This window comes from Mesoplodon bidens (assembly GCF_964165515.1).
Source record: "Mesoplodon bidens genome assembly, chromosome: 3".
NCBI classification, from domain to species: domain Eukaryota; kingdom Metazoa; phylum Chordata; class Mammalia; order Artiodactyla; family Ziphiidae; genus Mesoplodon; species Mesoplodon bidens.
The window spans coordinates 57,703,764-57,969,398 of NC_138178.1; the positions used below are offsets into that span (position 1 = coordinate 57,703,764).

General features: G+C 47.8%; 4 protein-coding genes and 1 long non-coding RNA gene across 21 annotated transcripts; 1 reads left to right on the forward strand and 4 right to left on the reverse strand.

Moving 5' to 3' along the window:
* Window positions 1-488: 488 nt before the first annotated feature.
* CALML4 (calmodulin like 4) lies at window positions 489-10,732 on the reverse strand. Of its 2 annotated transcripts, none has more exons than XM_081227777.1 (6): window positions 10,151-10,732; window positions 10,017-10,047; window positions 5,255-5,395; window positions 3,468-3,656; window positions 2,032-2,124; window positions 489-790 (listed from the first exon to the last, which is right to left on the reverse strand). In XM_081227777.1, exons 1-6 carry the CDS (start codon window positions 10,151-10,153, stop codon window positions 759-761), a joined length of 489 nt encoding a protein of 162 aa, XP_081083903.1. In that variant the 5' UTR covers window positions 10,154-10,732; the 3' UTR covers window positions 489-758. The 2 variants fall into 2 exon arrangements, with proteins under 2 accessions (XP_081083903.1, XP_081083902.1); XM_081227776.1 differs by having other exon boundaries at window positions 489-806; window positions 10,151-10,725.
* A 629-nt stretch (window positions 10,733-11,361) lies between these two features.
* LOC308614463 lies at window positions 11,362-12,944 on the reverse strand. Its single transcript, XR_014015396.1, has 3 exons — window positions 12,389-12,944; window positions 11,823-11,977; window positions 11,362-11,537 (listed from the first exon to the last, which is right to left on the reverse strand). It is a non-coding gene; the product is annotated as an uncharacterized lncRNA (long non-coding RNA).
* A 2,932-nt stretch (window positions 12,945-15,876) lies between these two features.
* Window positions 15,877-67,620, reverse strand: CLN6 (CLN6 transmembrane ER protein). 14 transcript variants are annotated; one of them, XM_081228539.1, is made up of 9 exons: window positions 33,199-33,367; window positions 30,330-30,389; window positions 26,790-26,904; window positions 23,277-23,375; window positions 21,953-22,141; window positions 21,594-21,690; window positions 19,753-19,875; window positions 17,837-18,117; window positions 15,877-16,331 (listed from the first exon to the last, which is right to left on the reverse strand). In XM_081228539.1, exons 1-9 carry the CDS (start codon window positions 33,342-33,344, stop codon window positions 16,089-16,091), a joined length of 1,353 nt encoding a protein of 450 aa, XP_081084665.1. In that variant the 5' UTR covers window positions 33,345-33,367; the 3' UTR covers window positions 15,877-16,088. The 14 variants fall into 14 exon arrangements, with proteins under 14 accessions (XP_081084665.1, XP_081084667.1, XP_081084666.1 ...); XM_081228541.1 differs by having other exon boundaries at window positions 16,231-16,362; window positions 33,199-33,364; XM_081228540.1 differs by lacking the exons at window positions 30,330-30,389; window positions 33,199-33,367 and adding exons at window positions 58,790-58,866; window positions 67,535-67,620 and having other exon boundaries at window positions 16,250-17,665.
* Window positions 67,621-68,371: 751 nt separating this feature from the next.
* On the forward strand, window positions 68,372-84,638 carry FEM1B (fem-1 homolog B; the record flags this gene model as incomplete). 2 transcript variants are annotated; one of them, XM_081228528.1, is made up of 2 exons in its annotated part: window positions 68,372-68,690; window positions 74,007-74,125. In XM_081228528.1, the coding sequence occupies 2 exons, from the start codon at window positions 68,443-68,445 to the stop codon at window positions 74,044-74,046; spliced, it is 288 nt and encodes a 95-aa protein (XP_081084654.1). In that variant the 3' UTR covers window positions 74,047-74,125. The 2 variants fall into 2 exon arrangements, with proteins under 2 accessions (XP_081084654.1, XP_081084653.1); XM_081228527.1 differs by lacking the exon at window positions 74,007-74,125 and adding an exon at window positions 78,317-84,638 and having other exon boundaries at window positions 68,443-68,690.
* A 6,716-nt stretch (window positions 84,639-91,354) lies between these two features.
* Window positions 91,355-218,457, reverse strand: ITGA11 (integrin subunit alpha 11). 2 transcript variants are annotated; one of them, XM_081229017.1, is made up of 30 exons: window positions 218,163-218,457; window positions 186,304-186,415; window positions 155,197-155,297; window positions 150,892-150,983; window positions 148,268-148,382; window positions 145,551-145,678; window positions 144,270-144,418; window positions 139,376-139,520; window positions 138,838-139,003; window positions 137,429-137,499; window positions 127,429-127,573; window positions 124,734-124,882; window positions 121,231-121,371; window positions 120,799-121,002; window positions 119,795-119,925; window positions 115,286-115,452; window positions 113,763-113,905; window positions 112,207-112,317; window positions 108,657-108,742; window positions 106,876-107,083; window positions 104,452-104,550; window positions 102,810-102,886; window positions 100,997-101,086; window positions 100,109-100,199; window positions 98,708-98,821; window positions 98,419-98,505; window positions 97,012-97,122; window positions 96,819-96,914; window positions 93,415-93,528; window positions 91,355-92,269 (listed from the first exon to the last, which is right to left on the reverse strand). In XM_081229017.1, the coding sequence occupies exons 1-30, from the start codon at window positions 218,212-218,214 to the stop codon at window positions 92,246-92,248; spliced, it is 3,519 nt and encodes a 1,172-aa protein (XP_081085143.1). In that variant the 5' UTR covers window positions 218,215-218,457; the 3' UTR covers window positions 91,355-92,245. The 2 variants fall into 2 exon arrangements, with proteins under 2 accessions (XP_081085143.1, XP_081085142.1); XM_081229016.1 differs by having other exon boundaries at window positions 91,355-92,728.
* Between the last annotated feature and the right edge of the window lie 47,178 nt (window positions 218,458-265,635).

The window sequence follows — 265,635 nt, forward strand, 5'->3', positions numbered from 1 at the left end:
AGCTGATGCTGCCTTGTTTTAAACCTATTTTTTATCCTGTTTGTGAATGAATATCCTGAACTACATTAGTATGCACTGGGAATGAGAATTTGTATGTGACCCTGTGGTGCTGCAAGAACTGTTGCCATAGTTTGAGCTCTCTGCTTGTTGCTGTTTCTCAGCTAGCTTTATCTTGGAAATGCGGAAGATGATTCTAGCACCCAAATTAGTCTTTCGGTAAATTGCCCTTTTTCGGAGAAGCACGGCCATGGCAACCCAGGATTACACAGTGCCCTACAATTTGCAGAGGCCTTTTGAAGCCCATTCTCAACAGGCTCCATGAGGTAAGAAGTAGGAATCCAACCTCAGTGAGGAAGGATCCTAAGCCTTTGAGGGGTGAAATGATTTGCCCAAAATCACCTGACTTGGAAGTGGCAGAGTCAGGACTGGAACCCTGGCCCAACTCTAAACCATAGGCTCTTTCCATGATATAAAGGGCTAGACTGATGGTAGTTAGTTATTAAAATCAGTGACAATCTTTTATTAAAGACATGCTAATACTGTAGCTGAAATCGTTTCGTTTCCTTGCTAAGTTACCCTCTCCTGTGGTCAGGTATGTCATCTTGCTGTGTTTGCCATCTCCCGCAAGTGAAAGGAACGCTTTTCTTTTTAAAGATTCATCAGTCTGAGTTTTCCGGCCCAGGGGAGGCTCTCTTGCCTTCTCCTCATTCAGTAGTCCTGCACAGGAATGGTGATCTTGTGGATAAATTCGTCATACTTCACTTTGCCATTAGGTTCAATATCTGCTTCCCTGAAAAGATCATCCACTGCAATAAATCACATTAATTTTTCAGTTTGGCTTTAGTGTTGTTATAGGACATCCAGCTGGGGGTTGGGACTCCCTGGAGGTCTTCCCTGAGCGTCTAATTGACTGTTCCCGTAGATGAGGAAATAAGCCAGTGGAGGGAACAGGACAATTCACCCCCTACCCCTTGGAGACCATGTATCCAATTTTGAGTTCATCAGGCTTTCTGCAGGGGCCAGGGTAGGAGTGTACTGGTAAGGGTTCAGTCACTGAAACCACCTTGTGGGTTTTTTTTTCCCCTTCAGAAAATGTCTGGCCCCTGTGCCAGTATTTCCAGAAAGCTTTGGCATGAATTTTACCTTCTACAGCCCACTGTCTCAGCCCCCTGCAGAACAGATACCCTCTGCAGCTCCATCCCGGGCCCCCCAGCCCAGTCTTTGGCCTGCCCCTGACCTGCCAGTCTGCCTTCCAGCTTGACACCCCCCCACCCCGAGGGGGCTCAGTGACAAGTGGTACCTGCCACCATCACCTCTTTTAAAAAGTGCGTTTCGGGGGTGGGGTAGTATAAGAGAAAATATATTCAACTGTGTCTAAGCTCAAAGCCTACAAAAAACTGCCATTGTTCTCTAATGTTGCTCAAAAAAAGAAAAAACCAAAACCCCTACAGTTACTGGTTTTGGATCCCTGGGACAAAATACTAGCTTGTCCCAGGAGTTGACAAGAAGAGCCATTTCAGCTTACACTTTTCCACGGTGGTTTCTCAGGACCATCCTCACCCTCTTACAAAACTATCTCACTGCTCTGTGTTAACTTCCCCGGCCCTAGGCGTCCCCAACATAATCCTGGGTAGCTGTTAGAAAATATCCTGTGACTGCCTGCTTAACCATCCTCCTCCAAAAATGTAATTACTGTGCTCTGTGCTTAAGCTGATAGTATTTCTGAGTATTTTCAGAATGTTGAGACTGTAATTTATCTTATTTCATAGAGATGCTTCTACCCATCAACCACTTGGTTAAAACCATCCCAATGGACAGGTCTAACACCAACCACTGCAGCCTCCAACTGTCCAGAAGAGGGGCAGCTGGAGTCTGATGATGCCTTCTGGGTAGAACGGCGGTTCCCTGTGAACCCACAAAGAACCGGGTCGCAAAGGAGGCCTCCCTCCCAGCTATCTCAGCAGCTCCAAGGATGCTTCTGTAGTAAAACTGAAGCTTTTCTTTCAATCACTGAGCGTAAAGGAGTCTTACTTCTAGTATCATCTTTCCTTCTCCCACAGCCAGAGGAAGGGACATCAGTCTCTGTCTGGAAGACATTATCAGTTTCTTTGAAATGTTTCTTTACTGGTTAAACAAATGAGAGATATGTTTGAGTCTGGGGGCTGTGGTATTGCTTTAGACAGATCATCAACCGTAAGAATTAAGGCCCCTGCTGGCCCTCCAAACACTCCACTTGGTACATAAAAGCCCAAGCAGTGTCCTGAGAGCCGGGGAGGGAAGGAGAGCCCGTGTTTCCCTGTTCACATTAAAACAGCCACAATGAAAGATGAGATCGTGATAGCTGCCGGCCTGAAAAAGCGGGGGAAGCTCCATCTGCCTTCTGTAGAGCTATTTTTACATGCTTTGCACTGTGCCTTTGTGACTGCAGATAAAATCTCAGCAGACTGCTTTATAGAATGTTAGCTTTGGGAGGGACCTGAGGGATTGTCTATTGTAACCTCATTTCCCAACGAGGAAACTGAGGAGGGTGAGAGAGGTTAAGAAACTCACCTGAGGTCCCCCAGAATGAGGGGGAGCCAGGATTCAAGTCTGTTTGTTGTGATTTAACCAAAGGCTAAAGGCCCATCACTATTGAAGCCTTTTTCCTCCTGCCTCAATCATAGGCAGTGGCCCAGTGGCCTAACTAGAAATCCCAGCCTCTGGGGTTGGTGGGTGTGGACTCTAGCAGCAACCTGGCATGGCTGCCGTGGCTGGACTGAGGGGCCCACCAGGCAGGCTGGGAGAACACCTGCAAAGGGCCCAACATTGGGGTCGCCCTTACCATGGACATCGGGCTTTCCTAGAAGACCCAAGCCTCTCATCCTCTCTGAGGTAGGAAGGCAGGGAAGGTAGGAGTCAAAGACCACCACGGACACCCCTTCTGGAAAAGCTCTTAGAGGTGGCTGAGTCGTGAGGAAAGGGAGCAAAGTTTCTCAATTTAGAAACTTGGCAGCAGTAGCAGCTTCAGAAGACAGCTGTGGTTAGAGGAAAGAGCCTGAGAGGGGCTGGGGGGCGGGGGTCCAAGTGTCTAATAGACCTGCATGTAGCTCCTAGCTCTGTTACAAGTCACTCACTGCACCTGTTTAATCAGTATGAGGGGGACACTAGTGCTCCCAGAGATGTCAAAATCACTAAATGAAGGCCCACAGTGAAAGTTTAGAACACAGTGTGATGCCCAAGTAGATCATAACTGGGTTTCCCCAAGCCGCCCCTTCACCCTGGCTAATTTCTCCTGCCACCCACAGGGTCCCTAGTTCTTTTCTGGGATCCAATCCAGAGTTCACCAAGCTCAACATCTAGTCACAACCTTCTGGGGCATCCATCAAATGCAGTGCCTACATAACCCGGGTGGCATGGATTGGGCTTTGGTGTCCTTCCCCCAACCACTTTATCACCTGCTGTTGGAAAAGAGGGACCCAGGCCATTACCTTCTTTGTGGGTGAGCTTCTCTCCCAGTTTCATGAGTTTTGACCGCAGTTCAGACGCCATGATGTAGCCTTTCTTCTCCTTGTCCGCCATCAACATGGCCAAAAGAATTTCCTTCTCTGGGTCCTCTTGTTTTATTTGCATGTGCATAATGGTCAGGAAAGTAGAGAAATCCAGCTCTCCATTTCTGTCTAGGAAACCCCCAAACACAGCGGAGTGAGCAGGGAGGAGAAGGCTTCTCTTGAGGAAGGCAGCTGGGTTCCGGCCTTCATGGCCAGCTCGAGGGCCACCTAACTCAGGAAGCACCATCATGGAGGCAGTGGTCATGGGGAAGAGGATGCAGCCTGTCCTGCTGAGTTCCCACCATGGATATGCCTCATTTAATCCTCCCAACAACCCCTTAGTGACTGGTTATCATCACATTTTGCCCACTAAGGAGACAAGCTCAGAGCGTAGAGTCACCTCAGAGCAGTGGCAGGACTAGGATGAAGCACTGCCTCCTCTACCCCCTTCTGGATGCTTCTCTCCTGCCCTGAACTGGAGGGAAGTGCACCAACATGTCTAGCCCCCCTTTTGGCAGCCACTGTAACACATCTACAAAGATGGACAGATGGCCCCCACCTGGGGCCTCAAGCCTCTGTCCCACCCAGGCTGTTCACCTCACTGCAGCCTCCATCCCAGTCCCCCCAGCCCACACCCCTCCTCCAGGCATGCCTGGGGACCTCAGTCCAGGCCCTGGCTGGCCTACAACTGCAGGAAGTCAGAACTGCCCCTGACCACAGCTTCCTGTTTGCAGGAGACAGAAGTCAGAGGAAACCACCACCCCTTCGGAGATGGAAGCAGCGGATCGCAGTTGCTAAGCGCCCCATCACCGGGCTTGAAGCCTTCAGAGGCCCACCCCCAGGCCCAGGCTGGCCTCAGGACGGGCTCCCAGTGCTACTTCAGGCACCCTCGGATGGGACCTCAGGATAACGCTAGCAGATGGTGGGAGCCCATCTGAGAGATGAGGAAACTGAGGTCCAGATGGGCTCTTGATCAAGTGTTCTTTCCAGGCCACCCTTCTCTTTCCTTCCTGAGTGTCCAGCCACCAATGCAAACAGCCATCCTGGCCTCTGACATCCCTCCCTCTTTTTCTTTAAAAAATAAAAACCTACCACCAGCAACAACAAAAAAAACTTGTTTTTGGTTATGAAAAGTCCCATGTTTCCATTGTCAAAAACAGGAAACAAGGGGAATGAAAATCCCATAATCACATCACCAGAGAACCACTTGGAGATCAGAATTGGGTTCCAAGCCTGATTCCACCATTGGCGTAAGCACTTGGGGAAGTTACCTAATGGGCTCTGAATCTTGATCTTTGTCTGTAAAACCCGGATTAGGATAGTGCCTCCTTCATTGGGTTGTTGAGCTAAGCACATGACAAATAGTAGAGGGACATTGTTCTATCAAAACAACTTTGGGATCACTTAGCACTGTCTGGACTGCAGGTGTGTGATAACCTTGTTGGAATGCCTAGATCCCTTGGTCCTCTGGGATGGGGGTGTCACCGGTTGCTGTGAGGATTCAAGGAAGCCTGAGTGATACACAGCACACCTGGCTAGGTGCCTCCACAGCACCCAGCCGGTGAGCTCCAGCTGCAACCTACCCCTCAAACTTCTGAGCTGTTTACACCCCAATCATCTGCACCTGCCTGCCGGGCCCTCCCCAGGACCACAGCTGTGGGGCTCAGAGCCCACCCTCAGCCCAGACTCCTCCTTCCCTGGCAACTGGCCCGGCCCAGCCCACTCACCTATCCCGTGAGTCTGCAGGTGCCGCTGCACCTCCCCTGGCGTCGGGCTGGCCCCCAAGCACCTCATCACCATCAGGAGATCAGTGGCTTTCATCTTCCCCCGCTGCTGCTTGTCGTACAGGGAGAAGCATTCCTTGTACTCTGCCAAAGCCCAGAAGGGAGAATCAGGAGCCCTCTTTCACCCTCCACCCCGCTTCTCCGTCCTCTCCCCCTCTTCCTGCCCCTCCCCTTCCTTTTGCCTGCTCCCCTCTCCTCTTCCCCTCCTAGAGTGGCCAGACAGCAAAGAGAAATCCAGGGCTGCCAGGGTAAACCGAACTTCAGATATTCTAAAAAATGTATTCATTGTTTAAGTCGATCCCAAGTTTTGCATGGGATATACCTATAAAGGTATTTGTTGTTTATCTGAAATTTACATTGAACTAGGTGTCCTGCTTCATCTGCCAACCCTCTGCCCTCCCTCTCCTGACTTCCCTGCTGCCTCCTCCCTCTCGCCCTCCCTGCTCCCTTCCTCAGTCGGCTAAAACCAGAGGAAAGCTCTCTCTCACCCTCCAGGGCCAGCCCAGGGAGACCGGGAGCTCACAGCAGGGCACCAGACTCCCAGGGGACCTTGGCAAAGACAGCTTATGTGGGAAACAGGGACAGTAATGCCTCAGGGCTACTGGTCCTCCTTTCTGGGAAGGACCAGAAATCCCCTCTGGGCAGGCCTGGCAGAGAGGCTCTCATACGTGATGACAATAATCACAACTGTGGGCACTTCTGAGTCTACTGCGCCAGCCGCTGGCCTCCAGGCTGCTGAACCCTCAAGCCGCTCTCTGACACAGGCCCTGGCCCCCTTCAAGACTTCAAGAGGCGCTGCCAGGACGTCGTCCCAGGCTCTGCTGAGATCCTGCTTGCTGCTCCCAAACCCTCTCTCCCCTGCTGGGGGCAGAGTAGCCTCCAGATCCACAGATCCCCCCAGGCCCAGCAGAACCGACCCCCACCTGCATCTCCCCCGACCCCCAGCCCTGGAGGCACAGTGAGGCCAGCCGTGAGCTCGGGAAGATCAGGGGCCCCTCACAGAGGTTCTGACCACGGGCTGTGGGTAGGGCTCTCATCAGAATTGGTCACGACTCCCCTCTCGTCCTGTCCCTGGGGCCCACGGGGTAGAGCTCCTGCCTGAGCCCCTCTCGGGAACGTGCCGGGCCCTGCGCTGTCCTCGGCACCCTGCTCTCTCCCGCTTCCCACACCCAGCTGGTTCCTCAGAGGGCGAGACCAGCGGCTCCTGAGCTGACAGTAACAAAGCCAGCAACCGCAGCTCCCGCTACTATAGCACTTGCCCCCCAGGCCCTTGTGTAATCCCCACTGTGACCCCGTGGGGGTGGGGCCTTCATTGTTCCCAGGGTGCAGATGGGGCAAGGAAGGCTGGGGCAGGTTGCTAATCAAATGCAGGGCAGGCAGTGGGGTTTAGAGACCATTAGCTGCTTTTGTGCCTGTGGAGAGGTTGAATGGGAACTTTCCACCCTTCCAGAACTTTACAGAGCCTGAGCTTCGGAGGGGCAGACCACCAACAGGACCTGGTGGCAGGGGCTGGAGTGGCCCAGGGGAAGCAGGGCCAGAGCCTGGCCTAACCCCACCTTTGGTTCCTGCAAAACCTAATTCCCTCCAAGAAGGCCCAGTGCCAGTGGGGATGGGGGCAGAGAGAGAGGGCCACCATGTGTGCAGGGCTTAAACTCAGCTCTCCCCTTCCCCCTCCTGGGGACTGCTCTTGGCCACCCCACCTTGTCTTCTGTCTGGTTTGCCTCTGCACGAGGGGTGGGCCCGCTGCCTTCCTGAGACCTCATCCTATGACAGTTGACCATCTTCCGACAGTGGCCAGGTGGGGACATCACATTCTTGGGGCCTGGAATCCACCAGGCTCTACCGGGGGGCACGTTGCCCCCTGCCCCTGTGCCCTGCACCACGGGGACCCATGGTCCCTGATATCAGCAGGGCTAGGGTCAAATGGGGGCCCACCCCCTCAGTTACATAAAACGTGTTCTGTCTTCCTGCCTTTAGATACCTGGGAGTCTGGCTCTGAACTTGGAGTCCTGCGCTGGAACAACAGGGCTCTTTTCCTTCCACCCGCTGCCCCGCCCCCTGAGACCTCCACACCTCCTTCCTCTCCCTGCCTGGCTCTCCTTCTGATAGGCCATCCGGCCATCCAACATCCTGTTTATTTTACTACTTTCCTATTGTCCCCCCCACCACCATCCCTGCAAGGTGAACCCTGTGAACACAGGAATTTGGGGCTATTATGTGCACTGCTATATTTTTAATGCCTAGAACTGGGCCGGCACAAAGAAAGGACTCATAACTGTTGAATGAAAGAACAAATTGGGTTAAATAAATTGAATTAAAAATCCCCTTTAGGTTTTCCCTTTGAAAATACAAATATCCCAAGGCAAGAAAGAATCCTCCCCAGGGCCTAGAATAACACCAGTTGTATGCTCGGAATGTAACAACCAGCTGTGATGATATATGTACATAGTTTGTTTTATAGACTTAAGGATGTGCAGCACACAATTTACAAATCATAAAATATACTCGATTATAAATTCCATCTAGCCAATTGATTATCACAGTGAGTTTTGACAGCTCTTGTAGCCATTGCCAACCTACAGTTTTGATTTAACCATAAGTGAGGTAGGCTGCATGCCAATGAATGCCCAATGACTATACTATCATTACATCTGATAAGTGATCTACTATTAAACTACTTCTCAGCCTTTGTGCAAATTATATTCATTAAACTGAAATCTTCAGCACTATTGACTGCAAGAGATTTTTTTATATATATATAAATTTATATTAGGCTGCATTGGGTCTTTGTTGCTGCACACAGGCTTTCTCTAGTTGCAGCAAGCGGGGGCTACTGTTTGTTGTGGTGCACAGGCCTCTCATTAAGGTGGCTTCTCTTGTTGTGGAGCACGGACTCTAGGTACGCGGGCTTCAGTAGTTGTGGCTCACAGGCTCTAGGGCACAGGCTCAGTAGTTGTGGTGCACGGGCTTAGTTGCTCCGCGGCATGTGGGATCAGCCCGGACCAGGGTCCGAACCCATGTCCCCTGCATGGCAGGCAGATTCTTAACCACTGTGCCACCAGGGAAGCCCCATGAGATATCTTTTTTAAATGTTTATATACAGGGCTTCCCTGGTGGCGCAGTGGTTGACAGTCTGCCTGCCAATTCAGGGGACACGGGTTCATGCCCCGGTCCGGGAGGATCCCACATGCCGAGGAGCGGCTGGGCCCGTGAGCCATGGCCGCTGAGCCTGCGTGTCCGGAGCCTGTGCTCCACAACGGGAGAGGCCACAACAGTGAGAGGCCCGCGTACCGCAAAAAAAAAAAAAAAAAAAAGTTTATACAGATGGAGGGATTGGAGCATTCTTTCATCTTCCATTATTTAATAATGGCTGATTTTAACAACCAGCTCACAAATTTCTTAGAACCGTACCGTCTGGCTCACGCTAGCAAGAGCAAGCTGGCCCCCGTGTACGTCTGGGTGACACACAGGCCCAGCGTCAGGCACGTGGCTGACATCTGCTGTGTCTCTCACAGCAGCCTGGTGAGGCAGTATCATTAGCCCCACTTCACAGATGAGACAACTGAGGCTCAGGTGACTGGACCCCAGGTCCACTGCCTCCAAGGTCCCTGCTCTTCCCACTCCAGTCTTTCATTCATTAACATTTGTGGTCACTTTCTTTGTGTCAGACATTAAGATACAAAGGGGAACTTACCTTCTTCCCTTCTGGGAGGTTCAGAGGCCCCAGAGGGAAGGTGAGCCTCAGAGCCAGGTGTTGGTTGGGGAAGGCTGAGGCTGACAGCTGGACTCCAGCCCCGAGACTCCTCAAGTCTTGCCTCGAGACCTGGGCAAGAGGGACCCCTGCCCTGGGCCTTGTGTTTTAAGACTCCCTGCTCTGTTCCCCCTCGTGGGGTAAGGATATCAAGGGGTCTGTGGGGAGGTGCCTACAACCCACCCACCCACTCCCCCTTATAGACCAAACTCCTGGTACCCAGAACTCTGGAATCCCTGCCTAGGTAACCCTCAGTTCATCTCCCTACTTGAGCTCGGATGGGCCTCCCCAGCCAGGTCTGGGCCCCTGAGTTCTGTGTAACCCAACTCTGTTGGCTTGGCCTTGTGGAAACAGAACCATGCACTGCGGGAAACTGAAGCCTGCTTGGGGACCAGCAGGTCATGGGACTCCGGGAACAAAGTGCTCCAAACACCAAAACTAGGCTTGCTGTCAGGACAGAAGGGACCTCAGAGACCACCTAAGCCGACCTTCCCCCCTTTACAGATGGGGAGACTGAGGCCCAGAGCGTAGAAGCATCCTGCCTGAGAGTGCAAACCTAGGCTCTTTTCTCTTTCTCAGCCAGCTACAAAGCCCCCTCCTTTGGTTGGGTCCTCAGCCACAGCGGTGTCTCTCTGTCCATCCCCTTTCCCTCTCCTTCCCCAAATCCAGCTATCAAGTTCTGAGGGAAAACCCAGTGAGCTCCTTCTCCTATCACTCCCTCTTGTAAATCACACCGACAAGTGCGACACCAACATCTCTTACCTCCGAGCTTTGCCCCCGACCTGCACCTCCAACCCAGCCCTTCCCTGCAGCCGCCGGCCCCTTGCCTGTGGGTGGGCCCAGCTCTCCCACCAACCTCCTTCCCTCCCACTAACAAAAAATGAGCATAGCAAATTGCCTAACGAGACCCATATTTTGCTGTGAGTTGCTAATGAAAGAACAAACCAAACCTACCATTAATTTGGTCCTGGGAAAGAAACTTGGCCTGCAGCAGAGAGAGGAGAACAGTCAGGGAGGGACTCCACAAAAGCCCCCCCGGCCACCCCAGCCCAGGACAGCCCGACAGGGCCACACAGACCCTCACTCACCATTGCAGGGCCTCCGGTTGCCACCCGTGCGCTCGCTGCTCCCAGAACGGCCTTCCTGTTCCCCTTCCTCCCGGCTTCAAGTCGAAAGTCCGCCAAGCTGGGTGGAGGCCCCGGTTATAAATCCACGGCTGCCATGGAGACCAGGCCCAACGCCAGGGGTCAGATTCCAGCTTCCCGTGCACTGCTGATGCCCGGCCTGCCTGGGCTAGTGGCAGGTTGGATTTTGAGAGACCGGGGCTGCACGAGGGCTTCCCCAGCACTCGATCCTGCATCAGGAGGCTGATGCTCTGTAGCCAGAGGACAAACACTGCTGTTCCTTCCTGGGAGCCCTCTGTGGACACTAAGAAGGGGTCAGTGACACACAGAAAGGGGGTCCCTGGCCCCGTCTCCGGGGGTCTTTCCTCTCTCTCTCCGGGGACTAAGCTGGGGGCTGACAGGCTCCTCCTAGGTGTCGGGCACTTTGCACACCGCCTTACTTAAGGCTCATCACACACCACCTTGTAGGTGGGAGGAAACCCCACTGTGACGGCACAGCCACCTCCACTGCCAGAGCCTTGGGGTGCCTTGTGCAGAAGGGACTCAGCCGCTGTTGCTCTAAGGCCCCTCTGCTGAGTGACTCTGGCGTGTCACTTCACTGCTCTGTGCCTCAGTATCCTGGACGGGCCTCGTCACAGGAAATGGCCGGTGCTCAGCATGTGTGTCAGTTCTCTCCCCTCCTTCTGGTGGGGGGCGCGCGGTTTGGGGTGGGGATGCAGTAGATGCCTGCGTTGCGGTCTCTGGCCCCACCACAGGCTGCCCAGGGGGCTCAGAGGGAGGCCTCTTAAGTGACTTTCCCGGCCGGGAAGTCTCCCCCTTTTTCTTCCTTTCCTTCCTCTCCCCACCGCAGCCCCCACCCCTTCCGGCAGAAGCTGCTGACTCTCCCCATTTCTCAGTGGTTTGTGCTGCTCCCCACACCCACTGAGGAAGTGAGGGGGGCAGTTCCCTGGAGCTACAGCACTGGGCACAGCTGGGTTCTCCCCGTTCTTCTCCCAGACACCTGTTATATCCCTTGTCCGTGGCTGTCCTGCCTGTGGGCTCCAACTCCAGGGTTCACCCACTTTGTCAGGACCGACACGTACGGCTGCACATGTTGTGCACTGCACCAGAGCTCCCGGACCAGGGACAAGTGGGTCCTAGAAAGGGGCTGCACGTGCGCAGAGGGATGCGTTGGTAATTGGCACATGGACAGCTGGGGCCCTCCTTTGTCCCTTAGACCACCCCCATGTGGAAGGTTCTCTTTTCCTCCACTTCGTGTCTCCTGAGTCACCTGTTCACACCCGTTTCTAGACCCAGAGAATTTCAGCTGGAGGATTCGCACTCTTCCCGGTTGGGCTGAGTAGAGGAGAGACTGGAGGGAGGCAGGAGAGGAGGGGAACTTCTCACTAACAGCCTTACGGAAGAAGAGGAGACGGGACGTCAGGTGGGGGCTTGGGAGGGTGGGGAGCACAGAGCAGAGGCCTGGGGGGAAGGCCGGCAGGGCCGGGCCAAGTGCTTCCTCGGAATCACCCTGTGTTTGGAAAGGGTGTCTTGGAGGAGACATGACTGTTGGGCCTTGTAGTAGCCCAGCCTCGAGACCGAAAAGCCCAGAGGCAGCGACAGAGATAACAACAATTTGTTGGATAGGGGATCTTACATGTCCAAAACAACATCCTGGAGCGACTCCCCACTGTGGATGGAAGGTGGCAGGCAGGACATGGCAGTTTTCGCTACTCCAGGGGAGAAGGAGGCTACCAGTTACAGGGGGAATTGACTTCAGGTGGGCTCCTCAGTTACCAGGCACACCAGCAGCTGGGGCAGGGGCAAAAACACATAGGTAGGTAGTAGTTACTGATTAAGGCCTATGATTAAGAGGATTGGATGGTCATGTGAGTGAAGCAGGGCCTGGTCGAGCTGGGGATGTACAGAGACCAAGAGAACAGCCATCTTGAACGGCCTGACCATACCCTCCACCCCTACACACCCTATGTGACCCTTACAGTCTTGGTCTGACCCTCTTCCGCCATATCCCTGGGGTCAGGTATGCAGAGGGCACTGCAACCAAATACCACAAATGCAACAGAGCCAACAGCTGCTAAGGAGTATCAAGAGTCCAGGAGGTGGGCAGACTTTGGAGCCAGGCGCTTATTGGGTCAACTTTTCATGGAAGTCCAGAGGAGGATGACAATAGCATCTCGCTGTAGACCCAGCAGTCAGACTTACCAATGGCGAGGCCACCATTGCTGCCCAGTTCCCAAACAGATTCCCTCTGCTCAGGCTAGAGACGAAATATAGAGATGTTTTACAGGCACGAGATGGGGGGAAGATCATGGCCCTGAAGCCAATACAAGCAGTAACAGCATTCTGAGATCACACCATCCCTACCTGTGGTCTGCATCCCAGCCTGCAGTCCCACACCGTCTGTCCACCCTCAGTCCCCTCAGCCAAGAGAGGGCGTATAACAGACCATAGGGTTCATATAATGGTGCTTGCTCCAATAGGGGCTTGGATTAATTACCTTAGTGGTGTTAGGTAGGGCCAAGTGGAGGACAGGTGAAGCCTGTAAGTCCCTTTCTAATCCTATTCCCCATGAAGTGGCAAACCCAAACCGCCGGGGGCCTACCTGCGAGCCCCAGGCCATTTTGTACTGGGTTCCCCTAGGAATAGGTCCGGTGGCCAGGGTGAAAACAAGTTACTGTCCTGATCAGTACTGGTCCTTCGGTGGTCAACAGTTGAACTTGGATGGTGTTGCCTAGTTGCTTCTGGGTTAACGTGCTGCAGGCACTGGGTCGACTGCTCCTGGTATGTTCAGTTATAGCTCGGAGGGGCTGAGTTAGCGTCCTGGTCCACATGTCAAGAGAGCAGGTTCCCAGTCTCACTAGCTGGTTAAGTGGTCCATTCATCCCTCTGCTTAGTCCGGCAGCAGGGGCGGTGTAGCGCAGGGGGAAATGCCAGTGTCTGTCATTTTTATCAGCCCATGCCTGAATTTCGTGGCCCATAAAGTGGGTTCCTTGGTCGCTATCAGGGCCCTTTCCCCATAGGGTCGCCCCGCCACCATCCACTCCTGGGCTATCCACTGTATCCATCCAGATGCTGTCCGTTGCAGGCCGGCTGGCCACTGCTGCTCACCTGCACTGATCACCCCAGGCCAACCCATCAGTGTACGAAACCTCCCAAGGGATGGAGCCTGTGCCTTCTTCCACTAAAGGAGGTATCTCAGGAGGATCAGCTGTCTCCGTCAGGCCGGTGGGGTCCTCCATGGTGTAGGTAACCAGGCCTCAGCCTGTAACTCTGCACTCAGTGGGCCAGTAGGTCAAGGGCTACGTTGCCTTCAACAGACATGCCACTTAAGTTATGGCTTGGACTTGTGCATGCCCGGACTTGGGTTTCTGGAAGGTATCCTTTAGCCACTCAGCTGTGGGATCCTGAGTACGTACAGTCACTGGGGTGCCTTCTGGGATGTCTTTCACCTGTTGTGAAGCATTGTAGATTGCACAGAGCTGTTGCTCCATCACATGGCATCGTTATTCCGCCCCCTTCCACGGGTGGGACCAGGAGCCCAAGGGCACTCTTGTGATTACGCTGTTACCACAGGCCCCAACCAAACCGTTTCAGGTTACTCGCCATGTCCAACTCACAAGCTTGTCCCTGAGTTCATATCCCTAAAGCCCTGGATCTGTTTAACAGCCACCTTGGCTAGGGTGAAGGCATCTTCCTCCCCCGGGGTCCTCTCCCACTGAGCTCCCTTCTTTACAGGCTTGAATAAGGGTCAAAAAGTTTGGGCCAGATGCGGGATGAAAGGCCTCCAATAGCCCAACAGCCCTAGCCAGGTCTGTAATTGTTTCGGGGTGATGGGTCACAGGTGTGCTTGCATTTTGCCAGTAACTGCTGAGTACCACTTTGGGCTTACCTGACCAGATAACACCCAAGTATTTGACAGGTCATCCAGGTGTTTGCCTTCTGTCTGCATTCCCCAGCCATCCCTCTGCTGTCAAATGAGCTCCAAGCATGGGGGCTGCTACTTTGAAACGGGAAACAGACCCTGAGGTTAACAGAATATCATCATTATGATGGGAGAGAGAGGTGTCCCTCCTGATGGTCAGCTGCCTCCACTCTGGGGGAGAAAAGAGCGCTTCATCTGTGCCTGGGGGACAGGGAGCTCGATGACCTCGTCCCAATCTTCTTCCTCTTCATCAGTGCTCTCTGTAGGGTCCCACACCTTGGGGTTCCCATTTGGACGGGCCCCAACCATCTGGACTCCCTGTCGGGGAAGCTGCCTTCCCTTCAGCCACGCGGCGTGGTGAGCTAAATGTCTGTTTCCCATCTTGTTCCCTCAATCTGGCCATTAACGTTCCAGCAGTTTTGGTTTGGGCCAGCCTGGCATCCTACCTGTAGGCCCCTAAGCTGAGCCTTGGGCACTTGCTCAGTGTCTGTGGCCTTTCTCAGCCTCCAAAGCAGCAGCCAGCCCACAGTCACAGCCACCCCTTCCACCATCTAGCTTCTTTTTCCCCACAGTAATAGCAGCGACATCTCTGCAACACCCTCGGGGTGGTCTGTGGATTCGCCAGTCTCTTGGCGGCCCTCATTCATCAAGGACAGACGCCACAGGGCCCCGCACCCGAGTGGATGGCCACCCCCGGATTCCTCACAACTTTCCATTCCCTGTCCTTGTTCCCCGACATCTCGGTGCGCCCGGGAGTTTTCTTGGCTTCTCGGCTGGCTCGCCAATTGTTGGGCTGCACTCCCGCAGGCCTGCAAGCTTTGTTGTGGCCCAGCCTAGAGACCAAAGGAACAGCCCAGAGACAGTGACAGAGACATCAGTGATTTGTTGGATAGGGGATCTTACACGTTTGAAGCAACATCCTGGAGCAACACCGCGCCGTGTGCGGCAGACAGGACTCGGCAGCCATCTTTACTGCTCTGTGGGGGAAGGAGGTTACCAGTTATAGGGGGAATTGACTTCAGGTGGGTTCATCAGTTACCAGGGGCTAGTTAAGCCCTACAATTAAGAGGATTAGATAGTCATGGGAGTGAAGCAGGGCCTGGTCGAGCTGGGGATGTAGAGAGAGCAAGAGAACAGCCATCTTGAATGGCCTGAGCATACACGTGACATTTCCTTGAGTTTAGGTCAGTGTGTGCTAGAGTTTGGGGCTGTGTCCCCAAAGGCACACCGAGACACCCTGGCCAACTCCTTTTTTTAGGTGTTTCTAGGTGTCTCTAAGAGGTGTTTCTCATGACTGAAAACACCTGCACAGGGTGGTGGCTACCTGAGGGTTCACTATACAAAAATTCTCAAGGTGTATGCTTTACCTTGTTGTGTGTAGGCTACACTTCAACTCAGAACACAAAACAGAAACCCCCTCCAATGCAACTTGGGGGCTGAGATTTTGTTCACCTGAAGGGCCCCATCACCAGAATTTCTGATTCAGCAGGTGAAAGGGGAAAAGAATCTGCATTTTCTCCTGCCATCCAAATGCTGCCAGTCAGGGCCATACTGTGAAAACCATTGGCCTAGAGTTTTCTAGGTGGAGGGAAGCCAGGTTGCAATTAAGAAGTATTTCTAGGGCAACATTTTCAGTAAACTGCCCAAAGAGATCTTGGTCAAGAGGGACATGACTCTCCAAGGCTCCAATAACTTGCTGTGATTTCTTTACCATTCTAAACATTCATTTTCATACCTAATTTTTTATTCACTTTTTTTTTTTACTGTTTTATCAAGCACCCCCAAAATTGTATAAGCTTCAGACCCCACATAACCAGGCCTATGCCTGCTCAGACGATATCCATCAATATCTCTCTATGGAGAACAGGCCTGGAGCAGGCTTTGGAGTTAACAGTGGCCTTGAGGCAGGGAAGGAGTCAAACGAGGTTGCTGGGCAGGTGGGGGCCCTTGTGTGCTGAAAGGCTGCAGCTGGCTTATGAATTAAGAATGTGCAGACTTGTGACCTGCTGAGTCAGGGGGCACAAGCCACCCACGCGGGGGCGGCAGGCAGCTCCCTCGGTATCCAGCTCCCACTCGGGAAATGAAACCCATGGGGTCCTTTTGACTGAAGGCAGTTTCAATACATCCACACGAAGTAAGTAGAGCCACAAGATTTATTATTTCAGATCCCAGACGCCAGGGGGTGCAATGAGCCAGGCGAAGGACCATCCTCCGTCCCAGGTCCTGAGGGAGAAGAGAGCAGGGTACCAAGCACCTATCATAAAACGGTAGGGGTGGAGGTCACCAGGTTTTTATGGGTTTAAATGCTGAGTGGTTATTTTAAAAGGTGCCTGGGAAAAGCAAAGTGGGAATCCTAAACTACAGTCTTTATGTCCACACTCTGGGTGTGAGGAGGGCTACCGTGCTGTAACATGCCTCAGCAGCAGGCCTGAAAAACAAAGCTGCTTTCCTCAAAAGGTGTTTCTCTCATCACAACATGGCCTACGATGATGCGTCTCCTGTTCAGCGTGGCCCTCCCCTGTGTTTTCTAGTAACAGTAGCCCACAAAGCCCCTGGTGGCTGTGTGGTGAGGCTGAGACCCTCAAAGATCAAGAGCTGAGGCCCCAAGGGATTAAACAACTTGCCCAAGGCTAAGTGCCAACCTCCCACAAACCAGGCTCGCCACCTTCCCCCAAAGGGCACCCTCTCTGCTTCAGCCCCTGGGATGGGCTGGCAGCACAGCTGGGAGGCTCAGTGGGACATCTCTGAGGGGCAGGTCTGGAGATGCCCTATGCTGGTCCCCACCCCCGTGACCTCCCCCAGACTCCTCTGAAGAGAGCTGGGACCTAGAGGAGGCCCTTCTTGCTCCTGAGGTGACCCCCAACCGCAGGATCCTACTAAGTGGCACGGAGGGCCAGTGGACAGTGGCAGCACCTGCTCTCAGCCACACAGGGCTGAGTGGGCCCTTGGGGTTAGCCCAGAGCTCCTGCCTGGGCCCCAGACCAGCCGCTCCCTCCCCTGCTCCAGGGACCACCCTCCTCCTGCCTCCCAAATTCACTCCCAAAGTAAGAAGCAGCAGCAGCCAGCCAGGCTGGGCTCCACACTGCCTTTAGTCACACTTCTCACCCCTGATGCTGCCAGCAGACGGGGACTGACAGGGGCTGGGGGATCACTGCATGCGGGGTGAAAGGAGGCTCTGAGGCACAGGGCTCCCTGAGAGCACAGGAGAGGAGGCGGGGCCGGGGGAGGCGAGGCAGGCCCCCGAGACCCCTGCACACACGCAGGCCAGCACTGCTGGGAAATGAGGCCGAGGGTCCGCAGCCAAGGGAGGAGACCGGGCCCCAGTGCCTCGGGGGAGGCGGGGGGGGGCATCCCATGGGGAACGAGGGCCCCTTTCCTGGGAGCAGGCCTGCTGGTGGCAGGCAGAGACTGAAGCTGAGACAAGGCTGACTGAAGAGCCTCACGACGTCCCCACCCCTAGTGAGCGGCTCAGGGAACAGTGCAAGCGCGTGAGAACTCTGCCTTCGGCGGCCACTCAGAAACCTGCAATCAGCCTCACACGAAGGGGTGCCACGATCCTGGAGCGGGGAGGGAGAGAGAGCTTCTGGCAGAGGGAGATCAGAGACCACTGCCAGACCCTGAGATCAGGCCGGTGGGTGGCGGGGAGGGCTGGGCTCTGGCTGCCCACAGTCAGGTGGCTTGACACCCCGTGCAGCCTGAGGTTGGGTGAGGATCTGGGGTGCACATACCCCTCCGGACTCAGTGTCGGCTGCTGACGTGGAGGGTGTAGAAGGCCCAGGGCTCGGGGACGTAGATGACGCCCGGGTACTTCTTCCTGAGCACGGGGTCATTCCACAGCCAGGCGACCCAGAGCGCCACGAGCAGGAGGGTGAGGGCAAAGGAGGAGAAGAGGAAGAGGCCGTTGCTGTCCAGGAAGAGGCGCTTGCGCTTCTGGTGCAGGACAAGGGCCAGCATGGCGAAGAAGGTGAAGATGAAGAGGATGAAGATCTGGCCCTCGGTGACCAGGTACCTAAGGAGGCCCGTGCGTGAGCGGAGGTGGGTGCCGTGACAGCCCATCCTGCCCGGCATCCCTCCCTCTACCCAAGTACCAGGCTGCCCACCCAGTCGGTCAGGTTAGCACGTCGAGGGAGGGGCTGAGGCAACCACGTCACTCTGAGCCATGGCCCATACGCAGCATATTGATTTGGCTTGTAGAGTTACTATTTTTTAAAACATTGAGTTTGTTGCCAGTATGTAAGTAACATTACCTGCCAATGTGGAGTTCTGGTTTCCCTGCTCACGTTAGGCCTGTATTCCCACATAACAATAACTGATGAGGAGAAAGCAGCTGCTGCCTTTGGAGAGAGCATCGTTCTGCAGCTTGTGCCACAGGCCCCACCACTCCCTACTGCCTCACGTGATGCCTGCTTCCTGCATGTCTGTTACCAGCTTGGTTCCTAAAGGCGTCTGAGTTTGCGAATGCAGTTTCAGCTGATGGGAGTTGTCATTACTGTTTCCTTGAAGGCTGGGACAGTCTCATCTCCCAGGGTTCTCTCCAGCTCTTAAGGCAGTACCTAGCATGTGGCCAGGAACTCAGTAACACTGGCTAGAGGGCTTCTGAGAGGTTATCTCGTCCACTCCCCTGCCTATAGAGAGAACCGCAATGCTGACCCATCCCACTCAAGGAACTACATAGCTCTGCAACTTAGTGGCTGTGTCACCTTGGGGAATTTACAAGACATCTTGGAGCCTCTGTTTTCTTGCCCATAAAGGGGCATAAATGGCCCTATCTCTCAAGAACTACGTACTTGGAAAAGCATATTGTCCAATAAACGGCCTCCTGTAGCTATCACTCTGGTAGTGCTATGGGTAAGAACGGGCCGAAGTTCCTTCCCACGTCTCACCTCTTTCCCTCCAGCTGTAGTTGCCACCCATTCCTGTTAATCCTGCCCTCAGCGGGCATGCGGATTTGCCCTGGTGGACCCCCACTGCTGGCCAAGGGCAGCCCCTGGAGGTGGGCCGGAGCTGGCCCCAGGAGAGGAAGCCCTTTTCATTTGGCTGGAGGCTTCCCACCAGAGAAGGGTTAGTTGTTTCCAGGACACCCACAACCCCCAGGGGAGCCTTTCTCCAGAGCGGAAGTGACAGAGGAGGGGTAGGAGCCTGGCTGAGGCCTGGATCCTCTGGAATGGGAAGAGAGAGCTGGAGGGAAAAGGAGACCAGGCATGTAGCCCCTGAGGCCATGGAATTCCCCACATATCTGTCCTTGTCATCTCTATGATGCTCCATAGTCTACAAAGCCCCTTTCTCTCCCCCTGGATTCTCACCATGTCCTAAAAGGGAGACAGGTGGGTATTATTCCCATTTCACAGAGGAGTAAATTGAGGTCCCGAGGCCTTTACAGGGCCTGGTGTTGGAGATGGATTCTACTGGCCCCGAGGTTGCACTCTGAATGTGAAGAGGTCACACTCAGGCCTGGCTTCCTGGTCACAGAGCGGCCACCATAAGGCAGTCACAGTCCCCACTGAAAGAGGAGGAAGCAGGGACCTCAACAGGGAGAGTCTCATCTGGGGTCACACAGCAGCCCTGTGGTCAAGAGCACATTTTCACTCCCTGGCTCACTAAGGGCTCCCAGCCTCCCCGCACCCCAGGTCCAGCGTCCACTCACCAGTAGTACAGGCCGCTGGGCACCACCAGGGGCAGGGCTGGCCCTGGCATTGAGCTCTCAGCTTTGGTGGGAGTGAAGCAGCCGCTGAAGTACATGAAGAGGATGAGGAAGAAGGGGATGTACCTGCAGCAGGGAAGCCAGTGCTGAGCCGCCCAGCTGCCCCCACCCAGGGCCTCTTCCCCGCCCATCCTTGTACTGGTTCCCAGCACCATCCTATGCAGTCTCACTTCATGGTTTACAAAAATGCCTGGTTCGGGTGGCACTCTTCCCTGGCAGCCTTTACCGAGCAGGGGGTCCAGGAGGGAAGCAGGAAGATGAGGTCTGCTCCCTGAGCACACGCCGGTCAGAGCCCCGCAGGCTGGGGGGTGCGGGGAGGGGCAGCTCCCTCCCACGCGGCGCTGGCCACCCCACTCACTGTGTGTGTGTGTGGGGGGGGTGCGGGGAGGGGCAGCTCCCTCCCACGCGGCGCTGGCCACCCCACTCACTCTGTGTGTGTGTGTGTGTGTGTGTGTGTGTGTGTGTGGTGCGGGGAGGGGCAGCTCCCTCCCACGCGGCGGTGGTGCGGGGAGGGGCAGCTCCCTCCCACGCGGCGCTGGCCACCCCACTCACTCTGTGTGTGTGTGTGTGTGTGTGTGTGTGTGTCTGCCTCGTGTACGCACCCAAATACCAGCAGTCCCGGCCCCTCACTGCCCTGGAAAGGGGTGTACCCAGCAGGGTCGAGGAGGGAGAGGCCCGAGGTCCCAGTTTAAAATAAGGTGGGGGGGGACAGCAACTGCCAGAGGACTCCAAGGAGCTCTGTGAAGCCCCTTCACCCACACTCAGCCCACAGCCTCACCCCCTTTCCACACACACACCATCTCACCCCAAAGGTACCGCCCTCTCTCCTCTCCACACACAGGCTGCTCTCCCCACGCACCTGTGCCATCACACCCCCCCTTTCTCTTCCCACGCACCACCTTGTCTCCTTCCCCACCTTCCCTCTTGCCCCTCATGTGCCCCCGCGCCCTCCCAGTCCTCTCCTGCTCCTTCGTTTCTCCAGCCTCTCTTCCTCTCTCCTCCTCCCGTCCCCAGCCTCCCACGGGAAGGGTCTTCTGGCACAGGTCTGGGAGAACTGGCAAGAGGCCTGCCTGTCCAGGAAGCCCCTGACCTCCCAGGCCCCCAAACAGAACCTAGAAACACAGCGTAGGGCAAGTGCGACAAGAGTAAGGCCACCTCGCTCGGGAGTGGAGCCACCCAGGCCCAGGGATGGCTCTGTCACTAGCTGTCAACCCACGGCCAAACCCCCTCCCACCGGCCCCAGCTTATCCTGTGTAAGGTGTGGGCCTGGAACAGACGACTGCCCCCAGCTTGGGCCCTGCATCTCCTGTGGCTGAGCCCGCATTCGTGAGGGTTCCTCCACTGTGGGTGAAGGGGTGGGAGGGAGGCGCTCCCCTGGGAGTTCGGAGGAGCGGGGGCACAGACAGCACCCTGCCCCCGCCCCACCCCCGACCCAGTCCAGCCGGACCTGCTCATCTTCCTCCCCGCCTCCATGCCCGAGACCGAAGCCCGACACGGCGGGGTCCCCATCCCCATCCCCAGGGTGGGGGAGATGTTTATCAGCGCTGCAGCCTCGGCCCAGGGAGGACAGCCACTCGCTGCCCTCTAGTGGCCGCCGCGGGCACCGCGGGCTGGCGGGAGCGGAAGGAGGCGCGGCAGGAGCCAGAGCTGAGTGACAGCGCTCCCGCCCGGGAAGAGCACGCCATTCCAGCCGCTGCGCTCGACACCTGGAGACCCCAGGCCCTTGTTCAGTGTCACCAAGGCCGGCGGCAGAGCTGGCTGGGGCCACGGGCCCCATTACTCACCACATGGAGTGGCCCAGGTACTCGTCGTAGTAGTAGAGCAGCTCAAAGGAGTCGATCTGGGGGCGGCAGAGGCGAGGCAGGGGCAGAGGGGGAGGGGCTTCGGGGAGGGGCTTCAGGGAGGGTGCGGGACCCACGCAACCCGGCGCCCCCCTCCCCCCAATGCCCAGGCCTCCCCCAGCTGCCCCCAGTCCCTCCCTACCCGGAGGAGGGGGCCCTGGTGGGCGCCTACGTGCCACTACCTAGTAACACAGGAGCATCCTAGCTTGGCGGGGCGGCCTGCCCTCATCTAGGGCAACGTGATATGTCGGGCAGCCTCTTTGGGCCCCAGGACGGACCGCAGTGCCGGGGTGGAGGCTCACCAGCGTCTCCGGCTTGAGATTCTTGATGATGGGGTTCTCGCGGACTGACAGGTGGTTCTGGTAGCCGCTGAAGATCAGGCGGTGGTTTACAGAGTCACCCACCAGGTGGATGCTGGCGCCCATGATGAAGGTGATGATGCTGACGTAGATCATGGAGCGCGGCAGGGTGCGTGGGGACCGCTCGATGAGCTGAGGTCAGAGGGAGCATGACAGCATGACCCCCGCCTCCACCATGATAGGAGACGCCCTCTGCTTCCCTCCCTCACACCCAGAGTGGGACGGATGCCACCAGCTGGAACGTCACTCTCAAATTGGTGGGTCCCTTTAGTGGGGCCAGTCCAGCCTCCAGAGTCTCACAAGGTCCCTGTGAACCCAGCAGGGGCCAGGGATCTGCACCCTCTTGTGCTGGAGAGGAAACACACTCAGCAGGGCCAGCTCTGCCCAAGGTCACACACACCCACGGGCTGTGCTGGAGGTGACACAGGCATCCAGGCCCTGCCCTCCCACCACCCCCAGTTCTGCTCCTGGGTCACTGGGCTGGCCTGTTGAGGAGACCCTCCCATTTCTGAGCAACTGAGCAATCCAAGCAAACAAAAATGAAAACGACGGGGATGCGGCAGGTGCTTCTGAAACTAAATTCTTTTACTAAAGACCCTCTGAATTCTGAGATTACACCTTCCCTATTTTTTGGAGATCTGAAATGTCTCTCTAAAAACAAAATGATGGGGACAATAAACAGCGATAGTTTTAAGAGCCCTTATGTGGCAAAATGCAAAGCCAGCATTGCCGAGAGCTACCATCGCCCAGATATCTATCTCCCGCAGCTATCTAGGAGACAGCTCTGTGTTCCCAGTGGTACCTCAAAGTCAGGGATCTCCAGGCCAGAGGAGAGAGTTCACCCTCCTTTGCTGCCCTTCCTGCCATCTGGCCCTCACCTGCTTTCCCAACTGGTCCCTGACCTCACCCTGGGCGATCCAGCCACTCCTTCCACCTCAGCCTCCCCAGATGTATTATGGCTCCTCCAGCACGGCCTTATCGTCAGGTGCTCCTGCCTGAAGGTCTCTCCCAGTTCAACCCCAAGCACACCAGGCGGAGGCCCAAATCAAACGCCCCTCCTTGGGGAGGCCTTCTCCATCCCTCCCGGCCAGAGGCAGTCCCGCCTCTCCTGGGGCTTGACATGTCCCTCTATCACAGCCTTCCTCCCACAGAGTCAGGCAGGGGACAGTCTGATTCTCAGGGCACTTCCGGGGCTCGGCACCAGCTCCCTGCTGGGTGGAGGAAGAAATGAGGGTGGGAAGGGAGGGCAGGGAGCCTTGGACTGTACCTTGAGCAGGAGAAAGGGCGTGATGATGTTGTAGGCCATGTGGAAGTAGTCCCCCACGCTGGGCTTGTTAAGCGGAAACCACTCGAGAGGAAACACCAGCTGGGGAGCAAGGGGAGGAATGGTTTTTACTAGGCACAGCCCCATGAGACCCTCAGAACCTCTTCTGCACACACTTCATTCTTTCTGTGATCTCTTGGGATCCTCTCAGCAGCACTGAAGTGAAGGTGTTTTCAGACAGACAAACTGAGTCCCAGAGAAGGTAAGCACACAGTAGACACAAATCCAGGGCCTGACCCTGTGTCCCTCTCCCTCTGGGTACTAAATAAAGGTCCCTGGGTACCGGCCTGAGAGTTGGAGGCTCCTTTGGGACTCAGTTGTGCACCAAAGTTCTGGGTGACCCTGGGCAAGTTCTTCCCCTCTTCAGGCCTCAGTTCCCCCATCTGTAACACGAAGTGTGGCCCAGGTGATCTACATGGACCCTTAAGGATCTGGCACTCCAGGTCCTAGGATGATAACAAGATCTCCTGGCCACCCAGCTATGGAAAAACACTCTGTCCACTGAGCAGATGGACCACTTCCAAATCAGGTCAAAACTATACCTTATGAAACAAAGGAGAAAATAAGTGAGTTCTACAAAGATTCAGTTCTTCCTTTTCTACCTTCCCTGAGAGAGGCAGGCAGGCCAGGGCTGTTCCTCTGTCTAGAATGCCCTTGTTTCTCCTACTGCTCTACGCCGTGAGTCCCAGCCTTGTCGGTGTCAGTGGGAAAATTCCTACTCGAGGTCAAAACACTTCACAACCTCCGCCCTGCCACACCCACTATCTGTTGATTGAGAACACGTGTAATGACCATAAATTTCTATCAAAAATTCATCCTGCAGAAATAAAACTCTCAGGATACAAGAATCTCAATTTTTCTCTTTCTTACCTGCTGTGTGCATGTACCTCTGTATCTTTATCTATAGCAAGATATGTATGTTGGCTGAAACACTCTTTGATAGCAAAATACCAGAAATAGGCTGACTACTTGAATACACTACAGTACATCTTTTCTATAGAAGGTTAAGTAGCCATTAACAGAAATAACACCTCATATGTACTGACAGGGAGAGATATCCATGATATATTCTAAAGTAAAACAAGCAAGTTGTAAAATAAAGTATAAAGTAAAATCTCATTTTGGTTAGAGAAGAAAAAAAAAGGATGTATACATATGTTTGCATGAGTAGAGAAAGGAGTGGAAGGATGAGCCTCAAACTGTCAGGGGTGGAACTGGAAAGGGAGAGTCTCACACTTCTTTATACCCCTGGGTATGAACTGACTTGTTGTAACTATGACATATTACTTTTATAACTTGTAAAGTTTTATTTTGTAGTTATTACAAATTTGGGACTATCATGGGTACATTTGAAAAGCTCCAGTGTGTACAAGAGTTTTTCAAATGTATATTCCTGATGAGCCCACTTAGGGTTATAGTGGCCACAGCAACTCTGAGCAGGATGGGGGAAGTGATTTGCCCTGCAGGAGACCCCTATTAGAGCTGATGAGGCTGAGTCCTAGTGAATGAGAAGAGCCATGAGCCTGCCCCTGGCCTCATCTCCCCTCTCCCTGTAACACCAGTCTGATGGGCAGCTCCTTTGTCCCCCAGTATGTGGAACCTTCATGCTACACAGGGGCTCAGAGCAGCTAGTCCAACCAGTCCTCTTACAGATGAGAGAACCAAAGCCCAGATGACACTGACTTGCCCAAAGTCACTTATGAACCTGACTGGGTGCCCTGACTCCTGGCTTAGTCCCTTTACTTTCACCTACATTTAAAAAACATGTAAACCTTATGGCAAGCCTGCAGAAAGAAGAATCAGCAGCCACCACACCTCCTCCCCGACACCATTGCCAGGAAGCTTCTCTTCATCCCCTTCAAGTCTTTGATCCCATGTATACAAGACTGTTAGGGCCGTTACTAGTTGGCAGGCAGTCAATATGCATGACACTTAGGCATGTTTTTTTCTCCTTAAACATTCCAGGTTGCTCTAGAGTATTCATAATTCCTGTTTAGTGCCCAGGTAGCATCCTCTAGACTGCGTACAGCAAAGCTGATTTACCCAGTCCCTACTGCTGGACACTCAAGTCCCTTCCAAGTTTTGGCTATTATAACAACACTGCAATGAACACCTTTGGTACAGAGGCTGTCTTCTTGCTGATTACATCTTCAGGGCAAAAGTACGACCCCTTTTTGGAAGGGGTCGTACTGAGTCAGGAGGGATGAACACATTAGGGTTCTGGATAAAATCATGATGGAAGGGGGTGGGCTCTGGGGCCAGAGTGCCTGGGGGCATGTGATGACTCCTCCACTTGCTGGCTGGGTGACCTTGAGCCAGTTATTTACCCTCTCTATCCTCGACTCTTCTCATGTATAAAATTGAGATTAATAATAGCATTGATGGGAGAACTAAATAAGTTTAAACACATAAAGAGCTTAGAACAGAGTAAGCGCTCAATGTATGTTAACCGCTATTTCTAGCTTACTGTTATTATTTATTCAGTACAAGTATACTGAGCACGTATCTTGCTAGGCACTATTCTAGGTACTAGTTATCGCCTTGACAAACTGCTTTCCCAAAGGGCTTTGCTAATTTGCATTAGCATTAGCATGTATGAGGTATCAGTTTCAGTGTTGGATATTGTTATTTTTACCACCCACATGCAAAAATTAACACCTTAGTTTTTTGTTTTTTAGTGGTGCGCGGGCCTCTCACTGCTGTGGCCTCTCCCGTTGTGGAGCACAGGCTCTGGACGTGCAGGCTCAGTGGCCATGGCTCATGGGCCCAGCCGCTCCGCGGCATGTGGGAACCTCCCGGACCGGGGCACGAACCCGCACCCCCTGCATCGTCAGGCGGACTCCCAACCTCTGTGCCACCAGGGAAGCCCAACACCTTAGTTCTTGGTGGGAACTCACTCAATTTTTTTCACCTTCTGTTACCTGTCTGTCTGTCTATCTATCTATCTATCTTATTCGTGACCAGTGAGGGGATTTGGTGCTCTTTCAGTATTAATCTCCGTAGAGGCTCCGACTGTACACTGATGCATGAAGTAGCCTTGGAGGGAAGGGGACAGTTTCACCAGACGACACTAAAAATTACCGAAGGCTCAAGTCATACATGATAGGCAAATTCAGCCTATACTCTTCACCTCCAGAAAAACAATACTATCCCAAGGCTGTGGGGAAAGCAGGTGGGATCCTTTCTCATACCCCACTGTCTGAATTGGTGCTTTGGTTAAACCTGGGTGTGAGATATGGGGGGATGCAGTATGACTAGTCAGGCCCCCCCGGGTCCCCCACTCGCTGGCAGCTGCCGCACTGGTCACAGTCGTAGAACTAAAGGACATGAAAGCATCCAGACCTATTCTCACAGTGTACTGGTAGAGGCAATGACTTGTCTGAGGTCACTCTGACAATTCATGTCACCCTGTCTCCTCACTGCTGGTCAGGGCTCTGTCCACAGCTTTACACTCACCATGGCAATGGGGCGGCCAAAGTCTAGAACCCAGTTCTGCAGGGTGAAGTAGAACCAGAGATCAAGGTGGAAGGGAGCCGTGCTGGCAGCCTCATCAGCCTTGACGGAGCTGTGCCTGGGAAAGGGGCAGACAAAAGGGGTCAGCTCTTCTCTCCCCCCATGGGAAGCTTCCCCACGAAGATGAGCCACAGAGATTTGAGAGCAGGAGGAAACACATGATTAAGTTCTAGGAAAAGGTTTTGCTGGAAATACTGTGGTCCATGGGAAGGTATCCTGGGAGTGGACTCCATCTGCCCTGACCTTTGCTTCTCTATGATTCAGGCAGGAAAATGCCCAAAGGGTATAATAACTGTTGGGTTTTCTTACCTATAGAATGATGGGGAAATCAGATGGGGCAAAGGATGCGAATGTGGCTGAAAAGCATGAAACATGGTGATGGATGATGATAGCTAATCTTCATTGAACACTTTCTATATTCCAGGCACTACTATAGCTGTTTGCATGCACCATCTCATTTAACTCTCTTAATTCTCACAGAAACCATCTGAGGTTAGACTATTACCCCCATTACACAAGTGAAAAAACTGAGGCCCAAGATGTTAAGCAACTTGCCCAAAGTTACATAGCTAAATATTTGAACCTAAATGATTAGGTTCCAGAGCTTATATTTTTAACCTCTAACCCATCATTGTATCCACAGTGATTGGTCCACGGGATGGGCATGTGACCTGAGCTGGATCAATCAGAGCCCTCTGGTGAGATGTGCCTTACAGACTATAGACTGGGATGAACAGGGGCTCTCCCTTTCCCTTGGTTTCTGAACCATGAGGAGGTAGGAACAGGGCTGCAGGTGTCCTTCTTCTCACCAATCCACAGTGAAACCTAAGAAGGAAGGCAGCAGGGACAAGGTGATGTGAGAGACGTGGCAAGAAGAGAACCATCTGACAACACAACTTTGGATGCCTGTCTCTCCTGCAAAGCAGTCAGCCATCTGCTCTTCACAAATGAGCTGAAGCTAAAGGGCCAGTGCATGGGCCACCGCCTCCAAGAAACCTTCCCTGATGAAGCTTATCCCAAAGCCCACTATAGGGAGTGCATCATCCCTAACTCCCACTCAGGCCATGACATCACAGGGCTGGAGTTTTGCTCGTATCTAGGCCCTCAAGAAGGGTGATTTTAAGGTTCTCTCAACTCACCAACCTCCCCATCAGAGTACAAATCCTCTTTACAGTGTCCCTGCCACTACTTGCACACCTCCAGTGACAAGCAGCCCACTCCTCCTAAGACGACTGAGGTGTAAGTTGTACTGTCCCACTGGTGCCAAGACCAGGAGCTGTGTGGTGTGAGTCCATATTCTCCAGAGTTTTCAGCTCAGTAGCTGATTTATGCTCAGTGATTACTGGCTGATATAAAACAATCTCAGTTACCAGTTACTCATTCGTTTTAGTGGCAAACAACAGCTTAGAGGCACCATGAAGATTTTCCTCTGTCAACACTGCTATTGCTTCCATAACTTTCTGGGATCCTTTTTAGCCAATTCCAAGTATGGTCCACACTGGGCTTCTAGAGCAACCCAGACACAGAGAGGCAAGCTCTTGGAGGATCTTATCATCGTCTAGCGGCAGGCAAGGCAGGTGGAGTGGGCCTTTCCTAGGTCAACTAAGTCTTCCTGTCCCCTCTACTCAGTGCCCACCACTTACTGAGTGTCGACTGTGTGCTGTGCTAGGAGCTTCACTAGCACCATCTCATCTAATCCCCACAGTCATACTGGGAGGCTGTTACCCTCCCATTTTACAGATAAGGATACTGAGGCTTAACCAAGGTTACCCCCACTAGTAAGAAGCTGCATCAACTATTCCTTTTGTCAGCCTTCCTACTCCCTCCTTCTTCTGGTGAGAGATGATGTATCCTGAGCCACAGGGAGGGCCAGTGACCCAGGCCGGCGCAGTGGGACTTTTCTAACTAGAGTTGAAAAGAGCATCTTCCTTTCTGGTGCTGGGACGCTAAAGATGAGAGCGTGGGGCTGCCTGTGGCCAAGGTTCCAGCCTCAAGGGACAGCCAGGTGAGAATGAAGCAGCGCTGCAGAGAGGAGCAGGGAAAAATAGGAGGAGAAGGCCTGAGAGGGTTCACATTCCCAGTTCCAGGCATCCCCAAGGCAATGGTTTGGTCACAAGAGCCAATACATTCCCTTTTGCTAAGGGTGCTGTAGTTCACACTGGCTTTCTGTCACTCGCAATCCAGGAGTCCTGAAAGGCAGAGAATTCAAACCTGGGTCTATAAGGATTAAAGACCTGTGCTCTAAGTAGCTTGCTATTTTGTTGCTGATTATTATAAGCTTTGTGGCATATCAGGAGATCAAGATAGAGAGGGATTGGTGTAGCCTGAAGCAGTATGCAAAACCTGCAGGAAGAAAGGGAGCGTGGAAGCATGGATGGGTGGATTCAAGTAGGATGGGTGGATTCAAGTAGGCAGAAAAGCAGCAGGAGAGCAGGATCAAAGGCCTGGAGGTGGAAGTGAGAAAGGGGCTAAAGGGAGCTCAGATGCCTGGCTTATCGGTGGAAGGAAGAGGAGGGGCTGCTGGGCCTTCGGATGGGGGCAGACATTCAGTCACTGTCTGAGACAAGTGACTGGTATAGAAGCCCCACCATGCCCCTTCCCCTTTGTGACCATCAGGGCAAGGCCTCAAAAAGCAGATGGTGGCAACCTCTGGGCCTGAAGAACTTTGATGGGGAAGGAGAATGACAGTCCTCAGTGTTTTATTCTGGAAACCTTCAAACTGGGCAAAGAGCAGGATGTTTGGTACAGGAAATAAAGGCGTTTTGAAAGCCTGGGAAGCACTTAAGTGTCGGTCTCTGGAAGCTGTGGATACAAAGCACACACTAGGGGCTCAGTGACTATTTCCTCGTCCACCTCAGGAGGCACTCAGTCAGTGGGGATCCCTGTCCTGAGTCCAGCCTGGCTGAGCAGAGCAGGAAGAAAAAGGGCAGGTGCAGGGCAGACACCTAACTTGGGAATCAAGATTGGTGAGCGTCTGACTGGTGTTCTCCTGTTGGGACTCTGAGCACAGGAGGCAGATCATGAAGGGTGAAGGCATCCTCTCCCCCAGCCCCTCTCCTGGGGATGAGCATCCTCAAACCTAACCCAACTTTCTGACTTCACAGACTTCACACACCTAGCCTCCAGCCATGCCAGCTCTAGGCCTCAATCATCAGAAACTCCTGCTGAGAACAACAGTGAAAGCACAATGGCAGGTAACCCAAGACAAGGATGGCCTTTAATCTCCTCCACGGCTTTACAAGTCTACCATCTGGGAAAACTGATATCACGACAGTTGGGGAGCGCATACCATACAGCAGCGGTCCCCAACCTTTCTGGCACCAGGGACCAATTTTGTGGAAGACAATTTTTCCATGGACAGGGGGCGGGGGCGGTGGGGGGGAGGAGGAGAGGGGGGATGGTTCAGGCAGTAATGTGAGCAATGGGGGGGATGGTTCAGGTGGTGATGGGGAGTGGCAGATGAAGGTTTGCTCACTTGCTCACCTCCTGCTGTGCAGCCCGGTTCCTAATAGGCTGTGGACTGGTACTGGGTATTGGGGACCCCTGCCATAAAGCACATAACATATAGATGAAATACTCAAAGCGGTCAGCAGTCTCAGCCATGGTGGAGTCAAGCAGGGACCTATGAATGGGGACTATAGAGGGACTGATTTTGGTTTTATATACACAATGGTGAAATACATGACATGATGACAAGTTTGAACAAAAAATGAGAAAATGAAGGCAAAAAATAAGAGGAAAAAAAGGAAAGGCAATTAGAAACTCCAGTAAAAACAAAAGCAATATAAGAAAGCAAATGTAACTGTTAAACTTACTGGACTCTGTAGGGAACAATATTTACATGGCTTAACTAATAAAAACATTGTATACTGATTTTCAAAGTTCAGAATCAATCCACAGACAAAACATGGAAGGCAGTTATGGTTAAAACACAGCAAGTAAATACTACTGTTAACCTTGACAACTTGAAAGTAAAACTATAGATGACAGGAGTTGCGGAGAGGGTAAAGAATGCTAAAGATTAGGGTAGGAGACTAATATTCTTTTAAAAAGGAATCAAGAGATACTGCCCTTATTGTAAATCAACTATACTTCAATAAATAAATAAATAAGTAAACTTTTGGAAAAAAAAGATATTGCTTTACAGTTGATGGAAAAAGAAATAATGGTATATACATATTCCTTAAGGCTACAAAGGTAACAGAGCAAAACTAAAAATGGTGATACAAAACCATCTTGTGAAGACAGGAGAGGCATAAGTGAACCAAATCATAACAGGAAATTAGTAGGTAAACATTAGCTTAGAGGCTAATAGCAACTGATAAACCAAGAAATAGCAGTTGAGCATAGCTTTTTTTTTTTTATATAATTTATTTTTGGCTGTGTTGGGTCTTTGTTGCTGCTTGTGGGCTTTCCGGGTGAGTGGGGGCTACTCTTCATTGCGGTGTGCAGGCTTCTCATTGCAGTGGCTTCTCTTGTTGCAGAGCACGAGCTCTAGGCATGCAGACTTCAGTAGTTGTGGCTCACAAGCTCTTGAGTGCAGGCTCAGTAGTTGTGGCGCACGGGCTTAGTTGCTCCGCGGCATGTGGGATCTTCCTAGACCAGGGGTTGAACCCGTGTCCCCTGCATTGGCAGGCGGATTCTTAACCACTGCGCCACCAAGGAAGCCCTGAGCATAGCTTTTGAGTGTGGACTTTGGAGACTGCCTGGGTTCATATCCCAGCTCTACCACTAACCAAATCTTGAGCAAGTTACCTCCTGGCCTCAATGTTCTCATCTGTAAAATGGGGGATAATACTAGATCTTACGTCAAGAGTTGTGGCTGAATTAAATTATGCAAAAACTTTTTTTCTTTTAATGCAAAAACTTAAGAGCAGGGCCTGGCCCACAGAAAGTGGTATGTACGTAGTATTTGTTATTATTATTTAGAAACATGAATTTAATTCTGGTAGAAACAGTTAAAAGAAGCTAACATGGTTGTCTCTGGTACTAGGGAGAGGTGGAAAAAGGGCCACTGCTTTTTACTCTAAGCCTGTCTGTGCAATTGTATTTAATCATGGGCAGTTATTACTTTGATTACAATACAAAAAACTGTCAACAGAGCAGGTGGAAGCTGGAATAGGGTACCTTGAAAGGTAGCGAGCACCTTGTCATTAGAGGTATGTAAGCAAAGCATGAATGTAGCAGAGGAAATCCAAGCATCCTAGGAGTTAGGATGATTCTGCCTACTGTCTTGTGCAGCAATGATATTGAGAACCGGCCTAGGCACCCAATGAGGGGGGCAGAGACACCCTGGAAGAGAGCCAGCCTCTCATGCCATCCCCACGAGCAACCTGGATGGTGGGGAGCTCATGTAGGAGTAAAGAGGAATAGCCAGAGTGGAGTAGTAAGAACAGAAAACAGAAATCAGAAGCCCCGGGTTTAGGCCCTGCTTCTTGCCGGCAAATGATGTAAACCTCCTTAGACCTCAGTTTCCACATATACAAAATACAAAAAGACCGAGTAAGATGCTGCATGTGGAAACCCCGCATATGAGATAAAGTGGTGACCATATCTGCTACTCACATGCTGTTCTAATTGGACTACCACAGTTCAAGGCAGTCAAAGACTCCCAACTTATAGGTGATTCGGAACAGAGATGTCCTTAGTAGCATGAAAAAGAGCCACTCTTACCCAAGTCTCTCAGACTTCTTCCCTCATCCCAAATCATACCACAAGCTTCCTAAAACTGAGCACACTAGTGCTCAAGAACCTTCCATGGCTCCCCCGTGCCCTACAGAACAAAAGCTGCATCCTTAACCTGACATTTAGGGCAGGAACTAGGGTGAGGCAAGTGAGGCACACAGGGCCCAACATTTAAGTAGGCATAGGGGAGCCACGGAAGGTTTTTGAACACTAGTGCCCCGAGAGCGTCTCCTTAATTTTTGCACTCAAGGCTCTCACTATGGTCCCAGCTCTGCTGCCATTCAAGGCCCTTCACAATCGGTCTGCATCCTCCTGCCACTGTACACAAAGAAAGCTCCAGCACCACTGCACTCCTTGCCTTTCCCAAGCTTTCCCATGGCTGGGACAACCTTTCTTCCCCTGTCACCTACTGATCTCTCTCAAGCTCCACTTCCTCCAGGCAGCCCTCCAAGATGACCTCTCAGTCCCTGGACTGTTCCTCCCAGGCCCGCCCTACCGGACTGTGGGACCCTCCCAGCTTCACCTTACCCACCGCTTTAGTGCCTGGCACAGCGCTGGACTCAACAGAGATGCTTAATGAATGCCTACTCTGTGCAATGAATGTCTATAATTTGTAAAATGGTATGAAAGTAGAGTGGAGGGAAAGATTAAAAGGTGGCTTCTATACCTTTTCCTCTGCCCCAAGCACCGGGTCTCAGCTACATAAACCAATAACTTCCCCTTACTGAGAGAAGGGAACAGCAACCGTGTGGGAAAAGCCCTTCTTAACTCTTTCTCTGGGGGGAAGTTTCCACATTTCGCTGTCTCTTCCATTTACATTCCCACATTCTTTGGTTCCTCGGGGCAAGAAGTGAGCCTCCTGTTAACATCAGAACCCAAGTCAAGTTCAGAGGCACCCCGAGACCTCGGCTTGGCGCCCGGGGCTTGCAGGCGCGTTGGGGGCCCTAGAGAGCAGAGATGTCCTCTGGGCCCGCCACCGCCGTCCCCACCCTTAGTTTCCTGGACCCCAGCTGAGCGACTGTCCTAGAGCCGGCCGGGCCGCTGGGCCGTTGAACCCCGCCGCTGAGCCTCCCTGGGCACGGGGCTCCCCCAGGAAGAGAAAGGAGCGCGGAGGCGGGGCTCAGGCGAGTAGGCGAGAAGCAGCTGCAGGGATAGCGCGTGGACGACCCACCCGGGCTCCGTGGCCCCGGTCCCCCGCCCTCCCCGTCACGTGGCGGGGCTGCGGTTCAGCTCCGCCCGCCGGCGCGCGCCCACCTGGCCTGCAGGAAGGAGGCTCCCGGCTGCGCGCCCGGGCCACCCGCCGCTCCTGGGTGCTGCCGCCTCCGCGCCGCCGCCTCCATGGCTGCCCCGCCGGTCGGGCCCTCCGCCCCGCTGCCCCGAGCTGGAGACGGGCTCGGCTGGCCTGACTGCCGCGAAAGCAAATACCCACCGCGGGTGCGGACCCGCGGGAGAGCGCTCGGCCCCAGAGGCGCGGGCCAGAGGAGGGGCCGGTGGGGGGCGGGACAAGAGACGCGCCGCGGGAGCGCGGGAGGCGGGGCCGGCTCCGCGCGGAGAAGGAGGGGCCCGATGACTGTGGCGTCCCAGGCAGTGGGTGGGGACCGAGGCAGGAGGGCACAAAGTGTAGCCTAATGGGACTGGGATCTGCTGGGGTCCCCTGCGTGGCCGGGGGCGGGAAGCTTTGCCTAGGCTGCCCGAGACCCGCATATTAGATATTAGTCTAGGGTGGGCTAGGGACGTGGGGAAAGACTAATTCGACCCAAATGCTCCCCTGGGGAGGAGACGAGACTGGATTTCCCTTGTCCTTGGGGACGGGAAGGCTTGGAGGGACGGGTTCAATGTCTTTCCCCACTGTGTTATGCACTTTCCTTCCTCAGATGGAAGATAGCGCTCCTTAAAATGTCAACTCTATGGCCTTTGACGCTGGGAATCAAAAATCGGTGGAATAGGAGGGTAGGACGCAAAGAAGAGCGAATTCTTTCCAGGTTGGGGAGGAGGGTGATGCAGAATCCATTTCCGGCTTTGTCACTTTCTTGGACTCTGTGGCTTTGTAAAAGTTACTTCCCTTCTCTTCCATTCAAACATGTATTAACTCCTGAGCAGCGCCCCATCCCATACGAGAATGGATGAGCCCTACCCTAGTAGGCTTACGTGGGGTGTTCGGGGTTCGGATTGGTAAGTGGTGTGCTGGGGAAGGTACTGAGTATTGGGAGGGTGGAGACTTGGAGGGGGTGGGGTCAGACAAGGCTTCTGGAGGAGGCCTTAGGGAACTGAACTCCGTTTGCAAACGTGGAGCAAAGCCAATTTACTGACAATGAGTTGTGGTTGTTGGCTGACAAAAAATGCACAACCTAAAAGTTGAGAATTATGTTTTATTCGGGGTCATTACTGAGAACTGTAGGCCAGATAGCTCAGATAACTCTGAGGAACTGTTCCAAAGAGGTAAGGGAGGAGCCAGGATACACAGGAGTTTTTGCTGAGAAAAAAAAAAAAAATGTAGTCGAACATCAAAAGATTACCGCTAATCACAAAAAACAGACATCTCAAGTTAAAGATTTTACTGTATGGGAAGATGCAAGAGTCTGGGCTTACTGACCTTTGATCTGCAGCTTAACTCTCTAGGGCCAGAATCCTGTTTTTCTCCATCCTGAATTCCCCTCAGGGTGCGCCGTGGGGGGCAGCTGCAGTGGCTGATGGCTTGATGGTGGACAACTTTTTTTTTTGGTCCACTTGGTGAAGGAAAGTACAACGTTTATTGCAGGGTGCCAAGCAAGGGAGTGGGAGACCAGCCTCAGATCCACGCCAACTTAGTCTTTGGGTTAGGTTTTTTTTTTTAAGGGGAAGAACAAAGAGGCTGGGATTAATCATCGTCTTGTGACATTTGTTAATTGTTGTTTCAGGAGTCGGATATCTCTGATTATGATTCTCTAACCAGATGGTCCATGGCTGGGGGGTCTGTTAGCTCATCTTGCCCTGGAGAAACAACCTGGGTTTGTATGTTAATGATGATATCTATAGTAGCAATTTTAGTACATTAATGATGTTAACAACAACAGTTTTAGTCATCTGACTCTGGCTGATTAGTGTTCAGTTAGCACAGGATTGAGGTCAGAGGGGACGAGAAAGGGAATAAAGTTTTGGATAGAGAGATTAATCATGAACTCAGTTTAGGGGGACTTGGCTTCAGATGGACATACTAGCTGTGAGTTTGGACTTCTGAGCTGACAGTGAAGTCTGAGCAGGAGTCCACCAAACACATGGGGAGTGGGGAAGAGTGTTCCAGTCAGAGGGGACAGCCAGCCAGGGGCCTTGGCATCCAGAGAGACCCTGAGGTTTGGAGGAACAGAAAGAAGTTCAGTGAGAGCAGCAGAGGGCAGGGAGGGAGAGCAACAGGAGTTGACCTGGGGAAGGAACCAGCAAAAAGGAGGAGAGCCTTTATCCAGAGAACAATGGGAAGCAGTTTAAGGCTGTTGGGCAGGGGAGTGGCACCAACATATTTGCATTTTAGACCCTTCCCTTCACAGCATGGGGGTTCGGGGAGGTGGTTGAGAGGAGGCAGGACTAGAGACTGGGGCCCAGTTCTTCTAGTGAGGGTCCTGGACTGGTTACAGTGACAGGGGAAAGGAGAGAATTGATGACATCAAGAGTTTGTGTGGGAGGTACCAAGGCTGTGACTTGGATGTCAGGGGTGAGGAGAGAAGAGTTCAGGCAGTGGCCAGTTTCTGCAGCTGGGTGGATGGTGGAGGTGCCCCTTGGGAAGTGGGTTGGAGCTAAATGAGAATTCATCCTTGGACACATTAAGCTTGAGGTGGGTCAGGAAGACTGATGGACCCATGGATCTGAAACTTAGGCCAGACTTGGGAGTTGGGCAGACAGACTTGTGAGTCAGGAATATAGATGACAATTAGAATCTCAGAGGCTACCTGGGGAGACAGCTTCCCTGTGAGAAAAGAGAACAATGGGCAAAGCCTGAGAACAAAGAGCACAGTCCTACTGTATAGCACAGGGAACTATATTAACCATAGTGGAAAAGAATATAAAATATAAAAGAATAAGCAACCTGTAATAAACCATAATGGAAAAGAATATGTATATATACACATATATATATATATATATATCTGAATCACTCTGCTGTACACCAGAAACTAACACAACATTGTAAATCATCTATACTTCAATTAAAAAAAAAAAAAAGAAGCTGGAGAACAATCTGCAAGGCACACTGCCTTGATTTCAATCCTGATACCGTTGCTAACTAGCTGTGACACTTGGGTAAATTGCTCAACCCCTCTCAGCCTCAGTTTACTCATCTGTAACAGGGAGAAGCTTGTTGCATCTACTGCATTGGGGTTGTGATGATTCAGTGAAATAATGCATGTGAAGCGCTTAGCACAGAACCTGGCACTGGTGGGTTTGTTATTTATAACAGTTTGTCCTTGGACCTGAGGTTTCCCTCCATGATGTGAGGGGTTTGAGCTATGCCTACTTCCATTCTATTTTCTTTCCTGTCTTTTCTCTTGAGAGACTTTTATTGGGTTTATTCCTTCTCCTTTTGATCAGAGCCCGTATGTCCCATCTTGACTGTGGCTGGTGCCTGCATCAGGACCATTTTCCATCAGTCCCATCCTGGGCTCCAGCAGCCCACAGGTCACACCCCCAATGCCCACCCCAGCCCCACTAAAGGGCACGTTTGCTTTATAGCTTGCTTTTTCTCATTTGTTCCTCACCATGTCAAATGCAAGCAGGGGATGTCCCTGTTTTGCATCAGGGAAAGCCAATGTCCTGAGCTGAAGTAGTGTACCCAAGGTCAGCCAATGACAATGCTCAGACTGGATCCCAGATTTAATTTTGGTGAGTCTGATCTTCCATCTACAGATTGATCTATGCATACACCAGAGAAGAAGGATTGAGGCTTCCCACTCTGACCCTAATCTCTCATTCTCTGCTGGCTTTGCAAGCCTGCTGGGCTCCAAAGGTAGGGATATGCAGTACCTGTGACGTAATCATCGATTTAATAATACCCAGGAGTGGGCTTCCAGCCATTAGAGGATGAGGCTGTGCAGTAGGGGCCTCTCTGGCTCACTTAATCTCCAATCCCTTAAATACCATCAAATCTGCCTCCTGTCTGGAGCCGACAGCTGCTCCTGAGTGGAGGGGAGTCCAGGCTGGCAGGGAGGCTGGGACTTTCGGAATGAACAAGATGAAAATTCCCCCAGCCTGGTGGGATTATCAGCCCCACCTCTTTCCTGTCCCATCAGGTCTCTTTAAAAATACGATCTGTGTTAGCTCTCAAACTGCATGGAAATTGAGGGGAGCAGGGCCAGGGCGGGGGGATAGAGCAAAGTTGGCACCAACTCTTGGGCACTGAGGGATACACATTTCCAGGAATCTTGCTTCCAACTCTCTGGGGACATGGTTCCTGCCCACCAGAAAGGCAAATGGTCTCAGCTGCAATTTCAGTGAACAGCATCAAGGAACTTTGCAGCTGGGAAGGTCCTTTGGGATTACACAGACCAGTGGTTTCAACTTTTATTTTAGCAGAAGTTCTCTTTTCCAACTAGAGCTGTATGAGCTCCTTTTTAATGCCCACCTAAGATCCTCTCAGCTACACCTGTCTTCCAGGTCTTGCCACTTGTTTCACCAGCACAAGCCAATGGCACCCCCCGATCCCCCAAATTTCTGGCCTGAGAGTGCAGGAGTGTCAGACACTCCATGGGGTGAACCTTTGACCAGTAAGAGACAGGGATTGGCAGATAAATTCCTTTCTCTTCCTCTTTCTGGGTGGACTGTCCTAAGCTTCATACAGCCTCATTAAAGAAGGTCCCACAAAATTTAGCATCAGGGGAGGTGTATAGCAGCCAGCTCAGCAAAGTCCTCTGTGCCCTCTCCCTCCTTTTCTCTCTCTCACCCTGTTTTTTCCCACGTCAGCTTCCCTAGCATCATACTCCATCATAAAGTGTTAGCACATACACTTCTGCCTCAAGATCTGCTTCTTCAGAAACCTGGGATAAGGTAAGATCTGAGAAGGAGGCTCAGTGTATAAAACAGATACAAGTGGGGCTACTCCGAGTGAAGAGAAACAGGGGCCCAGGTACCATCTCTCTTTCCCCCCTACCGTTTCCAAGGCGATGACCAAAGCCTCCTTATAAGGCTCCCAAAAGCCTTTGATCTCATTCAACTCTGCCATTCTGCTGCTGAGGAAACTGAAGCCTGAAGTCACACTGTGAGTTAGTAGCAAAGCCAGGGCTAGACTCCAATCTCCTCGCTCCTAATCTGGTGAGACGAATCCTCATCTTTCTATCAAGTTTACATAAGAACTTTTGAAAATTTTTCTTTTCCCAAAACATCTTCTCACGCTGGTCTGCCCCAGGAAGGCTTTCCCCCCGCCTGCAGTTTTGTTGAGAAATAACTGACATACATCACTGCACAAGTTTAAGGCATACAGCATCATGGTTTGATTTATGTATATTATGAAATAATTACAATAGTTTCAGCTAATATCCATCATCTCTCTGGAAGGCTTTGAAGTCCCCTGTTAGGCTGTAGCCACCACCTGGGAGGCATGACACACAGCCCTCTGAACTCAAAAGCTGGGACTAAGGAGGGCAGACAAAGAAGAAATGGGACAGGGAAGGGGCAGTTATGCTGGGAGAAAGGCAGTCAGGAAAGGCCTGATTTAGGGACCTCTGCTTGTGGGAAACAGGGGTTACACATGGTCAGACCTCAGGGAAGAGAGGATAGGCCTGGGGGAAGAGGGAGGGACCAAAGAAGGAGATGGAGAATGGCTTCCCCTATCAGCTGGTGTTGCCTGTAGGACACCCTCCTCCAGGCTGAGGTCATCCCTAAGGAAGCTTGGAGGGTGACCACACTGTGGGGGAAAGAAACAGAAGGAGGTGTTTGCCTCAAATTGCTTTCATTAAGAGTCTTGTGGGGGCTCCCCTGGTGGCACAGTGGTTAAGAATCTGCCTGCCAATGCAGGGGACATGGATTCGAGCCCTGGTTCAGGAAGATCCCACATGCTACGGAGCAACTAAGCCCATGCGCCACAACTTCTGAGCCTGCGTGCCACAACTACTGAGTCTGTGCTCTAGAGCCCGTGCTCTGCAACAAGAGAAGCCACTGCAATGAGAAGCCCGTGCACCGCAACGAATAGTAGCCCCCGCTCACTGCCACTAGAGAAAGCCCGTGTGCAGCAACGAAATCGCAATGCAGCCAAAAATAAATAAATAAATTTATTTTTTTTAAAAAAAGAGTCTTGTGGTTGTGACTGCTAGAAACAGCTGGGGCCAGGTTAATGGCAAAAAGCGATTTTAAAGGAATCTAAGTATGAGGATGCAGCTGGCCCTTGGGGAACAGATGAGAACCAGGGCCTGGACTTAGAGAAACCCGAAAGCCACCTCCCTCCAACTCTGTTTCTGTTCCATCCTTCTCTCTCTCTGAAACTGGCTTGCCCTGTGTCCTAGGGAGCATTGGCAGCAAATGGCCTCAGCTGGCAGCTTCCAAGTTTACCTCGCTTTCATCCAGGAGTTAAGCAGAATGAGCCTGGACTCTTCTGGGCCCAATTCTAAGTTCTCGTGGAGGGATTATAATTGGCTCAGCTTGAGGCAGGTGCCCACCCTGGGCCAGTCAGTGAGGCCAGATGCTGCACAGTCACAGCTGCTCCCTCTCTGGCCAGATAGGCCAGGGAAGAAGGAGACGGTTCACTACCTTAGGCTTCAACAAAAGCCCTAAGATAGGAGATTCTGTGCTCTTTCCCCATGCCTTAATGGAAGAGATCACTCTTTTCTACATGTGTTATAAACCTTGTCTGGGAGTCTGCCTCCCCCATTGAATTGTTCTCAGCTAGCCCCCTCTCCTTCCCAGCTGCTGCTAACAGGGTCCCAGGGCCTGCCACTGCCCTGATGCCACATCTTTAGCTCTTACGTGAACATTAGTGAGGTTTACTTAAGTTTAATCTTAGACTCATTTTTTAAGAAAGGTCAGTGGGCCTCAAAATTACTGCTTCAAATGAATTTCTAAGTACCTGCTCCTGAGCCTCTGGTGGAAAAGGCTGATGTGAGCTTGTAAAACCAGAACTTACGTGGTGTTTCCTGCTTTGGGAGTCCATGGGTTCAAAGCCCAGAAAGGAATTCAGGGTCCTTTTCTTTCACTTTTGTTAAAAAATTAATTTATTTATTTGGCTGCATCGGGTCTTAGTTGCAGCATGCAGGCTCTCTAGTTGTGGCATGCGGGCTCCAGAGTGTGTAGGTTCAGTAGTTGCGGCATGTGGGCTCTTAGTTGTGGCACGTGGGCTCTAGAGCACGCAGGCTCAGTAGTTGTGGCTCACGGGCTTAGTTGCCCCATGGCATGTGGCATCTTAGTTCCCCAACCAGGGATTGAACCTGCGTCCCCTGCATTGGAAGGTGGATTCTTAACCACTGGACCACCAGGGAAGTGCCCCCTTTTCTTTCACTCTTAACAGCTAACATTTATTGTACAATTGCTGTGTGCTAGGCCCTGGTATCAGTGCTTTATGTGTCTGCCCTCATTTAATTCTCACAATAGCCATTAGGGGTAGGAATAAATTTTGCCTTGCTTACAGATGAGGAAACTCAGGCACAGAAAGGCTGAGTCACCCGCGCAAGATCCCACAGCCTCTCCTGTCAGTGGTGTGGCCGTCAATGAACTGGGCAGCCTGCCTCTGGGGCCCGTACTCTTCAGAAACCACCACACAAGCTGCCTGACCAGACAGGCCATGCAGACTTGAGGGAGGTTTCTCCATGGCCATGGCGAGCAAGGAGTAATATCTGCCTTTAAAAACTACTTAAGAATTGTTAAGCCTGAACTCTGTGTGACTAGTCTTTGAAATTAATCATCTATTCAAGAGACCCAGAGCTGTTAGTGTCAGAAAATCTAGGCTTTTCCCAGAGGCATCTTCATAGGCTTGATCTTTAAAAAGTAGAAAAGTCATTCATGTGAGTGGACAGCCATGTTTCAGAAAGAGAGGGCTTTGAAAAGATAAGCCTTAGATAGGATCTGGCCCCACTGAGGTTGACTCAGGGCTGTGTGCTCTGGGAAAAGCCACCCAAGCTCTGCTCTTGGTTTCTTTACCTGTAAAATGGGATTGAGGTAGGAGATAGATGGGCCCCAGGTTAGACATTTACAACTAGCCTCCTGTTTACACTTTGAAAATAAAGATGATAACAGGAACATGATAAGCAGCTGGACTTTGTCTCCTGTGGACACTTCAAGATCATGGGAATGACAAAAACAGATAGAGGCTAAGCCCTGCTTAGATAAAAGATAAGGAGGTCACATATTTCTCATTCTTGAGGTCAAGGAGACCCCCTCAAGCTACACATGGACAGAAAAGATCCTCAGGGGAGGGGGCACTGGACTATAATATGTTCTGCTAGCCTCCTAGAGACCCTTGTGCTGGAATCCATCTTGGGTAAAAGATGCGCTCACACAGAGGGGAGGGCCCTGAGCCAGACCAAACATGGACTCAAAGACAGACGAAGCAAGAGGATTGGCCAGAGGAAACCTGGAAGAACTGCCCCCATATAAGTGATTTAAACCACCCCAAAAGCGTGGTTCTCTCTCTCTATCTCAGCCCACCCATGCTTTCTCTGAACATATCTTCTCTCCTAATAAACCCTTTACTTGCCTCGCTACTTTTCACCTCTTTGATGAATTCTTTCTTCAAAGCAGACAAGAGCCAGGGTCCTGCTCCACTAACCCCTGGTGGTCTAATGGTTAGGATTCAGTGCTTTCACCGCTACGGCCTGGGTTCAATCCCTGGCCAGGGAATTGAGATCTCGCTTCAAGCTGCCACACACTGCAGCCACCACACAGCCACCCAAGATCAGGATGATCATAACAGCCCCCTTCCAAGGTCACTGGGAAGCTCTAAGAAGGTGGTAGAAGCCTGAAAACTCATGGTCATTGTCCCAGTGGCAAGAATGTGTTTTCCTGGGTAGGAAGCTCGGGGAAGGCAATGCTCAATCCAGAGGAAGCGCCAGAAATTCTGCACCAACATGGGGGCCATCTGAAGGAGAACTTTCTGGATCCCCTCGAATCCTACCATGTAGTCTGTATCCTGCTCCACATTGTAAGAGTGCCCTTGAATTCCCTTCTGGGCTTTGAACCCATTGGGCTCCCAAAGCAGAAAACATCACATAACTTCTGGCTTTAGAAGCCTGTATCAGCCTTTCCCACCACCAGCTCAGAAGTGAGTCCTTAGGAATTTTTCTGAGGCCCACTGACCTGCCTGGAAAATGAGTCTAAGAGCAAACTTAAGTAAACTTTGCTAGTTTCAGGTTTAATTGAGAGATAAACATGATAGCTTTAAGTCACGGTTTTTAAAAAATTAGCTATATTGTGGTATAACTTGCACACAATAAAATTCTTTAATTTTAAGTATGTCAATGAATTTTGACAAATGTATATTCTCATGTAACCACCACCACAGTCATGATACAGAATAATTCCATCACTTCCAAAAATTCCCTCATGTCCCTTTGCAGTCCCTCCCTTCTACCATCGCCAACCCTTGACAACCACTGATTTTCTTTATGTTATTATAGTTTGTCTTTTCTTAAATTTCATATAAATGGAATCATCTAGCTTTTTCCATCTGGATTTTTCCACTTAGTATGATGCTTTTGAGATTCATTCATATTTTTGTACATTTCAAGAGTTCAGTTCTTTTTATTACCAAGTAGAATTCTATTGTCTGGATGTACCACAGTTTGTTAATCCATTTGAAGGATATCTGAGTTGTTTCCAGTTTGATAAAGTTGCTAGGAACATTCATGTACAAGTCTTTGTGTGGACAAATGTCTTATTTCTCTTAGGTAAACACCTAGGAATGGGACTATTGGCTTCTATGGTAACTATACATTTAACTTTATAAGAAACTGCAAACTATTTTCCAAAGTAGCAATACCATTTCAAGTGATCTTTAATCTTAAAAACTTCAGATGTTCTGCCTTGCAAAAAAGATTACCTTCTGGATGACAGCAGAGGTAACCATGGCAGTATCACCCTGATGACAAATCAAGCTGTACATTTCACTCCCATGGCCTGGAGATTCCTCACCCCTGCGATGTGAGAGGGGAGCTCTAAACTGGGTCATTCACCACCATCCTATGTCTCATCCTCCCCTGCCTTTCCATGATCTTCCTGTGCAGGGCTCTGGCCTGAGTGCCAAGCGCAGAGGCAGGTATTGGCAGTCTATACATAATGTATGTATTATCTGGGAATTAAGTTTCCACCCAAAGCCAAAAGCCCTCGTTGCCTGACTTTAAATTAACTATTCATTTGTTTGGCTACAGGATCCCCCATTGAACAATAGGCAAGTCATAACTCTGAACAGACCCAGCAGGCAAAGCGGGATCCCTTTTCCTAGTTGGACAACAAGCCAGAGCCAGTTCCCAGTTATCTAGTCAGTCAATAAGCATTTGTTGAGCTGCACCAGGACAGCACACATGGAACCAATATTTCTTGTAACCTTACTGTCCTTGCCCACCCACTCCGTGGTATTGTCATTGCTCCTTGACAGATGATTAAACGGATACTTGGAGATGTGAGGCCAAGGTTACCCAGCAGAAGCCAGGATGGACTCCCAGGTCTTCCTGCTCTGCAGTCCCTTCCCTGGGGAAACATGTAAGGTAGCTGGGTTTGGGGTGGGGTGGAGGACAAGGCTAGAATACCCGAAACGAGACAATCTAGTTTTTTCCCCAGGGCATTCCCCCCCCCACCCCCCGGTACGCGGGCCTCTCACTGTTGTGGCCTCTCCCGTTGCGGAGCACAGGCTCCGGACACGCAGGCTCAGTGGCCATGGCTCATGGGCCCAGCCGCTCCGCGGCATGTGGGATCTTCCCAGACCGGGGCACAAACCTGTGTCCCCTGAATCGGCAGGCGGACTCTCAACCACTGCGCCACCAGGGAAGCCCCCCCCCCTCCCAGGGCATTCTTGAATTGACCATTGCATGAAACTTTGTCTTCCCCATAAGAACATTGTTTGAGTTGGGAGTTTGTTCCTGATTTGACATAAATTAAATGATGAAAATGTCTTACAAGTAAAGTTATTATAAACAAACCCTTATAATAACTTGTTAGTAAAGCCATGCTCAGTCCTTATGAAACAGGCATGGAGTCATTGTAGACATTAATTACACAAGGGGCCCTCTTCCACTGCAAATTTTTTTATGAAACATGAAAAACTTTACTATGTCTTTAATATGATTTAAAACTAATATGCTAGAAACAGTAAACAGTGAACATTTAATTAGAAATGCTCTTATTAATGTTTAGAAAAGCATTGTGAGAAAAATACCAACTGCTTTGGGCTCTTTATAAAAGCTGGACTAACATTTTGTACGTGACCTGATTTCTCTTTTGTCAAGCTTTTACTTTCCATGGACAGGGTCCACAGATGGGCATCAGGGGACTTTGGACCACCTGAAGTTGTATGCAACATGTTCTGAGGATATATATATTTTGTGGAACCTCTAGCTCTCATCAGATCCTCACAGGCCTCTGTGATACAGCCACAAATTTGAATCACTTATTTCTTACGTTTTTTTCTGCTGTGAGCAGTGGCATTAAAATTATTCCACTGACTTTAGAGCCTTGCTGAGGTGGAATCATTCTTTGAAAAAGTAGCCTGCATCTTCTGCACTTGGTGGTGTGATGGACTAGATTCCCAGAAGGGCTCCCTCCCTGTAAAACAACTGGATCCCGGAAAAAAATAATTTTAATGCATTGCTGGGTATGCAGATAGTAGGGGAAATCACCAAGGTTCCTCACCACTAAAATTAAACAAACAAACAAAAATCATGGACCTGAGACTGGATGAAGAAGCGCTGACTGGAAAGCAAAGGAAAGGTTGGGCGGCCCTGAGAGCAAATGCCTATTTTAGGTACTCCTGGGAAGCCTGCCCTTGGGCCAGTGGCAACGTAGGGGATCTGCCTCAGGACTCCACCTTAGCTCAGGTCTCTAAGGGATTGTGTATTGTCACTGTCTCCCCTTCTGAGGTCTCCGCTGCATCGCTGAGGAGCAGCAGAAACTACATTTCCCAGAATCCTCTGCCCCGTGGGGTTCCAGTAGAGGCTGCAAACGAGAGGCTGGAGAGATTCGGAAGGCGGGTGAAAGGGGTGAAAGGGAGAGGGCACGGTTCTCCAGAGGGGTTGCAGACTCACAATCAGACAGGAGTTCACAGTAGCTTCTGGATGTGCTTCTTGAGGATCACCTACAACGGGCTGCTGCCTGAGAGGGTGGGTGGGCGCTTCCCAGAGGCTCCTGAGATTAGAGTGGCCTCGGGGCAAACCTGAGAATCACCCGCGTGGGTGCTACAGACTGAAGCTGCGGTTGAAGGTTCCCTTACCTTTGCTCCCCCAACACTTCCAAAGGTTGTATAGACCTCTATTTCCCTGGAGACAAAACTGAGATGCTTGGCATGCCAACTATCAATTTATTGCCTCTTGTTCCAAATTCCCTTTTCAATACCTGTTCTGTGATTATGGGCAAAATTCCTTTAAACATACCTTCTTTTTTTTTTTTGCGGTATGTGGGCCTCTCAGTGTTGTGGCCTCTTCCGTTGCGGAGCACAGGCTCCGGACACGCAGGCTCCACGGCCATGGTTCACGGGCCCAGCCGCTCCGCGGCATGTGGGAGCTTCCCGGACCGGGGCACGAACCCGTGTCCCCTGCATTGGCAGACGGACTCTCAACCACTGCGCCACCAGGGAAGCCCTAAACATACCTTCTTACTATGAGCCTGATGGTAAGCTGTTTCGGTAGACGGAAAGACACTGGGGGAGGAAGCGTTTCTCCTGCTGGTCCTGTACCTTTGGAGGGTGGTACGGGCAGGAGCAATTCCGGTGGTGCTCTGTCCCAGCCACACACCCAGACCACACAGTCTCTCAGTGACCTCACAGCTCCTGCTTGGCCTGGTGATCACCTCCCATGGAGCTCACAGACGGTGGATTCCAGGCATCCCTCTTGCAGTGGTGCCAGATTCCCTCTGTGCACCTGCACGCCTGACCACCTGCCCCCTGGGCACAGTTCACCTGTGCTCCAGTGGGTTGCTTCTTGTCTTTCCAGAAACTGAGGACAGGCTCTGGCCCAGGCCACCTTGTGAACTTCTCTGCCATACAGTGGTCTGCAACCACATTTTCTCCAGTGAGGTGTGAACCCCACCTTTGGGGAGGGAGACCCCCCCTTCAAAGTTTGTCCTTCCTTGGGTACTTTCTCTCAGCACTATAGTTCTTTTTATATCTTATAGTTATTCTTTTATTATAGCTTAATAATTGTTTATATTAAACATCCCCTGTTTAAATCACTGTGTGGTTTGTTTCCTGATTGGACACAGGTGGATACACTTGGAATACACAGAGTATATGGCTTCTGTTTTCCCCAAGGAGACTGTGACTGATAGAGGCTAACATAGCCGTAGGTCTATAGGCATCTTGGCACTAAGCAGAAGCAAATGCACATCTTCTCTGGGGTTTCCTTTCCTGCTTAGGTCCTTAGGACTCATTTGTTCATTCAACAACAATTTGTTGAGCACCTGTTACATATCAGTCACTGTTCTAGATGATGGGGATATAGCAATGAACACAAGAAAAACCCTACCTTATATTTTCACAGAAATATATCATCAAATACAGAAGGAAATGAGCTACCATGAAGAGAAGACAAAATGTTAACACATTTAGATCCCTATGGTTTTTAGTTACTGCAATTATCCGATAGAAGAAGATGTAAAATAACTAGATACAAAATGTTTAAAGAAATAAAAGATGGGATCACAGGAATAAGCAAGGGTTCAAAAAGACAAACAATAACAAGTGTTGGGGAAGATGTGGAGAAGTTGGAACCCTTATACATTGCTAGTGAGATTGTAAAATGGTGCATCCCCTTTGGAAAACCTTCTGGCAATTCCTCAAACTGTTAAATACTGAGTTATCACATAACCTAGATATACAGGTATATGACCAAGAGAAAAGAAAATATATATCCACACACAAAAAAGTACATGACTATTTACAGTAGCCAGGTGTCCATCTACAGTACAAAGTGTCCATCTACAGATGAATGGATAAAGAAGATGTGGCACATATATACAATGGAATATTACTCAGCCATAAAAAGGAATGAAATTGGGTCATTTGTAGAGACGTGGATGGACCTAGAGACTGTCATACAGAGTAAAGTAAGTCAGAAAGAGAAAAACAAATATCGTATATTAATGCATATATGTGGAATCTAGAAAAATGGTACAGATGAACCGGTTTGCAAGGCAGAAATAGAGACACAGGTGTAGAGGACAAACATATGAACACCAAGGGGGGAAAGTGGCGGCGGGGTGGGGTGGTGGTGGGATGAACTGGGAGATTGGGATTGACATGTATACACTAATATGTACAAAATAGATAACCAATAAGAACCTGCTGTATAAAAAACAAATTAATTAAATTAAATTAAAAAAAAACCAACTAGTACATGAATGTTCGTGGCAGCATTATTCATAATAGCCCCAAAGTAAGAAAAACCCAAATGTCCATCAACTGGTAAATAAATAAAATATGGTAGACCCATACAATGGAATTTTATTCAGCCATAAGAAGGAACAAAGTACTGATATTTCCTACAATATGGATGAATCTTGGAAATATTTTGCTAGATGAAAGAAGCCAGTTACAGAAGGCCATATATTGTATGACTCCATTCATATGAATTGTCCTGAATAGGCAAATCCATAGAGACAGAAAATAGATGAGTGGTTTTTGTGAGACAGAGGTAGAAGGGAATTTGTAGTAACTGCTAACGAGTATAGAGTTTCTTTTGAGGGTGACAGAATTGTTCTAGAATTCATGACAATTGTTTCACAACTTCTGTGAATATACTAAAAACCAATGAATTGTACACTTTCAAAGGGTGAATCTTATTATTTGCAAATTATATCTCAATAGAGCTGTTATTTTTAAAAAATAAGCAAGGCAAAGAGACAACTGCAAATGACCAGACACATCTGAAAAGGAAGCAAATATAACTTAACAATTTAACTCTTGAGATTAAAAACTCAATGGGGACTTCCCTGGTGGTGCAGTGGTTAAGAATCCGCCTGCCAATTCAGGGGACATGGGTTTGAGCCCTGGTCTGGGAAGATCCCACACGCTGCGGAGCAACTAAGCCCGTGCACCACAACTACTGAGCCTGCACTCTAGAGCCTGTGTGCCACAACTACTGAGCCCACATGCCACAACTACTGAAGCCCACACGCCTAGAGCCCGTGCTCCGAAACAAAGAGAAGCCTCTGCAATGAGAAGCCCGCGCACCACAACAAAGAGTAGCCTCGGTTTGACGCAACTAGGGAAAGGCCGCATGCAGCAACTAAGACTCAACACAGCCAAAAAAGAAAAAAAAAGAGTAGCCCCCACTTGCTTCAACTAGAGTAAGCCCGCGGGCAGCAATGAAGACCCAACACAGAAAAATAAATAAATAAAATAAATAAATTTATTAAAAAAAAAAACTCAGTGGACAGGCTAAACAACAGATTAAACACAGCTGGATAGGGAATTAGTGAACAGGAGATAGATATGAGAAAACTACCCAGAATGAGGCACAGGGAGTCAAGAAGATGAGAAATATGACTGAGAGGGGGGAAGGGAAGAGTTCCCCTGAGAAGGGAAGATGGAATGAGGTCTAAAAAATATCCAGTCAGAATCCCAGAAGCAGAGAATAGAGAGAATAAAGGAGAAACAATATTTGAAAAGCTAACAGCTAAAAATTTCCAGATCTGATAAAAGACACCAACCCATGGATAGGAGAAACAGAACATGCATCAAGCAGGTTAAAAAAGACATACACTGGGACATATTTTAGGGAAACCACAGAGCACTAAGGGCAAAAATGTTAAAAGCAGCTAGAAAGAAAAGAAAGATTGTCTACAGAGAAACAATTGGACAGTGACAGCAACAGTGAATCTATACATTCTTTTTTTATATATTCTTTTCCATTATGGTTTATCACAGGATATTGAATATAGTCCCCACAACAGTGAATCTAAAAGATAGAAAAATATCTTCAAAGTACTGAGAGAAAATAACTGTTAACCCAGAATTGTGTACCCAGCAAAACTATCTTTCAAGAATAAGTGTAAGATAGAAACATGAAGGTGAAATAGGGACATTTTTAGAAAAAAACCCAAAGATTTTACCACTAACAGACCTTCACTAAAACAACTTCTAGAAGATGCACTTCAGGAAGAAGGAAAATGAGCCCAGAAGGAAGGTCTGGAATGCAAGAAGAAATGGTGAGCAAAGAAATCAGTAAATATGTAGATAATTCCAAACACACTGTCTGCAAAAAAACAGCTAATGAAAGATGGTGATGGCATGTAATTTGTGGGGTTGAGAAACGACAGGCACAAATACTGGACAATAATAATTTATAGGTGGGGGAAGGAGAGTGAGGCTGGTGAGAGGAGGTAGAGTGTTCTGAGCTCTTCTTGAGAAGGTTCAAGTACTGTTGACTTTAGACTTTGTTAAATATGCCTGGTAAAAATTCAAGGGTAATTACTAAAAACACAGAAAGTATAACTTCCACACCAGTAGAGCAGAAAATAGAGTAAGAAAACAAAAACAAAAAGTCAGTTTAGAAAAAAAAAAGTTGAAAGAAGTTTAGAAAAGAGAACAAATAGAAAATAAAAATTAAGATGTAGAAATATTATCAGTAATCACAATAAGTATAAATGGGATAAACAAGACAGATTCTCAGACCTAGATTTAAAAAAAACCCTAAAAACTAGACAACCTAAAATAAAAGGACACAGAAAAGATGAAAGTAAAATGATGAACAAAAGTAAAATGCTAATTAAAAGAAAGCTGGTGTAATATATTGGTATTAGACAAAATAGACTATAAGGCAAAATGTATTATTAGGGCCTTTCATCATTTTCATGATAAAATGTTTGATCTACCAGATATAATAGTCCAAAAGTTGTGGGTACCTACTAAAATAGTATCCAAATACATAAAATGAAGTGTATAGAACTATGGATAGAAATTGACTAATCTGGGACTTCCCTGGTGGTCCAGTGGTTAAGAATCCGCCTTCCAATGCATGGGATGCAGGTTCGTTCCCTGGTTGGGGAACTAAGATCCCACATGCCACGGGGTAACTAAGCCTGCATGCTGCAGCTACTGAGCCCACACACTCTGGAGCCTATGCACCACAACTACTGACCCCACGTGCCACAACTAGAGAGCCTGCATGCCACAACTACAGAGCCCACACACTCTGGAGCCCGCGCGTCACAACTACAGAGCCCACGTGTTCTGGAGCACACGCACCGCAACTACTGAGCCCATGCATCACAACTAGAGAGCCCATGCACTGCAACTACTGAGCCCACACACCCTGGAGCCTGCGCCCACAACTAGAGAGAAGCCTGCAATGAAGAGCCCACGTGCTGCAATGAAAAGAAAAGACCCTGCGTGTTGCAACTAAGACCCAATGCAAGGACTCCCCTGGTGGTGCAGTGGTTAAGTGTGGTTAAGAGTCCGCACTCCCAATGCAGGGGGCCCGGGTTTGATCCCTGCTCAGGGAACTAGATCCCACATGCATGCTGCAACTAAGAGTTTGCATGCCACAACTAAGGAGCCCACGTGCTGCAACTAAGGAGCCTGCCTCCCACAACTAAGGAGCCCACTGGCCACAATTAAGACCTGGTGCAACCAAAAAAAAAAAAGACCCAACACAGCCAAAACTAACTAACTAAATAAATATTTAAAAAAAAGAAATTGATAACCCACTAACATAGTGGGAGAATTCAATACAATGATCTCAATTATTAATGGGTCAAAAAAGATTTGAATAACACAATTAACCAGCTTGATTTAGTGGATATTTATAAGTCACTCTATATCCAACAATCAAGGAATAGACATTCTTTCCAAGTGCACATGGAACACTTCCAAAAATTGACCATATAAAAGGCCTTATAGCCAGTTTCAACAAATTTCAAAGAATCTGATTCACATAAATCACATTTTATGACCTACGATCATAGTTATAACTTATGCAATTAAATTAAGTCTTTAACAGAAAGATAAATGACATCCCCTCCTGAGCTCTGAAAATTAGAAAGTACATTTCTTTTTAAAAAATTAATTAATTAATTAATTTTTGGCTGCATTGGGTCTTTGTTGCTACATGCGGGCTTTCTCTAGTTGCGGCGAGCGGGGACTACTCTTCATTGTGGTGTGCGGGCTTCTCATTGCAGTGGCTTCTCTTGTTGCGGAACATGGGCTCTAGGTGCGCGGGCTTCAGTAGTTGTGGCACGTGGGCCCTAGAGCTCGCGGGCTTCAGGAGTTCTGGCACCCAGGCTTAGTTGCTCCGCAGCATGTGGGATCTTCCCGGACCAGGGATCGAACCCGTGTGCCCTGCATTGGCAGGCGGATTCTTAACCACTGTGCCACCAGAGAAGTCCCAGAAAGTATATTTCTATATAATTTAGAAGTAAGAAATCATAATAGAAATGGAAAGTTGTATAGAAACGACTATATGATATGTGATGAAAATTGTACATATCAAAACTGGTGGATGCAGCAAAAATGGTAATTACAGGGAAATGTATAGCTTTAGATGCTTATATTAAAAAAGAAAAGAGGCTGAAAATTAATGAGCTAGTTTTCGCTCTAAGAGGAAAAATAACCCCAGTAGAATAAACACAAAGAAAGTTCAAGAAAAGATATAAAGATAAGAGCAAAAATCAATGAAATGAAATGAATATACAATAGAGATGATCAATAAGCCAAGGTCAGATAAAACAGACAAACTTTTGGTAAGATTCATTAAATAAGAGGGTAGTAGGTAGCATGTATAAACAAGCAATAATAGGAATGGAGAACAGAAGAAAGCTGAAAATATAGAAGAGATTAAAAAGATAAGATGAGCATGCCATAAAGAATAAAAAATGAATTAATGAATTAATCAATGAATTAAAAAACTTACTAGAAAGGGAAACATTTCTAGAAACATATAACTTATCGAAGCTGTAACAAGAAAGCTTGAGTTCCCAACAGTATTAAAGAAGTTGAATCAATGGCTTTAAAAAAAATCAAGCCTTGCTGGTTTTCAGGCAATTCCTAGCAGATTTTCATGGAACAAATGATTCTAATTTCACACAAACAAAGACTATCCAAAGAAGCAATGCTCCTCAACTCATATGAGGTTTGTATAACCTTGAAATAAAATCAGTCAAGTATGAGAAAGTATGAGAAAGAAAATAACATACCAGAATCCCTCATGAACATATTAGATGGAAATACTATAAACAAAATACTAGCAAATAAAATCCAACAGCATATATTAAAGGCAATTCATCATGACTAAGCTGGATTTATCCCTAAAATATTTGGATCATTTAACATAAAAGCCTATGACTTTAATTCATCACATTAAAGGGTTAAAGGAGAAGTTGTATGATTATCTAAATAGATCTAGTAAAGGCAGTCAGTAAAAGTCAACATTCATTCTTGGTAAAAACTCTTAGTAAAGCAGGAATAAAAAAAAACGTCCTAACATTAAGAGGCAATCTTTTTAAAAAATCCTACAGTAGTCATCATTCTTAATGATGAATCATTGAAAGCATTGTTCCTGCAAGAGCAGAACGAGGCAAAGGAGTCTGCCATCACCTCTTCTGCTCCACAAGGCAAGGATAAGACAGATATAAGGAGAGAGAAGGAAACAATACTGTCATTATTTGTAGCTAATATAATTGTTTATGTAGAAAACCCCCAAAGAATCTACAGACAAATTATTAGAATTAATGAGAGAGTTTACCAAGGTTGCTAAATACAAAACAATTCACCAAGGTTGCTAAATACAGAAACTGATATATATCTCCCTAGATTAAGATCTTAATCTTAAAATTACAAAGAGATAAACCAGTTAAAAATGGGCAAAAGACATGAATAGGCACTTTACAAAAAAGGAAACAAATCTCCAATAAAAATTAAAATACGCTCGACCTCATTGATGGCCAGGGAAATATTATACAAGTCATTGCCACAATAAGATCCGGTTTTCCAACTCCATTGGCAACAACTAAGAAATTTAGTAACACCAAGTGCTGATGGAGATGAAGATCACTGGGACCTTTTATATACCACAAATGGAGTGTAAATTGGTACAACTTTGAAAAACACTTTGGCTATATGTATTTTGTAAAATTGAACTAGATATGTTATAAAGAAGTTCTTGCACATGCATAAGAATATTCATTGTCACATTGTTAAAAATGGCAAAAAATTGGAGGCTACCAAATGTCCATTGATAGGAGAATGGATAAATAGCTATCTATTCCCACAGGGAATCAACTCCAGCTACACACATAACATGGTCAAATATAATGTATGAAAAAGGCAAGTTGCAGAAAACTGCATAAAATCATGACAGCACTTTTCTAAAGCTCAAATGAGTAAATTAAACAATATTTCATTTAGGGATGCATATACAAATGATAAAACAACCTATTTTTAAAAATCAAGAAAATGGTCAACATAAAATTCAAGCCGGTATTATCTCTAATGAGGAGGCAGGATAAAATAGGAAAAAGGTGTACAGGTGGATGCATTAATAGGTAATGTTCTAGTTCTTAAGATGGATGGTACACTTCCAGGTGTTTATTTTATATTGCATTTATTATTTTGATGTTTCAAATACTATGCATAAAATGTTTAAATAGTGGCCTGTAGTTTCCCATTTTCACCACTACATGGCAGGCTAGTCCGCCAGTAAAGTGATTCTTGACTGGGAAAGGCTAGTGAAAATTAAACTGTACCTAATGACAGTGTTGTAGTAAGCACTCAATTTCCCCTGTAGGAACACATGCAAAATGTAAAACAGGGCTTTTTGTTCTGAGTGTTTACATGCACAACCAGGGCAGCTCAGGTGCACATTACTCTGACCTGGATCTTGCAGCTCTGTTGTCAGGTTTTGTTTTTTCCTTTCTTTTTGCCTTATGTAACCATTTTTGAAAACTTAAAAGTGTATCTACTTAAAAAAAAAGTGTATCTGCTTAAATGTTGATTTTTATTTTTCAGAACTTTCCAGTATTTCCCAAGGTTTCATTTCTAAATTAACAACATGGAGCATAACGTTGGTTACTTGGTTTCCCTCTTGGCAATTGACACATCTAACTTCCCCTTCTAATGTTTACTGATTAGGGGCGGTTTTGTAGCATTAGCATTAGAACCACTGCTTTAATGAATGTCTGGATGACACTGTTACATACAGGAATATTTAAAAATCAGTAACAGTGTTAAAATAGCAGCACAATATTCACAATAGTCATCAAAATTACTCACAGGAATTCTGGTGCCAAATTGCACCAGTCACAGGAAGTGACTGACAAACGTTGGTAGGTATTTCTGTTTTAGCAGCCAATGTTATGCCACCAAGTGGCAACAGCACAAACGGTCCTCCAGCCACCCGCTTCCTTTTTCATGCTCTAGACCTGCCCTGTCCACTTGATCAGCCACTAGCCCCATGTGGCAATTGAGGTCTTGGAACGAGATGTGACCTAAGTGTAAAATACACACTGGATTTTGAGGACTTATATGAAAAAAAAAAAAGTAAAATGTCTCAGTAATTTTAATATTGATTACATGTTGAGATAATATTTTTGGATATGTTAGGGTAAATAAAATATATTAAAATTAATCTCACCTTTTTAATTAGACACTAGAACGTTTAAAATTACATACGTGGCTCGCCTGTGGGGCTCACATTTTATTTCTATTGGACAGCACAGCTCTAGATGTTATCACCAAGACTTGCGATCCCTACCTACCAGGGCCGGCTGCATGGGTGTGTGGCCGGTGCAGTCGTACAGGGGGTCCCATGTTCTGGAGTGCTGTTACTGCCTCGAAATCCTTAATTGTATCTTCGAATTTGCGTTTCAGAAGCAAGTCTCCTAGGACAATGGAGCATGCGCCAGGGGCTGGAAGACTTGGCTCATGCGCCATCCCGCCTCCCTCCGCCTCCCTCCGCCTCCTGGTGTCCCTGGCCCTGCCCGGCGACTGCTGCCCCCCTGCCGTCCCCGGCAGGGTTCTGGGCGCTGCCATGGGAAGGGTCAGGGGTGTGATGGTGCCTATCCCTTCCCCGGGCTGGCTGCGCAGGGTCTCTCGCCCACCCCAATCCAGGGGCGAGAGTTTCACCGGCGCCGAGGTCTCAGTACCGTTGGGAGTCGCCTGTCTGCCCCGGTTTGGGCAAGGGGCCCTGGGGCAGGAGAGACACCTGGCCTGACCTCTCCAGACTCCACCAGGCTAGGGCGGTCATCTGCTGGCAGGAGCCGGACCCAGCAGCACGCAGGCCTGCGCTCGCTGCAACCCTGCTGGAGGGATGCACCCTGGGGGACCGCTCTCGCTAGAGAGTGTCCGCGTGTTCCGGAAGCGCGCCCTACTCTGGCTCCGAGCTTGGGGCAGGATTGGGAGGGCTCTTTTCCTCCTAACGACCTTCCTTCGTCTTTCTTGTGTTTGTCTCTTATGGACAGCTCAAGGCACCCCTTGGGACAAACCGTAACTCACAAATTGTGTAATTTCTGTATTGTGTGATTCCGTGTGTGAGTGAAATACTATGATAGTTGCATTTAAAATTGGCATTGCACAATAGAAAGATGAATGGTAAAATTCATGTTAGTAATTACAGTTTTAATTTTAATTTACTTTATATATTTTAATTAAAAAATTAATTGTGGCAAAATACCCAACATAAAATTTACCATCTTAATTAATCATTTTAATTGTACAGCTCAGTACCATCAAGTATTTACATTGTTGTGCAACCAACACCTCCATGTTGCAGTACATGTCAGAATTTCTTTCCTTGTTAAGACTGAATAATATTCCATTGTATGTATATACCACATTTTATCCATTCATCCAGCCATGGGCATTTGGGTTGCTTCCACTTTTTGGCTATTGTGCATAATGCTGCTATAAATGTGTGTGTATAAATATCTCTTTCCATTTTTTTTGCTAAAATAAACAAGACTGCAATTAACACCTTTGTACATACATCACTTTGCGTGCTTGTAAGTCCATTTCTAGGATAAATCCCTAAAATTGTTGGGTCAAAGGAAAGGTGCACTTTATAATTTGTAAAATATTGCCAAATTGCTGTCCATAGATGTTGAACCATTTTACACAGCCACCCCAGCGCTGTATGTTTTCAAACTTTTTGATCTTTGACAAAGATTAATCTTTGTCTAGATTAAAAATGGTATTTCCGTCAATAAGAATGAACAGAAATATGTGAAATACGTTTAAGTCCATGAGTTTGTAGTAATACAGTAAACTTCCCCAGCAATCTGTAATGTTCATTTTTGGAGGATGCTAGGGAAACAATTCATTATTTTGAAACAAACAAACAAAAACAAAAGGAAAGAATCAAGTATGACCTGCCTTTTCAATGTAAACTGTACATCAGGATAGCTAAATAGTTAACAAGAGGAAGTTTCTCTTTATAAAAGTATTCTCATTATTAAATAAAGAAGAAATAATGCAACCACTAAGGAAATGATGAATGTAGGCAATGATCATCAATGGTTGCAAAGAGAGACCGAGATAAAGCGAGAAAGAGATGAGTAGACATCCATCCTATGCTTTGTAATAGGAGACCACTGTGCTACCTCTCAACTATTCTTGCCTAAACATTCAAACCTGAATCTGACTGAGTCACCAGGTCTAACTGCCAACAAGTTACAGAAAATATAGGGATGAGAAGAACATGTTAAACAACAAATCAAGGGGATGCAATCAGCAAAATTCAGACTGTAGGAAACTCTACAGGACAAGTGACCTAGTTTCTTCAATAAATAAATTAAAAAAGAAGAAGGAAAAAAAAAGGGAGGGAGGGATAGGGAATCTCTAAATTAAATTTAAGGTACATAGCATCCAAATGCAATATATGGGTCTTATTTAGATCCTGATTCAAATGAAAAAACCTGTGCTATCATTTATGAGACATTTAGGAATGTGAACCCTGATTGGATATTTAATGATATTAAGGAATTAACTGTTGATTTTAAGATATTATGGTATTATGCTATTTTATAATATTATATTTTAGATAATATGGTACTATTTTTCAGATTTGTGATATTATGGTTAGGTTAAAAAATCTTATCTTTTAAAGATATATACTAAAATAATTATTGATGAAATGATAAAATGTCTGAGATTTGCTTTGAAATAATACAATGGGAATGTGTGTGGGATGGGGTATGGATGAACCATGACTGACTATGAGCTTATGATTACTGAATCCAGGTGATTCGTACTCTACAATTCTCTCTACTTTTGTTTATGTTTGTAATTTTCCAAATAAAGAAGTTCATTAAAAAAAAAGACAATGAAAGGGTAATCAGAAACAATGAGTACAGATGGCTCTTTTTTGGAATTTTGATGCAAAAAGGAAAAAAAAAGCAACAGCTATCAGGGTCAACAGAAGGGTATTACAAAAAAAAAACCGCATCTTAATTATTCAAGTATTACATATGTATGGAAAAGTGTACTGCACAAGGAATCCTCACCAAATAAATACCCCCATATATTAAAAAAGGTATTTTACTGGGTCTTTTGGGTAAACATATATAGAAAACAAATGAACCCCACATCTAGGAGTATAACATTTAGCCCACACACACCGGTGAACTCATAGTATGGAAAGGACAGAGCAAAAACAGGCGAAAATAGGCAGGCTTCCACTTTTGTGAGAAAGGGGATTTCAAGCTAAGAAGTTGGTCTTGTTAAATAAGAACTGAGACCGCCCATGTCAACATGACACAACTGCTCTAGGAAATTCTAGTCCAGGAGGATAAATAGATTAATTGTTTGCTTCAAGAAATTAATTTATCTGGACAAATAGTTTGCTCATCTGGGACAGGACAGATGACTCTCAGGACCACAGACTGCTCACATAGACAAAGAGCTCACATATATGACCAAGTTTATTTAATGAGACTTGCTTCAAGACCCCTGCTTTTCTGTGTCTATGGATCTTAAACTGTCTTAAATGTCACAAACTGTGCCCACTCCCCATCAATTTCTTGCTTTGAAAAACCACCTTAAACCACTAGAGCCCAGGCCTCCAAATCCTATAAACACCCTTTCTTGAAATCCTCCTTCTTAGAAACTACACCAAGTCTCTTTCAAGGTGTTATTCTCCCTTTCTGCAGTAAATACTGAATTAACTTAGACTTACTTTGCTTGATCAACAGGTTTTTCTGGTCTTCTTTTGAGGAGTTGGCAGTAGGCAAGAGTTCTCCTAAAATCTGTGAACTTGAATGAGAAAAAAAACTGCCATTTATTTTCAGAAAACTTTAACTGAAAGTGAGCATTTCCTTCAACTATGAATGTGCACAACAAACTGCAGTGATTTTTGCACAAGTAAAAATTACAGGTATTTTCAGTCTGCATTTTAGCTGTTGCATACATCTCAAAATATCATTTACGCTTAACACTACTTTGAAATGAAAGATAGGGTCAGAATTGTGAAGGCGTTGAGATTTTACCCTCCCTGCAAGCTAACAAGTCAGCTTGCCACAGTTTCCTGGATAAGGACAGAAGACACAAAACTCCTGGATCCCAAATGTAAGACTTTATTACTCACAGCAAAAGGGGTAGCTAGAGTGTCAGCATATTTGCGCTGTTTCCCTGAGCTCTAATTCCCAGCGGGCAATGTGGACGTCCAGGTGACTCAAGCACATGTAGTAGATTATGTTACATAAGAAGAATTTAGAGCCGAGGGCCCAGCACTTGTTTGAGTAAGCAGCAAATAAGCTAGTCTGTTGCCTAAGTGACTACCTACTGAAACCGCTCAATATCACAAGGGTAAACTCAGCAAGGATGTCCAGGACCCCTGGTGGACTGCCTCTCCTACATGTAGTACTAGATCTTGTCATTAATGCATTTATAAAGGAGCAGATGTATTACTCTATCATCATTTTATTTTTATATTTTTATATAATTCATTTCCTTTATAATCCTATGTATTTTATTGTATGCATACAAATACATTACTCTGAGATGGGGCTGGTAAGCTTAACCAGGCTGCCAAAGGAGCCCATGGCACAAATAAGGTCAAGAAACTGAAGATTTTCAAAAATATTTTCACCAATAAGTGTGGATATAAAAATAAAATTTTATACAACTCCATTGCTCAGGAAAACCTTTTCAGAGCTCTTCTTGTCTAGAAGGCAGAGTGGGAAGGGCCCTGGCACCAAATCCAGGGCACTAGAGTTTGACTTTTAGTTGTATGAACCCCAATTTTCCTTATCTGTAACATGAGATGCTTGTTACCTAACTCACTGGCTCAAAATGTAGAGAGGTACATTGTCACACGTTGCTGGTGGGAGTGTAAATTGAATACCTTTTCTGGAGAGTAATTCGACTATATGTACTCAAAAATATTCAAATCCTTCGAGCTAGTAGTTCCATTACTAGAAATTTACTATTAGGACATAATCAGATATATAGACAGAAATGTAAGTAAAAAGATGTTCATGGCAGTATTATTTATAGGTATACACTACACTTCTGTAAATATCTGGAATGTCCAACAATTAGGGCATGGCTACAGAAATTGTGGCACTTCTATACTGATAAATGCAGTCATTATGGATTTTTATAGCTGAATGTTTGGCACCATTAGAAAATGCCTATGATTTTATGTTAAGTGGGAAAAAAATCTAAAACTCTTTATGTAGTATGCCTCCAATTTTGTTTAAGTGACCTATATATGTATATAGGTTCAGAAAAAAAGCCTAGTTAGAAATTTACTGAAAACGTTACTGCTAGTGGTATAATATATACATATTTGACATTTAAAAATTTATATTTAAAAACATTTCCCAGTATTCCTCAATAAGCATGTGTGCTTTGTAATAAGAGAAGCCAATTATTTTCAAAACAGCTCAAAATTGAGCTTCTTTATGTGCAATGCTATGGAAATCATACTGTGCTACACAATTGTGAAGTGTTTAATTAGTGTTTTTCTGGGGCTTCAGAAGCATGGTTGGATTCATGTTTAAATCAATAAATTTGACTGCAAGGAAGATACATTGGTCAGTGGGCGGCCCAGTTTTGTGCAGCTCCTCCAGCAGGCGGGCTCCCTCTGCTCGCTCCTGCCCCCTCCCCCTGCAGCCCAGTAGCTGAGAGACTCCCCTGCTCTAACCTCTGTTTGTTTTTCTTCTCCCCCTCCATCCACCACCAAGCCCTCCTTCCTCCCGTACAAGTCTGTCTGGTCTTGTCTCCTGGGCTGAATCATGCCTCAGAAGTGGAAAAAGCCTCAAGGCCAGGGCCTGTCTGTGTTAAACAGCTGGGGCCCAGCTCTGAGTGTGCCATCAATGTGCATAATGAGAGTTTTGCTGCAGATTCCAGGTTAGAGGCCTGTGTGGGTGGTGCCATGTTTCTGGGCTCCTGGGCCTGAGCCCTGATGGAACGCTAAAACCATATGGCCAGACAAAGGTGAGGAAAAAGCCACTTCTGTGGCATGATTTGAGGGCATCCTTACCCCAGAGGTCTCTGGTGCCAACTCACTCTCCTCCACTCTTGAGATCTCCACCATAGGAGAAGACTCCTGTTAAAATATACATGGATCGCCTGGGGCAGCAAAATATCCTAATACTAAGACAGGCGCTGGGGCTTCCCTGGTGGCAAAGTGGTTATGAATCCGCCTGCCAATGCAGGGGACACAGGTTCAAGCCCTCGTCCGGGAAGATCCCACATGCCGTGGAGCAACTAAGCCCGTGCACCACAACTACTGAGCCTGCACTCTAGAGCCCGTGAGCCACAACTACTGAGCCTGCGTGCCACAACTACTGGTGCCCGGTCGCCTAGAGCCCGTGCTCTGCAAGGAGAGAAGCCACCACAATGAGAAGCCCGTGCACCGCAACGAAGAGTAGCCCCTGCTTGCCACAACTAGAGAAAGCCCACATGCAGCAACAAAGACCCAACGCAGCCAAAACTAAATTAATTAATTAATTAATTAAAAAAAAAAAGACTGAGGCTCTGGAATCAGACAGACTCAGTTAGATTTGGATCCCAGCTCCACTACCGCTTTGGGATGTCACTTGATGTCTCTGAGCCTGGGTCTCCTCATTTGTAAACGATGACAAAAAGCACTTACATACACCAAGCATATGCCAAGCACAAATCTATGTGCCTTTCTTATATTAACTCATCTGATCTATGCAACAACCTTATTTAGGCACATGCTGTTATCATCGTGTTCATCTTACAGATGAGAAAACTGAGGCCCAGGGTAGTTAATTAACTTACTCAGAGTCTCACAGGATCAGCACTAAGATGAACCCCGGCAGTATGGTTCTAGAGTCTATGTTTTTTTTTTTTTTTTTTTTTTTGCGGTACGCGGGCCTCTCACTGTTGTGGCCTCTCCCGTTGCGGAGCACAGGCTCCGGACGCGCAGGTTCCGCGGCCATGGCTCACAGGCCCAGCCGCTCTGCGGCATGTGGGATCTTCCCGGAACGGGACACGAACCCGTGTCCCCTGCATCAGCAGGCGGACTCTCAACCACTGCGCCACCAGGGAAGCCCTAGAGTCTATGTTTTTAAGGACCATGTTTGGGAGGCTCACTGTAAGATGGAACAATAGTAACTATGATTTATTAGGAGCTTACTTAGTACCAGGCACTGTGCTAAAGGCTATATAAGAATTTCTCCTTAGTTCCTCCCACTGCCTGGATGAGGGAGGGACTATTGTTACATGCTAACCCTGACCTGGCAGGACAGTCTGCTATATACAAGGCCCTCTATTAAGGGCTGGGCCTTCAGGGGTTGCTACAGCATAGAAGAACTAAAATGTGTCCATAAATAACCGTGATTCATGGTAGAATCAGAGCTTGATGGAGCTGGCAGAGAGCTTAGAGATTATCTGGTTTAAACTTGTGTTTACTGATGACAAGAACTGACTTGCTTTGGTTTTTCCCACAGGGTTTGGGGATTCAATGATATAATGATAACAATAGCCAACACTTAATGAGTTGCTTGCTGTGTGTGTACATGTGTTGTTATGTGTGTGTTTTTCTGTGTCTCTGTGTGTGTTTATCTCACTTAACCCTCACAATGACCAGATAGAAGCACTGTTATTATCCCATTTCATAGATAAGAAAACTGAGTGAAGAAGCTAAATAAGCAACTTGTCCAGTGTCACACAGTTAGCAAATGGTGGAGTTGGGATGCTGGCAGAGTAGATTCCAGACCTTGGGTGCTGAACCACCATGCTCTCTGTCACCCCAGTTACAGGAGGTGGTTAAGAAGCCTAGGAGGTGGGGGCTGAATTGGGTGGATGGGAAAGTGTTGTAGACCATAAAGGGCTATACAGACATGAGTTATTATTAGAAAGAGGTAAGGGACTCCCCTGGTGGTCCAATGGCTAAGCCTCTGTGCTCCCAATGCAGGGGCCCCGGGTTTGATCCCTGGTCAGGGAACTAGATCCCACATGCTACAACTAAGGGTTTGCATGCCGCAACTAAGATCCAGCATGCTGCAACGAAGATTCCGCATATGGCAACAAAGATCCCGTGTGCTGTAACTAAGACACAGTGCAGCCAAATAAATAAACAAATATTAAAAAAAAGAGAAAGAGGTAAGGGTTCCAAGAGAGGTATAAAGTGGTACAGAGCATAGGGCAAAATAAGGAAGATCTCTAGGATGAGAAAGCATTAGCTTTGGATTGGGACCTGTGTTCCTGGGTAGGAATGAGGAATGTCCAGGGTGTGTGTGGGATTGCCAGGTGGGGAAGAGTTTCCTCTAGCCCTCTCCCATTAACAAAGGATGGATGATCAGATTAGCTAACTAGCGCCTAACCCCAGGAGAAGTGATCAGGACCATAGAAAGCCTTGGGAACCTCCAGCCAAGATCCTAGCTGCAGAGAGCAGGCTGGGTGGGGGCCACTCAGAGGGGGATAAAGAGGGAACAGAAAGCTGGTAGCAGGGTCAGGGCATGGGGGTCAGACAGCCAGCATCCAAATCCTGACATTCTAGCACACTCTAGTTATGAGGCCATGATGAAGTTACACATTTCTTTCTTTTTCTTTTTCTTTTTTTAAAAATCTTTCCCTGCTCTCCAGTGCATTTTCTTTTTTTTTTCTATGTTCTTTGTGCAATTTTTTTAGTAGTCATCAGTTTAATACACATCAGTGAATACATGTCAATCCCAATCTCCCAATTTATCACACCACCACCCCCATCCGCCGCTGCTTTCCCCCCTTGGTGTCCATACGTTTGTTCTCTACATCTGGTTACACAACATTTCTATCTCAGTTTCTTCATCTGAAGAATGGGAATGATAATAATGGCATGTCCCTCAGAGACTTGTGCAAATTTAACATGCTAATCTGTATACAGTGTTTACTATAATGCCTGGCACACGGTAAGCACTCAATATGAGCTCGCTATTGTTATTTCTGTTACTGTAATCCCAGGGTACCTGACTGGTACCATGATTCAGGGAGGAATGGGGTCAGAAGAAAGAAGGCACATGTCGACTTCAGTCTACTTTCCTGGTAAACCTAAACCTGGCAGGGGTGAACTGGCTCGGGAAATAACACAGACCACCTGCCCCCTCTCCTCCACCTTAGGTTTTGTCTCTGACAATTATTACATCTGCTTTTCAGGGGAAGTCTAGGAGAGGGAGGAGGAGGAGACAAAGGCTAGTGGGCTGCCAGTCCTCTGAAACTGGGCTAATAGAGACTGGTTGTCAGTCTGATTTTTGACATCTTCCTTCGGAGGTTCTGTTGGAATTTCCCAGCTCTTGTCAATTAACCTCCCCAGCCTCTTGCATACTATGGATTTACTTTCCATATGTGTCCAGAGGCAGACACATCCTGCAGGGAGAATGCAGATGGGGTGGGAAGTCCTTTCTTGAACAGGTTAATGGCACAATAGAAGTATGACTGGGGTGGGAGCTAGGAAGAAGGGAAACTAATGTGTACTGACAGGCAATCCTTCACAGGACGAGGCTGGGTGAAGGAGCTTGCCTGTCACCATGACACCAGCCCTGCAAGGAAAGTATTTATTACCCCCATTGTACAGATGAAGAAACTTGCCCAAGGCCACAGCTAACCCACAGAGAAGGGAGTCCAACCCAGATCTATTCAACACCAAAAGTCATCCTCTTCCATTAGAGTATGTGGGAGACTTACAGGACTAAAACAAGTTATCTTTACTGGTGCTTGAAAATGACATTTTGAATACATTTTATACAAAATCTGAGAAACTCCATTGATTCAGAGCTGTAGGCTGGGCTGACCTGGCTTGGAAAAAGGAATATTCTATGGAAGGTACAGCTAATTCTGCTCATAGGTCACCTCCAATCCCCAGAAAACAAAGTGCTGGATGTTGGTCCTGTCTTTTGTCCAGGTAGAAGGTTGCAGTTTGCTGTCATCAGCAAATCAATCTCCATCTGGATACAACTATTTTCAGTTATATTTTACTATTGATCATTTGCTCAGTGGCTTTCTGTCAAAGGGGAAGGGAATAGGTCAGAAGCACAGGGAGCTATTTCTGGGCTCTGGCCTTTGGGAAAGCAGCCTTGTCCTGTTTATACATCCTCTCTTTAATTTGCCCAGCCTGACCACAGAAACATCATCTTCCATGCCCAGGTAAATATAGGCTACCAAATACTCTCCAGTCAATGGCTATTGGGCAACCCAAGGAGCCCAGAATCCTATACTAGGCAACTGTGATAAATAAAGAAGGTTCCTGACCTTGGGCTGCTGGAGCAGAAGTATATTCCCATCTGGGGGAGGAGGCCCTGAAGTGCAAGTTCTGAGCCCCTCTCTGGCATGACTCTTGGTTTAGTCACCCTTTCTAGCACTCATCCAGTTACACAACCAAATTGAGCTGTCAGCACCAGGATGAACTCTAATTCATCTCAAAAGGGCAAGAGGAGGCAGAAAGTTTCTTTTTTTTCTTTTTTGATGTGGACCGTTTTTAAAGTCTTTATTGAATTTGTTATAATATTGCTTCTGTTTTATGTTTTGGTTTTTTGGCCCAGAGGCACGTGGGATCTAAGCTCCCCTACCAGGGATCAAACCCGCACCCTCTGCGTTGGAAGGTGAATCTTAACCACTGGACCACCAGGAAAGTCCCAGAAGAAAGTTTCTTACTCAGCAATGAATAGGTGGATGAATCAGGTCTCTTTCAGAAAATGAGACCAAAGGGAAGAAGGGGCCTGTCTCTGGATCACCTTCAAAAGCTGGGTGTGAAAGGGGCCTGTGTCTGGATCACCTTCGAAAAGTTGGGTGTGAAAAGAATGATGCAGGGTAAAGGGCTGCAAGGAGAGGGAGGAAGGGAGGGAGAGGGAGAGAGGGGGAGAGAATAGGAGGAGCCTAGTTGCTCTGTAGAGCCTAGGAATGAAATCAGTTGGAAGGGAGCCCCCAGGTCCCACATCCAAATGTGTCACCACCAAGTGCCCAGAGGCCAAAAAGCCTGGCTCAGTCTGTAAAGAACTGGAAATTTTTCCAACCCTGAAGCCCCAGAATGAGAACAACCAGCTTCCCCTTCTTTTCCACCAGTTATTTCAGAGACTCTACTGGTAGAACCCCACCTTCAGCTCCGATTGCCAATGTTGCTTTTGTTTAACACGGGTGAAAAAGTATAGAGATCTGAAAATAGCTAAAGTTGTACTGTAGAGTGGAAGAGAAAAATCTGAGAAGTGGCCCAAACCCTCACCAATAGCTCTGCAACTAAGACGAGTCCTTCACCAACTAGGATTGGAATGGTGGGGTTCAAATGAAATAATTTATGTGAACTCATTGAGCCCAGCCTGGTCCCTTGGGACCAAATAAATGTATTTGTTCTTTCTCTATGGTAGATATTGTCCTTTGTGTGTGTATGGAGGGAGTGACCTCCATATTGAACTTATACTTTCTGTGACTGCCCCATGAGATTCATCACCTCCACTCCTACCATCCTAGTCCCAACCTTTCCTCCTAAATGGCCTTCCTGCTTTGACTCCTGCCTACTACAGTTTATTCTTTACATAGTAGCAAGAGTGATCTTTTAAAAAATATAAATTGTATCTTGTCACTTTTCTGTTTAAAACTCTTCAAATGCCCCCACTACACTTGAGTAGAATTTAAACACTTTACCATGGGTAACTGGGCCCTAACATGACCTGCACCCTGCTGATTTCATCTCCTATCACTCTTCCTATGGCCCACTTTGCTGAAGCCACCCTGACCTTTGTTTCTGAACGCACCAAGACTGTTCCCTCCTCAGGGCTTTTGTACTAGCTATTCCCTCTGCCTAGAATACCACCTGTTCTCCTTACCTGTCACGGAGGTCTTGTCTGATGGCCCAAACTAAATTAGCTCTGCCTCCCACCCCCCATCACTCTATTTCATTTGCTTCGTAGCAAATGGGAATGATACTAACTCAGTCAGTCTTGTCTATTATTTGTTTACTTATTTATTGTCTGTTTTCCCCTCAACAACACAGTCCCTGAAGTGGCACTGTGTCTATCTGGTCTATCACTGAATCCCTAGGGCCAAGCAGAGCCTGGCACATAGTAGATCTCTAATATTCGTTGGATGAATGATCTTTTCAAATCCTAACAATCTGGTGAGGTCTGTGAGAAAACCGAAGGTCCCGGCAGATTCAGGATTAGAGTCCTGGTCTGTCCGAACGTAGACTTCGTCTTCCTTCCCAGGGTACCTCGCCCCTTTCCATAGTGCCCCATCTCTCCCGACCTTTCTCACACACTTTATCCTCCTCTCCAGGGAGGGCAGGTCGGACTTCCAGTTCCTTCTCAGAGCCTCGTGCAGACCCTCAAAGTCCTCCCACATTTCGGGGGCTCAGAGGCGCCGCCCTGTTCTCAAAACGGACCCCACCGGGTGCACGTACTCCCCTCCCCGGGCCCCCAAACAGGGGCTGAGAAGAGCCCCGCAATGTCTACGGTAAAACGGGGCGGGCCCCAAAACCCACCGGCAGTAACGGTTCAGCGCCTTCACTCTGTCCCACTCCCTGGCTAGGGACCCCCAGGGCCTAGTGGGGGCGAGTTGGAAGCTCCAGGCATCAAGGTCAATGAGGACATCCCGGGCCGAATTGGGGATGGGCCACCTTCGCGCAGCAGAACCTTTCTTCATCGTGCCTCGTTCGCCGGCCGGTCTGCTTTGGAAGAGACACCCCACTTGACCGTCCCCCGCTCGCACCCTCCCCGTCTCAGCCCTGTCTGCAGAGGCCCGCCTTCCTCCCCGTCCAGAGCCCAGGGGTTGCTGTGGCCGCAGCGTTCCGCCTCTCTCTGGGGGCCTCCCCAGGCGTGGACCTCTGAAGCTATCGACAGCGTCTGGCTCTTCTGAGCTCCAGTGGGCGAGGGCCTGCAGGTTTCCTCCAGCTGGGGAGGACGCAGAGCGGAGGCGGAGGCAGAAGCAGTTTCAGGCCCTAGGCCCGGCGGGCTGGGTCGGGTGAAGCGCGGCCATCATTCGCCATCCAGGGCGCGCGCGGCCCTCCTGGGACCTCGCCGGCGACCCGTAGCTCGGGCACGCGCCTGTCGCAGCCCGCAGGAAGGAGGGGTCCAGCCTGAGGCCGGGCCACCATGGAGATCCCCTCGGCCCAGGGCCGGCGTCTGGGGCCTTGGGGGCGGCCCTGAGGCCCTGACCGCCCTCCTCCCTGCCCGGCCTGGATCGCTGACCTGCCCCACGCGGCATTTGGCCACCTCTGCGTCTCCGCCCTCCCCTGGCCGCGCTGCTGCCTGGGCGCGGCGGCGGCGGCGGCGGCGCCCTGTTGAATGGGCTGTGAGGGCCCAGGTTTGAAACGCTGGCGAACGCGGCCTCCAGGGGCGCAAGGCAGCAGCAGCGGTGGCGACCAAACGGGTGTTGGAGTTGGCAGCGGCCATGGAGGGCCTGGCTGGCTATGTATACAAGGCGGCCAGCGAGGGCAAGGTGCTGACTCTGGCCGCCTTGCTTCTCAACCGGTCTGAAAGCGACATCCGCTATCTGCTTGGCTATGTCAGCCAGCAGGGAGGGCAGCGCTCCACGCCCCTCATCATCGCAGCCCGCAATGGGCACGCCAAGGTGGTGCGCTTGCTGTTAGAACATTACCGGGTGCAGACTCAGCAGACTGGCACTGTCCGCTTCGACGGGTAGGTACATCCCAACTCCAGCCTCCTCTCTAACGCGCGCGGACCCACCACTTTATGGTTCTTCCCCTCCCTCTCTCTCGCTTCATGGAGGTATCACTTCTCCCATTTTGTACCTCCTGACCTGCCTCATTAATGCCCACTTCATCTTCTAGGGCGAATACTCCATCCCATGTTTTGCCGCTCATCCTCATTGGCCCCTACCCCTTATTCCCTCCGTAGGTAAATAGCCACACCCTCTGTCTTGATACCTAATAGGTATTCTGTATTCTTTACTAGATAGTTTGTGAAGAAGCAGTATGGAGGAGGTAGCAGCCTTTTCAGGTTTTCACTTTATCAGTACTGGGGTTGTAACCGAGATCAGAAATTAACGAGGTCAGCAATTAACGTTGAAGACCTTTGTTTGATGAGTTATTTGGCCACCCAGTTTTTACCCCTTCACGTGAGTGTCCGATAAAACCCCTTAGTGGGTTGTGGGACCTTAATGTCAAAATAAGCCCCTAGAACCAGCAGCAGTCGCAGCCTCTTGAGGGGTTGTCACGCAGCCAGGCTTCCCAAGACATGATTCCGACTCTTACACATTGCTGGGGGTAGATATGTTGGCTGCGAAAATGGCACTGGACCTGGTGTAGGACGAGGTGATGCCATTGTTAAATTACATGTTATTCTGTGATGTTGTGGGGAAGCTTGATGATATACTGTTATTCCAGGTGGGGAGTTCAAAAATTCATATTGTTAGAGTTAAAACTTGCCCTTTAGGTTTAATTGTACATATTTTGGGGTATGATAGAGTTGAATGCAGAATTGTCAGGTTTGACATTATCTTTTCTGTGCTGGATGGTTATAACCTGTTTTACAGATTACAACTGCATAAAGATGCATTAATTGTTTTTGTTTTTGTTGACTTGCACCAGTACATAAGCTATTCTAGCATTTTCTTCTTTTGAGATAGATGTGGTCCTAGCATAAGTATACGTATCTTTAGTTTCGGTGATTGAAAACTGCTTGGTTAAAACCTGATGGAAAAAACAATTCCTCTTGAAGATGACTAGGGCATTGTTGAATTTTGGTTGATTCTTTTTGTAGGTTGAAATAATAAGAGCTTTTTCTTCTGTTTTAGATGAAAGGAAAATATTTCAGGGTATTACATTTTACTGAAATGATAGCCCACGGGTGGTGGTTAACCTCTGGTACCACCTCTCGAGACGTTAAGGAGATGGTCTTTTTCATATTAATCAAAGATGGCAACCTGATTCTTGTTCATTTTCTTTTACTAGCTTCTATGTCCTTTCTGTAACTCCCTGCATCCCCACAGCCTTTCTTATACGCAGAGGAGGAGTGAAGTAGGATGACCCCTGAACTTCCAGCACCATTCCAGTTGTATAGGCACAAGCATCCATTGAGATATGAATCTCTGCAGTAACAGCTACTGGTTACACTGCTGCTAAGGAGCTTGCTGAGGCCTGTTTTGATTAGGAGAGAATAATGGCAAGAAAATATAGTTTTCTAAAGCATTTGGAAAGGCTTTGCTTATCTTTCTTAACCATCAAAGAGAAGGTTTTTAAAAAAATATTTGTTTATTTGGTTGTGCCGGGTCTTAATTGCGGCATGCATGTGGGATCTAGTTCCCTGACCACGGATTGAACCCAGGCTCCCTGCATTGGGAGCGCAGAGTCTTATCCACTGCACCACCAGGGAAGTCCTGAGAAAGGTGTTTTGAGGTGGCAATTAAGAGAAACTGAAATGGCTAGGAATGTAGCATTGAGCCTGTGTAGTGGCTTACCTTGCCCAGTATTTTGCACTGGCCAGTGAAATTAAAGGGTTCAATAAGCAAACATATTTTGAACACCTGCTGTGTGCCAGGCTCTGTAGTAGGGATTGGGTTTGCAGAGATGAATGACATACTGTTCCCACTGCAGAGGAAGACAGTCTGGTGCCCTGGGAGGGGGCTGGAGGGGGGGCGTGGTGCATGGCAGAGGTGAGAAATTGATGAAAATGAGTAAGTGTAGATGCCATGCCATTTAGGGTTATAGAAATCTTTTGGACTACTGAGGGAACACAGGGAGAGGAAGTGCTTAGCTTTGCCTGGGAGAATCAGGGAAGACTTCACAGCCGAGGTGATATTTGAGCTGAGTCTTAAAGGATAGTAGAAAGTGAAGAAGAGGGACGGCAGCATGGTGCTCTTGCAATGACAAATGTTTCAGTGCAGTTTCAGGAAGGGGTTCAAGCCTGGGAAGTTAAGAAAGAGATTGTGGGAGACTAGAGTGAGGTGGAGGCCAGATTTTGATGATCCTTGTGTAAAATATCAAGAGTCAGACTGGTGAGACTGGAATTGCAAGGATTTCTATCATTTGAGATTTTGTGTGAGCCTTCTTCAATCTGTCTTTTTTTTGTTTATGGATTATTACAGTTATGGATTTATTAGCTGCTCTGTCAAAGTAGTTTTGTTTTGTTTTGTTTTTTAACTTATTAAATGCCTATGATGGGCCTAGCCCTGGGCCACACAGATAATGTGGAAGATGTAGAAGAAAATGTAAAGTTTCTACTTTCGAGGAGCTTACAGATTAACAAAGGAGAAGAATTGAAATTCATGGCCACCTTTCTGCCCACTCACACCACCCTGTGAGATTATTTTGCAGTTTGTTCCAGTCATTTAGGCATTTCAGAAATAGATGAAGAGAGTGTTACTTGCAAATGTCATGATTTCACTTTACATTCATTCCAGACAGTGTGAAAATGTTAGTCTGAGTGAGGTGTTAATAATATGAAGCTCACTCACCCCTCAGGGACTGGCTTTTGAGAGGTACTTAGCCAACCCCCCTTCTTTAGATTCCACTGGTACTTGAGACCCATGGCCCGATAGGGACAAACAGGTTCTTTGTGGGCTGAAGTAGATTAGTGTTTCCTAATTTTCAGTAATTTATGTACCATCTTCACAATTTTTTGCCAAATCGTTCACCACCTATCCTGTTATTTGCCTAATATTAAAAAAAAGTCTCACTTCTTAGCTTCATCCTAAGCAACAGTATCTATGTAATTATGGGGTTTGATATGGTACTCTGCGTGTGTGTGTGTGTGTGTGTGAGAGAGAGAGAGAGAGAGAGAGAGAGAGAGAAAGAGAGAGGGATAGAGAGACACATACACATAGACATTAAAATAACTTATTTTAAAGAGCCTATACTCAGCCTAAAACATCTAGAATACCTTAGAAAACTAAAGTAGATTCATAATAGAGCCTCAAAAGGGGGACGGTGCCACCCACCTAGATGCTGATATTTGAGTCCTTGTACATATTTTTAGGAGTAACATTTGAGATTATTTTATTTATGGCTTACTGTGTAACGACCAAAATTGACATAGATGAGTGGATAAGAAGAAAATTTGGGACTTCCCTGGTGGCGCAGTGGTTAAGGACCCGCCTGCCAATGCAGGGGGACACAGGTTCGATCCCTGGTCTGGGAAGATCCCACATGCCACGCAGCAATTAAGACGGTGCGCCACAGCTACTGAGCCTGCGCTCTAGAGCCCTCGAGCCACAACTACTGAAGCCTGCGCACCTAGAGCCTATGCTCCGCAACAAAAGAAGCCACCGCAATGAGAAGCCCACCGCAACAAGAATAGCCCCTGCTCACCACAACTAGAGAATGCCTGCGTGCAGCAGCGAAGACCCAACGCAGCCAAAAAGAATAATAAATAAATAAATTTAAAAAAAAAGAAAAATTACATGAATGGGAATGAAAGAAGAACCTTTAGTTGGAGTATGGGAAACCGTTAAGAATGTTATAGAAATGGAACATAACAAAGGGGAGGTGTCATGTGACCTTGGAGTTCTGTGCTGGTTTGAGTTCTGAGGGCCTGACTGCTGTGTGCCCAGAGTTTGTGGGGAACTCTTGTCCTAGAAGAAGTTTGCTGACATGGATGGGAAGGAGAACAGGACCTCTGGGAATTCTGAAGCTTTTTGTTGAGTGCTCTTTTAAAGTCACTGCTAGTACTAATACTTCTAATAAATGTCCAGGTAGAGGAAAGGCGTAAGGGGCACAGCGTCGTTTGGCTTCATTTAGAAAGTCATTTCCAGGGGCTTCCCTGGTGGCGCAGTGGTTGAGAGTCCGCCTGCCGATGCAGGGGACACGGGTTCGTGCCCCGGTCCGTGAAGATCCCACATGCCGCGGAGCGGCTGGGCCCGTGAGCCATGGCCGCTGAGCCTGCGCGTCCGGAGCCTGTGCTCTGCAACGGGAGAGGCCACAACAGTGAGAGGCCCGCGTACCACACACACACACACACAAAAAGTCATTTCCAGTGTATATTTCAAGGAACTACATATGATCTAATACATGATTTTAAGGACTTTGGTTAAAATAAAGTGTTGTCATTTACATTTAATGAATTTTTATTTCTATTTCAAATGCTTGAACCAGACATTTTAATTTCAGATTGAACCAGGAAATACATGAGTTTAGTTTTGTGATCAGAAATGTTATCTTTTATTGTGAAATGTTTACATCATCTGATGCATGCATTTTGTTTAAAAGGTGAATATCAGATTAAAGTTTCTTGATTTTTTTTGGCTGTGTTGGGTCTTTGTTGTTGTGCATGGGCTTTCTCTAGTTGCGGTGAGCCCGGGCTACCGTTTGTTGCGGTGCGTGTGCTTCTCATTGTGGTGGGTGGCTTCTTGTTGCAGAGCGTGGGCTCTAGGTGCACAGGCTTCAGTAGTTGCAGTACATGGGCTCCGTAGTTGTGGCTTGCAGGCTCTAGAGTGCAGGCTCAGTAGTTGTGGTGCACGGGCTTAGTTGCTCTGCAGCATGTGGGATCTTCCCCGGACCAGGGATCGAACAGTGCCCCCTGCGTTGGCGGGCGGATTCTTACCCACTGTGCCACCAGGGAAGTCCCAAGTTTCGTGATTTTTAAGATGAAATACATAATAGCTAGTTTGCATTGCAATTTTAGACTCAATCTAGAAAGATCATTGTTTTATAGTGCTTCTCCCATAGGCATTAATATTGCATTAATTTGATTATATTTTAATTTATTTTCTGTTCATTTTGTTATAAATGTGTTTGGCATTTTGTTTTGAGGCAGTATATATGGCTATAATTTTAGCTGTATTTTATGGACAAAAAATGTCATAGATGTTAGAATTATAATTCCCTTTAATCTGTTTAATGTTTTTATTTAGATGTAGAAATTTAAAAATCACTAAAGCTAATGTTTCTGAAGGATTAGTCATTCTGTAACACATTCTACAGTGAATATGTTTTGTCATAAACTATTTAAAAATTTTTAATTGTCTCAATAAAAATAGGTAATTGAAACTTTTTTTAGGCTCCAGTCACATCACCATAGGGAAAATGGAAATTATTAGATTACACCAGGAAAAGTATTAAACGATTATAAAAACCAAGTAAGTATATACTTGTAATTTAATTTTTACTCATGTCATTAGTTCTGGGAAACCTGAGGCCAGAAAAAATTTTTAATTACTTTTGTCTCTTTTTTTTCCATCTTTAAAATGGGGGTCCTATTTATCTTGTATGGTTATTGCAAGAGTTAAAGATAATGTATGTGAATGCCTATTTTAATGTAACATTTCTTGAGTTTTTACTTCGTTTATGTTCATGTTCTCGGCAAATAACAATTTAATATTCTTAAGGCGTGCAAGGAAACTTTGTAACTATGTAAATATAACTATATGTTAACTATGTATTGACTTTTTGGATAGATTATATTAAGAAATTTTTTTAAAAAAGCTTTTTAAATTGAAACATGTTTGAACAATGACATGTATTGTTTCCTTACATTTGATGCATTATATAGTTTCCAAAGTACTTTTGTATTTTTAATCTCATGTAAGCCTTTTAGTTATATGTCTTTAAAATGGGTGTAATAATAGTATCTACCTTATAGGATTATTGGGAGAAGGTTATTATGAAAATTAAATAAGATATACTATATATTAAGCACTTAATACAGTGCTTGGCACATGGAAATTATTTATTAGCTATTTGTGTTTATTTAAACTTTTTCTTTTAATTGATTTAGAAGTTAAATTATAGTAGTAATGTAGTGCCTCTTTTTTTTTTCGGTACGCGGGCCTCTCACTGTTGTGGCCTCTCCCGCTGAGGAGCACAGGCTCCGGACGCGCAGGCTCAGCGGCCATGGCTCACGGGCCTAGCCGCTCCGCGGCATGTGGCATCTTCCCGGACCATGGCACGAACCCGCATCCCCTGCATCGGCAGGCGGACTCTCAACCACTGCGCCACCAGGGAAGCCCCTCTTTTTTGTTTTTTAATTATATCTATTTTTAGTTAAGATATAACATCAAGTAAGGTGCATAAATCTTCAGCGTACGTTATAAAATTTTAATTTTTTTACATCCATGTAATCACCTTCTAGATCAATATGCAGAACATTGATGTCACTCTAAAAGTTTCCCTTGTGCCCTTTCTCAGTCAATTCCCCTCCTTTCCCCTCCCAGAAGTTATGATTATTGTGACTTCTATCACCATAGATTAGTTCTGTCTATACTTGAACTTCCTATAAATGGAATCATACAGAGTACTCTTTTCTCTCTGGCTTCTTTTTGCTTAACACAGTATCTGTGAGATTCATCCATGGAGTTGCATGTGTCAGTAGTTCTTTTATTTTTTAAATGCTTTGTAGTATTCCATTATATGAATATATGGCAGTTTATCCTGTTGATGGATATTTTGGTTGTTTCTAATGTTCTACTACTATGAATAAAGCCACTATGAACATTTTTGTGTATGTCTTCTGGTGGACATTTGCGTTCATTTCTCTTCAGTATACACCAAGGGGTGGAACTGCTGGGTTGTAGGTTGGTGTATGTTTAATAGTTATTGTCAGCCAACCACCAAAGTGGTTGAACCAAATTATTGTACATTCCCACTAGCAATTTCCATCAGCAATGAGAGAGTTTGAGTTGTTTCACATCCTGGCAGATACTTAATATTGTCATGTCAGTATTATTTATTTCAGCTATTTTGGTGAGTGTGTATTGGTAACTCCTGGTTTTAATTTGCATTTCCCTGGTGAGAGTAATTATCTTGAACATCTTTTCATATGTTTATTGGTTATCTGAATATATACTTTTGAAGTATACTTGTTCAATCTTTTCACCCATTTTTTAGATTGACTTGTTTGCCTTTTTAGTGATTTGTCAGATAAATCGAGTGCAAATGTCTTCTGCCAGTGAGTGGATTGCCTGTTCACTTCCTTCACAGTGTCTGTTGATGAAAAGAAGTTTTTAATTTTAATGAAGTCTAATCAATTTTTTTCTTTTATGGTTAGTGCTTTTTTTGAATTATGTTTAAGAAATCATCATCAACTCCAAGGTCATGAAGGTAGTCTATTTTTTTAGAAGCATTTATTGTTTTGCTTTGCATATTATAGGTCTTCACCACTTCTCAAATTTTTGTGCAAACAGTCAAGGTTAATTTTTTCCAAACAGATATCTAGTACCTGCTTCTTCACTATTAAAAAGAACATACTTTCTACCTGAATTTCATTGGAGGTTTTGTCATTAATCTCTGATCCTGTATGTGTGAATCTATTTCTGGAGGGTTTTTTTTTTTTTTTCTTTTTGGGTTGTTGTTTTCTATCGATATATTTATCTATCCTTGTGCCACTGACACACTATCTTAATTACTATATTTTGTCCCACAACTTTATTTTTCTTTCAAGGTTATCTTGGTTGTTCTAGGTCCTTTGCATTTTTTAAATTTATTTATTTTGGGCTGTGTTGGGTCTTCGTTGCTGCGTGTGGGCTTTCTCTAGTTGCGGTGAGCAGGGGCTACTCTTGGTTGCGGCACGCGGGCTTCTTATTGCGGTGGCTTCTCTTGTTGCGGAGCACAGGCTCTAGGTGCACAGGCTTCAGTAGTTGTGCTGCGTGGGCTCAGCAGTTGTGGCTTGTAGGCTCTAGAGCGCAGGCTCAGTAGTTGTGGTGCATGGGCTTAGTTGCTCCGCGGCATGTGGGATCTTCCCGGACCAGGGCTCGAACCCGTGTCCCCTGCATTGGTGGGCGGATTCTTAACCACTGCGCCACCGGCAAAGTCCCCCTTTGCATTTCTATATACATTTTAGAATTGGCTTGTCAATATCTACACATATGTGGATGCATGCACACATTTGTGCATGTGCACACACACACATCCCTGCTGGGATTTTGATTTGGATTGCATTGAATCTGTAGATTATTTGGGGGGAGAATTGACATCTTAACATTATTGAATCTCCTAAACAATAAACATGGAATATTTCTCCATTTCTTAGGGTCTTTATCTCAGGAATGTTTTGTAATTTTCAATGTAGAAGTCTTGTACATTTTTCATTAGATTTACTATCAGATATTGGTATTTTCTGGTGCTGTTGTAAATTGTATATTTTTGACAGTGAAAAAAAACTTTTTTTGAACTTTGTTTATAATCATGACAATAAAAATGTAATAAGTGAATTTTAATTAAACTGAATTGTTTGCAAAAGGTACAGTCGGCAACCACTAAAACATTTCAACTGATGTAATGTCTTATTTTCTTGACTCATTCTTTAGTTTAAAAAATCAATGAACAATTAAATGACATTAAAAAATGAAATTTTAAAAAGAAACTTCAGAAGTCTTCAAATTTATTTTGAGGTATGTCTTTCATACAGTAAAATGTACAAATCTTTCATGTACAGTTTGATGAGTTTTTTCCCCTAAATGTCCACCCATGTAGCCACTACCCAGATCAAAATATAGTACATTTATAGTAGCTTTAAGCCTCATCTGAGTCAATCCTACACTCTCCCCCATAGGTAACCCCATAGGTAACTGTTACTGGGAATGCTTTTGCTTATAAACATTTTGCATCATTATTTGAAATTGAAGAAGTAATTGCTTGCATGTTTATAAAGTGCGTCTTTTATTTTCAGCAGAAGTGATAGATGGTGTTGATAATTGCGGTTAAACTATGATATTTATATTATACCAGGCGGATTGTACTCTTTTTCACTTCAAGGGAGATAGAATTTGACCTGTGTTATAAGGTTGTACCATTCATGTTGGGGCAGTAACTGTTTCTTTCTCACTGCTGTAGTAGAGTATAATACTTATTAGCTTAGATAATCTTAGGGAAAAATTATCTGCTTAAATACTTTGCTTCCTAAAGCAGTTTCTAACACAATGTTAATGCAGAGATTGGGGTGGCTTTCTCACTGATGTACTGAATGAAACAGTGGTACCTAGGGGGTGCTGGGAGGGAGGAACATGCTGTCCTCCTAAGAGCCAGTGAATCAGCTTGGTGGTCAAGAAGTTACAAAACTCCATACATTTCCTCTTTGTTTTCTGAAATTTACTTTTGCTAGTAGCAAGTCAGTGATTCGTTTTTTTTTTCTTTTTTAAGTTTTTTGTACTTTGGTGATAACAACAGTCTCTAACATTTATTGAGCTCATACTAGGTACAAGTACTATGCCAAGTGCTTTACTTAAATTACCTGATTTTATTTTCAGCCAAACTAATGTTTTGCTAACGCTCTGTAGATTGAGGTTTTGGGTCAGTGTAAATGAATACATCCTTTAAATTTACGTTAGGGCGGGTAACCTCCATTTTCTAACTGTTCGTTCTTTTCATGAATAGGTATGTCATTGATGGTGCCACCGCTCTTTGGTGTGCAGCAGGGGCAGGACATTTTGAAGTTGTTAAGCTTCTAGTCAGTCATGGAGCCAACGTGAACCATACCACAGTAACTAACTCAACCCCCCTACGGGCAGCATGCTTTGATGGCAGATTGGACATTGTGAAATACTTGGTTGAAAATAATGCCAACATCAGCATTGCCAACAAGTATGACAACACCTGCCTAATGATTGCAGCATATAAAGGACACACTGATGTGGTCAGATACCTTTTAGAACAACGTGCTGATCCAAATGCTAAAGCACATTGTGGAGCCACAGCATTGCACTTTGCAGCTGAAGCTGGGCACATAGATATTGTGAAGGAGCTGATAAAATGGCGTGCTGCTATAGTAGTGAACGGCCATGGGATGACGCCATTAAAAGTAGCTGCTGAAAGCTGTAAAGCTGATGTTGTCGAACTGTTGCTCTCTCATGCTGATTGTGACCGAAGAAGTCGGATTGAAGCTTTGGAGCTCTTGGGTGCCTCCTTTGCAAATGACCGTGAGAACTATGACATCATGAAGACATACCACTATTTATATTTAGCTATGTTGGAGAGGTTTCAAGATGGTGATAACATTCTTGAGAAAGAGGTTCTCCCACCAATCCATGCCTATGGGAATAGAACTGAATGTAGAAATCCTCAGGAACTGGAATCCATTCGGCAAGACAGAGATGCTCTTCATATGGAAGGCCTTATAGTTCGGGAACGGATTTTAGGTGCCGACAACATTGATGTTTCCCATCCCATCATTTACAGGGGAGCTGTTTATGCAGATAACATGGAATTCGAACAGTGTATCAAATTGTGGCTTCATGCCCTGCACCTCAGACAGAAAGGTAACAGGAATACCCATAAGGATCTTCTTCGATTTGCCCAAGTTTTTTCACAGATGATACATTTGAATGAAACTGTGAAGGCCCCAGACATAGAATGTGTTTTGAGATGCAGTGTTTTGGAAATAGAACAAAGTATGAACAGAGTGAAAAATATTCCAGATGCTGACGTCCACAGTGCTCTGGACAATTATGAATGTAATCTCTATACTTTTCTGTATTTAGTGTGCATTTCCACCAAAACACAGTGCAGTGAAGAAGATCAGTGCAAAATTAACAAGCAGATCTACAACCTGATTCACCTTGATCCCAGAACTCGTGAAGGTTTCACCTTGCTGCATCTAGCTGTCAACTCGAATACCCCAGTTGATGATTTCCACACCAATGATGTCTGCAGCTTTCCAAATGCGCTTGTCACAAAGCTCCTGCTGGACTGTGGTGCTGAGGTGAATGCTGTGGACAATGAAGGGAACAGTGCCCTTCACATTATCGTTCAGTACAACAGGCCCATCAGTGATTTTTTGACCTTGCACTCTATCATCATTAGCCTAGTTGAAGCTGGCGCTCACACCGACATGACAAATAAACAGAATAAGACTCCGCTAGACAAAAGTACAACTGGGGTATCAGAAATACTACTTAAAACTCAAATGAAGATGAGTCTCAAGTGCCTGGCCGCCCGGGCAGTTCGGGCTAATGACATTAACTACCAAGACCAGATCCCCAGAACTCTTGAAGAGTTTGTTGGATTTCATTAAGTGACTGGATATGTAAAATCATTTAATGTGGTGCTAAAAATGTAAAGGACTTTAATCACAGACAATAGAATTATGTGTTCATGAAATCTGCTTTTCTTTCCACTACCCTTCCTCCCTACTCCTCCTTCCTTAGTTTTGTATTTGGTCTTCTTGCCTCATATGATTACTGATTTCAAATACACTTTAAACAAAACCACATTGTTTAGGTGTAACTATAAGGTGTTTGGATATTGGTCACTTAACTTTCTTTTTTTTAAGGAATGAATATAAAATATTTTGTTTATGTAACAAGGGCCCTTATGATTTGAAGTTGATAATTTAAAAAAAAAACTGCCTAGAAAAGTATTTCTGTTAAGCCTGTGTCAGCATGTTATTCTCTGCAGCAGTTTTGAGGATTTCATGAAGAAAAACAACGAAAAGGAACATTAAAAGTAATGGAATATCTAGATGTTCTGCACATGCCAAACTGCTATAGGTAGTTTTCACTCTTCCATTATTTATGTGAAGAGATCAATGCATTATAACATCAGGAGGATTTTTAAAAATATAACTGCAGATTAATCTGAAAAATGTGCTAACTTAATAATAGTTATAAATTTATAAAGTTAAATCCATTGAAATTGTTGAATTATGCTGGGTGGTACATACATAGCAGTAATCTTAAAGCAACTTTTCAGAGAATATTGATGAACTATTTGCCTTTGAGCTTGGATTCTAAAATGTGTGGACGTCTCTGTTTTAATGTAATTAATCTAAATTGCAGCAGTCTGCATTTGACTCAGCTCACAGACATGTAAAAATTATGAATGCTGTGTTCTGTCTTAGGAAACAAATTGTCACAATATAGTTATATGTTCTTCTTTTGTCCCCTTCTCCCTTTCCTCTTGTGCGGTATCTTTTAAAATTGGAAACTACTTTTCCAGAGGGCATTATTTGTGCCTCCCTAAGAAGGTTTTTATGACAGATGAAAAGGAACTGGGATATTTTTAATTTTTTTTACTTTATTCAGTCTGTAACAAGTAGAAAAATCACTAGTGTGGTATAGGAAATTCAATGTTTTTGATAATAAAAATAATTCTCAATGCCATTTGGAAAGATTATTTCTGCCTGAGGGCAGCAAATTTTGGAACCACAAAATGTCGCTTATTCCGACAGGCTGTACAGAGGTCTTTATGGGTTTGTTTTGTTTTGTTTTGTTTTAATGGCAACATTGTAAACTGTCAAAGGAATATTCTGTGATTATCTTTTTTTTTTTTTTTTTTTTTTGCGGTACGCGGGCCTCTCACTGTTGTGGCCTCTCCCGTTGTGGAGCACAGGCTCCGGACGCGCAGGCTCAGCGGCCATGGCTCACGGGCCCAGCCGCTGCGCAGCATGCGGGATCCTCCCGGACCGGGGCACGAACCCGTGTCCCCTGCATCGGCAGGCGGACTCTCAACCACTGCGCCACCAGGGAAGCCCTGTGATTATCTTTTAAGCATCACAGAAATTCAAGTAAAGGGTACACACCTATTTCTTTCAATGTTAAAAATGATAAAATAAAATTAGCTATATCTGTATTTTTCTCTCTAGTGCCAAATGAATGCCTTAGCTACTCATAGTGCATGGTACTGTAAGTGAAGACCTGCAGCTTTTTTTCTTTAATGAAAAGCATTATAATGATGCAGCAACATCAGATATAAACTAAAAAAAAAAACAACAAAAACCACTGGTAAGGTTTCAGTTAACATTTTATGTACGGATATTGCTTTGTGAAGTGTAAGAAAAAGGTTGCAGCCGGATCAGTATAAAACATAATGACTAAGCCAAAATCAGCACCTAGGGCCTTAAATAAAATAGGTACCCCATGAAATGAAACACTCTGAAGGACAGGAGGGAATGGATGGGGGTACTTTAAAAACTTCTTCCCCCAAGAACGCAAGATAATTTTACTGTGCTGTTATACTTCACATGTCTTCTTGCTTCAGTTAGGAATGTTTTGATGGTAAATTCTGTCATAGTAATATATTTCTGTTTTCCTAACCTGAGATTTTTACAAGGAAGGTTTTTTAGGATGGTCTAAAGGGGGGTATTTGAATGAGCCCTAATTTGAAAATTACTGGCCTTGATCTTCCTGGTGTGAATCAGGGAACTACTATACCTTGCTCTTGGCAACTCTCATGAAAGAGAAAATGCTCATCCTCCAGGTGAGTGAATCACGCCTTTTTCACAGCTCAGATCAGACCCTGTATTTTTCAGACTTCAAGGCCTGCTTATTTGACAGTCTGAGGAATAGCTATGATACTTGGTATTTACTTGGTTCCATTATTAATGCATATGATTTTTAAACATCAAAACTTAAAATATCAGATAATGTTGCATGTTTTAAAAACCATTTCATCCCTTTGGCTACCCAGGACGAGAACTATTTTAGATATTACTTACTTATAAAACGAGGATAATGATTATCTGTACATATTCAGACATCAAAATTTAATGACACTCAGTGTTTTTGAGAAGGGAGGACTGAATGCTGGAGAGAGTAAAATTGCTGATTGAAATGCTGACAAAGCTGGAGAAAGAATTTGAAGACAAGCGGAATGGACTATGAACTTTGATAATGGTAACCGAGATTTTTTTTTTTTAAACTATAGTATAGCGGTACATTGTGCACTGTATTGCTAAGGATCTAATTCTGTCTTGTAAAACGAATCCAAATATGTATTGTGAAACACCTGTATAAACCCATTCTTGAAACAAGTGATTACATGCCTTTTTTTTTTTTTTGGTAGAATTATTTTAAAATCTGTTTAGCCAAACCCTTCCCAAACTTAAGTTTTGTTTTGTTTTGTTTTTTTAAGAAAATAAATAAGAAAGGTGATAGTTCTGTATCTCAGCTGAGAACTCTGGGCTGTTGCCATTTTTTAGCCACTTTTGTCGTTTTGTGTTTATTGTTGGTAGAATTATGCTTTAGATTGTACGTCTTCCTTGATAACATTACAAATTCAATCAAAACTTCTTGGTCTTGCTCAGTAATTGTCATATAAATTTAGTTAACTAGAGGCCCAGGTGGATGAATGCCTGGGCAAACCATGTGAAACCTTGGGTGGGTTTTGCACTTAAGAGTTGGTAAAATTGAACTCTTGAGTTTAGGTAACTAAGTCAAGGAATGGGCAGCAAATCCATCCTTCAACTGATCAGAAAGGAAATTTTGACATAAGAACTCGGACACAACATTATTTTCAGTCTACCCTGGATTGCTCTCTAGTAGGCCACAGTCCAGCTACCTTAAGGTTCTTTGCTGTGGGCACTTCAGACAAACAAAGCAAAAAGCAAACTTTGGTCTTGCTTGTTTCTGGGAAGGGTTTTATTGCATTACCCTGATCATTGATTAATAACTGTAATCATGAGAAACTTAGGCATGATATCACTGTTTGAAGTAAAATGTGATGTGGGGGCAGCAGCTCCATGAGTGTCAGCTCTGCATTTGGCAAGTGGTTTTGAAAATCAGAATCCCAAGGGAACAGTACCCTGTCACTAGTCTCCATCGCAGCTGAGGCAGCTACTTGAGGAATAAGGCCACTTTAGGTTATTCAAGCAGAAGCATTTCTTTCTGGGGGAAGGGGCAGGGTGAGGAATGAGTTGCTGGACCTTGGATTAGTTTGCTGGTTTTAGAAGCAGCCAGTGATGGAACTAGAAAGTAGATGGATAAAAGTATAAAGGACTTGCTTTTATGGTAGGTTTTCTGTAAAAACCTTAAATGTTCCTTTTCAGGCTAGCCAGATATATCAGTGTACAGATGACTATTCCGTTTCCCTCACTGACTATACTATCCCATTAAAATGGGTTAGAGAAAACAAACCTCTGCCTTTTGCTCTGTGAAAAGTTACTAGTCCATAAGATTTTAAGCTGTTTGTTGACTCCGACTCTGCAAATGCACAGCCCTGCTCTGGATACCTTCTCTGGAAAGTAGAGAGCTCCTAATGTGTATGGCACATTGCCGAGCTTTCTCATACATTCCTGGCAGACTTGCCCAAATCTTCAGGTAGGCTGGGTTGTACAATACCTTCTACAAATATGGGATCTGAAATAAATACTACATGGATAGTGGTGATATATTAATTTTTAAAACTGTAAAGTAAATGTGGTCTCTAGTCCTAGGTTTGTGGTGTGTTCATTTGTGTTAATATATAGGAAAGGGACACTGACTTGATGGTTATGGGGAGTGTATCTTGATATGTGTGCAGGGGTGAGAAGTGCTAAATTGTTAACAGCTTTTCATTTAGGGGTGAGTCATGTGGTGAGTGGCCTAATCAGAAAAATGAAGGAGCAAAGATGTAAGCTTCATCCAAGCAATGCACAAGGTTTTGTAACTTTTTTTAATCAGGTGTTGTAAAATTTGTGCATGGCCTTTTTTTGTTGTTGTTGCTTAGTAATTGGTAGAGGAGAAAAGATGAGGGAAAATAACCTCAGCTTTGCTAACCAATCAAGTATATAGCTGGGGAGTAAACTCTGACTGGCTTAACGTGTTGAAAGATCCTATCCTTTATAATATTCACCCCATCCTGCAATCTTCCACGTAGAGGAATTACATTGTTGTATTCTAGTAATTCACTGTGATTTATAACAAACCAGTGATGTCATTCTATTGTGCACTTTTGTCAAACCATTTACATGACTTTAATAAACATAGTGAACTTGCTGACTGCACCAGAGGCCTGTTAGTGATTTATATATTGCATGACATTTTCTATTTGAGTTTGACATGTAGAATCATTTTTAATTTCGTGGTAACTGACAGTCCTAATAGCCCAGCTAATTTGAAACTAACAATATTGCTGTGTAATAGGAAAAAATGGTGTTTGTGTTCAGTAAATGTTTGAAAAAAAAAACTGCCTTGAAGTGTGTGTCTTTATTGTTCAGTGTTGAGATGATCTTTTGTTGAATTCATTTTTAAAAAGTTGTGAAAGTTACGTACATGTGCATGGGGAAAAATTCAGATAGTTAAGAAAAATTCAAATAGTAAAAAAAAAAAGAAGTTACTTTTTCATCTCTCTCTGCCTGCCATTTGGACTCTTCAGAGGGTATCACTAGTTTTTTGAGTAGCTTCCCAGAATTTTATGTGTATATATGTGTATTTTCTCCTTTTTGTTTTTTTTCTTTAATGGAAATGGACTTTTAACTTTCCTGTGCTATTCTGCATCTTGTTTTCATTTAATATATCTTGGACGTTTTTTCATTTTGGTACGTATAGATTTAAAAAAACACAATTTTATAGCATTTAATTCTATGGATGGACTTAAAATTTATTTAACCAGGACTTACTGTTGGATTTTTAGGTTTTCAGTTTATTGATATTCCAAATACTGTTTCAGTGAACATCCTTATATACTGTATTCAGAGAACAAATTCATTTCTAGCTCTGGAACTTCTGATTTAGTGACTGAGTTTTTAAAATCTTGACAGAGGTGATCCAGTTGCCTTCCATCTCCCTACGTTCTTATTGACATCAAATATTATCTAATCATTTAGTTTTTGCCAAGATGATGGAAATGGAAAATATTATTTCATGGTTCTGATTTGTGTTCCTTTATTATGAATGAGGTTGACATATATTTACTGACCTTTTTTATTTCTTTTGTTTGCTTTTGGGTTGTGGTCTTTTTCTTGCTACGTGTTAGAAATTCCTTGCAGATTTAAGGAAATTTTCTGTCACGTGTCACAGTTTGTAGTTTGTTTTTTGACTTTTAGTAGTTTTTGTATCTACTGAATTTTGTATCTTGCTTGTCAAGTTGTCTCCATTCCAAGTTCATATATCTTTTTTACCCATGTTCTCTTCTAGTGCTTTTATGGCTTTTCCCTCCCACTTCTCTCTCCCCTTCCCCACTCCCCCCCCTTTTTTTTCCTCTTCCTTCTCCTCCACATCCTTTCCTTCTCGTCTTCTTTGGTTTAACCTTTTATCTACCTGGAATTTATTTTGATTAAGGATCCAGCCAGCCAAGAACTCTCTTATTTTCCACTGATATGAATCATAAAGTAAATTCCCATAAAGTAATTGGATCTGTTTCTGGGTTCTCTCTTCTACTCTCTTGACCTGGCAGTGTGCTGGAACCCTGAGGAATACAGTCTGGGTTCTTTCCATCACTTACTAGCTCTGTGACCTCGATCCAAGTCTCAGTTTCTGTACATCAGGACAATAATATTATCTAAGTTGTGATGAGCAAGTAAGAGAATTAAAACGCTTAATGTAGTGCTTAAAACAGTGAAGTGCCTGCTAAATGTTAAGTATTAATATAAGTGGGGCTGATGTTTCATTTGTCTTTTTTCTCTAACCAGAAAGTTTATTTTTAATGAAGGTCTTGCAAATATCTTCCTTTTTTTTAATCATTAGTTTATATTGTAGAGAGAAGCCTTTCTTCCACTGTATATACTTCTAAATGTTAATGTTTTGATATAGGCATTTTAATGGGTTTCCCTTTTTTAAAAAAAATTTTGGATGTCCCAGATACACTAATCATCATTTACAGGTAATGATGATTTTGCCTTCTCATTTCCAGTATCCATACCTCATATTTCTTTCTCTTACCTAATTACGATAGTTAAGATTACCAGAAGGGTATTAAAGGGTGGTACTGGAGCACATCCTCCACACATGTTTGCATTCAAATTTAGATTTAGGGAGGCCCTCTGTAGAGATCTGAAAAAATCATTTAGGGCAACTCTGTCACTTCATAGTTGAGGATACAGGCTCACAAAGAAGTGACTTGGCCATCCAAGGTCGCACAAGGGCCAAGTGTCAGAGCCTGAGGTAGGCTCCGAGTTTACTGACCCGCTGAACAGTGCTCTTTCACTGTAAGACTCTCACACCAGTACCAGAGAAGCTCATCTTAGCATTTCTGCCAGATCTCTGCCTGGCAAAAATATCTGACTGGACTGCAGAAATCATCCAAATTCTAAATCATCTTTTTTTTTTCTTCTGTATTTCAAGTAATGTCTGCTGTATTAAAGTAACAGATGTCCAGACAAAAGAAAATGCTGGCAGTAATATATTTCATCAGATACCTGATCTAGAAAATTTCAGTATGAGATGCAAATTTCAGGTAGCTCACAAAATCTTAGCTTTTTGGCAAGCTTAGACAAAATTATATATTCTAATTTGCCTGTGATTTGTAAATTTGGTTTGCTCAGTTCATCCGGAGAACAGAACTGGGGTTTGCTCTGGCCTCAACCAGTAGGAAGAAACAGTTGGAAATTCCTGTTTATCGAGCACCTACTGTGTGTCGGGCACTGTATCAGGGATGTGAATACAAAAAATAAGAATCATGGTCCCTGTCCTTGATAAGCTTGTTGTCCAGCTAGATGTCTCTATTTGAAATCTGATTTTCTATTTTTCCTCAAATTTTAGTTTTGAAAGTTTAAGATGTTACTTTTGAACTCTGGCTTGGGCCATCTTCTGAAAACGTTTCAGAAAACTTTACCATCATCATTTTAAATACAGTACCAGGGAGACAGGAACAAAGAACATGCACAACTGATTAGAAAGGATGAGTCCTTAAGGAATGGTGCCCCCATCTGCTTTAAAAAAATATTTTTCTGCTCATACCCTTCTTTGAGCCTTGTGAGTTTGCTAGGTACATTTTAGCCTATATCTTATTGAAAAGTTTCAGAGGCCAGGTGCCAGGCTTGTAACCCTCCCTTCAAGCTACACCAGCAAAGCTCCTATGTTCCGGTTTCAGTTTTTGTTTGGAACATGCTGTCCTACTTTAGTGTGATGTCAAAGCTAATGGAATAGACAGTGACACAAAAGCACTCTGCAGATTTAATGTGGTCGATTAAGCTTGACTGTCCTTTGATAGGGATCTAGTTGACATTAATAGTAACATAAGGATAATTTGGGGGGATTTTTTTTTTAAAGGTAAGAAGTAGTGCAGAATAAAGGGCAACGTGACATTAGCTAAAGGTAAAAACAAAGGCCAGTGTGGTGAAGACAGGACCATTCACTACTAATGGCTGTATTAAGTCAATCACCCAAGGCGTATCTGGTGGAGAAACCTGGCCACTTCATGTTTGGGGTGAGTTGTGGTTGCATTGAGTCATATGCCAGAAAAGAAGCATGATTAAGCCAGCTGCTTCGATTACAGGCTGCCTGGCATCTTGGGACTTAAAGCCAAGAGTCTAGTGTCTTATTTTGGGAGAGTATGGATGCTAAAAGCTCTTGAATACTGATGGAGACAGCAACTTGTCTTTTTTTTTTTTTTTTTTTTTTTTTGTGGTACGCGGGCCTCTTACTGTTGTGGCCTCTCCCGTTGCGGAGCACAGGCTCCGGATGTGCAGGCTCAGCGGCCATGGCTCACGGGCCCAGCCGCTCCGCGGGCCCAGCCGCTCCGCGGCATGTGGGATCTCCCCGGACTGGGGCTCGAACCCTTGTCCCCTGCATCTGCAGGCGGACTCTCAACCACTGCGCCACCAGGGAAGCCCGCAACTTGTCTTTTATAGACCTCTAGGAAAGGTCTCAGAGAAGCTCTCCCACATTTCCTGGTAAAGAATTATTCTCCTCCCTCTCTCTGTTGTGTTTGTATTAGCCCCCTTCACCTGATACCCATCTTGTTAAGAAGCACCACCTTTCTTAACAAAAGGAAGACCCAGAAACTCCACTGTTGGCACTGGAAGGACACCCCTTGGGGGGGTTTTACCGATGACTGCTGCCACCAAAACAGGCTAAAGGGCAGCTGAGAAAGGCCATGCTGTAAGAAACTGACGTTGAAGTCTAGAGAATAACAAAATCTTACGGCTCTAGATTTCTGGTTCTATAATTTTAATGTGCTTAAAATTACCTCACAGGAACTGGATCTGTGAGGTCTGGGGTAGAACGTCATCTGTGGTTCTGATTTAGGTGGCCCCAGGACCCCACTTTGAGAAGCTCAGCTCTGGATAGATACTGTGCTTTAAGAGGCACACCCTGCCCTCCGAGCTTACATGCCCACACCATCTGACACCAGAAAGAAGCCGCACTCTTACCTGAATTTCTCCTTTTCAACTCTTAGCTGGCCGGAACTGAGAGACAGCATAATTGATGTCCACTTCCCTGCAGAACACCGGATGATGGCACAAGGGCCTGAGGCCTCTCTCAAAGCTACCCAAGGTCTGCCCCTCAGCTCCTGTATCTTCTCTGAGGGCCGGTGCCTCTCCCACATGGGGTCTCACCATGTCAGAATCAACATGAGACCCCCCGGAACATCTTGCACATCTCAGTTCACAACTCCTTGTTGGAGGTCCTTTCCCTCTACTAGACAGTGAGCCTAGAATTTAAAAAATCCTGACAGTCCATGGAGCAGATTCTAAAACCGCCTTCCGCTGGTAGTTTGGTTTGCAGTCAGGCCTCGCCCCAGGCATGTTTTCCTCCTGCGCGCTCACCTGCCGTGGAATTGCTTTAGTACCACGAGGCCATCGGAAATCAGCGCAGCTGTTTTGAAGTAGTGTCTAGGATGGGCCGATAAGGCTTCTAAAAGACTAAACCGTTTTTAAGTTGGTTATGCTTCATGTTAACACTCTTGAGTTCACTGCTTAGCTCCATCATAAATAATTACACTTAAGTACCAGACAGAGAGCATTGCTAAGAACTCCCATCTATGAACCATAATATGAATTTTCACGTTGATTTGCGGTTGCGTTTTGGACAGCTTGCCACCAAATGCTAAAAATGCTTCAGAGGCTGCTGTTCATCTCCCCCCCCCCCGGGACATTAGCAAATGTGCCCCCAACTCAAGAACTGGGTGATCTCCTGTAGCAAATTCCACTCCGGAGACTTGCTGCAACGAGAAAGTCTTCTAAACTGCAGGCGGGAGCCAAGTAAACTTGAACAGCATTACAATGACAACACAGTTCCCATTACTCAGCATAGAAGGTCACTTGTGCATGTAAACCCCTTTTTTGTTGTTCGCTTTCTAGACTACATATTCACCTGCCTGTTGACCTCAACGCTCAGCACACTGGAGTCACCAGGGGAACTCTGAAACACAAATGATGCCCTGGCCCCTCTCCCAACCAATTAAGTCTGACTCCCAGTGGTGGGCCCTTGTATAGGTAGCTTTTAAAGCTTCCAGGTGATTCTAATGTGCAGCCAGGCCCGAGAAATGCTGCTCTAGCATGAGCCTTTGCTCCATGTAAAATGTATCTTCTCTGCTTGCCCTACCAGCACACTTAAGGCCAGTCGTGGACATTTATACCCCAGAGCAAATAATTTCAGACAGGGAGAATTGATAAGAGAGAGAGGAGAGCGACACAGTGCAAGGGCTGAAGGCTTTGAAGATACAAACAAGCCTCCCATTTTTTCCACCTTTTGACCATTTAGTTGTTCTTGGCCTAGGGTAGGGGAGGACATGGAGGGACTATGACATCCTGGGGATAAAGGCTGCCTCTGAGTCCAGGGGTTGCAATTCGGTGACCTCTGGGCTGCATCTGACCTGCAGATGCATTTTGTTTGGCCTGCATTGTGGCTGCACATGGCAGATTTTAAAAATGTGAATGCCAATCTCTGAAAGTCTGGTTTCACATGAAAGCATTCTCAGAGGTGACGGTGTTTGACAGAAAGAAGACTTGGTGCCAGATCAAACAATGCACTTTTGGGTGCGGGGTCATTGATTCTCCTTTAGCCAGACTACTCCATTCATGAGGGTAATGATGCAAATGAAATACGATTTTAAAATGTTACCTTCGGATTTTGGTTTCACCATTTGAGAAAACATATTCCCATAAAGAGTGACGCGTGACTTCATCATATCAATTCCTTCTAATCCTTCACGAAGCCCTCCTAAGGCTGGACTAGAATGACAGTCTGGCTTGGGAGACAGCAGTCCTGGGATTAGTCTGGAGTTTGCTGTGGAACCTGGGGCTCGCCCTTAACTTCTCTGGTTCTGAGCGTCCTCGTCTATGGGGGAACAGGACCAAATAAGTTCTAAGATTCTACTGGCTTCTTGGGATTCCAAAGGCATGAGAATAGCATGGAGACAACTAACTTTAAGAGTAGTCTGTGGGTAAAGGTGAAGGAACTAGAAGTCAGGGTCTGAAGGTCAGCACTGAGATGCCAGCCTAGAGAAATCTGGGAGGCCTGAGAGGAAAGAGCAGGAACAAAGGGGTAGAAGCTACAGTGACATGTGGGTTTCAACCATCTAAACTGGCCAAAGATGGAACAGGTGGGCTTGGGAGGGAGGGAAAGAGGGAGGGAGTGCTCCATCACTGGAGATGTCCATCCCAGACCAGGCAGCCGCTGGGAGGGGATGTTGTGGGGAGCAAAGGGTGGACAAGTCCCTTCCAAACATCTAGAGACAATGGGAAAGAAGCAGGGAGCCCCTCATCCACCTCCTGTCCTCAAAAAGTGTGGCTCACTAGGACATGCTCTGCCCACAAAACGGATGGCAGCCTCTTAGTTGTTTTTAAACACTGTATTTTTAAAAATTTCTTTAAAATATTTACGACAGTAAAGGTCGTACTATGTGACAGGGGACAGATGCCTCTGATGTATCCCCCCTTCATTCCTACCTCAAAACAAGGTTAAGGCATAAATTACTCGGCTGGGCACCAGGCGTGCCTCTTGTCCTCGGGGCGCTGTCATTGGTAGTACCACTTGTCCCATGGGCTGGCAGATCAGACATTTGCCACCAAGGTTGCACAGGCTCCGGGGGTTCCTGCACCGGCTTTATCCAGTGCATTCCAGCCCTTCTCCCCCACGGGTGATGGGTGATGGGTGGTCGGAAGGGAGGGATGGGAGGCCGTGAGAGGCTGTGTGTGTGTGTGTGTGTGTGTGTGTGTGTGTAGGGAGGGGGTGATGCAGGGAGGGGAGGCCCCCCACCTCTACCCCTGCCCACGGCCTGCAGCCTTGCCATCGCATCGGGACAGGCTGCGGTGGAAGACAGAGTGGGAACGTGGAGCCTGGGGACTGCGTCATCCACACTTCCGCCAGGCTCCCAGGAACAAAAGCAGCAGGAGGGGTGGCAGCTGCAGGCCTGCAGCTGCTGAGAGCGTGTTGGGAGGGGATGTGGGCGGTGGTCAGTGTGAACGCACGGTGGGGATGCGGGAGAGCCCGCCCACCTCCGCATCTTGGTGGGTGCCCAGTCTCCTAGGTCCCAGCTGCCCGTCCATCACAGTCTCCGCGTCCCAGGGTCTGTCTTCATCCAGGCCAACAGCTGTCACCGCTGGGCCCCTCAGGCAGGGGGCGCTCCGGGGACCTATCTTCGGCCTGGGGAAGGGGTGAGGAGACTCGGGAGCCATGGACAGCGTTGGGGTGGGAGGACAGCGCAGAGGGCAGATCTGCTGTCCCCTTAGGTCCCACTGGAACTAGAGGTCTGGAGAGGGCAGAGTGGGTTTGCATTTGTAGTCTTCCCCTCTGGGTTTCTTCTGAGCATGGGGTGATGACGAATTTCTAGCACCTTAGTGATGGGGGCAGCAAATGCCCCCACAGAGCCTGGGGGCGGCTTTGGGGTGTACCTTGGGGGGGGGTCCCTTTAAATCCCTAGGGATCTGTGTTGGAGGTGCCATGGCTCCCAGTAGGACAGTCCCTCTTAAAACTGACTTGAGTTCCTTTCAGAGGGAGCAGACTTGGTCTCTCAGGAGATGAGGTCAAGTGCAAAGCGAGCCGGTGTCCTCTCCACCCCAGCTCGGTGGGCCATGGGCCTGCACACTGCCTGGGCCCGCGTCCTGGCCCCCATCAACTCACAGCCTCCCCCGGAGCCTCACTCCAGCACTTTGGGGGTGGGGTCCAGGCCGGGCTCCCTCCTGCGCTTGGCACTTTTAAAGAAGCCGAGCTGTGGGAAGGCAAAGGGAGAAATCTCAGGGGTGGGCAGGGTGGACAAGGCCTGTCTCCCCTTCCTGCTCTCCCTTCAGTCACTCTCTTAAGGCTTCTTTCCTCAGAAGCCTTCCCTGAACACCCCAGCTCATGCTGCATATCTCCCCTACCACCGCCAGGCTGCACAACGGGCCACTTAATTGGTGACAGGGAGGCTGGAACCAAGTGGACGGAGCCTGTGTCAAGAGGCAAGCAGTCATGCTGTTTGACGCTGCCCTAGTCAACACCTCTCTGGGCCTCCTTCACCTCATCTATAACAGGAGGACGTTGAGACCAGGGGTTCTTAGCCTGAGGCTCAGAGACAGAGAAGGGCTTTTGGGGGACTTCTTAACAGCCTGACATTGTTGGAGAAATTTTGTGGCTGTGTGTGCTTGCTTTTTTTCTGATCAGAGGAAGCCTAGCTTTCATCAGGTTCTCAGGGGGACCCACAAAAGGATTGGAGCCGTAGGCTGAGTACCCTCTGGTGGCCCTAGCCCATCTGCCTGCTGTGGTGAGGAGTCGGCAAGTTCTGGGGAGGAGGCTGGGTGGGCCCCAGCTCCCACGCGGAGGAGAACATGGGGACTGGCCACAGAGCTCAGAGGCGGAGGCCCCAGGCCTGGACAGCCAGGATGCTGCCCCCCACCCGCACCCTGCAGGGGCCCTCACCTTCCACAGTGCCAGGACCAGCAGGGCCAGCAGCAGAAGGCCCCCCAGGGAGCTGCCCACGATGATCCAGATGGGGATCTGTGAGTCCTCTTGCTTGGAGATCTCAAATGTGATCTGCAAGGTGAGGGGTGAGGCCAGGTCAACAGCGCTACTGTTCTGGGGCCCAGGTGGCAGCCTGGGGAGGGGCAGGAGGGTAGGAGACAGCGGGCACCTGGTGGGAGAGCTGCATCCCCTTCCTCAGGGAGATGCTGAAGGGACGGGTGGCACCAGCCTGCCGAGAGGCCTCAGAGCCCCCAGCCCTGGTGCAGCAGACACCTGACTTAAGTGACCAAGTGATCCCACCTCCTCTTTGAGACGCTTTCTGCCTTGGGCCGGGGGCCACTCCACTCTCCCTGCTTTCCTCCTTCTACCACATGGGCCACTCTTTCTTGCTCTCTTTGCTGCTTCCTAAATGTTGGTGTGTCCCATGGCTCTGGTGAGCTCGGGGCTGACTTATGGACTAGGCACTGTGGGCATGGCGCCCAGGGTCCATGGTGCTTTTAGGGGCCCACAGAAATGTTCTAATCTCTTTTAAAGTTAGAATCAAAAAATATAATCTTGTCTGGATTTGTCTTTATACAGACCAAGTCAGAAAATAATACTTAAAAAAAAAAACCTTGTTTATGGAGTAAGGCCCTGAAAGCAAAAGTGCCCAGGGCCATGAGAGCCCTAACGCAGCCCCGGGGAAGCTCACTCAGTCCTAGGGCCGTAACCACCTTTATGCCTGCTGATGCTTTCACATTGCTACCTTCTACCTGGACTCTCCACTGCATTCCAGACTCATATCCAACTGTCTACTCGGCCTGCCTGGCATCTTTAACAGGTCCCCAGATAAACTCCTGACCTCACTCCTCACCCTCAAACCTGTTCCTTCAACATCTTTCCCCTCAAAGCAAATGGCAGCCTTGTCCTTCCTTGCTCTTGCTTCTTGTATGGGTCACTGACTCTCACTTTCACACCCACGTGGACTCCGGCAAAGTCTATCTGCTCTACCTCGGAAACACCCAGAATGTGGCCACTCCTGCCACCACCAAGGCTACCTCTTTGGACTGAGCACCCTCATCTCCCACCTGGAGACCGTAGCAGCCACCTAGCTGCCCCTTCTGCTTGTGTCTCGCCCCCTACAGTCTGTTCTTGGAAGAGTAGCCAGAGGCAGGGGATTTACTCTCTGCTCTGCTCCGTCCTCCAGTTTTCCCATCTTCCTCAGAGTGGAAAACAGAGTCCTTGTCCTGGCCTGCAAGGCCCTGCACCCTCCGGCCTCATCTCCTGCTCTGCCCCTTGCTCTCTCTACTCCAGCCCTCAGCCACCTGGCTGCCAACACGCCCAGCACACGCCTGCTGCTGGGGCTTTGCATCGCTGTTCCTTCTGCTGGTGGGGCTCCCCCAACCCCCTTCGCTGCATGACACCACTGTATTTCTTCTAGTCTCTGTCTGCTGTCCCCTTACACGCTTTCCTCAGTCTCCCTGTATAAAATGGCACCCCTCGTCTCCACCCTTACGCACCTGCGTTTTTCTGGGCAGACCTTTTCACCACTGACATTGTATGTATTTATGTTCGTTGACTCTTCCCCCCACCCCCGTCTAGAGTGTCAGCTCCAGGGAGAGCAGGGGCTTTATCTGTTTTGCTCACTGCTCTATCCTCAGTGCCGGGAACAGCGCCTGGGACAGAGCAGGAGCTCAGTCAACGCGCTGAAAGCCTGAACGAACGCACCCATGACAGCATGGCGGAGCCCGGCTTGGCCAGTGACTCGCTTTCACCTTGAGGCAAGCCTGCTCCCCTTCCGCCTTACCTCACACAGCCTCTGTTTCCATATCTGAAAAATGGACGTGGGGACGCCCCTCACAGTGCTGTGAGGAGTAAGCAGGGTAACACGGGAAGTGTCTGTTATGGCGCCTGGCACATAGGTAGGGCTCCACCAACAGCAGGTCCCTTCTATGCTCTTTCCATCCCTGAAGGCTGGGACCTGGCTCCGCCTTCCCACACCAGCACCTCGCACAGAGCCAAGGCAACAGGGGCTCAAATTTGGGGTTGCTGGCTTTCTAAGAGAAGTGAGGCATCCAGAGAGTATAAGAGGGGTTTTGGAGGGTGGGAAGCGGGAGTGGAAGGAGAAATCACTTAAACTAGTAAATGACAGATGGACTAGTGCGGAGAAAGGGGTGGTTTGTATGTGCGTGGGGTGTCTGTACCATGCCTCTTCTCGCTTGATTGCCTGGAAAATTCCCACATGTCTCTCAAGATTCAGGTCAAGTGGACCGTCTCCTCCAGAAAGCCTTCCCTGGACATGGCTTGCTCTGACCAACCCCCATGCCAGCACCTGTGCTCACCCCCAGACTGCACCCACACTTCGTTGTCCTCGCCCCCTTGTCTGCCTAATTCATCTGGGCGGTGAGCCTGAGTCACAGGATGAACACCCGACAAATGCTGAAGAATGAACAAATAAAACAGCTCCTGGGGTGGATCTGCTGAATGCTGCTTCGGGCTTCTGTGCCTGCTCCCCCTTTGCCTGGCACACCCACACGCTGTTTGGGATCGACGTTTGTGTTTTATGGAGGTCTGGCTTCCTGACCAGGCCCAGTTTGCTCTCCAGTGTCTCCTGGGGTGGGGCTGGTGGGTGACTGCGCATCTGGTACAGGACGCTCGCCAGAGCCCAGGCCAGGGCTGGGGATGTGGCCAGTGGAGGGCAGCAGCGTCCCACGCCCGAGACACCCGGCTCCTTCCAGAGAACCCGCCTTTTTTTCAAGACCCAATTTCTCATTTTCCCAGAGAGCACCACATGGAGCCTCACCCCTTTCCTGGACCCTGATTCAAGCCAGTTTGATCTGAGACAGTCTGGTTTTACTCAATTCAAAAGGAGTTCCAATTCAGAGACAGCTCGAATCCCTCGGTCTTCACAATTTTAGTTTGCAGCAGACTTCATTCATTAGATTTGAGGCGCGGATGGATGTGGAGGGGAGGGTTGGATGGCCGTTTTAGGCTGCCAGCCTGTCAAGACCCAGCCTTGCCACCCTGAGGCAGGTGGGCAGGCGGGCAGGCGGGCAGGCAGGCAGGCCTGGGCTGCACTTCGGCTTCCTCTAGTGTAAAACACGCAGGTGTCCCTCCTTCCTCGCCTCCGGGGGCTGTTGAGGTGCAGCGCTTGGTGCCCCCGAGGGACAGCGCCAATGCCTATTTCTGGCCCTGTTCTCCCCATTTTTGCCCCTAACAGCCTGTTTGTCTCGGTTTTCCCTCGCCTCTGATGCTGCACTAACTGCTGGCAGGCCTGTCCATCTCTCTCCTGCAGGGGGAGTAGGAAAACTCTCAGGGAAGGGGCGACCCTTCCCCAAGCTGGCCTGGCCCGGGCCCAGGTCTGCAGGGTTCCCAGTGCTCACCTGGCGGCTGGGATCCTCCTCGCGGAAGATGAAAGGGCTGTGGAACTGCCTCTGCAAGGCTGCGTGGACCGTGATTCTCATCAACTTGTACTTGAGCTGTGTAATCAGAGGGCTTGTCAGGTTCTGGCCCCTCCCCCGGGGGAGGCTCCCCAGCACCTGCCTCCTCCAGCCTGACCCCTAGGGCTCTACTTACTGCTTTTAGGGACCTCAACCACAGGTTCCCCACCAGATGGAAACTGATTTCCTGGTTGGGGGCCAGCCTCACGTTGCAGTTGATGGAAACTACATCAGCGTTGCTGTGATTCTGAAAGAGAAGGTGGGTCTCACGGTGAGCAGGGGCTTGGCCACCAGAGAGGTGGCTCAGCTGCCCAGCTTGACCAAGTGGAGCTTTGTTCCTGAGGTAGGAGGGGCAGAGGACAAGGAAGAAGGAAGGGGATGGGGGTGGAGGACAAGGTAAGGACGGTATATCCGATGCTCCACTTGAAGTTGTGCATAACTGGGAGTATTTCAGGAACAGAACTTTGGGTCAACGTTAGGGCACCTATAAATGTCACCACCATACAAACGCATTAAAGGGAAAATGATAGTATTACTGCAACAGATGCAGAAAAAAGCCTTTTATGAAATCCAACTTCTGTTTATGATAAAAACTCCCAGGGAACGTCCTAAATCTGAATAAGGGTGCTTATTTTAAAAAGCCTGTGGCAAGTATCACATTTAATAATGAAAAATTAAAAATAATCCCTTTAAAAGCAGGATCAAGACAAGATGGTCATCGTTTCTGTTTACCATTGCCCTTATAGCCAGAGCAATAAGACAAGAAAAACAATTTAAAAGGATTGAGTGGTAAAACTAAGACTATCATTACTTGCAGATGATACCGTCCTAATAGAAAACCCAAACAAATCATCAAATAATTAGGATTTATTAGGTTAAACTTATTTGTGTTGCTCCCTCGCAGCCACCTCACCCCACCCAAGTTCAAGTCTTCAGTAAAGTGCACTACACTCCAAAGATGCTTTGTGTGAGGCACTTGAAAATGAACAAAATGAAAATAGCTAAGATTTTTATTTGGGTAAGGAACAGTGAAGGCACACTCAGAAATTGGTATGTGGGGACAGAGGCAGCCCTGGGAACAGAAACCTGGACACTAGCAGATGTCTTGGGGAGGGCCTCAGGAGTGGGAGCTGGGCTGCCTTCCATCTCTGGGGGCAGGGAGGCCCCAGGTGATGTGGTCAGTGTCTCCAATACAAGCCCCGTGTGGTCTTGCTCCTTCCTCCTCCCTCTGCTTGTCCGTATCCTACTGGCCCTTTTAGGCACAGAGGCAAGTCCACGACCCCTGCTTCTCTACTCGAGGTTGTCTGCTCCACTGCCCCTCACTTGACACGTATCCCAGCCTCGCTACCTGGCTTCTTTACACTCAATCCCATGTCTCCTGTGAGATGGTAGGCTCACTAAGGGCAAGAAGTATCTTTTCCTTATTCTGTGTCCTTTTGGTCTGAGGTTGGGACATAGAGGTGCTCAACAAGCTCTTCTGGACAAACTACTGGACAAGGAGCTCTCCTCATCCCCCAGGGCTCTTGCCGCGGGGGACACTCACCAGCTGTGGGGCACGACTCAAGTCCTCCTCCGTCGGGGCGTGCCGGTACTCAGTGCTGTTCCCCCAGATGTTACAGGACGTGTTTGCCTGCACGAGGACACACGCAACCAGCCTCACCACCAGCACTGGCAGACTCGGCGTCCCAGACATGGTCCTCTCTCCTCCTCTGCCCAGAGAAGGCCCAGCTGGCCCTGGGCTTGGGAGAAGGAGCTGAGGTCTGGGGACTTGGGGGCACACCTAGGGATATGTTTGTCCCCTCCCCTGTGCTGGGCCCCCAGGGCACAGGTACCTGGTCAGCGAGGAAGCCCTTCAGCAGCAGCAGCCGGTTGCCGCCCCTGGTTGCGATGGGAATGGTGAACTTCATCATCACCCCGTGGATGGGGAACAAGCCCAAGTTTTGGATCTGTGGCCAGAGCGGAGGAGGTGTCAGTACACCCAGCAGCAGTTGGGGGGTGGAGGACGAGGCTCACGGGGCGATCCCCCCAGCCAGGCCCCTTCAAGCCCCCTGGCTTTTTCACTGTAGATGCTCCAAAGCTCTTCCAGATCTCGGCGGGGGGATACAGGATGAAACTGCATGAAAACTGAAAGGGATGGGCTCTTGGAGGCTGAGGATAGGTCACTAGGGGGCCATGAGGCTGACAGCAAGGGTCACTTCCCTTTTCACCCTCTCTTGGCTGTGGTGCTGGTGGCCTCCCTGGACAGAGGTCGGGGTGGAGATGGTGACAGCAATTCCTTTATTGTGAGAAATAATCAGTAACTGATGCAGGATGTAAATAGTGAGTGTGTGTTGGTTCACATTCTAGCCGTGACACATTTGGTGTCAGAGCCACAGTGATCACAAATAGGGCTTTGGAATCAGAAAGCCTGAGCACATAACCTGGGGCTGCCGCCACAGATGAGCTGTGTGGCCTTGGGCAGGTTACTAAATCTCTCTTGGATGAGCCACTGAGGCATCTGCATGTTTCCAGCTGTCTACCTGCTCCCAATTCTCACTCAGCAGTTCAGGGCTGGGGAGATCTTGGGGCACACCATGGCAGAGACTCTAAACTGCTTCCTAATTCTCATTCTCCCTCCTTCCTTAGTGACAGAAAGCAAGACAAAAAGGCATATTTCCTAGCCTCCCGTACAGCTGAATCACACTGTTTTGGACAATGAGAAGTAACTGGAAGTGCAAGGAACTGCCAAAGAGGTTTCTTAGTAGGCAGGGGTGTGGTCTGCTCTTCTCCCCTTCCTTCTTCCTGGAATGATAACGTGATGGCTGGAGCTGCAGCCACCTTGGACTATGAGGTGAACTTGATAGGCTGATGATTGCATGTTGAGGATGGTGGAACAGACACAAGGAGACCCAATCCCGGATGACTCTGTAAAGCTGCCAGCTCTGGACTTCTTTTACGGGAGAGAATAAACCCCAGGGCATTTAGATCACTGTTTTTTTTCATACTTTAAAAATTATAAGCAGCTACACCTAATCTTCACTGACACATCCTCCCAGTTCGGCCCCATAATTTTCCAGATGATGACTGAGAGCCCCAGAGAGGGGAAGGGACTTGCCTAAAGTCACACAGTGAATGGGTGGCAGGGTTGAGGCTGAACCCCAGGCGCTAGCAATGATTCCAGACTCCTCCCCTCCGAGATGGGGGATCCTCAGCTCCTGTCTTTCGCTGTCTGCTTGACTCCCTTCCAGACTAACCTTGAAAACGCAGTTGAAGGGAGGCCCAATGCCATGGTATCGCTCTAGCGAGCTGTTGGGCTTGACCTCGTAGTGGCTCAGGCTGCTGCTCCTGCAGGGACAGAGGACAGGGCCGCCATGAGCTCAGTCAGTGTAGGCTAGATGGATAAGCGAATGAAGGAGGGTGTGGGCATGCGCCCGCCTCCCCCTAGACCACAGCAAATACGTTTCCTCTTGTGTCCATTGGGAGTGCTGTGTTGGGAAGGATTCTGAGGCTCAGAAGGAATAAACTCTGAGATCAATTAGCAATGTCTGCCTAGTGTGTGGATGGCCATGAACCAGAAGAGCAAGTTATTTGCCACCCTTGCCCTTGCCTCCTGCCCAGGGGCATGGCCTCTTTTGATCATGAACTTGCCCACTGTGCACCGTTCCAGCCTCTAGTGGTGGCTGAGGGAGGGCCTGAACTTTCTGTTTGTGGTTACCTTCTGACTTCTCCGCCCTCCTGGGAGCTCTCAGGGGGCACACTGGGGACCACTGGCAGACTGAGGTGGGTGGGCGGTGGGAGCAGTCTGCCCTGCAGGGAGGAGCATTTTCTCACTGATGCTATTTAGAATTGCTAGTGCAAAGTGGTAATGAAATGCAGATGGACTTTTTAGCAGGTTTTACTATTTTAAAATTCTCTGCAGACCATTCCTCCGCTTACAGCCTGCACCTGGGGTGGATACTGCCTGCTGCTCCAGCCCTCCCCCTCCCCCACTGCGGGGAGCTCCCTGGGGACCAGGTCTGTATCTCTTCCTCCCCCATGTTGACGCCACCTCCCCTCCATGGACCCGGGGGGTGCACTCTCAGGGGCATACCCAGCTGCCTCCCATAGTCCCTCAGCATGAGGGCCCTGGGGCCGTGGCCCACCTGGTGAAGAGCACGTCAGCCTCATACTTGAGGTGCAAGCGCAGGAGGGCCGTGTTGTCTTCCTTGGTGCTCTCTTCCTCGTCACTGTCACTGCAAGGAGAGCCGGCAGTGCCTGTGGTCAGGAAGGGGCAGCCCTCCCTCCACCCAGCTCAGGGCAGCAGGAGGGATACAAGTCAGGCTGAGAAGGAGCATCCCCGTGCGTCTATAGCTCTGCTGCACCAGTGCAGCCAGCCAGGGGGGTCATCAGAGGTGTCTCCCGGGAGGGGAAGGGCCGGGGAGGCAGGGGACCTGGAGACCTCAGCTTTCCCTGCCCTCTTTCTGGGTGCAGCACATCTGGGCTGGAGGCTGGGAGGACGGCGCCAGCTTGGTCACAGCGGCCTGTCTGCCCTCCTCATCTGTCAGACGGGCAAATCCTGTGCTACCTACCCCCCCGCCCCCGCCCTGGGAGATGACGCCTCCAGGGCAAGGGTCTGCCCAAGAGAGGGGAAGAGCATGAAGAATTCACAGCAGAGCATTTACTGACCCTTGAGCCGACCCCCCGAGCTGACTAGGGGTGTGCCAGCTCCCATGGGGGCTATGCTGCCTTGAAAAGGCCAGAGAGTGAAATTCAGAGGCATTAGAGGAAGTTTTGTTGAATATGCTTCCCTTCACTTCTGAGCACCATGAACTACCGGAGCAGATCATTTAGACATAAAAAAGGTATGATTTCTGCTCATTACACACACTGTTTGATTTCCTTCGGAAACTTACCCCAGATAGGTGCTTAGTTAGAAAAGGGAGACCTGACACACCCAGATGCCCAGTGTCCCCTGCCTATATATGCCTAACTCACAAACACCCGCCAACGCCCACACTGCTAAGGACACTGCAGGCAAGGGCGTGCATTGCCCTGTGAGAACAGACTGCTTTCTAAGAGGGAGGCCTTAAGATATCAACACATCTTACAAACTTCGCCTCATGTCAAGTGAGAATTCCACCAGAGTGCACAGTTTGGCTAACTATACCTGGATACAGGCACATGCCGCTGTGTTGATCCCCAGCACTCCTGTGACTGCTGACTGGTTTGCGCATGTGTGTGTGTGTTGGAATGTTGGTGCTCGGTTTGCCTGCAGTGTTTATTTCTCAGTGTGGAGAAGTTCTCAGGAGGGTTTATAAGGCTCCAGAGCAGCCAGAATTCCTCCTCACCTCCATGTGTTTATTACTGACATGGGCGATTCACGGTGTCAACCTACAGCAAGCTGCCTCTGGGAGGCCTGGGAGACAGACAGACCCACAAAGGAAAGGTCTTTTAAAATTGGAAGTTTCCAAGGGAGAGAAGTGACCAGGACATAAAGAGCACTGGATAAGGAGTAGGAAAACTAGTTAGCTCCCAGCTGTACTATTTACATGCTGTGTGTTGTTGGGAAATTCACTCAACCTCTCTGAGCTTTCCTTTTCTTACCTGCAACTTGGTGGGGTGGGGTGGGGTGGGGTGGGGAATAAGCCCTGCTTTGCCTGTCTTAAGGCGCTGCTGTGAGGACTGACTGAGATATTACGTGCATAGTACTTTATAACTGTAGGGCTTTTAAATAATTGCTATATAAAATGCTGTAGAAAGCTGAGGGTATTATTATTTATATCCAAGCTGCCCAAGAACGAAGACTGGCAGCAGCACAGTGGGCAGCAGGTTGGCCCTGGGTCAGTCCCCTCCCAGGCAGGGCAGTGATGGACAAGGCTTGGAGGGGGATTTGGTGTGGGGAGGGGCAGTTCCCAGCAGCAGAACAGGGCCCAGGAGTAGCGAGCAGGGTGGGAGAAGGAGCGGGCAAGCCCTGACCTGCCCGCTGTGAGCTGGATCTCCATGTGGTGCAGGAAGACGGATTTGCTGAACTCGAAATCGAGACGGAAAGCCACCTACAAGGAATAAGTCGCTGGAGCCGGGCTGGCTGGGAACTGCCTGTCCGAGCACTGCCCACACCAGCCCTGGCCCGCCCCTCCCAACCCCTGACCTTTTGGTGGGCCCTGCTGGCAGGGAATGGGCTGGGGGAGGGAGGACCAGGTGCTGGAGTAATGTGAGCTGAGCTCAGGGGCCGTGGCCGGGAAGCAGCCGAGGTCAACAGCTCCGCTGCTGGGGCTTCTTGGCTGTGAGGCCAGACCTCCGCCCCCTCCCTTTTTGTTTTTAAGTACAGGCAATCAGAAGGCAGCAAATCCAACTTCAGACTCTTTCTGCAGGAATTTCTGGGGGGCACTTGAAGGGGAGATGGCCATCAACATGCATCGCAGGAAGTGGGGGCCAGAATCTAGTGATAAGACCCCCTCATGCACCCCCTGTTCTTGCATGTGAACAGGTGTGAGGCCTGGAGAAGGGTGAAGGCTGTCCCGGGCTACCCAGAGGCTAGTCACACACCTGTCTCCTTGTCCAGCGGCCCTCCCACCGCTCTGACGGCCCAGGTCCTGGTGCTTCCCTTGGTCTTCACCCAGGAGTAGGGCCTGGGTCTCCTGACTGTGCCCTTTGACATCTGACCCTCTTTGCTACTTTCTGCCCCACCTGGTGGTGCTACTGGGGCTTTGCACAGACCTCTCGTGCTCTTCCCAGGTCTGACCCTCACAGGGTTTCCCAAGGAGACCTGGTGGCAGGGGTGGGGTGCGGGGTGGGGGATGGCTACTCCCTGAGCGGCCACAGGATCGGGTGGGGAAGCTTGGGCTGTGCGCTGCTCCCCCTGGGTCTTCACCCAAGAGCTCCTGGGTGCGTCAGCGCCTCACCTCAAAAACCACAATCTTGACTTTTGTCGCACTGGGGAGGTTCTTTTGTCAGGAGCCCTAATCCCCCTCCCCCTTCTCCTCCCCTTCCCCCAGCCTTGCAGACCTTGCTCCTGGGAACACACTGCTGCTCTCTAGGTGGCCCCTACCTCAAGCTCCCCTCTGTCTGGTTCCCACTCTACAAGCAGCTCGGCCTCAGCCAGGTCTCCCCTTGCTCTAGAACCTTCAGGGGCTGCCTACTGCCCGGGGGTGATGGGCAAACGTCCCCACAGTCTGGAGTCTACCTCTCCCATCCCTACACTCTTTTCACATGTACTTTTAAGCACATGGTAGGTGCTCAAGAAACGTTCATTTTTCTTCCCATCTCTCCCCAGGCACAGCACCATGACAGAGGCTGGACATTTAAAAAACGGGTTAGGATACAGGACAGTGGGGTAAATGGCCAAGAGGAGGTGGGAGAGCGGTGGGTGGAAGTGGTAGATTCCCCCTGAGGTGAGGGTCCTGGTGCTCTCCTGGGGTGCGCTGTCAGACCTGGGGATGGCTGGCTAATTAGGTCACTTGAAGGTCATTTCATGGGAGAAAAAACCAACCTACTTAAAAGGCGCCCTCAGGCCTCTCCATCCCTCCCCAGTCCTCCGCTCTGTTCCCTTCCACTTCTCTTGCCTCCCCGTGCCTCCCCGACCCGCCCCGTTCCCTCCCCACACCACCCTAGCCCCAACCTTGGCCTTGGCCCGGAAGAAGGGGTAGCTGACGTTGCAGACTTTCTTGTGGAGCCTCTTCTCCTCGTTCACACACTCGATACTGCCGTCCGAGTCGTCCTGGGGCGATGGGGGCATCACGGGCACCAGTTAGGTGGGGCCCGAGACCTGGGTAGGGGGGCCACCCTTGCCCCCAGCCCCCCAACTGCCCTGAAGCTGCAGCATAGGCCGCAGATCCTGGGACCACAGGGGCCCTGGAGGCTCGGGTGCGGCTTGGCTCTGGGTGCGGAAAGCGCAAAGCATGGTGGGAGCCCGGTGCGGGGGCGGAGGACAGGCTCAGCTGTGCAGGGTCGTGGAGAGAGTGGGCAGGCGCTCACGTATATGATTTGTCATTCTCTCTGGATCAAGCCCAGAGGCGGGACTTATCATCCAGCTTACAGGTGGGGTCACTGAGCCCCAGAGACGGGAGGTAACTAGCACAGACCACCAGCAAGTGGCTTCCTCCGCTCGAGGTCCCTTTGTTGGACGGTAGGGGTCAGGGAGAGGAAGGAGGGTGTGCTGAGCTCCAGCTGTGAGCATCTCCCAGGCTGGGGATGGATAGCGGGGAGGTGAAGGAGCCAGGCTGCAGGCTAGCCCTACACACACCACCTGCCACGTGTGTGTGCTCACGCGCCTGTGTACGGACACGGCCTTTCACAGAACACGTTTCCAAAGCCCTTCTGCGTCACAGAAACAAAATCCCATGATTCCTTCCCCCTAGGGTTATGAATAGGCACGAGATTGGTCTTGGAAAGTCAGGGCCAGGGAAGCAGGAAGAGATGGATGCAGGTTTGGGGCTCAGTTTCCCCTAAATACCCTAAAGCCAAACAGACACAAAACCTCTGGGAGGAGAGGCCTTTGAAAGACCATCAGGTGGGCTGGTCGTCTTCACTCTGGGCCGTGGAACAGGACCTGGGCCTGACAGAGGGACTGACTTTGCACTGACAGCCCCTCCTTCAGGTCCTTTGCACTGAACTTGAAGTCTGTCTGAGGGCACTGGGGGCCCACCGAGGGGAAAGGGAGGACACGGCAGGCAGCCGCCCTCTTTTCTCGGGGGCCTCACTCCACTCAGCTTCCCCTTCTGGCTATAGGAACACCGTGTGTGTGTGTGTGTGGGGGGGGCCCGTCCTGCCTCTCCCAAGTCCAGTGAGGAAGGGGTGGTGGAGGTGAGGACAGAAGGGCCCTGCTGGCTCTCCTGTGCTGCACTCCAGGCTCCAGGTGGACACAGAGATCTGTGAGGACAGAGACTGTGTTTGAGGGGACCTGGGACCCCCCAGTACACACACAGGACAACGATGTCCTAGGTTTATTCAACAGACATGTCTTGAGGGACTTCTCTGTGCCCAGCCCTGGCCCAGCCCTGAGACAGGGCACTCTCCCTCTGGGAGTTCAGGGTTATAACGGGCAGCGCTCAGACACTGATGATTTCCACAGAGCACGCATAGGGCTGCGCCAGGGGGCTGTGAGGGCCGGGGGGGCCCTGTGTGGCCTTTTGGGGCTTCAGGAAGCCACCCCAGAGAGCGTGGCGTGGGGACCGTGCTTTCTCGTGAAACGTGGGCTCAGGAGCCAGCTGCTGGGTGGGAATCCCGCTCTGCCGCTTGCTGGCTGTGTGGTCCTGTTCAGGCCACTTAACCCCTCTCTGTGCCTCAGTTTCCTCCTCTGTAAAGGGGGATACGATGACTGCCACCACCTCCTGGAGTTGTTGTGAGGGTGAAATGTAAGCAGGCGTTGTAAGGGGTTACCACGAGGAAGCAGGAGCTTCTCAGGAAATGAGGGAGGGGGTCTCAGGCAGAGGTCTGTGGTCGGAAAGGGCAGGTGCGCTGGGCAACAGCGGGGGCCAGTGGGACTACCAGTGTTGGGGTGAGGGCAGAAGTGGCAGGTGTGGCTGGGGAGGCAGGAAGGGGCTTGAGTGCAACCACAGGGAGTTCGGGATCCGTTGTGAAAGCAACTGGGAATGATGGTAGGTTTTAAAGTGGGGAGAAATTGGTTCTGATTCTTATTAGAAGGACTGTTGTGGAAAAGCCTGGAGGATGAACTGTAGGCAGAGGGTGTGTACGCACTAGTGTGCACACGTGCGGGCATGTGTATGTGTGTGTGCGCCCCTAACAAGGGCCAAGGGCGCAGGCTGAAGGATATTCCTCTCCATGGTCTGAAAGGGTCAGACCACCCTCTCCCCATGTTTCTCAGCCCAGGCTGCACACTGACATCACCTGGGCAGCTTTAGAAGCAGACTGACCCAGGCCCCACCCAGACCACATCAATTAGAAAGTCCTGGAGAAGTCTGAACACAGGTATCTTTAAGCTCCCAGGTGATTCTAACGTGCAGCCGGGCCCCCTACCTGGACCCCTCCTTTCCTGCCTCAGCCCTTCCCCTCAGGCAGGCCAGGCAGGCTGCCAAGGTCTTACCTTCTGGATCAAGCTGGCAAACTGCAGGTTTGCTGACTGTGAAATATTTAGGACTGTGCTGTAGGCGTTCTCGCCCTTGTTCTCCAGCAGGGCCTCCACCGCCACCCGCCGCCGTGTGCTCTCTATGATGAAAACTGTGGTGTCAAAGGACAGCGTGTATGCAGAGCAGTCCTGGGCAGGCTTCCTCAGCACCCTCTGGCAGTACTCCCTGTGGGAAAGAGACGAGCAGGAATCAGGCACATGGAATGGGGAATGCAGGGGGAGACCTCACTGTGCATGTATCACCTCTCCGATCAGCATGTTCTCCTTTTGGCTTTGGCTGCCAGGAAGCTCAGAGCTCAATATGGAGACAAGCCTGATTATTAGCCTAGATGGTTAGAATCTTTGCTTCTTCATCCTTCTACAAGGTTTGGATGTACTATTTATATTTTATGTATGTATGTATGTATGTACGCAGGCCTCTCACTGCTGTGGCCTCTCCCATTGCAGAGCACAGGCTCCGGACACGCAGGCTGAGTGGCCATGGCTCACGGGCCCAGCCGCTCCGTGGCATGTGGGATCCTCCCGGACTGGGGCATGAACCTGTGTCCCCTGCATCGGCAGGCGGACTCTCAACCACTGCGCCACCAGGGAAGCCCCTATTTTTTATTTATTTATATTTTTATTGAAGTATACTTGATTTACAATGTTGTGTTAGTTTCAGGTGTACAGCAGTGATTCAGATATATATATGTATGTATACACACACACACACATATTCTCTCAGATTCTTTTCCCTTATAGGTTAGTATATTGAATATAGTTCCCTGTGCTGTACAGTAGATCCTTGTTTTTTTATCTATTTTTATATATAGTAGTGTTGTATTATTTCCATTTACTGTATATGTATCTTCTATCTAACCATTTCATAGTTGAATAAAAGCTGAGCATAAATTATTTTAAAACATATTACATAAATTTGAAATAGGATCAGTATTTTTCCTTGTCTGCCAGTTTCTTTTTTTTTAATAAATTTATTTTATTTTAATTTTTTTTTGGCCGCATTGGGTCTTTGTTGCCTCACGTGGGCTTTCTCTAGTTGCAGTGCGCGGGCTTCTCATTGCGGTGGCTTCTCTTGTTGTGGAGCATGGGCCCTAGGCACGCGGGCTTCAGTAGTTGTGGCACGTGGGCTCTAGAGCGCAGGCTCAGTAGTTGTGGCGCACGGGCTTAGTTGCTTCGCGGCATGTGGGACCTCCCTGGACCAGGGCTCGGACCCGTGTCCCCTGCATTGGCAGGTGGATTCTTAACCACTGAGCCACCAGGGAAGCCCTGCCAGTTTATTTCCTCCAGGGGACTGTGAGCACCCTGCTCATCCTCTGCTAATCTCCTTAGTACTGAGCCCAAGTGGTCAGTCCATGGACCTTAGAAGTCATCTAGTCTGGGGGTTAGACAATGAACACCAAGAACTCTAGGTCCTTAGTCTCCACCTTTTATCTGTTTTATAGTGCAGGCTCCAAAGAAACGATTCCTTTTCTAAACAAAGTTTGAGGAGGTTGGATTAGACTAACAGTATTCATTTCACAGAGGAGGTCATGGAGGCCCAGAGAGGGCAAGGTATTTGCCTGAGGTCACACAGGAGTTAGAGGCAGAGCCTGAGCTAGAACCATGCTCCGAGTTCAGTGTTTGGTCCTCGCTGCCTAGGAGAAGCATGTGCAGGATTGTCATCCAGGGCCCTGGGAGCCTAGATCCAGCAGCAGGGAAGGGAAAGGAGTCAGTGTGGGGGTGGGGAGGAGCCTACTCACATGGCTGTGGGCAGGTCACTGCGGGCATCCAGCAGGAGGTCAGGGACACAGTGCTCATCCTCATTGCAGCCATTCCAGAAGGGTACCTGGGCCAGGGAGAGGCAGGTATAGGTGGCTGGATAGGGCACCCAGAGCTTCCAGCCCCCATCTTTGCTGTGGGCCATCCCTTATCTCCACAGCACACCAGCTCCTCTTTCCGCGGCAATAGACCCAGGCTCTGTTTTTTCTGCCTTTTTCACAGCACCATGCTGCTTTTTCTCATGCTTTGGCATAGACAGTCCCTTCTTTAGAACATGGCTCAAAACTCAACTCCTCCCAGGTCCCTTTCAGTTCCTAGCTGAGCTGCTAGAACAGAACACCCACTTACCCAGTGTCAGTCAACACTGATTGATCATTTACTGCGGGGAGCAAGCTCTCTGGTACTGGGTATATAGGATGAGGAAGACACAGCTTCTGCTCTCAGCTCATGGGGAAGATGAGTGTGTGAACAAATAATTAGAGTGTGAAATGTGCAAAGAAAAAAATCTGTATGAGGAATAGAAGAGGCAGGGGGGAGGAAACAGTTATTTTGGCCCATAGATGAGAAGCCTTCAGAGAAACGACAGTAGGTCAGAGTTCCAAAGGATGACTGAGTTAGCTGGATGGACCAGAGGGAGAGGGAAGTATGGGAGGAAGGACGAGTCTGTGCAAAGGGCCTGAGGCATGAAGCAGCATGGTAAGCTTGGGGAATGACGGCTATTTAGTGTTGCTGTAGTAAGGGGTACAGGAGATGCAGAGATGGGCGGGGTCATGTCTTAACAGGGTCTTGGGGTCGTGTCCTCCCAGACCCACATATCAAAGGCTTCCTCTGGCTGCTGTGGGTGGATGGACTGGAAGGGTCAAGAGTAGAGGCAGAGAGACTGCTAAGGAGGCTGCTGCAATGTTCATGCAAGAGATGACGATGGTGTCGGTGTGGTAGTGGGTGTGTGTGTGTGTGGGGAAACAGAGTAGGAACCCCAGAGGTGAGAGCAGAAGGACCTGGAGTTCATCAGGACTAAAAGGGAGAAAAGGGTCCTGGATGTTGGCCAAGTTTCCTTTTGAGTGTCTGGAAGGGTGGCTGCACCATTCACTTATAAATGGAGGGGTTAAGTGGAGGGGATCTGTTTGGGGCACACTGAGTTTGAAGTGCCTGTGGCCCATCCAGGGAGAAGGGCTCAGCAGGTAGGTGGGTGTTCAAGTCTGGAGCTGAGGAGTGAAACTGTCCCCACCAGGAGCACAGCATGAACCAGGGGAGGGGAAACAGGAGAGGCCAGGCGTACCTTATATTCACTAACTTCTCAGAGGGGAGATCCCTGGCCCTCACTCAGATCCACGTGCTCTTATTTCAGACACGTTTCTATCAAGCCTGCCCCTTGGCTTCCCCATCACGTGGTGGATTTGCAGCTCGAAGCAGCCAGCAAGGAAGACAGCAGAGCCATATAAAGGAGGGCAAAGCGAGGCATTCAATGCCAGGACATAGCTCTAGACACTTTGGAAGCCCTTGGGGGCTTCACTGTATTCTAGCACCCGTGTTCATCTTGGTGATTTCAAGTCTCCAATGAAATACGCCCCAGCCCGCCCAGCATACTGTTCAAGTGTGAAAACTATATAATAACCTTCAGAAAAATTTCTATCCACTTGATTAAAAGGGATAATTTAACATAATAAGCAACTGTTACACTCAACTGTATGGAATGGCTCATTCCCCCAAGAGGCAAGATTTTATGGTACCAGAACAGTGCTGGGCATTGAGGAGAAGCTAAATAAGAATTTGTAGCAGAGAGATGGGAAGAATGTTTCTAATTTGCTGGGGGCTAGAAATCCATTTTAACAAGATTTTTAGACATTTAGCTGTTATCCAAAGCCCTTGGTAATATGCCCAGACTGACTTTTTCAGCTCTATTTCTCATCTTTGCTTTATACTTCCCTTTACCCTGCTTGTTCCCACATCCACACCTTGGCTATGCTGTCAGCTTTCCTGGAATAAGCCCATCGTCCCCATCTCACGTCTATTCTAAAGGTCCAGGGGAAAGCTACCTCCTCCAGAAAGTCCCCCCTGACCTATCATCTGACTGCTTGATGACACTTCCTCTGAGCTTACTCCCATCTGTGACTTGACCTATGACTCTTATCACCACCTTGCATCCGTATTATTAGCATCAGAGCAGAGAGTGCCCTGCATATTCATCTGCATCATGGGCTTCAACATGCTTACAGAATGAGTGACATGTACTCATTCATTTGCTGTAGTGGCCTTGTGATGACTGTGACGGGAAAAATATTAAGATTCAGGGTACCCAGCTTTCCCCCTCTCCTGGCTCACTAACGAGGATTCCAGCTTTGCCAGGTCAGTATCTCTCCCTCTCCTGAACTGCATTTTTGCCAGGTCAGTATCTCCCCCTCTCCTGAACTGCATTTTCAGACAGCCTCTCTTACACATCTGTGATGCAGAATCAGGAGAAGAGGGAAGGTGTGAAGGTTGAGGGGTGGGTAGTAGGATGTGGGAGCTCTGGGAAGAGGGAGGAGCTGAGGGGGCTGATGGGGGAGAATGAGAGCAGAGAGGGGATTTTCAGAAGCCTTGCTGTTGACTACACGGTTCTTTTGTGTAGGAGAAATACAGGCAAGCATGTGAGTAATTCTGAAATTGTTGTTTGCTGGCTGGACTCTATATATTGGGTTGGCCAAACAGTTTGTTTGGTTTTAAGTAAAAATAAAAGACGCATTTTTCACTTTCACGAAGAGCTTCATTGAACAATGTATTCATTAACCGAAGGAACTTTTTGGCCAACCCAATAATTCTCAAGAGACACTTGCTCAGAGGCTGGACCTCGTAGGTCACGGTCTTAAGAGCATTGTGGTATATTTGAAAGTTGTTCCTAAATCCCCGGGGTTTATTTTGCCTGCTCTCCTAGCACAGCTCAGGCAGAATGGATAACTGTCTGACGTTTTCTTTGTGTGGGATTTATATGGAGTTGCAGATACAGGGAGCATCTGAATATTAGATACCAGAAAATTCTGATGCCCTTGGAGCCAGGGATTAGAAAAGGTGGGTTTGGGGGGGTGCAAAGCCAGTGATGAGGCTAAAAGTACTTATTTTGGAAGACTTGGAGCGGGCTAGGAGGACTGTTTGTTAACTAGTCGATCATTCAACCAGCGCAGACTAGGCTCTAGTGGTTGAATCATTCCCTCTGGCCTCCAGTGTCCTCGTCTGTTAATGAGGAAAGTGGGCGATTGAGAACTAAGGTCCCTTCGGGTCCTGTGAATCTCAGGACCCACTCCGGGCTCACTCTCTGCTGGGGATACGGGAGCCTTGCACAGGAGAAGGCCGGGTCCTTACCTTCAAGAAATTGCTCAGCACGAGTCATGAGGAAGGAGGTGAGGAGCCTGTTAGGAATTTGCAGGGCAGGAGGTGGGAAGGCGAGGCAGGGGAAGAACTCCTTTGCGCCTGTCACAAAGCCTGGGCTTCTGGGAGAAGGCGAGGGGTGGGGGTGGGGTGTGTGCCAAAGCTGCTGCCCTGGACGCCAGGATGTACCGAGACTCTGAGGGTCGTGGGCCAGCCGTCATCCAGCATGGGGCCATAGTCGGGGTCCTCCAGGGAGTACTCGACCGAGAAGGTCACTGGCTTCACGTAGTCAGCGGTGTCCTGTGTGGGAGATGAGAACGGGGTGAGGGCAGAGGGAACATCCGTGTCACAGCCAGGACCACTGAGAGAACTTCCACCTCCCGAAGCTGGGAGGGTAGCTGCCTCACCAGCCCTGAGCATGAGTCCATGGAGCTTTAGCATCCGTGAGTGCACGGAGGTTCCCAGATGGGTCCATAGCAGGAGAGTGTTGCTCCTGGAAAGGGTCCTTGGCTCAGCATATGCCAACCCCTCTGCCTGCATGTTTCACCACCTCCTGCTTGTCCTTCAAGGCTGGGAACCTGTGCCCCCAACACCTTGGCCTCTAGGAAGCCAGGCAGCACCTCATGCCCACACTCTGTTCAGACCTATTACTGACACACTTACATGGCATCCAAACTATCTGATTGTATGTCAATCCTCCTCTCTCCAAAGCCTCTTAGCACAGTCCTAGCACTGTGACAAGGCTCAATAAATCAATGAATGAACAAAGTTGAACAAAATAGGGGCAATTCAGGGGATGCTTAGAGCTGCCTAAAAAATCTCCCAATCCTCCCCGCCCCCACCATGGAACGCAGATCTTGACACCAGTGGCTTCCTTGTGTCAAGGCAATGACTTTCAAACTTAAGCTTGCATCAGAATTCTACCCTGGGAGGGGGCGGGGGTTAAGACACTGAGTCCCATCCCGAGAGTTTCTGATTCACTAGGTCTGGAATGGAGCTTGAGAACGTGCAATTCTAAAAAGTTCCTGGGTAATGAAGATGCTGCTGGTCTGGGGACCACACTTTGAGAACCAGCCCATAAACACATCAGAGGGGCAACACTATTAACAGACACCAGGACCTCTTGTTTTTCTGACCTTTGCCCAGTGACTATTGGGGTCAGGCGGGCTCTGAGTGTCCCCTGCCTGTGTCTCTGAGGCTGGAGCTGTGGCTGGGTGTCTGGAGTTTCTGGGTGGATGCACCAGGCCCCCACTGATTCTCCCCCTCTGCCAGTCTGGCATCTCTCTCTTTCTCCCCCCAAGCCTGTCCATGCCACTGGTCCACCTTACTTGGTCTTCATTATTAGCTGATGCCTGCTTATCCCTTCCTTCTGAGCCATGGCCCCGGCTGGCTGACCACCATCCTCTCTGCTAGACATCATTGAGCCCACCTCCCTCCTTGAATTTCACCCCCTGCTTAAGAAATGGTGGGCATCTGAGAGCTGGCAAAGAAGAGATTTCAGAGGAGGGTAAAGTGAGGTGGGAAGTAGTGTGTCCCAGTGGCCTTTGCTCTGGGGCATGAGTATGGGATGGCCAAGGTCCACGACACTGCCCCCTTCCTGGCCTCCTGAGGTCTGCTGGGGGCTCAGAACCAGCCTGGCACCAGCTGAGCTCTCTGCCTCTCCCACGGCAGCACCTCCTCCAGCTCCGTCCCCTTCCTGGAGAAGCTTGGGCTCTGTGGGTGGGGCTGCTGGGCATCTGGCTCACCAGGACATGGAAATTGATCCGCTCACAGTGTTCCTGGCTGGAGGAGAGCAGGGCAGCTCTGTTGGTGTACCGGTCCCCGCCCTCATCCAGGTGGGCCCGCGGCGTGTACCGCCTCTCATCCATGGTGGCGTTATACCTGATGCCTAGAGGAAGGAGAGGGCAAGCCATGGAGGTGGAGCCACATTTCCATCGAAGACTGTTTGCCTTTCTTTAAAAATAGCCTTTGGAAAGTCATCCTCCTCCAGGAAGCCCTCCAGGCTGGCCAGGGGAAGTGCTGCTCCTCTCCCCTCGCAAGGCTCAGCGTAGGCAGGAAACTCCCACACAGAGAGCGAGCGATACAGTGAGAAAGGGTAAAGGAAGGAACTAAAGAGAAGAGGGAGGCAGAAGGAGGAGAAAAGAAGATGGAGTTGACAGTAAGGGATAAAGAAAGAGGAAGAGATGGAGGGGAGAGTGAATGCAGTGGAAGAGGAGGGGAGACAGGATGAGGGGTCAGGGTGATGCTTCTATTTGAGCCACTCCTGGCGTCAACACACCTCTCCACCTCTCCCATCACCTTCCCGGACCTCGCCCTCGGCTCTAGGATCCCGTCAGGTCTGGGTCCGAGCCTCTGCAGGTGGCAGTTCCCATCACACTAGGGAGGGCTGGCCAGGTCCTGCCCACCAGCTCCTCAAACCTAAGGCTGTTCTGGGGTTTAAGGCCTGGAGCCTCCTCCCCTTCAACTAGGCTGATCTTTTGCTAAATGCTGGAAAGGCTCAGCCCCTTCTCCAGTACCCCAGCAGCACTCTGGGTGCACCAGGTTCTTGGCATCATTCTCCTATCACAGAAAGAAGTTGAAAGAAGAACACAACCACCCAGGCCTGCCTTTGTTCTCATCTTCCTTCTGGGACACTCGTTTTTTAATCATCTGGTCAGTCCTGCTCCTTGGCTGAGAAGCTCTCTGTGGTCCCAATTTCCTGCACAGGTCTAACCTGGTGCTGGAACCTGTAGCTGCCACTTGGTGGGGCTGCCTGGGCCCAGGGCTGTCATAAGCAGGTGTCTGATCCCAGCCTTGGCTGGGAGTGATGGACCCTCAGAAGGAAACTGCCCTGCTGTGGACTCACACCTACTCTGAGCAATGACCACTGCTACTCGGGTCTTCATCTGCCTGACCCCCTGGTTACTAGCTCCCCCTCCCACGTCTGACTCTTTCTCTGAATCTGACTTCACAGCTTCCACACCCCAGACTGTTCCACTGCTTCCAGTCCCCTGTTCTGATCCAAACACTGTCTCTATTTCCTTCTTCCCCAACCTCTCCCACGTTGGTCACCACTGCTCACTGCCATCCTCACCATGGCATGAGATCCCCTCTCTGCCCCCTGGAATCAGAGCATTGAATGGGCATCTAGAAGTCATCAAATGTGGCTCTAGGTGTGACCTGGCACTTAAAACCCATTTCAGCAAAAGCCCAGGTTTAGAAACAGAGCGAATGCAAAGTCCATGGGGGAGAGAATGGAGCTGGGGAAGTGGGGAGGGGCTTGATTTACCGACTGTTGAAGTTTGGTAATGAGGTGCCAGGAAGACGGCTGTGAAGCAGAGGAAGGCCGCCAGGCAGGTGGCCTCTCTGCCACTGCGTTTGCAATCCCTGTGAAAGATGTTGATCTTGGATGGCTCAAAGTGGAGGCTGGCATTGATCTGAACCACAGGGCGGGACCTGCAGGAGGAGGGAGAGAAGCAGGGGTTGGGCAGGGTACAAGGCTGCTCTGCTGGGACCCAGGGAAAGGTGGAGAGCTAGATGGAACGGGATCTGTAAAACCCCCACTGGGAGTGAGGCAGCGGTGGGGCATGCAGGGAGGGGGTCCAGGTGTCACAGGATTGGGCAAAAAAAGTGTACACGTGGATGAAGGGCAGGCTAAGCAACCTCACAGCCCCTTGAGGCAGCCCTTCATCATTTTCCTAGGGGCTGTGCTTGCTGCAGACCATACTGACATCCTTTTGCCTTCTCATCACTTCAACCCTGCCTGTACATCAGAGTAATCTGGAGAGCTTTAAAAAATCCTGATGCCTGAACTAGAACAAAACATTTTAAAATTTGTATGGAAAAACAAAAGACCCCCAAAAGCCAAAGCAATCCTGAGAAAGAAAAACAGAACTGGAGGAATCAGGCTCCCTGACGTCACATTATACTACAAAGCTACAGTAATCAAAACAGTATGGGTCTGGCACAAAAACAGAAATATAGATCAGTGGAACAGGATAGAAAGCCCAGAAATAAACTCACACACCTATGGTCAATTAATCTATGACAAAGGAGGCAAGAATATACAATGGAGAAAAGACAGTCTCTTCAATAAGTGGTGCTAGGAAAACTGGACAGCTACATGCAAAAGAATGAAACCAGAACATTCTCTAACGCCATACACAAAAATAAATTCAAAATGGATTAAAGACCTAAATGTAAGACCAGACACTATAAAACTCTTAGAGGAAAACATAGACAGAACACTCTTTGACATAAATTGCAGCAATATCTTTCTGGATCCACCTCCTAAAGTAATGAAAATAAAAACAAAAATAAACAAATGGGACCTAATGAAACTTAAAAGCTTTTGCACAGCAAAGGAAACCATAAACAAAACAAAAAGACAACCCACAGAATGGGAGAAAATATTTGCAAAAGAAGCAACCGACAAGGGATTAATCTCCAAAATATACAAACAGCTCATGTAGCTCAATATCAAAAAAACAAACAACCCAATCAAAAAATGGGCAGAAGACCTAAACAGATATTTCTCCAAAGAAGACATATGGATGGCCAAAAAGATGTTCAACATTGCTAATTATTAGAGAAATGCAAATCAAAACTACAATGAGGTATCACCTCACAACAGTCAGAATGGCCATGATCAAAAAGTCTGCAAACAATAAATGATGGAAAGGGTATGGAGAAAAGGGAACCCTCCTACACTACTGGTGGGAATGTAAATTGGTACAGTCGCTATGGAGAACAGTATGAAGGTTCCTTAAAAAACTAAAAATAGAACTATCATATGATCTAGCAATCCCATTCCTGGGCATATATCCAGAGAAAACAATGATTTGAAAAGATACATGCACCCCAATATTCACTGCAGCACTATTTACAATAGCCAAGCTATGGAAGCAACCTAAATGTCCATTGACTGATGAATGGATAAAGAAGATGTGGTACATATATACAATGGAATATTACTCATCCATAAAAAAGAATGAAATAATGCCATTTGCAGCAACATGGATGGACCTGGAGATGATCATACTAAGTGAAGTCAGTCAGAGAAAGACAAATATCATATGATATCACTTATATGTGGAATCTTAAAAAGTGATACAAAGGAATTTATTTACAAAACAGAAACAGACTCACAGACATTGTAAACAAATTTATGGTTACCAAAGGGGAAAGGTGGGGGGAGGGATAAATTAGAGGGGTTTGGGATTAACATATACACACTACTACATATAAAATAGATAATCAACAAGGACCTACAGTGTAGCACAGGGAACTCTACTCAATATTCTGTAATAACCTATATGGGAAGAGAATCTGAAAAAGAATAGATATATGTATATATATAATGGAATCACTTTGCTGTACACCTGTACAACATTGTAAATCAACTATACTCCAATATAAAATAAAAATTAAATTAAAAACATCCTGATGCCCAAGTTGCTCTCCAGGTCAGATCAAACAAGAATAGGCATCATCATGTCTTAAAGCAGTGCTTCTCAGATTTTAATACATTTGCGCATTTCCTGGGGCTCTGGTTAAAATGCAGATCCAACATTTCTAGCAAGCTCTCAGGTGATGCTAGTGCTGTTGGTCTCTGGACCACACTTTGGAGAGCATGGGTGTTAAAGCACCCCAGGTGATTCCAATGTGCAGCCAAAGTAGAGAATAACTCATTGTTCTAGAGACCTGCCCCCAGCCATCCATCCCAACACTGCCCCATACAGGCAGCCAAGGAAATGCAAATTTACACTTCTATTGTCTAAGTCAATCAGAGTTAGGGAAGGGAAATATTGCCTCTCCAAACTATGCATTTATGTAAAAAGAAATAAGTGTAGTGTGTTTTAGATGCTTCAGATTTTTAGCGTGATTATCTGTGCTAATACTCTGCTCTTCTTAGTGCAAGAGGGATGGCGCCTCCTCTGTGCTGTGGAGTGAGAAGGACGGGTTTGAGTCTTGGCTGCACTGGGCAGGTCCCACGATCTCTCTGATGGGGAATTGTGAGAACCAAAGCAGGTAAGTGAGAACGCCTTCTGTTTGGAAACAAACATCTGAGAGTCTTTAAAAATTACTGCTGCCTGGGCCCCTGCCCTAGAGATTCTGCTTTCAGTGGTCTGGGTAAAACCTGGGCAATGAGAGTTTTAAAAGCTCCCAGGTGATCCTAAGGGTAGTCATGTTTGAGATCCATGGAGTTTGACTATGAAGTCTTCCCAGAGGGCTCCAGCCCACAGTTTCAGCACTACTCAGGTAGCATTTAGGTTTAGACCTCACAAGCTAGGGCTTGATGGAGTCCTTTCTGTGAGACTGATTCTTTTGATGTGTGTGTGCATACACCTTGCTTCCTGTAAAGGGCTTAGTTTATGTGTCGCCCTACAGACCCCAGAGGCCATGTCTACCCCCTACCCTGGGTCTTGTTCACCTGAATTGCAACGCAGTGAATACATTTAGCCCAAGCTGCTGTTGCTACCAAAGACCTAAGAGCCCCACCTGCAGAGCAGACCTTCAAGGAGAGGCCGTGGAGCCGGTGCTGGACCCGCAGAGACCCTGCTTGCCTAGAGGGCCAGGGGACACCACCTGGAGGCGTGGGGCAGCTGATGCTTTGGCCATGGCACAGGGGGACATGAGGAGCCCGCAGATACGCTGCTCCCCATTGCTCCCCTAAGGCACTGTTGCAGGAAGCAGAGGCTGTATTCCTTCCTCCTCTCTGGAGATGCTGGAGCAGGGCACTGCCCCAGGCGTGAGGCTGCAGCTCGTTCAGTAACTAACGACCTCTTGTATCTCTCTCCTCCTTTCCTGCTTCAGTTTCCCTTGACCCTCACTTCCGTCCCTGGGGCTGAAGCCCCTTCCAGGGAGCAGGCGCAGAAGCTTTAACTTCAAGCTCTGTTTTCTTGGGAACTTGGACTAAGACATTTCCCGACTGGATCGTAATATTCTTGAGGAACAAGAACATGAAGATTCTCCCTGTGAAGTCATAGGATACCTATTTAATGTCTTTCTTAAGTTGTATGAAAAATGTGATTGTGTTTATATAAAATTATATGCAGGTGGAAATAGGCTGGTAGGGAAATATACCAAAATGTTAATAGTGGTAATGTTAAGGTGATGAAACTCTGATTTATTTGACAAATTTTCTTTAAGTTATTGTATTTATAATGAAAAGTATCAACATATAAAAAACTAGCTCAAATTAAAATTTTTTTTGGTTCTAAAAGTATCTGACACATCATATGGTAAAATATTTAGATGGACTTTTAGAAAGCGCCCCCCCCTTTTTTAAAGCTGTAGACCATTGCTAAGTAGAGACCCTAAGTGCAAATGTATGACAAATATCTGATGGAATGGTACGGAAATGAGACCTTGAAAAAGGAAACCAGGGGTCAGATGGGGTTTGGAGGAAAGAAATCCTCTCTCACACTGGGGTAGAAGGGAGATTCTCCCAGCTGATGAGAATATCCTCAGTCTGTCCTTTAAACTAGCTTTAGAAGCTAAGTGGAAGAAATGACCAAGTAGCCAGAACTTTTAGGAAAAATCCTAAGAGGGGCTTTTTGCCACTAAATTGCTCTAAAATCTTAGCAGTCCACTGAGAAGAGGGATTTGGACTTCAAAATAACTTACAGTGAGTCCATAAAAAGGAAATTTGTAGTCACAACGGGATAAGTACAGGGTGAATTTGACTCACAGTGATTAAAGACAAGAGACAAAGATCCTAAAGCATATCTTTTAAACCCTGTATCCATCATGACCCTCAGGAGAGCCCAAGAGTCAAGAAAAATGGGGAACCAACCACAAAATCACAGCGTTGCCAAGGGCGCCCACAGCCAGGTCCACAAGCCCATCCTCGTCGAGGTCCAATTGCCCATGGATGCTGCAGCCAAAATACTGGAGGCCTGGAGCCAGCTCTGAGGCAGCGATTCTCTGCAGGGAGTGGAAGAAAGAGCTGGGCATGGGCACCCTAAGGGGTAGATACAATTGGGAGCCCTGGAGACAGCCTGTTTGAAATCATCAGGAAGCTTCCCCTGCCCAAAGCTACCTCCTCTCCTGGTCCATTATGGCACCTGAAATTCCTGCCGTTAAGTCATTCTTTTGGATTAACATAGTGTGTCATAAAAGTGTTCCCCACTGAAGAGGGAAGGGGGAGGGGCAAGATAGGGGTAGGGGATAAAGAGGTACAAACTATTATGCATACAATAAATAAGCTATGAGGATATATTGTACAACACAGGGAATGTAGCCAATATTTTATAATAACTATACATGGGGTATAACCTTTAAAAATTGTGAACCACTGTGTTGTAACTTATATTGTACATCAACTACACTTCAATTGAAAAAAAAAAGAATTCCCCACTGGGTGTAAATACACATTACCTGGCAGGTAACCCACCATTATCTCTAACTGTGGTATATCTTACTAATAAAATAGGTAGGCAAAAGTGATGACCTGAGGGGACTTGGGATGGGTCACTTTAGGAAGAGCACTGTTTCCAGCCTGAGGCACTTCCAGAGAAGAGGAGCCCAAACTGGCATTCTCCACGTGTAGTCAATTGCATGAATACATATGAGGGCCAGTGAGGTTCGAGTCCTTGGGATTTTGTTGCTGTTGCTGGGGAGATAAAGTTACGCAGGGAGAGGGTATCCAAAGGGGTGATGGGAAGGGCTTGAAGACAAATGCACCCATTTCAAAATTTCGATTTGAGACAAGTTCTCTCTTCCTGTGTGAGGACAGGACGTGAGCTACCAGGACTCCAAGTCCTAGCTCCATCCATCTACCGGGGAGGGGGGCGTTACCTGCTTCGGTGTCTTTAGGATGCTGCCCTGGAAGCCGTGGAAGATATAGATGACTCCTCTGTGGTTGTCCTCCAGAGGGGCTCCCACCACCACGTCGTTGTAGGAATCTTGATTGAGGTCCTGAACCGAGGCGATGGAGGAGCCGAATCGGGCATTCTGGTAACTGTGGGAATCCTTCAGTGTTCCATCGTAAACAAACCGGTTCTGCGAAACCAGTGGCAGGAAAAGGCTCAGGGGGACTGGGCAAGGGCTCTCTGGGTCGTGACCCGCTCTGGCCTGCAGCATCCCCTCTGCGTTTCCTCATTTCTCTCCTGCTATATAAGCCCAATGACAGAAGAGGTTCCCATCCTCCCCCGCTCCACAGGTGTGGACACCTGATCGAGGCAGGGATCAGGTGCCCCTGGAAAGCTGGCCAGCCTCCACGCTCCGTACCTGTCTCAGGTTGTAGATGTACACCCTGCCCCGCTCTCCACCCTCGCTGAAGTACATGGGTGCGCCCACCAGCAGGACATCAGTCACACCGTTGCCATCGACGTCCACTGAGGTGATCTCACTCCCGTAGTAAGAGCCTATCTGCGGCACAGGGATGGGGAGAGGGGCGTGGGGCTGGGCTACTGAGAGCCTCTGCTCGCCAGTGGATGGAAACTGAGGACAGCCTTTGATTCAGAATTTTTGCTGCACAAATGAGAACGTCCCTCCCTCTTTTCTCCTTCTGTTATCCATCCCGCCCCCACTCGGCTTTCCATTATTTAATTTTATTGATCGCCATTTATTCTGCAAGTGATACATGATAATGGCAAAAAGTGAGCAAAATAAAAAGCAACATATGAAGAAGAAAATAAAAGTCACCCACGGTCCAAACAACCAACTATACCATGGATGTTTCAGTATATTTTTCCTCTGGACTGTTTTCTCTAGAGTGTGTGTGTATGGTTTTATTTTTACAATCTGGGATCGGACTGGAATGTATAGTTTATATATTCTGATTTTTTTTTTTTTTTTTTTTTTTTTTTTTTTTTCTTTTTGCGGTATGCGGGCCTCTCACTGTTGTGGCCTCTCCCGTTGCGGAGCACAGGCTCCGGATGCGCAGGCCCAGCGGCCATGGCTCACGGGCCCAGCCGCTCCGCGGCATATGGGATCCTCCCAGACCGGGGCACGAACCCGTATCCCCTGCATCGGCAGGCGGACTCTCAACCACTGCGCCACCAGGGAGGCCCATATATTCTGATTTTTTAAATAAAACAATGGATCATGAGTATTTTCTCCGACGTGTTTTTTTTTTCCCAACAACATGATCACTGGTGATTCTATAATATTCCAAATTACACGTGCACCAAATGTGTTTAATTAATCCTCTGTTGCTGGACATTTAGCTCATTTTCAATTTTTTATATTCCAAATAACTCTGGGCTTAGCACCTTGGGTGGTGACTTATGATTTCTTTTCAGTATTTGAGCACTTACCGTGTTCCTCTCCCACCATGGGTGCCGTGTTCCCCCCTTCAGTGAGGGCACCATCTGACCACTCGGTTAGAAACCTAAGGGTCCTCCCTGGCTCCACCCTCCACCTCTCCCACCTGCAGTCTCCCCGCAAGTCCACCTGGTGTTTGCCAAACATGTCCCGAATCCATCTACTTCCCGCCTCCTCCGATGCTTCTCCCCCATGTGAGGCACCTTCCAAAGCCCCACCCCCTCCAGGATGGCCCCTCCAGCCCACCACTGCGGGGAGCTAGAGTGGCCTCCAGCAGCTGACCATGCCGCTTCCTTGCTTTGGGGGAAAATGTCCAAACTCTTCAGTGTGACCTTCCTAGACCAGCCTCTGTCCCCTACCCTCTGGCTCCCACATCCCCTCCCGACATACCAAGTGATTTCTCTTCTCTGAAAGGCCCCCCGGCTCCAGCTTGGTTCCCAGCTTCCCCCTGCACACACTTTTCTCTGACCTGTACCCTCTCCCCTCCCCTCTCTCCCAGTAATGTCTATCGTCCTTCAGGTCACTGCCTGTTAGAAGCACCCCTGCCCTTCCCTACTCCACTCCCTGCAATGGTCCCTCCTCCATGCTCCCCCAGCCCCGTGCTCCTGCCCCCAGTGCAAGCTGTGCCTGTCCTGTTCCCTCCAGGCGTGGGTGCTGTGCCTGGCACGCAGGAGGTACTCAGTAAATGTTTATAGGAGCAAGGGGTCGCTCAGGAAAGAAGAGGAGCCCTTCCCAAGGACAGGCTCTGTGTGAGACGCTTTACAGCCTCAGGTGAGCTTGTGTGAGCCTCACATTGTCTTGCGAGAGATTATCGTCCTTATTTTACAGGGAAGGAACTGAAGCTCAGAGAGTTCAAGTCACTTGCCCAAAGTCAGAAGGCTGGTCACAGCCAAACTGGGTTGGAACTCTGATCCATCTGACACTCAAGCCAATGATTCTCCCTCCCTGGCTTAGGGTGTTTTCAGAAGAAATTTATCCTCAAGCATTAAAAGCTTTTAACCGAGGAGAACGATAAAAATACAGAAGAGGGAAAAAGGAAATCATAAACACGGGGTTGGGGGGAAGAGATGTGCCCACGTGAAGTAATTAAGAGGCAGACAGAGAGCAAAGAGGGAGGCGGAGGGAGACCCTGTCTAAACATGTGGCCTCAGCTATGTGGGTCATGGTGATTTGGAATCCACTTAACTTAGCTGCCTTCAGCGCTGCGGTTTCTCATTCGGCTGTTGGAGGTGGAACCAGGCAGTATAAATGTCATAAATTCATCAGCGAATTCCCTTCAGCTCTCAAGGTCTAGCCTAGGATTCCCGACAGAGCCAGCCCTGGGTAGAGTGTGGGCGGGCAGGGTGGAAGCTGGGGCCAGAGCAGTGCCCGGGTCCGCCAGTGCCCTGGGATGGGAAGAGGAGTGGTGGAAGGATGGCTCCCTGTAGCTACAGGGATTTAGGTTTGAGCCGGTGAAGAGCATGTCCTCATGGTGACAGGCCAAGGGCAGTAGAAAACGCAGGAGACAGGGCTGTTCCCAGGCTCTGGAGGGCCAGGGGTGAGCCAAGAATAACAATAAGGGCCTGGACAGGGCTCAGCTCAGGCCCAGGGTACTATGGATGCTGGATGCTGCCAGGCAGGAGGGGCCGTGGCCTGGTTTGGGGATTGTTGGGGGTCAGGAGGTAGCATAATGTAGAGAGCCCCACCAAGAGTCCTGGATTCTGAACTTGACCCAGCCGTGAATCTAACCTATAACCTTGGAAAAGCTATATTGCTTCTCAGGACCACAGTTTTCCTGGGCTGTTGAAATGACTTGGATCAGAACCCTGTTTTCTGATCTTTTCACCATCATTGACTCTTATCATAGCTTTCCAGCTTGCATTCATGACCATCCAACACGAGACTCTTAGCAGCACAGCCTGGTTGCCCACCACATCCAGGGCGGTGACATTGGCAGCCGTATAGTTCTGCATTGTGCCCATTCCGGAAAAGGAAAGAAGTTGGCATCTTGGTGAACCCATGGGGCTGTGCTATGGGTGGAGGCATGACTCCTCTCACTTCTGGTAGCACCAAGGTGGCTTGAGGAACACGAGTGCCCCTTCAGGATGCCTACGGGCCCTGGCAACCCAAGCTGGGAGGCTATAGCCTGGATGCTGCCCCTGGCCCTGAACTCTAGACATGACCAGAAAGAGGCTGGTAGTTGGGGACAGAGGTTGGGCCAAGGCACCAGAGACAAGAGCTCCATGAAGTGCGGGCAAGCAAATTCTCCTGGGTTCTCTTGCTGCGGCAGGGACCAGGCCTGGCTTCCTGGGGAAGGAGCATCAGCTCTAAGGCGGGTGTGAAGGAGGCATATACCCCCAACCAGGAAGGAAGTTTGTGGGTCTGGGGACAGTCCTGAGAGGGAAGAGCTGAGCTGCAGTCCCCTCCAGCCCCACCTTCCCCTCTGTCCCACCCGTCTGCCCTGCCCCCAGCCTCCCCTGCATTACCTGCTCGCCCTGCAGGGCCTGGTGGATGGTGAGACTCCGGTTGTTGTGCATAGTGAACAGGATGACTTTGCCTGTGTGATTGAACCGGGGGGCTCCGGCCACATACACCCGCCCCTGCCTGGAGGACACGACCGATGTGACTGTGTACCCTGCCACGGGAGAAAACAGGCTGGTCTCTGGCCCTGTGGCCTGGCAGACCTCACCAGGGCCCTGTGTGTGGCTCAGCTGTGCCACAGGACTGGTCGCTGAACGGAGAGCATTCAGACCAGGCCGAGCAGATGTGATACCACAGGGCAGTAGTTCCCAGGCGCAGCTGAGGAGGCCTGGAAGAGGCAGGGCCGCTGAAGGGTGGGGAGAACTCACTGCGCCCACCCCCTGCTTGAAGGCATCAAGGAAGCCAGGTGGGGCCACTAATAGGCACTGCTGACCTGGAACATGCACATCACATGCTTCACCTGCCTCACAGGTTGAGTGCATGATGGAACAGGGAGGAAAGAGAAAGGCAAACCCTAGCCACATTTCTTTTATATTGGGCAGGCTTTGTTTTTGACCCCCACCAATAGTCTCTCTGGGGATCAACCAGTGTCCTCTTCATTGCCGGAACCCCCTGCTAAGTGGTCCACCAAAAACTGAAGAGTTGGCTGTGCAGAGGCGAGGAACTGCTCCGCTAGGGGCATTTAGGTGGAGTCTCAGGGATTCCTGCAGCCCCAAAGCTTTGCAAACTCAAAAGAGGGAGTGACTAGGCTTCTTTCAGTGCACTCAAAAGAGAGAGATGGAAACCCAGAGGCTCTTTGGGAAAGGCCACCAATCCGTGTTCTTAGGATCTGTGCTTGATCACTGTGACTTTCCAGTCGAGCGTCCAGCTCTGGGGAGTGACTGTGCAGCATCTTCAGGCAATTCTCCTGAAAGTGGGGCCCCGGAAGGTGTGCAAAGCCAAAAGTCCCACTTTCTGCCAGGCAACTGGATCATGGATCCCAGTTTTTAGATGGGCGTCAGGCCTTGTTGGCAGTTCCTGGGCGGTTTCTGGGGAATGCATGTCTCCTTCTCCCATGTGTGCATGCCTGCGTGTGTGTGTGTGTGCGCGCAAGCTTGTGCCCATGCACGTGCGTGTGCCTGTATGTTTGTAGGTAACACTGTCTCTCGGGTCACCGGTTGCTTCCAGTCTGGCTGTGGGATGCACAGAGGGGCCGATGAGGTGGCCGGGAAGGTGGGTGCAGTAGGGTGGGCTACTCTGGTTCCAGACACACCGTGTTTGACTCTTAGAAATGTATTATGGGAAGTGGAGCTTGAAAGGTAGGTGAGACCAAGATATCCCATGGCCGGTGGCTAATGTGGCCGTGTATTGAGGGTAGGGCGGGGTTAGGCTTGTGGTGCGGAGCAAAGGTTTCTTCTGAGTTGAGCGCTCAGTGGCACTACTGAAAATGTTCTCATTTGGCCCTGGGCCTTTGGGCTTCCTCAGAAGGAGGGACAGTGGTGGTGGGAAGGTCTTGGGGGCTGAGTGTCCTGGGGGCAGGTGTGGGCTGACTCTCAAAGCTCCAAGCTGCGCTGAGAGAGAGCTTCCTGCTTCCCAGCCGTCTGCTGGCAGTGGTTTCAGTTCCCATGTGGCTCCCTGACCAGCAGGCGGGCCCCCACCCCGAAAGCTGGGCAGCCTCCCTGAAGGCCTGACAGGAGGACCCCTGGCCAGAAGTCCATAAGCTTCCCGAGTGTGGAGGCGGAGAGCCTGGCCGGCCTGGCTCCTTCCCCAAACTCCCCCTCTCTCCTGGGGCACATCGGGAGGAAACTTCCAGAGACCCCAGACACTGCCCTCGCTGGACGAACCCCCAGAGGGAAGAGGCGGAAGAGAAAGGCACTCCCTCAGGACTCACACCCAAGGTGGTGACTATAGTTAAGGCGAGACAGTTGGGCCTCACGAAGGCCCTTCATCCTGGCTCTGCGCCCCCCAGGATCTTCTGGGAGGATGAGTGACCTTCCCACCGCAGAGAGATCCACTGCCAACTCTGGATGGCCCAAGTTCACGGAGAAGTGGAGTCCGAGGCTGCATTAGTGATGAGTAACTTCACAGCTGGTGGACTCCGTTCAGAAACTCAGGACTCACAGACAGTGGGAGCCCTGGGCATTCGCCCCCTGCTCCCTTCGTTCTGGTTCAGCCCTTTCAGAAAGGCCATGGCAGAAGGGCCTCAGCATGGATGGTGGAGGCCCTGCTTCTGCAGAGCTAGAGGCGACTGGGATCTGTCAGGTAAAGGTCTCACAGCTGGGACCTATCACCATCAGATTCATGCTTTTCTTTTTACGACCACTCTAAGGTACTTAATGGGAACTGACTTCTGCCTTGATTGTAAACCTTAACACATCCTCGACTTGCATTTTGCCTTGGGGAGCCAGGCTTCGGGCACTCAAACCTGAAAACACAACAACAGCTGCCCTAGGGTCTAGAAGCATCAACCGAAACACATTTCAGGTTGGGGTGCATTGCTTGTCATTTATTCTGCCTGCTTATCGAGAGCTTGTGACATGCCAGGCATGGCGCTGGACGTGGTGGATGCCAGGCTGGAGAGGCAATGGCCCCTGACTGTGCCTGAATCAGCACAGAATATGCACAGACAGGCCCCTGGCCTCAGGTGTGGGCAGGTTCTGGATCCCTCAGGTCCCCTCCTCGCCCACCGCCCACCAGCCACCCCTCAGCTCTGGCTCTTACCCAGGTATGCGCCGTGGTTCTTGAGCTCCTCGGGGAACTCCTTCAGGTAGGACTCTCGGAGAGGAATGACCTTCCCGCTGCTGGTTTCCTTTAGCACAGCTCCATTCCAGTCATAGGCACCAACGGCTCCCAACAGAATCCCGTCCTGACATTGGGAAGGGGATGCACATCAGCTCATGTCCCCCAGGTGCCCCTCGCCGGGAAGCTGCACCACGTCCGCAACCATGAAGCATCCATCTGCCTGTCCCCTCTGGCACCTTCTCCTGGGTTTGTTATTTAATAGCCCAACTTCCAGCCAGGATTCTTGGCTTTTGAAGGCAGCTAGGAACTTTGAAGGAATGTTCTAGAAACAAACTCCAAATCCAGGACCAAACCTCCATTCCATTTTGGGCTTCAGAACCCCTCTAGGAAATCTCTTGTCGCCATCCCTTCCTTCTGACACTCCTTTAAGTGGTGTCCCTATGCTTTTCCTCCTTCCCGTTCCTTCGCAGTGTCTGAGTTGCTTTCCTGAGTGTGTAAATCCTACTTCTTCATTTCTCTTTTTTTTTTTTTTTTTTTTTTTTTGCGGTACGCGGGCTTCTCACTGTTGTGGCCTCTCCCGTTGCGGAGCACAGGCTCCGGACGTGCAGGCCCAGCGGCCATGGCTCACGGGCCCAGCCGCTCCGCGGAATGTGGGATCTTCCCAGACCGGGGCACGAACCCGTGTCCCCTGCATCGGCAGGCGGATTTTCAACCACTGCGCCACCAGGGAAGCCCTACTTCTTCATTTCTTCAGTAAAAAGCCACTGTGTGTCTATCTTGTTTCAGACGCTTGGTGCTGGGGATACTGTCCCTGCCCTCACAGAGCTCACAGATACTAAATAAATATACCAATAAACATAATACTTGCAAACTGTGGTAAATGCCACACAATGAGGGATATGATAAATGTCATGGTGAGGTTGAATTTAGATTGAGAGGGGGCTCAGGAAAAGCGCTTTGAGCAAGTGATGCTTACCCAGACACCCGGAGGGATGGGATTTATTTATTTAATTTTTGGTGATATTTAAGTTTAATTTAATACAAATGTCACATACTTCTACCTTCTCGGAAATGGTTGCTTCATCTTAACTAAGGAAATGGAAAACTATTATGACTTAAGTCTTCATTCTGTGATTTGTGTGTTTGGACAAGTTTAGGCAGACAGCAAAAGCTCCAGAGGTCCGGCCACCAAACCTACAGCATTGTGCAGATGCCCTGAGGCTGGAGAGAGTTCAGAGCCTTTGGCTTAAGGAACTGAAAGCTGTTTGATGGGGCTGGAGCCTTGAGGAAGAGGGCAAGGTGGCTCAATATGAGGCTAGACATATAAGCCAGGTCCACATTTGTGACAGCCAGCACCCCAAGGACAGGAGCTTGTCTTTAGTTGCAGGGTAAGTGGATGCTGCGATGCCTGGGCAGGAAGATGGAGAGCTCTGGCTCCTTGAGGGGAAGCCTCCAGGGTCATTTCCGAGGACTGGGTCCACTCACTCCCTGGGTTGCCCCTGCACCCTATCCCCACCCCCCCAAACCATCCACATAACTAGTGGGTATAGGAAGACAAACAGCAAGCACTCAGAAGAGGAAGAGAGGTGACTAGGGACAATGAAGGGCTGAGGAGGGGGCGTGGAAGCAGGGAGGGGCTGCCTTCCTGGGTCACCTTGGTGACCATGTGCCAGGGGCATCCAGCTTTGCCTCTCAGCTTTGGGCTGTTAAAGCACAAGCTGGTGAAGTCACCTCTCTCCCACTGAGCCCTCCTTCAACCCAGCTGGTCAGTGGGATTTGCGGTTTCCCCACCACTTGTGGTCCGAGGCACTCAATTTCTCCTTGCCCCCAAAGCAATGGTGCCAATAGAAAAATGTGACTCTGGCCTTGGGACAATCAGAGCCATAGCTAAACACACAGGCGGAATCCCCAGGCACTAATTTCATTACTGGCAGTGGAGAGGGCAAGACTGTGAACCATAATAAGCTAAGCTTCCTTTTCTCATTTCCAAGGTGTCACTTTAAAGAGTAAAGTTGATCATATATAAGGATTTTAAAAAGTCCTAATATTCTAGAGGTAGAACTGACTGTTCAGACAGGATGTTTTTACAGCTATAAATAAGCTGCTCTTGGGTGAGTCCGATGTGCTGGGTTGTGTTTAAAGTCTCACTTTCTCATTAGCTTTCTCCCTCCCACTCTGTGTGCCTCAGCCTGGGAGAGTCTGACAATCTGCTGGGTCCAGGATCCGGGCCAGGGCCTCAGGGACTCGCGCCAACATTCCTTGCACTTGGGGTGTGCTCCATTCTTTGAGGGACCCTTTCTCATCCAGTCACTCATTTGTGAGAGACAAGTGGGACAGATATTCATTATCTGCACTAGACTAATGAGCATCCGAGGTTCAGAGAGGGAAAGGGAGTTGCCCGAGGTCACACAGCAAGTCAGAAGCAGGGCTGGGACGGGGTTGGTCAGAGGAGAAAATGACTATCTGCTTCGCCAGAAGCCCCTAGATTCTGCTTCTGATGCAACAGCAGACCAGTCTCTGCTTCACGGGGAGGCCTTTGAAGATGAATGTCTGGCTTTGTAGATGACTGGAAGCCTTTGCAGTGTACTGAGAAGGGCTGGCTCAACCTGGGTGCCTGGGATTCAGCTGGGGAGACCTCATGCTGACTCACCACATGTGGGGCTGGGGAATTCCATCGGGATTTCTGCATTTGGCAGCACTGGGCAAGGGTGAGGGTCCCAGGCTCTCACCTTGTGCCATTCTAGCCGGCAGTGGCTCTAGGCTTGCGCTCTAGTGGGAGGCCATTTCCTGAGCAGGGTCTCCTGGGGGCCCTGCTGTGCATGGAGAGGGCGCACTGAGGAGTGGGTGGGCTGAGAGGGCAAGCCAAGGCCACCAAGGCAAACCTCAGGTTGTCACAATCTTCTCCCAGCTGGGGGAGCCCAGACATTTTGAGTTGGGAAAAAATCTGGAAGGGTGGAGCTGAGAAAAGGACGAAAGCTTTGACAGAAGAAGCCAGGCATGCGAGCCCAGCTGGAAAACAAACAGCAGGGCATCTGGGGAAGAGCCGTGTCCCACGCCCCTGGCCTGGCACCGGCTCCCTGACTTACGGCCTCCTTTCCTACAAGGCCTCTGGGGCCCCCACCAGATATTACCAGGGTGTACCTGGGTGGCCTTGCACAGATGGACTCTCGGCACCAGCTGACTTTCCTGGTGCTCTGTGAAGAAATGAGGACACAAGCTTGGTGGCCCCCAGGAGGTCTAAGGCCAAGTCTGTGCCCTCCCTGAGGACGACCTGTACCTGTACTTGCCTGAGCCTGGCACTCACCATCAGATCCTGCCAGCTCAGCTCTCAGCTGCCCTCTGACCAGCCCTGCAGCAGGATTACCTTCCCAGCTGAGCTGAGTGCTCCCTGGTGTGTGGCCATATCTCCCCAAACTCCATGTTCCAGCTAGTCCCTGTCCCCAGCCAGGGTCAGGTCACATCCCCAGCACAGGAAGCAGCATATTCTAGAACAGTGCTTCCCAGCTAGGGGTGGTTTAGCTCCCCCAGGCAATATTTAGCGGTGCCTGCAAACAGCTCTGGTTGTCCCAGCTGGGGGTGGTGTTCAGGTTACTATGGCCTCTGGTGGGTAGAGACCAGGGATGCTGCTGAGCACCTACGACACACAGGACAGCCCCGCAGCAAAGAAGTAACCAGCCCAGGGGGTCAAGAGGTTGAGAATCCCTGGCCTGGGGGTTAGAGCATGATCTCTGGTGTCAACCATTCCTGAGTTCCACTTCTAGCTCCAAAACTTCTAGCTGGGTGACCTTGGGAAAGTTCCTCACTCTCTCCTAGCCTAAGGGTCCTCAGCTGTAAATAGTTTTGTGGTGAGAACTAGCATTTTGAATCCTTGGCAGGGCACCTGGCAGCCAATAAGGACTGGGTACATAGTACTTCTTCTCATTCATTAATTCACCCATAAAGCACTTCCAGGGAGGCAGGAGTCAAAGAATCAGATCTCACAGTCCAGTTGGACCTACCTATGAGTCAGTACAGCTGCCTGGGAGGAATGATCCGATAGAGGCAAGGACAACTTATTTTGAGGACCCACTGGAGGGGGTGACCAGCCGAGGGGGTGGTGGGTGCATGGTGGAGTTAGGAAAGGATTTTAAGAAAACCTTACTTATTAGGAAGTCTCGAAATGCACACTTCCAATTCCAAGCCTCAAGATTCAATTCCACACATATTTTTCAGACATCTGCTCAAAGACTGAGGTTCACAGAGGTTCAATGATTTGTCTGAGGCCACATGGCCAGGCAGCGCTTTCCTCCAGCCGGGTAGTAATGGAATGAGAACACCAGATGCTAGTAGTTCTTGGCATTGGAGAGGCAGGACTGTGGAGGCAGGTGGAGGTGGTTCTGTTCACAGGGAGACCACCTAGAGGGCACCGAGGGCTGGCCTCCTCCCCCAGGCTCCCTCGCCTGCATTTCCATCACCAGAGTGGCCGTGGGGCGGGCAGGACTCTGTTCCCAAGAGCCCCTTCTAAGGCAAATGCATCATTAAGAGGGTGGGTTATGCTTTAACTAGCTGCTCAGATTCTCACAGTAGAAGATGTTTTCAACAAGCCTAAAGTGGAGCCTGAGGAAGGGATGAGTGCCTGGAGCTTTAGATGGGGTTGGGCAGGAAAGACTCAGAAACAGGCCTGCAACATTTCTGTGGAGAGGGGTCCCACACCATTCGTGGTGCTGGAAGACAGTGGTCAGGGCACAAGGAGGGGGCGTCGAGAAGCGGGTGTGGGGAGCAAAGGGCACGCTGTTACCTGACTGCTCATTCCAGATCAGAGGGTGGGTTATTTCTACTAAGAGGTCTTGGAACAAGGCCCAGGAGTGAGGCACTGGGCACCAGGGCACAGCCTGAGGACATGGGGCTGGGCTTTGGAGGACCTCAATGAACCAGAAATGATTCCTGCCACCAGGAGTCAACTTGTAAACAATCCAGAACAGCATGGTGGCAGACTTTGGCTACCATATCCTGGCCTCATATGGGGGCAGCCCTGACTGCCTGCCCCAGAGCTGGCAGGGGGAAGAGTCCACCATCCAGGGCTAAGAGGACTCAGAAGGGCTTTACAGCCTTTAGGTGTCAACCCCTCATTTCACCATTATGGATGAGTTTCTTTTATTTTTGATTGAATCAGATATGCAAAGAGAATTCAAATGCAAAACTCTTAGGAAAGATGACAACTTTGGGCTTCCCTGGTGGCACAGTGGTTGAGAGTCCGCCTGCCGATCCAGAGGATGCAGGTTTGTGCCCAGGCTGGGAGGATCCCATATGCCGCGGAGCGGCTGGGCCTGTGAGCCATGGCCGCTGAGCCTGTGTGTCCGGAGCCTGTGCTCTGCAACGGGAGAGGCCACAGCAGTGACAGGCCTGCGTACCGCAAAAAAAAAAAAAAAAGATGACAACTGTAAGGCTTCAACAGTTGAGAACCTTACATAATAGCCAATAACCTTAGCTATCCCGTCCATAGCCCCAGAAGGGCTGCTGAAAAGGGCACAGGCTGAAGAGGCAGCGGGTGGCTGGGGCTGTTGGTCTGGGAATAAGACTCACCCCCAACCCGTCCCCTTGGCTTGTTTCAAATGTAACTGAGGCTGGGCCTGCCGGACCATCAGTGTGTAGTTTAAAGGAAAAATCATCTGTTCCCATCTTGGGTGACTGGTCAAGTCTTTTGTGTAGACAAGACCCACCCTAATAAAACTGCTTCCTTCTGTAAAATTTTGGTGTTGGGGAGATTTATGGAGTGCAGTGTAGGAGAGTCCATCACGGAAGGGGGCTCCCCTGCAGCTCCATCCATCACCACGGGCATCAATTATATATGGTCCTCTTCCTTCCTTCACACCTTGTGGCCCATGGGGATTACAGACTTAGAGGTATGGATCCCTTCTGCAAGCTTTCTGGCAGATTCATGCAGCTTTTTCTTGGTTACCCAGCTTGACAGGGAGTTCATCACCTTAGCAAGCAGCCAGCACTAATAGAAGCCACTCCAGCTCTTAGCGGCTTTTGCATTCATTTCCAAACGCTAATGGAACCACTGGCTTACAAATCTATTCTGAAATGTGACCAGGGATCCATAGCTAATTTTCCTGATGGTAATTTCTGGAATATTCTCTTTCCCCTTTTTGCTAATCAGGACTAGAGTTTCCTGGGGCTCCAGGTCCCTGGGTTTTCCCAGCAGCTCTGAACTTTGGCCATCAGCCTGGAATGTAATGCCTGTGGCCTGGAGCTTTAGTGCATCCGGAGGCCAGGGAATGTCTTGGGGCCTCCTCTCCTAACCTGGGCTCTGGTCCTTCCTTCCTCTGGTTGCTTTCACCCTTCCTAACTTGAAGGCTGATTTCACTGCTAGGTAAGATGGCAGCAGACCAGGTTATCAGACCCTGGGCCTTTCCTCTGCCATTTGCGAACATTCTACTGGGCCCTTCCCCTGGGACTAGGGATCTTTCCTTCTGACAGAGCTCAACAGGCCCAGGGCAGCTGAAGACCCTTTCAGCACATTTGCAGGAAACAGCTGCCTGAGGCTGTCTGTGGAGCATTTCCAGTGGAGATGGAGCCCAGGGGTCCACACAGGAGATGGACTCACTCGGGCTCAGGACCAGTTCCGGGCAAAGCTGAAAGGCCAGACCTTCCTGCCTCCAGTTCCCAGAGAGGTCCGACTGACCCTGAGAGCTGCGGGGTTGGACTCCGTGGGACAGGACAGCTGTGGCCAATTATTTTATTTTTAAAATAAGTTTATTTATTTAGTTATTTTTGGCTGCATTGGGTCTTTGTTGCTGTGCACGGGCTTTCTCCAGTTGAGGCGAGCGGGGGCTACTTTTCGTTGCGGTGCGCGGGTTTCTTCTCATTGCGGTGGCTTCTCTTGTTGCAGAACACAGGCTCTAGGCGTGCGGGCTTCAGTAGTTGTGGCAGGTGGGCTTAGTAGTTGTGGCTCATGGGCTCTAGAGCACAGGCTCAGTAGTTGTGGCACACGGGCTTAGTTGCTCCGTGGCATGTGGGATCTTCCCGGACCAGGGCTCGAACCCATGTGCCCTGCATTGGCAGGCGGATTCTTAACCCCTGAAGCACCAGGGAAGCCCCTGTGGCCAATTATGATGGCATCAGCAGCCTGGAACTGAAAAACCTCTGTGCTCTAAAATAGCAACCCAATGGTCAGTCACAGCGCCAGACAGCCCACCATCATTGCACAATTCCTTTGGATTTGGAAGGATTTTATTTATTTAGAAAAAATTTTAAAAAAGTATAAAAGAGTCTCAGATTCAAATGTAATCACTGTCTCTTTCAAAGTCTTATCAGATAAAAACTTCCAGATGTCCGTCACTTGAAAACAAGACACGGGGTGAGAGAAGAACTGGGGTCTGTATCTACAGGGTGAGGAGAGGCACCCTGGTTTCTCTGATTAGGAGAAGAGAACAAGAGTTGAGCACGTGGAAGAAGCTGCACAGGGCAGCACATGACCTTGACCTCAATAACAAGCTGGGGCTCTGAGCTCCTGGTCTCTCCCCTGCAGCCGGGGAACTCATTGATTTTGCAAGGACTCAACTTGTTGACACACTCTGCTGCTTGGGCCACTGTCAGGGTTCAGCTGAACTCCCCCGAATCGCTGAAGCTTGTCTTAACCTCCCTTCTCTTTAGATTCCCTGATTCCTGGGCACACACAGATCACAGAATTAGAAGCAGGAGACTGAACTTACCATTTAAGAGTCTTTCTCCCTAACTAGATTGTGAGCTGCTCTCAGCTGAAATGTTGCCTTCGTCTCTCTATATATTGGGTTGGCCAAAAAGTTTGTTCGGGTTTTCCCTACGATGTTACGGAAAAACCCGAACGATCTTTTTGGCCAACCCAATACATCCCCAGTGCTTCGCACAGAGCTGGGCACATGGGGAGATGCTCGAAAAATGACCTCGAAATGGAAGATGGAGACATGGGACATTCACTCTCTCTTGCTGTCCCCAACATCAGGGCTGCTCCTAGATCCGCTCCCCAACCTCGTCTGTGCTCAGACTTCCCCCAGGCCTGTGCACACACTTCCTCGCTTCTCCTGCTTGCTGCCACCCGTGGCTGTTGACATCCTTGTCCTCAGGGGACTGCCCAAGTGCCAGCCTCTCCCGATCCTTCCCTGACACCCCTCTCCCCTAACCTGGGCCTTTCCTTCTGTAAGATCCTGATCACATGTTGCCTTAATTAGTGTTAGATGAGTCCAGGTGGTTCCTCATTGAGCAGGGGGTCTCCACAGGGGCCCCATGGATGGTGGGGGTGCTCCTGAAGTTGAACGCCTGTACCCGGGAGAAGTCTGTAGTTTCTGTTATCTTACTCACCAAGCTCAGGACTGCTGTTCTGCATTGTTTGCAAACTGACTCCTGTTTGGCAAGAATAATTTCCGCTTCCTTTTGATACCTTAGTTGCATGTGACAAATGCTTGTTGGATTTAATGAAATTGATTTTCCTTGCTGCATTTTCCAATCAGCCCTGACCCCAGAGTCAGGAGACCAGGGCTAGTCCAGCTGGAGCACAGGACTTGCTGCCTGACCTGTACGAATGGATGCCCTCGTCCCTCCTGATACTCGGCCCCTTACCCTCAGACTGGGAGCTCCTTGAGGGCAGGGCTCTCACCTCTGAACCTCCTGGCATCCAGCACAGGGCCCAGCACAGAAAAGGCACTGAAAAGATTTGCTGATATAACCACCTAAAATGGGACAACTATTACCATCTGCCTACTTTGCAGGGCTGTTTCTGAGCATGAATGAGGCACAGAAATTTTCTGGAAAAATTAAAGTGCTCGGCACATATTCCATGACTGTTATCAATATAGGGCAGTTATATTTATATTTTGCTGTATTCAAGCAGGCACGAGACAGTCCAGATGCAGCTCAGGAAACGCTGAGTGTGAGTTGCGTTTCCATCCATCTGCCTGATGTCTGCTGTGCATCTGTCCCCCTCCCTCCGATGTGGGATCTCTGACTGAGGCCCCCTTAGATTCCAAACGCTCTCACGGAGCAGCTGCTCGTTGTTGGGGAGAGAGCATGAGACTAATATTTCTCTCACTTCTGTCACTTCAGCAGGTCACTCAACCTTCCTGGGACTTGGCTTCTTTATCTGGAACCTGGGAACAAGGAACCCTGCCCTGTCCACCTCATAGAGGAGTTGGGAGAATTCGGTGGGTTACTGAAAGTGATATATAAGTGGGATGGACTGATAGGCCTTTTCTGGCAAATTAGGAGGCGCAAATCTACTCCCATGGGGGCCAGCCAGGGCAGAGCATATGCACGCAAACCCAGGACACCTGTCTGTCCAAAGCAGGCCACGGGGGCATGTGCTGATACTGACAACACAGGCTTTCCCTGCATGGTACTCCCAGGCGGGGCTACACCCCAAACAGCTTATAAAGCATGCAGCTATGGACCGCTCTGCCCCTCTGACAATCCTATGAGGTTTCAACCTCATCTTGAGAATCAGAACCAGGTGAAGCACATGAACCAGGTGAAGCCCCAGACAGAACATGACGCTTGTGACACCATATGTCTGCTTGGGACCTCTGCAACATGATGCTGAGTCCGCAAAGAGAGAAGCCCACGTGGGCTGCCTTCCAGAGCACACCTGACACATCTGGACACCCTCCCAACATCGATGCAGGGCTGTGCCCCTGCACACACAGGCCACATGGGGCATGCAAGGCACTATTACAGCCCAGGCAAGTGGTTTTGCCACGTTGAACTAGTTTTTGCATGAAGTTCTATGGACTGAATGGGACCCTTGGTCCTGGGGGGACACGTCCCCATGCACGGGGCGGCTTGAGACAGCTTATTATAAGTTGATGACCTTGACATCCCTCTTCCACCCACAGAAGACGAGAGGCAGAGAGACCCCAAGAAAGAGAGAAAGGGGGATGAGAGACAGCCCAAGAATGGCGAGATGATGACCCAGAGAGCTGGGAAGAGTGAGAGGGCAGGAGGGCAGCTCGAAACCCATCCTTACCTCCACTACGTGAGAGGAAAAGCCCGTCTGTGACATCTCCAGCCCGAAGGAGGTTTCATTCTTGTTGGTGCCTGAAACAGAGGGACAGAAAGATGTTGGCTCTGCACCTGATTTCTTAGCACCAGACATGCCTGCAGCTCAGTCCCCAGCACCTGTGACCCAGAAGCACTTGCAGGGAGGTGAGAGGGGGCCCCGGTCCTGAACCAGCTCATCTGCCCCAGCAGCAGGCACCTTCCAGGTGGTCGTGTAGGTTTATTATTAGCAGCTCACTCCCTGCTGAAAAGGACTTGAAACGACTTATATTATAGGACACGCATACTATAGGGATGTCAACGTAGGGGAAAGATCCAGAAAAGTGCACAGAAATAATCTGCATTGTTGGCAAGAAATGGAATTTCCCACTTTGTTCATTCCTACTGTTCACCAGATTTGGTTCCAGATGCTTCTGGATGGTTCCCAAATATCAAATTGACCCTTAGGAGGAAGACCTGTCACCACCACAGATTTGCACAGGAATCCCATGCGTGCTGAAAGCTCCTCCCTGCACAGGGCCTCCTGACGTGTCATTGGAGCCAACGTTCTCGTCACGCAAGGCGACCATTTCGAGAACAAACTCACTGATTTGGATGTTTAATTCTAAGGTGAGGGTCAAACAGGTTCATACTTTCTATTCCTTTATCATGGGTTATGATGGCTTTTCTTTTTCCCTGTGTCTGTGGCTCACCATCTCCAGTGCAGAGCAGACTGCTTGGGCTCTGGGATGCTGCCCTCTATCTCTTTTGACAATCCTCCCATATGGTAGAGCCCAGTATGGCAAGGGCCCCTCAGCAATATATGGTGCAAACGAGACCCATGTAAATCAAAATGGAGTTTGAATTATTAAGGAGAGAGACAATCTGAGGAAACCCTGCAAAAAGGTGGAGCGGGAGCAGTGGGACTTGGTGGTTGAGCATTTCAGGCGGTGGAGTCTGGCTCAGCTGGGCTCAACTCAAGTTGCCAGATAAAATACGAGACGCTCAGTTCAATTCGAATTTCAGACAAACTACTAGTGGTTTTTTAGTACAAGTCGGCCACAAATGTTGTATTTTATATTTGCTAAGTCTGGCAATGCTCGTTCAAACCCCAATTCCTTCCTGAGCTGTAGGAGCTCCGGCAAGTCATTTGGTCCCTTTGAGCTGCAGTTTCCTCCATGGTAAAAGGAGGGGATTATCCTTTTTCCAACGAGCCTCCGGGGCTGTCTGGAAAGTGCACAGCCTCACGTCCAGCACAGGAGCGCTCCAGTGTTGGCGGTCATCACAAAGGGAGGACTCCCGCTAAACCCTCCCATCCCGGGGGGCTGGATTTCGCTCTGTGGGCTTCACCTGCTGTGAGCCCAGGAGCGTGGACCCCTCTCAAGAAGCAGCGCTCACCTTCCAAGCTGAAGATCCTGTCCCCCAGGGCGTCGACAATGTCCTTCAGGGCCGCCTCATCAGTGACGTTGAAGAAGTGCTTGTCATCGGGGTCACTGGCGATGTATTTGATTTCGTTTAGAAAAGCTTCTGGATTGATCCCCCTGCGGTTGTAGTAGCCCAGGACCTGCCAGGGAACAGGGGCAGGGGCGACAAACCGGGACATGGCACAGACCTCCCCACACACCCATGGCCCCAGACTCGGACTCTGTTCTAAGACAGGGTTCTGGGGCTTGGGAGTGTTTTCTAGTTTTCGGAGGTTTCAGAACCTCCTTGGCAATGGAGTAAAAACCCCCCACAGCTGTTGCGGATAAACCTGGGTAGGACGGAAAGGAAATTCTCAACTGCTCTTTAGAAGATGTAACAAGGAGAGGCCCATTTGAGGGCCTGGATGGCTGGTTCACTGCCCAGAACCGCCCCCCACCCCAGAGTCCCCAAGGGGTTGATGGCGAAGCCTCTAGAGGGTGGGCAGGGGCAGGACAGGTAGGACAGGACTCACGGCCACAGCGTATCTGGTCACGTTGTCCCTCTCGCTTTGCTGGATCACCTTCTCCAGGTCTGGGCTGTCGTGGGACTCCCCATCCGTGATGACGATCATCACCTTCTTGGCCCCTTTCCTTCCACCCTTCTGGAAAGCCTCTGAGCTGGAACCCAAGCACAGGCGGAGGGTCACAGAGGAAGGTGAGGATGGGGCAGCCCTGGCGCTCCTACTGCTAGGGCTAAGCCCCCGGGCAACCCTACAGGGTGTTGGGACCTCGAACCAAAGAAGTGGCTGGATTGAGATGCCCAGACTACTCGTTCGCCAGCTGCTCAGATGCGTCTTAAATCTGCTTGTCTTTAAAGAGTGACTTTAAAAAGCCCCTCTCAAGTCATGATCTTGCTGTTTGGGGGAAGCAGGGGGATGGGGTGGGTCTGGGAGGGGAGTTCAGGGTCAGGTGAGACCTTTAGAGGCCCTAATTTCACGGTTCAAAAACTCAGCCACACATTAGAATCATCTGGGGAGTTAAAAAAAAAAAGTGATGCCCAGGCCCCACCTGGACTCATGAAATCAGAATTTCTGGAGTGTGGCCTGGGCACCAGCATTTTTCAAAAGTTCTAATGAACATCGGAGTTGAGAACCACTTCCCTCAGTTCTGGAAAGGTGACGTGCCAGAGCAATTCAACAGCCAAACAATGCTGTTCCATAAAATGTGTGATGAAGCCTGACAAAGTTCTGATTTTTCCCAGGAGAACCACTTTGATTCTATTTTGGGAACTATTAAATATCAAATTCTACGACAAATATTTCTCTTTCTTGCTTTTTATTTTGTTTTCAGTGGCCGGAGCAGGTGCTTGGCCTGTCTGCTGGGCAGTCCAACCAGGAGCCGGGGGGCTGGCACTCTATGGACTCTTGGAGCTGGTGACCCATCTACGAAGCAGGAAGAATTGGCTCCTGAACCATCACTGGCTCTTGGTGCCTGTGTGAGGCCAACTCTCCTTCAGACCATGAGGTTCTGAATTTTCCAATAAGGACCTAAAAATAAATGTTACCCTTAGACTCTGCAGTGAGTCCTCAAAGGTCTGACCCATAGGTTCAAGCACCATGATGTCAGGTTAAATCCCATCACCCTAAGGCTTTGGTTACCAGGGGTATCTTTTGTTACACAGCAAGCTGATGAGCTGATGTGCGTGATTTAGATGTTAAGGAATTCACAAAACTTGGAATAAATTAGTTCAGAGCATCTTCAAGCTACCAGTTAAGAGAAACAGACCATCTGTCATTCTCTTAGCAATTCTGTGATATTCTGGATATGCTGGCTTTAAAAACGCCTCTAATTTTAGTATGAGGCGTGGACTGAAGCAGGGCAGAGGCACACTTGACATGACAAAATACAGAGAATATTTTGGGCTTAAGCCTGACTCAGTGGAGGGAGAACGCTGCTAGTCCTTCAAAGGAGACTCGAGATGCTTCTATGACTTCATTGGAGGGCCAGGTCCAGGAACAAAACTCCAGGAGAAAATATATGGCACGGGAAAAACAGGCATTATTACATATGGAGCCAAGGGAATTTCAGGATCATATTTCCATAGAGTGGAATGGTGTGAATATCTGTAAGAATCTGTAATAGCATAAATATTGGCATGAATCATCAGATTTAAAATTGTGAATTTGTATTGTGTAAAAGACTTGGATTTGTTGCTTTGTAAATCAGACTATAACTTCCTGGAGTGCAGTGAAAGCTTTATACTCACGACAGTTTCCATGAACCTGGAAGCCAATGTGACCCTGTGGAGAATGGTCATATCACGTCTCCTTTCTGCTCAAAACCTGTCCTGGCTCCCATTTCTCCCAGGTCCTGATAATGTCTGGCGAAACCCTTGGTAATCCCTCTGAGCCCCTCCTCCTGCTGGAATCTTCACTGATCCTGGAACCACCAGGCACGCTCCTGTTTTAGGGCCTTTATCTGAGCTGCCCCCTTTTCTGGAACCTCCCCTGCCAGGCACCTGCTTGGCCAACTTCCTCACCTCCTTTAAGTCTCCACTCAAATGTCAGCTCTTGGTGAAGCCTTCCCTGACTACTTGGTTAATGCTGATTAAATACCTGCCCTCCCCAACCTGCCTGACTGCCTTTACCAGACTCTATTTTTCCCCCATAGCTTGTATCTCCCTCTAGCATACTAGCTATTTATTTGTTTTTTTGTTTTTTTGCTTATTGTCTGCCTCACCCTCTAGAATATCAGCTTCACAAGGGCAGGATATTTATCTGCTTTGTTCACTGATCTATCCCAAATGTCTAAAACAGTGTGAGGCACATAGTAGATGCTCAATAAGAGTGTTGAGTGAATGAAAGTGGCATTGCAGCGCTGTCCTGCCCCCTCCCCTCAAAGCCACACATGGCTGCCAGACTCACCTTCATGCGCACATTTGATGATGACATTCAAGAAACTTCAGTGGCCAATCACGCTTGTTTTAGCTACAATGTTATAACTCTCACAATCTGATTCCAAACCATCTTTGCAGCTGCAGGGCTTACTACTCCCCAACAGGAACCATGTTCAGAGCAAGGCTCTGAATGTAAACATTCCTCAGCTTTCCCTGTCCTCTGCCCTTACTGGGGCAGAATGTCTTCTCTCCACCTCTCCCTGCTGTAATCCTGGGGTCTGTCAGATATCCCCCATCTTGGCAGTCCTCTCTGGTCGCTCCCTTGGAGCCCTCCTCTCTCATCCTCACTGAGTTAGGGTGATGCTTACCAGAGCTCCCCTATTAAACCAGGGGTCACGGGTTACCCTCTTTATAACCCCTCAAGTCCATGGCCTGGATGTTTGTACTTTAGTAGGTACACAGAAAAAAAATGCATTATGAATAGCTGAGTGAGGAGAGAAAGGCTTTTACCTTAAAAGGCACCAGCTGTAATTTGGGACCCAGACTTGGCCGGGAAGATCAGATTTCAAAGTTCACTTGAGGTGTAGATCGCACACCCCAGCAGTGCTCGTGAGTCATGATGGTTCAAACTACTAGGTGAGTCACACACACTTGACCTGGGGGAGATGGGCTGCGAAATGAGATGGAAGCAGTGTGCTCCATCCCGGTGGGAGTCAGTTAGCTTCTCACTGATAGCTCAGTGGGCGTGGGCTTCCTCCGTTCCCCTGGCCACTTCACAAGAGCCTGCTTGGGGTCTCAGGGACTCACGCCCATGAGGGCCCATTTCTCATGAGGGTGAGTAAGAGCCATCTTTACACAGAGGGATGCTCATTTAGGAAAAAAGCTTGAGCAGGTTTTATCAGTGAACAGAAATACACTGGTGGAGCAGTAACTTAATCATAAAGAGTAGTGAAGTTGGGTGACTTCCCTGGTAGTGCAGTGGTTAAGGCTCTGCGCTCCCAATGCAGGAGGCCCGGGTACGATCCCTGGTCAGGAAACTAGATCCCACATGCGTGCCGCAACTAAGAGTTCTCATGCCAGAACTAAGAAGCCCATGAGCCACAACTAAGGAGCCTGCCTGCCACAACTAAGACCTGGTGCAACCAAATAAATAAATACTAAAAAAAAAAAGAGTTAATCTTTTGACCACATGAAATCATGTTACTACTAAATAGCTTTCACATTGTAGCATTCTGCTAAACACGTCGACTAACCCTATGTGAGGTGGGATTATAAGGTAATGGGACGGTGGTCTCAATGAACATAGCAGAGCTTATATTCGTAGGTGTAAAATTTATACATTTAAAATCTAAATGTCTTGGACATAGTTATCGTAGGAGTTTAGGCCACAGCTGGAAAGATCTGGGGGAATTGACTTTAAAAATCATTCACTGGGGGCTTCCCTGGTGGCGCAGTGGTTGAGAGTCTGCCTGCTGATGCAGGGGACACGGGTTCATGCCCCGGTCTGGGAATGGTCCCACATGCCGCGGAGCGGCTGGGCCCGTGAGCCGTGGCCGCTGAGCCTGCGCGTCCGGAGCCTGTGCTCCGCAACGGGAGAGGCCACAACAGTGAGAGGCCCGCGTACAGCAAAAAAAAAAAAAAAAAAAAAAAAATCATTCATTGATTCCAGTGGGGGTGAGTACAGTGTTCTGAGCCATGGCAGAGTTACTGGAATAAGCATGTAGCTATCTGTCTGGATGACTAGAGTTGCATTCATTATTATTGTGAGTTCTGGTGTGATGTTTAAGGGAACAGCCTCATTGCTCTACAATCTCAGATGTTAGATTTAACTATGTTCTTCACATTCTACTGATGACGAACACCCCACAAGAAGATTCTGCCCTCATACAACCCACACACTTTTCATAGGGTCTCTTGGCAGAACATATGTCCTGAAGTTGACTGGAAATCCCAGCCCCAAAATGCTCTTCTGTAATATGACCTTGCCATTCCTCCATCAAGAGGGGAAATTAAATTCTCTTCCCCTTGAACCTGGGCTGGCTTCAGTGACTTGCTCAATCAAAAGACTATAGCAGAAGTTATATTCTGGGACTTCTGCAGCTAGGTCATAGGCAGTCTTAGAGTTCCTGTGTGGATCTCCTGGAAAACTCACTCTTGGGATGCTTCCTCTCAAAGCCTGGCTGCCATACGGTGAGAGAGCCAAGCCACATGGCTACGTGTGGGTGCTCACATCACCAGCCTTAGCTGAGCTCCCAGCCAACAGCCAACATCCACTGCCAGCCACATGAGGGTGCCATTCTGGATGTCCAGTCCAGTCGAAACTTCAGATGACAACAGCCCCAGCTGACACCAGCCTTCAACCACATGAGAGAACCCAAGGGAGAACTGATCAGTTGAGCCCAGCCAATGCCCAGAACTTTGAGGGATTAATTATTGTCTCTCCAGATACTAGATTTTGTGGGGTAGCAAAAGATAACTGTAACAGTATCTGAGATTTAGAAAATACATTTTTTTTTTTTTTTTTTTTTTACCGAGCAAATTCAATGCCAAATGCCGTCCGGGTCTCTGTTCCTCCTCTCTGTTCAATGTGACTGGCAGCTTCCACCACATCTTTTACAGACCTGTAGTCATTGAGGTGAAATTCATGTACCACGTCTTCTCCATACTGAACGACTCCAACCTGCAAGTTAGAGGAGAGGGAAACAGGACATCTTGACCCCTGAAGGCTGGCCCTTTGGTGATGAGGTTTCCTGGAGTCATCTCTCTGGGACGGTTCAGGAGTGAGGAGGGCTGGGGACCTTCCCAAGGGAGAGGAACTAAGCAGAAGGGAAGCAGGTTCTGTACAGTTCCAGGAATGAATGGCTGGCTTGGTGAGGCAGGTGGGAGGTGCATATTGAGAGAGGAGACTGTGATTTAAAGAAAGGCCCAGCAGATAGAGTTTCTTACTTAAAAAGACAAAAGTTGAGCACAGAATTGAAGTCTAAAATCTTAGGAGCAGTGTGGGGGGAGGGCCATGGCATTGTTCACCAAACTCTGGAACTAAGGTTCTTTCAAATTTGGAAGAGAAGTTTGAAATATTAATAAGACTCAAATATTAATAGTCTCGAAATAAAAACCTTAAAGAATAAGCAAAAACCTACCTATAGTAGGACTAGAATGAAAAAATGTCACTGTCGGATGGGCCCACAGAGATTATTTGGTACAAGTGCATTTCCAATGCTGGACTTTCATCCACCGTATCCTAAAAGATGATCTCCCAGTGGTGGGGAACTCATTACTTCATGAGAAAGCCCACGCCCCTTTTAACGGCTCTAATTGTTACAAAATAATTTTAGATTGACCTGAAATCTGCCACCTTGTCAGTTCTATTCATTGGTCCTCCTTTGGCCTGACAAAACAATACGGAATAAATCTACCCCCTAGTTAGCCAGGCAGCATTTCAAATATGTGCTGGCAGATATGACCTCTTCCCCTGTCTCTTCTCCAAGATCAAAGTGTCTAATTCTCCCCTGTGCCTCACCCAGCAGGGTGCTAGTGTCTTCTCACTCTCTGGCTGATCAAAGTTTTTGTTAATAGGTGGTGTCTATCCCAGAGGACAGTGTTTGACCCACTCAGTGATGCCTCCCCTACACAGTCCCATGATGCGCCCAGCAGAGATGGGTGTCCTGGGCTGCAGGGCCCTGCTGCTGGCCCTTTCACCTACACCTTTCAAGTGCATGTACAGATGCTCCCCCCCCCACCCCAAGGCAGCATCTGCCATGGGTTTTGGGGGGGCCTTATTTGGAGGAGGAAAGAGTCCCAACCACACTCACCTGGATCTGCCCAGGGCCGATGTAAAACTTCTTCAGGATGTTGATGAGGAAGTGCTGAACCTCCACCCAGGGGTAGATGCTGTTTGAACCATCCAGGACAATGATGATGTCCATGTAGGTCTGGCACCCTGGGAAGTGGGAACATGGTCACAGCTACCCAAGGAGCCAGTGTCTGCAAATCTCTGATTCCCTGGATGACTGTCCAGGGAAGCCTGGCCTGGGAGCTGTCCTCAGGCTGAACATTTATTTGGGCAACGTGAGTGAGGAGCCCAGGCATTCCTGGCTCTGCCCCACTGTTCTGCACTGGCTGCCTGAACAAAGCATGAATGGAGCCCTCCTGCCTCTGTGCCTCAACAGGGACTGACCGTCGTCAGCTGGCCAATGTTTGGTAGGCAGCCGACAGTGCCCGAATCAGTACCTCATTGTTGTTTATTTTACTGTAATGGGTAGGTGGGCATTACCACTTTCAGCCCAAATGAATGGGTTTCACTTCTTAGGAGGGAGGCATGGTGTAATAGCGAGGAATGTGGAATCTGGCGTCAGACTGTTTGACCCCCGGCTTTGACCCCGGGCAAGTTACTTAACATCCTGGCATCGGTTTTCTCTTCTGTAAAAGAGGCATGATGATAGTAGAGGATTGCCACGAGGAATTAACAAGGTGATGCTTCTAGGGCTGAGCACAGGTAAATGCTCAAGAATCTTAGCTTATCTTCTTTTTATTTTTTTTTAACCAAACCACTTGGTTAATGTAACAATGACATCATCAGGTCAAGCTCTCGTTGCTTTGAGCCTGAAGGTTTCTCTATATTCTTGTAATATTAATACCAAATTAAAATGAATAATAGAAAGCAACAAAGAAAACATGAAACATTGGTAACCTAACAAATTAAAAAACTTCTCTTTACATCTAAGTAATTTATTTCTGTTTGTGAAACAGCAGGACTTACCTTGAAATGAGATGATACAATCTGATACGATATACACTATACTGTATCACATTGAAATATTGGGCATCTGCTTATTTTTACTGGAGAATTTCACACTGTTTTCAAATCTACTTTACAGCAATATAGCAGGGGCCTTTGTGAGTTAACCATTCCAGTAACTCCTGCATCGGGAAGGTGTAGTATGTTGATGTCAGAGCTCCCTAGGAGGGGAAGGTGGTGGCATGAGCCTAGGCGCCTGGCACAGGTTCTGTGTTTGGGAGAGCACTTTAGAAGTGTTTGGATGCTCAGAATCACCTCCGCTTTAGGAGAAGCTGTGTGTACACTCTGGTCTCGTTTGCACATGCTGCACACAGCATGTGATGGCCCTACACCTCCAGGCTAACGGTGCCTGATAGCTTTGTCCTTCTCCAGTGTGCTTTCGCCCCACACCTGTGGACCGAGCACCCGCCATGTGCTGGAGCGCCGTGTGGTGCTGGCACCACAAGGACACGACACAGTGACTCCTTGATTAGGAGAGGTTTCTAATCTACTGGTAGGGGCCAGGTTTCTTTTATTTTAAAGCCAATTTTATTAGAACGCATTTATTATTACTGATTTCTTTCTTACGATTTCCAATTTTTCATTTTAAGACACATTGGGAAGAACCTCTGTGGTTGCTAAACATGGCAGAACACGCCTTTGAAACACACGCACGTGCGCACATACACACGCCCTGTGGCTGATCCTAGACCTGCTGAATTAGATCCTCCGTAGTGTTGGCAGGGGTGGCGGGGGGTGCCCTGCGATCTGGATCTGCTGAGCTCCCAGGGCACCGCTGCTGGTCAGCGGGGTGAGGAGGTCTCCGCCACAGGAGATTCTGGGAGGCTGAGATGGTCACACCTTGGCCCAGAGGAAAGAACCTCTCTAGGGGGTGGCACACCTCCCGTGACTGGTTGCGAGCCTCCTCCCAGCCCTGGCACTGCCTCTGCCCCTCCCGCTGACGTTTTGTAAGAATGACTCTTCCTCATCGCCCCTAAGGGGATCATTTTCCAGCCCCTGCTGGACTGACCTTCCTCCTCCCTCCCCACAAGCACCACCTTCCCATCTCTGACTGGGCCCTGGTGCTTGGAGGGAGGCTGCCTCTAGCCAGAAGTGCTAATCCCCTCACCCTCAGTAAAACGGGCAGCAGCTGCTTGGGTGTTGGTGGTTAGCCCACAGGAAATAGTGAGGCTCGGAGCCAAGCAGTCTGGGCTTGCAGGAAGCAAGGTCTGAGCGTTCTTTCCCCAGACTTTCCTGGCAGGTGGGGAGAGTGGGAGGTTTTGTGTTCCATGAGGCTCTGGGAAAGCTGGGCAGCGCTTCCTCATGTCCAGGACCACTGATTAGATGGGACTATCACCAGGAGTAGTTCTGTCCTCCTTGGCCCTCCACCTACAGGGCAGCTGCATCCCATAACGTCAGAGGGCGCCATGCACACTGTAGTCTAAGTGAACGATGTCCCCAGACTTCGGCAGTACGCAGCTTGCCTGCTGTACATGGTGGGCCAGCCACCCACTCAGGGTGGGTTTGCAGTGAAACTCTCTGGCTGCCAGGATGCTCTTCATAACCTTAGCTCATTTGCCCCGGGAGGGTGGGCCAAGATTATTACCCCACAGGCTACCCAGAGAGTTGGAGTGGGGCGGGGCTAGAGTCCAAGTTCTGCTTTGTAGCCATGGGATAGTGGTGACCAGAGCTCGGAGCCTCCCATGGACTGTCGCTCGCTCAGCCCAAGTCTGCAGATTTGAAGCCACTTACTTTGGAGAGCTGGGGCCACGGTCTTGGAGAACCTGAAGTTGGAGTTGACTCGTGAACACATCCCTGTGGTGTAGTAGGAACTCCCACACTCATGAGACCAGAGGGGGCTGCAAGCCTGTGAAGCACAGCATGGACCCCCTAATCAGCGGGGGACCTCAGGGAGGGTCCGGGCCCAATAGCCTTCGGCCCAGTCCCGACCTCCAAGACCCAAGACAGACTCCTCCGTCTGAGTGTTGTCCTTAGGATTTAGAGAGTCTTCTTTGAGTCTAACTGAAATCTCTCTTGCTGTAACGTGTACTAGTTCCCTTGGTTTCAGGTGAAATGGAGAAAAACTAACCTTAGAGTCCTCCTTTGTTGTCTTTTCAAGGGTCCCATTCTCCACCCCATCATCAGGTTGTGACTCTCCTTCCCCCTGCCCACCACACAGGATGCGGGAAAGCATTGTCATCCATGGGAGTGGACCCTTCAAGGGTCTTTCTGAAGAGGTCGCCTGAAGGTCATTTCTGGGCAGACTTCCAGGACAGGGTCCCCAGAACATGCCCATGGCTCTTACTAAGGAAAGGAAAAAGAATGTCTCTGCTCTTTCTCTGAAATTTGCTACCAAAAACATTGATGTTAGCCCCTCATTTACAGACTGAGTGATGAGTCCCTCTCAGAGTCAGGGTCATTAGAAATGAAAGTCCAGCTTCTGCCTCCATGTTTGTCCTGCTGCTGGAAAACTCAGGACTACAATTTGTGCTCTAATTTCCCTGGTTTGGAAGAATAATTATTCCACTTCCAATCCCTTTCTTTAATTAGCTTTCTTTTTTTAAACTCAGATTTTAAAGGTTTTGTATTATCTGTGTCCTTTGTTGAAGCTCTGGTAAATTATTTTTGGAAGTGGGGGAGAATGAATAATGGGAGAGTAGGTAATGGATAATGGCTGGAGGGCTAGAAGGATGATGGATGGATGGATGGATGGATGATGGATAGACGAATGGATGATGGATGGATGTGGGAGGGGATGGATGCAAGGATGGATGATTAGATGGGAGGATGAGGGGGTGGACTGACATGTAGACAGATGGGTGGATAAATGAATGGATGGATGGATAGATGAATAGAGGGAAGGACATTTGGTTGGGGGATGGGCTGATGAGTGAATGGATGAATGGATGAGTGAATGAGTTAACAAAAGTTGTTATTTATAGACTAGGGTCTTAACCTACCCACAGAGGCCCCAGGGGTTGTAGCACACCATGCCTCTTGGACCTTCATCCCACCTTATGAAGTAGGTGAAATCAAGTTAGTAGGCATATGACAAGGAGCCTCAGAGGGAGAATAGGGTCAGACCAAAGCCCCTGGCAAGTATGCACGGACAGGGCCAGGGGTCCTGTTGCCCTTAGTTGGGGATGATGAGGGCTGTGGGCCAACCATACATCGAGGCACCTCAGGACTTTCCCTGGTAGAGCCACTATGCTCTTGTCAAGTCTCTGAACATCCCAGTCATCTTGCTGCCCTGATGTCTGATGCTTCACACCCAAGATGTCTCATGTGTCAACAGAAATGAACTGATGGGTGAGAACAGAGAGTGACACAAGCCCTCCCATCTTAAAATGAGCGGTGCATTTTACTGGGCTTTCTGGGGTAATTTTTCTCGGAAATCTTCTTGCGGCTACTCTAGGAACTATCAGTCCCAGCCTCACCCACGTTCGTGGTGGTTCACCCGAACGTGATGGCAAGGGGCAGGCAGTGCCAATCCATCACGCCACCCGTACTCTCCTACTGTGTGCAAAGCTTGCATATGCTCACCTGGGCGGGGTGCAGAGATCTCCCAGCACAGCCCGCTGCTGCCTTTCTGTCCCAACACCATGTTCACATTACTCATTTGCTTATCGTCTCTCCCCCAGCCAGAATGTAAGCTCCAGGAGGGCGAGAGCTCTGCTGACTGATGAATCCCCAGTGCCTGGCATCAGGCTCCGTTCATTGTAAGTGCTCAAAAAATAGTTTAAATGAATGAATGTCTCTACCACCTCAGCCCAAGTACCCCCTCCTCTTTCTTCCTTGCTAAGACTAGTCTCTTCTTTAAAAACAAAACAGAAACCTCCTCTGGGAAGCTTTCCCATCTGATCCTATGCAGTCCAGGTGGCCCATCCCTCTGTATCCTTCCCTCCGTTGTAGTAAATCTGCGTTCACTCATTTACGGCTTCCCCTCAAAGTCTTCTCAGGGTGTGTGGTGTGTCCTGTTTCTTTCATCAATTCTGGAGCAGAGATTCAGCCTCTGCCTTGCAAATTGGGCTCCCCAAAGGAAAGGATAGATGCCCCTACCACTGGACTGTTGAATATCTTTATTTATTCTTATTCCTTTGCAGGCTATCTGCTTTGCACTCCCCCCAGCCCCAAAGGGAAGGTACACAAAAGGGCTCAATCCTTTTTCCTGCCTGAATTGTACCCCCCCGAAGTTTAGGGCGCAGCAGGCAGAATGGCACAGGCAGGAAGCCAGAGGAGGGGCTGCTCCCTGAGCGCACGCGGACAGGCAGCCCGGTGGGTGGGCATGCTCAGCCACCACACACCCCTCGCGGCCCCAAGCAGAGGGCCTGTGGGGCAGGAAGGGCTCAGAGGGAGGGTGGGTGGGTGGCTCTTACCAGGAAGCTGTTGTCCTTGGGGTTGGTGGCCAGGCTCAGGCCGAGACGCATGTTGTCTTTCCTCTCGGACACGTTGGATAGGGTGACCCTTCCTGGGGTGGGAGGGAGAAACTCAGCCTGCAGCCCCTTCTGCCTGTCCTCCGCCCGGACTCTGCTGCTGTCGCTGGCCACCAGAGGGGCCCGAGGTCGAGTCGGTACCAGGCAGGGTCCTCCCCCATTCTCCCTGCCCCTCTGGATGCCTCACTCGCCTGCAGGTCAGGGCAACCTTTCAGTTTACTAAGGCCTTGCCCAGATATGGTCTAATTACCTCCTCTCGACTCTCTGTGAGATGAGGACTACGAGTCTCAGAGAGGTCATGCAAACTGCCCAAAGTCACACAGGAAGCAGATGGCAGAGCCTTCCATCTCCTCGTCCAGAGCTTTCCCTCCCCCAGCCATCCCCTTGTGCCCCACCCCACACAAACCAGGGCTCCCCCCGAGGCTGGTTCCTCTATGAAGTGCCTCCTCCACGTTTTTCTTTAAGACAACCTGCCATCAAACGTAGCAGTCCCCTGCCCAACTCTCTCAGGGTCCGGTTCTCCGCTCAGCTGATAAACTGACACACGATAGCTGATTCTTTCTCACAGGGAGCAAATCGCCAACTTAACAAGAGCCTTCTAGAGGCACAAGGTCTTGCCCAAGAATGCCATTGTGTGGCTGGTCCCCAGAGGAGTATTCAGGGGCAGAATTATCAGCCAACTGGGTGGAGGGAGAGGGTTGTGGAGATTAAATTTACTAAGCAGATTATATTGGGGAAGGTTTTACTAGATCATTCTGTCAGGCCACTGAAGGGAAAGAAGTGAGCTTGACGTCCCCAGAAGAGTGTGTGTGTGTGTGTGGTGTATGCAAGCGCACACATGTGCAGACACTTGCCGGGGAGAGTTTAGGGGGAAGTGAGTTGGGTATTTTGTTAAGCCGGAGCGAGCAGTCCTCATCGGCTGTGCGCAGGACCTAGATGTGTTCTCTGCTTCAGGCGAGGGGAGTGATCTCTAAGGGCTCAGGAGCATTTAGCTTTGTTGGCGATTGGAAGTGTGAAGAGTTGGCCGACCCTCTGCGGCCCAGGCCAGCAAGACCTGGGGCTGGGCATGGGCAGAGGCCAGAACTTCAGACCCCCCACTGTACTGTGGGCTAGGGTGGGGCGGCTGTGTTTGTTGTTTGTTTCCCCTTGGTTTCCTTCAGTTTGTAGTAAGGTTCCTTTTGAAATCCAGCCTCTCTTGGCTGTTCTACAGGTGCCTGGGATTGTTTTCTGGTTTGTCTGTCCAAAGCAACTGGAGAGAAAATAATAGTAACAACCCTGGTGCTTTTATGGTGCCTTATCATTTACAAAGTGCTGCGCCCACCTGCCCTCCCAGGACCCCCTCTTGGTCCTGGGAGGCCCAGGGGTCACCATTTTCATTTTACAGAGGAGAAAGTCAAGGCGCACAGAGGGTTAGTGACTTCTATAAGGTCAATCACTGATAAATGATAGCGTGGGGACTTGAACCCAGCAGAGCCAACGTTACATCCCGACTTTCCCCACCTGACAGCAGGGCTGTGGCTGCAGAGGCTGCAGAGGGATGTGGTGAGAAGTCTGGAGAGGAAGCTCCAAGCCCCAACTGGGCAACTTCCTTGGAGAATTCTGCCCCCCATTTATTTAAAGGGTACATCCCCCACCTCACCCCGCCCCCTCTCTTCCTCCCTTGTCTCAATGACTGAGGTCCTCAATGAAACTGTGGGCGAGGAAGCAGATGGCATGGTGGGGAAGACCCTTGCATTGGAGTAAGAAAGATTCAGGTTCAAGTCCAGCTTCTGCTGCTCGTGGATTTGGAGCAGTCACTAACCTCCCCTCTGTGACCAGGAGAGACTTAAACCTTTCTCAGTGGGTCTGTGTGAGGGCTGGGGCATAAGCCCCTCCTCACACAGGGCTTGCCTTCCAGAATCACATCCCCTCCCCCTGAGCCCCTGCCGCTCAACGAAAACCCTGACTTCATCCAGGTGTTGGGAAAAAAAGCACCAGAGGTAGGTAGACCCTTCAACACTGAGGTGTGAATAACTAACACCCACTTCCCTGGAGAGAAAGGAAAGAACATTCTTGGCTGAGTGGGGCTCAGAGCCTGGAGAGGCCATAGGAAAAACTAGGACTCAGGTTTCCCTGCCTTGCGTTTTCCACTGTGGGGATAAACTGACAGATGGTCTTCCTGCCTCCTCATTGGGAGGGAAAGAAACTCTCCTCAAATGAGGTGCTTCCTGACCAGTACTCTTTCTCGGCCTCCGTGCATTTTGCTGCCCACCGCCTCCCAGCTTAAGCCCCCATTTCAGAGTCTGATGGCATCGTGTCTCCCATTGTCAGCAGGGGCTCCTCCTCCTTTGGAGGGAAATTAGGTCCACATTGGAAACCAGAGCGATAGAGGAACCTAAATGATGGGTTCATGTGTCTTGGTCCCCACCTGGACCGGGGGCTCTTCTCAGTGGCCCAGGCCCCAAGCTCAGTGCGCACGTCTACCACCACCCCCTTGCTCCCTTTGCCCCAGCCTTCTTTCCGTCCTCCAACAGAGCAAGTTCATTCCTACCTCAGGACCTTTGCACTTGCTTCTCCTCTACCTGGAATGCTGTGGTCCCACTTGATTCCATCTCACCATCGGACCTTTGCTCAAAAGTTACCTGCTCAGGGAAACCTTCCCTGATCACCTTGCTAAGATAGTACCCGCCCCCTACCTCCTCCCCACCCAGCCTCTCTTATCATAACACCTGGTTTATCGCACAGCATCTCTCCCCACCTGAGATGATCCTGCTTTCTACTGTAGTTTGTCTCCTCGCTTACTGTGCCCTCCCAGCAGAGCCCTTGGCTCCTTGTTCCCTGCTGTATCCCCAGTAACTGGCATCGTGCTTGGCACATACTAGGTGCTCATGAAAGGCTGGGGGGCATATTAGACCTGGGATGGATCCTAGGGTCACACATAGGTGAACAGAGGCTCAGAGAGAGGATGTGAGCTCCCCCTGGACACACAGTGAGGAAACTGTACAGCTGGAAGGAGAACCCAGCTTGGCTTGTTTGGGAGCCTGTGCTCTCAGGGTGGTGACGACCGGGATCCATAAGCTGCCAGCCGGACTCCAGCCCGCCCTGGACCGTTTCCTCACTGAAGCCTGGGCCCCCGGCTGTGCTGGGGTTTGAACTTCCCATCCACGGCCCTGACACAGATGTGGCCAGCGGGAGCATCCAGCACTATATGCTGGGACAGCTGGCTGCCCTGGGGATCTGGTTTCACATGCTTTCTCTTTGATGTGGCCTTTTCACCCATCTGCTTATCTCTTAAAGCTCTGCCATCTCCCCCCCCCAACCCCCCACCGCCCCAGGCCCTGCTTCCCCACAGCCTCCCCAGGGGACCCCACTCCATTGCTCTAGGATGGAGGCTCCCCTCCTGGAAGAGTGGGAGGCTGAGGGTCCTGCCCTGGGGAAGGCCAGTCCTGGAATCGCAGCTTCTCAGCCCAAATGGGACTTTTGCTCCCTTTTGAAAGCAAAGTGATAGCCTGGCCACTGTCTGACCTTTAGGACAAAGCAGAAGTGCTTTAGAGGAGTGGCACGTGTGCTTTAGTGGACGCAGGCTGTGTGCACACACGCGCACATGTACACGTAGATTTACAAGGACTTGGAAGGCTTTGAGGCTGCTCACAGCGTCTCCCCTGTGCCCCAGAGTGCTTCAGCGAGGAACACAGTCATCATTTCAGAAAGGCAGTGCTGCGCAGTGGTTAAAGGGTGGCTGCAGATGGCCTGGGTTGGAATCCTGGCCTTGCTGCTTATTAGCTGGGTGACCTTGGGCAGGTCCCCTCACCTCCACAGGCTGTCGTTAATGATTAAATCTCATACGGCTGTTGTGGGGATTAAATGAGTCAAAAAATACCTAAAAGTGCTTAAACCAGTACCTGGCATGTGGTGAACAGTATATAAGACATATGAATGTTGGCTATTGTTATTATTTCCAAGTCAGAAAAAAGAGATAGGAAATGCTCCTGGCTCCCCTGTGCTGAGGGGCCGTGGATGAGGCAGGAAGAGCCATGGCCTGGGACACTGGAGACCTGGGTGTGAATCCTGGCCAGCCCCTGACAAGCTGTGTGACTGTGGGAAAGTCACTTCCTCTCTCTGGCCTCAGCTTCCTCATCTGCAAAATAGGGACAGCAACGCCAGCTAGGTCACCTCACAGTGTGACTGTGGGCAGGGACGTGTTTCAGCACCTGCCCCACCCTGGACAATGGTTGGCTTCCTTGTGGAGAGACCAGTGGCCCAAGTTACCCAGGTTGAGCTTGGTGCAGTTCCCTTGGGTCACTGGACACTTGTACACGTCTCCTGTCTTCTGGTGGCCGTTGGTTTCCAGTGGAGCGCCGATGACCAACCTGGGAAGGAAAAGAAGACAAGTGAAGATGCTGGGGGAGGTTCTCCTTCCTGGCAAAGGATGGAACCTGCAGGGCAGTGCTGAGGGGAGAGTAGGGTAGGGAGGGCAGGAGGGAATCCTGGCGGGGCAGCCCACACATACCCTCACACTCAGAGCTTCGTCTCCCTGAAAGAGGGATGTTGTGGCCTATCCAGGCTCTTGCCAGGATCTGGAGACACAGAGATGAAGACCACATGGGTCTGGCAACAAATGGGATGGAGGCCATCCTTGTGAGAAGAGGGCAGGGCAGACATCATGGAGGAGGTGTTCTTGATCTGGGTCTTAACAGATGAATATGAGTTTGCTAGATGGTGGGACTGTGGTAATAGGGGTCATTCAGGCAGAGGAAGGATGATTTTGGAGTCTTGGCCATCTGCCACTACCTGTGGGTGGCCTCATTCCTCATCTTACATGAGTCTTTCAGCTGGTGACCCGGGGGCTGGGGCATGTTGCACAGTGTTCATGGCTGTCCCCTGAGGCACTAAGTCTTTGCTCAGGGTGGGCAAGGCAGCCAGCCGGGCTAAAGAATGGCAAGGGGCAAACACCCAGCTGGGCCTTCTGCCTTGAGCCTATATGCCTTTGTGACCTTGTTTGGAAAAAGGGTTTTTGCAATTGTAGTTAAGGATCTCAAGATGAGGTCATCCTGGATTACCTAGGTGGGCCCTAAATTCAATGATGTGTCCTTAAGGAGACACACAAAGGAGAGACCCAGAGAGAAGAGGAAGCCATGTGAAGATGGAGGCACAGCTAGGAGTGAAGCTGCCGCAAGCCAAAGAATGCCTGGGACCATTGGAAGCTGGAAGAAGCAAGGAAGATTTCTCCTAGATCCTTTAGAAGAAGCAGAGCCCTGCTGATGACCTGATTTTGGAGGTCTGGTCTCCAGACCTGTGAGAGAATAAACTTCTGTTTTGGGAAGTCATCTATCAATACTTTGTGCTAATTTGTTATGCACCCACTGGAAATTAACGCATGTTGCTTACATGCACACAAATTTCTAGAGAAAGAGCGGCCACTCCCTCCTGACCTGGCGAAGCCCCGGCAGTGTCACCTCCCTCGGGGCCAGGGAGAATCCCACCACAACCTGGACAGCCCCCAGGCCCTCTCCTTAGAGTGCCCCAAAGCCCCCTCTATGTCTTATCTCTGGCCCACCAGCGGGCAGCACCATTGGAGGTGACCCAGAGTGGCCCAGCCAGGCAGCTGGAATCCCAGTGCTGACGTGAAGCAAAATCCTGAAATTGGGCACTGTGTCCCTTCAGCGTCACCTGCCTCTGGCATATCTGGACCCCTCTAGGCTTTGGGTGTCAGTTCTGCTCTCAGCCACCATCCGCCTGCTTGGCTCAGGCCCTGGTGCTAACAGCAAGTCAGGAACCACTCTCCCAGGCACAGCTGCACTGTCATGGCAGGAGGTGCCACGGCTCACACAGCCCTGGAGGTCTCCCAGACCCCGAGGGGCACAGGGACATGTGACACATTGGGAGCGTGCAGACCTTTCCGTAGCCCTGCTCTCACGACAACTTGCCACCCACTGGAAACATGACCCAAAGAAGAAGCAATTGCTCATTTTCTGGCTTAAGATGGTTGAGAGGGACGGACCTGGAGGTTCACAGGACTTAAGTAGCTTCTTGTGGTCAAATATCTCCCTGCCCAGCTCCCACCCACCTCTCTGTGCCATCAGGAAAGAACTAAGGTCCGGCGTGGGAGTTAGTAGAGCTCTGTTTGAAATTAGAGTCTATGTAATAAGAGCTGAGGTTTCTCCCCTGGGGACCAGATAACGACAGATTCTAAATATATCCACTTATTAAGCATGCCTATTTTTGACTGGCAGGAATTAACTGGACTCATAAAATCTATTTGTCTAGACAATGTGATTTTTGGCTACTTAATTCTGCGAGTGATTGTGTGGTCAAGGCTGCTCCATTTTTTCCAGCCAAAAAAAAAAAAAAGAGAGAGAGAAGGAGATGGGAGAGAGGTCAGTAAGGAAAGTTTGGGCTCCAAGGTTGCTTTTCTGGCTGCTCCCATTTTCAAGGTCAACCTGGTGTGTGACCAAGTGTCCCAGAGCGATGTTCCTTCTAGGACACCACTGCCTGATGGTGAGTGCTTTCTGGAAAGCATGCCTTCGAGGAACATCTCGCAGGGTGCCTCCGGGACAATCAGGCACAGCAAGTTCTAGATTAGAAAAAACAAAACCTGGCCATCTTCTAGAAAAGTGATCCCCGTGTGTCTTCTAGAAAACACTCCTGCTGCCTGACAAGGCAGGCTCCTCACAACTCTCCCCATTTTACAGAGTGGAACTCTTGAGGCCCCACAGACAACTTGGTGGAGTCCCAATTACAGGGCAAGATCTTTGGGCTGAGATTCCAGGGCTGGGTGTTTCTTCACCCTGATTCTGTCACCAGCTTGCCGTGTGGCCTGGAGAAGTTCATTGACCTTGGTTTTCTTGGTCATGAAATAGGGTTAAAAGTTCCACTATTGCCTACCTCCTAGGGTCACCTAGGGTAGGTCACCTAGGGTCATCTGGGGAGCCACAGATGCCACAAGGCACTGACAAACAGAAAGGGGTATATCTAGGTAAGCTCCTAGATATAGGAGAGTCCACAAAAAGTCCACAAAGACTGGAGCCTTCCTAGAAGTCATCTGTCCTTGAAGTGGCCAACATGTGACAATCTGGCAGTAAATACACCAAGTCGTCGTGACCCCAAATTTGCCTCAAGACCAGGCTGTGTCCTTTTCAAAGAACGAGGGCCACCCCCTACGTCCTGTCCCCATTCTCCCAAACCTGATTCCTCTGGGGGTCCTGGGCACTTCATGAGGTAGCAGGGCAGGGCTTACTGTTCCCATCGTACAGATGCAGAAACTGAGGCCTGGAGAGGTGAGCTGACCCAGGCCCCACAGTTTGTGGCAGAGCTGGCACTAGTTCTCCTGGGGCAGCTTTCTCTGTGTTGTCCCAAATATTTTTTTGCCATGAAGGGAGGGCCTGGGTTAGCCCGCTTTGCTGTTCTTGATTCTTGGCATTACGTCTGCCCGTCGGGCTTGAGGTTTTGAGGATATGATTCAGTCTTGCTGTTGGGGGATAATGGCGAAGCACAGGGAAAATGTTTGTGTCACCACTGAGACCAGCCAAATTGCTCCTGGGGTCTGGCACCCCTGTCACTCCCGCGGCCTCAGCCTTATATAGCCATCTGCAGCCTCAGGGCCCACTGTGCTTCTCAGGGGCTGGACACCCTATACCCTCTGGCATGGGAACCAGATGGTAAACCCCAAAGGTCGTGGTGAGCATTGGGCCCTCTCCATGGGCTGTGTGCCGTGACTCACTGGCTGCGGGCTCCTGGCCTTCCTCCTATAGAGGCGGGGAGCAGGGCTGCTGCGGATGGGAGAATTGGTGGCAGGCTTCAGCCATAGCCCTGGAGGACCCTTCTCTAGTGGTTGCTTTCTAAGCAGGGCCTTGCCAAGGGAGGAGGCTCACTGTGGGGACGGCCACCTGAGGATGGCAGGATGTGGCCCCTCTGCATGCTGGGCTCCTGGGATCCCAGCATGACATAGCGTAAGAGAAGGGGCCCCTGCATCCCTACCTCACACCTTCTCCAACAAGGCCCAGTGGGGACCTTAGCCCTGGTTCCATCCTTCAAGGCAATTTAATCTCCAAACCTTTTAAACTGCACACTCCTATAAGGAAAAAAGGTAATGTGTACTCCCAATATACGTAAATTTGTATATAAGTTATACCAGTGTACAGCTGGCAATCTGTGTATTGAGTATCAGTAATCCTATTTTTTTCAGATAAAAGATAAACCTAAATAGAACTTGAGTCGTTTTATTTCTATGCTCCAGTATACCGTCCTGTGCATCCGCTATGGTGTGCACATCCCATCCTTTAAGACCCAGCACACAAAGTCCCACCTGCTCCAGGAAACCCTCACTGATTAGCCCAGGCTTTCCCACATAAACCAGTATGTGATCCCTGCTGACTGCTGTGGCCAGTGCTTTAGTGTCATAATTCCTTGAGGGCCAAGATGCCCTCATCTGCCCTGCCTCACTAACGTAGGATGGTCTTGAAGCCCAGGGTAAAAGGTCCCCAGGGACTGTTCTGACCTTCTGCCTGACAGTCGACAGTAGCAGCAGCTTCCAGAGCTTTTAGTTTTGCCTCAGGCCTAGGAGGAGCCTCCAGATTCAGTGCCTGGAAAAAAGGTTGCTGAGAAATTGAATAGTTTCTGTGCGCAGAGGTTCAATGCAGTGACCCAGCTCCTGTTTAAAGTCACTGTTGCTTGATTTTCCATTTCCCTCTTCCCAACAGTCCTCATTTCTGTTTGGGGATCTAGAAAATCTGGCTTCATTCCCAGTTGTAGGGACTGAGCATATACTGTAGGCCAGGCCAGTGTTATCCTTGGACTGAAGGGATTGAGTAGGCCAATGACGTAAGTCACCCCAATCTCAGGACCTCCTCTTGGGCTTTGGGGACCAAAGTGGTCCCTTGTCTCTGGAGGCCATAGTGTACAGATGTAGGGCGTGGAACTGGTAGCAGCCACCTTGTAATGATGAGGGGTATGAGAGAAGGAGGACTGAGAGAAGCATCAAGAGAGAAAGCCGAAGTCCCACGGATACTGCGGACCCCTGGATCAAACTATACCTGAAGTGTGACTGCTGCTGGACTTGTCAGATATATAAGCAATAACTACTTTTTACTGTATAAGTCTGAGTTAAGTTTTCAGGTGTTTATAACTGAAAACATCCTAACTAGAATGAGCAAGGCAAAAAAAAAAAAAAGCAGCACATAGTTAAAATTACCCCTAGAAATTCCATATATTACCATGCTATACGAGGAACACAGTATCCATGACCAATGAGAGAGGAACAGATTCATAAATCCCTGCTCACGTCCCATCTGGGGTATATACTTATTGTGTGAGTGGTGGGCAGACTTGCCGACACCACGTATATTATTTCTCTCTGGTTGTTTAACTAAATGCATAAAACTGTCCCCTGGTCCAGCCTTGTGGGAACAGAAATCCTTTTGTTCTGTGTGCACCCCACTTAAAACAGCCCCTTGGACAGGGAGCCCTGCACTCCAGATGTTTCTAGTTACCTGGTAACTGGCCTTGCAGACCATCAGAGCTGGGAGGAAACGTGGAGGCTCCTCTGTCTAGGCTTGTCACATACCAACGAGGCACAGGAAGTATTGTGCATGAGGGCTCAGACGAGAGGGTGGCAGAGCAGGACGGGTGCAGAGTGTCCTGACTCCCAGGGTGGTGCCCTCACCCTCACCCAAGCCGTGGAGGCTGGAAAGCCGGGAGGCAGAGGCTGGCTGTGTCTGGGAAGGCAGGTGTGAACAGTTTAGCTCCCCAGCAGATGGGGCCGGCAGAAGCCACGGGAACAAAAAGGCCATTAGCTGTTGGGGAAGGAAAGAGGATATTTGCAACTGATGGGCCTGCCCCTGGAGAAGGTCCTGAGCCCAGGGACCAGCACGGACTGCCTAGGAAAGGCAAGATGTGGGTTGCATCCCCTCCCTGGTCAGCCTCTTTGCTCCTCTCCTCAAGACCTGGACCTTGCATCCCAGGAAATCCAATTATTACCAACAATTCTTTTCATTTTAGTGAATCCCTTTGGATGTGATTGACCTGCATTTGATTTTGATCACCAGGACAGCTTTGGAGCTGGAAGGGCAGATTGTATCTGAGGCTCAGAAGGTGGATGTAGCAAGCCTGTGGGGAGACACTGGTCAGTTTCGGAGCTGGGACTGCACCCCTCCTCCACTCAAACCCACTCCAGGCCCTTTGTTCCATTTCTCTCCTGGCTTCATTTCCTTCCCTGAAATCAGATCGGGGCATCAGGGAGGGGCTCCCACTTGAGGAGCAAGAGCTCAAGGGAACAAAGAGCGACTATTCCTCTAGCGAGGCCGTTTCTCTCCTCTCTCCATGGAAAATGTAACCTCTTTCAGCCAGCTGAGTATGGTGCCTAATGTGTTCAAGATGGGGCTGGAGAAGTGCTGAGTGCAGCAAACCCTGGTCCTGGCTGGGGGTGGGCTGCGGAGGGAGAGCCCCTGACCCGGGACCTGTCGAGGGGGGTTGGCACCTCCAGGTCTCCCTGGGCTCGTTGGAGGGGCTTGTGGTTCACTGTGGCTCAGATGCCTGGCAGGGCTGGACTCCTGAGGAGGAGGAGTCCAGGAAAATGAGAACCCCTCTGTTTGCCAGCACATTCCTTACTCTCCCTGCCTCCATAAATCCCTCACCAGAGATGAGAATCCACTGGGTGTATTTAAACAACTATGTGTACTGTGATGGTTCATTGCATGTGTCAACCTGACTGGGCCAAGGGGTGCCCAGATATTTGGTCAAATACTATGCTAGGTGTGTCTGTGAGGGTGCTTTTGGATGAGATTACCATTTAAATCTGTAGACTGAGTAAAGTAGATTGTCCTCCCCAATGAGGGTGAGCTTTGTCCAATCAGTTGAAGGCCCGAATAGAACAAAAAGCCTGACCCTCCCCTGAATAAGAGAGAATCCTTTCTAACTGACTGCCTCTGAGTTGAGGCATTGGCTTTTTCTTACCTTGGCTCAAACTGAAGTGTTGGCTCTTCCTAGGTCTCTAGCCTGTTTGCTTTCAGACTGGAACTACAGTATCAGCTCCCCTGGGTCTTCAATTTGCTGACTCAAACTGCAGATTTGGGGACTTGCCAGCCTCCATAATCCTATGAGCCAACTCCTTATAATCTCTCTCTTTCTTTTTCTATCTATTATCTATCTATCTATCTATCTATCTATCATCTATCAGTTCTGTTTCTCTGAGGAACCCTGACTAACACAGTTACATAGTGCTTGTATGTTCTAAGGCCTTTACAGATATTATTTCATGTTGCTGATGACCCACACCCTCATTCATTCACTGAATCTTAAGCATCTACTGAGCTCCTACGAATGCACCAAGCACAGGGGGCACAATGGTGACCATGATGTGGTCTCTGCCTTCAGGAGACCTCCAGCCTAGTAGAGGAGACAGACAGGTCAACAGGCCGTTACAATGCAGCAGTGGTTCTCAGAGTGGTTCCCAGCCCAGCAGTGTCCACCTCCCCTGGGAGCTTATTAGAAATGTAATGTCTTCGGCCCTACCTGAGACCAACAAGGAAGGGAATCAGAAACTGGAGGTGGGGCCCAGCATCTGCGTGTTAACAAGCCTTCCAGGGGATGCAGATACTCACTCATGTTTGAGAAGCACCGTGTAGGGGAAGCAGAGGCATGGCGACCAGAACCCTCGTTGGGCTCAAAGGCCCAAATCCATTCCAGTATAATCCATCCCCTTCATCATGCCTTCTGAGGCTCTATGTTATCTCACTGCTGCTCACCTGTCTGTCCCCACTTTTACCAAGGCTGCTATGAATGCTGGGCACAGCCGGGTCATCATTTAGGGCTCAGCTCCAATGTCACCTCCCCAAAGAGGCCTTTCCGGACCACCTGTCACTCCCCACCTCCCCACCCTTCCTTATCTTCCTCATAGCACTTTGCATTCTCGGATGCTGCCTTTTTCATATGACTTTTTTTTTTTTTTGGCGGTACGTGGGCCTCTCACTGCTGTGGCCTCTCCCGTTGCGGAGCACAGGCTCCGGACGCGCAGGCTCAGCGGCCATGGCTCACGAGCCCAGCCGCTCCGCGGCACGTGGGATCCTCCCAGACTGGGGCACGAACCCGTGTCCCCTGCATCGGCAGGCGGACTCTCAACCACTGCGCCACCAGGGAAGCCCTCATATGACTTTTAATCGTCCTTAGCTCTCAGAATTTGATATGCAAGGGAGCTAGGACCTTGTTGGTCAGGTTTGCAGCTCTAAATACCCAGAACAGTGCCTGGCACAGAGTAGGTCCTCCAAATATAGCTGTTGAACAAATTAGCTAATCACCTGGCATAGTGAGACTGCTGCAATCTGATAGCCTGCAAATTGGGACGGCTGACAGCAGGCCCCCTTTTGTCTTCCAGTACCTGTTAACTCAGCTGGGAGAGAAGAAGAACCAGCTCTAGCAGAAGAACCAACAGACCGCCCATCCTGCCCTGAGACAAGGCTGTTAACTGCCCTGGGCCTCAGTGTTCTCATCTACCAAATGGGACTGAACCGTTGCCTGGGCTACTTGCCACCCAGGGTTTCGAGGGTCATCAGAATCACCTGGGGAATTACAAATGCAGATTTCTGGGCACAACCTCCAGAAGATTCTAATTCAGCCAGTTGGGGGATGGGACCTGGGAATCTATTTGTAGAAGCTCCCAGATGTGCAGGCAGGATTGGGAGCCCTTGTATGAAAGATCTGCTGAAGAAGCAGATAGGACGCCCTTTGGACATGTGGAGAAACGTGTGTGTCTGGGGAATTTTTACTACATCTGGGGGTCATGACCACAGCAACCTCCTTGACTGTCTAGGAATGATCCAGGATTGAATTTTCAAAGAACTTTGTTTTGTTTCTTTTGGTCACAAGAAAACACATAAGAAATACTTTAACTGGTACAAAAAAGTAGTAACATTTAAAAAGTATTCTTTAAGAATTTTCTTAGATTATAAAAATAATACATGCTTGTACAATGTTCATAGCACAGAACTGTGCAAAGTATAACGTGCAAGGCTTTTCACTTCCCTTCTTAACCCAGCCCTCTATAGATCACCTACCATTAGCAGCAGGGATGCAGAAAACCTTCTAAGCGTTTATGTAGGAAATTTTAAAAAATGAATCCATTCTACACACATGGTTCTGCAGTGTGCTTTTTTCACTTAATTATTTTATACTTTCCATGTCAGTATATATCAATTCCACACTTAGACCTGGCCACTGGGGCCCCTGCCCTGGGTCCTGCACTGACCCTTCTCTGGCTGTTCCTCTTTCTATGGGGTGAGGAGTCCTAGGGGTCAAGGCACCTAGAGCCCACATCCCCCCACTCTGGGTCACTGGGATGCCAGAGTCTCCTGCTCCAACAGCTCAGGACAGGCTTCTTCCCTGGATCTTTTTTTTTTTTTTTTTTGCGGTACGCAGGCCTCTCACAGTTGTGGCCTCTCCCGTTGCAGAGCACAGGCTCTCGGACGCGCAGGCTCAGAGGCCATGGCTCACGGGCCCAGCTGCTCCGCGGCATGTGGGATCTTCCCGGACCGGGGCACGAACCCGTGTCCCCTGCATCGGCAGGCGGACTCTCAACCACTGCACCACCAGGGAAGCCCCCCCTGGATCTGTCTTTTTGATGGTGAATCATACCACTGATGGGGCTAGCCAAGGAGCGGCTGCTTGCTGGGGGTGTGGACAGAGCTTGGATATATAGGGTGGGGTGTCCACATGTGTGAGGCCCCTTGATCACCAAGAGGGAACTAGAGGTGGGAAGAACAGATGGTGGGCTGTGGGCTGGAGCCCCGTTTGTTTTCTTGACTCAGGCCCCTTGGATGTGAGGGGCGGCCCTGGTATAGATGGATAGTATAGCTCCGCCTCATCCTGTATACCGCTGGCACAGTGTTATTTTTGTCTTTTTAATCATTCTCCTATGGACGGATATTTAAATAGTTTCATCCCTTTTCCTATTGATAACTGTTCAGGTGCTTAAAAAATTTTTTTCCCATTGCACAAGGCCTTTATCAATACGAATGAAGAAAAAAACCCCTGTGCACCAGTGGCGATGCATAGCAGTGCCAGGAGTGGGTACAAAGCGCGTGCCTGTCACCGTGCAGGTTGGCCCCGGAGCCGCCCTGTCATCTTGGTCACAGAGCCCGCTGACAAGCATCATCACAGCTGTTGATTTCACAAGCTTGGCTCTCTGTCTTGTTCCTGGAAACTTCTAGGTCCACCTCAGCTTACATCCAGACAGCATTTTCCCCCTGATGTACAGAAGTAGTTAGAACAGAAGAGCAAGGAGGGAGGGAAGGTGACTGCAAAGCACATTTTCAACCCATATGAAGGGAAAATGAGATCCTGACCCACTGACCGTCAGAAAGAGTGGCCGGTTTGTGCCATCTAGCTCAATGCCCTCCCCCCCTCACAGCCTGATGCCAAGTCTCACAGGGCCGCTGTCCTTTTTTACCACACCTGGCATTCTCATTCCTGCCTCTGTGCGTGCGGTCCCCTCATCCCAAACCGCTGAACTGGCTCCATTCCAGTCCAGTTCCACTGAACTGGCTTCAGTGCCTCTTCCTCCAGGAAGCACCCCTTGATCTCTCAGCTGAAAGCTCTCCCTCAGTTCCCATGATGCTTTGTACCTCTCGTCTGTTTTTTTCTCTCTTTTAGATAATCTGCCTCTAGATAGCATAGAGAGACTGTGATCCATCTTTTAAATCTTCCCCTCAGTGCTGGTCAAAGTACCTTGAACACAGTCAAGGCTCAATAACTGTTTGTTGAGTGAAAATGAGGAGGCTGCTCCTTTTTCAAAGACAAGCTGAATCTTCACTCTGCTTGGGATGTAGCTGGGAGCAGAGCTGGGCTGAGCTCTCCTGGGTGCCATCTGCAGATGGACCACCAACCTTGGGGTGCCCTTGGCCCAGCTCTCCCCAGGAAAGTGGCTGTGGTCTGATGTCCCTCCAGAGAGGCTGTGTCCACAGTATAAAAATCCCTTCTGTTTTCAAAATGTCTGATAAACTCTTGCTTGTTTTTCCAAGTCATGCTGAGTCTCCCCTCCCCCCGTCCCCCCCAGCTTTATCACAACTCTTTCCTCTGGAAATGAAACGTAAACATAGCCATAGTGTGGGCAGATGTTTCTCAGTGGAATGTATAGTTTTAATTTTTTGGTATGTGCCTCTTCTGCATCCTGGGCGGGCCTGTTTCCTTTGGCTCATAATAAGGATAGTGATAGTTTGTATGTGACCAGTGTACACGCTGAACAGCTTGTTTCATCCTACCCACAGCCAGGGGAGGCAGCCAGACAAGAGGAGGTAGTCCCATCAGACTGCAGAAGAAAGCAAGGCCCAGAGAATGTCCAGATTCTCTGGGTAGAGGCTGAGGCACGACTGGGACACCCGGTATTCTGATTGTGTCCACGGCTCTTTCCACCAGCCACGTAGACTCAGATGAGGTCAAACAAGAGGAGAGGGCCTGGAGGCGAAAGGACAAATACTCTTTTTCGGTCCTGGACCTGTTGATCTGTCTGTGGTGAGCTCTGATCTATTCCCGGATGGGCTAAGTGACCTGGGGTGATCCACCTGCTCTCTCCGGGCATCAGTTTCCTCGTCTGTAAAAAGAGATGCTTGGACAATTTCAATCCAAAGAAATAGTTATTGAGCCCTTGCTGTGTGCCAGGCACTATGGACTGAAGGTGAATGAAGCACAGTTTACACCCTTAGCGGTGTGGTGGGGCTGAGAGTGTGGAGAACATTGTTGCGAGACAGGGCGGGGGCGGGGCACAGAGGAGGAGCCCTCGCTCAGACATCTGGGAAGGCTTCCTGGAGCAGGCAACTCCTGGATGGAGGCTCCCGGGTGGACAGATGTCATTCAGGTGAAGAAGGGGCTGAGCCCTGCAGGGAGGACTGACAGCTGGGTCCTGATGGTGCCAGTGCTTAGGTGCGTTATCTAACGTGTCTTCTGTGGTGAAGGCTAGGCCTGGGAGGGACAGACAAGTCCCCGTCTTCACAGAGCTTGTGGTGGAGTCATTCTCAACCCAGGCTCGCATCACTCATTCCTTGTCTTCCTCGCCACCCACACCTCCCTGACGTTCCAAATCTGCTCCATTCTCCCCTCGCTCGCCCAGAGAACTCTACATAAGTGGCCTGAAGTCTAGACAGACGGTTAGATGCCTACCTGGTTGAGAAGCATCACATTGTCCCCCCTCATCAGGTCATCGCTGCCTGCTTTCTGGTCTCTATATTCCTGCCATTGGTCACTCCTTTGGATTCAGGCAGTGAGGGTCACTCTCCACATAAGCCTGGAAAGGAGCTAACCTCTGAATGCATGGGAACACACAGACTCTTTTTTTTTTTTAAAGAAGATGTTGGGGGTAGGAGTTTATTAATTAATTTATTTATTTTTGCTGTGTTGGGTCTTTGTTTCTGTGTGAGGGCTTTCTCTAGTTGTGGTGAGTGGGGCCACTCTTCATCGCGGTGCACGGGCCTCTCACAATCACGGCCTCTTGTTGCAGAGCACAGGCTCCAGACGTGCAGGCTCAGTAGTTGATGCTCACGGGCCCAATTGCTCCGCGGCATGTGGGATCCTCCCAGACCAGGGCTCAAACCCGTGTCCTCTGCATTAGCAGGCAGATTCTCAACCACTGAACCACCAGGGAAGCCCTCACAGACTCTTAAAAAAGGATTTAGTGGTTCCAGAACCTGGCTGGGCATTAGACTTGCTTGGAGATGTTTAAAAGTATATTCCTACCTCTAGAGAGTCTGATTTTGTTGTCTTGGATTGGGCTGAGGAATCTGTATTCTTTTTTAAACTTTCACAGGCAATTCTATTCTGCCAGCTTTGGGAGTCCCTAGATTATATTATCAGGTGATCAACAGGCTTTGAAATAATGGAACTGGGGACAGGGTGCCCCAATAAGAAGAGTTGACAAAAGTGGGTCATGCGTTCATCTACTTTCAAAGCACTTTATATAAACAAGTAAATAAATGAAAGCATGCAAGAACAAATGTTTGGGGGGCTGTGGTTAGTATGTGTCAGGGATCATGCTAGGTGCTTCCCCTGACATTAACTTACTTAATCCTCGCAAGAGTCCTGTGAGAGAGAGATAGTAGTCTGTGTTGAAGCTGAGGAAACTGTAGCCTAGAGAAGCTAGGTCACTCACCCAGGTCACACAGCTGGCTAAGGGACAGCTCCTTGGCCTCTCTCTCTCCCTCCTGGTCCTCTCCCCATCTCTGGGGGGTGGATGGGGTGTAGGAGAGCAGAGTACACAGAAGCCAGCCCTGTGTCCCATCAGGGAGCCCTGAGCTGCCTCAGGGAATCATTGACTCTGCCGAATCCTTCAAAGTACTTTCTTCAGTCGGGTTAAAGCTCAGATTGCTTTCACTCCTCCCCACTTCTGAACCATGAGTAACGGCTACTCTGACAGCATTACCCTCATTTTGAGAAGCCATGAAGAAACAAAGGCTGAGAACTCACTTGAACCACTGGAGAGCGAAGCCTATCATGACATTTTTGGAAATGTCCTCCTCCTTGGATTACAAAATCCTTGGCTCACGTGTGGCTCACAGGGTCTTGGTGCTCTGGCCAGGTATCAGGCCTGTGCTTCTGAGGTGGGAGAGCCGAGTTCAGGACATTGGTCCACCAGAGACCTCCCAGCTCCACGTAATATCAAACGGCAAAAGCTCTCCCAGAGATCTCCATCTCAACGCTAAGACCCAGCTCCACTCAATGACCAGCAAGCTACAGTGCTGGACATCCTATGCCAAACAACTAGCAAGACAGGAACACAACCCCATTCATTAGCAGAGAAGCTGCCTAAAGTCATAATAAGGTCACAGACATCCCAATATATACTACCGGACGTGGTCCAGCCCACCAGAAAGACAAGGTCCAGCCTCATCCACCAGAACACAGGCACCAGTCCCCTCCACCAGGAAGCCTACACAACCCACTGAACCAACCTTAGCCACTGGGGGAAGACACCAAAAACAACAGGAACTGCGAACCTGCAACCTGCGAAAAGGAGACCCCAAACACAGTAAGTTAAGCAAAATGAGAAGACAGAGAAACACACAGCAGATGAAGGAGCAAGGTAAAAAACCATCAGCCCAAACAAATGAAGAGGAAATAGGCAGTCTACTTGAAAAATAATTCAGAGTAATGATAGTAAAGATGATCCAAAATCTTGGAAATAGAATGGAGAAAATACAAGAAACGTTTAACAAGGACCTAGAAGAACTAAAGAGCAAACAAATAATGATGAACAACACAATAAATGAAATTAAAAATTCTCTAGAAGGCATCAGTAGCAGAATAACTGAGGCAGAAGAACAGATAAGTGACCTGGAAGATAAAATAGTGGAAATAACTACCGCAGAGCAGAATAAAGAAAAAAGAATGAAAAGAATTGAGGACACTCTCAGAGACCTCTGGGACAACATTAAATGCACCAACATTTGAATTATAGGGGTCCCAGAGGAAGAAGAGAAAAAGAAAGGGACTGAGAAAATATTTGAAGAGTTTATAGTTTAAAACTTCCTTAATATGGGAAAGGAAATCGTCAATCAAGTCCAGGAAGCAGAGAGGCCCATACAGAATAAATCCAAGGAGAAACATGCCAAGACACATATTAATCAAACTATCAAAAACTGAATACCAAGAAAAAATATTAAAGCAGCAAGGGAAAAACAACAAATAACATACAAAGGAATCCCCATAAGGTTAACAGCTGATCTTTCAGCAGAAACTCTGCAAGCCAGAAGGGAGAGTTGAGGACATATAAGGCAGGACATATTTAAAGCGATGAAAGGGAAAAGCCTATAACTGAGATTACTCTACCCAGCAAGGATCTCATACAGATTTGCAGAGAAATTAAAACCTTTATAGACGAGGAAAAGCTAAGAGAATTCAGCATCATCAAACCAGCTTTACAAAGGCTAAAGGAACTTCTCTAGGCAGGAAACACAAGAGAAGGAAAAGACCTACAATAACAAACCCAAAACAGTTAAGAAAAAATTAACAAAAAATTTCACAATTTGTATGGAAACACAAAAGACCCCGAACAGCCAACGCAATCTTGGGAAAGAAAAATGGAGCTGGAGGAATCAGGCTCCCTGACTTCAGACTATACTACAAAGCTACAGTAATCAAGACACTATGGTACTGGCACAAAAACAGAAATATAGATCCGTGGAACAGGATAGAAAGCCCAGAGATAAACCCACACACCTATGGTCACCTTATTATTTTTTTTATTTATTTGAGGTACGTGGGCCTCTCACTGTTGTGGCCTCTCCCGTTGTGGAGCACAGGCTCCAGAAGCACAGGCTCAGTGGCCTTGGCTCATGGGCCCAGCCGCTCCGCGGCATGTGGGATCTTCCCGGACCGGGGCATGAACCCGTGTCCCCTGCATCGGCAGGCGTACTCTCAACCACTGCGCCACCAGGGAAGCCCTGGTCACCTTATTTTTGATAAAGGAGGCAAGGATATACAATGGAGAAAAGACAGCCTCTTCAATAATTGGTGCTGGGAAAACTGGACAGCTACATGTAAAAGAATGAAATTAGAACACTCCCTAACACCATACACAAAAATAAACTCAAAATGTATTAAAGACCTAAATGTAAGGCCAGACACCATGCAACTCTTCGAGGAAAACGTAGGCAGAACACTCTATGACATAAATCACAGCAAGATCCTTTTCGACCCATCTCCTAGAGTAATGGAAATAAAAACAAAAATAAACAAAGGGGACCTAATGAAACTTAAAAGCTTTTGCACAGCAAAGGAAAACATAAGCAAGATGAAAAGACAACCCTCAGAATGGGAGAAAATATTTGCAAATGAAACAACTGACAAAGGATTAATCTCCCGAATTTACAAGCAGCTCATGCAGCTCAATATCAAAAAACAAACAACCCAATCCAAAAATGGGCAGAAGACCTAAATAGACATTTCTCCAAAGAACATATACAGATTGCCAACACACACATGAAAGGATGCTCAACATCACTAATCATTAGAGAAATGCAAATCAAAACTACAATGAGGTATCATCTCACACCGGTCAGAATGGCCATCATCAAAAAATCTACAAACAATAAATGCTGGAGAGGGTGTGGAGAAAAGGGAACCCTCTTGCACTGTTGGTGGCAATGTAAATGGATACAGCCACTATGGAGAACAGTATGGAGGTTCCTTAAAAAACTGAACATAGAACTACCATATGTCCCAGCAATCCCACTACTGGGTATATACCTTGAGAAAGCCATAATTCAGAAAGAGTCATGTACCACAATGTTCGCTGCAGCACTATTTACAATTGCCAGGACATGGAAGTAACCTAAGTGTCCATTGACAGATGAATGGATAAAGATGTCGCACATATATACAATGGAATATTAGTCAGCCATAAAAAGAAACAAAATTGAGTTATTTGTAGTGAGCTGGGTGGACCTAGAGTCTGTCATACAGAGTGAAGTACGTCAGAAGGAGAAAAACAAATACTGTATGCTAACACACATATATGGAATCTAAAAAAAAAAACAAAAGGTTCTGAAAAACCTAGGGGCAGGACAGGAATAAAGATGCAGACATAGAGAATGTACTTGAGGACACGGGGAGGGGGAAGGGTACATTGGGAGGAAGTGAGAGAGTGGCACGGACATATATACACTACCAAATGTAAAACAGATAGCTAGTGGGAAGCAGCCGCATAGCACAGGGAGATCAGCTCGGTGCTTTGTGACCACCTAGAGGGGTGGGATATGGAGGGAGACCCAAGAGGGAGGAGATATGGGGATGTATGTATATGTATAGCTGATTCACTTTGTTATACAGCAGAAACTAACACACCATTGTAAAGCAATTATACTCCAGTAAAGATGTTAAAAAAAAAAAATCCTTGGCTCAGAGGTTGGGGAGAGGCAGAGGGGAGAGCACAGAGGGGAGCTGCTGTCGCAGGTAGAGCCATCCCAGGTGGGCCAAGCCACTGTCCACCACCCTCCTGCCCTCTGCGTGACTTCATTTCAGCTGGGCCCTTCTAAGGTTTGCAGGGGAAAGAAAAAGACAGGAAATCTCCACCTCTCCCACGTGCGGCCATCGTCCCCAGACTCTTTATAACAACAATGTCCAGCTTTGGGCCTCCCTGAGATTTAGAATGCAGACTCCTAGAACCATTCTCTCCTTCTCCTCCTGTGGGCCTGCACCTAGCGTCAAAGATGCAGAGATGAGTAAAAGCAAGCCCTACCCTTGGGGCCCACAGCCCCCTTTCTCTCCTTACTTTCTGAGCTCTTTACCCCCCATTCCATCTTCTCTCCTCTTCCCTCTTCCCCATTTCATTTTCCATTTTTCTTAACTGGCTTTTTCTACTACTCTCTCTCTCTCTGTCTCTCTGCATTATTGGCTCAGGGTGACTCATCACAGCTAAATCAGGAAGAAGTGATTCAAGAGAGAAAGTGGGGAGGATTTAGGAACTCAACAGAAAATGACAGAAACCTTGTCAAGATGGTCTCATATCAATAAGAAGCCTTTGCCATTGGCTGTGTATCTGAGTCTTGCTGCTGTGTGGAAGAGAAGTTGCTGAAAGAGAAGAAAAAAACACCTGCAAGAGTTTGATATCCCGAGGGGCCCTTGATTCTTCACAAAACAGTCAGGGAAAGTTAGAAGAAGGCATTCTATCCAAGCCTGGAGCAAACAAGGGTTAGGTTAGGGATGGATCACAGTTAACATTAGTGAGGAAAAAGCACGTATAGCACGCTGATTTGATTTTCTAATTGTATATAACTTTAAAACATGTTTATTCCTCTTTGTGGTTTGCAATAAGGAATTTAGTTTTTCACACTCTGTAGCCTAACCGAATGGAAGCAGGTGTGGTCCTTAGTGGCATCCATGGGAAGCTTAGATGACTGGAGAGAAGAGCTGTTACCAGGCAGCCTTGCTCCCCCTAGCGTCAGCTATGATGACTGCAGATAAAGTGCCAAGGAGCGATTAAAAACTGAATACCAGTCGTAAAAATTCAAGCCTGTGAAATTATAATGCCATTCTCAAGACGGAGTGAATTTCAGCATTAGTTTATTTTCCACCTCATGTGAGGAGCTCCCCTTCCCTCTCCTGTTCTGGTCTTAGGAAGGACATTGGGGTCACAGAAGGAACAGTGTTGGCGGCAGAGGAGGGAGGGAGGTGGAAGAGCCGCAGGCTGCTGACGCGGGGTGGGGGTGGGGGATGGCGGGGATGGCGGGTGGAGGAGATGCTGAGCTGGCAAATCCCTCTGGCTTCCCCGAACTGCCCAAATTAGATTTATTTTCTTTCTTAGAGGTTAGAAACCAGGAGACTTTCCTTTCAATGTTTCCACTACCGAGATTGTGCCTCTTACCCCCAAAGCACATAGGAGTTGGCTCCCTGCCCCGCCTGGATCAGCACTATGGTCATTCTATGGCCCTGAGGACTGGCCTTGGCTCTGACTCTGGTTGACCAGGTTGGGAGTGTGTCAGAGGTTACCTGGGCCCTCGCTACATACTCCTCAAGTCTAGGACTTTCCCGTGTTGGTTTGGTATTTAAAAAAAGAAAAAAAAAAGAAAAAAAAAAAAAGGAGAGAGCATGAGAGAGAGCTAGCAGAGAGGAGAAAACAAATCTCCTGGAGATGGGGGGTCATTTGCAGGCTGCATCTTAAATACTCACACTGCCCCGAGAATTCTGGCTCGTTCTGGGGCCAACACGCTTTCCTTGGCTGCTCTCAATGCTGCTTTGTGTTTTTGAGGGCTTGAAGGAGCCCCCAGCTCCCGCCTGTGAGTGTGACTGTCTGCATAACTGTCCAGCCCTCTGTGGCTCACTCTTTTCTTGTCCATGTGCTGCCTGCCTGCCAGGGTCTGCTGGGTGGCTTGGCCCCGGGCCCTGGGCCAACATGTCCCCAACAACTACAGTTTGTCTCTCTTCCGCTCTCTCGTGTGTTGGGTGGTTTCATCCTATCCTGGGCTTTGCTTCTGTAGTGATTTATCTGTTAACCAGCATGAGTCATGGTGCCGGATTTTATTTGTTCCAAGAGAAAATAGCAGAGGGCATTTATGCACTGTGGTGTTGGGAGCCCGCTCTGGGGGCCCAAGCCAGGAAGAGCTTAGGATGTTCCTTAGTGAGATTTCCACAGCAACAAAGTCTGAGGCTGCCCCAGACCTGACAACTGTCACTGAAGAGGGGGAACGACTTGGATAAGATCTGTCATTCTGCCCAAAAAAATGGCCCCAGGGGCCCTTTTCCTGGAAACCTCTCCTGGATACCATATCCTTTCTTGAGGAACAGGCCCGCAAAGGGAACTAACTTACCCAGTATCTGCCCATGGTAGACACTTCACACACCATCTCCTATTTCTTCCTCAAAGTACTCTTGGGGGTTTGCATCATTGTGCCCATTTTACAGATAAGGAAACTGTGGTCCAGGACGTGGATGTGATATGCTCAAGTTCCCATGGCTTGGAAAGTGGCTGAGCCCAGGTTTGTGTGGTTCTGAAGCCTAGGCTTTTCCTGCAGTAAGGGCCACCCTAGTGTGCCTTCACTTATCTGCTGAAGATCTGTGCCCATTTTGTGACATTGCTATAACCCTGCAGAAAAGGGCCACAGATGAGAGGCTGGGAAACCTTGGGGTTGGTAAGGAGGAAATGACAGGGCCCAAGGGCATCACCCCCTGGGCCTAGGCTTGTCAGCCAATTTTTGTGGATTTATTCCTCATGGATTTCCTTCCCAGTCAACCCTAAGTTCCATCATCAGTGGGTTTTAGACATGAAAGATCCTAGTGAAAATGCAAACTTGTTATCTGGGAAGGTCAGTAGATGAAGGTATGGTAGAAGAATTAATGCCTTACCCAAATTCTACGAGTATTTAGTTTAAGTAGATATCACCTGGTGATCTTGAGACAAGGGACCCAGGATGGTGGGTGGACTAACGCTTTGGCAGTTTTCGCACATGTAGCAGGTGGAAGTACTACAGGAAGTAGAAGCAATGCTGGACTGGGTTTTAGGAGACCTGGGTTTCAAGGGTGACCTTGGTGTAGGCTCCTTCTAGCTCTGGGCCTTGCCTTCTTTGATTGTAAAATGAAGAATTGGGGCTAAATTAATTTCTAAGACCCCTCTCAGTAGTGGGAGCAGTCCTGAAGGCCAAGCCCACCCATGTTCACTGTGTGTCCACCTGTACCTCGTGGGCCTGCTCCCAGCCACCCTGTCCCTTCTCAACCCATCTCTGCCTCTGAGAATCAGGGTCCCCTGAAGACCCCAGCAATGGTGACCCTGTTTTCAGGCTAAGGAGATAGCCCTGTGTGTGAAGATTCCACGTCTTCAGAAAGGTCTCCGGGGAGAGATGGGATGTGAACCTGTGTCGGGCAGGTGCATTCCAAGCTTATCCACCTTAGGGGCTGAGGGTGCCCATCCTGTGTGGTGCCAGGCCTCTGGGAGGAGGTAGGGGTGGAGGTGGAGGTGGGGCGGGGTGCTGGCAGGAGCTGCCCTGGGGGGAGGGTTTGCTTCCAAGCCCGAGCCCGGCAGGTCTCTGGATCTCCCTCTCTACTGCCTCAAGGTCCGTCCGCAGGGCACCCAATCACATAGGCCCTTCAGCATCTGACCTCACCAACTCTGAGTTCAATTATTGCAGAAGAAACCAAAAGGATCCTTCAAAGCAGCAGGAGGCTGTCTAGGACCCCGTGTGACTTTGGATGAGCCAAACCACCAAGTCTGTCCTTCCATTGCAGAGGGTGATGACAGTTATGTTTAAGAGGTTCCCTTTTGCCCAAGAGAAGCCTCTGTTTCCCATCATGGCACCCCAGAATCGGGGAGACCAAGGCTGTGGTGTCATTCCTCAAGAGCCGGTGCATCTAACTTCCTTCTCAGTCTCCCCGCCACCAGATCGCCTTTCTCCATTTTCTCTTGGCTTCCAGGACCCACCCTCTCACTGCCCTGTCCCTCTCTGTGTGCAAACTCTCTCGGCCCCAGCCAGGGTTGCCGCCAGGTAGTGCCCTGCGGATGGTGCCTCAGGTCAGGTGGACAGGTGCCAGGAAGCCTGGGCTGGGCTCCTTCCCCTTCCCGCAAGGGTGCAGTCAGGCCCATGAAACTAATAACATTGGTGGCTACGTGCAGAAGCAGGGCGGGCAGCGGGGTACAGGGACAGGGTGGCCTCCCTTGGCTTTGGTCACCCTCTAAACCCCTATCTTGCCCATTTCCATCAGAGATTCTGGTGCAGGAGCCAAGAGGGGAGTGGAAGAAGTGAGGAGGGGAGGAGGGGAGAAGGGATGGGGAAGGGGAGGGGGCTGAAGTTGAGCAAGTAAGGAGCGGCGACAGAAATGCAGAGATCAGGACAAGGAAATGGGCCAAGAGAAGAAAAAAGAAAATGGAAAAGTAGGAGAAAGCAGAGGAAGGGCTAAGAGAGACGGGAGCGGCTTCAGGTGGAGGACAAGAATGAGGTGTGAGCAGCTCTTCTCAGAAACAGCCTCCTCTCTGTCCTCCCAACCCCACCTCCAGCCCCTTCCCAGTTGTCTCTGGGTCACCAACTTAAGAAACCGGGGATAGAAATCTCTAGGGCTGTGGTTCTCAGAGTGTGGGCCCCAGCAGCACCACCTGGGAACTTGTTAGAAGCAAATTCGCAGCTCCCACCCTAGATCTATGGAATCAGAACTCTGGAGGTGGGGCCCAGTGATCCGATTTAACAAGCCCCCCAGGGGATTCTGATGCACACCCAGGCTTGAGGACCAGCGCTCTAGAGTGGTACTGCAGGTTTTGCGTACATTGCAGAGTCTTCACAGGAACTCTAGACTTACTCTGTGCGCATGAGTGTACATCATGAGTCTTTCGTACATCTCAAGGGCTGGTCCTGTAAGTATTTGCCCAGAGTTGCAAGCTCCCAAGCTAGGCCCCTTCGGCAGCTTCTGGGAGAGGCACACACAGATAAGCCCTCACAGCACTGCACCCCAACCTCCCTGTCTGGGAACAGGCAACCTGAAGGCCCCTGTCCCCTGCTGCCAGCTGTCCAGCTGCACTCTTTTGACCCTTGGATACTTCAAACCAACGGGACCAAAGATTAGCTCACCCGTTCCCCCAAAGTCTGTCTCCTGTTGCTGGATTTTGCTTTTTCACTATCTTCTCAGCAAAACAAGTCCTCAGTCATGCTTCATCCTGGTTCATCTCTGACCCCGCCCCCCTCCATTCCTGCCCGGCTCACTCTGCTCCAGCCACACACACTGTTCCTGGAACATCCCAAGCATCTTCCCACCTCAGCACCTTTGCCCTTGCCATTCCCTCCGCCTGGAATACTCTTTTCTCAGATATCCATGATTGTCTCAGACTCTCCGTTTTCTTTAGGTCTCTCACTGCTGTCACCCTAGCACTGAGGCCCTGCCTGATGGCCTGTATAAGGGAGCAGCCCTCCCTCCCACCCGCTGCTCCCAAGCCCCCTTAACCTGCCTAATGCTTCTCCACTGCACACATCACCATCTGACAGATGATGGGCAACTTCATAATGTGTCTTGCCCCACCGGAAGAAAAGTCCCATCAGGACAGGGACTTCGAAGTTTTGTTCACCGTTGAATTCCCAGAACCTAGCACAGGTTCTCAAGAATGAATGAATGAACTATTGACACTCATAAGGCAGGCCCCTTCCTCCAAGCCCCACCCCTTAGGTCCTCCACCCACCTAGACTTCTATAGCCTTCCCACCAGACTCTTCACCTCCAGGATCTCCTCCCATATGGCAGCGTAAGTGATCACCCTAAAAATTAGAACTCTAGTGAACCACCCTCCTGCTCTAAAACCTCCACTGGCTCCCCACTGCCTCCCAGATATCATCCCCGCACTCGGGTATTTAAGAAACTCTGTGGTGCTCCCCTCCCTCTCCCAGCCTCTGGTCTGGTCTGCTGCTCTGCTTTCCATACCTTCTTTTCCAGACACATGGGACGGTGTCCTTTCTCTAAACGTGACCTCTTCTTTTCCAGCCCTGTACTCTTACTCATGCTGTTCCTCCTATCTGTTAATACTCTTCTCATCCCTGTCTATTCTACACATAGAAATCCTACCCATGTGGAAGCCCCCTCCTCCACAACCCTCTCCCGACTCCCTCCCCCACCTAGTCCTGCTGAATTAGAAATTCCCTCCCTCACGTGAACTCCTGCGATCCTTTCTGTGTGTCCTCTCTTGGTATTTATCATCCGGGCTTGGGGTTCTGTGAATATACACCCTCTCTTTCTGACTGGACTCAGCATTTTTATGTGAATCTGCTAGTGCTGGGTCTTGCGACCTCACAGCCTCGACTCTTATGGGGCCAGCAGTGTCACTGGTCAGGAGGGGCACCACTGCGGTCTGACTGTAGTTTCCCAGTCAGTCTCTGGGCTGGGGCTGCTTCTGCCCTGTGCTGTCTTGGGCCTAACAAGACCTGGGTTCCAGACGTAGCTCAGACACTTACTATGTTATATCTCTTGGAGTCTCAGTTGCCTCATCTGTAAAATGGGGACAAGCCTATTTCTCTTACAAGCTGCTCACATCCCCGAACCTGTGGCTCAGGGAATTCACATGCCCTTTTGTTCTTAAAGCCCACTGAGTTCCAAAGGGTTCCCCTTGTGGAACCCACTGGGGCTACCAGGTTCCTGCTTCCCAGCACCCTTGAGGGGAGAGGGTGAAATGCGCCGCCTCCCTGAGAGCTGAGGCTTCTTTCTCTGGGATGAAAGCTTCAGTGACAAATTGGAAATTTGTGGGGCCCAGCTCTGTTTTCTCTCAGCACCAGGAGGCTTCCTGCTCCAGTGGACCAAAGCCTTGGTGAGGCCCTCTGCAAATCCTACACCGGAGTTTCTGGGACATCAAACGGTCTTGAAAACCAACTGACTTAATGATTTCAATGTACATACATTAGAGTCATGTGGATTAAATTTCTCTGAAAATACACAAGGGCTCAAAAAGCAGGGGCAGAGAATACTCAGCCCAAGAAGAATTTGTCTTTTCATTTTTGTGTGTCTGTGAGTGCTGTTACTGTTGCTGAAACCAAGGCATGTAGAAAACCGTTCAAGATGTCTGAAGCACAGTCAGTTTTGCCGAGTTTGAGTTCTGAGTTGGGAATGTGGTGGGCAGGAGGTGAAGGGTTAAGAGAATAAAGTGGCAGCACCACTAGGTCAGTCCCCTTGTCCTCCAACCCATTTACATCAGGGTCTGGTGCCCTTGATGTTCAAGGAGGCTCACAGCCTGATAAATGGGGGCCAGACCTCATTGGTGCCTGTGGTTGGGGACAACTGGTGGGTCCTTCTCTGCGGCAATGTTGGGACCTGGATTTTTGGTCAGGGGCTGGGGGGTGATGTTGTTTCCCACTGGCATCTCCCGATCCTCAATGAAAATGGTGATCCTCAGGAGGCCCCAGTCTCCCTGCTAGAGTCCTGGGGAATTCTTTAAAACACAGATTCCCTGGCCCCACTGCAGGCCCAGGAGATGCAGACCAAGGTGTGCCAGCTCTACCTTAAGGGCTGGAAGCTGGGTCCACACCCAGGAGACAGAAGACCCTGGGTCAAAGGGAGCCTCTTGACCAAGTCACCAGGGGCCTGATTTCAGATTTGGCTGCTTGCTGGGTGCAAGCAACCCAATCCTCTACTTCCTGCTTTACTGATTATAACATTCAAGTTTTAGGTATTTGTTGATCTTTCCTAGCACCCTGAGATAGTTAATTTCATATCCATTTTGTGCATGAGCAAATAGAGGTGTGGAGAGGATGAGAGAGCTTCTTCCAAGGTCTTCCTCCAAGTGGCAGTCTTTGGACTTCAAACCCTTGCTCTTGTCCTTCCTTTGAGGTACCTCCTGGCATGGACTTCAAACAACATGTACCACTGGAGTCATCCCTGTGCATAATTGCCAGGTGGTGTCCCCCAAATGACATTGACATTGACCTGTCTCTTCCCCTGATCCACATCCATGGGGTCTTAGGTCTGGATAAAACTCTTGGAATGCTGCCTATGGGATGAGAAAAAATGGGGGCCTGGGGAGAAAGCAGAGAGGGGAAGCAACCAAGTAGGGTATGCAGTGGGGTCTATGTAAGTGAGGACAGGGATTCCTGAAAGGTCCTGTGTGCTCCTGTTTATTCTGCAGGAGGTGCAGCTCCCTGGGTCTCCAAGGCCTCTCTGTTTCTCTCAGCCAGAAAACACACTCTGGTCCAGCGGCTCCCATGATGCTTCCGGCTGCACTCAGATCAGCAAGAGTGACCATGAGTCAATTCTATTGTACCATTCTGCTCATCTAAGCCCAACCTCCAAAACCCCATTCAAATGTGCCTCTTTTATGAAGCTCTCCCAGAGACCTCAGCCACAGAAATTTCTCCCTTCAAACTCCGGCTGAGTTTCTGCTGTGAGTGTGACAACTTGCTGGCTGCTCTCATGCACAGGGATATGAGGCTAGTGTCTGATAAGGGAGGTGAGCCATGGGCATAAGTGACTCCAACACAAGGTAGGAAATGATATAGGCCATCAGAGAGAGGACTTAGGAAGGATAAGGCCATTTTAGGCTAGGAAAAGGATCCAGAAAGCCTTGATGGAGAAAGTGGTCTTACAAAGACGAACATAATTAACACCAGGTTGTATTTTGTCTTGCATTATTTTAAAATTATTTCAAGGATATTAGTGTCAACTCCTCAACTGGTCTGTGAGTTATTTGAGAGTGAAACCATACCAAAATTTTGCAGAGTCTAGTAAAATTTATTAGCAGAAGCTTAATAAGCATTGGTCAAAACAAATTCAGTCTTGGAAAAGTCAGTCCCATTTAATCTTTGACCATTCATACCATGTATAGAATACAGATGCTGTGCATCTGATGTCTGGGCTGGTTGAGAGAGACTCAAACCATTAATTCAGTCTCTCAAAGTATGTTCTTTTGAGCATCTACTAATTTCCTGGGAGCATACCCCTGATTTCAGGAAGAAAGACAATGAAATAGGCAATTACTATCCATTATGATAAACGTTATGAAAAGGAAAATCCAGAATTCTATGGGTACAACTAATCTAGTGATGGGAAGGGATGGTCAGAGGAGGTTTCTCAGAGGAAATGATACTTAAGTTGATTAAAGAACATGAAAGAGGACCTTGGGACTTCCCTGGTGGTCCAGGGGCTAAGACTCTGTGCTCCCAATGCAGAGGGCCCAGGTTCAACCCCTAGTCAGGGACCTAGATCCCGCGTGCCACAACTGAAGATCCCACATACCATAATGAAGGTCCTGCATGCCATAGCTAAGACCCGGTGCAGCCAAATAAATAAATAAATTTTTTTAAAAGAAAGAGGACTTTTAATTCCAGCCATAAACAACTATGAAAGCTAGATAAAATACATGAAACAACTATTTTCAGGCAATAGATAACACTAGAGAGCTCAATACTTGAGCAAAGGTAAGTACAGGCACTAAACCCACATTTACCCAGCTTTCTCTCTGAGGGCACTTTCCTATTGCAGCACAGGGAAATAGAGTCCAGTCAGATAGCAGCAGTCTTGCTGGGTAGAGGAAACAGTGATTGGGGCTGAGGCTGCAAAAATAACTAGGATTTGGTGGAAGCAGGCAGAAAGGAGAGCACCACAGAGAAAGAACCCCCCAAACTCTGCCAGCATTTCCCCTTAGGGTCTTGGCTGACCCCTAAGCTGTGCATGCGTAGTGTGAGATTCTGGAAAATCTAACAGAGAAGAGCCACAGGGATCAGAGATTTTAGAGGCTGCCCAGTGCTTAGGAGATGTTGGGGTTCATGCCCAGTCAGAATAGAGGCATTTTAATGACTGCTGTGGGCTTTCAATTGAGACCTCAGGAAGTCTATGCCCTAGGAGTAAAGGCTGCACCCTAGAAGTAAGGGCAAAACCAGATACCTGCCCTAACCAAGGCCCAAACCAAGCTGTGGTTAAGTTCTAGGTGGTTTCACCAGTATTTTAATTGCCCATCAGAACAAAATGTATTTAAAGGAAGGTAACACAATCTATAGCCTCTACTGTGTACAATTCACAATGTTCAGCATAGAATAAAAATATATACATTAAACAGGCAAAGAATCAGGAAAAAGTGACTCATAACCATAAGGTAAAATAGTCACTAGAAGCAGACCCAGAGATGATCCAGATATTGGAGTTAGCCTTAGCCAAGAAGGACTTCAAAATAACTGTGATTAATATGTTTAAAAAAATAGAGTCAAAGATGGGCAAATGGGAGAAAGATAGATTACTTTAATAGAATTAGAGTCTATAAAAAGAATCAAGTGGAAATTCAGGAATTGCAAAACAAAGTATTTGTAATTAAGAATATATTGGATGCATTTAGCTGCACAATATACCTTATGTACATAGAAATAAAGTTCCTGAGAATACATTAATAAATAGAATCAATTTATATATATATACATATATATACACACATATATATGTATATATATATATATGAATATGTGGTGACCAAGTTTATCCCAGGAATACAAATTGGGCTTAATATTCAAAAAAATCAATGAATATAATTAATAATAACAGAATAAAGGAGAACCATATCATATCTCAATCTTTTGCAGAAAAAGCATCTGATAAAATTCAACACCTATTACATACACACACACAGAGACAAACACACACAAATAAACCTCAGAAAAGTAGGAATAGAAGAAAACTTTCTTAATATGAAGGTATCTACAACAAACAGATCAATAAACTACAGTTAACATCTTATTTAATTCGGAAATATTGAAAGTTTTCCCTCTAATAAGGGAAGTAAGAAAATCATGTTTGGGATCACAACTTCTATTCAATCTTGTACTGAACGTCCTGGCTATTGCAATTAGGCAAGAGAAACAGAAATAAAAGCTATGAAGATTGGAAAAGAAGAAATAAAGTAATTACTTCAGATGATCTGCTTGTATACATAGAAAATTCAAAAGGATCTACAAGCAAACTATTAGAAATAATAAATGAATTTAGTAAAATTGCTGGATATAATGTAAATATACAAAAGTCAATTGTATTTTTCTATACTTGCAAAAGATTGGAAAATGAAATAAGAATATTCTATTTTAGGGACTTCCCTGGTGGTGCAGTGGTTAAGACTCCATGCTCCCAATGCAGGGGGCCTGGGTTCGATCCCTGGTCAGGGAACTAGATCCCACATGCATGCTGCAACCAAGAGTTTGCATGCCACAGCTAAGGAGCCCATGTGCCGCAACTAAGGAGCCAGCAAGCCGCAACTAAAGGAGCCCATGAGCCACAACTAAGGAGCCCACGTGCCGCAACTAAGGAGCCAGCGACCTGCAACTAAGGAGCCCCATGAGCCACAACTAAGGAACCTGCCTGTTTCAACTAAGACCTGGCAGAACCAAATAAATAAAAAATAAAAAGGATATTCTATTTTTAATTAGCATAAAATATTGAATACCTAGGAATTAATATAATAAAAGGTATGCAAGAGTTTTACACTGAAAATTTCAAAGCACTATTGAGAGAAAAATTTTTTAAAAACGAAATAACCGGAGGGATATACATTTTCATGGTTTGGAAGACTCAGTATTATCAAGATTTCATTTCTCCCCAAGTTGATCTATAAATTTAATGCAATCCCAATCAAAATCTCAGCAAGTTTGATTAGGGGAAATTGACAAGCCTATTCTAAAATTCATAAGGAAATATAGAGGACCTAGTATAGCTAAAACAATCTTGTCAAAGAAGAACAAAGATGGAGAACTCACACTAACTTCAAGACTTGCTTTGAAGCTACAGTAACCAAGGCAGCTTTCTATTCTATGGAGTAGAATAGAGGCTAGAAATAGACCCATACATATAGGGTCACCTGATTTTCAACAAAGATGACACTACAATTTAGTGGGGAAATAGTCCTTCAACAAATGGTGCCAGATCAATTGGATATCCATATTAAAAAAAAACTTAGATATTTATCTCACATCTCATACAAAAATTAATTTGAGATGAATCACTGACTTAAATGAGAAAGCAAAATCATCAAACTTCTGGAAGAAAACAGAGGAAAATATCTTCATCATCTTGGGAGAGGCAAAAATTTCTTAAATGGGACACACAAGAAACACTAACCATAAAAAAGACAGATAAATTAGACTTCACTAAAGTTAAGAACTCTGTTCATAAAAAGATACCATTAAAAGAATGAAAAGGCAAGATATAGACTGGGAGAAGTTCTTTGCAATGTTCTTCTCTGACAAAGGTTTGTATATAGAATGTATTTTTTAAAGTCCTATAAATCAATAAGAAAAAGACACACAACACAATTTAAAAAATGGGCAAAAGACTCAACTGGACACTTCACAAAATAGGATACCTAAATGGCCAATAAATTTACCAAGGGTTACTCAACACCTTTAGTCATTAGAAAAATGCCAATTAAACCCACAATTAGATACCACTACACACCATCAGAATGGCTAAAATTAACGACTGATAATACCAAGTGTTAGCGAGGATGGGAAGCAACTAGAACTCTCATGTTACTAGAAGAGGTTAAATTGGTAAACCATTTGGGGAAAAAATGCTTGGCAGGTCCTACAAACATATACCTTCCCTTTAACTCAGTGATTCTATTCCTGAGTATATACCGGATAAAAATGAGTACATATGTTCATCAGAAGACATGTATAAGAATGTTAATAGTATCTCTACTTGAAATAGCCAAAAATGGAAACAATCCAAAGATCCATCAATAGTAGAATAAATAAATAAAACGTGGTGCATTGCTACCGTAGAATATTACACATCAGTGAAGAAACATCAAGTATGAAACATTCAACAGTATGTTAAACCTCAAAGACATAATGTTGAGTAAAACAGGTCAGGTACAAATGACTACTTAATGTGTGATATCATCTATATGAAGTTCAAAAACAGGCAAAATCAATCTATGGCGATAGGAGTCAGAATAGTGGTTACCTGGAGGGGAACTGACTAGGTGGGAGGCACAAGGAGCTTTCCAGGGAGCTGGAAATGTTCTATATCATGTTCTGGGAGGTGATCACAATGGGCATATACATGTGTAAAAGTTCACCGGTTTGGACACTTAAGGTGTCTATGCTTTACTGTATCTAAGTTATACCTCAGTAGAAAGATAATAAGATACTCCTTCCCAAAAAATGTATGAGAGAATTTGTCAGATCTGAGTGGTAGGGTAGGGTGAGTGGGGAAGGTAGGAGAGGACATCATGGGAGGAAGGAACAGCATGTGCAAAGAAGCTCTGGAGAACTGGAAAAGTGGAAATAATGCAATGTGGTAGAGTGTTGAGCGCAGGAAAGGAGGTGGGGGAAGCAGAAGGAGAAGAGGGTGGGAGGGTAGGCAGAGGCCAGATTGGGAAGAGGGCAGGTAGGACATTTATCGTCAGTGTTCACATGGTCCCTTGACTCGGCAAGGGCTTCTAAGAGGGCAAAGCAGAGGCCTAGTCCTTTCCATCTCAGGAAGGAAGGAAAGCCTTGCCTTCTGACAGCTGAAAACCAATCAGCAGGAGGAGAATGGCAATGAACAGTACACGTGCATGAGGGATCTTATTGGGGCGATGAAAATGTTCTACAACTGACGAACTGCACAACTTGGTAAATTTACTTTTAAAAAAAATCACCGAGGGCTTCCCTGGTGGTGCAGTGGTTGAGAGTCCGCCTGCCGATGCAGGGGACACGGGTTTGTGCCCTGGTCTGGGAAGATCCCACATGCCGCAGAGCGGCTGGGCCCGTGAGCCATGGCCGCTGGGCCTGAGCGTCCGGAGCCTGTGCTCCGCAGTGGCAGAGGCCACAACAGTGAGAGGCCCGCGTACCGCAAAAAAAAAAAAAAAAAAAAAAAAAATCACCGAATCGACACTTGAAATGAGTAAATTATATAATATGTAAAATATAATCCAACAAAGTTATATTAAAAATCAGACGCAGACCCTTCCCGCCTCTTGATCACCCCCGTCCCAGAGGGGTCCTTGGGGTCTCTCTGGCCCTCTCCCTGCCACTCAGCCTTGCTCTCACTTCCTTTGCCCCACTGTTCCTGTACTTTAGCTTTGAGCACACTCACATCTATCCCCTCAGAGACATCCCGCTCCCCAACAGCTCTCCCAGCCGCCAGGACCAGAGGCACTGCCCCCACTGATGAGACCCTGAGGCCCTGAGAGGGGATGGGAGGGGGTAATTATTGGTTCTAGGTGCCTGCTACTTGTGCTGTCCCATAACCTGGAGAAGGAGGGGTGTTCATTCCCATTTCTCAGATGAGAAGATCAAGGCCTGTGAAATGGGATGCTCATGATTTCATGGACAGGGGCAGATCCTAGGCAGCCCCTGACCTGCCACGACAAGAAGTCAAGTCCCCGGCAAGGGGGGCGTCTACACGTGAGGGCCAGTGTGGCCAGCCGATGGAGGGGCTGGGTGCGGGGCAGTGCAGGGCTACGGTGGAGGCGGCAGCTCTCACTCACCACTTCTTGCCGCTGATCTCATGCTGCTGCACCGTGTAGCCAAAGAAGGCGGCTCTGGAGCCGGGGATGACTCGGGGCTTCTTGATGTCCATGTTGAAGGTGTCCGTGAACCCTGGGTGGGGAGGAGAGGAGTCAGGCAGGTGGAGGTCCAGGGTCTTGGCTGTGGATGGAGTATGTTCCCCTGTCCCTGGGGAGCCCCAGTTCCTGTTTGGGGAGCCAACAGTCTGATGGGAAAGGCCCAGCCACTGCCCTGGGGGAGCCAATCTGATAGGGGTGGCATAGGCATAAAACCTACTCTTAGAGAGACCAGGCGGGTCTGAAGGGGAAGACCCAGTCCCTTCCCGAGAGAATTCCTGCTCCCACAAGGAAGAGACAGTCCCCGTCCCCCTCCATCACTCCTTCCTCCAGCCCTGCTTCTTCTAGCTTCTGCTGGTCTCTTCCGTTTTTTTTCTTTCTCTTTTCCCTCCTCTCACCTCCTTCACTCCCCACTCCTCCCTCTCTTTCTCCCTTCTCTCACCTCTGCCTGCTAAAGAGTCACGGAGCTGATTTCCCACCTCTCTCGCCTCCCCCCACCGCCCCACCAAGCCTGGGGTCCTAGTGGCCACGGCTCCAGCGCTGCTGGCTGACCACCTCCTTCTGAATCCATATGCAAAGCTCCGCCTGGCATACTGCTCCACTGCAGCAGCTGAGGCAAAGCAGAGAGAAACTCCCATAACCCTTTCACCTTGGCCCCTAATCGGTCAATTAACCGATTCCACCTAGTGGAGAGCCTTGGGGCAAAGAGCTTTACCCCTTTGGCATTCTTGTGCTGAATCACAAGAAATAGCAATTCACACTTGTATGCTGCTTAGGGTTCTGGGTCTCCTCACATTTGCCATCATTTACCCTCACAGGACTTTGGGGGAATGGGCAAGCATCATCCACATTTGGCAGAGGGGGGTTCAGACCCAGAGAGGTTAAGAGGCTGTCTGGGGGTACACAGCAGGTCAGCAGCAGCATCAGAGCCAGGACCTCAGATACCCGCTCTGCGACTCCTTCCCTCCACGAGGCATTTTCAGGCATGTCTGGCCTCATTACGTATCAGTACCTACAGGACCACCAAACTTGGGAGCCATGGGATTTAAGGGGTGGGATCCTACCATGAGCCAAAACCCTCAGATAAGTGAAAACCAATCAGCAGAACAAAACAGTAGACAGAATATCATTGTCGTTCCTTTCATGTGTAGGGCACTTTATAAATTTCACAGAACACTCACATACCTGCTATCATCTGATCTCCACTACAACCCTGTGATGTGGGCAGCAAAGGGAAAGCCGAGGGTCAGAGAGGTGAACTGACCTGCCCAAGGTCCCAAAGCCTGCTGGATAGGGACTCTGAATCTGAGGCTAGTACCCTTGAGTGTCCCTCTGTCCTTCCCTTGGCATGGACCCCCTGAGTCTGAGTGTTCAAGAGTGATGCCCTGGAACATGTACTTGAATAAGGCCTACTGTGCAGGCAGGAACAAGAGGTTTCTTCTACGCTTTCTTTTCTGCTCAGCAAATGGATACAGTGGCCAAAAATTCCATCATTAGAGTCCCAGAATTAGAGTCCCCTGAGGTAACACTAGAATACCTTAGATTAGGGATGTTAGACATGTGTTCTCACTCATCCATGTCAATTGATTATTAGTGTTGCCTGGAGCACTGAGTTAAGAAGGATTCTGAGGTCAAGTCTGGGCTCAGTGGGCAAGACTGGTGTGATCAGTGAGCAGTACCTGCTGGGGATACAGGAGCAGACAGTGACGGCAAGTGGCTACGTAGCTGCCAACCCTGTCTTCATGACTGCTAATCTGCCACATGAACTTAGTGTCATAGCCCTAAGTGGGGGTGAAGGAAGAAGAGTATGTTATTTACATACTCTTATTTACAAAGCCCAGCCCACGAATGGACTTACCAGCCTGGTTAGAAGCAGGCAGCCTTGGGGAAGAGGGGTCTGGTCAGGTGAGCACAGAGGGATGAAGGGGCCCAGGTCCTTGGCCAATGAGGGCATGTCACAGAGCAGAGAGAGATACTAGTGTCACCTGTGTACAGCTGGGAGGTGGACAGAGAGAGGTCAAAGAAGTGGAGTTGCAGACGAGGAACTCTCCAACTCTGTCCTAGGAATGGACACACACACATGCACACGCACGTGTGTACACACAGAGAGGCACACATGCACATGCACACATGCCCACACACAGACACACATCCATGCACACACATGCACAAGCCACGCACATTCCCTGACTGGGGGGCAATACTTTATCTGGCTCCCTGGTGCCCCCTGGAGATGTCCCCTGGTGGTCCTTGGTCCTCCCTTTCCTGCATCTGAGCCCAGCAAAGGGAGGTGACCTTGACAAGAGGAAGGCATGCTGGGCAGTCAAGAAATCCAGACCCACCCACCACTCCCAGGCCGACAAGTGGGTGAGGGCCAGTGAAGCTAAGGCCGTAAATTGTGTCTTCAGGGCCTTCTCTACCATCAGTGCTTCTTGGCCAAACATGGCCAGAAGGATCCTCCCAAGACCTGTCGGATCCAATCACTCCTCAGCTCCATATGCTTCATCATTTTCCCACCAACTCACAGTCAAAGCCAAAATCCTTACCTGCAAGGCCCTGCATGATCCCACCTGGTTCCCTCTGCCCCTCATTTCCTGTCCTCCCCATCCATCCCTCTGCTGCAGCCACTCTGTCCCCCTTGCCGTTCTTAGAATGTGTCAGACCCGTCCCCACTTAGCATCTTTGCCCTCTGCCTGGAAAGCTCCTCCCTGGGTCACCCGCAGGGCTCACTCCCTCAAGTCATTCGGGTCTCTGTTTCAATGCCATCTTGTCCCTTACCAGGACACCCTGTCACTCTTATCCCCCTTATTCTTCTCCATTTGTCCTCATAGCACTTATCACTAACATGTTACATATTTATCTGTTTATTGTCACATGGCTGATATTCTATAATATTCTTATGTCTTCTAAGTGCCGGGAGAGGCTGCTCACTGCTGTATCCTTACTGCCTTGAATAAAGATCTAGCTCAGAGTCAGCAGTCAATAGATACTGCTTGATTGAATGGTTAGAGACCAGGACCCACATTTGGCTGGGTCGCTCTCTCCCCTCAACGAGTAACAGGGGAAAAAATATTCACTGAGCACTGATATGTTCCAGGCACTATTCTAGGTATCTCACCAGTAATTTTATATTACTTAGTTAAATCTCACACCAACCCTGTGAAGTAGATATTATCGTATCTCTGGGAGGTTAAGTAATTTGCCCCAAATCACTCAGCTGGGAGGAGGTTAGAGCAAGCCCATGATCAGGTAGCTTAGGGCACTGGGGTGATGTGCTACCCCTGGGAGAGCAGCTTTTCAGAGAAGGACCCACTGGAGGCAGGGGAAATTCTTTTCAGAGAAACGGGTCTTCCCTCTTGCCCTCAGGTCCCACCTCCTCTGTCTTTGGGTTTGGTTGGGGGCAGCAGATGGGAGAGGAGGTCGGCAGCCCTGTGCGCCTTCCCTCCCCCAGGGGGCTTTGTCTAGGACTAGTCCTGTCTCCCCCAGTGTCCCCACCCCCCAACCCCCAGGACAGGATTAGTGAAATCTGGCCACAGGGAAGAGGACAAATGCTCTCAGGGACGGGGCATTAAGTTACAAAGTGCTGGTTTCTTCCCCGAGTTGGCATTTGCTTCTGACTAAACCGAACCAACCAGAGAATGGATTTCCTAAAAGTGATGTCAAGTCTGACATCCTGACCTTGGCTCCCGACAAGATCTCTGGCCCGCTCCCCTGATGGCACGTGGCTTTCATGCTTGGGGAATGTACTCTTCTCAGAGATTTATGAACCCCAAATACCAATAAAAGAAAACAAAGTAGTTTTTTTTTTTTTTTTTTTTTTTTTTTTTTTTTTTTTTTTTGCGGTACACGGGCCTCTCACTGCTGTGGCCTCTCCCGTTGTGGAGCACAGGGTCCGGATGCGCAGGCTCAGCGGCCATGGCTCATGGGCCCAGCCACTCCACAGCATGTGGGATTTTCCCGGACTGGGGCACGAACCCGTGTCCCCTGCATCGGCAGGCGGACTCTCAACCACTGCGCCACCAGGGAAGCCCCAAAGTAGTTTTTGATGGGAGTCAACAGGCCGATTGCAGAGACAGTGGGAGCCTGGTTGGGCAGCTTGCCACTTTACTGCCCTTGATATTGATGACAGAGGGGGAAAAAAACCACAGTTCCTGGCCTGCTCTCCTGTGGACTATGGCCAAAGTTACATCAGCTGCTGCTCCCTTTCTCAGAATCTTATCTTTTAAAAAAGCATCAGCCAGTCCCAAGAAAGTACTGAAACCACAGCATGATGTTTGAGCATCGCTTGATCTCAAACCCACCACACCAGGAGAAGGTGGAGGCTACTCTCCTATCACCAGGCAGAGTGGTCACAGTCCCAAATGCTGAGACACACTGGCCAACACATGTCTGAAGCTCCTGTGGACTCAACAGCTCCACAGGGAGTGCCCACTAGAGCTCAAGGAGACTCAGCTGAGCATCCATGATGGGCTGCTCCACCCTCTACCAGTCACCCCCCCCCCACTGCTGCCACTAGCTTCCCAAGGGTCTTGGGAGAAAGTCCAAAGTCTCCATGTGGCCCCATGGCCCTCAGAGCATCCCTAGCCTGTCTCATCAAGTTTTCCTCCGGCTCCCTGCTGTCCAGGCCCAGGGCCGCCCTTCTGCTCCTTAGATGCACCTTGCTTCCTCCCATCTTGGGGCCCTTGCACGTGCTATTTCTTCTGCCTGAGCACCTCTGATGAACTTCTCATCACCTTCAGATCTCAGCACAAATGTCCCATTCTTGACCCCTCCCAAGGAGGCTTCCCTGACCCCCCCCCATTACATCAAATTTTGTCTAGTGATCTCAATGTGAGAAGCCTGGCTCCAGCATTCATTGACTAATGGGTGACCCTGGGTCAGGGACTTCTCTGGTCCTCAGTTTACTCTTCTATAAAATGGGAATAATAATACCAACCTCAAAGTGTGGTGGACAAAACTGAATGCAGTGACTAACCTGTGGCATTTCCTGGTCCATGGAAAGCACGCAGATCTCGGTCAATTGGAACTGAATCAAGATTCCCTGCTCTCTGAGCTGCCTCAGTGCCTTTGCCCATGCTGTTCACCCTGACTGAAGGCCTTTCTTCCCTTCTTCTCAAAGATCAAGGCCCAGCTCTGATGACACCTCTGCTACAACGTGTTCCTTCCTCTGGGTTGCTCATAGCTTCTGTTGCTTTCTACCATGGATTACAGTAGTTTCTGCATCTTCCCTGCTTTCTTATCCAGCTACACACTATTCAGGGCAACATTCAGGAGTAGCTTTGTGTGTGTATATATATATATTTTTGGGGGGGGGGGGCGGGGTACGCAGGCCTGTCACTGTTGTGGCCTCTCCCGTTGCGGAGCACAGGCTCTGGACACGCAGGCTCCACGGCCATGGCTCACGGGCCCAGCCGCTCTGCGGCATGTGGGATCTTCCTGGACCGGGGCACCAACCCATGTCCCCTGCATCGGCAGGCGGACTCTCAACCACTGCGCCACCAGGGAAGCCCCGCTTTGTATATTTTTATCTTTGCTTTGTGCCAGGAATATGCAGAGAGACTTGCCTGATGTATTTCTCACCCTCTGAGAACCTGTTCCCAGAATCAGTACCTGTTGGCCTCTTCTTCCCTTAGTTTATTTCCTAGCTCTCTGATTGGTACGGACAGTCCCTTACCATTTAGATAACAGTAATAAAAATTATAGTGTACATGCACATAGAACTCACTAGGCACCGGGTACTGTCCTAAATTTATTTAATCCTCCCAACAACTCCTTGAAGTAAGTATACTATTATTCTCACTTTACAGGTGAGGAAAGTGAAGCACAAAGAAGGCAGGTAACTGGCCATGGTCACGCAGCTAGGAAGTGGCAGGGTCGCACTCTGAGGCCTCATCGGTCCTGCCCTGGGCTGCCTGCCACCATCAAGCCTTCCTCCCCACTTCTGTCACTTGAGCTCCTCACTGCCAGGCTAGTCCTCCTCCCTCCCACCCTTTCTTAAAAACTCACCCATCCTGGGTCCCATGGCCTCAGATCCAGCTTGCTAGAGAACTGACAGGTGCATCCCTGATCACAACAGGCAGAATACAGGGGACCAGGTGTGCCAGAAGGACACAGCCAGAGTCCCAAGGACCTTGAAAATCTGGATGAAGCACCAGATTTGACAGCAGGAGGAAGCTACTCTGGGGAGCCTGAAAGTGACCATCTTTCAGCCGCCTTCCATCCGCCAGGCCTCTGCTCATTCTCCGGGTCCTACTTTGGGTTGCAGACGTACATTGTGTCGGCAAGAGCTTTCATTTTCCTTGGATGGTGGGAGCTGGGATGGGGGCCAGGGAGGCTGAAATAGTATCAGAACTCTCTCGTGTTATCTCCCTCTTCCCAGTTTTACTTGCCCCTCAAGAATCTTCATGTCTAAAAGCAAATTACAGATAGGGAGGGGCAGGGGACAGGAGAAAAGACCCTGACAAAAGAAAAGACCCTAAGCAAAAAGAAATGGTAATGTGGACCTCCTTCTGCTATGGAAAACAAAATCACACATTCCAACCTGAGATGGGATGAGCTGTAGATGCCTGGCTGATTTGCATCCTCTGCATTGCTGCCCCTTCTGCTGTGGCAAATAATGAAAGCTTGGTGGATCTTGATCTGCTGCCAGCCCCAGCTGTCTTTCCCTTCTTACCTGAAGCCATTGTTTCAAAGACAGGCATCTAAGAAGGCAATGTCAGGTTTGGGGGCATTGCTGGTGAGGTGCGAGGCCCCCTCACCCCCGTCTAGGCCCTAGTGAGGCGCTAGTGAAATATGAGGGAAGGGGTGGGGTGTGGGGAGAATGCGGTCCCCTCATCAGAGAAGCTTCTGCCAGTTGAGGCAGGAAGGCCTCCACTGGAGAGGAGGTGGCTCCAGGTCAGGGAGCCCTCCGACTCCAGGGATCCTGCCCTTGGGGGCCTGCAGCCCTCACAGGAGACCTAGTAACTATGCCCTCCCCCAGGAAGCCTCTGGAGGGTGGGGCTCTGGGCCCTGCCCTTGAGAGCTGCTGGGGCATCAGGGGAATCACACTGGATTGTGAGCTTCTTTCTGCCTATACCTCCACTCATGGAGGAATGAATACTTGTGAAGTTTAGTGAATACCTGTTAAGGGTTGGGGTTAAACCTCTACACTGAGCAGAGTGAATTCCATACATCTTCTCCCCATCCCAAGACTCCAAGCAATGTGAGGACAAGGACTGGGTTTCACTTATCTTTTCATTCCCACTGCAGGGTTGGGGACACAGAGATGCTCAGTAAAATGTGTTGAACTAAAGTAGAAGATTCAGCTCTAACAACAATAAACAACGCCTATGAAGCATCCCCACTTAACGCTGGGCTGGGCCATACGAGGCAGAAATTAAAGTGTGTCTGTTTCCAGCCAAGGTCTTAGGATGCCTTGTCTGCTTCTGCTTGCCCACTTGCACTTCGGCCATCAATGTGAGAAGTATTTGCTCAGTCTGGCCCACTGATCCCAGGAAAAGGATGAGAGATATTTGGAGCTGAACTGCCCTAGCCAAGCCCGGCTGGGGTCAGCCATCCCCCACATACATAAGCAAGCCCCATGAGGCCATCAGGGCTCTCAGTTGAGCTTAGCTGAGGTCAGTTGACATCCAGCTGACCCAGCCACATGAACTAAATAATTACTGTCTGTCACTCAGAGTTGGGGGGATTATTTGTTACATGGCATTATTGTAGCAATTGGTAACTGACTCAGTCTGGCTCTTAAATCAGCGGTCCCCAACCTTGTTGGCACCAGGGACCAGTTTCATGGAAGACAATTTTTCCACGGATGGCGGGGAGGGGGTGGATGGCTCAGGTGGTAATGCAAGCGATGGGGAGTGGCTGATGAAGCTTTGCTCACTCGCCCGCCGCTCACCTCCTGCTGTGTGGTCTGCTTCCTAACAGGCTAAGGACCAGTACCGGTCCTCGGCCCGGGGGTTGCGGACCCCTGTCTTAAATGATGGACAATCAGGGAAGGGGAGGAATAATTACACAATGGGGACTCATGGTTTCTGGGGTGGTAACCCAGTCATTCCCTTCTCAAGAGATCACGGGGAGGCCTGGACCTAGCCTGTCAGGGGGCAGAGCGGCCTAGCAGGCAGTTCATGACCTCTCCTGCCTGAGCCATGCACCAAGGGCCTTGGAGCTGGGCTGTCCTGCCTCATCGGGACATAGAAATGGCAGACACAGGAACAACAGACATAGAGATAGACCCCTAGCATCAATGCTGGGCTCAAGGGCCCTCCCGTACCTCATTTTCTCTCTGCCCCATGGCCAGGGGACGTGAACCCTGGACAATTTAACACAGGGTCAAAAATGGTGTGTGGCAAATATGTTATCAGGGAAGGGTAACTTATTAGGATTTTATTCTTAAGAGCAAACAGGGATCTTATAGATCCAATAACCCAGTGGTCTCAAAACTTTGTTTTTCTGCAATGAATCCCACCTTTTGGAAACAAAATCTATACAATGAAAAGCAGACACAGGAAGCTGAGGTTGGGGTTAAGGATGGGGGACAAGGAAACTCCCCACCTGCAGTGACAATCCTAAGACATTTATTTGGAACCCCAGGGTGTCCTGGAACATAGTTTGAGAACCACTTGATTGTGTTTAAGACCCTTGTTAGTGAGAGAACTCAGGCTGGGAGAGGGGTGGGGATTTGTCCAAGGTCACCATGTCCATCTTTATTTACCACCACTGCCTCTCTATACCCCTTCAATTCCACGAATGTCTATTTGGGGCTACGATGCTCCAGGTTCCATGCTGGGTAGTAGGGCCATGACTTGTGGTCTTCAGAGTCTGCAGCCACATGTGTGAGCCAACAGACATGTTTGCATGTCACCAGAACCCAAAGTGAAGCCCAGAGAAGGCTGGACCAGGGCAGGGTGACCTGCGTTCTAATCTCAGCTTTGTCACTAAATTGGCTGAGTGTCCATGGAGAGTCACTATGTCTTTCTGGGCCTCAGTGTCCCCATCTGTCAAATGAGAGGGTTGAGCTCTCTGCTACTAAGGCCCAGCCCTGGCACATGTCAGAGAGGTCCTCTAGAGCAAACACACAGCCAGCTTCCAGTTGTCGGCACACGAGCATCTGTCTTGAGTCTCCACAAACAATTTAGAATTGGAGGCCAGGCGGTATGGAGGAATGCAAGCTCATCTTAATGTCAGCTGAAGCCAAACACACTTAGGAAGGGGAATTCTCCAGGCAAAAATGATCATATTTTGCATTCCCAAGCCAAAAGAGAGTTGAAGAAAACTGTCATCTAATGCTCTGCATTATCCAGGCCCCAGCTCCCTCTCCCCTTGCCTGAACTGTGGAGACCTGGCCTCAGGGCTCTATTTCCCTGGCTGTGGCTTCTGGGCACACCCAGATGTCAAAGGGACGAAGGTCTTGGTGGGGGTCTAGGCAATGTGATCACCTTTCCAAGAAAGCCCAAACTCGTCCTGGAGCTGGACTGTGCTGCTAAAACCTCAGCGAGGAAATTTAGAGCAAGTGGGCAGGGGGCACTACAGTTCCCTTCCAGACTCATCTTATTTCAAAAATTGAGGATGCCAGTGGTACGCACTGAATCCTTGAGTACATGGCTATATGGCCTTGGAGTGACCAAAGCTTCTCTCTCCCTGGGATCTTCTAGGTATGGAAGCCATGATCCCTTAGGAAGGAGACATGGCTGGAGGACCACTGCCAAGGTCAAAGGCCAGACTGACCTTAGGACAGCTGATTTTAGGACTCAGAAAAGGGGACATGGGAGTACAATGCCCACCTCCTGAGAGCTAGGGCTGCTGTGATGAGTAGAACTAGGTTGGGCACCAGGAGACCTGGGTCCTCCCCTGGGCTCTGTCACTGACTGGCTGAACCTTGAACAAGTTACTTCTCCCCAGGCCTTAGTCTCCAATATAGAAAATGAGGAAGGTAGACCAGGTGGTCTAAAAACCTTTACAGTCAGGATGTTCTGAGTCTGTGTCACCCTTCTCCTCTGGATTCATTTCCAAATTCATCTCCCTTCAGAGGGGAGGAGTAGGCAATTGAACACTGGGGCACCCCAAGGGGGCAAGCAGATGGCCATTGCCCCTGCAGGTCTCTATCAGGTTGGCTGCCAGGACTGGGGCCATTCCCTCCCTCCTCTCTAGCACTTGGGTCCAACACAAGTGCCCCTCAGCTTCAAGCCACTTATGAAAGTGAGCTGTAACACCCTCCCGGCTACCCCCCAGTGGCTTAGCCCTGAGCTGCCACTGCCCTGCTGCTAGAACTGGGGGCCATGATCAGGTGGGGGTTGGTCTGGTGATATCAAGCCCTTTCTTACCACCAGGTCCTGCTGCCCACCTGGTGCTTTAGAGCAAACCTGCCCACACTTGGGTCTCCCCAGGAGAGAGACAAATGCGTCCTCCCTACTCTTGGCGAAGACCACCCTGTTTCCTAGCTTCTCTATCAACTTAATCAGCATCTGACTCTTTTACACAATGACTGCCTTCTGGATGTGGCTTCATGTCTCTCTGCTAACTGGTCATTATCACACTGCCTTTTTCCTCAGAAGGAAACGCTATGGAGTCTACCCTGCTTCATACTCCTCCAACCACTAATATCACCAGCCAACCACCGTTCTTCCTTCTCCTTCCCTCTGTTGAAGAAGCAGGAGAGAACCTTATCTCTGGATGGAATCTCCTATCCTTGGCTCCCCTAGCTTCATGCAGGTCAGAACACGGCTCGCTGGCAGCAACTGCTGTGTGCATGTGTGTGCTGTGTGTGCATGCGCGTGCACATGTGGCCAAGGGATTAGCCAGAGAGGACAGGGTGGGGAGGGGTAATGACAGGCGGCAATGATTTCTCCCCATTAGAGTCCAGAGAGAGGGGTGGGTTTAGGGGAGGGAGGTGCCTTCAGTCTGAAGGGCCAGCTCTATCCCCAGACTGGACAGAGAGGGAAGGCAGAGGGAATTGGGAGAGTGACTTCCGTGGAAAGGCGTCGTCCCTTCCCACGGAATGAGCGCAACACTTGTTTCTTAGGGGAATCTCAGGGAAGTGATCTCATCTGGGAGCCAGAGCATCCCTGGTCCACACCCACTGCTGTTTCTGGCCACGAGTGGCTCTGAGCTTGCCAGCGGCTGTGCCATGGGTTTCTGTGGCCACATGTCCACCTTCCAGGGAAGAAGAACCCAAATCAATATGTACTTTGATGTCCCCTGAATGCTTAATGTGTGAAAAAGGACACGTAAGAATCAGAAAGCTTCCTCGTGTGTGAGATGAGGCGGGGGACCACCGTGGCTGGAGAGTTCTGGGTCCCACTAGAGCCGAGTCTGGAGGAAGCCCTCATGTGTGCACAGAGATGTCAGCTGGGAGAGAGCTCGCATATTCACCAGCTCATCAGGTCCCTGCAGGCGGCCTCTTAAAAAGCAGTCCAGGGCTTCCCTGGTGGCGCAGTGGTTGAGAGTCCGCCTGCCGATGCAGGGGACACGGATTCGTGCCCCGGTCCGGGAAGATCCCACATGCCGTGGAGCGGCTGGGCCCGTGAGCCATGGCCACTGAGCCTGTGCGTCCGGAGCCTGTGCTCCGCAACAGGAGAGGCCACAACAGAGAGAGGCCCACGTACCGCAAAAAAAAAAAAAAAAAAAAGCAGTCCACACAGCAGGAGTGCTGGCTGCCCCTCTCCCCTCCAAGGTTTTGCTCTCAGTTCCCTCCCCCCGAATGCCTTCTCATATTGTCAGCCCCATCCTGCACCTGCCTGTCAGGGACCCCAGGGCATGTCCCACTCACCCTTTCCATCTACCCACCCTGTGCCCTTCCCTGACTGTCCTGCCTGCTGAGCCAACCCTCCCCACCTGGGGCAGAGAGTCCAGGGGACGGAACCATGCCATGGACTGCACCTGCATCCCCTTGGGGCCTAGAGTTACAAACACTAGGGGAAGCAATGGACAAATATGAAGTCAACACACACAAAGGGAGGGCTTGGGGCCTCTTTCACCAGTGGGAAACGGAGGCTAAGGAAGGTTACCTGCCGGGACCCAGTCTTCTGGCCGGTGGGGCACATGTAGAGTGGGGATCCAGCCCTCCCCAGTCCCTGGGCAGGGCTCTTGTTCCACTCCTTCCCCGAATCTCCCAGTGGGATTCAGCTGCCACTCTCAGAGCACCTACCAAGTGCCAGGATGGGCCAGGTGCCTTAGAAGAGTATTTCATTTAATTCTAACAAGTGATTTGGGATTTTTTCCCCATTGAACAGGTGAGGAAACTAAAGGTCCAAGACTGACTTGCCTGGGGCCCAGGTGCTGGTGCCGAGGTCTCATCCTGTCTGCTTCCCAGGCTACACATCTTTTAGTGCTTTTGAGCATCCTCATCAAGGCTGGCTGTGTCTGTGAGAGGGCAGGCAGGGCAGCTGAGAGCTCTCCTTGGTGGGGTCAGATAAGACCCTCTACTCACACCTGAAAATGACACCCTTCCAGCTGGACCAGTGATAGCCCTCTCTGAGAAGCTTTCATATGAGTTGAAGCATTGAAGATCCTATGCTAACCTTACCTTTGGTGCCAAAAGGGAGGCTACTTTAACCAAGCTGAGGAGGTTCTCTCCCTCTTCACCTCTGCTCCCTGCACAGTGTCTGGAATACAACAGGCTCTCAACAAAGTGGACAGAACAAACTCATGAATGAACAAGTGAACGAATGACCATGGACAAGCTTATCAAATTAACTCAATATTCATCTGAGTAGAACATGAGCAGATGGGACACAGGGCAGCCCTCCCTTTACCCTTGGCCCTCTATCAGTTCACCCTCTGCACTCCAGCCAGGTTCCACGGTGCCCTCATGATACATGCTGGGTGCTGACAGTCCCCCCGCCCCCGTCTTCCCTGGCCTGCCAACCTCTCTCCCCTACTTCAGTATCCTTGTCTCATCAAAAACTGGTTCTGGTGTCCTATTCTGTGCTAGATAAACACATGCTTGCTAACGTGTGACTTATCACGACATCGCTTCAACTCTCCAAAGCATGTGCAGCCCTACAGAAGGAAGAATTCTCTAAATCAGAAACAATCAGACACAGGCTGGGCAGCCTCCTGCAGTGGAGAGGGCCCCATCTCTAAGATCTGTGGTGGAGACCAAACGCTTGCAGGGGCAGGTAGATGCGGACTGAAATAGAGACACTGCTAAGCATCCAGAGGGGGGAGATAGAGAGACAGCAAGTGCTGGTGAGAGCAAAATTCTGCCCTTTTTATTATTTTTTAAAGAAATCAGGAGTTTGCCAATATGCTGGTTAAGCAGATGTCAGGTTCATGGAAAACAGGCCTAAAAATTTAAAATGGAAACACCAGGCTGAAATTTACTGTAATTAACATTATTTTCACTCCCAGCCTTGGACAGCCATCCCAGGCCTTCGGAGAACACGTGGATCACCTCCGTCAGGAACAAGACAGATGTCTTGGTGATGAAAGCCAGTGTATTTTCTGCCTTACATTATTTTTCTTTCTCTCTAGGTAGAGACATTGATCAAAATGGAGCTCTTTCTTTAAGCTTTCAGGAGCTACCATGACGGATTTTAAAACACACCAACAGTGATATTATGAATCTGTGTTGTAAGTTCATTTAAAGTGCAATGAAGTCTTGATTATCAAACACACACACACACACACACATACACACCCAAGCTGCGTGGAAAAACTGGAGTCAAGAGATGTGACCCCCAATATCCACTTTAGGATCTGGCTGAGTATTTGGGGCCTTGGGCTGCTGCCTTCCTCCACTCACCTCAAAGTGGCCCAGGCTCCCAAGAACCCCCAATCATACCCTAGCCCAGTCCTGCCTTCTGAGTCCCACAGTCAATGTCCAGCTGCCCATAGGACATTTTCACTTGGATGTCTTATAGCATCCCTCACTTCACATGACCGAAGAGGTGCCCTAGATTTTCCCTTCTACACTGGTTTTTCCCCAAAGTCTCCCCATCGATGCACTTGGCAGTACCACCCTGATTGCTCAAGTCAGAAGCTTGGAGGTCCTTCCTCAGGATTTTCTGTCACTTCCCATCAGCAAACCGTGCAGGTTCTACCCTCTCCATCCCTCTCAAGTGCGTCCACTCTTCTCTCTTTCCTCTGACATCACCCAGTCCAAGTCATTCTCATCCTTTTCTGCCAAGCTATGCTCTTCATAGCAGCCATAGTGATCTTTTAAAAATGCCAAACAGATCCTGGAACTTTCCTGCTTCACACCCTCCAGGTTCCTCGCATTGCATGTAGGGTAGATTCCAGACCCTTCCTCAGGGCCCACCAGGCCCTGCAGGATCAGTCTGCTCCTATGCCATGAACTTCACCACTTCCTGCTTCCAGCCACACTGCCTTCCTCTTTGCTCCTCAAACCAAGCTCTTTCCACCTCAAGCTCTTTCCCTTTGTGTGGAACAGTCTCCCCCAAATCTTTGCTCAGGCAGCTCCTTCTCCACCTCCAGTTTTAATGTCACAGCCTGGGAGAAATCTTCCCTGACCATGCTATGGAGAATCCATTCCTCTCCCTCAAAGCATCTTCATTTCTTTTACAGTTAAACATAATAACAGATGGCTACAAGAGCTATTTGCTTATTCTCCCACTAGAGTTTAAGTTCTACAAGGGAAGGAACGAGTGGTGTGCTGGTCCCTGCTCACAAGAGACAATTGTGTGCAATCTTCCCATTCAGTGATGCCTGTTGGTCACTTAAAGCTGACCATGGTGGGAGGATTTACACCACAGTAACTGGCAAATGGCTACAAAGAAGGACTCTCTCCACCCCATTCCAAGAGCCAGAATCAGGTGTTAAACATTTACCAGCACTCCACTGGAAGGGACTCTATCTTTATCCTCAGGATCTAGAACAATGCCTAGCACACGAAAGAGGCTCAATATGCACCTACTGACACATAAGACAACATGAGACCAAAAAGAGAAAGAATAGAAATATTCAGACCTCCAAGAATCTCACTAACCTCACACACTAACCTGCTAACAAGGAGTAGACAGGGAATGTGATACTCGGAGCCTCAGGAAGGGAGGGAACTCAGAGCACTGAATCTGGCTTCAGAAGCCCTAGTTTTAATCCCAGCACAGCTTCTAACTTGTTTTACGACTTTGGACCAATGTCTTCTTTGTTCTGGCCCTCAGTTTCTTTATCTGTAAAAAGCACACACTGGACTAGATTCTGTATCTCTAAGTCCCTGTGTTGGATTTAATGAAGCCCATTTATGTACTCAGTTACCAATTTCTGTACCCCCCACTCCCAGGTCACTGCACTTCATTACACAACTGTAGAGGGGGCTGTTTACATTGCAGTTGACTGAGTTATGCAGTGCGCAGCCTGCACAGCTGTACGTGGCGGCCCTGCCCACTCTGTTCCTGGCCATTGGCCATTTCTAGGGGAGACGAAGTAGACAGTGAGTCCCTCCCTTTCCTGGCACACTAACCAGCTCAAAGAGCTCAGACAGTTTGGTTTTAGTTTTCCAGTTCCTAAGATTGTCTCCTGCTTGTCGTAAGTGTGTGGATCAAGAGCCCTGGGCATCTGGGGTTAGCCCCAGCCCAGGGGGTGTTTGGACAAAGTAAGAACAAGACAAAGCTCAGGATATGCAATTTGTGGCAAGGCTTTCCCTTGAAGGAGAGGAAGTAGGGCAGTGAGGACCCGGAGAACTGCTGGGCCTGTCTGTCCCTGGTCTTTGACTGCAAACTAAAAAAAGGAATTGTGAGGGCCCATCCCTTCCAAGCCTGCAGGGCCCGCCCTACAGTGGATACACCCTACCCATTTGAAAAGTTCTCCGTCTGCACAGAGCTCAACATAGATCTACCAGAACACAAGCTAAGCTGGATGATATTGGCTAGGCTTGGTGGGGATGGAGGATGCCGGGGAGTGGAAGTGCTTTGGTTCTCTGAGGGTTATGCAGAACCCTTTGGTTTTCGGTTTATGTCAGTTACTCATGCTTTCAAAACTATCCCAAATGTTCACTCCCAGTTTTAGGTCCTTAGGAGAGTTAAGGGCTCATGATTCCCTCTGCCTTTGCTAGAAAACAAAGCCCTGTCTTGTGAGGTGGTGAGCCACTTGTCATTGGAGGGATGCAAGCCAAGGAGAGCTACTTATCTGGGATGTTCAGGTTCCACATTCCCTCCCAGGCAGACACTTGCCACTGAGGCCTCTCAAGAGGCGTCTGAAGCCCAGGAATCCTCATGAACCTGTGGATGATGAAGGGCCAACCATGCACTGGGTCCACCCATGCTCTAGATGAAGTTGTTTTAAAATAGAATTCCTGGGCTTCCCTGGTGGCGCAGTGGTTGAGAGTCCGCCTGCCGATGCAGGGGACACGGGTTCGTGCCCCGGTCTGGGAGGATCCCACGTGCCGCGGAGCGGCTTGGCCCGTGAGCCATGGCCGTTGAGCCTGCGTGTCCGGAGCCTGTGCTCCGCAACGGGAGAGGCCGCAACAGTGGGAGGCCCACATACCGCAAAAAATAATAATAATAAAAAAAAATAAAAAATAATAAAATAGAATTCCTGTGTAAACTGGTGCAGTCACTATGGAAAAGTGTGGAGGTTCCTCAAAAAACTAAAAATAGAGTTGCCATATGACCCAGCAATCCCACTCCTGGGCATATATCCAGACAAAACTATAATTCAAAAAGATACATGCACCCCTATGTTCACAGGAGCACTATTCACAATAACCAAGACATGAAAGCAACCTAAATGTCCATCGACAGATGAACAGATAAAGAAGATGTGGTACATATATACAATGGAATACTGCTCAGCCATAAAAAAGAATGAAATAATGTCATTTGCAGCAACACGGATGGTCCTAGAGATGACCATACTAAGTGAAATAAGTCAGAAAGAGAAAGACAAATATCTGATATAACTTACATATGGAATCTAAAATATGACACAAATGAACTTATCTACGAAACAGAAACAGACTCACAGACATAGAGAACAGACTTGTGGTTGCCAAGGGGGAGAGGGGGTTGGGGGAGTGATGGATTGGGAGTTTAGGATTAGCAGATGCAAACTATTATATATAGAATGGATAAACAACAAGGTCCTACTGTATAGCACAGGGAATTATATTCAATATCCTGTGACAAACCATAATAGAAAAGAATATAAAAAAGAATGTATACATATGTGTAACAATCACTTTGCTGTACAGCAGAAATTAACACAGCATTGCAAATCAACTATACTTCAATAAAATAAATTTAAAATAAAATAAAATAGAACTCCTGTTGTCAACTTCTTTCTTGTGTTACACGTGGCTTTATACCCAGAGTCAAGGTTCTAGCTCAGGAAATGTTCACAGAAGCATGGAAGCACGGCCGCTGAAGAGCTTTCAGAAACATGAAGGCCAAATATTTATTTTAGAAGGGATTGAATGGACATCTCAAGAGGGCATATGACTCACTTAAGTCTAGAACTGGAGCCTAAACTTGACCCAGAGGTCCTCATCCACAATCCAGGGCTTTTTCATTACCCTAGGCTTGGAGGGTCCAGTTAGTGAGAGATGTAATCCAGTCCCAGGCTTTGGTTTCCACTTCTGCTACATTCAGGGTTGGCCCAGATTGGTCCATCTGGGCTAAGCCATGGCTGATTTCAAACAGCCTTTCCTATAAAATCAATAAGAGGCAGGGTAGGTCTAATATTCAGTTAGCCATGAACGCCTCTGTGTGAATTAGTCTGCAGCTGTTTTACTGCCCAGCAGGCTGAGTGGAGTCAAGGTTTAAAGAAGAGGGGCGCGGGCTGGCGTGAACTGCCTGAGGCAGTGTCAAGACCCTAAGAGTTGGAGGTAGGGCAGGATGGTGGGACGCTATACAGGGGAGGAGAAGGTAAGAGGGAAGGTAGTGAACAGTGCCCACTGCTCAAGGGACAGGCAGCCTTGTGGAGAGTGAGGGTAGAGCTGATAAGATGATAGCTGATGAAATGCAGCTGATGTGATAGAGAAGCTCACAGAAATATGATCATCACTTTGGCAGTGATCCAGGAGGGCTCCTTGGAAGAGGAGGCCTTTCTGGAGCTGCTAGGGCCCAGAGAAAGCAGCAACCTCCTCTCCACTTTAACCTACATCCTCTAAGGACATTTGTTACTGAGAGGATTGGGGGTTTCCTCTTCTTTCATGGAGACAACAGACTTATTTGGACTGCCCTCCCCAGTGGTTCCTTGCTATCCCCCTAACACATCCCTCCCTGCCCCCTTCCCAACTCCAGGCCAGCGCAATGCTCAGCAAAGCTTTGATCTGGGGCTTTTGGCCTCTGCTTCCACATAAAAGCTCCCTCCGCCCTCATAAGTGGGGCACCCTGGGCAGACCCCTCTTCCCTGGCCCGTCTCCATCAGCAGTGGGCACCAGTCCAGTGGGGCCATTGCCAAGCCAAACAGCACTGCAGAAACACTAAGGGACCTGGCTACCAGGTGGCGGGAAAGTGCCCTCCTGGGCCTCACCCTGGGGTGGGCTGAGCACGAGAGAAAATGGCCACACCTGCCAACTTCTCTGGACTCTTCCCATTGTGTGCCAAGGGGATACTAGCCCTGGAGGGGGACCTGACTAAACCTCCAAGGAGACAGAGCCAGGGCAGTGGAGAAATCATGCCACAGATGAAGGGAGTCTAGGTCTGTCTCGTCAAAACGTCCCCCAGTCAAACCTGAGCCCCATCGCACTTCAGTTCTGGATGAGTAGGGACTAGGGGGCATCTGTCCTTGCTGAGGGCTGCACAGGGTGACCTAGTGTCTCCTAGGGCATAGTGGGTGAGAAGAGTTTACGTGGGACAAGGGTGAACATTAAAACTTGACAACTCATGTTTAATGGATATTAAAAAATTACAAGCAAATCAAAACTTAGGTTTCACAGCAATTATTGCTTACGATGAAGGTTAAGTGCAAAGACTGAGTTGATTTAAAGTCAGTTGAATGAAAATTATTAAGTGAACGTACTCCAGATGTTACACAGATATGGCCAGAGCTGTGTGAGCAGTACAGTTAAAGCAGGAAAGAAGGTGGGCTTTGGAGATGATCAAACCTGGATTTGGAGTCTGGATCTCATTTTTATCGGCAGCTGCAAGACCTCGGTCAAGTCACATGACCTCTGGGAATTGCAGTTTCTGGAGTCAGACCCCCTGGGTTCCAATCCCAGGCTGTGACTTTAAGACCCTGGTGATCTTGGGTAAGTTACTTAATGACATGCATCAGTTTCCGCCTCTCTAAAATGGGGGAGATAACAGCACCCCTCTTTTAGGATTATTGAGAAGACGAGTGCTCAGAACAAAATCTGGGGCTTCCCTGGTGATGCAGTGGTTAAGAAACCGCCTGCCAATGCAGGGGACACGGGTTCCAGTCCTGGTCCAGGAAGACCCCACGTGCTGTGGAGCAACTAAGCCCATATGCCACAACTACTGAGCCTGTGCTATAGAGCCCGTGAGCCACCATTACTGAGCCCACATGCCACAACTACTGAAGCCCGTGCTCCTAGAGCCTGTGCTCCGCAACAAAGAGAAGCCACCGCAACGAGAAGCCCGCTCACTGCAACTAGAGAAAGCCTGCACACAGCAACGAAGACCCAACGCAGCCAAAAATAAATAAATAAATAAATTTATTAAAAAAAAAAAACACAAAGCCTGATTCATGGAAGCCCCCGATGACTGTTAGCAAGTAGTACACATTTATTGAGCACCTCATCCCCGCCAGACATGTTGTTTGGTAATCAGTATTATTTCTATTTATTCATACTAATCCTACAAGGTAGGCGTTATAATTCCCATTATACATTCTAAAGACAGGATGTGACCTGCCCAAGGTCACACACTTAGTAAGTGCCAGGGCCGGTATTCAAACCCCAAGTCAGTGGTTACATGCCCCAAATATGAACCTCACTGGGCTCAGACTCAGTCTCCCCACCTGTACAATGGGTTTATTGTCATCTCCCCAGTCACCAGGGCAGAATCTGGTCTGGTGGTTCCCAGGGATTGGACCATAACCTGGTCCACTATTAGGGTCTGCTGTTTCGCCCCTGCCATGTTCTCTGGGCACTGCCAGCTCCTTCTGGGGTACCGGAGGACACATCCACATTCTGCGGTCCATGGAGGATGTCTGAATCACTACCCTTCTGTGGGAAACGAGGCATTTTAAACTTCTGCTCCACCCCGCTGTTCCCTGGGAAGTCCATTACATACCTAGGTTTTCACTGTGTAAAAACAAGGACTGTCCCATGTCTCCTTGTGTCCTCTCTGAGTCACAGTAAATAACACTGAAGAGCATGGCCCAGCTGGGCCAGCCTGGGCTGCCTGCTCTGAACACTTTGCCCCTTTCAAGGCCCTTCTCGTTCAAGATCCCCTCCTCCACCTCAGCAGCCCACCAGCAACTACCACCACACTCTTGCCTGGAAAGAAAGGCTTTACTAACCAATGTCCTGCGAAGTGTCAGGACTGAACGCCTAGGGGACTGGTGTCCTAAGAAAGGTGACTGGGGAGAGGGTGATACTTATCTCAAAGGGGATTAACTAATGGGATTGCAGGCTGCTGCAGGCTGGGGGGAGGTTTTCATTGATTCATTCATTCATTCCACAACTACTTATTACTTGCCTCCTCTGGCTGGGCACTGCTCTGGACCCTGGGATACACATGTAAAACAACATATAGAAATTCTTGCTTTCATGATGACACTCCATTGGAGGAGACAGACAATAAACAAGGTGAATAAAGAAAATCGGTAATAATGCTCGCTAGTGAGAAATACCCCAGTGGGACTAAAGCAGGCACGGGGGTTTATATAAGGGAGTGCATGCAGGGGAGGCTGACATTTTAGTTAGGGGTGCAGGAAAGGCCTCCATGAGAGGTGGGTGTTGAAGTGAAGACCTGAAGGAAGCGAGAGAGGCTCTTTGGTGAAGAGCATCCAGGCAGAAGGAATAGCAAGTGCAAAGCCCAAGGCGCCAGGTATGTTTGAAGAACATTCCGGAAACTGTGTGGGTGAAGCAGAAGCAGCAAGTGGGGGAGGAGTAGAGGATGAGGTCGAAAAGGCAGGGGAGTCAGATCACACAAGCCTCTCACCCAGAGAAGAAGGCGAGCCCCGGAGAGTTCGTGGCAGAGGGATTAGGACATGATCCCATCCACATTCAAGCAGCATCCCTCTGGCTACTGGGTGCAGGAGCTCAAGGGACAGGGCGGATGCAGGGAGACCAGTTGGCTGGCTGTTGCCACAAGCCACGGGAGCCTTTCTGGGCACCCCAGAGCAGCCCCCAGACCCCTGCCTGTCTCCTGGTCCTAGTCCTCCGGGCTGAGCAGAGGTGGGAAGACGGATGGTAGACCAGAGCTTTCACAGCAAGGATCATGGGGACCAGTGCAACTTACAGACTGGGGGTGGGGGGAGGGGCTAGTTTTAAGATGTGCTCAAATGCAGAGATGAACACGAAAGAGAGAGGAAAGAGCAGGGATCATCTCGGTGACCATTCTGACATATTCCGGACAACCAGAGGGGCCTCTTGCCAAGCCTGCCAGCATGTCTGCCCCTGGCTGGCCTCACTGTCAGCAGCAAGCACATTCCACAGTTGATGTTTGGCTTGTGGTCTGGCCTGGCCTTCTTGTTGGTTTCTTCTGCTCTGAAAGGCTTTTTAAAATCAGAATCTGGGTTCTCTTTAAGTTTGGGGCATGAATCACTGCTTCTGGGCCTGGAAAGGGGATAGAGGGAAAGGAGGGCCCATGTCACGGGTACTCCCTCTCTCAGGCCCGCGTGCCACTAAGCATGTGTACGTGACAGGCTCCCAGTCAAAACATTCCAAGTCAGACTCGCTTCCAAGCTCCCAGCCAATATTTCCACCTGCTCAAGAGCCCCACAAAGTCGACATGTCCAGGATCCACTCAACTTCCTGGTCCTTAACACCGCCCCCCCATATTCTCTCCTTTTCTTTCCCTGGTGACCAAGGATGTTCCACTCTGCCCCTCACAGGTTCCCTCTTCCTCTCTCCTCTCACCACCTTTACATCAGGCTCTGGCATCCTCCTGCCTGGGTTGCTGCAGCAGCCATCTTAGCAATCCACTTGCTTCTAGGTGTTGTCCTGTCACATTCAACCTACACCCATATCCCCCTCCCCGCCACCAAGGAGCTTCTCAAACCATAGATTAGAACATGCTCTACCCTCCCTCAAAAACCTTCAGTGGCTCCCATCTGCTATATCCAGATGCCTTATTTGGCATTCGGTCCTCTCTCGGTGGCCTCAGCCTATGTTCCATTCTTGCAGTTCTGCACATACTCCAGCATCCTGTCAACCAAACATCAGGCTGTTCCCCAGATATATTCTCTGCTCTTCTTGCAGTTACAAATCATCTCTTTTTCACCTCTCAAATTCCAGAGTCTTTTATCTGTAGCTCTCTTACAGCTTTATTACTTCCTCCCTTGTATTAGTTATTATTATTTCTTTTTGGCTGCACTGGGTCTTCGTTGCTGTGCACTGGCTTTCTCTAGCTGCGGTGAGTGGGGGTTATTCTTTGTCGCGGTGTGCGGGCTTCTCATTGCGGTGGCTTCTCTTCTTGCGGAGCACAGGCTCTAGGTGCATGGGCTTCAGTAGGTGTGGCACGTGGGCTCAGTAGTTGTGGCTCGCGGGCTCTAGAGCACAGGCTCAGTAGTTGTGGCACACGGGCTTAGTTGCTCCGCAGCATGTGGGATCTTCCCGGACCAGGGCTGGAACCTGTGTCCCCTGCATTGGCAGGCGGATTCTCAACCACTGCGCCACCAGGGAAGCCCTGTATTAGTTATTTATCCAAAGATCTCTCTCCTATTAGACCATAAACTCTTTGAAGGACAGGGCTTATCTCTTAAGTTTTATCCCTCAGAGCGCCTAGCACAGCACCTAATACAGGCCACTGTGTTGGGACCTCTTGGGGGTGCATCTGCAAAGAAACATAAGACATCTATCTTGCCCTTAAATATCTTTCTGTTGACTTAGACAGTTCTTACATTCATTCAACACATATTATTTGAGCAGTACTATGTCTGGCACTGTGGGAGAGCTGGCAATACAGAGACTGATAGGAGATGTGGTCCCTGCTCCAGTCCAGTGGGCAAAGCTGTTTGGGCTATTATAATACTGTGTTGTGTATGGGGTATAACACTGTAAGAAGTATAGGCATCTTGAGATCACAAAAGTAACTGATCCAAGGTCTGACTGAGTCAGGTGAGGCTTTCAGGAGGAAGACCTGAAGAATAAATGGGAGACAGCCAGGAGAAAGGAGGGGGTCGGATGGGATATAGGGAACAATGTGAGTGAAGGACAGAGAGAGCTGGTGTGTTTGAGAAACTAAGAAGCTCAGTTTAGTGGAGGTGCCATAGGGGTGTAGACGTGCCCATGCACATGGTGCTGCTAGAGGGGAGTCCTGAGTGCAGGCTATTCAGGGTCTGGTGAGCTCTATTAAAGAGGCTAGACTCAACCTAAGGCAATAGGGAGCCACTGAGGGTTTTAAGCAGGGGAAGTGACTACACACTCAGTTTGTGTTTTAGCCTCACTTTGTCTGCTATTGAGGAAGGTCTGGGTGGATGGGGTCCGGAGGGAGGGAGGATGATAACTGAGTTTGGGCCTCAGGCTGGTCGCAGGGGCTTCCTGCTCTGCCTCCCCCAGGCAAGCCTCTCCTCTTTGTCCTGATGGAGCATCCCTTACCCACCCCACCTGGGCTTCTCTTTGACAGTCCCCATCCTGAGTCAGGTGTTTCCTTCACCTGAACACTCACAACAGCTTCAGTGGGGCCCAGAATCTCAGGGTTGGAATGACCCTAATGGGCTCTGTTTAACCCCTGCTGGACACCTCCTACCGTGCCAGTCCATCTGTCTGTGAGCATTTCTGACCAGGATCCTCAGCCAAATTGGTGTCCCCATAGCCCCTCTTTGGCTTTCCTCTGGCCCACTTGGGGCCACACAGTGATCAATAGCTTATGGCCTTGTGGGGGACACAGACAGGGTCACTAAATGAATAACCCTCCAGATACCAACTCCCATCTCAAATTGCCCCTTGTGCCTCAGCCTCTCAAACTCTGATTCCACCCTACATCTCCAGCCCAGCCTGGCTATGAATCCTGTGAAACTGCAGGCTGGAGAGGTGGGCTGGAAAACTGGGAAGCAGGACAATTGGTTACATCTTGGTTTCACCACTGACTGTTTGTGACCCTGAGAAAGTCATTTCCCTTCCCTGGACAGTGTTTTCTCTTCTGCTTGATTGGGGATTGGGTTTAGATGACACTGGTGAGTCTCAGCCTTGGCTGCCCATTAGAATTACTGGGGAGCTTTAAAAAATGCCAAGGCCAGGCTCCATCAAGGAGACTGATGGTGTGTTCTGGTGGGGACAGTGAAAAGTTCTGTTTTACACCATCATTCTCTTGTTCACCCATGAATGAGGACCACTGGACTTGCTGATTGTCTGCAGACCAAGAGGGGAGGCTGAAGTGGGCAGGTAAAAAACCCAAGAAGTGACCCCTTATTTAGAAGGATTAGCCCAGCAGGACCACGGCAGCACCAATACCCGTGGCTGTGGAAAGGCCAGCATTTCAAGTTTTGGCTTCTTGCTTTCGCCAAGAGGGCTACTCCAGAGCTCAGCATCAAATGCTTGAATGTCCCCCCCAAAGGTTCTCAAAGGGGTCTTGAGGCTGTAACTGGAGACAGAAGCATCCTCTGAATTCCATGGCTTAAAAATCATTCCACAGCCCTGGCTGTGTGCCTTCAGAACTGCTCTATGGGCACCCCTGCATCTACGGACACCAGCACTTTTCATGGGCCCTGCAGCCTGTGTGTGATCTGTGCCTTCCTGCCCTCACAGAGGCTGGGCCTTATCTGATTTGGAATTTCCAGAACCTGGAGATGCCTGGGGTTTAGTGGGTGCTCAGTACATACTGGCCAAATGGACGAGCCACACAGTTTCTTCATGTGTCAAGAGGGATCCTGGTGCCTTCCTTGCCAAATCACAAGCCTGCAGGGAGAACTCTGTGAGCAGTTGCTCAGCCCCACACTCAGAAGGGCCCCCGCTTGGTTTAATGCTCTGCCGTGGCCACCTTGAAATTCTTAATAGTCTTTAAACAAGGAGCCCTGTATTTTCATTTCACACTGGGCCCCACAGATTATGTAGCTGATCCTGCATATGTGGTAAGTGGTGGGAATAAACTCAGAGAAGAGCTCTGTCTACATACTATTTATGGGACTTTATGGTTGCCACCAGTCACCAAATATGAGAGGCTATGAGCTCCAGGAAAAGAGCAATTCCAGTAGAAGGAGAGGAGATGGACATCACTTTGTGGTCTTCTTCCTGGCAGTAGGAGAAAGCAGTAGTCTGAGGGCCTGGGGATGGGCGAGACAGAAAGGACAGATGGTGGAGACTGCAGACACCCCCAGTGGTCTACAGAGAATGATTTCAGTGATCTTGTCCTACCTGCCTGCCACAGATGTAGAAAATCTACCATTAGAACTTCATTCCTTTGGCTGAAGCACTGTTTGCTCCTTAAGTTCCTCTGACGAGTGTAGCAAACTAGGTTTCTAATCTCATCTTTGGCCAGAAGATCTGTCCCTGAATTCCTATGTGATCTTGGGGAAATCACAGGAAATCATTTAACTTTGAAAAGCCTCAGTTTCCCCCTCTATCTAATGGACATACCAGCCTCGACAGGACCTCTGACCTCACTTGGCCTATTCTGACTGACAGAACAAATACACGGGAGTGCTCTTTGCAGACTGTTAGGAGCTGTATCCACTTACTCGTTTCATGATTTTTCCATGGCCTTCTTGAGGCCCAGTCTGCAAAGAAACAGGTCCTGGAAATCGGCAGGGTCAGGATTCCTGTAGCCTGGCCCAGTTGGGTGATGCTGCTGGGGGAAGAAAGCTGTCAGCCCCAGCTACGGAGGCAGGAGCCCCTTCTCTGTGTCATCATCCTGTTTGGAATCCTGGAGCACATTGCTATAGCAACTTGCCTAACTCACCCCACAAGCCACGTGGAAAAACCTCTGCCCACTTTAGAGCAGCATCACCCAAGCCACAGACTGGTTTCTTCTATGTTACAGGATGAGGCCGCCCATTATCCACAAGGGCCCAGGTAGAACCCATCTGATCGGTGATGGAGTAGTGGGATAAGGGGCTGGACCAGGCCAGGCAGGTCCCTTGCCTCAACTTTTTGGTCTCACCTATTTCAGGTCCTGGTACCTGAAATTCCATCATTAGCCCCTTGATCCTTTGGCTCAAGGCACAGCCCAGTTAAAATGCAAATCACTTTGAAGGACACATGAAGCTGTCATCACTCATTAGTGCTGTGCAGCATGAATTAACTCATTAGGCCTGGAGCTCAGAGCAGGTTTTGATTAGGGGAAGCAGAGGCAGGGAAGGGAGGAGAGCAATGCCCAGCCTAGACCCTGAGGAGGGTTGGAGAGGCAGTCAGAGTGGCCCAGAATATTGGGACTTGGGGGCAGATGGTAGAGCCCCACTCAGCCCTGAGCAGGGAGGCAAGTGAGGGAGAGAGGCTCCCGTATTAAAAGGCAGGGCGTGAGGACCACTTCTCACCAAGCCAGCATCTTGACTGGGAAATCGCTGTCTAGCTGAGTCTGAAGGAGAGAGCTGCTTCTCCTGGACCAGTGTCCATGTGAGGATGGCCATTTGCGTACAGATCTCATTTTCCCTGAAGACAGTATCTTCCAGCAAGGGCATCTTATTCATCTTTCTGTGCCCTCCTGAAGAGACATTATGCACAGATTAAGGGCAAACACCAAACATCGCCTCTTACTCAGTCAGCATGACCCTGGATGAACCATTTAACTTCTCACGTGTAACCTGGTGATTGCTGTAGTGACTTCCATAGCGAGGCCTGACTGAGATGTGAGAAAATGCTTGACGCAGTGCCTGGTATGAATCAAGTGAATGATGGGAAGGGTGATCAATGAACTGCTATTGTTTTCTGAGGGCTTACTGGGTGCCAGATGCTGTTCCAAACACTTGGTATGAAGGAACCACATAGAGATCATCTAAAGCACACATCAGCCTGTGAAGTCGTTATTCTACCCATTTTACAGATGAGGAAATGAGGCCCAGAGGGATTTATCCAGGGTCACCCAAGCAGAAAGGATTTGAATCCAGTTGGGCTCCCAGGACACACACATAATGATCATTACTCCAGCTCAGTAAGCTCGAAGGTGGAGGAAGTTTGGGATAGAGGCAGTGCAGGGTGGGGGGAGATGGGGGCATGTTTGACCACACTGACTTCTTCCTCCAGGAGGAATTTTATTCATCTCGTGAAGGTCATAAGTACAGAGTATGAAAACCCTTCATGGAATTTTGGGGGAGCTTATTTATTTTTGGCTTACGAGATGACCGACTCCAGTCTCCTCCCCTTCTCCCCTGGCTGGTAACCTTCTGGGATTTCAACTAAGAATTGGTACACTCAGGATTTACATGTTGGGGGATGGGGACCCTCCTTGCTAGACCACAGCTCCCTAGAGCAAGCACTCCACACTAAGGGCATGTGGGTGACTTTGGAGCTCATAATTGTTTTGGGAAAATAGTTTCAAATGGCTATGAATTCCTGAGGGTAGCCCACGGTTCGGTGGTGTTGGGATAAGGGCATTAAGCTATGAGGGCCAGATGAGACACCGTTTTTGGAATGTGTTAGTGCATGTTTAAAGCTTGTTTTGTAGCTGACCCTCCCTGAGTCAGCCAGAGGCTGTCACTACCTGGGGAGGATTGTGATGGATCCTTTCTCTTTGCAACTGCAATAGAACAATGTAAGTAAGATCTGGAAGCCTATAGTGAGAGAAGAATCTCCAAAGTCAGGCATTAAGGAGAGAAAAGAGGGCTTTTTAATTCTCCAAAAACTCCCTTCTATACAGCAAGAGCCAAGCTACGCCAGCTAAGATCATAGTTCTGTCCTAAGCAATGAGGGGAGGGGATGGAAGGGAAGTCCCTGCTGCTGGAGGAAGCTGTCACTGCAGGAGGGGAGACAAAGAGGTTCACAGAGGGCAAAATGAAGGTGAGCTGCTGTCTGAGTTTCTCAAGGACCCACAGCCCTGTGGGTGGGCTGGGAACAATGAGGATGTCTAGCTGAGGAGATAGACATCCCATCTCTGGGGGATCCACTGCAGGGTAGAGATAGGGGCATGGTGAATAAGAAGAAAGAGGGTCATATTCTACTTTCATCTCGTTAGGGCCCCCAGGGTCTGCCTGTGGAAGGGTCCAGAAGCTCCACGGCTGATGGTGGCTGAGAGGCTTGGCTGACAAGCTCCCAGCAGGGTGGGCACTGGGGAGGCAAAGTGACAGACTTTATCTCCTTCCCTGCTCTTCCCAAGCTGGAGAGCAGGACTTGGATCTTTTTAGTCTTTGCACACCTGTGGTGCCCAGTACCGTGCCTTTTCCATACAAGGTTTTTCTGCTGAATAAGACCCCCACGCACAAGGACACATAAGGGAGTGGTATCGTTCTTCTCCTCTCCAACGACACAAAACACTCACGCCAGGATCATACTGACTTCAAGACAGCCTCAATGGCAAAACAAAAACAAAAAGAAAAATCCCTGAGTTCCCATTATGACCAAGATTTTGGGCCAGTCCTTTGGGAGAAGGGATTAGGAAAGTTCAGGTTTATTTATGAGTATGAAGTATGAAGGTTACATCTCTGCATCCTTAGATCCCTTACTCAATGGCCAGTAATGAGCAATGATGATGATGATGATGGAGAAGAAAGACAAACTCCTAAATGCTCAATATGTGCCTGCAACTTTCCAAGTACTTTATATACATCATAAATCTTTGGATACTCTTTAAGTTCTATTATTATCATCCCCATTTTGCAGATGAGAAAACTGAGGCACAGAGCTGGTTAGTAACTTGCCAAGGAAACAGAGTCCCAATTAGCAGAGGCCAGATCCATCCCAGGCAGTAAAACCCCACGGCCTTCACCCCCACGCTCTGTCTGATCTCCCTATGTGTCTTTATGTCACCTGTCAGGTAACAAGTGCTCAGTAAAGACTGAAGTTTTTTTTTTTTTCTTTTTTTCTGCTTCCAAACTGGGAGGATTTCACTTTTATTTTATTTTCAAAAATTTTATTGAAGCATAGTTGATTTACAATGTTGTGTTTAATTTCTGCTGTACAGCAAAGTGACTCAGTTATACATATATATATTCTTTTTCCTAATCGTCAGATGCATTACAATAGGCAAGTTCTGATCAATGGGTCTGTTCTCTCTGAACGTCAGCTATAAGTCTTTGGACCTGTCTACTTTTTTTCTGGCTTTCTTGATAGTTCTGCCCATCTCATCACCCTTCCCAGCCTGCAGCAGAAGCTCTGGAAAGATCAAGGCTCTGAACTCATAATGGCCTTAATGAGGACTCCCCCACCAACTTGGCCTGTGACAAGTCCCTGACCAGCCAAACTGTGCCATCACCAGTAGGCAAGCTTCCTGATAATCCTCACATTGAATCCATGTGATGCACAGATGAGAGATCAACATCAGTCCTGCTCTGGAGCTGGGGGAATGGACCCAATGACTTCTGTGACCCTTCTAATCTTCAGAGTCACTACTGACCAGAGTCATCTTTGTGGTTTTCAAATATTCATCTTTTTGTTCTTTAACTACTGTAGTTCCAGGAAATAACACTCTAATGTACAAACAGTCCCACTTTAAGGTCTATCCACACTCTACACACTCCTTTAAGGCCCAGTCCAAATGCTATCTCCTCCTGCAGGAAGCCTTATTCAAGCAGAACTGAACTTCTGTTCGAGTTGCAGCCCTTAGCTTCTCTGTGCCATTCACTCCCCAGTGCTTCTATTTAGCTTTCTCTGGTCTCACCTTGTTCTTAGCTATAGGCAGGGCCCTGACTGCATACATGCTTGGGCCCCACCCCCAGTTCCTTGCAGGCAGATGTTGTTCCAACACTGATTGATATGTTTAATGAATCCCATATTTCAAGAACTCAGACTGACCAGACATAACTCAGGAGTGGTTTTCTCCATATGAAGGGAGTTCTGAGTCACAAATCCTGTCCCTGTCCTTCACCACACTCCCTTACCTGCCTCCATCCCTGCTTTATCATTATCAACCACCGATTCAGCCCTACTGTGCACCAAACCCTGTGTTAAGAACTTTTCTTACAGGGCCAGCCTGACTTAATCAGGCCAACAACTTTATGGTCTCAGAATATCTATCTCTGTTCACAGAGGAGGATACCTGTCGGAGAGATTGCATAACCTGCCTAAGGCGGTAAGGCTAGTGGGCAGCAGAGCCAGAACAACAGAGCCAGGTCTGATTTCAAAGCTTTTGCCCCTAGCTTTCTGAGGTCTGGACTGTCTCTAGCCCCTAAAGCAGCCACTTCAACTCAAGTTCTGGAGGGGCCACATATCTGGGGTCACACAGGAGTGCATTCCCTTTTTCTATGGCTGGGTCTCCTAGTGATTTGAAGGCAGTTCCTAGAGTTCCCCCTCTTGCCTAAATGACCTAGAGAGGGCTTCACCACCTCCTCCGGCAGCGGGTTTCTAGATATATGCTGGCCTGGTCGCAGCTCTTCCCCCGCTGTCCCCAACGCTCTCTCCTCCCCAACTTAAAGCATCAATGTTTGTTTTCAGTTGTGACTCTACGATCTGAACTGAACCCCACCAGCACAGCCCCTTTCAACTACAGGCCCTCCCAGAAGCTCCACTATAGACCGACGCTGGGTGCACTTGTTTCCCGTACTACCCCGGGACTGGGTGAGCTTGCTTGGGCTGGGGGATCTCCACCTGTGCTCTTTGAGGGCGCCTCTCCCCCTGCCACCGCATCTGACTCCTACTACTGGCCCCAGCCCAGACCTGGAGCCCACGCAGAAGGGGAGGCTAGGCCCTTCGGCCAGTTTCCAAGGTGCTGGTCCCCGCCAGAGCACTCGGCCACGCCAAGGAGGGGTCCCGCAAGCTTTCCCGATCCGTAGAACAGCGCCTCTGGCCGCCGCCACCAAGTGGCGGGTCACTCCGGGACTCGGAGTGTGGGGACTCCCGGGCCGGGTGCCCCAGTGAGGATAGCCCAGGGCTGGCCTCTTGCTCCGGGCCGCGCGCCACGCCGGCCCGGGGTCCCCGCCGCGCCGCGACACCTGGAGTGCATTAGGCGGCGGCGCACGTCTCAGCGATGGCGGAATCCCCCGCATTATTGAATGAGCGCACAGTTCTGAGCGCGGGCTGGGGGGCGATGCCCCGTCCCTATCTCGAGGGTCAGGTAATGTTTTCGGGAGCCCTGGACTGCCGAGCTGCTCTCCGCAGCCTTCGGCTAGGCCCGCGACGGCTCGCCAGAGCCTGGGCGCCGACTGCCCCAAAGCTGCGCTCCGTTCCGGCCCGAGGGACCCTGGGCGGCTCTTGCTCCCGGCCCTCCCCCAGAAACCCCCCCTTCCCCGGGACCGCCGCAGCAGGCTCTCCACTCTTAGGGATGCTTTCTCCGGGCGCCCTGACTCCTTCCCTCGCTCAGGACGCGCGCCCTCGGCGCTCCCGGCACCGCGAGTGACCCCCGCGGCGGCGCGGAAAGCTGGGCGGGGCGCTTGGAGGTAAGCAGGGCGCCCGGCGGGGCCACCAGCCCTCGGCGCTTTTCAACTCGAGCCTCTTAAACTCCACCAAAGTCCCGGCCTCTGGCCGCCTCCGCGAGCCTCCCTCTAGCGCGGAACTTGGCGGAGTCGCTCGACTGCAGCCAGTTCCCGGGGGACCCACGTCCCCGAGAGCCGCCGAAGTCGGACCCTGGGAGCGCACCGCGACCGGCTCCTGGCAGCTGTTTATCCCAGGCCTCGGAGGGTCAGGGAGGGGCTCCCGGAGGCGGGGGGTGGCGGGGGTATAAGGGGGCACGTACCTGGCCACAGGCTGAGGGCCCAGGCCACCAGGAGGCCCCTGGTCAGGTCCATGGTCCGCGGCGCGTTGGCGGGGCGCGGTGCGGAGCGGCGGCGGGGGGCGGCGAGCCAGAGCGACAGCCTCCTCTGCGCGGCGCCCCGAGCCTGCACTGCGCGCGGCGCCCGGCTCCCTGACAGCCGCGGCTGCTTCAGAGGAAGTGGGAGGGCTCGAGCGGCGGGGAGGGGCGCCCGGACACCGCTGGGCTCTGGCTGCGGGCCAGTCGCGGCCCCTCTGCCACCTGCGCGGGCGGCGGGCTGCGGCCTCGACGCCTCTCCGGATCTCTCCTTCTGCCTCCACCCCACCTCTGCCTTAGGAGAAAGTTCCAGAGAACCGCTCCTGGGAACCACCTCACCAGTGCAGCGCCTGCCTCCACACCACCACCACCACCACCACCAAATTCAGAGTCTGTTCAGGAAGAGTGGCTTCTATTCTCATGTCCCAGAGGAAGGAGCTTCCGAGAGCTCAGAGGGGTCCCTAAGGTGACTCAGGGACACGGGCCATGACTCGGGTCTCCCTTGGCCAAGGGGAGTGGATGTCCGTCCAGCTTCCATTCTGAGACAACCCCCTGCTCTCCTGCACCCTGGGGCTCGTAATGTAAAGGCCACAGTGCTTCTCCTGGCCCTGGAATAAATGCAGATCCCCCTTCCACCTCTACGCTGTCCACCCCCCACCCCTGAGGCATTCCAAAGCATCCAGGAGGACCCTGTGCCCACTGTTACCATAACAGTGAAGCTCTTCTTTGGAACCTAGCCACCTTCCTTCCCAGCGCTTCTAACCGCTCACAATTAAATTCAATGCACATTTGTTGCATAAGCTTTAAATCAGGCCCTGGACCACAACCCATGGGTGTGGAGGCTGGCCTTTCTAGCAAGGGAGACAGCTGAGGCAGAGGGTAGGATGGCCAGTGTGGTGAAAACTAGAGCAGAAGTCCCACAACACTTTCTCGGGAAAACCTTCCCTCAAGCCGCCCTCCCCAGCCCCACATACTTAACAGGTCAGGTCCCCAGACACAAGCTCATTCTCTCCCCCACAACTCTCATTTTTTTCCTTGTACTTACTCGAGAAACTAGACATTAACTAGTGTAATCATTTGATTAACTTTTCTCTCCTTGCCCAGATTGAAAACACCACTGGGGTAGAAATCTCTGGTTCACACTGAGCACTTAGCCCCCAACACCCCAGGAACATAGTAAGTGGGTGGATGGATAGGTGGATGAGGGCAGGTGGTGTGTGGGTGCACAGAGTCGGGGAGGGATTGGAAGGTTTCCCAGAGGAGGGGACTGGGTTTTGAGAAGGCCCAGGTTCGCGCAGGAATAGTAGTGGGCATTGTGCCTGGCTCCCCGACATCGCTGTCCTCTTGCTAGCTACCCTGGTTTTTATTCTGGTATCCTCACCTCTCCCATTCAGCCACAGTCTTTGGAGGAAGCTGATTCTATCTCTGGGGTGTGTGTGTGTGTGTGTGTGTGTGTGTGTTTGCACGTGTGTTGGGGGAGGCATGTGGTTTAGGCTGAAATGAATCACTGTATTGCCATCCCCGGGCCATAGTTTAAGAAAGGGCAACATGACCAAGGAAGAAGTTTTTCTGGGAAAGAAGCATTCTTCCTCTTCTAAAAGAGCCACTAGGATTAACTAACGAACTAAGTGTCTCCTTTCCTACCCCCACGTCCCTTCCCTGGCTGGGACAAAGAATCACATATGTCTGGAAGTTGATAGGGGTCTGTGTGGGGAAGGGAGCTCTGGCCTTGGGATGAGGCAGATGCTGGATGACAGAATGGAGAAACCAAGTCCAGGAGGGTCTTGATGGTCCCCTGAATCAAGCTACCCCCTCAGTCCACTCCCCCATAACTTTCCAGTTATGTGACCAATGAGTCCCCTTTATTGTTTAAGCCAGTTTGAGTCAGGATGCTTTGAACTTAGAGCATTCTGATAACAGCTATCCAGCAGGCTGCAAACCACTTCGCTGCCTCACACAAATTCACACTTTCCCTAGTGTTCTCAAATTCCAACTGCATGGGAATTGCCTGGAACACTTGCAAAGAATTTTCTCCGAGATCAGGGAGTCCTGATGGGCACTGTGGTCACTCTGCTGTGGAGGTGGGCTGAGGACCTCACTCTGAGACTGCATGCTGCTTGCTGAAGGGGCTCTCTGCAGTGGGCGTGCTGGTCTTCAGGTAGCAATTCTGCCATTCATTAACTCACATTGTACTCATCAGGGGCATGGGGCTCCTCAGTACATGACGGGTGCCTTTGGATAATCCGGGAAGGTGGGGAGGGGGAGAAGTGTGCCCTCACTTATTCTTTCAACCCAAACTTAAGTGCCTACCGTGCCCCTGTGCTCTGCAAGTCACACAAGAGAAGCTGAGAAGACAAAACCTCGTCCCAACGAGGACCTGCTGTATAGCACAGGAAACTCTGCTCAATATTTTGTAATAAACTAACTGGGGAAAGAGCTTGAAAAAGAATAGATACATGTATATGTATAACAATCACTTTGATGTACACCTGAAACTAACACAACATTGTTAATCAACTATACTTCAATATAAAATTTTTTTAAAAGAAATTAATTTTCTACAATAATGAATCACAAAAGATATATAACCTCATATTTATTGACACAATCAGTTATTTAATCATCCATTTAAATCATTTATTATTTAATGATTATTGAATATTATTTAAATAACACAAGGCAGCAGTGTGTGAGGAACAAATGCAAAATCCAGATTCAGTCTGGAGAAGTTCAGAGAATTGAACGAAGGGCTTTATGGAAGCTGGGATTTGAGTTGAATAATAATAATAAAAATCATCCTTTATATGTACATAGCCTATTTATTTATTTTTTTGTTGAGATGTAATTTACGTACCATAACTCACCATGCAATTCAGCATTCTTTAGGATATTCCCAAGGTTGTGCCACTCTTCCTACTAATTTCAGAACATTTTCATCACCCTAAAAAGAAACTAATCATTAGTAGCCACTTTCCATTCCTTCACTCAAGCCCCTGGCAACCACTAATCTACTTTCTGTCTGGATGGATTTGTCTATCCTGGACAGTTCATGTAAATGGAATCATACAATACGTGGCCTTTTGTGTCCGGCTTCTATCACTTAGCATAATGTTTTCAAGGTTCATCCATATTGTTGCATATCAGTATTTCATTCCTTTTTATTGCCAAATAACATTCCATTGTATGGCTCTATCACATTTTGTTTATCCACTCATCAGGTGATGGATATTTGGTTGTTTCCACTTTTGGACTATTATGAATGATGCTGCTATGAACATTTGTGTATAATTTTTTGTGTGACATATGTTTTCTTTTTTTAAAATTGAAGTATGGTTGGTTTACAATGTTGTGTTAGTTTCAGGTATACAGCAAAGTGATTCAGCTATATCTACATCTATGTATCTACAGATACATAGATATAGATATATCTATTCTTTTTCAGATTATTTTCCCTTACAGATTATTACAAGATGTCAAGTATAGTTCCCTGTGATCATATGTTTTCAATTCTCTTGGGCATATACCTAGGAGTAGAATTTCTGGGTCATATGGTAACTTTATGTTCAATCATTTGAGAAACTGCCAAACTATTTCCACAGTGGCTGCACCATTTTACATTCCCACCAGCAATGCATGAGGGCTGTATATGATATTTTACTAATTTTGAAATCTCTTTCACACCTGTGATCTCATTTAATAATAATAAAATAGTAACAACAAAAACAATAATAATAATAAAGAGGGTCAGATGGGTCCTGCAAGGAATTATATTCATTTTTATAAAGAGATTATATTGGTGAAGATTCTTTCAGTTGCAAGTAACAGAAACTCTATACAAACTGACTTAAGCAGAAAAGGGAATGTACAAGTTCATGTAAATAGGAAGTACAAAGGTGATTGCTGCAGGTATGGCTGGATCAAGAGTCCCAAATGAGACACTTGTCTTTTTCTCTGTCTTCTCTTAGTTTTGCTTCACTCTGCTCTCTTTTCCTGCAGCATACAGGATTTCTCTGTCTACTAGAAAAATGTAGCCAGCAGACCCAAGCTTATACTTTGTAGATTCTAAAGGGAGAGAGACAGCCTTTCCCACTAGATCCAGCAGAAAAGTTCAGGGTTTTGGTTCATGCCCACCACTGAACCAATCAGTGTCTAGAGACTACAGTATTATAATTGGCCCCATCTGGGGCACATGCCCAACCGTGAGAAGTTGGGAGGAGAAGGGCATTATGACTGACAGCCCCACCAAGACCATATATTATAGGAGAGGAGTTCCCTAAAGGAAAAAGAAAAAAGGGGATTACAAAGTATACTGGACAGACAAAATTCGTAGTTACTAAGTCCGCTTTAGAAATCTAAGCTCAAAGCAGCAAGGGAGTCACCCAAGATCCCACAGCACACACATGACAGAAGTGGGATTAGAATCCAGGTGTTCTGGTAGCATATTCAGAATTCATCATAGCATCACAGCTGGATGGGGGAAGCAGGTATTTCAGGCCAGGAGTGAACGCGCAATGTTAGCCCAGAGAGCCCTGTGGGCAGGTCCTCTGACTCTCATGCTCTCAGTCTGAGCACCCTCCTCTGGGAGTGTCCTGGCTTCTCTAGGAAGGAAAGGAAGGGGAGATGCCATTCCCTTCCAAGGAACCCAGCAGCTCCTGGGCACTGATGAGAGGCCTGGTTCAGTTCAGACTCACACACTCTTCTTCCAGGCAAGTACTTGGGGCAGCCCAATCTGCTTTCATTTTGGAGGGCACCACTCTCTTTTTGCCCGTTCTCTGTTTTCACCTCTAGGGTAATCAACTGTCCTGGTTTGCCTGGGACTGAGGGGTTTGTGGGGTTGCTGGACTTTCAGAGTCAAAACTAGGGCAATCCCTGGCCACCTGGGACAGATTGGTCCCCCTATTTCTGTCTGTCTTGGACCTTTGCCTCATTTTCATTCATTTTTTTCTCCAACACTTCCCTTTCCACCTGCTCCCCCTTAGGTATCTGTCTCTCCCATTCTCTGGTTATTTCTTTCTACCTTCTCTGCTCCCAGGTGCCTCCAATGCAGCCACTATCCATATGCACATGTGTGGGGTCCACCTTGAGGCACACCCTGGCTCTCCGGCTCCTCCCTGGTCCCGCAAACCTCCCACACAGAAATGGCCTCTTCTCTATGCCTTGTCTGTCGGTTTGTGCTTAGAAAATGCAAACTCTTTTTTTTTTTAAGATAAACTTAAGTAAACTTAAAGTTACTGGGAAGGCACATCTTCTGCCAAAAAAATAATATAATAAATTCCAAAGCCAAAAAGAAAGGACAAAAAGATGTAGAAAAGAAAGCTACAGGATTGCTTTTGTTATCTGCTGTTTGAATGACACGTGTCAATGTTCTGGGCCAATAACGTGGATGATGGGGAGGTGATTGCATTTGTCACGTACATAGAGGCTTACAGGGTGTCCCTTGGTTTCTGTTTGTCATGCCAGGTCTCATCTCTGCCAACAGAGTAGAGGACGTTAGCTTTGAACAAATGTGTTTACACCAGTAGCTTATGTTTGCCTCAAGCACTTTCCACTTGAAGTAGAAAGTCCGATCCAAGACATTGGAGTGGGTGGATGCTGCCTTCTTCCAAACACTGTGCCTGAGCCCCAGTCTCAGTCCCGTTGAGAGAGTCAGTGACTGGGATTTCTACTAGATCAAGCCCTGTATCTGACCTATACCAAATCCAGGAAGTTATTTTCTGATCTCCATTTCTCAAGCCACAAGTATGTACAGCATTTGCAGTAAAGATATCAAAGGGAAGGAGAACGGCCACAGCACAAACAGACACGCAAAATGGATAAGGAAACATCCTTTTGAAGAAAAAGTATGTGAAAGTGTATGGGAGAATACAAGTCTTCTTCAAAGTCTAGAGGTAGCAGGCAATATGCTAGCTGAGAGGCCATTTCTGATGAAGCTAGATGAGCAAACCCTTGACATTGGCCCAGACTGTAGAGCCACATCAGAAACAACCATCCCAGCGACAACCGTATGAAGAATAACTGCCTTCCACTGAGCACTTCATATGGGCTAAATTCCACTTCTCCATCATTGCCTTTAGTCATCAGCATGGTCCAGGTGGTTGTCCAGAACTTTCATCCTGGCCCTGGCTGGGCTGAGATGGCAGGGAGAAGCTATGAGAGTTAGGGGTCTGGACGGAATGTATAAGGGTTAAGATGGGCTTACAGAGGGGTCTTGGGAAGCAGAGTCATGACATTAAACCAAGACAGGCAGCAGAGAAAGGAATTCCCACAGCACATGCACCAGGGGCAAGAGATCAGACGCTGAGCCCTTGAAGAAGTATTTTACTGAGCACCACGCTGGGGATGGAATGACAAACCAGATGTGGTTCTTGCCTCTCCATGAAGCTCCTAATCTAGGAGCAGAGGCAAACATGTACAGTAATAATCAGTGACCACTTATTGCACTGGACACATCATTTCCTTTAATCTTCATGACAATCCTACGAAGTGGTATAATTACCATCTGCCTTTTACAGAGAAAGAACTTGAGGCTCAGAGAGGGGAAGTCCCAGAATTTGTAAAAGGCAGACCTAGGATCTGAACGTGGTCTTGACTGATCCCAGATTCTGAGCTCCTAATCCCTTGGTTTCATTGGTTTTCGGCACTGGATGGTAGATGGCACTGTGGTAAGTGTTATATAATAGAAGTGTGACCAAATGCCAGAGGAGGGTCAGGGAAGGAGGTAACGTCTGAGCTGGCCTTGGAAGTAGGAGTTTTTCAGAAGGGAAGTGAGGAATGGCATTCTAAGTAGGGGAAGCAGCAAACATACCTGGACTGTGCAAGAGAGTGGGAATTCAAGCTGTGCCCAGGGACTGGTGAGCAGTTGAAAGTGCAAGAACCGAGGAAACCCTTGAGTTTCTATCCCTTCAAGGGTCAGCTCCCTCTGGTATACGTGGGGAGAGGGAGTTTGCCTCACGTCTGCTTCTGAGTTAGCCTGGGAAAGCCACTTCTTTGATCTGAGTCTGGTTAACTTCAAATGTGTCCTTTAGCCGGGTCGGCGATGTGAAGATATGCACCCTCTCTGTGGGCTTCCAGTGGGTGTGACTGGGCCAAACACACATGCACACAGACACCACACAGCTGTGTACATGCATGCACACCTACACCAACAATGAATAACACTCTTGCCGTTATTTAGCAAAATCCAAATCCACATTAAGGAAGAGAACCGTCTCTCTCTAAGTAAATCTCAGATGTACAGATTACCCAGTGGATTCTGGAGATAACATTTTCCATTATTTCTCAGAGCAGTGTTGGTTCTTATGGTTCTTTCTCCCACTTTCAAATGAAGCTTAAGTGTTATAAGTCATTGCATCCATGTCTTAGATGCCAGGTACAGAGCCCCTGAAGGACACTCTTTGGTCAGAAAAAGATCCAGATAAAGCTTCTACATTTTCATCCTTTTCATACTTTCTTTCTTTTGGTCAAATTCCAAGGGGGTAAATCCTAGTTTTTTTCAGGGGGAAGGGGTAGTTAAGAGACAAGGGTGGAAAAATAATGTGGGGGCACATTGTGGGGGATTTTTAATTGGTCTTCATTTGATAGGTCATGAGAAGCCTTCAGAGGTTTTTGAGTGAGATGGGGGAGGGGAAAGGAGGTCTGTATCCAAACTAGTCAGGAGGACAGACGCCTGTGGCCCTTTGACCAGTTCAGGAAGGTTCTGTGGAGGAGATGCCACTGCCTCACAGATCATCTTTCAGACACCTCCTCACGGCCCCCCAAGATGTTATGTGCTTCTATGTGCATTCCTTGAGCTTCCATAAAGATGCTGTCTTTTTCCCACCTTGGCCTTGGCAGGTCTTCTGCTCACCAAGGAGCCCCACACACCCTGGCCCTGTTGCCCACTGGGTCAAATCCATGCCCTGCCTGCCCTTCAAAGCCTTACTCCTGCTTTCCTTACTTGGTTTCCTACCTCTCTCCCAAACAAACCAGTTTCTCCCATCTGGTGGCTAGTATTCAGCATGCCCAGCATGCGAATAACAGGACCAAAAGCCATCACTGGCCATCACTAACCACGGACTAGGCACTGTGCTGAGTGGTGACACGATCTCATCCAATCCCTCAGCATTCGGGGGTCTCTCTATTCCCACCGAATGGATGCTGTTACAGTCACTGCCAATACGCTAATGTGTGGGCTTAGCACATACCATTCCTGTGACTGCCTCCACCTGCAAGCCCAAAGGTGTCCTCTGGCCCCTGGAGCTCTTACAGCAGGCTGGGCGTGCTTCAGAATTAGTGGGAGCAGTCCTCAACCAATGACTGATAGGAGCTGGTGGATGAATACCAGAGCTCTCACACCCCCTGCTGTGGGCTGAAATTTGTGTCCCCCCGCCCCCAGCCAAATTCATATGTTGAATCCTAACCCCCAAGCTGATAGTATTAGGAGATGGAGCCTTTTGGAAGTGCTTAGGTCAGAGGGCAGAGCCCTCATGAACGGGATTGGTGTCCTTATGGAAGTGAGCCCAGAGAGCTCCCTTACCTTTTCTCACCATGTAAGGTTACAGCTAGAAGCCATCATCTATGGACCAGAAAGCAGGCCCTCACCAGACCCTGAATCTGCCAGCACCTTGTTCTTGGACTTCCCAGCCTCCAGAACTGTGAGAAATACATTTCTGTTGTTTAAAAGCCACCCAGTCCAGGGAACTATATGCAATATCCTGTGATAAACCATGATGGAAAAGAAGATGAAAATGAATGTGTATATATGTATAACTGAATCACTTTGCTGTACAGCAGAGATTAACACAACACTGTAAATCAACTATACTTCGATAAAATGAATTTTAAAATTTTTTGGAAAAAAAAAAGCCACCCAGTCTGTGGCATTTTTGTTAGAGCAACCCAAATGGACTAAGACACCCCTCCTGAGGGGCAACCCTGAGATGTTCTACAGCCTCCTAGGGAGCCCAGTGGAATTGCGCCCCTGTTACCCACAGTAGCCACTTGCACACTACTGCACCCCGTATAGACATCCTTCCCAGCCCTGTCTTACTTCCTCATTCCCTTGACAGTGCTTCCTGGGATCACCTACCTTCTCCACCCCACGAACATTTGCACTTAAATCCTTGTATCAGGGTCTACTTCCGCAGATTGAAACATAAAGCAGATGGTTTAGACAGGTGAAGCAACTTGCCCCAAGTTTCATAGCTAGAAAGTGGCAGCATTCGGATTTGAACCCGGGGACATGGGTGGAACACAGACAGTGCCTCCAAACCACTCTAATTATACTGCCTCCAGACTGTCTCACATCTGTCCAAGCATCTGGAATGCGTGGGAATGCCGAAAATGCTGCCATTTGGATTTGTGGCTCCAGGTATACTCATTGGAAAAGAAAATTCCCCTTGGGAAGTAAATAAACCTATTAGCTAATATCAGCCATTCACCCATAGTATGAACTTACCATATCATTTTCCTCCCCAAGGTCGCTGAACAGGATAGGAGCTTCAATAGGAAAGAGAAAGGAGTATGATTTTGTAGGGAATGTAGGTAAGGAGCACTAGCTTTCATACTGCTGGAGGGCCCAGGAGGAGAAGGCAGACCCTCAGAAAGGCAGCTGAGAGGGTGATAAAAATGAGTGCATCCTGTTTCCCCATTTAGCAGAAAGCCAGTTCTAGCCCTCTGGGCTGACGTCCTCAACCTTGAACCTAACAAGTTGCATAACTACTCTTGAAAGTTAAAGAGGAGAGACAGGGGAGCACAGCCCAAGACAAACCATAAAAAACATTCGTGACAACGTGACCACTGACAAAACCCACTATCTAATCTCTATCTCCAGCCAGTCTTGCTCGACCCAGTGACTAGAATGTTAAAAGGATGCTACCTCCCTCTCCCTCCTCTTCTGCCACAGGCTTGAGCGGTTGCTCTTGTCCCTATGATCCAATGCCAGCCAGGCTGGGGCATCCACCAGTGGGTGCTTGCCTGGAGACTCTGCTTGTCTATGCTTATTTCTGCAAAGAGGACCGACCTCCCGCTTTGCCAGGGGAAGTTTTCCCTAGACTGCTCCAGCTGCTGCTCATCCTCAGGCATGTACCAGAAATAAACATTTCCCAAGCAATTTGCAGCTACAGGCACAGGCCAAGTGGTGGTGTTTGGGGATGGGGAGATAGGTATGGTGAGTGTGGATGTTTTAGTTGATGTTTGGGTAACAAATACTTCCGTGAGCATTTTTTTTTTTCCTCTGCTGAGCATTAGTGAGAAAAATATGGATGCAAGTGCTGGGCTTAAGGCCTCTTAAGAACTTCCCTCTCAGTGAAGGCCAAAGACTAAGCATTATGCAGAGGATTGTTGCAAGGAAAATGGAAATAGCAGCATCCTTGGTCTTTGCAGAGCTTCAAAACAGGCTTTGCAAATGGCTGGTGACCCCTGCAGTTGCTCATGGGACTGTGGGGGTAGGAAATGTAGTGGTTAGACACGTGGGCTCTGGGCTCGGAGAAAACTGGGTTAGAATTCCAATCTGGCCCTTCATCAGCTGGTTACTTGCTACTTACAACCATTTCACCACCTATAAAATGCAAATGAAATGGATAAAGAAGATGTGGCACATATATACAATGGAATATTACTCAGCCATAAAAAGAAACAAAATTGAGTTATTTGTAGTGAGCTGGATGGACCTAGGGTCTGTCATACAGAGTGAAGTAAGTCAGAAAGAGAAAAACAAATACCGTATGCTAACACATATATATGGAATCTAAAAAAAAAAAAGATGGTTCTGAAGAACCTAGGGGCAGGACAGGAATAAAGATACAGACGTAGAGAATGGACTTGAGGACACGGGGAGGGGGAAGGGTAAGCTGGGAGGAAGTGAGGGAGTGGCATGGACATATATACACTACCAAACATAAAATAGATAGCTAGTGGGAAGCAGCTGCATAGCACAGGAGATCAGCTCGGTGCTTTGTGACCACCTAGAGGGGTGGGATAGGGAGGCTGGGAGGGAGATGCAAGAGGGAAGAGATATGGGGATATATGTATATGTATCGCTGATTCACTTTGTTATACAGCAGAAACTAACACAGCATTGTAAAGCAATTATACTCCAATAAAGATGTTTAAAAAATAATTTAAAAAAATGCAAATGATAAAACAAGCTCCTGGAGACCACTTACCAAGTGCCAGACACACTTCTAAGCACTTGACATTTATTAACTCACTGAATCATCACAACAGCTCTATGAAGTTGTTGCTCTCATTATTCCTTATTTTACAGTTGAGGAAACTGAGGCACAAAGGAGAGTCATAAACTTGCTCAAGGACACCCAGCTGATAAGTGGTGGAGCCTGGAGATGGCCTCAGGCAGTCTGGCTGCAGCGCCCTGGACCACTCTGCCTCTTGGGTTGCTGTGAGGAGTGGATGGAATGCAGCCTATAAACGGCTTGGCGCAGTGCCTGCCACATGGCAAGCTCTCAATAAATGTTAGCTTTTATTATTAACAACATATGAAATGGCATTAAAACAGACTAGTTGAGCTATCTGCACCATCTGAGATTCTTCACAATGCCTGACATTTGTTTAGCCCTGTGTATAATTCAAAGAGCTTTCCCAATTATGTCCTCTCTAACCCTTCCTGATGCCCTGTGAGGGCAGGGGGTCATTTAGAGTGGCATGATTATTGGATGAACGAGGACACGGAGGCCCAAAGGTCAGTGACTTGCATGAGGTCCCACACTAGCTCTCTTGTCATACCATCTTTCAGCAAGCCTGAAGGGATATACCAGAGCCTGAATCACATATGTGCGGGCTCAAAAAAAAAATGCCCCAAATGCCAAAGAACCATCAGCAAATGACCTTTTATTAAGTTTAATTCAGATTCTATATAGTCAAACATTTTTATACCCAACTGTATAAACAGTGATACAACAATAATTTAATTGTTTATACTCTACCTTTTTATAATAGGGATCTGAAGAGATTACAATAAAAAGTAGATATGACAAACCCATAAAACTGCCCAAAAATAAACAAGTAGACATAGAAGACCAAGAGTCAAACAATAGAACTAATATTTGTACAGCGTTTTCCAGTTTATAAGGATGTGCAATCTCATTTCTACCTCACAACAAGCCACTACCAGATAGCACCAGCTTCATAATTGTGCCATAAAACTTGGGCTGAGAAGAGCTACAGTAATGGAGAATCATGTGACTCTACTCAAATCTCCTACTCTTGTTGAGTTTTGCCTTGTCAGTTACTGAAAGAGCAGTGTTAATGCCTCCCACTACCTTTCAGTAAGACTCCAGAGCTGGAATGCTTGGTTTCAAACCTCAGCCCTGACATTTAGTAATTCAGTGACTTCGGGTGACTTACTTAAGCTCTTGATGTTTCCGAATTCTCACCTACCTCGTGTAGCTACTGTGAGGATTAAATGAGCTAACGCATGTAAAGTGTTTGGAAAAGTCCCTGGTATATCGTAAGTGCTATTTGCTTTTATAAAAATAAAAACAAAAATAATCTCCCACAATGATTGTACAATCATGTATCCCTCCTTGTAACTGTCAGTTTTCGATTTATAGATTTTGAGGCTAAATCATCAGGTACATACAAGTTTAGAACTGTCATTATCTTCTTAACGACTTGAACCTTTCATGTGTCTTTATCTTTAGGAGTGCTTTTTCCCTTAATATCTACTTTGTCTGATATTGACATAGCTACACAGGTTTTCTTTTGGTTAGTGTTTGCATGGAATATCATTTTCCATTCTTTTGCTTTCAACCTTTCTGTATCTTGATGTTTTAGACCTATCTCACGTCAGCAGCGTTAAGTTGTTTTTAAGTTTAATCCGTTAAACTGTTTTTTAATTAGAGCACTTGGTCAATTTACATTTAATTTAATTGTCACTATACTTGAGTTTAAATCTGCTATCTTTGTATTTTCCTTCTATTTGTCCTGTCTGATTTATGTTCCTTTTTCTTTTTTTACTTCTTGATTTCTTCTGGATAGGTTATTTGTAATTATTCTATTTCCCCCTCTGTTAGGTGGGAAGTAATGTCATTTGCTATTTGTTAATAATTCCCCAGAGATTCCAGCATGCATCTTTGATTTATGAAAGTCAACATTAAGAAGTGCTTTTACCCCCTCAGACAACACAGGGGCCTCAGAACATTTGCACTGCAGCTGCTCTACTCCTGATTTATATACAGTTGATTTTATTTTAATTCTTTTTATATTTTAAACACCATGAGACTTTATTTTCTTACAGCCAGTCATTATTTAGATTTCTCCACATACTTACCATCTTTGTTGCTTTTCCTGCATCTTTGTCTTTCCACATGGAATCGTTTTCCTTCTGGCCAGAAGAATACCATTTAGTATTTCCTTTAGGAGTGGATTTTCTGCTGTCAAATTCTGTCCGTTCCTGTTTGTATGAAAGTAACATTATTTATTTTTATTCCTAAAGGACGTTTTCTCTGGGCATTATTTTTTTCTTCCATCACATTGAAATTATGATGCCATTGTCTTGTGATTCTTGCTGTTTCTGATGAGAAGTCACTTTCAGTTTAATCATTTCTTCTTTGAAGGTTAAAATGTCTAATTTTCCTATAGCTGCCTTTAAGATGTTTCCTTTTCATTTTGGCTTTAAGAAGTTTTGCTACAGTGTAGATTTATTTTTATTTATCCTCCTGAGATAAATTTGGCTTCTTTTACCTATGAATTTAAGCCATTCAGCAGTGTGAGGAAACATAAGCCATTACTTCTTCAAACATTGTGTCCATCCCATTTTCTCTCTCCTTTACCATGGGGACTCCAATAAACATGTATTAGAATTTATCACTGTATCTCTTATAGACTGAATGTTGAGTCCTCTCAAAATTCGTTTGTTGAGATCCTAACCCCCAGTGTGATGGTATTAGGAGGTGGGGCCTTTGGGAGGTGATTAGGTCAACTGTGGAGCCCTCATGAATGGGATTAGTGCCTTTATAAAAGAGACCTCAGAGAGTTCTCTTGCTCCTTCTGCCCTGTGAGGACAGGGTAAGAAGGTACCATCTATGAAACAGGAAGCAGGTCCTCACCAGACACCAAATCTCCTGGTGCCTTGATCTCAGACTTCCCAGCTTCCAGAACTGTGAGAAATAAATGTTTGTTGTTTAAGCTACTCGGTCTATGGTATTTTTGTTATAGCAGCCTGAGGACTAAGATAGTTTTCTTCATATCTCTTATCTTCTCTTTGCATTTTTCAATTATTTTTTCTCCTTTTGGTTCATTCTGGATTTTTTCTGCCTTATATTCCAGTTTATAAGTCTTTCCTTAGCTGACTCAAAACCTATCCTTTAAGTTCTTACTTTCAGTTATTTATTTTGAGAATTTCTATTTGGTTCTTTAGAGTTCTCTGTTAAAATTTTAAATCTTGTCTTTTATCTCCTCAAACACCAGAAGAATCATTATTTTAAAGTCTGGGTTTGCTCAACCAGAGTCATTATAGTCTGTTTCTACCATGCATTGTTACTCCTGATCCTCACATATAATGTCTTGTCTGCTCATGGGACTGGTTATCTTTGATTGTACATAGGTCGTCGTACTTGAAAACTGTTTGTAAAATTAGATTGAGAACTTAAATTTTATCTTCCAAAAAGCATTATTTGCTTCTGCTAGGCTCCCAAGGCCATTCAGTCACATGAACACTGTTAATACTGTAAGTATGTTTTGGGATCGAGACTTCCTTGGGTACCCCGATGTCTAGGAGCTGGGTTGTAGTCTATGGGAAGGCTGGTTTACTGATAATTCCCCTTTACTCTTAGGGTACAGCCCTTTAGGGTTTAAACATGTTAGAGGTTCACCATGATCCCCACTTCTGCAGACCCTGAACTGCAACTTTTTCCCCCACCCACAAATATTGTCAAAAATGTTTCCCAGTTTCTCAGCTGCATCATTTGCAAATGCCCCAAATGCCAAGCTCTCCTTTCTGGAACTCCTTCCCCTTTCATACCTCAGTCTGGTCATTTTTTACTATTTTAATAGCTTTCCCATACTTTCAAGCTGATTTTTGGAAAATATTTTGTCCAGTTTTTTGAATTCTCCTCAGAGAGAATATTTGTCTACGTTACTCAACCTGCCAAAATTGGAAGCATAATCCAAAAATACGACAATGTCATTTCCTCAAGATGACCTTTAATAATATCTCATAAAACTTAATAAGAATTTTCTGGTGAACCTCCTAGAATTTCCTATTCAAAAGCAAGTTCCCCTGGAATGGTGATTTTATCCAGTCTTATCTAATAACAACGAGAAGACTAAGAGATTAGTTCATTCATTTATTCAACAAATATCTATTGAGTGTTTACTCTGTCCAGGACACTGATCTAGGCCCTGGAGATATAATGGCAAGTAGAGCAGACACCTTCCCTTCTCTCCCAAAGTTTAAGGTCTAGAAAAAGAGAGTGGGAGAAACAGAGAGAGAGAGAGGAGAGAGAGAAAAAGGGAAATTAAAAAATAGCTGCACTAAAAAAGTGATGCGAGATTGAGAAGAAAATTGAGAACAATTGATTGAAATAGGAAGAGCAGGAGGGTGCCAAGTATAAGAAGAATGACATCAATGGTGACACCTCGTCTGCAAGCACCAGGAAACGGGACCCAAATGGACTTAAATAATGACTGAATGAACTATCCATCACAAAATACTAAGCCTACAGGTGGAGGAACATCAGACAGAGGTCTTGATGACTCAGCTGCTCCCCTGCCTCTTCCCTCGTTGTCCTCAGGCTGCTACAAGGTGGCAGCTGAAGCTCCACTTGTCTCATCCAGCCATGGAAACATCCAGAGTAAAAACAGGAAACCCCTGAGCACCTCTCCTCATTTTTCATTGGGCAGAACTGGGTCACATGCCCTCTCCTATACCAATCACTGGCAAAGGAAATAAAATTACCACAATGGACAATACTAGTCATAATCTGTTCCTGGCTGGGAATGGGGCCATCTTCCCTTGGGTCATGCAGGGCAGAGGTAAATTCCTCGACAAAAGTGGGGTTCTGTTAGGAAGGAAGAAAGAAAGAAGGAACAGAATGGATACTGGACAGATGGCCAGCAGTGCTCACCACAGGGAGTTGGCAGTAGAGGGAGGAGGTCACCAAAGACAAACCATCCATTCCACAGTTCCCCTGGAGTCTTTTCCATATGCACTCTAATCCATAAACCAACAGCAATGACTAATATTATTCAGTGTTCATATATGTGAATTCATTTCGACCTTATGGAAGCCCCACGAAGTAGATCCTATTTTATTATGGCAGAACTGAGTCACAGAGTGTTGAGGGCCTTACCCAAGGTTATGTGGTTGGTGGAACCTGGATTTAAACCCAGGACGTCTGGTTCCCAAACTAATGATTTTATTCTCTTTGATAAAAACTGTCTTTAGCAAGGTAAATGGAGATGATTATTCTGATTTTTCAGGTGAGGAAATGGAAGTTCAGAAATGTTAGGTTCGTTTATCCACTTACTTAACAAAACTTTATCGAGTCCCTTAATACTCCTGGCACTATGCTAGACTCTAAGGATGCTGTTATGAACAAGACACTGCCCTTGACCCTATGATGCTTACAGACTAGTGGGATCGTAATGATCGAATGCCTATGGTGAGCAGTTTGGCACAAAAGTCAAGGCTGTAGGCTCTGGCGCCAGATGCTAGGGTTCAAGTCCCAGCATTGTGGCTCACTAGCTGTGTGACCATGGGCAAGTTTCCATTTTAATTGCCTCCTCTTCACCCCATCAGTGAGGGAGAGATTACCATCCTAGGGTTATGGGGATAGAAGGAACACATAATACCCAGCACAAGGCGGATGAGATCAACAGTCATTTTCAAGTCACCTTTACTGACAGCCTGGGGAGGACACCCTACACCATCCGGGCCACACGGGGGTTCCACTCGGGAGCAGGGTGAACAACTGGGGGTTGTGGGAGGCAGGCTTTGCAGTGTCAGCAGGGTGTGGTTCTCCGGGTTCCTACGGGACAATGTGACTGGCTTGTGTGAATAATTCTGCAGGCTGGCAGGGAACTGTAACCTGCTATGTGGGGATAAGTCAGAATTGCACATCTGATAGACCTTCCCATAGACTAGAGAACCTTATCCCCAAGAGCAGAGTGGAGAGGGAAGCTTGCTGTTTGGACACCTGGGGCCCTCTTAATTTCACCAGACACTGAGACAGTACATAATATTGAACCTTAATTTCAGGGAGTACGTCACTGTTTCTTAACCTTGTTGCACCTTTGTTTTTTTATCTGTAAAATAGGGACAATAGCGCTTAATTTATTAGTTATTTGTGAGTTTCGAATGAGGCAATGTGGGTGAGGCATTTAATAAAGGGACTGGCACATGGTGAGTGCAGCCATTGCCAAGTGCCAGGCATGGTCTGAGAGACCTGCATAAGGTCCTATGGCTGGTAAGTAGTGAGCTCAGATTTAAACATCCACCTTTTATTTCCAGATGTTGGGAACTTTCTACAATTGACCTGAGATTTTGTTCACTGGGAAAGTACTGGTTTGCTTATCCATTCATCCATCTTAACACACACACATCTATCCACTTATTTGTTCATTCATTCAACAAACATTTACTGAGTGTCACCACGTCACATGGTGCTGGCACCATGAAGATGGCCTTCAGAAGCTCGCAGTCTGATGGGGGAGACAGACATGACAGGAGTGCAGAACAGTGTGATGGATGCTGTACCGCAAGAGGTCAGAGCCCAGGACAAACCAAGGGAAGAACCTCTAGAGGTGGGATGTGGGCCGTTAAGACCCTGGGAATATGCCCAAATCAGCCCACTGAAATATCTCCAGTTCCCTCCCCGTCGACAGTTGGGGCTGATGATCCCTGTGTTCACACTGGAGAGGAGTTTCCCACTGGGGTTCCTGGCTGACAATTGTCAGACTTTGAATAAACCAATACTTTCCCTGAGCAGGAGACTCTTTCTGGCTCCTACACTGTAGCTGCCACTCACTGGTGATGTGATCTCAGGCAGGTCCCTCTCCTCGCTGGTCTCTACAAGTTTCTTTACTTGTAGAATAAGGACACTGGGCTAGGTGGTCTGGGAGGGTCCCTCCAGCTCGCCCTGGAGCTATGTTTTTTTTTTTTTTGTGGTACGCGGGCCTCTCACTGTTGTGGCCTCTCCCGTTGTGGAGCACAGGCTCCAGACGCGCAGGCTCAGCAGCCATGGCTCGCGGGCCCAGCCGCTCCGCGGCATGTGGGATCTTCCCAGACCAGGGCACGAACCCATGTCCCCTGCATCGGCAGGCGGAGTCTCAACCACTGCACCACCAGGGAAGCCCTGAAGCTATGTTTTTAAACACTGTGTCTCATGAGATCCCTCCTCTATGGAACCACTGCTGTTCCCTGAACTGGCCCCTATTTGCCCTCCCCCACCCCATATAAACACTACCCATATCCTTCTAGTCTATACTACATACTCCTCTGATCTATACTACACACTCCTCTGGGCAGGGACCAACTTCTTCAAACAATTGCATCCAGGAGGAAAGTACTAATGAAACAACAGCAACACAAACAACAAAACCCAGTAGAAAGAAAAGGCCATTGCTTGCCCCTTTGTCTGTCTTTGGAGGTTGGCATGCTTCATTCATTTTGGACAGCTTGACTTTTCCCCAAATGGAGCTCTCATCTTTAAATGAGACTGTGCCATGGCCTGGCAGCTCAGCTCTATTTTTCACTCCATGCTTGGTACTCCACAGGATTTCAGAAAAGAGAGCCAAATTTTGCAGTTTTCTCCAAATTCGCTTGTTGCCCAAAGATCTGGGAGGGGGCCTTCCAATGCTGGACAGGAAGATGGAAATCCAGCAGCATCTGATACTTCCCAGGCTGGCCTGACCACAGCCCTGTGGGTAGGCGGCAGGCAGGCAGCTGGGGGAGGATCCAGAGAAGGAGGCAGGGAATTTGCTTCCTCTTCCCACTGGGTGTGTAGGAGACGTGAAGAAGAACGCCTGGTTCTGGGCTCTCTTGATCCTGTGTGTCTAGAATCTGGCTGGCGTCAGGGCTTCATAGGGGCAATGTTGTGGGACTCTCCCCCAGCCTGTACTCTCTTCTCTCTGGTGGAGAAACAGGTTCTTTTCATCAATGAAAGCACTCAGGTTCCTAGAAGGGGGGTGGTTGAAAAAGATTTCAAACTGTCCAGACAAAAGAATGTGGTTCATCCAGAGCCAGACCCTTGGAAGATACAGAGAGGGCTTCCACACCTGCCTATTGCTCCTGGGACATCAAGGGGAAAATCATGCAAGCTTCGCACTGCCACCGATAAGCCGTGTGACCTTGGGCCAATTGCTTTTCCTCTCTGAGTCGCAGTTTCCCTCTTTGCAAAAGGAGAGTATTAAATTAGATTATTCAAATGGTCACTTCAGGTTATAAAGTACTATAAGGGGGTTAGGATCATGGTCTCTAGAATCAGACGGATCCAGTCTGAATCCCAGCACCACTTACCAATAGAGGACCTTGGGTAAGTGAGTTAACCTCACTTAACTCCAGAGTTGGCTTGAGAATTAGATGAATTACTGAATGTTAAGAATGTGGCACAGGGCCTACTGTAAAGTAAGCATTCAGTAAATAAGTTATGAGCTGTCGAGACGATGAAGGTAGTGAGTCTGAGCGCTCGGCTCAACTTCATCTATTGCTCTTCCTTGGGCAGAGACCTGAGAGCAAGTACAGTGAAGTGATAAGGAGCCAAAGGTGGCTCTTCACTTCCCCAGGCTGGGATTTCCTCCCCAGGCACCCAGGCCAATATCAGGCTGGCCACCGGAGGGCCAGAGGCTAGACATTAGGTGGCTGCTGCTAAATGGGAGGCCAGGAACCAGGAGAGGCCAGCGGAAACTCAGCAAGTGCCGATGGATGCGAGGAGAAGGGGCAAAGAGCATTTTCTGGAGTGGATCATAATTGTAAAGAAGCTCATGGTTCTGCCTCCAGTTAGACTGGCCTTGTCCTCCTGCTGTGTCCCAAGCCATGCTCTTGAGAACTGGAGAGTGATGGTATGCACAGTGGGACATAAGTTTGGTAGGGGAAGAGCAGACTTGGAATGATAGAAGGCTGTTGGGGATACTTCACCCTCCTTGACCATAAATCAGAGACTTCTCCTGGCCACCCTGCCCACAATGGCCATGGTCAACAACCTGCTAGGTGAGGCCTGGCCCTGGGGATGCTTCTATGAGCAGTGCTCTCGGTGGACTCATTTAACTGCTGTGACAGTGTCAGCATCTGTGTGCCTGGGAGCTGGCTTCTGCTCCCTCGTCCTTAGAATCCTCTTTTGCGAAGTGGTAAGACTTCTTTTTCCTGCATGATGGCAGACGAGAGAACATGAATGACTCTACCAAGTGAAATAATGGACAATGCTGTATAAAAAGAAAAAAATTTTCTTTGAATTTTATTTTATTTATTTTTTTATACAGCAGGTTCTTATTAGTCATCAATTTTATACACATCAGTGTATACATGTCAATCCCAATTGCCCAATTCATCCCACCACCACCCCCGCCCCCTGCCACTTTCCCCCCTTGGTGTCCATATTTTTGTTCTCTACATCTGTGTCTCAATTTCTGCCCTGCAAACTGGTTCATCTGTAACATTTTTCTAGTTCCACATATATGTGTTAATATATGATATCTGTTCTTCTCTTTCTGACTTACTTCACTCTGTATGACAGTCTCTAGATCCATCCACGTCTCTACAAATGACTCAATTTCGTTCCTTTTTATGGCTGAGTAATATTCCATTGTATATATGTGCCATCTTCTTTATCCATTCATCTGTCGATAGACACTTAGGTTGCTTCCATGACCTGGCTATTGTAAATAGTGCTGCAATGAACATTGGGGTGCACGTGTCTCTTTGAATTATGGTTTTCTCTGGGTATATGCCCAGTAGTGGGATTGCTGGGTCATCTGGTAATTCTATTTTTAGTTTTTTAAGGAACCTCCATACTGTTCTCCATAGTGGCTGAATCAATTTACATTCCCACCAATAGTGTAAGAGGGTTCCCTTTTCTCCACACCCTCTCCAGCATTTGTTGTTTGTAGATTTTCTGATGATGCCCATTCTAACTGGTGTGAGGTGATACCTCATTGTAGTTTTGATTTGCATTTCGCTAATAATTAGTGATGTTGAGCAGCTTATCATGTGACTTTTGGCCATCTGTATGTCTTCTTGGGAGAAATGTCTATTTAGGTCTTCTGCCCATTTTCGGATTGGGTTGTTTGTTTTTTTAATATTGAGCTGCATGAGCTGTTTATATATTTTGGAGATTAATCCTTTGTCTGTTGATCCGTTTGCAAATATTTTCTCCCATTTTGAGGATTGTCTTTTCGTCTTGTTTATGGTTTCCTTTGCTGTGCAAAAGCTTTTAAGTTTCATTAGGTCCCATTTGTTTATTTTTGTTTTTATTTCCATTACTCTAGGAGGTGGATCAAAAAAGACGTTGCTGTGATTTATGTCAAGAGTATTCTTCCTATATTTTCCTCTAAGAGTTTTATAGTGTCCGATCTTATATTTAGGTCTCTAATCCATTTTGAGTTTATTTTTGTGTATGGTGTTAGGGAGTGTTCTAATTTCATTCTTTTACGTGTAGCTGTCTAGTTTTCCCAGTACCACTTATTGAAGAAACTGTCTTTTCTCCATTGTATATCCTTGCCTCCTTTGTCATAGATTAGTTGACCATAGGTGCATGGGTTTATCTCTGGGCTTTCTATCTTGTTCCACTGATCTATATTTCTGTTTTTGTGCCAGTACCATATTGTATAGATTACTGTAGCTTTGTAATATAGACTAAAGTCAGGGAGTCTGATTCCTCCAGCTCCGTTTTTTTTCCTCAAGACTGCTTTGGCTATTTGGGGTCTTTTGTGTCTCCATACAAATTTTAAGATTTTTTGTTCCAGTTCTGTAAAAATTGCCATTGGTAATTTGATAGGGATTGCACTGAATCTGTAGATTGCTTTGGGTAGTATAGTCATTTTCACAATATTGATTCTTCCAATCCAAGAACATGGTATATCTCTCCATCTGTTGGTATCATCTTTAATTTCTTTCATCAGTGTCTTATAGTTTTCCGCATACAGGTCTTTCATCTCCCTCGGTAGGTTTATTCCTAGGTATTTTATTCTTTTTGTTGCAATGGTAAGTGGGAGTGTTTCCTTAATTTCTCTTTCAGATTTTTCATCATTAGTGTATAGGAATGCCAGAGATTTCTGTGCATTAATTTTGTATCCTGCAACTTTACCAAAATCATTGATTAGCTCTAGTAGTTTTCTGGTGGCATCTTTAGGATTCTCTCTGTATAGTATCATGTCATCTGCAAACAGTGACAGTTTTACTTCTTCTTTTTCAACTTGTATTCCTTTTATTACTTTTTCTTCTCTGATTGCCGTGGCTAGGACTTCCAAAACTGTGTTGAATAATAGTGGTGACAGTGGACATCCTTGTCTTGTTCCTGATCTTAGAGGAAATGCTTTCAGTTTTTCACCATTGAGAATGACGTTTGCTGTGGCTTTGTCGTATATGGCCTTCATTATGTTGAGGTAGGTTCCCTCTGTGCGCACTTTCTGGAGAGTTTTTATCATAAATGGGTGTTGAAAAAAGCCATAAATGGGTGTTGAAAAAAGCCAAAAGCTTTTTCTGCATCTATTGAGATGATCATATTGTTTTTATTCCTCAGTTTGTTAATATGGTGTATCACATTGATTGGTTTGCATATACTGAAGAATCCTTGCATCCCTGGGATAAATTCCACTTGGTCATGGTGTATGATCCTTTTAATGTGTTGTTGGATTCTGTTTGCTAGTATTTTGTTGAGGAGTTTTGCATCTATATTCATCAGTGATATTGGTCTGTAATTTTCTTTTTCTGTAGTATCTTTGTCTGGTTTTGGTATCAGGGTGATGGTGGCCTCATAGAATGAGTTTGGGAGCGTTCTTTCCTCTGCAATTCTTGGAAAAGTTTGAGAAGGATAGGTGTTAGCTCTTCTCTAAATTTTTGACAGAATTCACCTGTGAAGCCATCTGGTCCTGGACTTTTGTTTGTTGGAAGATTTTTAACCACAGTTTCAATTTCATTACTTGTGATTGGTCTGTCCATATTTTCTCTTTCTTCCTGGTTCAGTCTTGGAAGGTTATACCTTTCTAAGAATTTGTCCATTTCTTCCAGGTTGTCCATTTTATTGGCACAGAGTTGCCTGTAGTAGTCTCTGAGGAAGCTTTGTATTTCTGCGGTGTCTGTTGTAACTTATCCTTTTGCATTTCTAATTTTATAGATTTGAGTTCTCTCCCTCTTTTTCTTGATAAGTCTGGCTAATGGTTTATCAATTTCGTTTATCTTCTCAAAGAACCAGCTTTTAGTTTTATTGATCCTTGCTATTGTTTTCTTTGTTTCTATTTCATTTATTTCTGCTCTGATCTTTATGATTTCTTCCCTTCTGCTAATTTTGGGTTTTGTTTGTTCTTCTTTCTCTAGTTCCTTTAGGGGTAAGGTTAGATGGTTTATTTGAGATTTTTCTTGTTTCTTGAGGTAGGCTTGTATAGCTATAAACTTTCCTCTTAGAACTGCTGTTGCCACTTCCCATAGGTTTTGGATCGTCATGTTTTCATTGCCATTTGTCTATAGGTATTTTTTCATCTCCTCTTTGATTTCTTCAGTGATTTCTTGGTTATTTAGTAACGTGTTGTTTAGACTCCATGTGTTAGTGCTTTTTACGTTTTTTTTCCCTGTAATTTCTAATCTCATAGCATTGTGGTCAGAAAAGATGCTTGATATGATTTCAATTTTCTTAAATTTACTGAGGCTTGATTTGTGACCCAAGATGTGATGTGTCCTGGAGAATGTTCCATGTGCACTTGAGAAGAAAGTGTAATCTGCTGTTTTTGGATGGAATGTCCTATAAATATCAATTAAATCTATCTGGTCTACTGTGTCATATAAAGCTTGTGTTTCCTTATTAATTTTCTGTTTGGATGATCTGTCCACTGGTGTAAGTGAGGTGTTAAAGGCCCCCACTGGGCTTCCCTGGTGGCGCAGTGGTTGAGAATCTGCCTGCCAATGCAGGGGACACAAAAACCTCAAATGGAGAATTTAATTTTAAGTCGTCTTACAATGGGAGGAGCAAATATAAATGTGCTCTGGAGGAACTCTTTAAACTCAGCCCTCAAAGAATTCCCACAAATAAACTTCCAAGGAAAATTAGCAACTCTCTTCCATGGAAAATGAGTAACTTTTGCCTCAGTAAAGACAAAATAAAACAAAGCACACAAGGAAATAAGGTACCAAAATGTAGGGTCAGCAGAAAAAACACACAGCAGGGACAGATCTATAAAGACTTCATATTCTGGAATTAGCAGACAGAAAAACTAGGTTTAATACATTTGAAGAAATTTTAAAGTATTATAAATATGAGCAAGAAACAAACAGGTCTGAAACAGAATCAAGTAGATTGAGAACTGAAAAATGTAAAAACTGAAACTACAAACCCAAGTGAATTGGTTAATGAGCAGATTAGACTCTGAAGAATTTGTAAATTGGAAAATAGTTTCAAAGAACAGCCAAGTGTAGTCTAGTAACACAAAGAGCTAAAAAACATGAAGAGAGGGAGGTGTCAAGAGACATGGAAGACAGAGTGAGAAGTTTTTTTTTTAAATTTAATTTTATTTTTATATAGCAGGTTCTTATTAGTTATCTGTTTTATACATATTAGTGTATATATGTCAATCCCATCTCCCAATTCATCACACCACCACCACCCCCCTGGCTTTCCCCCCTTGGTGTCCACACGGTTGTTCTCTGCATCTGTGTCTCTATTTCTGCCTTGCAAACCAGTTCATCTGTACCATTTTTCTAGATTCCACATATATGTGTTAATATATGATATTTGTTTTTCTCTTTCTGACTTACTTCAGAGTGACACATTTTAATATATTTTGAATTTATTACAGAAAGAGGTAATAGAGAAAATGGGGAAGAGATAAAGTTTGAAGAGATAAATACTAATAATTTTGCAGAATTGTTGAAAGCTTCTATTCTTTATATCCAGAAAACCTAATGAATTCCAAAAAGAATAAACACACACACACACATGCACACCCCACCTAGACATATAGTAACTATTGCAAAAGCAGCCAGAGAGGAAAAGACAGTTTGGCAGCTGATGTTTTAACAGAAAAAAAAAAAAAAAAAAAAAAAAGGTTGAGAGAAAATAACTACCGATGTAGAATTCTATACATAGTGAAACTATCCTTCAAGAATTAGGGTAAAGTTAGACATTTCTTTACAAACAAAAACTAAGTTTATTACCCAAAATCTTCACTAAAGGAAATTATAAGGTATGTACTCCAGATGGAAAAAGATAGTTCTAGATGGAAGGTTTAAGATTCAAGAAGGAATGATGGGTAAAGATATTTGTAAATATGTAGGCAAATAGAAAATAACAGTCTGCTTAAAATATGAATAATATGGACTGCATAAAATGTCAATAATATGGAGAAGAAACAAGATAAAAATAGAATACTGAACAATAATAGCAAATGAATTGGAAAGAGGTAACTGGAGTTAAAGAATTCTAAGATATTTATATTATCTGGTAGGAAGGCAGAAAACATCTTTAGCAAGTGCTAAGTTCAATATGCATACACAGATAACTTCCACAATCACTCAACAAATAGACAAAGAACATACAGCTTCTAATAAAGTAAAGGGGAAAAGGAAAAAACTCTCAATGTGAAAGAAAGCAAGAAAGCAGTGGGGAAAAGAGACAAAAAAGCAGGAAAAAGAAATAGTACACAATAAGATATTAGGAGTAAATCTAAATATTTCAGTAAACACAATAAATGTAAATATACAAAACTCAAAAGAAAAAAACTGTCAGACTAGATTAAAAAGGAATATGGCAATCATATGCTGTTTACCACAGGTGTATTTATAACAAAGAATAAAGAAAGCTCAAAAGTCTCAGCATGGAAAAAGATATGCTAGACAAATACTAACAAACTAAACCTGAAATGTTTGTGTTAATAAAAGACAAAAAAGAACTTTAAGATCAAAAGTAATTGTAGAGTTAAAGAGGTACAGTATATAATGATAGAAAAAAACTACCAAGTAAATATGAAATTCTACATTTGTATGCATATAACATATCCTCAAAACATATAAAGCAGAAATTCATAGAGCTACAGTGAAAAATAGACAAATACACACTGTAGTGAAAGATTTTTAAAACACTTCTAGTAAACACTTCCTCTAATAAAATTTTTTAAAAATCAGTAAGCACAGTATACAAATTTTGATCTAATGGGCATATATAGAACATTGTAACCAACGATTAAAGAATACAGAAACTTTTAAGCATATATGGGAAACATTTATGAAAAATGACCATTCATCAGGTTACAAAACTCATCTCCAAAAGTTTCAAAGAACTGGTATCATACAGGTCATATTCTCTAAACACAATGCAATGGAGTTAGAAAAAAACCCGAAAGATTATTAGAAGAAAACCCATGTATTAAGAAAATTAAATATACCATGCTACTAAACAATTCATGGGTCAACAAGGAAATCACAATGGAAATAAAATACTTATAACTGAACAATAGTGAAAATATTATGTATAAAAACTTGTAGGGACTTTTTCCTACAAAGTTGATTTATAATTTCTAGCTCTAAATTAGTTCCTTAGAAAAGAGAAAAGACTAAAATTTAATATACTTTTCTAACACAATTATTAAAGAGATCAGCAGAATAATGCCAAAGAGAACAGATAGAAAGAATAAAGGTAAAGGCAGAAATTAATGCAATAGAAAATAAATTACAATGTGGAAAAAAACCCCAAAACTTGTTATTTGAAAAGATTAGTAAACTGATAACTCCCTAGCAAGACTGATCAAGAAAGAAAGAGAGAAAACATAAATTCCAACATAAGAAATGAAAATCTAGACACCACTATAGATCTTAAAATATAAGAAGATATTATGGACAACTTTATTCAAATCAATTAGAAAGTTCAGAGGACAATTTTCAGCAACATGGATGGACCTAGAGATTATCATACTAAGCAAAGTAACTCAGAAAGAGAAAGACCAATACCATATGATATCACTTATATGTGGAACCTAAAATATGACACAAATGAACATAGCTATGAAAGAGAAACAGACTCACAGACATAGAGAACAGACTTGTGGTTGCCAAGGGGGAGGGGGGGTGGGGGAGGGAAGGATTGGGAGTTTGGGATTAGCAGATGCAATCAGTATATATAGGATGGATAAACAGCAAGGTCCTACTGGGTAGCACAGGGAACTATATTCAATATTCTGTGATAAACCATAATGGAAAAGAATATATATATACATGTATAACTGAGTCACTTTGTTGTGTAGCAGAAATTAACACAACATTGTAAATTAACTATACTTCAATAAAATTTTAGAAAAAAGGAAAAAGGAAAATTTAGAGGACAAAGTTCTTTGAAAAATATAATTTATCAAAACTGATGTAAGTAGGAAATCTGAATAGTCTGTTATCTATTAAAGAAATTTAATTGGTTATTAAAACTTCCCTAGAAAGAAAACTCTAGGAATAAATGGATTTACAGGTGAATTCTTCTGAACATTTAGTGAAGAAATAATACCAATCTTTCACAAATTTTCCAGAGAAAATCAGAATAAGGAACACTTCCTAACTCTTTTTATAAGGCCAGTATCAACTTGATATTACAACTTGAAAAGGATTGCAAGAAATGAAAGGTAAAAATCAACATCTCCCATGAACATAGTTGCAAAAATCATTATCGATAGATTTTATCAATTTTATCAATAAAATCTGGCAACATATAAAAAAGGACAATACATTATATTGGGATTATTTGGGATTTATTTATATTTGGGATTTGGGATATTTGGGATTTATTCTAGGAATGCAAATTTGGGTTAATGTTAGAAAATCAATTGATATAATTCACAATATTAACAAAAGAGGGAAAAATCATATGATCATATTGATAGATTCAGAAAATGCATTTGACAAAATTCAACATTCATTTGTGATAAAAATCTCATATCAAACTATAAACAGAAGGGAACATAATTAAACTGTTAAGGAGTATCTACAAAAAAAATCTCCAGCAAACATCATGCTTAAATGTTGTTATTATAGAATTGTTTAATAAGCTGTTATTATTGATATTATATTATCAATATAACATTTTGAGAACTTTCTGCCTGAGATTATGAACAAGACAAGGATGCCTGCTATCGCGTCTCTTCAACACTGTACTGGAGGTTCTACCAAGTGCAATGAGGCAAGAAAAAGAAATGAGAGGCATAAGGATTGGAAAGGAAAAAATAAAACTTTCTTTATTCACAAATGACATGAATGTGTGCCTAGAAAATCCAAAAATAACCTATAGACAACCTGCTAGAATTAATAAGTGAATTTAGCTATGTCATTGTATACAAAGTTAATAGTAAAAATCTATTTTATTTTTATGTACCAGAAAAAAGTAGGAAATGGAATTTTTTTTTTAGAAAATGGAATTTTAAAAGACAATTTACAATAGTAAACTGTAAGAAATATCAGTACCTAGGAATAAATCTCACAATATATGTGCAAGGTTTCTATGGTGAAAAATATAAAATAATACTGAGAAAAATGTTAAAGTCCAAAAAAGAGGGAGGAATATACCATTTTCATGGATTGAAAGATTTAATATTACAAAAATGTCAATTTCCCCAAATTAATCTATAAATTCATCATAATGTGCCAAAATCTGTATGCGTGTATATGTGTGTGCATTTGTATATTTGGTGAACATAGACAAGTTGATTCTAAAATTCATACAGAAATGCAAAAAATCTAAAATATTTAAAATAATGTCAAGAAAAACTAAGCTGGAAGACTTTCACTACCAGGTAACAAGACAAATCAAAAAGCCATAGTGGTTAAAACAGCATGGTAGATACACAAGCAGATTAATGGGACAGATTAGGGAGTCTATTAACTGATCCACAAATATTCTATCGCCTGATTTATGATAAAGGCAACACTGTAACATAGTATAAGAACAGACCATTTTTTTCAATAAATGGTGTTAGGTTGATTGGTTATCCCTGTGTAAAAAATTGTATTTGCTCCACTAGCTCACACACACAAATCAAATGCAGAAGGATTACAAATCTAAATGTGAAAAGCAAAAAAGTAAAGAAGAAGAAGAAAACATGAGAACACTTTCATGACCTTGGAGTAGGCAATGGTCTCTTAAATAGTACACAAACAGCACTAACTATAAAGGAAAAAATGATAAATCAAACCATGTTAACATTAGAAATTTTGTTCATCCAAAGGTACCATCAGGAGAGTGAAAATGAAATCTACAAAGTGAGTTAGCCCACAAAGTACTCATACCCAGAATATAGACAAAATTCCTATAAATCATTAAGATAAAGACAAAAATCTCAATTAATAAATGGACAAAATACTTGGTGAACAGACACTTTATTTATTTATTTATTTATTTATTTATTATTATTTTTTTTCTGTACGCGGGCCTCTCACTGTTGTGGCCTCTCCCATTGCGGAGCACAGGCTCCGGACGCGCAGGCTCAGCGGCCATGGCCCACGGGCCCAACCGCCCCACAGCATGTGGGATCTTCCCGGGCCGGGGCACGAACCCGTGTCCCCTGCATCGGCAGGCAGACTCTCAACCACTGCGCCACCAGGGAAGCCCGAACCGGCACTTTAGAAAGAGGAATCCAAACCACCAATAAATACATGAAAAGCTGCTCAACTTCATTAGTCATCAGAGAAATGCAAATTAAAACCATAATGAGAATAAATTTGGACCCCTACTTTACCCATACACAAAAATGAACTCAAAATAAATCACAGATCTAAGTGTAAGTTAAAACTATAAAACTCTTAGAAGAAAACATGGGCGTAAATCTTCATGACCTGAGTCAAAAAATGATTTCTTAGAGGTGATAAAAGAGAAGACTAAATTGTGCTTTACCAAGATTAAAAACTGTGTTTCAAAGGACACCACCAAGAAGGTAAAAGATAATTAATTCTCAGAATGGGAGTAAATTTTTGCAAATCATAAATCTAATAAAGAACTTGTATCCAGAATATATAAAGAACTCACAACTCATTAATAATAATAAAGACAAATAGCCCAATTAAAAGTGAGCAAAGGATTTAAACAGACATTTCTCCAAAGAAGATATATAAATGGCCAATAAGCACAGGAAAAGATGTTCAATATCATTAGTCATCTGGGAAATGCAAATTGAAATCACAATGAGATACAACTTCACACACACCAGAATAATAATTTTAAAAATTAAAAAAATAAAAATAGACAATAAAGAGTACTGGGACTCTCCAACACTGCTGGTGGGAACATAAAACGAAAATGAAACAGCAACCATGCAAAAAATGTCTGGCAGTTCCCAAGTAGTTAACATATGATTCAGCAATATTACTCCTAGATATCTATCCAAGAGAAATGAAAACATACATCCACACAAAACTTGTACGTGGATGTTCATAGCAGCATTATTTATAACAGCCAAAAAGTGGGGGAAAAGTCCCACATGTTCGTCACCTGATAAATGGATAAATTAAACTTAGTATGTCCATACAATGGACTATTACTTGGCAATAAAAAGGAATAGAGTACTGACATATACTACAGCATGGATGAACACTGGAAACATTACGCTAAGTGAAAGAAGCTAGTCATAATTGACTACATATTTTCGGATTCCACTTATATGGAATGTCCAGAATAAGCAGATTTTTAGGGAAAAAAGTAGATTAGTACTGCCTAGGACTGAGGTAGGAGGGACAGGAAGTGGAGGGAGATTAGAGAGTAATTGGTAAAGGGCAAAAAATTTCTTTTGGGGATGATGAAAATGTTCTGAAATTAGATTACGGTGATAGGTGTAAAACTCTAAAAAACAGACTAAAAACCATTGAATTGTACACTTGAAATATATGACTTTATTTTTTTTTAAGTGAAAGCAAGTTTATTTAGAGAGACACATTCCATAGGCAGAATGCAAAATGCCGTCTGTCTCAGAAGGCAAGCGGCTGCTAGATGAACTTTATTGTATGTAAATTATATCTCAATAAAGTCATTCAAAACAAACATACAATGCGATACAACTTCACTCCTACCAGAATTTTAAAATGAGAAAAGACAAGATATCAATTAGTAGCAAGGGCGGGGACCACCCAGAACCCTCTTACATTTCTGGGGGGAAGGTAGGTTGGTAAAATCACTTTGGAAAATTGTTAGACAGAATCTCCTAAAGTTGAACATACAGCTACTCTATGATTTGGCAATTCCACTCCAGAATACATTTCCAAAAGACATGTATCAGAATCTTTTTAACCACACCATTCATAGTAGGCCCAAACTAGAAACTACAGGATGCTCATGAACAGGAGAATGGATAAATGAATTGTGGTATATTCACACAATGCTGCAATGAGAATGAGTGAGCTACAATTACACATAACAATGTGAATGCATCTCACCAGTATAATGCTGAGTGAAGAAGCCAGACCTCAAAGAGTAAACCCTATATGATTTCATTTAAATGAATTTCAGAAACAGGTGACTGTTTCTAACTAACTAACTAACTCTTTATAACCCATCTAGACTGGTATCTAGATGGGTAAGAAAGAGTTGGGTCAGTGCTTATCCCTAGAGGGTAGTGACTGACAGGGGGCACAAGGGATTTTGAGGATGCTATTAACGTTTTACTTCTTGATCTTGATTAGATGGGTGTGTTCAGTATGTGACAATCCAGTGGATTATTAACTTAAGATATATGTACTTTTCTAATGTATATTATACAGCAATAAAAAAGTTATAAAAAATACCAAATACAAAAAACAGCAAAAAATGTAAAGAATTTAGAAATAAATTTAACAGAGATGGGTTAGCCTTTTATGGATAGATCATAAAACTTAACTGAAAGACATTAACGAAGACCTAAACAAATGGAAAGATAGACCACGTTCTTGGATAGGAAGACCAATATCATCGTGATGTCAGTTCTCCCAAAGTAGGTATGTAAATTCAATATAATTCCAATGAAAATCCCAACAGTACTTTTAAAAAGACTTTTAAAAAAAATTTTAACAAGCTGATTCTCAAATTTATATGAAAGAGCAAAAAAGTCAAGAATAGCTAAGACAGTCTGATTTTAAAAACCTCAACAAACCAGATGGTGGACTCATCATGCCAGATATCAGGGTTTATCATAGCAATATGATAAACACAGTGTGATATTAGCATAGGGATGAAATAGAATAGAGAGCTCAGAAATCAAGTCTCACATATTACATGCTTGATTTATGACAGACCAGACATTGCAGATCTGCAGTACTAGGACAATTGGTTATCCATATGGAAAAAAATGAAATTAGTTTCCTACCTTACACAGTACAAAAAGAAATCAATTCCAGATGGAATAAAGGCTTAAATATAAAAGGAAAAACTATAAAAAGATTTGAAGATAATATAGGAGAATATCTTTATGACCTCAGAGTAGGGAAAGATTTCCTGAATAAGATAAAATAAGTGCAAACCATAAAGGCAAAGATTGATAAATTTAACTGCATTAAAATTAAGAAGTTTTAGTTCCTTTGCCTATTTAAAATTAGGTTGTTTTTTTATTATTGAATCGTGATAGTTCTTTATATATTCGAGATACAAGTTCTTTGTCAAATACATGATTTGTGCAAATTTTCTCCCATGTTCGCTTTCTTGATGGTGTTCTATGAAGCACAGAAAGTTTTAATTTTGATTATGTTCAGTTTATCTGTTTTTTCTTTTGTCATCTGTACTTTTGGTGTCATATCTAAGAAATCATTTTTAATCCAAGGTTATGAAGATCTATACACATCTTCTGAGAGTTTTATAGTTTTAGCTCTTACGTTTAGGTCTTTGATCCATTTTGAGTTAATTTTTGCATATGGTGTAATGCAGGAGACAAACTTCATTCTTTTGCATGTGGAAATTTATTATTTAAAAATACATATTGCCCAATTTAAAAAATAAGCACAGGATTTGAATAGACATTTCTCCAAAGAAAATACACGAATGGCCAATAAGTACTTGAAAAGATGCTCAACATCATTAGTCATTAGGGAAATGCAAATCAAAACCACAGTGAGATACCACTTCACACCCATTAGGATGGCTATGATCAAAAAGACAGACTATAACAAGTGGTAGAGAGGATGTAGAGAAATCAGAACATATATTGATACATTGTTGGTGGTAAAATGGTGCAGACACTTTGAAAAAGTTTGGCAGTTCCTCAAATGAATAAACACAGAGTTACCCTATGACCCCCAAATTCCACTCCTAGGTACATATCCAACAGAATTGAAAATATGTTCACACAAAAATTTGCACATGATAAACTGTAGGGTGACAGATGGAAACTAAATTTTTGTGAGCATGCTATAGTATATGCAGAAGTAGAAATATAATTTTGGCCACATGAAACTTACACAATGTTACAAACCAATGTTACCTCAAAAAAAAATTAAAAAAATTTGTACATGAATGTTCGTAGCAGCATTATTATAACAGCTATAGAGTGAAAACAACACAGATATCTGTCACTTCCTGATAGACAGAAAAACAAAAAGTGGTACATCTACACAACAGAATATTATTGGGCCTTGAAAAGGAATAAAGAACTGATACGTGCTACAACATGGCTGAGCCTTGAACACATTATGCTTAGTGAAAGAAGCCAGTCACAAAATATTACATATTGTATGATCCATTTATGTAAAATGTCCAGAAGAGGCAAATCTACAGAGATGGAAAGTAGATTAACAGTTCTAGGGATTATGGGGAGAGAGGAATGGGAGTGACTGCTAAGGGGTACGGAATTTCTTTTGGAGGTGATAAAAATGTTCTTCAATTAGATCGTGGTTGCACAACAGTGTAAGTATACTAAAAACTACTGAATTGTTAACTCTGAAAGGGCAAAATTTATGGTATGTGAATTATATCTCAATCATAAAAAATATTTATTAGGTGGGTAAACTGTTTTCAAAATTAAAAATTTATTAACCCCAAATCAAGACATGATTACCTCTAGTGTGTGTATTAGGGGGAGGGGGTTATTACTACATGGAATGGGGGTGGGCAGTTCTAATGTACTGGTAATGTTTCATTTCTTAATGTGGATGATGTGTCCATGATGTTCCTTTTTATGATTCTATATACTATACACACATCTCTTGTGCACTTCTGTATATGTGATATATGTTACAATAAATAAAAATAATAAAGTGAGGGAGTTGGATTAGATGATCTCTGAGGGTCCTCTTTGCCGAGATGGCCTCCAGCTCTGGGGAAGTGACAGAGGAGTACAGGCAGTTCTTAAACATGGATGTGACAATGCTCCAGAACTGGGGAGCAGTCATGAGCCTGTCCTGGTGTGGACACTTAAGTGGAGAGGTTTCCCAGGCTGACCCTGAGCGTGGTCTCTGGGGATCTCAGGTTAGCCATCTCCCAGAAGGCCTCAAGGGGACACTCATTACACTGACCTGCAGCCAGGAACACCAGACACCTGCAGCTGTCAGCCCCATCCTCCATCCAAGGGGGTGGGGGAGGGGCAGGTCCTCTTGAACAAAGCACATGAATCTCGTGGATAAACCTAAATACTACATTGTTAATTCGAGAGTAGAACTCAGTACTCCTGTCAGTGTGCCCACATTTTCTTCCTGAAGGGGGGCTAAGTGGGGCCCTTATCTCCAGTAGGAAGTGGCTCAGGGCACGCACTCACAGTGAGGACGGGGGAGCATCACACCTGGATGGCCTTGCCAGTGAGGCTGGAATCTTCACAATCTATTGATACAATTTCCTGCATCTCTCATCTCAACAGGGGTGACCTGTCCTATACTCAGTCAATGAATATTCATCAAGTGCTACTCTGACCCAGATCCCATGGTAGGTACTGGGGATACAGCATTGAGCAGAAGAGAGCTTACAGCCTAACAAGGAGGCAGGACATATTTACTAATAACCACAGAGCTAAAAATAAAATTATAAATTGAGATAAATGCAATGGAAACTCATCAATTCTGCTCACCAGTGAATGCTAGACGCTAGAGGAGCGTATGGCACAGGTGTGTTTGATGAATAAATGGATGACTAGAGATTGAACGAAATGAATTTATGTAAATAAGAATGCTTCCAGTCCATGGCCCAGGGCTTCCTCTGCCTGTATTTCCAGGCACTACCCAATGGTGGCCTGGGCACACCACCAGTCTCTCTCTTCTGTGATTAGCCAACCCCTCCCCATGTGACCTACACATTCTCTCTTTAGACCTTTCCATCAGGATGCAGCTCAGTCTTGCTGACAGGGGACCAGTCTGTCTCTGAAGGTAACTTTGCTTACTACTGCCCTGATCTAAATTATTGGCAAGCAGGTCCCTGAGGTCGCCAGCACTGACAGCACTTACGTGGTTATCACGGAGCAGCCAGGGGTGGTCATTAGAGTAGCATGAGGGTGAGATGCTGATTACCTCCCATCTGGGGGAAATGCTCAGGGAACTGGGAGGTGCCATTTCCTCTGTGTAGCAGGCATGAGCTTGTTCCCAGTGCTGTCCAGACTTGCCAGGCAGAGCAGTGATTGGGGCCTTGGGGGCAGTGAGGCGCTGTCAGTCTACAGACAAGACAGACGTAGCAAAAGGTCCTTGGAAGTGCTCAGTGGTGATAAGAGAGTAGAAGGGCACTGCTGAGAGTCAAGGAAGGAGAAGAAAAAAGGAGGGAATTCTACAGGCAGCTGACCTGAGAGATTTACAGCATGGAATGGGAGGAGGCCACTTGCTCTGCTACTGCAAAAAAAGAGACCCTGGTCTTCTGGGAATGTGGAAACTGACTAGCGGATGGGCCAAGCTGACTTAAGTCTGCCTGTTTCCCAGAAGCAGAGTCCTTCTCTGGAAGGCAAGGTAAGGATGGCCTTTTTTTGAGAGCCAATTCTGCCTAATTCTCTAGGAACCAGGGAGACTGAAAAGAGCACATACTTGCCTATTCTTCCCTTGAGAGGTCACAGTCTAGAGGGTCAGTCAGGGAAATGGACACCAATGGGATAGGGTGTAAGCAGCTGCCAGGATGGGTGGTAGGGACTGAAGGAGCTGCAGGCCCCGTCCCCAGAGGCAGTGAAGCCAGATGGTTAGAGCAAAGCCCCTGACTCACATAGCCAGCCCTGGGCCTGCGTCCCAGAGCAAAGCCCCTGACTCACACAGCCAGCCCTGGGCCTGCGTCCCAGAGCAAAGCCTCTGACTCACACAGCCAGCCCTGGGCTTACATCCCAGCTCTGTCACTGACAAGCTGTGTGACCTTGGGCAACTTACTTAAACTCTCCAGATCCCCTGTATCCTCCTCCCCTTCAAAATGGGGATAAAAATAGTACCCAGTGGGGAGTGATAACACACCTAGGATTTATGTGAGGTGATCTCTTAGCATAGCACTTGGCATGTTTGAAACCTCAATAAGTGTTAGTTACTGTAATAATAATAATTATTATATATTATCATTATTATTGTTACTATAATAATAATAATTACCATTGTTATTACTATCCTGGTTCAGAGAAGAGAGAGAGGGCTAGAGAACCTGAGATAAGCTTCACAGAGCAGGCAGAATGTCTCCCTTAAAGGAAGAGTAACAATTGGATACAGAGAAAGGATGGCATCAGTGGGGGAAACTGAGGCAGGGAATAGGGAGGAGTGGGTGGAGGTGGTAGCTGGTGGACAGGATAGAGCACAAAGATGGAGCTGGGGAGTCTTGAGGGTTGAAGAAAGATAGTTGATGGGACCTGGTGGGGCTAAGTATGGGCCTTAAACTTCCATCTACAGAGCCCTTAGCACCTTAGCAGAGGCAAGGACCGCTGTGACCTGCTGAAGGACTCCTTGAAAATGTCACCCCTCCCTTCCTGAGATCACCCAGTCACATGCGGTGTATTCATGAGGCAGTTGCTATTTTGGAAAGATCATCACTGGAGAATAGGGAAGACTCCCAGCTCTGCCTCTAGCTGGCCAAGGATGACGCTGTGCTGGTCCTCCCTTCTCGGTACCTCAGTTTCCTTATGTATAAAATGGGGGTGGGGGAAATACCTGATCTCTAAATTTCCTGCTACTTGGTGATCTCTATCAAAAAAAAAAAATCCAACTCTAACCATGCTACTCTTGTTTCACAGATCTGGGGGGACAAACCTCCAGATATTTTATTTAGTTGGAGTTCATGGAGAGGTTGCTATAAGCTGACCCTAATAGTCTCGCTTACTTTCAAGTCTGAAAATTAACAAGGCAACTGTTGTCTCTGGTTCTGAATTTCAGGACTAGTATTTTTTAAAAAACCTCTTTAAATGCAAATTGGCTCCAGACTAACCCACAGACACCTGTGGGGGTGGGGGATGGAGGAAACCTTTGTCTTGGGGTCGGTGGATGTGGCTGGAACGCTGGCTCAGCCGCTCACCATCCACTTTATCTTAGATACTTAACCTCAACAAGTCTCTGCTTTCTCTAAAATAGGGTTAAGGGTCTTTTTCTCATGAGGTGAAGGGCAGTTGGGACGTCTTCACGGTCATTATATTCTTATCTTGCTTTTCTTCCATGTGTTGAACTTTGGCCATCACAACAGTCTTCTGAACCAAAACAGATGCTATTATCTCCGTTTTCTGGTTGGGAAGCTGAGGCTCAGAAAGCGGGAGTGAATGTTCCAAAGCCACACAGCAAGGGCAGAGCTAGGATTAGAGAGCCACTTCCTATCTCCTTTGTACCATGATGGCACCTACACAGACCTGCATTTTTCACGACTACCGTGAAGGAGACTTAGAATTCACCACCCTTGTCTGGTGGACCCAGGTGAGGCCAGGATAATCTTGCAATGGGTTGCAGATGCAGTGTTCTCTGACATCTGTGCTGCTGGGGCAACCCTGGCAGGGCCTTCATGGGAGCAGCTCTCCAGCCTGGACCGGGAGTGAGACCCCCCTCCTCCAATCGATGACCATGGCCCAGTAAGGCAAGGCAGGGCCATGTGGCTGTCAACCACAGCTACCAGGAGGCCCCTGATTCCAGAGGCTGTCCCAGAAGCTGCAACCCAGGCCTGTAATTTCCAGACTGGGCCTGGACCAAGAACAACCCCATTGCTGAATCAGTCACTCGATCAGTCCTATCTTATTATTTCTTGGCTCCCTGGCCAAGCAGCTTCGCCTCCAGGAAGTGGCACACAGGAGCCTGCCTTCTGCTTGGCATGCCTGAGGCACTGGCCAGCTTCATTCTGGCCTCCTCACTGTCTCTGCCCTGCTCTCCAGAGCTCTCTTGCCTGGAGGAATCCATGCCCCTCACTCCTTGCCCCTCACCCCCAGCATCCCTCCAGCCTCCTCCATCAGTTGCAAACCTTCCTGGCTCCATCTCACCAGCTGAATCATGCATTTCTTCTCCCCAGAGGGCCCCAGCTGGTGTTCCTGCCAGACAATCTGACAATCTGTGCAGATAACTGTAGGGCACTTTCCCACAAAAAGATGGGAAAATGGCCCAGAAATTAGAGAACTTGCCTCCCTTCTTCACCCTCCATCACTCCCCTACCACTTAGCAAAATGCCTGAGCTCAGCCAAAGAGGAAATGGTTCTTAGGAGGACAAAGCAGGGACTTCTTGCTACCTCCAAGTGTCTACCTTGTTCTCAGGTGGGCCAAAAGGCTGAGCATCCCGTCCTGGACCCCAGTGCCCTGCAGAAGAGGCTGAGGACTTGGGCCAGTGAAGTCCTGGTATTTACTCCTTAAAGACCTTGGCATCTGTCACCTTCATCTCTGGTGGTGATGGCTCTGGACTGTACAGTCACCTCCCAGCAGGGCTAATTGCATCCCTGCTAGGTCCTCTCCATCTCTTTCCCACAAGGAAGCCAGGGCCCCTTTCTGAAATGTAAATATGTCACACTCCTCTGTGCCCCTTCTTTAAAGCCCATCAATGGCTCCTTACTGCTTTTAGGGAATTGTCACTGTCACATCTTCAAAGCCCTGCCTGGTCAGCCCTCTCTCAGGCCTTGTTCCACCTCCATCACTGCCCAGCTTACATCAGCCTGCCTGCAATTCCCCAAGGCCACACTCCCTCTCACCACAGGACCCTTGCACATGCTGTTCCTTCTGCCTAGAGTGCTCTTCTCTATCCATTACCTGACAACACCTGTTTATCCTCAGACCTCAGTCCATGTGTCCTCAAGCCCAGCTCCTTCAGGGGACCCCCTCCATAGCACCACGGACCTCCCCATGACAGCAGAATCATGATGCAATTGTATGTTTGTCTTTGTGGTTATTTGGTTAATGTCTGCCTCTTCCACGAGAGCAGGGAGCTTATCTGCTTTTTTTCAGTCCTGTGTCCCCAGTGCCTAGTACCCTGCTGGGCACAGGGCAAGTGTCCAGTCATTATTTGTAGAGTGGGGGAAGCAAATGCTGTATCTTCCTGGTGCCAAACTCCCAGGGCCCAGGAGCTTCTGATGGAGGCCACACAGGGCTCAGAGAAAACGACATGGCAAAGTTGAGGGCTGTGGGTGGTTCAGTCCCTTTGTAAGCGTGGAAAGACACATGTGTGCATCCTTGGAGTGTGTACCTGTGTGTGTTCACATCCAGTGTAGTTATGTGTAGTCATAATCTCATAGGCCAAACTCCTATCAGTGCAGAAGTCCCTTTACCACATACCTGACAGAGGGTCACCAGCTTCAGACTGAACATTCCAGTGACAGGTGGGAGCAGTATTTAAAAATACAGATCTTGGGCTTCCCTGGTGGCGCAGTGGTTGAGGGTCCGCCTGCCGATGCAGGGGACGCGGGTTCGTGCCCCGGTCCGGGAAGATCCCACATGCCGCAGAGTGGCTGGGCCCGTGAGCCATGGCCGCTGAGCCTGCGCGTCCGGAGCCTGTGCCCCGCAGCGGGAGAGGCCACAACAGTGAGAGGCCCGCATACCGCAAAAAAAAAAAAAAAAAAAAAAAAAAAAAAAAAAATACAGATCTTCAGGTCAGACAGGCCTGGGTTGGAATCCCAGGTTCCATCACTGAATAAGCCATTTGATATTTTGGACCCTCGGTTTCCTTTCTTGAAAAACAGAGATGATAATTTCTACCTAATAGGATTATGGTGAAAATTAAATGTAATACTGCATTTGACGTAGTTAACACATGCTAGGCATACAGGAGGAGCTTAAACTAAAACCCATATTTGGCTCTTCTTCTCTGAGTAAACTTTGATTTTGCTCCAGGTCAGTCTTAATCAGGAACCAAGAGTTTACCATGTCCCTCAAAAGCAAATTCACTGTCCAAAGCATAAGTGAAAACCACGAAGCTCAGTGAAGATTTTGGGAGGGCTCTATTATATGTTATACTCTACATCAGAACAATAAAAGCTTCCAGACATCCTTCTCATCAGATTTGCCTCCACCCACCATGCTACGGTGTTATTTTTCCTCCAACCTTTCTCCATACAGCTCCTAATTACTCTGTCCAGCAGATCAGCTCCAGCCCAAACTCGCATTCACCATGCAGGGAGGTAAAAGCTCCCAGTTTCCCAGACCTGCATTCCCCAGCAGTGATTTAACACCAGTGATCACATTTGGTTATGGAGGTGGTCCCCTTGAGGCTTATCCAACTCTTAAGTCCAGCTGCTGGTCATTACTCCTCTTTCTAGTCTTATGGAATGCTTTCTCTAAGAGGAAATTGTGGTAAATAAAATATCTCTAATTTTTAAGCAAATCATGAAGCCCACTCCACTGCACGGTGAGTCTGTGATAAAGTTCTTTCGTTATGTTGAGCTGAAATCTGTCTCCTTGTAACTACTACCCCCTGGAGCAGCTCCCCTGAAGTTCATACTCTCCTTCACAGGGCAAGTCTTCAAATATATCAATTTCCTTTAGGAAACACCTCGTCTACTCTGGCCTTCAGCCTTGTCAAGAATTCCACATCATGCTTTTGCATCTGTCCTTGGCTGTGTGTCTGTCTGTCCTTTCAGTTTTCATATACGGCCTTTTCCAATTGTGGTTCATAGAGTGTCTGATGCCACCATATTGGCATCAACTAGCTCCCCTTAACCTTCTCTGTGTCAGGTCACATCTGACAATACTGGTTGAATTTTCATAACTCTAAGATACAGTCTCTCAATGTGAGATGTGAGAGCCACTTGCCTCTAAGTCGTCTAGAGAGATTATTAAAAACACAGATTCTGGGCTTTATCCCAGACCTACTAAAACCAAGCCGCTGGGGATAGGGCCCAGGAATAGTGTTTTAAACAAATTCCCCAGGACTTATGATGCACAGTTAAAATAGCAAACCACAGTTCTAAGGCAACCAGAGATGCACCCAGTAAAATTAGGACCCTTTGCACATTCTGTTGTGCTTACTCCCCAGGTAGATTTGTCTAAAAAAGGATGGAATTCTTGATGGGGTTGGTGGTGGGGAGGAGAGAAGTGGGTTTTTTCTTTTCTTTTTTTTCTTTTATGAGCGGAGGCTGTTTATCACGTAATAGAATGTTCCTTTCCTGGGGCTTTAGTAACATCATTTCTGGAGCTACTAGGGTTTCTAAAAATGCCCCAGAAGCTGACGAACTGAGCTAGTTCCAAACCCACTGGCCAGTTGCTCAACGATGCTATGCATTTTTGTGTTCAGTAATATTTATTGAGTGCCGACCTTGTGCCTGGCACTGGGGATACTTTGGTGAACAAAGCAGACACATCCTGCCCTCAAAGAGCTTAATTTCTAGTGGAAAATGAGTAAGACCAAAGGACAAAGAAGAAAGGAGACAATAGTAGCAGGTAAATGATGTTAGCTTTCCTCTGCGGGGAGAAAATGCAATGGGAGGTGGGGTTGAGACATAATAGATAGAGGTGACCTATGAGGAGGTCACAAAGGAGATTTCCAAGGGTACAGGAGGGGTGGCAGAAGTGGGGGAGTCTGAAGGTGATTAGGGCTGTGCCAAGGAGAATCTGGGTCTTATATCACACTACAGGGGGCCAAGACCTATGCAGTAGGCTGGCAGCCTATAGACAGGTAGTAACTGTAGCTGGGGGGTATAGGAAGACAGAGAAAGAAGTGAATGTCAGGGTGAGGAGGTATAAGCATGATATTTAGGAACATGAGCTATAAATCTGGGTATACAGGAAGATGAGGTTTCAATGTGGGTCCAGGCTGGGGAACCAGCGAGCAGATAATTTGTAGGTTTGGCTCATCCTTATGTGGTTTCATATCTATTGAACATGGTGCATTGGTCCCTCTCCTGACAAACGGCACATGACAGAGTGGAGGGCCGGGCTCCAGGGCTCAGCAGAGGCACAAGTGAAACATGCATTCTGAACATGTGACGGGAAAAGAGATGTCACACACACAAGCACACACAGTCACCCTCCTTCCTTTGTTACACTGAGATTGTTAGGTATGGAGTAGGGATTAGGACTACAGAGCTGCTGGTGGGGTTGACTGGGACACCTGAAGTATGGAGGTTACAGGAGGAAAGAGTGTCTGCTGCTTTATGACATCTACACTGAAGATCTATAACAATCTCATTCTGGGCAGCTCTCTGCTTCTCCTAGTCTGCAATCGAACTTTTCACAGTGAGTTAGTAATAAAAGCATCAACAAAGGAGAGAGAGTTTCAAATAGCACCAATTGGCATTCGTACTCCTGAAAAGTGGAAAACACATTTTTGAGGTCATATTTTTTATAGTTGGGAAGTCATTTTAACCAAAGCAACTAGCCTAATGATGTGTTATTTTGACAATACAGTTTTATGTTCATTATATTCTGCAGTACTGTAATAACCTGTCCCTCCATCCTTTGATAAATATTTATCTTGCCCCATTATGTTCCAGGTACTGTCCTAGATGCCCAGTGGGGAGGAGGACTAGCCGCAACCTTTCTGGAGCTTTTGCTCTTGTGTAAGATCAGGCCTGTGGAGCAGGGAGGCTTGGTGGGGACCAGAGGGCTGGGAGTCCATACCAAGGTCACTCTGGCCTTTCCGGATGTGTAGCCTTCCCTCCACCCTCCCAGGAGACATGGCTGGGCCGGCACCCATCACTGTTCACAGAGAAGAAGGTCATAAGTGTGCAGGGTACAAGGAGGCCCTGGGGCTGCTGAGTAGTGAGGGGAAAAGCCTCAGTCCGGTGCTATCTGCTCCCAAAGACCAGACGCCACCGCTTTCTTCATCCCTCCCCCCTCCTCAGGAAAGTTCTGCTTCCCTGCTTTGATTCCCCATCATCCTGGGGATGGAGTGGAGTGGAATCCACTTTGGTTGTGGCCAGGTTCCTGTGGAGCGTCAGAAGCCAAAGTCACACCGGTCTGGGAATGAGTCTAAGGTCAGTGCTAAAGCCAAGCTCTACTGCCTTCCCTGGGGCTCCTTCAAAACACAGCCTCCAGTCCACCTGCCCTGGGCTTTTCTGGCTGCCCCGCGCCATTCAATGTTGACTCCCGCTGCATGCTGAGCAAGTGTGCTGGGCACTGTGGACACAGAAACATGAAGCACGTGCCCAGTGTGCCTGGGATGGACACGTGATGGTTTGACGGAGTAAGAGCCGGGGCCTGAGGAGGCCTAAGGTCAGGAACACTTAACCCTGAGAGTGAGATGTGCCCAGACTTAAACTGGTGCCATCTTCTCTTTAAGGATGCTCCCACAGGGCAGGTCCATTGTGGTACCCCAGTGCCCAGCACAAGAGCCTGACACATAGTAGATGCTTGTTGTATCTTTGTTGAGTAAATGACTAAATACAGCCAGGCAGTAAATGTAGGTAAGCCATTGGGCTTGCAGCTCTCTCATGCCCTGGGTTGTGTGACCAAGAAAGTTTCCCCTCCAGAGGGAGTTCCAAAGAGGTGTAGCAACCACCACTGGTTCAGCGTGGAGGATCTCACTATTAGTGACCTCTGAGGAGTCTTGGTTCCAGATGTGATGGGCAGTGGAGCTAAGGAAGCTGAGGCTTCAGGACTCCTCTCTTGACTGGGCCCTTCCAAGGCTGGGCATTCTCTGCTGGGGTGCAGGATGCCTGATCACCTGTGCCCTGGTGGTGTCAGCATGACTCCATGTATTGTACATAGAGCTCCCCAACACCTATCCCTGGGGGACATCACCAAACATGTGAACCCTGATTTTAAAGCCCATGGAGAAGACTCTGAAGGAGACACCACTAAGATCCAGCCTTTACTGTCACCCTGCTCCTTGGGTACCTGTCCGGCAGGTGGGAGTGATGGTGATGACTGGACTGAGCTGGGCCAGATGCCCGGGGAATAACCTCTGGGCATAAAGCACCAGCTGAGCAGGAAACTTCACGGGAAGTTTTATGTGCGATATTACTAGTAACAAGCTGTGAAGCCAATTTTTTCAAATTACCAACAACACAAAGCATATTTTGATAACACATGCCAGAGCGAAAATGGAATTATCTTTCCTCTCTTTAGAAAATCCATATTATATAAATAGATGGTCAAACAGGGTGCAGTCAGAAATGTTAAAATATAGGGGAAAGAAAGTATCAGTATCCTTGAGGTGTGTTAGAGTGCAATTATTATTAATGAAAATATTATAGTATTCTTTTGGATTTTGTGATGTTTGCATTGTCACATTTTTAAAATTTACAATTTGTGATTTCTAGTTCTAAATACTTTTATACCTGATTTTATAATTTGTATATTTTTTTCTTACACTGTCTCTCCTTCCCCAAATTAGATAAGCTTCAGGATCTGCACAACATGGATATGTCAGTATGGTTCATCACTGCTGTAGTCATTGCTTATTTTTTTATGTAGGTGTTTTAATAAACATCCTTGAACCTACCATCCAATACCAAGAAATGAAACACTGGTAACATATGTATTTCTCCCATCCCATCTTTCTGCCTCCCCCTCCCGAGTCAACCACTGTCCCGAATCTTGTATTCATCATACCCTTACTTTAAAAATGTGTTCACCAAATACGTGTGTTTAGTTTTAGTGTGTTATTGTTTTAAATCTTTATAAAAGTGGTATTGTGAGTCAGAATCACTAACTCAAAATAGGATCTGAGAGAACATGTAGGCATCTTCTCCACTGTGTTTCTTCTGTGTTTACCTACTAAATCACATATCACATAGTACTGGACGTTTTAGTTAACATGAATGTCTTCTCTGTTTATCTTAGAAGCAGAGACGAGGTATACCCAATTCTAAATGCATGTGAAATATACGTAGACATATGTGCATTGCTGTTATTGTTGTTGAGTGAACACCTTATTATTTACTTGATCCATGTGTTATAGCTGCTGAGATGCTAATAAAGAAAAATGGAAAGAGACCCCCAAAAAAGTGGTATTGTGCTGTTTGTGTGTTTATGTTTGTGTTCGTGGACTGAAGACTCAAAATAGTAAAGATGTCCAAACTCCCCAAATTAATATATAGTTTAATGCAGTTTCTACAAGATACTGTGTCGATATAGATAAGCTTATTCTAAAAGTTATATGGAAAGACGAAAGAGCTAGAATAGCGAGAATAATTTTGAGAAAGAAAAATAAATTGGGAGAAATCAGTCTACTCAATTTTGAGACTTACTGAAGAGCTATAGCAATCAAGATTGTGTGGTATTGGTGGCAGGACAGACACAGAACAGAATAGAGAGCTCTGAAATCGACCCACACAAATATACCCAACTGATTTTTGACAAAGCTGCAAAAGCACTCAACAGAGAAAGGATAGCCTTTTCCACAAATGGTGCTGGAGTGATTGAACATCCATAAGCAGAAAAATAAACCTTGATCCAAACCTCACACCTTCTACAAAAATTAATCCAAAATGAATTGCAGACTTTAATATAAGGCATAAAACTATAAAACATTTGGGAAAAAAATAGGGGGAAAATCTTTGTGATCTAGGTCTAAACAAAGAGTCCTTAGACTTGACCCAAAATCATGATCCATAAAAGAAGGAAAAAATTATAAGTTGGACCTCATCAAAATTAAAAGTTTTATTCTAAAAAATATTTTATTTCACCTTGTGGGTGAAAAACAAGCTACAGGCTGAGGAAAAATACTTGCAAACTATGTAACTGACAAGAACTAGTATTTAGAATATCTAAAGCATTCTCAAAACTCAACAATAAAAAACTCAAACAATCCAGTTAGGAAAAGGGCAAAGATAGGCACAGACATTTCACCAGAGAGGATATTCAGATGGCAAATAAGCACACAAAGAGATGTTCATCATCATTAGTCACTAAGGTCATGCAAATTAATACTACAGTGAGATAGCACTACTCTCAGGATGGCTAAAATAAAAATAGTGACAGTGCGGAGAGACTGGATCACTCACACATTGCTGGTGAGAATGTAAGATGGTACAGCTAATTTGGCAGTTTCTTAAAAAACTAAACATGTAACTACCATATGACCCAGCAATTGCATCCCTAGGCACTTATTCCAAAGAAACGAAGACTTGTGTTCCCATAAAAACATGTACATGGGGCTTCCCTGGTGGCAGAGTGGTTAAGAATCCTCCTGCCAATGCAGGGGACACGGGTTCGATCTCTGGTCCGGGAAGATCCCACATGTCGCGGAGCAACTAAGCCCGTGCACCACAACTACTGAGCCTGCTCTCTAGAGCCCACGAGCCACAACTACTGAAGTCTGCGTACCTAGAGCCCGTGCTCCGGAAAAGAGAAGCTACAACAATGAGAGGCCCACGCACCGCAATGAAAAGTAGCGCCCGCTTGCTGGAACTAGAGAAAGCCCGTGCACAGCAACAAAGACCCAACACAGCCAAAAATTTTAAAAAACCAAATAAATATATTTATTAAAAAAATAAATCTTAAAAAAACCCCAACAACATGTACATGAATGTTAATAACGGTTTTATTTGTAACAGTCCAAAACTGGAACCAACTCAGATGTCCCTTAACAGGTGAATGGTTAAACAAGCTGGTGGTGTATCCACATCATGGAATGCTGTTCAGCAATAAAAAGGGATAAGCTATTGATATATGCAACAAGTGTGCCGAATCTCCAGAAAATTATGCTGCATGAAAAAAGCCAATCCCCAAAGGTTACACACTGTATGATTCCATTTACACAACATTCTTTAAATGACAAAATTATATAAATAGGGAACATGTGGCTCTCCAGTGGTTGCCAGGGATTAAGGAGGAGATGGGGACAGGAAAGAAGTGTATGAGGCTATAAAAGGGCATCATGTGGGATCCTGTGGTTGGAAATGATCTGTGTCTTCTCAACTGTATCAATGTCAACATCCTTACTGTGATACTGTGCTATAATTTCACCAGATGTTACCATGGGGGAAACTGGGCGAAAGATACATGGGTCTCTCTGTATTGGTTCCCACAACTGCATGTGAATTTACAATTAGTCTACATTTCTCAGTTTTCTGAGGATGAGGA

Bases quoted from the DNA above. Each gene is read 5' to 3' on its own strand.
- CALML4 (XM_081227776.1), bottom strand. The intron at 3,657-5,254 runs GTGAGTGGGCTG...GGGGTTTCCTAG, and splicing joins CCTGCAGACTCACGGGATAG to ACAGAAATGGAGAGCTGGAT. The intron at 807-2,031 runs GTAAGACTCCTT...GATTTATTGCAG, and splicing joins AAGGAAAGATGATACTAGAA to TGGATGATCTTTTCAGGGAA.
- ITGA11 (XM_081229016.1), bottom strand. From the start codon at position 218,214: ATGGACCTGACCAGGGGCCTCCTGGTGGCCTGGGCCCTCAGCCTGTGG. The intron at 155,298-186,303 runs GTGAGTGAGAGC...TTTCCTTCCCAG, and splicing joins GAGATCAGCGGCAAGAAGTG to GTTGGTCATCGGCGCTCCAC. The intron at 124,883-127,428 runs GTAAGAGCCAGA...CTCCCGTGGCAG, and splicing joins GAACCACGGCGCATACCTGG to GGTACACAGTCACATCGGTC.
- CLN6 (XM_081228529.1), bottom strand. From the start codon at position 33,344: ATGGAAGAGACAGCGAAATGTGGAAACTTCCCCCCAGAGAAAGAGTTA. The intron at 30,390-33,198 runs GTATAGAAGCCA...GCTTTATGGCAG, and splicing joins TGCTTGGGGCAGAGGAAAAG to GGGTCCCCAATACCCAGTAC. The intron at 21,691-21,952 runs GTGAGCCTCCAC...CCCTCCCCGAAG, and splicing joins ATCTCAAGCCGGAGACGCTG to CCCCTCCCCCTCTGCCCCTG.